Raw genomic sequence first — 245,287 nt, 5'->3', positions numbered from 1 at the left:
CCGGCGCCGGTGATGAAGGTGGCACGAACGACGAACATCAACACCGCGTCCCCTCGCAGCCCCAACACACTCACACCCACACCACACTCACACTCACCCCACACTCACACCCACATCACACTCACACCCACATCACACTCACACTCACATCCCCACTCACACCCCCACTCACCCCCCCACTCACACTCACACCCACATCACACTCACACTCACACCCCCAGCCACACTCACACCCCCACTCACACTCCCACTCACACTCACACCCCCAGCCACACTCACACCCCCACTCACACCACACTCACACCTCCATCACACTCACACCCACACAACACTCACACCACACTCACACCCCCACCCACACTTACACCCCCACCCACACTCACACCACACTCACACCCCCACTCACACTCACACCCACATCACACTCACACCCCCACTCACACTCACACCCACACCACACTCACACCCCACCACACTCACACCCCCACCACACTCACACCCACATCACACTCACACCCACATCACACTCACACCCCCACCACACTCACACTCACCCCACACTCACACCCCCACTCACACTCACACCCACATCACACTCACACCCACATCACACTCACACCCCCACCACACTCACACCCCACCCACACTCACACCCCCACCACACTCACACCCCACCACACTCACACCCCCACCCCCACCACACTCACACCCCCACCCACACTCACACCCCCACTCACACCCCCACTCAGACCCCCACCACACTCACACCCCCACCCACCACTCACACCCCCACTCACACCACACTCACACCCCCACTCACACCCCCACTCACACTCACACCCCCACCCACACTCACACCCCCACTCACACCACACTCACACTCACACCCCCACCCACACCACACTCACACCCCCACCCACACTTACACCCCCACTCACACCACACTCACACACCCACTCACACCCCCACTCACACCACACTCACACCCACACTCACACACCCCACTCACACCCCCACTCACACCCCCACTCACACCCCCACTCACACCCACACTCACACCCCCACTCACACCCCCACCCCCACCACACTCACACCCACACTCACACCCCCACTCACACCCACACTCACACCTCCATCACACTCACACCCCACTCACACTCACACCCCCACCCACACTCACACCCCCACTCACACCACACTCACACTCACACCCCCACCCCCACCACACTCACACCCCCACCCACACTCACACCCCCACTCACACCACACTCACACCCCCACTCACACCCCCACTCACACCACACTCACACCCACACTCACACCCCCACCCACCCTCACACCCCCACTCACACCCCCACTCACACCCCGACTCACACCCACACTCACACCCCCACTCACACCCCCACCCCCACCACACTCACACCCCACTCACACCCCCACCACACCCACACTCACACCTCCATCACACTCACACCCCACTCACACTCACACCCACACTCACACCCCCACCACACTCACACCCCACTCACACCCCCACTCACACCCCCACCACACCCACAATCACACCCCACTCACACCCCACTCACACCCCCACCACACCCACACTCACACTCACACCCCCACGACATTCACACCCCACTCACACCCCACTCACACCCCCACCACACCCACACTCACACCCCCACCACACTCACACCCCACTCACACCCCCACTCACACCCCAGCCACACTCACACCCCCACCACACTCACACCTCCATCACACTCACACCCCACTCACACTCACACCCACACCCACACCCCCACTCACACCCCAGCCACACTCACACCCACACTCACACCCCCACCACACTCACACCCCACTCACACCCCCACTCACACCCCCACTCACACTCACACCACACTCACACCCCCAGCCACACTCACACCACACTCACACCCCACTCACACCCACCCACACTCACACCACACTCACACCCCCATCACACCCCCACTCACACTCACACCCCCACCCACACTCACACCCCCACTCACACCCCCACTCACACTCACACCCCCACCACACTCACACCCACACTCACACTCACACCCCCACCACACTCACACCCACACTCACACTCACACCCCCACTCACACCCCCACCCACACTCACACCCCCACTCACACTCACACCCCCACTCACACTCACACCCCCACTCACACTCACACCCCCACCACACTCACACCCACATTCACACTCACACCCCCACCACACTCACACCCACACTCACACTCACACCCCCACTCACACCCCACCCACACTCACACCCCCACTCACACTCACACCCCCCACTCACACCCCCACCCACACTCACACCCCACCACACCCCCACCACACTCACACCCCCCCACACTCCACCCCCACTCACACCCCACCCACACTCACACCCCACCACCCCCCCACCCACACTCACACCCCCACCACACTCACACCCCCACCACCTCACACCCCCACTCACACTCACACCCACCACACCACAACCACACTCACACTCCCACTCACACCCCCACCCACACTCACCCCCACCACACTCACACCCCCACTCACACCCCCACCCCACTCACACCCCCCCCACCCCCACCCACACTCACACCCCCAATCACACCCCCACCACACTCACACCCCACCACACCCCCACCACACTCACACCCCCACTCACACCCCCACCACACTCACACCCACCACACCCCCACCACACTCACACCCCACCACACCCCCACCCACACTCACACCCCACTCACACCCCCACCCACTCACACCCCCACCACACTCACACCCCACCAACTCACACCCCCACCACACTCACACCCCACTCACACCCCCACCACACTCACACCCACACTCACACCCACACCACCACCCCTCACACCCCACCCACACTCACACCCCCACTCACACTCACACCCCCACTCACACTCACACCCCACTCACACTCACACCCCCACCACACTCACAAACCCACCACTCACACCCCACCACACTCACACCCACACTCACACTCACACCCCCACCACAACTCACAGCCAACACTCACACTCACAACCCCCACCACACTCACACCCACACTCAACTCACACCCCACTCAACACCCCCACCCACACTCACACTCCCCACTCACACTCACAGACCCCCACTCACACCCCCACCCACACTCACACCCCACCACACCCCACCCACACTCACACCCCACCACACTCACACCCCCACTCACACCCCCACCCACACTCACACCCCACCACACCCCACCAACACTCACACCCCCACCACACTCACACCCCCACCACACTCACACCCCCACTCACACTCACACCCCCACCACACTCACACCCACACTCACACTCACACCCCCACTCACACCCCCACCCACACTCACCCCCACTCACACTCACACCCCCCACTCACACCCCCACCCACACTCACACCCCACCACAACCCCCACCCACACTCACACCCCCACCACACTCACACCCCCACTCACACCCCCACCCACACTCACACCCCACCACACCCCCACCCACACTAACACCCCCACCACACTCACACCCCCACCACACTCACACCCCCACTCACACTCACACCCCCACCACACTCACACCCACACTCACACTCACACCCCCACTCAAACCCCCACCCACACTCACCCCCACTCACACTCACACCCCCACTCACACCCCCACCCACACTCACACCCCACCACACCCCCACCCACACTCACACCCCCACCACACTCACACCCCCACTCACACCCCACCCACACTCACACCCACCACACCCCCACCCACACTCACACCTCCACTCACACCCCCACCACACTCACACCCCACTCACACCCCCACCACACTCACACCCCACCACACCCCCACCCACACTCACACCCCACTCACACCCCCACCACACTCACACCCCACCACACTCACACCCCCACCACACTCACACCCCCACTCACACCCCCACCACACTCACACCCCCACCACACTCACACCCCACTCACACCCCACCACACTCACACCCCACCACACCCCCACCCACACTCACACCCCACTCACACCCCCACCACACTCACACCCCCACCACACTCACACCCCCACCACACTCACACCCCCACTCACACCCCCACCACACTCACACCCCCACCACACTCACACCCCCACCCCCACCCACACCCCACCACACTCACACCCCACTCACACCCCCACCCACACCCCCACTCACACTCACACCCCCCTCACACCCCCAACACACTCACACCCCACTCACACCCACACCCCCACCCCCCACCCACACCCCCACCCCCACTCACACCCCACTCACACTCACACCCCCACTCACACCCACACCCCACCACACTATCACCCCCACCACACTCACACCCCCACCACACTAACACCCCCATCACACTCACACCCCCACCACACTCACACCCCCACCCCCACCCACACCCCCACCCCCACCCCCACTCACACTCACACCCCCACTCACACTCACACCCCCCTCACACCCCCAACACACTCACACCACACTCACACTCACACCCCACTCACACTCACACCACACTCACACCACACTCACACCCACACCACACTCACACCCCCCTCACACCCCCAACACACTCACACCCCACTCACACCCCCAACACACCCACACCACACCCCCCTCACACCCCACTCACACTCACACCCCACTCACACCCCCAACACACTCACACCTCCAACACACTCACACCCCCCTCACACCCCCAACACACCCACACCCCCACTCACACTCCCACTCACACCCCCCTCACACCCCCAACACACTCACACCCCACTCACACTCACACCCCACTCACACTCACACCCCACTCACACCCCCAACACACCCACACCACACCCCCCTCACACCCCCAAGCACACTCACACCACACTCACACTCACACCACACTCACACTCACACCCCACTCACACCCCCAACACACCCACACCACACCCCCCTCACACCCCCAACACACTCACACCACACTCACACTCACACCCCACTCACACTCACACCCCACTCACACCCCCAACACACCCACACCCCCCTCACACCCCCAACACACTCACACCACACTCACACTCACACCCCACTCACACTCACACCCCCCTCACACCCCCAACACACTCACACCCCCCTCACACCCCCAACACACTCACACCACACTCACACTCACACCCCACTCACACTCACACCCCCCTCACACCCCCAACACACCCACACCCCACTCACACTCACACCCCCTCACACCCCCAACACACCCACACCACACCCCCCTCACACCCCCAACACACTCACACCCCACTCACACTCACACCCCCCTCACACCCCCAACACACCCACACCACACCCCCCTCACACCCCCAACACACTCACACCCCCAACCACACCCCAACTCACACCCCCAAAACACTCACACCACACTCACACCACACTCAAACCCCACTCACACCCCCAAAACACTCACACCCCCAACCACACCCCAACTCACACCCCCAAAACACTCACACCACACTCACACCACACTCACACCACACTCACACCCCACTCACACCCCCAAAACACTCACACCACACTCACACCACACTCACACCCCACTCACACCCCCAAAACACTCACACCACACTCAGCCCAGGTGCCCGATGTCCTCTCCACCCCGTGTTGTCTTGTTCTCTCTGTCTCTCCTGTGCTGCGTCTCACTCTGTCTCGTTCATCTTGTCTCTGTCTCGCCTGTGCTGTGTCTCACTCTGCCTTGTTCGTACAGGTAACATTTATATTGAGCGTATTTAATCGATTACGTTATCCGATTAATCGTTTTAAAGTTGCACCCCTCGCGGAATGCTGCTTGGGATGAGCTGGTGAAGGAGTGCGAGGTGGGACGAGAATCTTCATATGAGAGGTGACTCTAATGGGTGACTCAGGAGTGACTCAGGAGTGACTATCAGAGTGACCCATTGTAATTCCCCGCATCGCTTTCTCGCGCTCGCGCTGATCGATAACCGTGTCACTCGAACAAAGCCACCGCAGAGGAGGCTACGAACACACAACAAAGACAAAGAACCCCCGCATAGCCTTCAACAGACTGGAGAGGCAAGTGCTATTAGCGAGCACCGATAAAGGCTGGCACGTCACGCGAGGGGGAGGGTAGTCAGCACCACGCCCGACCGCCTTTGTCTCCCCAGTGGCGATGTTTAAACGCAGCACCAGGTACTCATTTGAGGCTGGGTCGACCTAGGGGAGGCCCGAGACCGGTTCATATAATCGTCACTGGTTTTGGCCTTGAGCGGAAATGGAACTTGGGTGGTCAGGTTCTATCGCGGAGTGCTAACCGCTACGCCACCACTCCGCACCGACGCACAGACACGCAGACGCACGCACACACGCGCACGCACAGACACGCACGCACACACACACACGTACAGGCACTCACAGACACGCATATGCACGCACACACACACGCACAGACACACACACACTGTTGGCACGCACAGACACGTAGACACACACGCACACTCGGTTGAGAGGCTTCTCGTGGCCACCGATACCTAATGGCACCGCTAATTAAACGCAAACACGCATTGATTGCGTAACAGCGCTCGCAATTGCCTCATCAGATAGGCGCGGACCGCTCAAATGACCCCCTTCGCTTCAAGTTAAAGGTGGGAGGAGGTAAGGAGAGGGGAGAGTCAATCTGGATCTTCTCTTGGTCTCTCTGCAAGTTCAAGGCGGGAGGACGTAGGGAGGAGAGGGGTGAGTCATTCTGGATCTTCTCTTGGTCTCTCTGCAAGTTAAAGGCGGGAGGATGTATCGAGAGAGGATAGACATTCTGGGATATTCTCTCCAGGAGTTTGGGGGCGAGGGGAGGGGCGGAGGGGCCGGGGTGGAGGAGGAGCGGGGGAGGGGTGTTCGTGCGGAGGGGAGGGGGGGGGAGAGGGGGGGCGGAGGGGGGGGAGAGGGGGGGCGGAGAGGAGAGGGGGGGCGGAGGGGAGGCGGAGGGGAGAAGGGGGAGGCGGAGGGGAGGGGGGGGAGGCGGAGGGGAGAGGGGGGGAGGCGGAGGGGAGAGGGGGGGGCGGAGGGGAGAGGCGGAGGGGAGAGGGGGGGAGGCGGAGGGGAGAGGGGGGGGCGGAAGGGAGAGGGGGGGCGGAGGGGAGAGGCGGAGGGGAGAGGGGGGGGCGGAGGGGAGGGGGGGAGGCGGAGGGGAGAGGGGGGGAGGCGGAGGGGAGAGGGGGGGGCGGAGGGGAGAGGGGGGGGGGCGGAGGAGAGAGGGGAGGGGCGGAGGGGAGAGGGGGGGGCGGAGGGAAGGGGAGAGGGGGGGGGGCGGAGGGAAGAGGGGAGAGGGGGAGGGGCGGAGGGGGGCTGAGTGGAGGGGGGCGGGAGAGGGGGGCGGAGGGACGGCATGCCAGGTGGTGGGTGGCCAACGCCACGGCCGGCCGCCTTTGTCTCCCTAGTGGCGATGCTTACACACCGCACCAGCTACTCATTTGAGGCAGAGTCGACCTAAGGGAGGCCCAGATAATCGTCACAGGTGTTGGCCGTGAGCGGGAATTGAACTCGGCTCGCCAGGTTTGTAATGCAGGGCGCTATAACCACTACACAACCGCTCTACACAGACACACACACACAATCGCGCGCACACACCCACACACAGTAGCACACATCACGACAGAGCGTGGGAGGACGAAGACGCGTCTTTGGGAGGGAGAGAGAGTGGGAGATGAGGAGACAACACGCGTATCGCCCTCTCTCTCTCTGGGAAGAGAGAGAGAGAGAGCGAACACGGTCTCTCTCTCTCCTCTCTCTCTCTGGGAGGGTAAACACTCGCGCGCGTCTCTGCGCGCTCCACGCAGCCTCTCGTCTCCGGTGAAGGTCGCTCGCGGCCCCCCCCCCCCCGTTCCCAACCCCCACCAACCCACCCCCCCCACCTCCTCCTCCCGTCCGTGACATTACCGCGCCCGGCTCCGCTGCGTCTCTCGCCGCCGCTCCTCTGCGCGCGCCGCGCGCTCCGCACTCGGATTAAGATGCGCGCGCTGTCGCCCGCCTCCTCTCTCTTCCTCGCGCTGTGGCTCGGGACGACCGTCCTCCTCATCCGCCGCGACATGCGTGACGGACGACGAGGGGGTGGACGAGGAGGAGGAGGCGACGGTGATTACGATGATGACGGCGGCGACGGCGGTGGTGGTGATGATGAAGCAGCAGCAGCAGGAGGACACGTGGACTACCGCCGGTGGCTTCTGGGTCCCTTCGGCGCCCACGCTTCGCCGGCTCGCCGCGTGGTCGCCCGCAAGGACGGCGACATCATCATCGGCGCCCTCTTCTCGGTGCACCACCAACCCCCCGCCGACAAGGTGTCGGAGCGCAAGTGCGGCGAGATCCGCGAGCAGTACGGCATCCAGCGGGTGGAGGCGATGTTCCACACCCTGGAGCGCATCAACGCCGACCCCGCGCTGCTGCCCGGCATCACACTCGGCTGCGAGATCAGGGACTCGTGCTGGCACTCGGCCGTGGCGCTCGAGCAGAGCATCGAGTTCATCAGGGACTCGCTCACCTCGGGCGGAGGAGACGGTGACGGACACGCGAGCCACGGGGGAGCCCGTCTGAGCGGTCCCGTCACCGCCACCGCCGCCGCAGCAGCCGCTCGCTGCATCGCAGCGCCGCCAAGTTTGAAGAGGCCCATAGTTGGTCTCATCGGGCCCGGCTCCAGCTCCATGGCCATCCAGGTGCAGAACCTCCTGCAGCTCTTCAACATCCCGCAGATCGCCTACTCGGCCACCAGCAAGGACCTGAGCGACAAGTCCCACTACAAGTACTTCATGAGGGTGGTGCCCTCGGACACGCTGCAGGCCAAGGCCATGCTGGACATAGTGAGGAAGTACAATTGGACCTACGTGTCGGCCGTGCACACGGAAGGTGGGTGGACCTCCTCCTCCTTCTCATCTTCTTGGTGGTGGCGGTGTTGTTGATGTTGTTGGTGGTGGTGGTGTTGGTGATGATGTTGGTGGTGTTGTTGTTGATGGTGATGTTTTTGTTGATGTTTTGATGTTGTTGGTGGTGGTGGTGGCGGCACAGTGGGGGGATACATCTGGTGGTGCATCTACCGGTCATCTCAGTCAGCCAACCCATGGCACTTGCCGGGTCTGTCCCGTGACCTCCTCCTGTCAGCGAGCCTTCGACACTTGAATCTTATGGCAGTACCCCGGGGTGACCAGAGTACCCCGGCTCTTGCATAATGTCCGTGATGCAATCATTTTTAGTCTGTCGATGGTCGGTGATGCGGCAATCGACTCATCTCGACGAGCTGAACGCGATGCACTATTCAGAGTTGAATATTTCGATAGCGTATTTTTAAATAGACTTTATGGTTATTTCGGTAAAGTCACGTAGGTAGAAAAATGTAATAAAAAATAATATCACATTTATTTTATTTTTCTATCTACGTGACTTTACCGAAAGAACCAAAGAGTATGGATTCCTGCAGTCACGAAAGCTTCACATCAGGATTTTTGTATGCTGATGTTTGGCGTTTCGACATCGCGGAGTAGCACCGATTTCGGATTAATTGGTGCCCCAGTCGCGGAGTTCAGTACACATCTGGAGGCCACGTGAAGTCTTCACGTGGCCTCAAAGTGCACCTGGCATGGCACAGGCAGCCGGGGTGACGTCACCGTCAATTAGTGTCGAATGGCGGTTGTAGTGGTATTGGTGGTGTTGAGTTGTTGGCGGTGGTGGCAGTGATGTTGTTGGTGGTGTTGATGATGTTGTTGGTGGTGTTGATGTTGTTGGCAGTGGTGTTGTTGATGTTGTTGTTGGTGGTGGTGTTGATGATGTTGTTGTTGGTGGTGTTGATGATGTTGTTGTTGGTGGTGTTGATGTTGTTGGTGGTGTTGATGATGTTGTTGGTGCTGATGATGATGTTGCGGTCTTCATCGGCCGATGGCTTGAGCAGGAGTTTGAGCTGCTACGGATGGTTCAGGGCAGCAGCGGGTAGCGGCAGCGCGATGGTGACACGTGAGCCTCGCAGCAAGAAGAGTCTGGGTTCGATTCCCCAATCCGGGCGCCTTTCTGCGTGCAAATCAGCGTGATATCTCCCTTTGTACCGCATGGATTTCCTCCGGGTTCTCCGATTTCCTCCTCCTCCTCCCACAGCTAAACAACAACAACAAAATGAACAATGCATTTCAACCGGTTATTGTTGGCCGAAACATTCCCAAATGCTCCAAGAATTATCTTCAAGGGCTACTCGATTTTGGGGATCGCCCACGCAGCTGCAGCAGCAGCAGCGGCAGCATCGAAAGTGTCTGCGACAAACTCGGCAGGACTCTCTCGAAAACGAGTCTCGAGTGGTCCAGTGAGGGGGGCCTTCTCCTCGCCAACAGCGTGGGCCACCGTCGATGGCTCGACTTGAGGTGGCTCGCGTGGTGCGGGCGAACGCGTTTTACGAGGGTGGTGGGTGGGAAAGAAGGGGGGGGGCAGTGCCGAGTTTATCTGCCAACCGAGTCTCCGCTCGCCGCACTGACTGGCGTGGTGAAGTATGGTTAATACTCTTAGGTTTTTTCGGAAGCTTGTGTTGCCTCCGAAACGTCGTGATTTAATTGATTTATTTTCATTTATTATTATTTTTACCTCCGTGACTTTACCGAAAAAAACCTAAGAGTATGAATCCTTGCAGTCACGAAAGCTTCAAATCTAGAAGTATGGTAAAATCAACACCCCGAACCCACACACTACACAAGCAGTATATTTACAAAAGGGTCTATCTATACACGTGCGTGTGTGGGGGGGGGCGGTGGTGTAGCGGTTAGCACGCTGCGCTATAAACTTGGGAATCCCGGGTTCGATTCCCGCTCACGGCCAACACCGGTGACAATTATCTGAACCGGTCCTGGGCCTGCCCTAGGTCGACTAAGCCTCAAATGAGTACCTGGTGCGGTGTGTCGTGAGCATCGCCACTGGGGAGACAAAGGCGGCCGGGCGTGGTGCTGGCCACCCACCCCCTCGTGTGCCGTTCCGGCCTTCATAGGTGCTCGCTAGCTGGCATTTGCCCCTACAGTCTGTTAAGGTTATACAGGGGATCTTTATCTTTATTTTATAAGATAGATAATGTACACCGTGTTAAACGGGCATGCATTTCCAATGAGAAATCATCAGCCACGGCCAATCCACTGCTGGGTGAACGCCTCACCAATCCGTTGCCTGCCGTGTAATATAACTTCAGACAAAGTCAAAGATCCCCCCGTATAGCCTTAACAGACTGTTAGGGGCAAGGGCAGTTCGCGAGCACCTATGAAGACAGGAATGGCACACGACGGAGTGGGTGGCCAGCACCACGCCCGACCGCCTTTGTCTCCCCAGTCGTTATGTTGACACACAGCACCAGATACTAATTTGAGGCTGAGTCTAACTAAGGGAGGCCCAGGACAGGTTCAGATAATCGTCGCTGGGTGTTTGGCCGTGAGCGGGAATAAAATTTGGTCTCTGCTCGGTTCATAGCGCAGCGTAGCGTCCACCGCTACACCACCGCTTCCTCACAATATAACTTACCAATCCACCTAGCATGCACAAGCGAGCTTCAAATCATCGCTCCATTTCCTCGGTGTACGTACTCTCTCTTTTCTCTCTCTGTCTCTCTCGGACGCGTTTTCACTCCGCAATGATGGTTGCCCATCGGCAGTCGCTCCCCTCCGATTCACCGTTTCATTCATTCTCACTTCCAGTATTAAGTATTGTAGGGCCAGTTGGCCAGAAGCGAGCAAAAACCTGGCCCCACGTTTCACCCAGTCGACTGAAGACTGGCGTAGACTCCACGCGTTTTAAACGTGTTACATCAAAACCGCAGCGCACGTTTACATATTTAATTATCACAATGAATAAAAATGTAAATCTCATTAATCATCCGTAAGCGGCGTATGTCCGTGTGTGTGTGTGTTCCCCCCATTCTGTCTCTCAATGTAAGTTGTTAAGCATGCCTCTCCCTCTCATTCATCAGTTTTGCCGCACGCACTTTTCAGTTCGTGTTTCCACCGCCTCTTTGCCGAACCGTCTCCTCTCCAGGCAGCTAGTCAAACACAACCTGATTAAAACAACAACAACAACAACAGAAAAGCCATCCCCCCCCCCGCGCCCTCGTTCAGGTCAACGTCTCGTCAGTGAGGCTCCGCTCGGCTACACGAATCTCCTCCCTCCAAGGCGCCCTCTTCGGGGGGCATCTCGCCCGTGTCCATTCGCGGTGTTCGTCTCGATGAGCAGAGGGCATCAGACGCCGCGACGCGAAAAGGGTGGTGGGGTGGGAACGGGGGCCAGCAAAACGCGCAACGGCAAGATTGTCAAAGTTGGCGGTGATCGAGATTAGTTAGCACTTTTTTTGTTTCAATTGAGCAATGTTATTCATATTATTTGGGTCTTTCGGTAAAGCCACGTTAGATAGCGCTATTTATGTGTTTTTTCACCTGATGACGATTGCTTGTGTTGCGATCGAAACGTCGTGATATTTGTATTTTTTTTTCTATCTACGTGGCTTTACCGAAAGACCCAAAGAATGTGAATTCCTGCAGTCACGAAAGCTTCAAATCAAGATATTCCTGTTGTGTTATTATAATAGCTTGGGAGTGGGGGGGAGGTGACGGGATGAAAATTGCAAAGAGGATTTGTCCTCGGTCAAAGACAAAGATGACCCGTATAGGCTTTACATACTGCTGGGGGCAAGTGCTTGTTCGCGAGAAGCACCTACAGTGGCGATTTTTTTAGGATGAATCGACTTAGGGGAAGCCCAGGACCGGTTCAGATATAATCGAACTCGGGGCGCCGGGTTCGCAGTCAGGCGCCCTAACCGCTGCGCCACCGCTCCGCACGAAAAACTGCTTAGCAGAGAATAGCACACGCACACACACGCACACACGCACACACACGCACACACACACCTACACACTAACACGCGGCGCGGCACACACACACCGACACACTACCACGTGACGTGGTACACACACACACACCTACACACTAACACGCGGCGTGGCACACACACACACCTACACACTACCACGTGACGTGGTACATACACACACACCTACACACTAACACGTGACGTGGTACACATACACACACACTACCACGCGCGGCGTGGGTTGTAGAGATACGAGCTGCTCCGTGTTTGCCGTGGCGTTCTGCGGTAATTGACTCCCAGCGATGTCTGCATTAACCTTTATCTCGCTAAATGGGCGCTGATTATCCGCTGTGACCGTTTACATTACCGGCCAATAAAGACAAAGATCCCCCGTAAAGACATCAGCAGACTGCTGGGGCAAGTGCTGTTTTGCGAGTAGCAGCAGAACCTATGAAGGCCGGCACGGCACACGAGGGGGTGGGTGGGTGTCCAACACCACGTCCGGCCGTTTTCGTCTCCCGCAGTGGCGATGTTTACTACTCACCGCACTGGGCTACTCATTTGAGGCTGAGTCGACCTAGGAGAGGCCCAGGACCGATTCAGATAATCGTCACCGGTGTTGGCCGTGAGCGGGAATCGAACTCGGGTCGCTGGGTTCGTAGCGCAGCGTAGCGCTAACAGCTGCACCACTGCTCATCACACATACACAGACAAATACAAAGATCCCCCATATAGCCTTAACAGACTGTAGGGGCAAGTGCTGTTAGCGAGCACCTATAAAAGCCGGCACGGCACACGAGGGGGTGGGTGGCCAACACCACGCCCGGCCGCCTTTGTCTCCCCAGTGGCGATGTTCACTCATCGCACTAGGTACTCATTTGAGGCTGAGTCGACCTAGGGGAGGCCCAGGACCGGTTCAGATAATCGTCACCGGTGTTGGCCGTGAGCGGGATTCGAACTCGTGTCACCGGGTTCGTAGCGCAGTGCTAACCGCTGCACCACCTCTAACCACACACACACACAGACACACACAGAGACTACGATATAAACAGACACAGACAGACAGACACACACACACAGACACACACACAGACACACACACAGACACACACGCAGACACAGACACACACACAGACACACACACACAGCCACACACAGACACACACACACAGCCACACACACAGACACACACACACAGACACACACAGACACACACAGACACACACACACACGCACACACAGACACACACACAGACAGACACACACACACAGACACACAACACACACACAGACACACACCCACACGCGCGCCCTGTGAATGTGCATTACGAGTCACCGCTATCCGTCACCTTTATCGTCACCTTTGGCGGGGGAGGCGGTGGGGGCAAGTTACTTGGTTCACTAATTGTGGCAATGGCAGTGACGGGTCCCGAATATTTGTAAAGTGTCGAGCGCGTGAGTGGAAGCAATGCAGCGTCTAAAGCTGAGTTTGCACTCTCTGAATGAAACCAACATCAACATCCAGACCTTACATTGTGCGGGGAAGCTCAAATGTGAAAAAGGGAGAAAATGTTCTTAGGGGTATATATTTATTTATTTTAGTTATAAGCAAAGGGTGAACTATTATCTTGGCAATTTTCATCTCGCCTATTACCTTCGAGAACATAATTAGATGTTACATCACTCGGTCATGATCGCCAATATGAATGAGACGTGTGTGTGTGCACATGCATGCGATACACGCGTGTTATATATTCACATGCGTGTGTGTGTGTGTGTGCGTATAGAGTGTACACGCATCGTCTGGAGAGTGCACGCGTGTTCATTGGACATCACCCATAGAGTACACACTTGTGCATCGCTCATCGAGTACACGTCTCTGCATCACCCACAGTGCACACGTGTACACACAGCATGAGTAGGGCACAACGCACACACAGTGCACACGTGTACACACAGCATCAGTAGGGCACAACGCACCTACAGTGCACACGTGTACACACAGCATGAGTAGGGTTCAATGCACACACAGTGTACACGTGTACACACAGCATCAGTAGGGGACATAGCACCCACAGTGCACACGTGTACACACAGCATGAGTAGGTTCAATGCACACACAGTGCACACGTGTACACACAGCATCAGTAGGGGACATAGCACCCACAGTGCACACGTGTACACACATCATGAGTAGGGTTCAATGCACCCACAGTGCACACGTGTACACACAGCATGAGTAGGGTTCAATGCACCCACAGTGCACACGTGTACACACAGCATGAGTAGGGTTCAATGCACCCACAGTGCACACGTGTACACACAGCATGAGTAGGGTTCAATGCACCCACAGTGCACACGTGGACACACAGCATGAGTAGAGTACATGGCCACCCACATGTGACACAGGGACATAGCACCCACAGTGCACACGTGTACACACAGCATGAGTAGGGTTCAATGCACACACAGTGTACACGTGTACACACAGCATTCAGTAGGGGAATCGCACCCACAGTGCACACGTGTACACACAGCATCAGTAGGGTTCAATGCACCCACAGTGCACACGTGTACACACAGCATCAGTAGGGCATAACGCACACACAGTGCACACGTGTACCACCAGCATGAGTAGGGTTCAACGCACCCACAGTGCACACGTGTACACACAGCATCAGTAGGGGACATGACACCCACAGTGTACACGTGTACACACAGCATGAGTAGGATACAATCCACACACAGTGCACACGTGTACACACAGCATGAGTAGGCACAATGCACACACAGTGTACACGTGTACACACAGAATGAGTAGGATACAATCCACACAGTGCACACGTGTACACACATCATGAGTAGGGCACAATGCACCCACAGTGTACACGTGTACACACAGAATGAGTAGGGCACAATGCACACACAGTGTACACGTGTACACACAGCATCAGTAGGGCACATGGCACCCACAGTGTACACGTGTACACACAGCATCAGTAGGGCGCAACGCACACACAGTGTACACGTGTACACACGTGTACACGTGTACACACGTGTACACACAGCATGAGTAGGCTACAATGCACACACACAGTGTACACGTGTACACGCCACCCACAGTGCACACGTGATTACACCACGCACCTCGTGTGCGCCGACATGGCACCGTGACTCAGACTAAACAAAATAAAATCTTTGATTTAAAGCTTTCGTGACTGCAGGGATTCATATTCTTGGTTCTTTCGGTAAAGTCACGTAGAAGGTAAACATAAGAAAAAAATATAAACAATAAAATTCTCACGACGTTTCGATTTCAACACAAGCAATCGTCATCAGGTGTGAAAACTAAAATCTACCAAAACGGCTGTCGCGGCGCGAGCGTCGCCTGGGCTTGTCAGTGACGGTCAACTCGTCAACTCGCCTTCACCTGCGACCAGCGTGGCGTGGCTGTCGGGCGTGCAGGCGGTGCAACTGCACCGCGGCTCACGGAGCCATGGAGGGGCTCGAGCGAGCGAGAGGTTTGAGGGCGAGGGGGTGGGGAGAGGGGTGGGGTGGTCATTTAATTCTCACGACTTGTGCTGTGACGCGTGGGTGGTGACCACGTGGTCGTTAGCAACGCAACACGTGGAACATTTTTTGTTATTTTCTAAATTAGCAACAACAAAAACAACAAATGCGTGGAGATTAAATGCGCGCTTGGAATTAATATTGGGGAAAGCTTTTGCCCACAATTTTGCCATTTTTTTTAAAGGAAACATGGGACTGGCTGAGGATCATCAGCGAGTTGTAGATGCTCGTAGTTGGTGGGCGTGGTGCCACGTGCCACGGATAGCACACACACACAAAGACAAAGACCCCCCGTATAGCCTGAACAGACTGTTTGGGCAAGTGCTGTTAGCGAGTAGCACCACCTATGAAGGCCGACACGGCACACGAGGCTGTGGTTGGCCAGCACCACGCCCGGTCGCCTTTGTCTCCCGAGTGTCGATGTTTACTCACCGCACCAGATACTCATTTGAGGCCGAGTCTACCTAGGGGAGGCCCAGGACCGGTTCAGATAATCGTCACTGGTGTTGGCCGTGAACGGGAATCGAACTCGGGTCCCCGGGTTCGTAGCGCAGCACACACACCATATAGGACATCCCAGGGCAACAGCTGACATGCATTGCTACGAGCTACGGGGCTGTACGTGTGTGTTGGTTTTGATTTGTCCCCAATTTAATATTAATTCAACGCTGTCCTCAGCAGAGAACTATGGCGACTTTGAGAAAGACAAACTGAGCTGGGCGTTCACCCTTCCCCCACATCACCCCCCCCCTCAATCTACCCGCCCCCACCCCACTCCCCTCACTCCCCCCCCACCGCCACCACCCCAGCAATGTGACCCTGCACGAGATGGCGATGGTTAGGCGAGACCTTCCCCGAGCCGTCGATTGATCATGACTGCAGATGACGACACCGGTGGTGATATCCAATACCTGGGAGGGTCGGGGTTAGAACGTCGAACACGGAGGGGCTCTGGCCCGACACCCTAAGCCAGGTAGCCAATGTGGCCGCGACGATTAACCACAATTGCTGACTCGGATTCCAACCCAGGTTCAGTTGCTCACCGGTCAAACAGAGAGGCGCTCCCAACGCAGTTTGGACGGCACGCAGAGCGTTTCGTTGGCGGGCGGGAGGTGCTCTTACATTTGATCTCAATCTACGAGCGGATTGGTTATTTCTGTTTGGGCCGGGGCTGCCAGGTGTCCACCAGGTGGGTTGTCGACCTACCTTGCGTGAGTTTTCTCCTCCCCCGTCTGACCTGGGTGGGGTGAGGTAGCGGACGGGTGGGCGGGCTAGTGGGGTGGGGGGGATTATTTTTATTTAAAATAAATAAAATCCGGTTTCCCCCAAATTCAATAACCGCGCGATGCGGCCTCAAACCCGCGTCGCCTTCATCTCGACCACGGAAGGAGCCGCGTCAAAGGAGCGGGAGGAAGGATGGAGGATGGAGGAGGAGGATGATGAATGGATGGAGGAGGCTTTGCGTTTCTCTTTGACTGCCGCTAGCATCACAGCCCTCCGATCGCTCTCAATAATAAAACCCTCGGCTTATGCTCCTTCGTTGGATGCCCACCCCCACTCCCCCTGTGACCCCCACCCCATCAGTCTCCCTGCAGCAGCATTAATTGCCCCAAAACTGCGAAGGAGGGGGGTTTTTATTCGCCCGGTTCTTTCAATTTATTTATCATCTCCCGCAACCGCGGCGCCGCCGCTCCTTTGAAGCACCAATTTACCATCCGCAGTAATTGTTATTGAGTCTTCCTCTTTGCGCGGAGAGAGAGAGGAACGCTCCTCTCATGCAAATGTATCGTCCCTTCCCTCATTCATCCATCCAGTTCATGCAGTCGTTCAGTTCATTCGCCCGCCCCGCTCACTCGCTCGCTCGCTCGCCTGGCTCAATTCACACAGGGGATTCACTCATTTTATTCAGTACGTGCGTGTTTTATTGATGCAACTGACAGCACTAATCTAATTTATTGTTACTGCATCTACGCTGCTCAGATTTTATTTATTTTACCTCTCCCACGCCCCTCACCCCACGACAACGCCAACCCCCATCCCCCGGCTTCATTTCATATTTTGCCTTAAGGAATAAATTTAAACAAATCAGTGCTCGTTCGCATATCTAGTTCCCATATTCTCGCCTATAAAGATCTGGCGGTTGACTTGCATTGGTATTGATTTTTATATATTTTTCGGCAAGCCTCAACTCTTGCTGACGAGACAGCGATTGTCAAAACCGGTCCAGCGTTGTTTTCGGTTCGAATTATATCAGACACTGCTAACTGCTGAATATACAAAAAAATAACTAAATCGATCACTCTCATACGGCAGTCGTGGCTGATGGGAACGTGTACAAAATGAATAGTTTCATTCCTTTGTTTTTTTTACGCGGAGAGACAGATATGGAGAGATAGCGTGATGTCCCGGAGTACATTCCGAATCGAGACCACCACGTGTCTCATACGCTACGTGCCCCGCACACCACGTGCCCCGCACGCCACGTGCCCCGCACGCCACGTGCCCCGCACGTCACGTGCCCCACACGCCACGTGCCCTAACGCCAATAGCGACGTGGCGTCACAAAAGCGGCCTCGACAACAGCCCTCGGCTGTGCATTATGGGAGTTGTTCCCACAATGCAAAAATCTTTGGTGCAATCACTTAAAGAAGTGTGACCCCAGGAGGGGGGTGGGGGTACGGGAGGGACATCAGCCTGTGTGTGTGTGGGTGGGGGGGAGCGGCAGCGTAGTGGTTAGCGCGTCGCGCTACGAACCCGGTCGAGACCAGATTTAAATTCCCGCTCACGGCTAGCCAACACCAAGTGACGATTATCTAAACCTGTCCTGGGCCTCCTCTAGGTCGACTCAGCCTCGAATGAGTATCTGGTGCGGTGAGTAAACATCCCCACGCGGGAGACAAAGGCGACCGGGCGTGGTGCTGGCCACTCGTGTGCCGTGTCCCTTCATAGGTGCTACTCACTAACAGCACTTGCCCCAACAGTCTGTTCGTCAGGCTATACGGGGGGATCTTTGTCTTTGTGTGTGTGTACTATCCGTGGCAAGTGGCACCACGCCCACCAACCACGAGCATCGACAACTCGCTGATGATTCCTAGCCAAGTGTCCTCGAGCTTTCCTTTAAAAAAAGCGGCAAATTGTGGGCAAAAGCTCTCGCCAATATTAATTCCAAGCGTGCATTTTATCTCCACGCATTTGTTGCTGTTGTTGTTGCTAATTTACAAAATACAAATGATTGCAAGTGCTGCGTTGCTAACGACCGCGTGGTTACCGACCACGCGTCACAGCACAGGTCGTGGGAATTGAATGGTGCGATGTGTCAACGTCCCCGCTGCGGAGACAAAGGCGGCCGGGCGTGGGGCTTTGCCCACGCACCCCCTCGTGTGCCACAGTGCAGGCCTTCACAGGGTACTGACACTCGCTAACAGCACTTGCTCCAGCAGTCTGTTGCGGGCTATACAGGGGGGGGGGGGGGTGCGGGATCTTTGTCTTCTTAGGAGAGTGCGGCGTTCCAAGATGCGTTGGGGGGTGCGGTGTGAAACATGACAAGGCGCTAAATAATCCACGTCACCGTAAGTGGGTGACCTGAGCACGAGTCGGTATGGGGGGTGGTGGGCTGGGGGTGTTTTTAGGAAATTACAGCGGAGGTGAGCGGTCATTAATCACCACCACCGCCACCACTGCCACCACTGCCACCACGATGCGTGTGGCGCAAGACGAGCGCAGTCGGTCTCCTTCCCCGGGATTAACGCGACGTCTGCGCGGTCCTCATCGTCGTCGTCATCGTCGCCGGCGAAGGTCAATCCACTGCTGGATGGTGTGGGTACTCCACCAGACGCCACCACCATCGCCACCGCCATCCGTCACGATCCTGCTCGCAAGATGATTCCGTTGCTCCGTCTCCTCCACGGTGGATGTTCTTTCCGTCCGACGTGTTGATATTGGATTGCTCTTTGGTTATATTTTAAAAGACAATGATCCCCCGCATAGCCCTTAACAGAGACGAACTGCGTCAAACCCATTTACTCCATTAACCGATGAGTGGACAGACGCGGCGTCGGTGGGGGCGAGGGATGGGAGGAGGAGAGTGGCTCCCACTGAAATCAACGTGCAACGTTGATTTCAAGTGCGTCGCAGGGAGATGGACGGGCGTGCGGGCTGCGGAAATTCGGTGCAAAATTCTCCGTGGCAGAGAGTCAGCCCGGAGCCAAAGGCAGCGAGCGGCAGGCGCAGAGTTCGCCTGGAGGGAGGAGTGAGAGAGAGAGATGAAAGGGGGAAATGAGTGAATCTGGGCTCGGCGATACAACGGCAACAACAGCAACAACAAAACGCGTAATTGCGTGGGCCACTTCATTCCGTTTGCCCGAGCAGAACGCTCAAAAACAGGGGGGTCGCCTCCTCCTCCACCCTGTTCCCTCCTCCTCCCTCCTCCTCCCTCCTCCTCCCTCCTCCTCCCTCCTCCTCCTTCCTCCTCCCTCCTCCTCCTCCTCCCTCCTCCTCCTCCCTCCTCCTCCTTCCTCCTCCCTCCTCCTCCTCCTCCTCCCTCCCTCCTCCTCCTCCTCCCTCCTCTTCCTCCCTCCTCCTCCCTCCTCCTCCTCCCCCTCCTCCTCCCTCCTCCTCCCTCCTCCTCCTTCCTCCTCCCTCCTCCCTCCTCTTCCCTCCTCCTCCTCCTCCTCCTCCTCCTCCTCCTCCTCCTCCCTCCTCCTCCCTCCTCCTCCCTCCTCCTCCCTCCTCTTCCCTCCTCCTCCTCCTCCTCCTCCTCCTCCTCCTCCCTCCTCCTTCCTCCTCCCTCCTCCTCCTCCCTCCTCCTCCCTCCTCCTCCTCCTCCTCCTCCTCCTCCTCCTCCTCCTCCTCCTCCTCCTCCTCCTCCCCTCCTCCCTCCTCCCCCTCCTCCTCCTCCTCCTCCCTCCTCCTCCCTCCTCCTCCCTCTCCCCCTCCTCTCTCCTCCTCCTCCTCCTCCCTCGTCCTCCCTCCTCCACCCTCCTCCTCCTCCTCCTCCTCCCCTCCTCCTCCCCTCCTCCTCCCTCCTCCTTCTCCTCCCTCCTCCTTCTCCTCCCTCCTCCTCCCTCCTCTTCCTCCTCCTCCTCCCTCCTCCTCCTCCTCTCCTCCCTCCCCCTCCTCCCTCCTCCCTCCTCCCCTCCCCCTCCTCCCTCCTCCTCCTCCTCCTCCCTCCTCCTCCTTCCTCCTCCTCCTCCTCCCTCCTCCCCCTCCTCCCTCCTCCTCCCCCCCCCTCCTCCTCCTCCTCCTCCTCCCTCCTCCTCCTCCTCCCCTCCTCCTCCCTCCTCCTCCTTCCTCCTCCTCCTCCTCCTTCTCCTCCCTCCTCCTCCCTCCTCCTCCTCCCTCCTCCTCCTCTCCTCCTATCCTCCCTCCTTCCTCCTCCCTCCTCCTCCTCCTCCCATCCTCCTCCTCCCTCCTCCTCCTCCTCCTCCCGCCTCCTCCTCCTCCTCCTCCTCCCGCCTCCTCCTCCTCCGCCTCCTCCTCCCTCCTCCTCCTCCCTCCTCCTCCCTCCTCCCTCCTCCTCCCTCCTCCTCCATCCTCCCTCCTCCTCCTCCCTCCTCCCTACCTCCTCCTACCTCCTCCTCCCTCCTCCTCCCTCCTCCTCCTCCTCCCTCCTCCTCCTCCTCCCTCCTCCTCCCTCCTCCTCCTCCTCCTCCCTCTCCTCCCTCCTCCTCCTCCTCCTCCTCCCCCTCTCCTCCTCCTCCCTCCCTCCTCCTCCTCCTCCCTCCTCCTCCTCCTCCCTCCTCCTCCTCCTCCTCCTCCTTCCTCCTCCTCCTCCCTCCTCCTTCCTTCTCCTCCTGCTCCTCCTCCCTCCTCCTTAATCTGCCCAAAACAAAATCCGCTGACCTTTCGCGCGACCTTTTCGTGGCGAGCCGAAGGAAAGCGCCGACTCGGCAATCGAATTTGCATTGATCACCGCTCGGAAGCTGCGCAATTAAAGGTGCGATACTCGCGATTGTCCTCCCCCCGCACTGAGACAGGGGGGTGGGTGTGACGGTGGCGGGGTGGGAGGGGGGTAAGGGAGGGGGAGAGGGGGGTAAGGGAGGGGGGTAAGGGAAGGGGGGTAAGGGAGGGGGAAAGGGGAGTAAAGGAGGGGGAAAGGGGGGTAAGAGAGGGGGAAAGGGAGGGGGGTTGGGGAGGGGGGAGAGGGGGGAGAAGGGGGGTAAGGGAGGTGGGGAGAGGAGGGTAGGGGAGGGGGAGAGAGGAGGGTACGGGAGGAAGTAAAAGGGGGTTAACGAGAGGGGGGTAAGGGAGAGGGGGGAATGGGGGGAGAAGGGGGGTAAGGGAAGCCAATTTGAAGGAGTGGCGGCGGGGGAGGTGGCACCGTGCCGAGTTGGCAGAAACAATCATTACACATCCGCAGCGAGACCTCAGTGCAGTCCACTGCTCGGATCTGGCGCCCAGTGGAGGCCGGATGGTGGAATCTGATCAGACCGAGCCGCGGCACCACCAGTGGCAGGAGCAGCAACGGAAGGGCAATCCCACTGTTGCGAAACTCGACCCAGCCACCCATCCGCCCACCCTGCCACCCCCAGAATGTCTGAACTTGCAAATTGCCACTCGCCCGGAGTGAAATCCTCAGCCTTACTTTATTTTTATTAATTTTAATTTAATTTTTTACCTACGCGACTTTACCGAAAAAACAAAGAGTATAAATCCTCAGCCGTCTTCTCATCGCCCCATTGGAACTCGTCGGGAGCCTGAAGAGAGAAAGAGACGATCTGTCGCAAAGCAGGGCGGCCCATCCGTATTAGTAGAGAACGTCCCGCGGAAGCGGCTACCACAGAGCTACATCTGAGCTCCCTTCTCCACATGATTCAAACTCTCTCCCCCCCCCACCCCCTCGCTCCGCCGTATTTTTCTTTGTTGTAACGTTGTTACCCGCAGCTACTGGACATCTGTGATAAAGAGCTTTGCAGCTCATCGGATTTCTCCTCCAGTATAAACACACGTTCTGATTCCACGCAGCATAAGACGATTCCCGAATCACCGCCGAGGCTGAGACCTGCGCGACCCCGTGACATCCTCCCCTCGCGTTTCCTTCCAGCTCGCGTGACCCCTACGACCACGTGACCCCAATGACCTCCTTGTGCTGACCTTACCTCCCCCTCCCTCCCCCACCCACCCACCTATCGTTGGGTCCCATCGGGGCAGGAAACTACGGTGAGAGCGGCATGCAGGCGTTCCGCAAGCTGGCCGACGACGCGGGCATCTGCATCGCCTACGCCGACAAAATCTACAGCAACGCCGAGGAGAGCAACTTCGAGCGCCTGGTGGAGCAGCTGCGCGCGCAGGTGCCCAAGACGCACGTGGTTGTCTGCTTCTGCGAGGGCATGACCGTGCGCGGGCTGCTCATCGCCATGCGACACCTGGGAGCCGTTGGCGAGTTCTTGCTCATCGGCAGGTGAGGCTCGCGGTGCAAACGCGGTGGGCTTGGGGGACGATGGGTGTTTCTACTCAAACTTGATTTGAAGCTTTCGTGAACAACCCCCCACCCCCACCGTCTGTCTATTTAAGGCCTCGACACAGAGGCATTTGGGTCTCTGTGTGACTATGTTGTGTGTCTCTCTCTGTGTGTTGTCTCTCTCTGCTTGTGTCTGTCTGTGTGTCTATATTGTGTGTCTCTCTGTGTGTGTCTGTGTTGTCTCTCTCTTGCTGTGTGTCTGTCTGTGTGTTTATGTTGTGTGTCTCTCTCTGTGTGTGTCTGTGTTGTCTTTCTCTCTATCTGTGTGTGTCTATCTTGTGTGTCTCTCTCTGTGTGTATCTGTGTTGTCTCTCTCTCTGCTTGTGTGTCTGTCTGTGTGTCTATGTTGTGTGTCTCTGTCTGTGTGTCTGTGTTGTCTCTCTCTGTGTGTGTCTGTCTGTGTGTCTATGTTGTGTGTCTCTGTCTGTGTGTCTCTGTGTTGTCTCTCTCTGCTTGTGTGTCTGTCTGTGTGTCTATGTTGTGCGTCTCTCTCTCTGTGTATCTGTGTTGTCTCTCTCTGCTTGTGTGTCTGTCTGTGTCTCTCCGTGTCTGTGTTTTGTCTCTCTCTCAAATGTAGTTCTACCTGATGACGGTTGCTTGTGTTGCAATCGAAACGTCGTACTCTATTATATAAATATTATTTTTAAAACATTCTACGTCACTTTACCGAAAGAACTGACGAGTGTTTCTACTCGCTCGGCTGGTGGGTTGCACGGTGGAAGTTCGTGGGCTTCGATTTCCCCGTTGTGTACGGGGTGCTTACAAAAAAACCAAAAATGTGAACGCTTATATGGATGGGACTGTCGATTTTAATGGGAAAAGAAATGGATAGTAATACGCTGTAACGTGATAACAAATGTAACGTTAATAGCTTCAGAAAGACAAAGAGTCTCCCACTTAAATTTCGATTTAAAGCTTTCGTGACTGCAGGGATTCATCTTCTTGGTTCTTTCGGTAAAGTCACGTAGAATGGAAATAATAAAATAATAAAAATAAAACATCATAAACTTATTTTATTATGTTTTATTTTTAAAATAATAAAAATGAAACATAATAAATTATTTTATTATGTTTTATTTTTAAAATAATAAAATAAAAATATTTAATTATTTTATTGTGCTTTATTTTTTAAATAATAAAACATAATAAAAAAATGTTTTATGTTTTATTTTTTTATTTTATTATTTCCATTCTACGTTACTTTATCGAAAGAGCCAAGAAGAAGTCTCCCACTTGTTCGCCATCGTTGTCAACGCGTGCCTGGGATCTTCTCCAGGTGGTCTCCAGAGACCCGGAGGCACAACATTTCTCGTGGCGTTGTTGCAAATTCTCACAAGTGTTCACATTGTGTTGAAGCACCCAGTATTTGGAGTTTGCGGTGTGTGTGTGTCTCTCTCTTACTCTCTCTTTCCCCGTGGTCGCGTGGATTTTTTTTCTCGGGGTTCTGGTTTCCCCTCCTCCAAATGTAAAATCAACATGCGTTTCGAGTGTTTGTCGACTATAAATGTCAACATGGTCACTTCGTTGGCCAGGTTCCTTCTGCAAAAAGAGCTCTATAGCTGAGTGGGCGCTACTGTACTTGCTAAAATATAATATTGTTTCGTTTATTTTTAGGATGCACCGGTAAGGACAAGGCCCGGTCGCTTGGCCATGCAAACCGCCTCCACCGCCACCCACACGCCTCGAGTGGCACTCTATTTGCCTACTCTTTTTTAATCTATTTTTTTAGTTTGTGTTGTTTTACCAGCTAAGGCCACACTGGGCTATGCGGCTCTTTTTGCAGAAGCGACCTGGATGTCGCAAATGATAGCTCAATAGAGTGGCTCAACATCATTATAATCGTGTGGACATGCATAGAAGCAGCCAAAGACTCTAAAAGCGTGGATGTTAATTCGGAATGTGGAGGGACCCCCCCCACCAACCCGTCCTGGAGTGGCAGTCCCCCCCGCTCCACGCCCCCTCCCCCCGCTCTCGACCACAGTTCCCAAAATATGTGACTGTATTGCTCGGTGCTTTGTGTTCCCTGGCCGGTCTATATTTATGCCGCAACTGGCTCATCCTCTTACGAAGGGCACAAGAGGCGACGTGAAATGAATATCACGTTACCGAGCGAACAGACATCAAATGGGATTCTTATGTATTTTGTCATTGTGATGAATGTGGGGCTCTGTTTACGCAGCTTTAAGTTAAGGGACCCCCCTCCACCCCCCACCCTTTGTGAAGCTGTAAAACCCTAGGACCCTCCCCTGAGAGCGACCGATTCGGAGCAGTACCATCAGGGGGAGATGTGTGTTTTTTTATGAACTCTTATCCTCGTTCATTTTATTTTTTCGTCAGCCTGTGGAAGGGGAAAACGTGCAGCAAAAAAACAAACTCGCGGGGCACGAACCTGGAAACAACATTCGGAGAGAGAAGCTGCGTGGCATTCACTCGGACCCCTGAACAGATTAAAACTATTAATGCCTTGTTTGCGATACGTTCTTCACTTTGGTAAAATATTTGAAGAATAACAATTTGGTAATATACTCGACGTTATGTGATTTGTTGCCAATTTTTTCTTCTTTTCGATTTAAAGCTTTCGTGACTGCAGGGATTTATCTTCTTGGTTCTTTCGGTAAAGTCACGTCGAAGGGAAATAATAAAATAATAAAAAATAAAACATAATAAAATAATTCTCACGATGGCCAAAACGTCGTGAGAATTATTTTTTTACGTTTTATTTTTTTATTATTTTATTATTTCAATTCTACGTGACTTTACCGAAAGAACCAAGAATAATTTTTTCTTCGTTTATATTTATTCGTATTCCTAGTTTTCTGGCGACCTGCAATGTTACGGTCCGTTTGACCAGAGAACCGATGCTTCTGTTGATGAATCCCGAATCAATAGCTTCTTAGCTCACAGGGCGTTTCAAAATAAACTGAACATAACGCTCAACGAGCAGAGTAGCCACCGCATCCCACGAGCGGCTAAAGTTAAAGCGGACATTACGGAGCTACGTCTGAAAGGCCTTCTAATTACCTCCGGTTTCACACAGTAAGGGGCGGGCTGAGTGGGGGTGGGGGTCAACACTGTCCGCACATCCGATTAGCACCGTTGGCTACGTACGGTGCGAAAGAAGTTCAACAAATTCATACGTCCCGCGCGCTCACCATATCAAAGCAATGCTCGTCACGTGACGGTCACACTGCAGGATTTATAGTCATTGGAACTGGAATTTATCCACATTAAGTGCGGAATGACGTTTAATGCGAGAATCTTTTGGCTTTTTACGGGGGGGTGGGGGGGTCAGGTATTAGTGACCGCGCCGAGACCATCATAACCCGGGTCAATCACAACTCAGTCGATGTGATACCACGGGTCTCTCTTTGCGAGTCTTTTGATCTCTGTGTGAGTCTACGATGGGTCTCTAACGTCTATTACGGATCTCTCTATAACGGTGGCTCTTAGCCCGGCGTGCACGCAATCCCTGGAGGTGCGAGACGCGAGTCTTTGCAAGGTTTGTTTTAGCAGGTAAGTCATCCACACACACATTAAGCACGGGGCATGTAAGTACAGCTTACTTTGTTTCATCAAACCATATGTATTTAGGGGCCGTCCATAAATGATGTCACGCACCTGGGGGGGGGGGGGGGGGGCAGACATTTGTGACAATGTGTGACGAGAGGGGGGGGGGTGAGAAATGTGACGTCACGTAAAAATGCGCAACTTTAAATAAATATAGACAACACGTTCTACTTAATTAAATAGATTTTTTAGTAAATGTTTTCTCCTACAACATCAGAGTGCAGCGCCACAATAAATACGCAATAAAATGACAGTTTAAAGCGATTTGAAGCATGTTTTATATTTTTTTTTGGGGGGGGGGGGGTCTGACATTCTGTGACGCCGTGTGATTATGGGGGGGAGGAGGGGGGGTCAAAAATCGTGCAAAATCGTGTGACGTCATTTATGGACGGCCCCTTATAAACATTATATAAAAAAAAAACGATTCAGAACCGAAGGGGTGCAAAGGCTGCAGCAAAGGTTTAGAACCACAGCTCTGTGTAAGTGATTGGTGATCGTGCTGAGACCACCAAATCTCTGCGCCTTGAGACGCCGATTTGAGCTACCTGCGAAGCTGTCTGCTGGCTGGGTCGGTGTTGTGAACGGGGGGAGGGGGGGGGCTAATCTCGGTGGCTGTCGGCGGAGCTGAACGGGGTTCATGATTTATTGATTCAGTTATTGAATTGGAAGAAAATGACCCCGGCCCTTCAGTCACCTCCGGCTTGACGTGTCCCCCCGCCCGCACACCGTGTACACGCGTGTGCACCGTGTGTGTGTGTACACGTGTACACGTGTGGGTGTGTACACGTGTGTGTGTGTACACGCGTGCGGGTGTGTGTACACGTGTGTGTGTGTACATGTGTGTGTACACACCCACACGCGTGTGCACCGTGTGTGGGTGTGTACACGTGTGTGTGTACACGCGTGTGCACCGCGTGTGGGTGTGTGTACACGTGTGTGTGTACACGTGTGTGCGCCGTTTGTGTGTGTACACGTGTCTGTGTACAAGTGTGTGCGTCGTGCTGTATGTGTACACGTGTGTGTGTACACGTGTGTGTGTACACGTGTGTGCGCCCTGTGTGTGTACACGTGTGTGTGCGCCCTGTGTGTGTGCGTACACGTGTAGTTGCCCTCCATTTCAAGCGTTAAATTCAGATCTCGGCTTAAACGCCATAAAAACCTTCGGGGGGGGGGGGAGGTTTCTCTCCCTTGCAGTGGCGTTCGCTGTCCTTCCCCCCCACCTCCCCCACCTCTGTCGAACCTCCAATTAGCACGGTTGGCGACGTACTAAATAAATGCACCTCTACATACAAGACAAAGACCCCCCGTATAGCCTGGAACAGACTGTTGGGGCAAGTGCTGTTAGCGAGCACCTATGAAGGCCGGAACGGCACACGAGGGGGTGGGTGGCCAGCACCACGCCCGACCGCCTTTGTCTCCCTAGTGGCGATGTTTACACACCGCACCAGTTACCCATTTGAGGCTGAGTCGACCTAGGGGAGGCCCGGGACCGGTTCAAATAATCGTCACTGGTGTTGGCCGTGAGCGGGAATCGAACCTGTGTCGCCGGGTTCATAGCGCAGCGCGCTAACCGCTACACTACCGCTCCCCACTCTACATACACACACACACAGACACGAGACATGCAGACACGACGAGCTTGCGCCCGCGACGCAACGTAGCGTCGTAGACGTGCGGATGACGACGAGCAGCTGCGTGGACGCGCCAGCGATGAATCCCGGGGGTCAGCAGTGCTGCGAGCGCCGTGGTTCGCGATCGCGTTAAGCTCAAGAGGCAACAGCGGCGCCGGTGGCTTTAGGAGGCCACGTGATCCATGCGCGAGCGGGGCTGTTCGTGCGATGTGCCAGCAAACGTTTTTTTGTGCGTGTGTGTGTGTATATATATCAAAACTAAATTGGCGTTTGAACACGAGCGGATTCATTGGGTTGTTGGGGGGGGCTGCAGCGGTGTGCCGAGGGAAAAGTTTGTACCCCCGGGGAGTCAATAAATGACGTCACGCACCTAGGGGGGGGGGGAGGGTGTCAGACATTTGTGACGATGTGTGACGAGGGGGGGGGGGGGTTGGTTTGAGAAATGTGACGTCGCATCAAAATGCGCAACTTTAAATAAATATAGACAACACGTTCTACTTAATTGAATAGGCTTTTTGATAAATGTTTCTCCTACAACATCAGAGTGCAGCGCCACATTAAATACGCACTACAATGACAATAGTTTAAAGCGATTTGAAGCATTTTTTATATTTTTTTGGGGGGGGGCAGAGCTTTGTGACGTCATATTTGAGGGGGGTCTGACTTTTTGTGACGCCGTATGACGAGGGGGGGGGGGGTAAAAAAAATATTTCCAAAATCGCGTGACGTCATTTATGGACGGCCCCATGGCTCTGTCTCGACGGTGTTAAACACCACAGAGCGACACGAGGCGAACAGTAGGAAATCGATGTAAACGCTGAAGCTTGAATCGCTCGGGTTTTTTAGTTTGTATAACGTGCAGATCGTTCCGTGGTATCGATGCCAATCTTCGCTAACTGTTAACGTCTCCTCCTCCTGCTGCTGCTGCAACTGCTGCTTAAACAAAACCGCTGGACGTCTGTGGGAAAAAAGCTTCACAGCTTATCGGATTCCGCCAGTAACAAATAAATATTCGGATTCTGCAAACGATAATCCGCCTGGTTAAATGCTTCTGGCTACCGCTGGCTGCATCGCTGCCAACCACATTAATCGTCGTCATCATCATGATCCTCGCGTGTCAGCGCATGAACTTGCCTTAGCGCAGCTGCACCTCGGTGCGAACTTGAGTGACTTAACTAAGCAGCCACCCACGTGCACTGCGATGACCTTATTTAAAATCATCTCCACAACCCCCCCCCCCAGCTCACTCCCCCCACCTCCACCCACCACTCACTCCTCCCCACCTCCACCCACCACTCACTCCCCCCCACCTCCACCCACCACGCCAGGATTCGCTCACAGACAGCGCTGCGCGCGCCTCCAGGAACAGCGAGAGAGAGGGACCACGTGAACCCGTGGCATCGTTACTCAGGGGCATGTCGAGCTCGGCTCGTGAAAGACGACGCTACTGTGCAGTTGGAGGCAGCAGTCGCCCTCCAACAACAACGGAGGGTTGGGGAGCGACGCTCACAACAACAACAACAACGAGCAGCAATGGCAGGAGTAGAAAGCTTGTGCACATCTGTCAGTCATCGCAGTCAGTTAACCCATGTCACCCGCTTGCCCTGTCCCCGTGACCTGCTCCCAGCGGAGGAGCTTTCGACACTTCACGCGTGATAGCCTCAAAGTGCACCTGGCCTGGCACGGGAGCCGTGGTGACGTCGCAGCCATGACGGCTGTTGTTGTTGTTGTTATTGTTGTTGTCGTGCCCAACGTTGACTGAACGCTATCAACGCCACGGTCGTCACCGCCGTCGTCATCACGCGCAATGCGATCAGTACATCGGTCATTCAATTAACCCCAGGGTCAATTTGTAACGCGCGCGGCATTCGGAAAAGAAAGCTGAGACGCCACCACTATGACCAATACAGAGACTGAGATCCCCCCCGTAGAGCCTTAACAGACTGTTCGGGGCAAGTGATGTTAGCGAGCAGCACCTATGAAGGAAGGGATTGTTTAACAAGGGGAGCGGGTGGTCAGCACCGATTTTACACAGCTCACCAAGTAACTCATTTTGGGAGGTGTAGATCCTGTTTAGACAATCGTCACCGGCGTTAGCCGTGAGTGGGAATCGAACTCGGGTTTCTGGGTTCGTAGCGCAGCGCGCTACCACTATCCACATCTTGTCACTCACCAACTACGTCGCCCAATCACCCACTCACTCTCTCACTCACTCACCCACTCACTCACCCACTCACTCACTTACCCACTCACTCACTCACTCACCCACTCACTCACCCACTCACTCACCCACTCACTCAACTACTCACTCACTCACCCACTCACTCACCCACTCACTCACTCACTCACCCACCCACTCACTCACTCACCCACTCACCCAGCGCGCTAGCCGCTACACCACCGCTCCCCACCACCACCACCTCAATCATTGCCACCGTCACCACCACCTCCGGCACCAGCGCGGGTCAGGCCTGTGGCTGAGAAGTGGCCCAGATTTCAAGATAATTTTGTTAAACCTCGGTGAAAACTCGGGGCCGGGATAATGCTCGTGCAACAGCGACCTGCGGCATGATTCTGTCAGTCGAGTTTGAGGGGTAGGGGCGGGGTAGCGATGATTTGCGCCATGTGTGTATTCCCAGTTCAGTCATTTTGCGGCGTAACTTCGCAGTGACATCTCAAGACGCCCTGCGGAAGGGGACCCCCTCCCACGGTGGCAGCTGCTCCTGTGAGGAGCACGGTGAATGCAGCACCGGCCAGCGAGTTGGGCATTAGTCTCTGCCCGTGGGTGGGGGGAGGGGGGTCTATGTTGTTAAGTGCCTTACCAGTCGAAATAAATTGTGAGCAATTCATCAAATTTGCCAAAAATGTGGACCCTGACGCCGGCACTACACGAACAACGTCGCGCGTCAGTACAAGCAGACGGCGCATAGTATCATCATTCGTGGCTCTTACACCCCGCAGTAATAATAATAACCAGGGCCGCCCGCTCGATTCAAACCGCGCGAAACCTCTACAAGCGAGTGGCGAACTCGCGCATCCGCTGTGTGGGGGGTGGGGGGGGGAGGAGGCGGCCGTCAGATGGAGGCAGCTGCGTGATATTGGCGGCCGCGGGGCTCCGTGAATGAGGTGGAGCGGGCGGGCGGGCGGGCGACGCTCACCGCTTCTCTGGCCGCGGGGGGCTACGCGAGATGCCCTCCTGCTGGGCCGTTAAATTCCGCGCCGTTGAACACCGCGGAACGCGCGCACCGACGGCGAGAGGCAATTTTACACCGCGAGCGCCGCTTCGAGAGTTAATAAACATCATCATCATCATCTTTTATTATGTTTTATTTTTTATTATTTTATTATTTCCCTTCTACGTGATGACTTTACCGAAAGAACCAAGAAGATGAATCCCTGCAGTCACGAAAGCTTTCAATCGAAATCATCATCATCATCATCGCCGTCGTCGTTGTTGTTGTTGTCCCCAGCCGCCCCCGTTCCTTTCCTTGGGGTGGGTGGTGGGCGGGGCGTCGGATTAAACCAAACAACAGGGCTCTTAAGGGTCTTCTCAGTGACAGGGCATAAGGATGCAGGAGAGGTCAATGCGCCGAACCAAAGGCCATTACTTTGGCGCTGACCCCACGGATGCTCCTTGAGTGATAATGTCAACACAATCTGCACGTCCCGCTCTCCGTGCGAACACCCCGAGGCATGCAAATGTTTAACCCCCCCCCCCCCCACACACACACACCCCACCAGACCGCCGAGCAATTTTGCAGATTTTTCTTTCAATTATTCTTGCGCAAAATTTCATTCCTCGCACCAGAGGGCCCCGTGCCGAGGTGCTTGCTGCCCCGTCACTGACGATGCCACGAATGGGCCAGCGAGCTCGTGACGTCTGCGACGGGCGAGGCGACGACTCGGTGATTTGTTTACCTCTTAGATACTTTCCACTCCTATTGTGTTTGTTGTTGTTGTTGCTGTATTGTTTAGTTGGTGTAACGTTCCGACCCCGTGTCTCTACTGGACATCTGTGAAAAAGAGCTTGATAGCTCTTCGAATTCCTACCAGTATAAGTGAGTGATGTCCAAGCAGGAGACCACAACTTCTTCATACCAGAGCGCGCTAACACTTTGCCCTTGGAAGCTTTCAAGGCTGAGTCGACCTAGGGAAGGCCCAGGATCGATTCAGATAATTGTCACTCGTGTTGATAGCGTAGCACGCTAATTGCTGCACTACCGCTCCCCACATTCACTCACTCACCCACTCACCCGCCCACTCAGTCACTCACTCGCCCACCCACTCACCCACTCACTGCCGCACCCACTCACTCACCTACCCACTCACTCTCGCACCCATTCACTCACTCACCCACCCACCCATCCACTCACCCACCCATCCACTCACCCACTCAACCACGCACTCATCCACCCATCCACTCACCTACTCAACCACCCACCCACTCAACCACTCAATCACCCACTCACTCACCCACCGACTCAATTACCACTTCACCCTTACGAATAGCGTAACGAGCGTGGGGGTATGGGGTGCCCCCCCCCCCACACCGGTGGCAGGGGGTGCCCCCCCCACACCGGTGGCCAAAGCCCCGATTTGAGCCCCCTTCACAGCCACTTGGAGATATATATTTTTTTATATTTTAGATATTTTCAACAACAGCGTAAAAGAACAACACACTGATTTAAATCGCGGTTTAATGATTTGTTTTGTGCGTGCAAATTATTTACTTTACGTTGCACGTTTAATTTTTGATTTAATTCAAACCAAACATCGGGGCCCCCCGCCCACCTAACCGATTGTCACACCCCGTGCTCCCCCCCCCCCCCTGAGCTGATAATGTAGTCAACACGCCACTGGCAGGAGATCTCTGTCATTGGCAAGGGCAATGCTGAAGGCGAGCGCCAGTCTAACGACATTTTAATGCCGTGAGATTAGCGTTAATTAATTCTGATCAAACACAATTAACAGGTTGACTTAAAACGGCACCGCCGTTCCTCGGTGGTGCAATGAACCAATTCCCTGGTATCGGTTTTCATCCTCTCTGTGGACAATCCGGTGGTTACATGCTTCGAGGAAATGAGGACAGACTTTGAACAAAAAAATGAAATACACGGTGACCGTGTGAAACAGGAACAAGTGTGGATTTGAGGACGTGCACACGTTCGTAACGTCAGTGAGCATGGGCCTGGACAAAATCGTGGCTGCAAGCGACGATCGCCAAGTATCGGAGACGAATGACAGAGTGGTAGCCGTGTAATTGGAGGGGGAGGGTGAAGGGAAGGGTGGAGAGTGGTGGGCGAAGAGGATGTATATGTAAGTTAGTCGCAAACGTTTTGTTTGGGATCAATTCTCTTTATACTCTTTGTTTTTTTCGGTAAAGTCACGTAGGTAAAAAAATTAAATAAATGAAAACAACTAAATTAAATGACGACGTTTCGGGCGCAACACAAGCGTCCTTCTTCAGGTGGGGACAACGTAGCGAACGCTCAGAGATGTCTGTGACGAGGAATTATATAGTCGCTGAAGCTTTGTGATGCAGATGGTGGAAGTAGATAAGCAAGCTAGGATTACGCAGCCTTTTGTTACGCTGCCGATGGGCTAAATTGGAGACGCACAAGCTAAAAAAGACCAAAACACAGCGTGTGGTAATGGTGATGGTAGTGTGTGAAGCTGGGGGTAACAGACTGGGAATATGGAAATGTCTATGAAAATTTTATCTAAACTGGTTGTCTCGCAGTAAACTGCACGGCAGCTAAAGTTTAACTTGGTTAATTACATCCTTCCAATGATTGCTCAATTTGAATCAATCATCTCGGTTGAAGTTGTGTCTATGTTTGTATATCTGGATGGCTTCATGGACAAATCTTTGGTAGTAACCAGGGGGCTTGCAGAGCACCTTGGTATCGGAGAACACAATGTCATGAGAACCAGCAGTATTATAACAGTGGTCAGCTACGGCCGAAGAATTTGTCCTGCCATGTTTCAAATCCGACTTGTGCTCGCGAATGCCATCAGAAATATGTCGTTCCGTTTGCCCGATGTAACAATCACCACAAGTGCAACTCAGTTTGTAGACACCAGGGTACTGTAAGTCAGGAATGACATCCTTTACGGATGGGATCAGATCACAGATCTTGTGTACTGTAATGAATCGGACCTGGATCTTGTGTTTGTTTAGAATTGTGGAAATATTTTTGGTAACGCCTGCTATGTATGGCAACGTAATGATTTGGATCGGAATCTCAGGGGGTTGTTTCTCCACGGTGGGAGAAACGTGACTTTACCGACAAAATAAAAGAGTATGAATCCTTGCAGTCACGAAAACTTCAAATCTAGAATCATTTCTCTTTAGTTCAGATTTTTTTTCTCTACTTTTCCTGCACGGAATTGTCACTGCCCTGGCATCCTGCTTGCTGGGATGGCTGATTGGGAAGATGTGAGGTTGGTTTCGCGAAGGTCTCCTTTGAAACCGTAAAGCTTTCGCTCATCCTTTGTCTAAAGCAAAGAGGCTTTTGCCCATCCATTGGGAGGCTATGCGCTACCTGCTGTCACGCTTGGGGAATTATATCCCCTATGCGAGTGTCGCAGTGATGAGAAACGCCCGCAACCAATCCCCGTGAAGTGAATTACAAAACAGATCACCAGTGATCCGTGCGGACAAGTTACGCGAATTCAGGCGCTTTGCATACGTGCGTAGACCCAGGGTGTTTCACGACTCCAGTCATCGCGGGCCCCCCACCAATCCACTCGATTCAAATGCAAGTTATCTCATTCCACGCCATATGATTGTGAAACACGTGCCACGTGAACGCTGTGTACGTTTAATAGAGCCGATTCAAATTGAGATTAAGATCTCAGCGTACGTATGTGTGTGTGTGTGTGCGTACACGTGTTACACGTGTGCGTCTGTACACGTTGCGTCTGTGTGTGTGCACGTGTTCCATGTGTGTGTCTGTACACGAGTTCCACGTGTGTGCGTGTGTGCACGTGTCTCACGTGATGCAGACAACGTCCATTGCTTTGCGCGTCACGTGTTTAACAATCATCGGGCTCGTGCAGCGCGTAACGAGTTAATTTGCATTTGAACAAAGAGAAGTAAATTGGTGATCGCAGAAAGGCAGACGTAGTGTGGTGCTTGTGGTGGGCCGCGAGGACTGGAGTATTGTAACAAAGCTGGGATAATCAGTGGGACACACCTGGGGCGCCACGGTGGCTAGGAGATGTTAACTCCCTCGCCTGGTATACATGAGATCGTGGATTCAATCCCGACCCTGACGATGCTTGTATATTTGGAGTTTGCTCGTTCTTCCCCGTGATCGCGTGGCTTTTTCTCTGGCTCCTCCGGGTTTTCCCCTCCACATTTGAAATCAACGTCACGCGTTTAGAGTGTTTGGCTACTGCTCTAAATTTCCACGTGATAAGCCACTTCGCTGAGCCGTCATTTGTGGCCAGGTCTCTACTGAAATAGCGCTACATAGTTCATTAGGCCTTGCCTGTTGAAATTAAAAGAATAGTTTTACAAAAAAGAATCATCGATGAACGAAGACCACTATCAACATCTTCGTGATGGAGAATTGTTAACTCCCTCGCCTGGTATACATGAGATCGTGGATTCGATCCCGACCCTGACGATGTCTGTATATTTGCAGTTAGCACGTTCTTCTCGTGATCGCGTGGATTCTTCTCAAAGTCCTCCGTGTTTTCGCCTCCACATTTGAAATCAACGTCACGCGTTTAGAGCATTTGGCTTCTCGAAATATCCACTTGATGATGAGGTAATGCGATGCGCTATCATTTGTGATAGCCAGGTCGCTGCTTCTGAAAAAAATTAGCAATATAGCTCCGTGGGTCTTACCTGGTAAAATAAAAATAGTTTACTAGTTTAGTTTTAGTTTCATCACGAAGTGGCTTTGTTTTTTTGTGTGTGTGTACACGGCCATAGTTACCCGTAACTTCAGACGGACACAATCTGTGTCCACGTCTCTCCGACGAGCGGCGAGAAGAGGCTCGCGAAATGCCCGTCCCTCTCATCCGCGCCGCGATGGATGCACGGCGGAGCCGCAGAGCGTGAGCTCGCGCCATCCCTCGTGGGTGTGTGCGTGCGTGCGCGTGTGTGGGTGTGTGTGTGTGTCACATCATCGTCGTCATCATCATCAACTCGTGCCATAAATAAGCTGCGTTTTCCAAAATTATAGGCAATTACCATCAGGATGTCACCCCTCTGCTCCTCCTCCTCCCTCCCCACCGGCCACCCACGCGTTATTATTATGAAGATTTTTTATTGTTTGGCATTTTGATGGCGGTGTCGCAGATGCCTAATTTACAGGAACCGTACGTTTACGGTCTGTGGGCAAGATTGGCACCGATATATATATAAATATATCTCCATATGTATGCGCGCGTGTGTGTACAATAAATATGTAATTTTAATTATCGTTACTATTTAATGAACAGAAGACGAGAGAGCTTCGTGGGTGAGTGAGAGAGAGAGAGAACACGAAATTTGCATGCCTTCCGCGTGCACGTTTCAATATTCATTTGATTCTCTTAATCAAACGGAGTTGGGCGAGGCAAGCGAAGTGAAGGGGGGAGCGGTGGTGCAATGATTGTACCCCACCGCCGCTATTCAAACCACGACGAACTCTGTCTTTGATTTTCGCGGTTCCCAGCCAACATCAGCGGAGACCGATAACTGATGCTTTCTATTTATTGATATTTTGTCTTTTAACCGGGAGGTCGTTTTAAGACGTTCGATCGTTGAATGTTAAAATTTAAAGTAAAATAGAAATACAACTGTAGCCTGTTGACTCGTTTTTTTTTCTCAAACGCTTGTACGTACGAAAAAATTTGAAGAGCTGAACCTGTCGTGGGCTTCCACCCCCCCCCCGCCCCTAGATCGACTCAGCCTTCAATAACCACGTGGTGATGATGTCTATGCAATGCAGATAACAGCAGCAACCGGTGCTAATAGGTGCTCGCAAACAGCACTTGCCAGCAGGAAACATTGGTGATCACACAAAGAACTAAGTTACTCGACATCCATTGTTGGACTGCGCTTCTATGCTCTCGCATCTCACGTGTCCCCGCCTTTAGCAAGCCGCTGTGCTGACCGGCGTGGTGAAGTATGGTCAAACAAACCCCTCCCTCCCCCTACCCATGACCGACGTGACCGATGATGAAGCATTCATCCAGCAGTGGATTAACAATGTTGGATCAACCCTTGCTAACCGAACGTGAGCCCCACGGCGAGTCACGTCTCACTGGGAAGTCGTCGCGCACAGCGAGCAAGGCTCGCGTTCAATAAATCATCCTAAGCACCAATTGGTGCTTGGGCTCTATTGGTTCAGATAGTGTCGAGCACGGAGGTCGATTACAAGTTGCGTGCCCTCCACCACCCGACCGAGGTCAGTGGCGCATCAAGTGGTGCCTTAAAATCGCTACAAAAACTAATTTAGAGCAGCGTTCAGTTGGTGGCTCACGGTGATTTAAATTCAATCTTTTATTATCATCATAGCAGCCTGGTTGGACACTGGATCAACAGTGTCCCCCCTGATCGTATGAGGACCATTGATGAGATATTAAGTAAAACATATTTTAAAATAACATACATGTTTCGATTTAAAGCTTTCGTGACTGCAGGGATTCATCTTCTTGGTTCTTTCGGTAAAGTCACGTAGAAGGGAAATAATAAAATAATAAAAATAAAACATAATAAAATAATTCTCACGACGTTTCGGCCACAACGCAAGCAGCCGTCCTCAGGTGAAGAACAGGGCTGTCGGAAGACAGCGTCTGAATGTCGCTGAGAATTATTTTATTGTTTTATTTTTTATTATATTATTATTTCCCTTCTACGTGACTTTACTGAAAGAACCAAGAAGAACATACATGTTGCTTGTCTGTTAACTGTGACTGCAAAATATGTTATTGTTGGTTTTAATGTTGGGTTAGTAACACTTAATCTGCTTTCCAGTTACCTCTTCCCCAGCTGGTTCAATAAGTTAATAAACCATCGTCCGTGGCGGGTGTCCTCTTGCTCACAGCTGACGATGCTGTCGGATGGTGGGCGGTTTTCTTTATTGTTGTTTTTCTTACACACTTTTATTGAACTTGCCCCGTTGTCTGTTTATATTATTTAAAATCTTTGACGCTTAATATTTTCGGATCTACGTAGCCGAACGGGCTGAAATTACAGAACAGGTCCAAGTCTCGCCTCTCCTTTGCCTCTTTGTGTTTAACTTAAAATTGTATTGCACTATTTTAAATACATTAGAATTATCTCGTCGACAAATTGGTAAAAAAAACACGCGTTTTCAATGCACACACTGAATAAAAGTGGGTGGTTTCCTTTGGATCTGTTGAATTTTCTTGATGCAAGCCACCCACTTTTATTCAGCACGTCAAATTTGATGTATTCTGGTGTCAAACTAATTTCCATTCTACTTTGAGCGCAAGTGAAAGTGTGAGCATTGAAAACGTGTTTTTTACCTAATTATTTTTTTTGTTCCCAGACTTACACGACGATCTTGACAGACAGACGGAAGAAACTGTATAATTATGGAACTGCACGCTCGCTAATCACGCAATTCAAACGCTTCAGAAGAGCAAGTGGCCTGGTCGTCAAGGTGGCGAGATGTTAGCTACCTCGCCCCGTCCACAGGAGGTCGTGGATTTGATCCCGACCCTGACGATGCCGTCTATTTGGAGTTTGCATGTCTCTCCCCCCCCCCCCCCCCCTCGTGTGAATTTTTCTCCAGGTCCTCCGGTTTCTCCCTCCACATTTAGAATCAACGTCACGCGCTTCAAAGTATTTGGCTGCTATAAATTTCCACGCGATAAGCCACTTCGTGGGGCTATCGTTTGTGATAGCAAGGTCGCTTGTAAATGAAGGGCTACGTTGCTCAGTGGGCCTTACCTGGTAAGATAAAATAACAGAATAATTCAGTTGAATTTCGATTTCAAGCTTTCGTGACTGCAGGGATTCATCTTCTTGGTTCTTTCGGTAAAGTCACGTAGAAGGGAAATAATAAAATAATAAAAATAAAACATAATAAAATACAATTCTTATAACGTTTCGGCCACAACGCAAGCAGCCGTCCTCAGGTGAAGAACAGGTCTGTCGGAGAGACAGCGTCTGAATGTTTGCTTGTGTTGTGGCCGAAACGTCGTAAGAATTGTATTTTATTATGTTTTCTTTTTATTATTTTTATTATTTTATTATTTCCCTTCTACGTGACTTTACCGAAAGAACCAATAAGATAATTCAGTTGAGTCGTTTTTAACATCGCAAGCGTATCGACGCTTCACATATTGCCCGTCGTCTGCTTCGCGGTTGACGTTAAAGATCACGGGTTTTTTTTCATACGTGAGCGATGACAACGATGTTTACTACCTCGCCCAGTATGCAGGAGGTCGTGGGTTCGATCCTGACTCTGACGATGCCTGCTGCTGTATATTTGGAGTTTGCATGTCTCTCCCCGTGGATTTTTTTCCGGGTCCTCCGGGTTTTCCGCTCCACATTTAGAAACATGCATTTGAGAATATTTCGCCGCCCTAAATTTCCACTTGATGATGACAAGCCACTTCGCTGAGCTATAATTTCGTGATAGCCGGGGTCGCTCATGAAATAAAAATCTCTACGTAGCTCAGTGGGGCATTGCATCTGGTAAAATAAAAAATAAAAAATGTAATCTTTTTTTTTAAGTGGGGCATGGTCAGGGCACGTCACGGTGAGAAGGGATAATTGACGATGGTGGAGTGGCCGGCCAAAGAACGGGAAGCGTCCGAGAGAACAGCACGTCCGACGTAGAGACGGAGTGATAAGTTCGGACTGCACTGCAGGATCGCTAGAGATGGCTGCGGCTTGGGTGGGAGGTGGGGGGGGTGGCGTTCATCCAGCAGTGGATTGACGACGCTTATTATGATGACGTTGATGATAATAACAATAATTTACATTTGTTAAGTGGCTCGTGTCATCCGTAGATCCCACCAATCTGCGCCGTGTATGGAAAGAAGCCAGCAAATATTCGGAACCTACAACCTGAGCGGCCGGGACTAAGGCAGGGGGTAAGAGGCCAATTTAAAGAGGTGAGTTTTCAGAACGGGGACTTTAATAGCTGCTGCTGATGATGATGATCATCGAGTCAAATTGAGTTTGCCTTAATGTGCCGTGCGTGGCTAGCGTGCCATCACTCAGCAACCGAAGAAGAGCTCCCTGTCTCAGCGCCACCTCGCCGTGACCCTCACCCAACAACGTTCTCAGTTGCACCCCCGCAGACCCCATCAGCATAATCAGCAACAGCATCAGCAGTAGCATCAGCAGCATCAGCAGTATCAGCAGCATCAGTGGCATCAGTAGCAGAAGCAGTAACATCAGCAGTAGTATCAGCATCATCATCAGCAGCAGCAGCATCAGCAGCATCAGCAGCATCAGCAGCATCAGCAGTAGCAGCAGCAGTAGCATCAGTAGCAGAAGCAGTAATATCAGCAAAAGCATCAACAGTAGCATCAGCAGCATCAGCAGTAGCATCAGCATCAGCAATAGCAGCAGCAGTAGCATCAGTAGCAGAAGCATTAACATCAGCAGCAGCATCAGCAGCATCAGTAGCATCAGTGGCAGCAGTAGCAGAAGCAGCAACAACAGTGGCATCAGTAGCAGAAGCAGTAATATCAGCAAAAGCATCAACAGTAGCATCAGCAGTAGCATCAGCAGTAACATCAGTAGCAGAAACAGAAGCATCAGCAGCAGCATCATCAGCAGCATCAGCATCAGCAGTATCAGCAGCAGCATCAGCAGCAGCATCAGCAACAGCAGCAGCAGCATAATCAGCATCAGCAGAATCAGCAGCATCAGCATCAGCAGCAGGTCGTCTCCGATAGCTGTCCCAGGCACCCGTGGACTCGCCGCTTTATCTCTGCCCGTCGCAGCGTAACTCTTCGGCCGCCGCTAATCTATGGCGGATCTATTCTAATTACGGGGCCCTGCCCCGTCTCGCTCTCTGCGGCTCGCTTGACGAATGCTCCCCACGCTCGTTACGTCCTCCAGCAGGGGGGCTTAGCCCCCCCACCTCGCGCCGCTGTTACAAATCCAATCGCGCCATCGATTCCACGTTCCATCCCCTCCCCCTCCCTGTACACCCCCCTCCCTCCCCTCGATCCCGACCACTAATAACCCTAAAAGGAATAATGACCAAAGGTAAGGGGGAAGTAGGGGGAGGGAGGGGGGAGAGTACAAACAAGTGAATCTCGCGTTACGTTAGAGATGCTGGCGAAGTTCTAGATTTGAAGCTTTCGTGACTGCAAGGATTCATACTCTTAGGGTTTTTCGGTAAAGTCACGTACGTAAAAAATAAAATAAAAAATTACTAAAAGTAATAATAGAAATTCAATTAAATAATAAATAAATAAAATAATAATCTTTCTATTATTATTTTTAGTAATTTTTTATTTTATTTTTTACCTACGTGACTTTACCGAAAAAACCTAAGAGTATGCCGGCGAAGGTCGGTTTTTATTTTGACTCAAACGAGGAGCTCCGATTTACGTGGAGCAGCGGCGAGGAAAAATTTCGACGGCGCGCGCGGAAAACCCCACGAGGAATTGCCCAGTGACGTCGGCAGACGTCATAATACAATAAATATATACAAAGCTCATGATCCCCCCGTATAGCCTGAACCGACTGTTGGGGAAAGTGCTGTTAGCGAGTAGCACCTATGAAGGCCGGCACGGCACGCGAGGGCGTGGGTGGCCAACACCACGCCCGACCGCCTTTGTCACCCCAGTGGCGATGTTTACACACCGCACCAGGTACACATTTTTCAGGCTGAGTCAACCTAGGGGCGGCCCAGGACCTCCCCGACTGCGTCCCTTTGGCGCTGCAGGCCAATCGGATTGTCCGTCCTGCCAGCTGCGCGGGGTGGTCGTCAAACGAACGTCTTCGGGGTTCTCGTGGGGACTCGCGGGACACGAGCGACGGCTTTGCGAGGCCTCCGTCTAGCCGTGGGGTGCAGGCGACGATGGGCCCGGGGCAGCTTGCTCCGAGGTGGGGAGAGTGGTGAGTTAGGGGGTGGGCGGGTGGGGCGGGGAGGATTCTTCCACGCGTTCTGCTCCGTGAGCCGTGATGGCGCGGAGACAATTCAGCGGTTTGGCGTTCATCACCCCTCTCCCTCCCTCTACTCCCTCCCTCCCTCTCCCCCTCCCTCTCCTCCCTCCCCTCCCTCCATCTCCTCCCTCCTTTTTTTTGTAACGATCAGACGGGAAAGAGCCTCGGTCTTTCGGCACTTTACTTCGTTCATCATGTCGTTTGTTTGTATTTTTTTTATATAACGCGGGTTTCCCGTGTAATATTAGTCCCATTGTGTGTTACTGTGTTCATAGACACCAACTAGAAATCAAATCACCCTCAAAAACCCATCACCAGATCCCCTGCTGCTGCGCTACCAGCACCATGGCGGCGAAGGCACCTGCCTGACCTCCCCTCCCTCCCTCCCCTCCCGTCCCTCCCCTACCCTCCCTCCCTCCCCTCCCTCCCTCCCTCTCCTCCCTCCCTCTCCTCCCTCCCCTCCCGTCCCTCCCCTACCCTCCCTCCCTCCCCTCCCTCCCTCCCTCTCCTCCCTCCCTCTCCTCCCTCCCTCCGCCGCCACCACCGCGTCCACCGAATATATTCCGCGCTCATTCTCCGCGGGTAGTTTGCATCGCTAGACGAAAACTGAAAGAAGAAAAAAAACACAAAAAACGCGAACTTCTCCGTGACAGCACCGCTCCCGTCGCCGAAGCCGGCGAGGGCTTTTTCGTGCAAGAACGGTACTAACGTCCCGCGCGCGGAGCAGGGCACAGACTTCCCTCGGCCGGGCGCCTTCAATGCCAGCCAGAGGGGGGATTGGCCGGGGGGGGGGGGCAGGGAGAGTATGGGGGGGGGGGGCAACACTATGAAACAATAAACTAGTTTTTTTTTATTTTACCAGGTAAGGCTCATTAAGCTGTATCGCTTTTTTTCGGAAGCAGCGAACTGGCAATCACAAATGATAGCTCAACGAAGTGGCTTACCACGTGGGAAGGCATAACACGTTCCTTTTAAATGTGGAGGGCGAAAACAGGAGGACCCGGAGAAAAATCCACGCGACCACGGTGAGAGCACGCAAACTTCAAATATACGGGCATCAGGGTCGGGATCGAGCCCACGACCTCCTGTATATACCAGGCGAGGTAGTTAACGTCTCCCAGCCACCGTGACGCCCTGTAACGCACGCATTTTCATTGTTTTTCAGTAGCGACTCGGCTACAAATGACAGCTCAACGAAGTGGCTCATCGCGTGGGGATTTATAGCAGCGTCTCTCTCTCTCCCACCGTGGCGCTCGCTCCGCGTGCCCGTTGCCAACGATAAGTGTCACGCACGCGCGCGCGCGTAGGAGGCGGCGTAGATAGAGAGAGAGAGACATTCATTTCCCAAATCTGCTGGAGCCTGTGCGTGCGGCTGTTATGTTTTTATTGAAGGGAAAAAAATTCAGACGTAGTGGGGGTGGAGGAGCACGGAGTGTAAAAAAGTCAAATTAAAGAAAACACTCAACAGCAACAACAAACGAAGCACATTCGACGATTGCCGCGTAACTCACTGTGTTTGGTGAACGACGAGGTACAAGAGAAAGCTGTCTGCAGAGTTCAACCTCTCGCTTTGGTAGCGATCGCCGGTGCCGTTGCAGTGGTCAAAAAAAGGTCAAAGGTCAAAATGTTCATCTTCTTGGTTCTTTCGGTAAAGTCACGTAGAAGGAAAATAATAAAATAATAAAAATAAAACATAATAAAATAATTCTCACGACGTTTCGGCCACAATGCAAGCAGCCGTCTTCAGGTGGAGAACAGGTCTGTCAAGTAGACAGAGTTATTTTATTATTTTATTATTTTCTTTCTACGTGACTTTACCGAAAGAACCAAGAAGATGAATCCCTGCAGTCACGAAAGCTTTAAATCGAAAAATAGATCAAAATGTTGCTCCCGACTCAAATGGCGCATTGAGACCACTCGCGCTCACCTCCCATCGCGGAAGAGCCGATGGCGGAAATTCCACGTTTCTATGGCGGGGGGAGGTATATCTATCTATACGTCAAGCACTGTTGATTTGTGCACAAAATTGGTGCAAATTTTTATCGAACACCCCCACCTCCAGCGCTTCGGGACGCCGCAGATGCTGAATGTTCATTGTTTCGGATGCTGTGAAGGTGGTGTCAGGATCAGCAGCGCACTCGCTGTCAAATCATCCTGAGGACGCCGGTTCGACTCCGTCTCTTGGCGCGGTGGTTATTTTAAACGATGGAACAAGTTAATTAATTACCCACCCCCCCCATATCCCCCCTATCCCCCCACTCCACCAGCTTCCTCCCACCCTCTCTCCTCCCAACAGCGCACTGAAAACGGTGGGGGTAAAATGTGGGTTACTTCCAAGAATTCTCGCCATGGCGAGGAAGAGTAGGCCAAACAACCCTTTGGAAGGGCCTTCACGCTCGAGAGCTCCCACCGGTGTGCAGAGGCCACTGCCGCCAGTGGCGGCGTGGAGCAAAGCAATTGCAGGAGCTGCGCCTTTGCCTTCGACCTTCGCTGCTGGAGGGGCTTTGCCGAGGCGCGCGTGCAGATGCAAAGTCGCGTGAGGATCGACGCAATTGTGGCAGTCCGCACGAACGGCAAACCCACAACAAAAACAAAGACAAAGATCCCCCGTATAGCCTTAACAGACTGTAGGGGCAAGTGCTGTTAGCCAGCACCTATGAAGGCCGGAACGGTACACGAGGGGGTGGGTGGCCAGCACCACGCCCGACCGCCTTTGTCTCCCTAGTGGCAATGTTTACACACCGCACCAGGTACTCATTTGAGGCTGAGTCTACCTAGGGGAGGCCGGGGACCGGTTCAGATAATCGTCACTGGTGTTGGCCGTGAGCGGGAATCGAACTCGTGTCGCCGGGTTCATAGCGCAGCGCGATAACCGCTGCACTATCGCTCCCCACAACACACACAGACGCACGCACACAAAAATCTCAGCATTTTCGTCATGAACACAAAACGTGTATCAAGGGGACAACGTGAAATGGGACGTTTCGCGCAATGCCCCTTTGCCATGGCAGAGAGACGATCTCGTTCTCTCTCTCGCTCTCTGGGATGAAGGATCGTTTCTCAAAACTTTGCCTCGACAATATTTTCTTTCCTATTAGAGCAATGTTGTTCATGAACGTGTTGATTTGTGTGTGTTTCTTATTTGTGCTGACGCACTACTTGCCAGCAGGTCATTACGAAACAACATACATACATGTCGTTTGTTTGTTACTTCGTAAAGTAGAACTGGAATTGAAAACAAATGGAGAGATATCCAGAGCAGAAACATTGGATCATGTACACATGCATAAACATAAGCAGGCGGCAGCAGTAGTGGCAGGCAGCAGTAAGCGGGCAGCTGTAGGCAGGAGCAGTAAGCAGCAGTCGTAGCAGGCAGCAGTAAGGCACGGGCAGTAAGGCAACAGCAGTAACGCAGCAGCAGTTAGCAGTTAGAAGCAGTCGTAGCAGGCAACAGCAAGCAGGCATCATCAGTAAGCAGGCAGCAGCAGTAGCAGCAGGCAGCAGTAGCAGCGGCAGTTAGCAGCAGTAGCAGCAGGCAACAGCAAGCAGGCAGCATCAGCAAGCAGGCAGCAGCAGTAGCAGCAGTAACAGCGGCAGTTAGCAGCAGTAGCAGCAGGCAGCAGCAGTAAGCAGCAGTAAGCAGCATCAGCAGCAGTCGGTGAGTATGATTCGTTGCAGTCTCCTGGACCGCATGCTTTTGGTTGCGTGGAATCTCGTTCTGAAATCGCAGCGAAGATACAATAATATCACAGTGGCGTTCCGAATCCCAACGAAAAAACCCCCAACAGATTCCAAAACGTATTTATTATTTCATCAGGCGCGTTGCGGAAACAATCATATTAATAACAATATTCATATTGTTTATAAATAGTGAGGTGGTGGGGAGGGTGACATTCTTAATATCATTTTTAAAAAATCCCGAGGCTATTTTCTGTCGCACCTCGGCCTCTGTAGTGGCGAGAATCTCGCTCGGTACGGGGGAGGGGGGGGGGCATTGACCCCCCCTCCCCCCAAACAGTCCCCTCCCCCTCGCCCCCCCCCCCGCCCCCTCCTCTAGAGATTTATTTTTTGTAGCAAATTTTCTGAAGCGGCACCTCGTTAGGACCCCAGGCAAACACGAGGGTGTGGGTAATTGATTAGAACGGAAGAGCGGTGGCGCTGTGGTTCACGCGCTAACGCTACGAACCCTCCACTCCCGTTTGGATTCTCGGCGCGCGGCTTACATTAGTAGCGAAGTGGGAGGGGGGGTCACCCCCCACCACCACTACCCCCCCCCCCCGGCCTGCCCGCCCTTCATCAATCCGCAGGGTCGACCACGGTGAAGTATGGTCAAACAACCCCTACACCCACCGGTGGTATGGCAAGAGGCTTTAAACTATTAATGTTTGTTATTATGGCTCAACGGGACTGCCCGCGTGTCTCAGCGGTCGAGAGAGTGGCTGGCAGTCGAAAGATTGCCAATTCAACTCCTGGCTCAGCCCATAATTCCTCTCTCCGGGGAGGGGAAGGGTGAAAACTTTTGCACCAATTTGTGCGAAAATCACCAGTGGTTGCCGTATGGATATGCATCTTCACCGCCATAGAAACGTGGAATTTCCGCCGCTGGCTCTTCCGCAACGGGGGCTCGGCACCAGTTTGTATCAATGCCCCATTTGAGTCGTGAACCACAGTTGGCTTTTGACCTCTGCAACGGCGCCAGCTGTCGCCAACCAAAGTGAGACGTTGAACTCTGGAAGCAGCTTTCCTTTGCACCTCTTCGTTCACCAAACACACACAGTGAGTTCCGCTGAAGTCGTCGAATTTTTGGGTTGCTCTGTTGCTGCTGCGTATTTTTATTTAATTTCACTTTTTCTTCTTCTTACTCTCCGTGCCCCCGCCACTACGGCTGGATTATAATTTTTTTTTTCTCTAATAAAATAAAAACTTAGTGGCACGCACAGACTCCAGCAGACTTGATAAATGAATGTCTCTCTCCTGCTCCTCCTCCTCCTACGCGCGGGCGTGTGCGTCCCACTCATCGTTCGGAACTGGCACGCGGAGCGAGCGCCACGGTGGGAGAGAGAGATACGCTGCTATAAATCCCCACGCGATCAGCCACTTCGTTGAGCTGTCATTTTGCGGCCGAGTCGCGTCTGAAAAAAATAACTAATAGCTCAGTAGGCTTTATCTGGTGCTATAGAATTAAACATAGTTTAGTTTTCACGTATTTTTTTTTTCGTGGAGTGTTTACCCTGACTATACTTTGCACTAGTACCGTTCGTTTCGTTGCATTATTTGTTGCAGCGTTCTGACACGCCCCTACTGGACATGTGTGCAAAAGAGCTTCATAGCTCATCGGATTTACCCTCCAGGCTCACTAAAGATTCTGACTCACGTTGTGAGAGCTGCCGACGGCTGCCACGTGAATTTCTACCCGAGAATGAATGCCTCCCCCCCCCCCCCCCGTTCATCCGTGCGTTCAATTCTTCACGTGGCGTCTGCTTTTCAACACCGTTGCTCTGTATTCCTCGCAACGAACGCAACTGATGAGAAGTTGTAGATTCGTATTTCCCTACTGAGTAGAAAAGCCAAGAAGATCCCCCTCGACGGCTACTCGGCCGGCAGACCGCATCGAAGCGTTTCCCACGCAATCACGGAAGTTTTAAAACAAAATCAGAACTTAAACGTTCGTGATACTGGTAGGAACCCACTGGTTCCACCAGCCCACAGGGGATTATTGTGTCCGTCCGTCCGTCGTGCAGGGAGGGGCTTGGTGGGGAGGGAGGGGCTGGGTGGGGAGGGGCTGGGTGGGGAAGGGAGGGGCTGGGTGGGGAGAGGAGGGTGGGGAGGGGCTGGGTGGGGAGAGTGGGGAGGGGCTGGGTGGGGAGGGTGAGGATGGGCTGGGTGGGGAGGGTGGGGTGGGGCTGGGTGAGGAGGGGCTGGCCACCCCGTGCAGTCACGAAAGCTTTAAGTCAAGATTTAATCTCAACGCCTGTTGGATTTTAAAATGTGGAGAAGTTAAACGGAGGAAGCTGTCACGCTACCACCACGGGGTGAGAGGACACGGGGGGCTCCATTTCATCTACGGGCATCATCAGGGTCCGCGATCGAACCTACGACCTCCTGCCTACCAGGCGAGGGAGATAACATCTCTCAACAAATAGGATAAAGGTGCATGCATGCAATGGCTTGCTCGCGCTATTGCTGCCGGAAGGGCCTCCACGACATAGAGAGCTGTGGAGAGCGTCTCTCTGGAGCGCGCGTTGGCCTACTCTTCCCACGATGGCATTGTCTCGGGCGGTTTGCTGACAGTGGATGGCTCTACCCACTCGCCCAACAACATGAATGAGGAGGATTTTTTTGGGGGGGCGGGTGGAACAAGCCGGGACAGGTGGCCACGATCGCGTCAGTTCCGCAGGCACTTCGCGTGTTTCCATTGCAACTGCACACCATGGGGACAGCGCTTGCCAGGATCAAAATATTGTACAAGAATATGCTTTTACCCTTCCTGGCAACGAAACGGGTGTGTGAAGATGTCTAAAGCACCAAACGTAAACCCTTTGCGAGGAGTGATGTCTGCATTTTCACCACATATACTTGTGGTGAACATTCAAACAAAAAACGCTAAAATATGCTCTGGTCGTTACTACCAGTTACTACCAGGGCAGATGTTTTGTGTTTTCTGTTTGCATGTTCGCCACCAGTATATGTGGTTAACGCATGCATGATTCCTCCTTGCAACGGGTTTCAGTTTGGTGTTTTAAACATCTTAACACGAACCGTTTCATTGCCAGAAAGGGTAAAACCTATTCCCATATGCGACCACATAGCCACCGTTGCAAACGGAACGCGAACAATGAGATCAACATATATATAACGGAAACATAACAACAACAATCTCACCATTGGAACCTCCTTTGCCAGTAGCAAAATATGATAATTGGTTTTTTACCCTTTTATCTGGCAACAAAACTGACACCTCTAAGAAAAGCTGTCTCGGGTGTGGACCAATCAATTTCAAGGACAGTGCGCATACCTTATCAGAGTTGTGTTTTTTGTTTGAATTCTGACCGCAGATATTGTGGTCAATGCCTCCTTGTAAAAAAGGTGTCAGTTTTGTTGCCAGATAAAAGGGTAAATAAACAATTATCAACAACAATCTCGTGATTGTACGCGTGCTAGTAGCGCCACAGCGCGTGGATTTGTAGCGTTTATTTTCATTTGTTTGCTGGTGACTTTGTGTATTTCATATCGAAATCGCCACCTCCAGTGCTGTTGCTACTGGCGGCAATAAAAGTTGTTTAAAAGTCAAAGTCTTGCTCGCTCGTTCTCTCTCTCACTCACTCTCTCGCTCGCTCGCTCGTTCTCTCCTCGACAACGTTCAGAATCGCCGAGTTCCCCAGCGCTGAGTGCGAGTCTGGTGGAAGTGAGAGAGATGAGAGTTATTACTTTTAAACCACTTTTATTGCCGCCAGCAGCAACAGCACTGGAGGTGGCGATTTCGATATGAAATACACAAAGTCACCAGCAACACAAATAAAACAAACGCTATAAATCCACGCGCTGTGGCGCTAAATGCACCGCGCACAACACGAAAGAAAAGTCACGTGGTGGTGGTGATGGTGTTCATCGCGCACGCCACGGTGACGAGCGAGCGCTTCAGAAGGAGGAGGAGGAGCGCGAGACAGAGAGAGAGAGAGGGAGGGAGAGAGAGAGAAAGTTGGTAAATGTTCATCCATCGCATGTGTTCATCACGCAGTTGTTCACTCATACCCGCTCTCATGCAGTGTGGAAGAGACGAAGTCCATACGGATGCGCAGACGGTCTGTGAATGGGACATTCATACGTTGGTTATTTAATTTGCACGCTTGTCGATTGATTAATTAATTCCTTCATTAATTGTTAGGCGGTCACGCCATCGCGCGCTTTAAAAATGTGCTTCTGGGGCCGTCTGGAACGCTCTTCCTTCCGATATTAGGAAGACACCGGAGCGATTAACTTTTAAATCATCATCATCATCATCTTAATTGTCAAACTCATTTATTTTTTCAGAATAGATGTTTGTGTTTAGTTTGTTGTCCTTCCCCCGCATCTCCTATTAGCACGGTTGGCTACGCACGGGTGCGAAAAAGCTCTACACGCACACGCTGCACGTAACCAGCAATTTAGATCAGACAAATGTTATGAACCTCCCTTCGCCTGGCCGTGGAGGAGGAACCGTACCCTGGGCTTTGCCAGGAGAAAGCGGCACAGCAAATGTGTGGACTGACGTCATCTGTCCCTTCTGTGCAGGGTGGAGGGGGGATAGAGCGTTGCGCCCTCGCACGCGTGGATTTACTTCGGGCGCTCCGGTTTCACTCCCACGTCGTAGCACAATAAACGCTCGCTAATTGGACGAGAACATCCTAGCGCGCAGAGAGAACCGCAGTGCGAATTGTCGACAGCTCCGGCTCACACCGCCTGGCAGCCTTCCAGCTCGCGGGTGTGGCTCATACTCAGCGATTGCGAGATGCGATTTGAGCCAGAAGTAATCGTAACTCGAGCCAGAGCGCAGAGGCAAGCGAGGCAATTTTCGAGCGCAATTAATCCCTCCCCATTGCTCCGCGGGGGGCAATCGGGAGGCCTTTTCGAGCGACATCGCAGCATAGACGCGCTCGCAAACCGGCTGCCACTCACGTGCAGAAGTGAAGTTTCAGTCCTCTGAGGTCACTCCCTCCGCCCCCGTTGTGTTGATTGGATGTTAAAGTCTCCAGCTGGGAATGTCACTCCCCTCTATCCACACCAACATGGTCTCTGCGTCTCTGCATCCCTTGTACGCCGCAACTCTGTGTGCGTTGACTGTGGTGCGTGTATCGACCCCATGGCGCAACCAGTCCATATTAAGGGTGTCTTTCTAAACTCACCAACTCGCTCACCTACCCATCTGCTCATCAACTCGCCCACTCACGCAGGGTGACCTCATCTTATCCTCTGCGTCTCTGCCCCTTGTACGCTGCGCCTCTGACTGTGATCCGTGTCTCAACTCCGCAGCGCACCCCGTACATATTGATTGACTCTCTCTCTCTCTCTAAACTCATTCGCTCACCTACTCACCTACTCATCAACTCACCCACTCACGCAGTGTGACCTCATCTTCTCCTCTGCGTCTCTGCCCCTTGTACGCTGCGCCTCTGACTGTGATCCGTGTCTCAACTCCGTAGCGCACCCAGTACATATTGATTGACTCACTCTCTCTAAACTCACTCGCTCACCTACTCACCTACTCACTCACTCACGCCCCCCCCTCCTCCTCTTCCCTCTGCATCCCTCCCGCCGGCATTCCTCTAGCGACGGCTGGGCCGACCGCTACGAGGTGATCGACGGATTCGAGGTAGAGGCCGTGGGAGGCATCACCATCAAGCTGCAGTCGGCCAAGGTGAAGTGGTTCGACCAGCACTACCTGAAGCTGCGGCTCGACACCAACAAGCACAACCCGTGGTTCGCCGAGTTCTGGCAGCGCCGCTTCGAGTGCCGTCTCAAGGGCCACGCGCAGGAGAACGCCGCCTTCCGCCGGCAGTGCACGGGTGAGGAGCGGCAGCGCGGCTGCCTCTCGCTGGCCCCCTCGCTCGCTCGTCTACCCACTCGTTCGCTCACTCGCTCGACTACCCACTCACTCGCTCGCTCGTCGGCCTACTCGCTCACTCACGCACTCACTCGTCCACTCATTCACTCGCTCGCTCACTCACGCACTCACTCACTCACGCACTCACTCATTCACTCGTTCACTCACTCGCTCGACTACCCACTCACTCGCTCGCTCGTCGGCCTACTCGCTCACTCACGCACTCACTCGTCCACTCACTCACTCGCTCGCTCACTCACGCACTCACTCACTCACGCACTCACTCATTCACTCGTTCACTCACTCGCTCGACTACCCACTCACTCGCTCGCTCGTCGGCCTACTCGCTCACTCACGCACTCACTCATTCACTCGTTCACTCACTCGCTCGACTACCCACTCACTCGCTCGCTCGTCGGCCTACTCGCTCACTCACGCACTCACTCGTCCACTCATTCACTCGCTCGCTCACTCGTCCACTCATTCACTCACTCACTCACTCACGCACTCACTCGTCCACTCATTCACTCACTCACTCGTCCACTCATTCACTCGCTCACTCACTCACGCACTCACTCGTCCACTCATTCACTCGCTCACTCACGCACTCACTCGTCCACTCATTCACTCGCTCGCTCGCTCGTTTACCCACTCACTCACTCACTCGCTCGTTCGTCCGCCAACTCACTCACTTGTCCACTCAGGCACTCACGTACCCATCCACTCAATACCCAATCACTTACTCACCTACCCTCCCACTCCCTCGCCGACCCACTTTAAATCGCCCACGCACTCGCCAACTCACTCACCTACCCACCCACTAACCTACCCACCTACTTACTCGTACACTCACTCACCTAACCACCTATGCACTCACTCAACCACCTTGCCACTCACCCACCCACCCACCGACTCGCTCACGTGTGCAGTGCATGTATGTACACCGACGGCTAGTCGCCTCCTTGTTCCTCTTCTATTGCTACTCCCATGCGCCAGCCTGGTGATTGCCCCTGCTACCTTCACTCGTTGATTCCTATCACATGTGCTGCGGGCCCGGTCGATCAGTCGGCACGTTTCATCTCAACCACCTACCCAGTCGCTCGCCCAGTCAGTCACTCACTCACCCAGTCAGTCACTCACTCAGTCACTCACTCAGTCACTCACCCAGTCAGTCAGTCACTCACCCAGTCAGTCATTCACTCACCCAAGTCAGTCACTCACCCAGTCAGTCACTCACTCACCCAGTCAGTCACTCACCCAGTCAGTCACTCACTTAGTAAGTCACTCACCCAGTCAGTCACTCACTTAGTCAATCACTCACTCACCCAAGTCAATCACTCACCCAGTCAGTCACTCACTCACTCACTCACCCAGTCAGTCACTCACCCAGTCAGTCACTCACTCAGTCAGTCACTCACCCATCCATCCATAGAGCACTTGCATGGGTCAGTGTGGAGTTGGCAGTTGAGGCTCACTGAACGCAATCATCTCAGCAGGCTGTTTAAAATATGTAGCGCACTGTGGGCGAATCAACAGCAGTCGCCCTACGGGGAGACATGGACGAGGCGGAGGCAACGTGGAATTTCCACCAAATGGCTGAGGGCTTCACGAACCGGGAGGCGGGGCACTGCCCGGGTGTTCACGTTTGCTCGAAAGGACAGAATAAAGATTGCACTTTTGTTTTCTTAAAACCGAGTCACGAATGCGGGAGAGGAGGCATCATCGGAGCAATGATGGATCCACTTTGTTACTCCTAACGCAATGATATGGGGCTCAGCCACCCCAATGTAGAATCACATCCGTTGCTCTATACAGCAACATCATGCATCCAAAGGATACTGCAAAGATCTATAGACTCACACCGAGACCCGTAGACTCACACATAGATCTATAGATTCATATAGAGACCCACAGACTCACACAGAGACCCATAGACTCACATAGAGACCTATAGACTCACACACAGACCCATAGACTGACACAGAAACCCATACACTCACACAACGACCCATAGATCAGCACTGAGACCCATGGTCTCACAAATAAACCCATATAATCAGACAGAGAGCTATATGAAGGAGGCATCATCACAGGGCGGATCCACCACAGCACCTCAATGTCGAATCATCACAGGCGTGGCTCTCCATCGACATCAGCGGCCGTACAAAGAAGACCGAGAAAGGGAAATTAAAACAACAAAACACCCTCTTACGTCCATTACATTCAACCTGCAAACACGCGAAGCGCACACCGGGCACAGGACAACAGCAATAGACACAGAGACAGGCAGACAGACAGGGGGTGACAACAATAGACACAGAGACAGACAGACAGCCAGACAGACAGACACACAGACACACAGGGAGTGACAACAACAGACAAACAGACACACAGACACACATACACACAGGTAGACAGACAGCCAGACACACAGGAGGTGACAACAACAGACAAGCAGACACACAGACAGGTAGACAGACAGACACACAGGCACACAGGTAGACAGGTAGACAGGTAGACAGACACACAGACACACAGACAGACAGCCAGACACACAGACACACAGACACACAGGGGGTGACAGCAACAGACAGACAGACACACACACAGACAGACAGGTAAACGGGGGCACGAGCCGGGCACATTCTCTCGAGTTGACGAAGTCCCGCGGTTAAACCCGCGGAGGCGGCGTTTCACCAACCTGTGGTGCACGCGGACCAACACAAAGACAAAGATTCCCCTATAGCCTTAACAGATTGTAGGGGCAAGCGCTGTTAGCGAGCACCTATGAAGGCCGGAACGGCACACGAGGGGGTGGGTGGCCAGCACCACGCCCGACCGCCTTTGTCTCCCCAGTGGCGATGTTTACACACCGCACTGGATACTCATTTGAGGCTGAGTCGACCTAGGGGAGACCCAGGATCGGTTCAGATAATCGTCACTGGTGTTGACCGTGAGCGGGAATCGAACCCGGATCGCCAGGTTCATAGCGCAGCGTTGCGCTTCCCACTACACCACCACCACCCCGGGTACGATACACGTAGAATAACCTACCCCTTGTACACGAAGCAGTCCTCCTTAAACATATTCAGTACCTCAACCCAACCTTATTTGCAGAAACTAATACATTTAGATATTCCATCAAGGTCCTGAAGCTCTTCGCGTCTCCAACTGCTCAACACTCCCAGGTCTCGCTGGTGCCTTTTTGCTGATTGGTGCTTTTGTTAGCGCGGCAGCACGAACTATGGAACGCCTTTCCACTTGAAACCCCATCTCTTTAAAGTGACGTCGTTTTTTTTTGGTTTCCTGCTTTCAATGCATTGCACATTGGGATCCTAGGATGCAATGCCCATTACACATTTGAATTGCTTGATTTAAAGCTTTCGTGACTGCAGGAATCCATACTCTTTGGTTCTTTCGGTAAAGTCACGTAGGTATGAAATAAAATAAATCACGACGTTTCGGGCGCAACACAAGCGTCCATCATCAGGTGGGCAGGCTGTCGTGATTTGTTTTATTTCATACCTACGTGACTTTACCGAAAGAACCAACGAGTATTTGAATTCCTATCAAACCTCCGCCTCTTCTCTATTTCCCATTCACCTCCCCTCCCCTCGCCCCTCCACTCCTTCCCGTCCCTTTCCTACAGCCGCTCCGTGACCCCCCCCCTACCCTAAGTACCTGTCTATCGCTATCACTCATTACTCAAAACCCTGAAGCACTGCCCCCCCCACCACCTAAATCGTTCCATCCTGCCGTGTCGCCGCTTTCTGCGAACTGTGTCAAAGCGCCTCGAGTGAAGACCGCCAGCGGCGCTCGACGCTCTTGCCCATTCCTCTTAAGCTTCCTCTTCTTAATCTTCTTATTCTTCTAAAGTTTCTTCTTAAGCCTCTTCCTCGCTGGCTGGCGAGGACGCGTGACTCCGCCAGAGCCAGAGAGCTGAAAGGTGGCGGCAGGCGGTCGGGCGGGCGGGCGCGCGGTAAGGAGCCGAAGGAGCAGTGCCGTGGAGCTGAAGGGAGCCGGTCCAGCCTGGCCCGGCTCCCGTAGGCTCCAAGTGACGAACCTTACTGATCGGCTGCGTCGGGTGGTGGCTGTGTTAGCGACAGATTTATACTGACGCGATCTCACGCACAGACCCTTTGGCGTGGATAATTTGCGGTGATTAATAAACGCACGCGCGCACACGCAGCTCAAAGAGCTGAGCGGAGGCAGGCAGACAGACAGACGTGGGGGGGGGGGGGGGGGTGACGGGGGGGGGTGCTTCGCGGATACATCGCCTGGTGTACAGGAGGTCGTGGGTTCGACCCCGACCCTGACGCCTGCTGTTTTTTTTTTGGAGTTTGCGTGTCTCTCTCATCATCATCACGGTGGCTAGGATATGTTAACTACCTCGCCTGGTATACAGGAGGTCGTGGGTTCGGTCCCGACCCTGACGCCTGCTGCTGTTAATTTGGAGTTTGCCGTGTTTTTCTCGCCGTGGTCGCGTGGATTTTTCTCCGAGTCTTCCGGTTCCCCCCCCCCCCACCACATTAAAAATCAACATCGCGCGTTTAGAGCATTTGTCTGCTTGCTTTACATTTCCACACGACGACGATGGATGATAAGCCACTTCGTTGAGCCATCGTTTGTGATCGCCAGTTCGCTTCTGAAAGAGAGCCTCGTAAGCTCAGTGGGGACCTTCAACCGGTGAAGTAACAGCGAGAGGCAGTGCACGATGAGGCTCACGAACGAGCGCCTCATTCCCCGTGCAGAGGAGTTGGCGTGACGGCGAGAGAGGGGGTGGAGGTGCAATGGGTCGGGTCACGTGTGAGCCCTCCGCCTGCGTGTGTGAGCCCCGGGTGACCTCTGGCTATCTCAGGGGGGGGGGGGTCGCTAAGTGCGATGGAGAAGCCAGGCGCTGCATACCGAGTACCCTGCTCCCCCCCTTCCACAGCCCCCCCCCCCCATTCCGCACTCACACTACCCCCCCCCTCCCACCACATGATTATCTCGCGTTACGCGTTCACACACAGCACGTGCGCTCTACTGGATGTTCACAGCGCGAGCCCTAGACTCGCTTGACGCGCCACGGTGACTAGGAGATGTTAACTACCTCGCCTGGTATACAGGAGGTCGTGGGTTCGACCCCGACCCTGACTATGCCTGCTGCTGTATATTTGTAGTTTGCGTGTCTCTCTTATCATTATCATCACGGTGGCTAGGAGATGTTAACTACCTCGCCTGGTATACAGGAGGTCGTGGGTTCGACCCCGACCCTGACTATGCCTGCTGCTGTATATTTGTAGTTTGCGTGACTCTCTTATCATTATCATCACGGTGGCTAGGAGATGATAACTACCTCGCGTGGTATACAGGAGGGCGTGGGTTCGATCCCGACCCTGACGATGCCTGCTGCTGTGTATTTGGAGTTTGGGTGTCTCTCTTATCATCATCATCATCACGGTGGCTAGGAGATGTTAACTACCTCGCCTGGTATGCAGGAGGTCGTGGGTTCGATCCCGACCCTGAAGATGCCTGCTGCTGTGTATTTGGAGTTTGGGTGTCTCTCTGATCATCATCATCATCATCATCACGGTGGCTAGGAGATGTTAACTACCTCGCCTAGTTTGCAGGAGGTCGTGGGTTCAATCCCGACCCTGAAGATGCCTGCTGCTGTATATTTGGAGGTTGGATGTCTCTCTTATCATCATCATCACGGTGGCTAGGAGATGTTAACTACCTCGCCTGGTATACAGGAGGTCGTGGGTTCGATCCCGACCCTGACTATGCCTGCTGCTGTTTGCGTGTCTCTCTCATCATCATCATCATCACGGTGGCTAGGAGATGTTAACTACCTCGCCTGGTCTGCAGGAGGTCGTGGGTTCGATCCCGACCCTGACGATGCCTGCTGCTGTATATTTGGAGTTTGGGGGTCTCTCTTATCATCATTATCATCACGGTGGCTAGGAGATGTTAACTACCTCGCCTGGTATGCAGGAGGTCGTGGGTTCAATCCCGACCCTGAAGATGCCTGCTGCTGTATATTTGGAGGTTGGGTGTCTCTCTTATCATCATCATCACGGTGGCTAGGAGATGTTAACTACCTCTCCTGGTATGCAGGAGGTCGTGGGTTCGATCCCAACCCTGACGATGCCTGCTGCTGTGTATTTGGAGATTGGGTGTCTCTCTTATCATCATCATCATCACGGTGGCTAGGAGATATTAACTACCTCGCCTGGTATACAGGAGGTCGTGGGTTCGATCCCGACCCTGAAGATGCCTGCTGCTGTATATTTGGAGGTTGGGTGTCTCTCTTATCATCATCATCACGGTGGCTAGGAGATGTTAACTACCTGGCCTGGTATGCAGGAGGTCGTGGGTTCAATCCCGACCCTGAAGATGCCTGCTGCTGTATATTTGGAGGTTGGGTGTCTCTCTTATCATCATCATCACGGTGGCTAGGAGATGTTAACTACCTGGCCTGGTATGCAGGAGGTCGTGGGTTCGATCCCGACCCTGACGATGCCTGCTGCTGTGTATTTGGAGATTGGGTGTCTCTCTTATCATCATCATCATCATCATCACGGTGGCTAGGAGATGTTAACTACCTCGCCTGGTATGCAGGAGGTCGTAGGTTCGATCCCGACCCTGAAGATGCCTGCTGCTGTATATTTGGAGTTTGCGTGTCTCTCTCATCATCATCATCATCACGGTGGCTAGGAGATGTAAACTACCTCGCCTGGTATGCAGGAGGTCATGGGTTCGATCCCGACCCTGAAGATGACTGCTGCTGTATATTTGGAATTTGGGTGTCTCTGTTATCATCATTATCATCACGGTGGCTAGGAGATGTTAACTACCTCGCCTGTTATACAGGAGGTCGTGGGTTCCATCCCGACCCTGAAGATGCCTGCTGCTGTATATTTGGAGTTTGCGTGTTTCTCTCATCATCACCAACATCACGGTGGCTAGGAGATGTTAACTACCTCGCCTGGTATGCAGGATGCCGTGGGTTCGATCCCGACCTGACACCTGCTGCTGTATAATTGGGGTTTTTGCGGTGTGTTATTCTCTCCATGGTCGTGTGGATTTTTCTCCGGATCCTCCGGTTTGTGCCTCCACATTTAGAATCAACATCACACGTTTAGAGTATTTTGCTACTGCTATACATTTCCACAGGATGATGATAAGCCATTTCGTTGAGCGATCGTTGGTGATAGCCAGGTCGCTGCTTCTGAACTAGAGATACATAGCAACTCAAGTGGGGCCAATGCTTGGAGGCCATGTGGCCAGATGACGAAAGTGTCGTCCACATACCTCTTGAGGACTTAGTCCAACATGGATTGAATTTTGATGTACCTGCGCTGGTTAGGCATTGCCTCACCAACACTTATTTTACCTGGAATGGCACCTTCTACAAACAGAATGAGGGTACCCCTATGGGCTCCCCCTTGTCACCAGTTATAGCCAACATGTTCATGGAAAAGTTTGAATCAGACGCCATCCAGACATCCACCCTGCGTCCTTCCTTGTGGAAGAGGTATGTGGACGACACTTTCGTCATCTGGCCACATGGCCTCCCAGCATTGAACCACTTCTTGGACCACATTAATTCTAGACACCCATCCATCAGATTCACCATGGAAGTGGAGAAAGACGGTAAACTACCATTCTTGGATATTCTGTTTGAGAGGAGGCCTGACGGATCCTTGGGACATTCTGTCTACAGGAAAGCCACCCACACAGATTCCTACTTGAAACCGGATTCCGACCACCCCCCATCTCAAAATAATTATCTCATAAAAACGTTATACCACAGAGCCCATGGCATTTCTGACCAACACCACCTGGCCGGTGAATTAAGACATGTACATCGGGCCCTCAGGATGAACGGATACTCTGACCACACTATCCGCCAAGCTGTTTCTCCCACCATACAGAAACAGCCACATGAAACTCCGACCAAAACTATCACGTTGCCATACATAGCAGGCGTGACCAAAAAGATCTCCAAAATTCTAAACAAACATAAGATCCAAGTCCGATTCAGTACAGTGCATAAAATCCGTGATTTGATTCCATCTGTGAAGGATGTCGTTCCTGACTTACAGTATCCTGGAGTCTACAAATTTAGTTGCATTTGTGGTGATTGCTACATTGGATAAACGAAACGTCATGTTTCTGATCGTGTCCGCGAGCACAAGTCAGATCTGAAACACGGCAGAACTGATTCTTCGGCCGTTGCCGATCATTGCTACAACTCGGTGGGCTCTCATGAAATTGTATTTTCCGAGACCAAGGTTCTCTGCAAACCTCCTGGCTACCATCAAAGGTTTGTACACGAAGCCATACAAATATACAAACACAGACATAATTTTAACCGTGATGACGGTTACAAACTGAGTAATCATTGGAAAGATGTGATTAACCATGCAAAAAAGATTTAACTACACTTATTTGCCAATCTTATTTGACAGACAACCATTATTGTTTTACCATGTTTAGTGGTGGTCTCCCTGTTACAGGTTGAGTCACAAACCGCACAACCATTATTGTTTTACCATGTTTAGTGGTGGTCTCCCTGTTACAGGTTGAGTCACAAACCGCACCTCTCCATAACAAAGGCTCAGCCTTTGTTAGGCAGTCTATTCTTAGTCTCAAGCCTCACCGTACCATATTAATAATAAGTATGCGGCCCTTGCCCCACCACCTTCTCCAACCATTATATAAACGGAGTGGTAGCTCCTGCAATCTCTCATTTACTTGATACAGCTGTCGTGGCTGTGACGGTACCACCTGAAGACGGAAGCTTGTGTTGCCTCCGAAACGTCGTGATTTTTATTTTATTTTACTTTTTAATGTTTTTACCCACGTGACTTTACCGAAAAAACCTAAGAATATGTTTCTTCGAGACCAATAATTCCACCGCCCCCCCCCCCCCCCGACTATCTCACGTGGTCGTCTGCCCGGATGTCTTCTCTCCACGAGCTTCTCTTCTGTGCCTCGTCTCTGGTGACGTCCACTGCCCTCGGTCTCCCTCCCCTCATTCTGGCCTGCACTTCCATAGCCCTTCTCGTCTACAGGGCTGTCTACGTGCGAGGCTATGGGTCTCTGTGTGAGTCTACGGGTCTCAGTGTTGATCTATAGATCTCTGTGCTCTGTGTGAGTCTATGGGTCTCTGTGTGAGTCAATGGGTCTCTGTGTGCGTCTATGGGTCTCAGTGTTGATTTGTAGATCTTTGTGTGTGAATCTCAATGTGAGTCTTTGGGTCTCTGTATGAGCCTATAGGTCTCAGTGTGAGTCAATGGGTCTCAGTGTTGATCTGTAGATCTCTATGTGGGTCTATGAGTCGCTACGTTCGTCTGTGAGTCTGAGTGTGAGTCTATGTATCTGTGTGTGAATCTCAATGTGAGTCTATGGGTCTGCGTGAGCTTCCATGAGCCTCTCCTCTCCACAGCCCTTCTGATTGCGTGCCCATTGCATTTCGTCGACACGTGCCAACACCATCTGACGTTTCGCCTCTCCGACCCTCCAAAGGATCCGAGTTAAACCCCCGGCTGAGGCTCGCGAACGCCTTCATTCTGCCTCCGCTTAACACCACCGAACGAGGGCCGTTGCGCACTGCAAGGAGGCCGTCCCTGCTCGCTTCGCTGGACAACAACCCCCCCTCCCCATCACCACTCTGACTCGGTGGGCCAATTCAAGTTACTCCACGCCTCAGTCCAGTTCCAGCTTGCCGCCGCTGCCGCTGCTGCGTCAATTGAGCCCTGGGTTGCTGGGGATGATCGTTCGAATCCAGAGATTGCGGTAGTTTGCCAGATTGCGGATGGTTATGTATTCATTTATTTATTTTGTCTCGCGGCTGCTTGCCCCTCTTTTTTTCCAGGGAATGGAGGAATTGAGAGATTGAGATCGAGAGAGAGCGCGCGCGGTCATCTCTCCTCGCTCGCTCGCTCTCGTAGCCGCCTCCTCCTCCTCCTGGGTCGTTGCTTGCAGTGTCTCGGTCATTCGGGGCGCCGTGTTAAAGGCTCACTGCTGCCGCTGCCGCTGTGTTTGTGCTCCGCATACATCTACCCCCCCCCCCCCCCACGTCTCTTCGCTTTGCTCCGCCGTGAACCGCGGGAGATGGGGATCAAGGCTGGGAGATTATAGAAAAACAGCTGATAGCGAGAGGGGCGACGCTGGGGTGCGGGAGGGTTGGGGTTGAGGGGTGCGGGGCGGAGATGACCCGAGTTACGGGGGAGGGCGAGGTGGGGAGGGGCGGGGGGGGGGGAGATAAAGATGAGGATGGAGGGGTCTCGGAGATTGGAGAATCAGAGCTCGGCAATTGAATGGGATGGAAAGTAATTTAAAAAGAATGGCCGACTCCGCTGCTGTGATAAGGTGTGGCTTTCTGTGTAGGGTCAGAACATTGCAAAGATGGGGGGCTTATCCCCCCCCCCCCCTCCTTTGCCGCCCCCCTCCCTCCCCCATGTACTTACATTGCATTAATAGCCCTAACAAATACAACGCCGTCGCCACGTGTGCGAATTCATATCTGTCACGGGGGGAGTAGCGAGCGGATATGGGGGGGGGAGTCATTTTCTAATGGCTTGAAACGAGGAGCCGCATATGAAAGGGAACTATTCAATAATTGTCCTGCCGGAGAAAGGGAGACCCATTTGAATGCTTCCTGGGCGAAATCGAATACGTGAAGGAATCGCGCTGTGGCACATTAATTTCAATATTTACTTCGGAGGCAACAAACAAACAAAATAGGGAATGAAGAAAACGGTAATTGAAAGGCACAATGAGAGAGCGAGCGATAGCGAGCGAGAATGCACTCACAAGGCAAAAATCGTTCTACTGCCAACAGGCTTGACCGCTACATCCCAAGGCCAGTTGCTCGGCTATTGTTTGGTGCGCGTCACGGGTTATTCGGTAAACAAAAGAGTCAATGCGATGCAAATTGCATTTGCATCGCATCGACTTCCGCGCGAGTCCACGAGCGGCGTGCGTGCGCGCGCGTGCGTTGTCGCGGTCGTGTCACTGTGTTGATTCGGAACGACGGCGTCCAACCATTCTGTTGCTGAAGATGCTGCCGAGCACGTGGGAGCGAAACGTCGGACGTCGTGCCGAAACAGCCGTGAAAACACGTCGGAGAATTGCACGTGCGTGCGTGCGCGCGTGAAGAGTATCTGAACCGGTGCCGCGCCTCGCCTAGGTCGACTCGGCCTCGAATGAGTATGTGTGTTGACCTTCTTTCGCACGGCACGGAGCCAACCGTGATAATCGATGCGATGTGTACACATCGCCACTAGGGAGACAAAGGCGGCCGGGCGTGTGGCTGGCCACCCCTTCCCCCATGTGCCGTGCCGGCCTTCATAGGTGCTGCTCGCTAACAGCACTTGCGCCGATATTCTGTTGAGGCTACACGGGAGGGCCCCCTTTGTCTCTCTAAATATTTGACGTGCAGCCGTTTGTCAACCCGCGGCTGAACGAAGGCCAGCTCCCCCGCCTAAGCCCGCGTCGGTCACGGGAGCCGTTTGACCATACTTCACCACACTTTGCCAGCGCCGGGGGGGGAGGGGGCTGCCGTCAAGCGTAGCCAGGGGAAGAAAAAAAATTTCCAAACTCGGGTGGTCGGTTTTCAGTGGCGAAGTGCGCTAACCGCAGCGCCATCGCTCCACCCGATTTGGAGTTAAAGCACGTCTCAACGGCGTAGCAGTGTGCGGCGACGACAATGATACTCCTCCCCCCCCCCCCCCCCCCCGTGTAGCCTTCAGCGGAACTGTTTGGGGGGCAAGTGCTGTTTGCGAGTAGCACCTATGAAGGCCGGCAGGGCACACGAGGGAGGGTGGGTGGCCAGCAGCACGCCCGGCCGCCTTTGTCTCCCTCGTGGCGGCGTTTGCACACCGGACTGGTTTTGATGTTTCACGCAAACGTCACGAGGTGTTGGCCGTGAGCGGGGAATCGAACTCGGTTCGCCGAGAGTGGGAGAGCGAGCGAGACAGCGAGTTGAGAGGCAAGAGGCTGACAGAGTTGAGTTTCAAACCAAATTGTATTGCTGCCGGCAGCAAAAGCACTGGAGCCGATCTCGATGCAAGACACATCGAGTACAGCGTCACGTGCCCACGCCACAAACACTACCCGTGTCACATGCAAAGACAGAGATCCCCCGTGTAGCCTTAACAGACTGTTGGGGCAAGTGCTGTTAGCGAGCACCTCTGAAGGCTCGAACGACACACGAGAGGGACGGGGGGCCAGCACCACGCCCGGCCCGCTTCGTCTCCCCAGTGGCGATGTTTACTACACACCGCACCAGGCACTCATTTAAGGCCGAGTCGGCCTAGAGGAGGCTCAGGTAATCGTCGCTGGTGTTGGCCGTGGGCGAGAATCGCCGCCGCTCCCCCAAGCAAGCAAGCGACACAAACCCGCCCTGGGATGATGGGGGCACGGGGTGGCACGGGTCCGTGTGATCGCTTGGGTGCCGGCTTTTACAAAAAGAATTACCCCAAAATATCCACTTCCCAAATATAGCGCGCGTCGTTAGCCCGCGGAGATCTCTGCAAACGACTCGAAGAGGTGTGAACGTGCTAATGAAGAGATAATGAAAATCTGACAATATTGTGGTGTGTATGTGGGTGTGTGTGTGTGCGATGGGTGGTGTGTTTGTCTGTGTTTGTGTGTTTGTGTGTGCGATGTATGATGGGTGGGGTGTTTGTGTGTGCGAGATGGGTGGTGTGTGTTTGTGTGTTCTATCGGTGGTGTGTTTTTGTGTGTGTGTGTGTGCGATGAATGGTGTGTTTGTGTGTGTTTGTATGTGCGATAGGTGGTGTGTTTGTGTGTGTGCGATGGATGATGGGTGGTGTGTTTGTGTGTGCGTTGGGTGATGGGTGGGGAGCGGTAGTATCGCGGTTTAGTGCGCAGTGCTACAAACCCGACTGGATCATCGGGTGCTACTCACTAACAGCACATGCCCCATCAGTCTGAATAAGGCTATACGGGGGATCTTTGTCTTGGTGGGCGGTGGTAGTGCGGGTTGCGTGCGCGGGTGGTTGTGTGTGCATGCGATGGGTAGCGGTAGTGTAGTGGTTTAGCGCCCTGCGCTACAAACCCACCCACCAGAATTCCATTCCCGCTCACGGCCCAACATCAGTGACCAAATCATCCGAACTGATCCTGGGCCTCGGGTCGACTCAGCCGATGCAATCGAGCACTTCGTGCCGCGGTGTGTAAACATCCCCAAACTGTGGCCGAAGCAACACCGCTACTTCGTGTGCCTGTGTGCTCGCTACCAACGGCACTCGCCCCATCAGTATCATAAGGCTATACGGGACGTCTTTGTCTTTGGTGAGTGGATGGCTGACTTGACGGGGTGGTGACAGCATCAAGGCGGAGGCAAGAGATGAGCGGCGTCGTCTCCAGAAAAAATGAAATATATTTCACACGGGACTCGGTTGAATAAATAAGGTAGAGGCGCATCCCCTGCAAGTGCCGGCTCACGCCACTGCTAGCGGAAGGGAACTCCGCGCGACAGCTGCCCTCTTACTCAAGAGAGCGGGCAGGGAGGGGGGCATCAACAACCTGCGGCTCCGAATCCGCATGCGGTGGCTCTTGAAGGACCGCTTCGTGACCCGTTCTTTATGAAGGTGCACCCCACCGTCTCCTATTCACCACTTGCATATTGAGGGCTCTTGAAATATGGAGTTTCTTTTTTTTACAAAATTCGAAATTTTTTATATTAAACATACCTCCCTCTTGTTGTTATGGTTGTTGATTACCGGTCTCGAGGGTGTTTTGGCTGCCTGCTCTTTTCCTCTTGCCAGAGGTCTTGGAAGAGGTTGGGTGGGTGGGGTGGGTGGGAGAGGGGGGTACCCACATTCTACCCCACCACACGTGATCTGCCGATCGACTGGCTGCTGCGCAAGCGTTCTATAACTGCGTGTGATGAGGATGGGGGTGGCTGGGGGTAGGTGGGGGGAGATTGAATAAACGTGCGCCATCGTTTCAACTGCCGCGCCGGTAGATCGAACCGGAACGACGCACGGGACCTGCGAAATCGTCCAACGTGGTTCATTCACCATGAGCGCCGCCGTGCCTAGCAGCGTCCCCCGTAGCGGGGGGGGGGGGGGGGTGGGAGCTAGGTGTTAAATTCGGCATGAATGCGGCATCAAAAACGAACGAGTGATAGAACGAATTCATGACTGCGTTCCCACCCAAAAAAAGGAGTTAATTTGTAAAGAAACAAAAAAGTGCGGGCGCGCGGAGACGGTGTGAAATGTGGCGGTGATTTTCCCGCGACCCCTCCGCGTCTCGCTCATTTGGACGTAGCGACGAGCTACAGCGTATCGGGCGGTTAATATTATTATTACAATACATAGATGTCTTATTATTATTATTCCTTCAACCCAAAGGCGCTCACGTGAGCTCCTTCCGTTTGTTCTGTGGACGACAGCAAAAAAAAAAAACCACGGCGGGGGATTTAGAGAGCAAACATAATGAGCGTGGCAATTAGTGGGGCGGGTGGCTGGGTGAGTGTGTGACGGATCGTAGTTTTGTGTTGGTGTAGTTATGCACGAATGCACCGCGCGTCTCATCATCTCTTTAAGCAAGAAAAAACTAATTAAAATTAATAACGCGCGTGTACTCTGGGGAAACACTAAATAAAAAAAAAGTATTTTGTTTACTTCCAGCGATGGAATTATATAAAAAAAAAACATGTATTCCAGCCTTTACAAAACATCAGAATGAGAATAGTCATTTATATTTGAGGAATCCGATGAGCTATGAAGCTCTTTTTCACAGATGTCCAGTAAGGGGCACGGGGTAAGAAGGCTACAACAACAACAACAACAGTTACAAAAACACGATCGGAGCGCAAAGTACAAGAAAGGTAAACAAATCACCGAGACACAAACAAACACAACACTCAACCATCCCCATCCTACCAGCCAAATCCCACTGAGATATTTAACTTATTTTTCCAGAAGCGACCTTGCCACAAGGGATATCTCAACAAAGTTGCCCCACGATTTGGACATTCAAAGCAGCAAAATGAAAGAAAAAAAACCTTTATTATGAATTATCATGAGCAAAATAATCATAATAAACGTAATTGCAATGCGCGTTCCAGAGTGTTTCCATGCCATCGTTCAATTTGTAATGGAATGTGGTAGACTTCTCTTTGCTGAATCCCGTACGATAGATTTATGATTCTGGCAGGATTTGTCCCGTGTATTGTAAAGGCTCTCCCTTCGGGTTTCGCGTTCGATCGGCCACCGTCGATGGACTACCGGCCACGGTTTTTCAATACCGCGTCCAATAGGGCATTACATTAGAACGTTCCCCCAAGGATGCTCTAAAGAGGATGTCATACAGGACTTAAATGCTCCCTGCCAATATATTATTTGACATTGCATTCCCACGATTTCTCGTATGCGTTGGGGAGGGGAGTGGGGAGGGAGGGAGGCAATTGCGTGACCCAGCAGTAGCGCTTTCGCCGATTGCTGCAAAAGGTTCGCAGTTCTCATCTGCATCCTGCCACGGTGGCTCTGAGATGTTAACTACCTCGCCTGGTATACAGGAGGTCGTGGGTCCGATCCCAACCCCGACGCCTGTTGTATATTAGGAGTTCGCGTGGATTCTTCTCCGGGTCCTCAGGGTTTCCCGACAACATTTAGAATCAACGACACGCATTGAGGATGTTTGGCTGCTACAAATGTCCACGTGATGGTAAGCCACTCCGTTGAGCTATCATCTGTGATAGCAAGGTCGCTTCTGAACAAGAGCTGTATCTGCTCAGTGGGCCTTACCTTGTAAAATAAAATAACAGCATCATTCAGTTGAGTCGTTGTTAACATCGCAAGCGTATCACATGCTCCCCGTCGCCTGCTTCGCGGTGGACGTTAAAGATCACGTGACGTCACTCGGAAAGAGTAGGCCATCGTGTTGCCGGCGTCACGGTTCAAACATTTTCCACGTTTGAAAATCAGCTGCTTTTGGGCCAAATATTCAAATTTTCGACCAAATAACACCCGAACATTGCTCAATTGAGATCGCGCGCAGTAGCGTCATCAGTAGCAGCAGCAGCAGCAACAGCGCCTCCTGCTGCGAAGCTACTGCAGACCGTGTCGTGAATACTAAAAACTCTTGAGCTATGTAGGGAAATTTTAGATGCGACCGGCCACAAATGATAGCACAACGAAGTGGCTTATCGCGTGGCAATTTATAGCAGGATTCTAATACTCGTAAACGGATGTTCTTGATTCTAAATGTGGAGGGGGGGGGGGGACCCAGAGGGACCCCGAGAAAAAATCCACTCCACCAAAGGGGAGAGAGACACGCAAACTCCAAATATGCAGCAGGCGTCATGGTCGAAATTGTACGCACATCCTCCTGCATACCAGGCGAGGGAGTTAACATCTCGCTACCGTGGCGCCCGTCCTGTGAACACACATAAGCGCCCTCCTTTGTAGCGATAGCCTTGCACGAGAAGAATGATAGCGCCAATACGAAATCTACCAAACGATTACGACCAAGCCGAACATACGCGGTATGCAGTTAGAGCAACAACTAAAAAAAATCGTGGCTTATATATGATCAAAGACGGACGAATTCTTTTGAAAGTAAAAAAAAATTCGAGCCAATTCCATTAGGCCCGTTTAATTCTTGTAATTTATATCGTCTCTCTCTCTCTTTGATTCGTCTGTGACGTTACCACTCACCTTGGGGAGAGCACGATCGGTAATGGAAAGGCATCCATTAGGGTAGAGCCAGTGCGGACGTCTCTGAAATGAAGAAGAGTTTGGCGAATAATAATAATAATAATGCATTCGCTCGCGAGAGATTCTGGGGTTTGTCGGGACTTGCCGCCGTGATCTGTTCACAAGGGGACTATTGGACTACGGCCACAAAGACAACAAAGACAAATATTCCCCTTGGGTCAAAACGCTACTGGCCATCACCTGTGAAGGCTGCAAACAACAACAGCAGCAACAACAACAACGACGACCGCCAATATCCACCGTGCGTCGCTGACGTCACCGCGGCGCTTGTGAACTTTGAGGCCACGTGAAGTGTCGAACGCTCGCTGCTGGCAAGGTGGTCACGGGACAGACCGGGGTGCCGTGGGTTGATTGAGATGAGTGGCTGGCAGTAGCACCACCGCCTATTCCCCCATACTATGCCAATGTGCTCTTTTTTTTATCCGCCCGACGCTCCGCTCGTTGTTTTGAGCGTCGCATCTCTGCGCTCCGCTCCTGTTGGAGAGCGACTGCCTCCAATTGTCCAGTCGCGTCCAGTGGCAAATACAAAGATCCCCCGTATAGCCTTAACAGACTGTAGGGGCAAGTGCTGTTAGCGAGCACCTATGAAGGCCGACACGGCACACGAGGGGGTGGGTGGCCAACACCACGCCCGGCCGCCTTTGTATCCCTAGTGGCGATGTTTACACTCCACACCAGGTACTCATTTTAGGCTGAGTCGCCCTATGGGAGGCCCAGGACCTGGTCAAGTAATTGGCAATGGTGTATGCCGTGATCAGGAATCGAACCCGGGTCACCGGGTTGGTAGTGCGGGCACGCTAACCCCGATGCTACAACAAAGATCCCCCGTATAGCCTTAAAAGGCTGTTGGGGCAAGTGCTGTTAGCGAACACCTATGAAGGCCGGCACGGCACACGAGGGGGTGGGTGGCCAACTCCACGCCCGGCCGTCTTTGTCTCCCTAGTGGCAATGTTTACACTCCGCACCAGGTACTCATTTTAGGCTGAGTCGCCCTAGGGGAGGCCCAGGACCGGTTTAGATCATTGTCACTGGTGTATGCCGTGAGCAGGAATCGAACCCGGATCGCCAGGTTCGTAGCGGTGCGATAACCGCTACACTACCGCTACAACAACCGCCATTGCGGTGACGTCACCACGACGCTTGTACCAGGCTATGTGCACCTTGAGGCCAGGTGAAGTGTCGAACGCCCGCTGGCAGGAGGTCACGGGGCAAACCCAGGTGCCACGGGTCGACTGACTGAGATGACTGGCCGCGACACCACATGTGCCCCATACCGTGCCAACTTGCTGTGCTTTAGCCGCCCGGCGCTCCGCTCGTTGTTGTGAGCGTCGCTCCTCTGCCCTCCGCTCCCCTTGCACACACACACACGTAGGTACACAGCCCAGGGCCCATGCTCACGCACGGACACACGCCGCAAATAGTTTTAGTCTGGGCCCCACAGGAGCCCCACTGCATTTCAAGACACGGGGCTTAAGCACGGAGACGTTCTTATTATTATTATCGCGCCGTTATCGGGGCTTCAACAACAACAAACAAACAAACAACAACAAAAACAACCGACCCCCGGTGTGGCACAAACAAACAAAAAAACAACGCGACCTTTAGCGAAACGTAGATCACTCGCACGAAAACCCGAGTCGGAAATCCGGCGGGGTAGGGAAAATCCGGCTGCGGGAACGAGAAATAAAATCGGCGCCAAGCTCCTCCTGTTGGTCAATGCCGTATCGACGGCGGGCGATCGTCAACCACGTCCGAGCTGCGTTGATCGCGGATTAACAGATTTGTCGGGCGAACACTTGAAACGGAAACAAAAACACGAACTCGGTTGAGTTTTGCGTCACTTAATCGTGAGCACCAAGAGCTGGGGTTGGGTTTTTAATTTTTGTTCTTTCCGCAAAATAATTGCTGGCAGTGGTGAGATTATCTGAATTCTGGCAGGGCTGAGATAATCTTAATGCTGGCAATGGTGAGATTATCTGAATTCTGGCAGGGTGAAATGATCTTAATGCTGGCAGTGGTGAGATTGTCTGAATTCTGGCAGGGCTGAGATGATCTTAATGCTGGCAGTGGTGAGATTATCTGAATTCTGGCAGGGTAAGATTATCTTAATGCTGGCAGTGGTGAGATTATCTGAATTCTGACAGGGTGAGATGATCTTAATGCTGGCAGTGGTGAGATTATCTGAATTCTGGCAGGGTGAGATGGTCTTAATGCTGGCAGTGGTGAGATTATCTGAATTCTGGCAGGGTGAGATGATCTTAATGCTGGCAGTGGTGAGATTATCTGAATTCTGACAGGGTGAGATGATCTTAATGCTGGCAGTGGTGAGATTATCTGAATTATGGCAGGGTGAGATGACCTTAATGCTGGCAGTGGTGAGATTATCTGAATTATGGCAGGGTGAGATGGTCTTAATGCTGGCAGTGGTGAGATTATCTGAATTCTGGCAGGGTGAGATGGTCTTAATGCTGGCAGTGGTGAGATTATCTGAATTCTGGCAGGGTGAGATGGTCTTAATGCTGGCAGTGGTGAGATTATCTGAATTCTGGCAGGGTGAGATGATCTTAATGCTGGCAGTGGTGAGATTATCTGAATTCTGGCAGGGTTAGATGGTCTTAATGCTGGCAGTGGTGAGATTATCTGAATTCTGACAGGGTGAGATGATCTTGATGCTGGCAGTGGTGAGATTATCTGAATTCTGACAGGGTGAGATGATCTTAATGCTGGCAGTGGTGAGATTGTCTGAATTCTGGCAATGTGAGATGATCTTAATGCTGGCAGTGGTGAGATTATCTGAATTCTGACAGGGTGAGATGATCTTAATGCTGGCAGTGGTGAGATTATCTGAATTCTGGCAGGGTGAGATGATCTTAATGCTGGCAGCGGTGAGATTGTCTGAATTTTGGCAGCGATTTGATGATCTAAATGCTGGCAGCGGCAATATTAGTTGAATGCTGGCAGTGGTGAGATTGTTTGAATCCTGGCAGCGATGGGGTGATCTGAATGTTGGCAGCGTTGAGATAATGCAAACGGTAACGCTGGCAGCAGTGAGGATGACGGCTGCGGCATTGATTAAAATTGTCGTGGCAACGGTTGTAATTGTAATTGAAGCACCGCTGATAAATTATCTCGAGGGGCGCGCGTTGACGCTATTGAGATGTATGCATCGTGTGGCTCCTGTGTATCCAGTGTACGGGTTAGGAGGCCCATCCGGATTAAGAGCTCCCTCCCTGCCATCCCCCCATTTCCCTAGGCATCCCTGCAGCCCGACGCGTGCTGCCAGTCCCCAAGAGAGCCCCGTTTCATCGCGGTAATGACAGCAGCGCGGAACTGAATGAACGCACGCGATGAAAATAACTGTTTTGGCCATTCTCTCTCCAGCTTGACCCAGGCAGCTCACTGTTCCATTGACCCTGTGTTCCGACCTGCTCTCCCCCCTCCCTCTCCCTTCCAGCTTCAGGGCCGTGCCGATGCCATTCCCTCCGCGTGCCACCGTCCTTCACAGTTCCTTTCATTTTTCATTTTTCATCACTAGCAGTTTTTTGGTTGTTGTTGCTTTTGTATTGCACGGATTGTCCGTGCGTCGTCTGTGCGTCGTCTGTGTGTGCCTTGCAACAGGCAGGGAGAGAGAAGAATAGAGGTGGGGGAACAATGAAGCTCATTTCGCACCTGTAATTATGACGCATGTGTCTCCTCTGTCAGCGGTAATTATTGCCCGTTCGCCCTGCCCGTTCTGACTGGGGCCCCACCTCGAAACGCCGCTCGCGTCGCGTGAAATGAAAAACGCCGTTCCGACTTGAATTTGTGTTTTTTTATTTTTATGTATGAGGCCAGCAGGTCTCCCCGACTGCTGTCATTCCCCCGTCGCGGTTCGCTCCTTCACGACCGCGACGAGCATAGAGGGTGGCGCCGGACGAGTCTGGAATTACAAAGCGAAAACTCCCCCACCCCGTCTCCATCATCTTTCTCCTCCAACACTCTCTCGCTCGCTTTCTCTCTCTCTCTCCCCCTGACTGTCTCTCTCTCTCTCGAGATCGAGAGCTGCACGCCAGAGCCGTTAACTCTAGCGCTGCAGGGAGAACGACCCGCACGCTGTCGAGGGCCGCCCGCACGTTGCTGATGATTCCCTGCAAGGTCGAAGCCGATCGGATTTCACGTTGAGCATAGGAAGGAGCGATCCCATCGCACCCCTCCGTCGCTACGTCGTCGTTTGTTTTTCTGCTCAGTTTAGCACGTAGCGGTCGTGGTAGTAGGAGTCTTTCGTGACCAATGTTATCCATAATAGAGTTTTTATTCCTCTTGGTTCTTTCGGTAAAGTCACGTAGAAAGAACCAAGAAGCTGAATCCCTGCAGTCACGAAAGCTTTAAATCGAGAGTTTTTATTTATTTGTTTGTAAAAATAAATGTGTCGTTAGACCCGCCACCACCACCCGGCGCAGCCAATTAGTAAGGTTGTATCGCGTAAACAAAAACGTACCAACTAGTTACTCGTTCAGCACACCGGTTGTGTGTTGGAGAGTGAACCCACAGCAACATTTGCAATTCGAGTACTGTGAAGTTTCGCACAATAATTGCAACGAGCATCATCAGGCGATAGCCAGAAACATAATAAAAGCATCTTATGTCTTTCTAGTCATCGCGGAGTGCTCGTGACCTCGATGATAAAGACTCCACTGGGTTTCGTGAAAATGCAACTGTAACCCCTCCCGCGGTTACAACACTCTATGTCTCTATGTCTACCCCTGTCCCCGAGAGACAGATATCTTCGTAATCTCGTGATCTCTAGATTGGTATCCAGGCTGGATCCTGGGCCGCTGGTGCCCGACATCGGTTGGAACCCGTGTCTAAAAATAAAACAACGAATTTTTTTTTAGAAACGTGAAATAAAAAATCATGCATATGCATGGGTGACGTAAGTCTAAAGCGCGTTTGTCATCGCAAGTATTTAGCTGGCGATAATTACGTTAAGATTCAAGCCGTCTAAAATGGTTATGTTTTTTTCATGATTTCAGCTTTGCGTAAAAATACGCATCGTAAGCTTTAGAATGGCTCATCATTCATGGGGAATTGGCTGAGCGGCTTAGGAGGCGCTATCACGACAAAGATGCATACAGATTAGCCTTTAATTATATAAGGATATGCCATCGGCTTATCCAATGGGGAGTGTGTGGTGCAGTGGTTAGCACCCTGCATTATGAACCTGACAATCTGGGGTCAGAGTACAGAATGTGTTATGACATCGCAGAAATGTTGAACGTTTAGCGTACGAACACATTCCTGTGGAGGGAGCTGGGAGGAACGTTGGGTTACTCGGTCAATGGCCAGGGTCAACGGCGGCGTGGTGTATTCCGCAAATATGCCCGACTGTGAGGGCGGGCACAAGCCGGCGTGAGTAGGTTAAACGTTGATTTTTATAAGGGCACCACGGGGTGACCAGCCCCTCCCCACCCAGCCCCTCCCCACCCTCCCCACCCAGCCCCACCCTCCCCACCCAGCCCCTCCCCACCCTCCCCACCCAGCCCCTCCCCACCCTTCCCACCCAGCCCCTCCCCACCCTCCCCACCCAGCCCCACCCTCCCCACCCAGCCCCTCCCCACCCTCCCCACCCAGCCCCTCCCCACCCTTCCCACCCAGCCCCTCCTTGCACGACGGACGGACGGACACAATAATCCCCTGTGGGCTGGTGTAACCAGGAGGTTCCTACCAGTATTATACTCTCTCGTAACTCCCGGGTAAATAAAGAAAGTTACACACGTTGGACATTCCTAGCGTTACGAGAAATCTTTACGGGGTTGGTCGTAAGTAGATCGTAACCGATAATAACTATCGATGATGTCACACAAATTGCCGTCAAATTAAATCACCAAATTACATTAACCGCAGCGTTTACAATGAATACCGTCAACACTAATACCGTCATCGTTGGACAGGGTGATTTCTTGTCTCCGTAGCCGTGCGATTTGGGCTGGTGCAGGAGATACTGATGGTGTCTCGCTGTTGCAGCCATTTGGGGTTCCCGTTTCGCATTTAGCGAGGGCTAACGAGCGGGTCAAGCGGCGACACGTTTCACGTGTTTGTTTGTTGTTGTTGTTGTTGCTGCGCGCGCGTGTGACAAGGGGTGAGTACTCAAGAGACGACGAGAGGGGGGGATGGGGAGAGGTGATCTCATTTTTGCAAAAAGTGACCTGGTTGACTGAAAACTGCAATGACAATGACGCAAATAAAACATCGGAGCAAAAAAACACAACTGCATTACAGAGCGAAACGAATAATAGAGATGTAAAGCAGTCGACAGGCATACTATTGGTGTAAATACATTGCCTGCGACAAAAAAAAGTTGGCTCAGATAAATCACGTGTATTGAACGCGCAAACATTCACAGCACTCTAAAGTGAAGTTAAAGAAACAGCAAAAAATATATTCGGGGTGATTATTGCATCGGCGTGTAAACAGACAAGGATATGCATCCAAAGATAATCGCCAGTGACGTTATCACACAACATCGACCGCTCAACATCAACGCGTGATTTTCGATGTTTTTTTATTGTAAAATTAGTGGCGATGATGATGGTGGTGGTGATGGTGGTGAAGATGATGATGATCACCACACAATGCCGCTCTCACACGACGGATGGATACACCCGCAGTTTAGAGACTCATTAAGTCGCGTAGACCCATAGACTCGCATGGAGACCCATAGGCTTACATATAGACCCATAGACTCGCATGGAGACCCATAGGCTTACATATAGACCCATAGACTAACATAGAGACCCATAGACTTACATAGAGACCCAGACTAACACAGAGACCCATAGACTTACATCGAGACCCATAGACTAACATAGAGACCCATAGATTTACATCGAGACCCATAGACTTACATAGAGACCCATAAACTAACATAGAGACCCATAGACTTACATCGATACCCATAGACTAACATAGAGACCCATAGACTAACATAAAGACCCATAGACTTACATAAAGACCCATAGACTAACATAAAGACCCATAGACTTACATAGAGACCCATAGACTAACATAGAGACACATAGACTAACATAGAGACCCATAGAGTTACATGGAGAGCCATAGACTAACATATAGACCCATAAACCTACATCGAGACCCAAAGACTTTAATATAGACCCATAAGACCCATAGACTATCACAGAGACCCAGTCCATAATAGATTTTTTTGGGGGGTTAGATCGCGTAAATATAAATGTGTCGTCAACCCTCCACCACCACCCGACAATCAGCAAGGTGTGTCACGTAGCACAACACGTGCCAGTTAGTGACGCGTGCATCACACCGACGGTGTGTTGCAGAGGAGACCCACAGCAGCGTTTGCGATTCGAGCCCCGTGACGTTTCCGAAAAACCCGCGTGTGAAACCGACAGAGGGTGCGGGTGGTGCAGACTGCACCACGGGGGGCCAGTGGCGTAGGTAGGATATTTTTGCGCCCGGAGACGAACTCTAAAATTTGCGCCCACACCCCCCGTTTAATCACATGCCAAAATGTAATTACATGACATGTAGGCTGTGTGTGGCGGGATATATGAACTTTTAGGTTGAGGTGTAGATTTGTGCAGTATCTTCTTGGTTCTTTCGGTAAAGTCACGTAGGCTGGTAATAATAAAATAATAAAAATAAAACATTATAAAATAATTCTCACGATGTTTTGGCCACAACGTAAGCAGCCGTCCTCAGGTGGAGAACAGGTCTGTCGGGGAGACAGCGCCCGAATGACTGAATGACTGTCTTCTCGACAGACCTGTTCTCCACCTGAGGACGGCTGCTTGCGTTGTGGCCGAAACGTCGTGAGAATTATTTTATTATGTTTTATTTTTATTATTTTATTATTTCCATTCTACGTGACTTTACCGAAAGAACCAAGAAGATGAATCCCTGCAGTCACGAAAGCTTTAAATCGAAATTTGTGCAGTAGTTTCAGGCTGCCGCGCCCGCCGCAATAAGTTATAATGTCACGTTGTAAGCCTCATTTTGGCGCCCCTTTACCTTGGCGCCCGGGGACATATGTACCCCCCTGCCCCCCCTAGCTACGCCTCTGCGGGGGGGGGGGGCCACGGCTCCCACTCGGCCGTTCGGGGGCCCGAGGCTACGGCGACCAGGGGGTAGATTGGACCGGACCGGGGCAGTGTCTTTCGTTCGCACCCAGGACCCATGCCAAGCAAGCTCGCTCGCTCTACTGGACGACCAACAAGAAAATGAAAAATGAACCATTATTCAGCGTGCAATTTTCTCCTGCTGAGAAATGTGAAATCAATGGCTTTTTTTCCTCTCCCCTTTTGTATCTTCCTTTCATAAGCAAGCATTGCAGGCTAAAGCAACATGTGTGTGTGTGAGAGTGTAAGGGGGGTGTAGGGGTTAGCGCGCTACGAACCTTGCGACCCGAGTTCGATTCCCGCTCACGATTATCTGTAACCGGTCCCGGGCCTTCCCTAGGTCGACTCAGACTCAAATTAGTTACTTGATGTGCTGTGTGAACATCGCCACTCGAGAGACAAAGGTGGCAGGGCGTGGTGCTGGCCATCGACCCCCTCGTTTACCCTGCTGGTCTTGATTTGTGCTCGCAAACAGCACCTGCCCCACAAGTCTGTTGAAGGCTATCTGGGGGATATTTATCTTTGTGGCGATCGAGATTCAACTCCAGGCAGTGATGCACAAATCCAGAGCCACTTCATTGCTACGCGTGGTTTTGAATTTGGGGCCGTCCATAAATGACGTCGCGCACCTAGGGGGGCGGGTGGGGTCAGACATTTGTGACGATGTGTGACGAGGGGCGGGGGGGGTTGAGAAATGTGACGTCACGTAAAAATGCGCAACTTTAAATAAATATACACAACACGTTCTACTTAATGAATAGACTTTTTAATAAATGTTTTCTCATACAACATCAGAGTGCAGCGCCACATTAAATACGCACTACAATGACAATAGTTTAAAGCGATTTGAAGCTTGTTTTATTTTCAAAATGGAAATATGGTTTTGGGGAGGTGGGGGGCAGAGCTTTGTGAAGTCATATTTGAGGCGGGGGGGGGGGTCTAACTTTTTGTGACGCCGTGTGACGAGAGAGGGGTGGGGTCAAAAATCGTCCAAAATCGCGTGACGTCATTTATGGACGGCCCCTTTGTGGCGATCGAGGTTCGACTCCAGGCATTGATGCGCGTGGTTTTGAATTTCCTTTCGATTGATTCGACCTTTCAATGGGGTCGCCACCGATTCCACGATCCAACCCCGGAAATATGTCTCAGCCAGCAACCAGGGTCGATGAACAACAACACTGCACAGTTTACTGAATTAAAGTTCAAAACGCCCACACCGGTTAGCAGATCTCGGTTACAAATCAATCCCTGCTGCTGCTGCTCGCATCCGAGCATGGATGAGGTCGATTCGCTGGCTGTCCTGGGTCAAACCAGGATAGGTTGCAACCACGTACCGAGATGAGTGCCTGGCAATGCCACGCTTACACTAAACACTGGCTGGGTGTGTGCAGGGCAGGTCTGGCATCAATAGGCGCTCGCACACAGCAGTTTACACCCGCCGTGCGCACGTTTATGTGTTTCAAGTCACTGCATCTGCTCGAGTCACGGTTGTTGTCATGGCTTATGAACTCGATACGACGAAGACGAAGTGATTTGTTCTCCGTTAAAACATATTCCAGTCCAGGCCAAGGGACGTCCTTAATTCCGCTTTTAAAACATGCAGTTTTTCTTGTGCACTTGCCCCACAACACTCTGTTCACAGGCTATACGGGGGCCCCGTGTCTTCTCTGTCTATTTGTTGATATTCTTGATCTTGAAACTTTTCCATCACTGACGAGTTTTTTTTGTCTTTCCCCCGCCTGTTTTCGTTTCATTCTCGCGGGGGCCGGGAGGAGAGGGGGTTGATTTTGGGTCTTGTTTTTTCTTGGTTGTTGTTTTTTTCGTTTGCTGTTTTTGTTTTGTTTTTTTTGTTTGTTGTTTTTTTTTTCTTGCTTTCTTCTCTTTGCCCCCCCCCACCCCCTCCACCTTTCCTCCAACCACGTGTCGCCCGCCGGGCAGGGAACGAAAGTTTACGGGAACACTACGAGCAGGACAGCAAGATGGCCTTCGTGGTGAATGCCATCTACGCCATGGCCCACGGCCTGCACAAGATGCAGCAGGCGCTGTGCCCGGGCCAGCGCTCGATGTGCCCCGCGATGCGCCCCATCAACGGCAGCACGCTGCTCACCTTCCTCATGCGCACGCGCTTCTTCGGGGTCACCGGCGAGGAGATTCAGTTCGACGAGAACGGCGACACCCCCGGCCGGTGAGGTGCACCACGGTCGGCACTCGCCCCTCCCCCCCTCCACAGACACGCCCCTTTCACACGCACACCCCCCCCCCCAGACACACCCCTTGCCTACGCACACCCCCCCCCCAGACACGCCCCTTTCCCACGCACACTCCCCCCCCCGACACACCCCTTGCCCACGCACACCCCCCCCAGACCTCACCCCTTTCCCACGCACACTCCCCCCCCCCAGACACACCCCCCAGACAACCAACCCAGACATCCCCCGTCCCCCACCAGACACCCCCCTCCCTACCACCACACCCCCTCTCCCCCACCAGACACCACCCACCCCAAACACTCCCTCCCCTAGACACCCCACTCCCCCAGACACCCCACACCCCCAGACACCCCACTCCCCCAGACACACCACTCCCCAGACACCCCACTCCCCCAGACACCGCACTCCCCCAGACACCCCACTCCCCCAGACACACCAACCCCCAGACACCCCACTCCCCCAGACACCCCACTCCCCCAGACACCCCACTCCCCCAGACACCCCACTCCCTCAGACACCCCACTCCCCCAGACACCCCACTCCCCCAGACACACCACTCCCCCAGACACCGCACTCCCCCAGACACCCCACTCCCCCAGACACCGCACTCCCCCAGACACCCCACTCCCCCAGACACCCCACTCCCCCAGACACCCCACTCCCCCAGACACACCAACCCCCAGACACCCCACTCCCCCAGACACCCCACTCCCCCAGACACCCCACTCCCCCAGACACCCCACTCCCCCAGACACACCACTCCCCCAGACACCCCACTCCCCCAGACACTCCACTCCCCCAGACACGCCACTCCCCCAGACACCCCACTCCCCCAGACACCCCACTCCCCCAGACACACCACTCCCCCAGACACACCAACCCCCAGACACCCCACTCCCCCAGACACCCCACTCCCCCAGACACCCACTCCCCCAGACACCCCACTCCCCCAGACACCCCACTCCCCCAGACACCCCACTCCCCCAGACACCCCACTCCCCCAGACACACCAACCCCCAGACACCCCACTCCCCCAGACACCCCACTCCCCCAGACACCCCACTCCCCCAGACACCCCACTCCCCCAGACACCCCACTCCCCCAGACACACCACTCCCCCAGACACACCACTCCCCCAGACACACCACTCCCCCAGACACCCCACTCCCCCAGACACCCCACTCCCCCAGACACCCCACTCCCCCAGACACCCCCACTCCCCCAGACACCCCGCTCCCCCAGACACCCCACTCCCCCAGACACCCCACTGCCCCAGACACCGCACTCCCCCAGACACCCCACTCCCCCAGACACCCCACTCCCCCAGACACCCCACTCCCCCAGACACCCCACTCCCCAAGACACCCCACTCCCCCAGACACCGCACTCCCTCAGACACCGCACTCCCCCAGACACCCCACTCCCCCAGACACCCCACTCCCCCAGACACCCCACTCCCCCAGACACCCCACTCCCCCAGACACCGCACTCCCCCAGACACCCCACTCCCCCAGACACACCAACCCCCAGACACCCCACTCCCCCAGACACCCCACTCCCCCAGACACCCCACTCCCCCAGACACCCCACTCCCCCAGACACACCACTCCCCCAGACACCCCACTCCCCCAGACACCGCACTCCCCCAGACACCCCACTCCCCCAGACACACCAACCCCCAAACACCCCACTCCCCCAGACACCCCACTCCCCCAGACACCCCACTCCCCCAGACACCCCACTCCCCCAGACACCCCACTCCCCCAGACACCCCACTCCCCCAGACACCCCACTCCCCCAGACACACCACTCCCCCAGACACACCACTCCCCCAGACACCGCACTCCCCCAGACACCCCACTCCCCCAGACACCCCACTCCCCCAGACACCCCACTCCCCCAGACACCCCACTCCCCCAGACACCCCACTCCCCCAGACACACCACTCCCCCAGACACACCAACCCCCAGACACACCACTCCCCCAGACACCCCACTCCCCCAGACACCCCACTCCCCCAGACACCCCACTCCCCCAGACACACCACTCCCCCAGACACCCCACTCCCCCAGACACCCCACTCCCCCAGACACCCCACTCCCCCAGACACCCCACTCCCCCAGACACACCACTCCCCCAGACACCCCACTCCCCCAGACACCCCACTCCCCCAGACACCCCACTCCCCCAGACACACCACTCCCCCAGACACCCCACTCCCCCAGACACCCTACTCCCCCAGACACCCCACTCCCCCAGACACACCACTCCCCCAGACACTCCCTTCCAGACACTCTATCACCGCTGTTTAGTAGAAGGATGACTGAGGCATAGTACCCCCCCCCCCCCCCTCATGATTGAGGCGTTCGCTGTCTTTGTAAAAAATTGGTAAACCTGTTAACGATGTTCGTTCCAACAACTGGTTCCGACTTCTTTGACGCTGCGCCATCCAGTGAAGGGAGATGCCGTTTGTTGTTCACTCTGCGACGGGCAGAGTTGGCTTCTGCAAGCGCCAAGCAAGGACAGGGTTTTGTTGCTGTATAAATCTGCAAAGCCACACGCTCCACTACCCAGCCACACACTCCACTACCCACACACTCCACTACCCAGCCACACACTCCACTACCCAGCCACTCACTCCACTACCCACACACTCCACTACCCAGCCACACACTCCACTACCCAGCCACTCACTCCACTACCCAGCCACTCACTCCACTACCCACACACTCCACTATCCACACACTCACTCCACTACCCACACACTCCACTACCCACACACTCCACTACCCACTCACCCCACTACCCACTCACTCCACTACCCAGCCACTCACTCCACTACCCAGCCACACACTCCACTACCCACACACTCCACTACCCAGCCACTCACTCCACTACCCAGGAACTCGCAGGCGATGGACACTTCTAAGTCCGGCTGTAGACCCCACCAGCTGTGAATCACGGCCACCCTCTTTCTCGGTCTCCCCCTCTCCGCCTCGAGTCTCTCTCTCCCCGCTTACTTCTCACTTGCTCCTTTACACTCACGGCGCTCCGACATCTGTTGTTTAAGGGAGCCTTATAAATCAGATTGGTTATTTATTTATTAATAAGTTCACGTTTTTCATCATAGCGTGTGTTGTGTGTGTTCTCATGCGTTACGACTGAATCTCGAATTGGATTGTCAACACTTTAAATTATGCAAATATTGTAATTGATCGTGAATAGTAAATGAAAATCCGTGGGTGTGGTGGGGTTTTGGGGTTGTATGTAATAAAGCGAGCGACAGAGAGCAAATTATCTGAAGCCTCAAGCGACGTGCGGGGTGGAATTAGAACTATGAAAAGAAGCAAGGATGCGAAACGGAAGATTGAATTCACAGAACTCTACAAGACGATTGGGAGAGGGGGTTGGTGGAGGGAGAGAGAGAGAGAGATAAAATAAATAAATAAACCCACGCCGCAGAAGCCACCATGGCGAGCGTGAATGATGAGATCGATGATCGGTCGCACCCGTTAGGGAGTGACACGGAATTGTTGATGGGCCGAAAGTAAACAATAATGAACACGTGGCGGCCAGCACGCTAATGGACATCTGTGAAAACAACAACAACAACAACAAAAATAGCTTCACCGCTCAACCGGCTTCCTCCAGTGCACGTCGACATTTTTAAATCCTTTATATTAAGTTCGCTTGCTTGCTTGCTTGCGTGCTTGCTTGCTTACGACCGTGCAAATCTTTCGGTCGTTTTTTAACCCACTTCCCGTGATCCAATCGAGCTGACATTTTGCACACAGACTCGTTGTGCGAGACAATTTTTTTCAAAAATTGTACACTGTTTAGGGAAAACAAATTAAATATTTAATTACCAATTGCTTAATACTGGCAGACAATCATCTGACCCATAGGTGGCAGCCATCTCAAGCCAGAGGACGAGAGGACTCTAGCCGCCACGCATATAAAGGATTTATAGTGAAAAACTTTGTTTTTACGGGTTATACTTATAATTCTACGAGACGCGTGCGGCCACCACGTGGGGCCACCACGTGGGGCCTACCTGAGCACGAGACCTCCGTGGCAGTGGCTGCGGTGACTCTGTTATGAATATCGCTGCTGCTGATGTTGTTGTTGTCGTGTAAATGCAACGCGTGGCCAGAGGCCCAGTGGCGGGAGGAGGGAGCGAAGTTGTGTTTGTAGTGGCCAAGAGACTCGTCCGAGTTTAAAGCTATGAACTGAATCTTAGCAGGGTTTTTTTACACCATTGGAACCTCATTTGCCAGTAAAAAATATGATAATTGGTTTTTTACCCTTCTATCTGGTCCAACCCATGTGAGACTAGGCTCTAAGGAAAGCTGTCTCGGGTGTGGACCAATCAACATCAAGGACAGTGCACATTATCAGAGTTATGTTTTTTATTTGCATTATGACTGCAGGTATTGTGGTCTATGCAAACATGATTCCTTGTAAAAAAAGGTGTCAGTTTTGTTGCCAGATAGAAGGGTTAAAAAAACTATTATCAGGGTTTTTTAAATCATTATTTCTGAGTGACGCCACGTGACCTTTAACGTCCACTGTGACGTGAGACGACCCATAGTATGTCAATGATCGATACGCCTGCGATATAAAAAAAAAACTACTCAATGAAACAATTGTTTTTTTATTTTACCAGGTGAGGCCCCACTGAGGCTGTATAGCTCTTTTTCAATAGCGACCTGGCTATCGCAAATGATAGCTCAACGAAGCGGCATAATCATCGTGTGGAAATGTCGAGCAGCCGGGTACTCTAAACGCGTGACGTTGATTGTAAATGTGGAGGGGAAAACCGGAGGACCCGGAGAAAAGCCCACGCGACCATGACGAGGGAGAGAGAGAAAGAGACACGCGAACTCCACATATACAGCAGCAGGCGTCAGGGTCGAGATCGAACCCAAGACCTCCTGTATACCAGGCGAGGTAGTTAACATCTCCTAGCCACTGTGATGATGATGAGAGAGAGACACGCAAACTCCAAATATACAGGAGCAGGCGTCAGGGTCGAGATCGAACCCACGACCTCCTGTAGACCAGGCGAGGTAGTTAACATCTCCTAGCCACTGTGATGATGATGAGAGAGAGACACGCAAACTCCAAATATACAGCAGCAGGCGTCAGGGTCGAGATCGAACCCCAGACCTCCTGTATACCAGGCGAGGTAGTTAACATATCAGAGCCACTGTGATGATGATGAGAGAGAGACACGCAAACTCCAAATATACAGCAGCAGGCGTCAAGGTCGAGATCGAACCCCAGACCTCCTGTATACCAGGCGAGGTAGTTAACATCTCAGAGCCACTGTGATGATGATGAGAGAGAGACACGCAAACTCCAAATATACAGCAGCAGGCGTCAGGGTCAAGATCGACCCCACGACCTCCTGTACACCAGGCGAGGCAGTTCACTTCTCGCCACCGCGGTGAAAGCGTACATGAGTTGCAGCCGGGCGAATCGTGAACCTCGTCTTCACGGCGTCTTCACGGCGTCTTCGCGGCGTCTTCTGCACCACAACGCGTCACACGTCAGGGAATCATTCCGTTCGGGCGCCATCCCGAACCCCCTCCATCCCCAACCTTTCATTCCCTTACCCCGACCCTTTGCCGAACGCTCCACGACTCTCCGCCAAATCAGACGGTGCCACGGTTTATCCACTGCTCGATGAAAGCCCTTCCCTATCATCACCCGACCACATTCCTGCGATTGCCACGATCCGTTCCGCGTCTTCTGCACACGAGCCGACCCTCGGTTGCTCCGTTTCCACGGCAAAGCGTTCCACCCTTGGGCGCCTTCCCCTCCCCCCTCAACCCCCTCCTCCTTTAGACTGCCATTCTTGATTATTGGTTTTTTACCCTTCTATCTGGCAACAAAACTGACACCTTTTTACAAGGAGTCATGTTTGCATAGACCACAATACCTGCAGTCATAATGCAAACAAAAAACACAACTCTGATAATGTATGCACTGTCCTTGAAGTTAATTGGTCCACACCGAGACAGCTTTCCTTAGAGCCTAGTCTCACATGGTGTTGGACCAGATGACGCCGTCTGTCTCGGGTGGGGACCAATCAACTTGAAGGACAGTGCACATTATCAGAGTTGTGTTTTTTGTTTGCATTATGACTGCAGGTATTGTGGTCTATGCAAACATGACTCCTTGTAAAAAGGTGTCAGTTTTGTTGGCCAGATAGAAGGGTATAAACAATTATCATATTTTTACTGGCAAATGAGGTTCCAATACTGCCATTTTTGTCACCCGCCTGAACCGCTGGCCGTCGCGCCGCCACCATATCGCAAGCTGTCCCCTGCCCGAGCCCCCCGCTCACTCTCGATGTGCTTAGCTCAGAGATCCGCGTGCGCTCCTCGTCCGGATCTCGAGGTGGGATACCGAAGCGTGCCGTCCGTGTACTCGACGCTTTTGCAAGCTTTGACTCTTTAGCTCCCACTACATCTCTCTCTCTCTCTTATTTATTTATATCTGACCGAGGTTTTCACGTTTCTCGTCCGTGGGGTCAGAAGCGGGGGTAGCGCGCACTGATTGAAAACTCTCGCCCGCCTCCGGACGGAAAATAGGAACCGCGACGAAGCCTGCTTACATTCTGGCTGATGATGCTTGTTGTAATTACTGGCGAAACGTCGTACTCAGATGGTAAATGTTGTGGCTTGGCTCTCCAACACACCGGTTAGTGCTGTACTAGTGACGAGTAACGAAAATGTTTGTCACGTAAACCTTACCGATTAGCTGAGTCGGGTGGTGGTGGGTTTAACGACACATCTATATTTACGCGATCTAACCCAACAACCTCTTATATAAACTATTGGTTGCCAAAGCCTACGTGTTAAACCAGAGTTAATTCAGTCGGTAAACGGAAGAATACATTCACAAATGACGTTTCAGGCAGAGAGATATCCAGATTTTCTCTCTCTCTCTATGTGCTATGAAGAAGGACCATTGCCCGAAACGTCGCCTGTTCTATACTGGTTTTCCATTTAAGACAACGCACACGGTGTTATCGACATGAGACGTGTTGATCTTTTATTTTTCGTGCCTGTTTACCAATCCCCAACGCAGCAGTAGTAGCTGCAGCTGCAGCAGCATCAAGCGGTAATGTTATTCATTGTAGCCATGTGGACAGGGAGCAGATCCGCACGGGATTTAGCGGTTGAGACCACATCGGATTTACATGCGATCGACCGGTTGAGACTTGGCTTGCCGCAGGTGTTAGCGGCCGCCGCCGGGAATCGAACTCAGGTCGCCGGGTTCATAGCACTGCCCGCTCAAACCCCCCCCCCTCCCACCACCCACTCGACCGTTCGACTGTTCCACTCATAATATGATGATAAAAAACAAGTTACGTAATCTATAATAAGTAATACGTTTCACGATGTTAAATGTAATATACCCGCACCTCTGATTATCACGGGTCGGCTACGTACGGCGCGAAAGAAGTTCAACATACGTTCATAATATAAACCAGCCACAATAATACAATATGTGTAAGAGTATATACACATGTATCATTCACAAGAGTCCGTGCGTCGCACTCTGCATCTCCCAGCACGCGATGACGACGGCGACAACGATGATGATGACGACGACGATGATAACGATGATGATAATGATGACGACGACGATGATGATGATGATGACGACGATGATGATAACGATGATGACGACGATGATGATAATGATGACGATGATGATAACGATGATGTTAACGATGATGATGATGAAGACCACTACGATGATAATGATGACGACGACGACGATGATGATCATGATGATGACAACGACGATGATGATGATGACGACGATGATGATAATGATGACGACGACGATGATGACGATGATGATAATGATGAAAACCACGACCATGATGATTGATTATGGTAAAAATAATAATGACAACGACGACGATGATCAAAACGACAATGACGATGACGACGACGATACCTACGACGATGTTGACGATGACGACGCTGCCGACGTCGGTGATGTCGTCATGGCACTATGCCCTCGCAGTCAGAGTGTGATGATTCACCGGGCGCTCGAATGCCTTCTAGGGGCCCATCGAGTGTCAACTGGGAGACGTCAAAGACCCCACACCCACAAAAGCAACGTTGGTGGGGTAATAGTAGCCATTTTCTATACTTTTGATGCATAAGCAATTAGAAAATAACGCTTACTACCCAGGAACAAAAATCGTGTTCCATCGTGAATAATTATTGTTGACCAAACCCGCACTGCTGCCTACGATCACGGCCAAGAAGAATCGAGGCTCAGAGGTGGCAAGATTTTATTTATTTAAAAGCCTCTCTCCACCGATCGCGAAGGAATCTGACCGCTGAATGAAATAACGCCGGCGGCGCTTGCGAGGTGTACGGTTTCAATTTCGTCCGCGATGTAAATTCACTTTGATATGTGGACACAAAAAATACTTTGTAGAAATTGCAGGGGGTGGGGGGGGGGGGAGAAAGTGAAGTGGGGAGTGGGAGAGGCGGGGATGGAGGGATAGAGATGGGTGGAGGGGGACAGGGGTAGGCTCGCTCGGAAGCCTTATCGCTCGCATTTCACTTCAAGTTATATCCCCCGCAGGAAATACTCCACGCAAATAGGCTGGCGCGCCTCTTTCATTGCGGGGGGGAGGGGGCAATGGGCCGCGTTCAGGGCAGAGCGAGCGGACAGATTTTGGCAGACAGGAGCCCTCGCCGGAGCATCCGAGTTTGATTTGACGCGGCGTGTAGCCGAGCAACAGCGGGTCTATCTGGAGCCGTTCTCTCGTCCCTGATTGAGAGCCGTTTTCCCTCGCGTGCCCGGCCACTATTTCTCCTTATTATGATTATTGTTGTACGGCCGTCTTTGAATTCTCTAGATTTCCTCCCTGGCTCTGCTGCAACCTCCCCCCACCCCCCACCCCCCCTCACGACGACTCCGCGCTGCAATCCCACGTGCGACTCCGTAACGCAGGGGGTTTGTTTGGGTTCGATCGCGTAAAAGAATATCGATGTGTCGTTAAACCCGCCACCACCCGACACAGCCAAGTAGGAAGGTTGGTCACGTAAACAGAACGTGCCAATTCGTCACTAGTACAGCACTAGTGTGTAGTGTAGTGTATAGTGTATTGTATAGTGTAGTGTATAGTGTAGTGTATAGTGTAGTGTATAGTAGTGTATAGTGTAGTGTAGTAGTGTATAGTGTAGTGTATAGTGTAGTGTATACTACTGTATAGTGTAGTGTATAGCGTAGTGTATAGTAGTGTATAGTGTAGTGTATAGTGTAGTGTATAGTAATGTAGTGTATAATGTAGTAAACTAGTACAGCACTACACCGGTTGTGTGTTGGAGAGCAGAACCACATAATTTACAATCTGAGTACGACGTTTCGCCAGTAATTACAACTAGCTTCATCAGGCGAAAGTCTACGTAGTAAACATGCGTACAACTATACACTACACACTACACTACTATATACTACACCATGCTATGCACTACACACTGCACTACTATACACTACAATATACACTACACTGTACACTACACTAGTATACACTATACCACTATACTAAATAGAAAACTAATTTATAAAAAAAAATGGTTGTTGTGTTTAGTTTGCTGTCCTTACCCCGCACCTCCGATTAGCACGGTTGGCTACGTACGGCGCGAAAGAAGTTCAACATACTACTATACACTACACTACTATATTCCACACTGTGCTACACTCTACACGACTATACATTACACTGCACTATACACTACGCTACTATACCCTACACTATATAATACTTTACACTACACTATTATAGACTACACCATCAGTAGAATCACCATCACGCGTTAAGAGTATTTGGCTGCTATTATACTGGTAGGACCTCCTGGTTACACCAGCCCACAGGGGATTATTGTGTCCGTCGTGCAGGGAGGGGCTGGGTGGGGAGCGAGAGGCTGGGTGAGGAGGGGAGGGTGGGGAGGGGCTGGGTGGGGAGGGTGGGGCTGGGTGGGGAGGGGAGGATGGGGAGGGGCTTGGTGGGGAGGGGCTGGGTGGGGAGGGTGAAGCTGGGTGGGGAGGGACTGGGTGGGGCTGGGTGGGCTGGGTGGGAAGGGGCTGGTCACCCCGTGGTGCCCTTATAAAACTCAACGTTTAACCTACTCACACCGGCTTGTGCCCGCCCTCACAGTCGGCCATATTTGCGGAATACACCACGCCGCCGTTGACCCTGGCCATTGACCGAGCAACCCAACGTTCCTACCAGCTCCCTCCGCAGGAATGTGTTAAATGTCCACACCACGATAAGACCACTTCGTTGAGCTGTCATTTGTGGTAACGAGGTCGCTTCTGAAAATAAGAGACCCACAGCTCAGTAAAAAAATTTTTTATAATTTGAATATTTTATTTCGTCGCCGGTTGGAGTGTTGGCCCTCACTGCTTAAGAGAGAGTGCGTCCCTTGGGCACAACCGCGACAGAATAGCACTTTTGTATTTTTTGGGAACACGCGAAAGAGGATGGGGGTGGTTGTTTGGGTGTCGGTGTGGCCGAGCGAGAAGGGGGGGGGGGGCGGGTTGGTGTTGGGAAATCCAAGGACCGGCTCAAGACTTTTACTCGCCACTGTCGTGGGCCTGTGTCGGACGAAGCAAATCAATCTCAGCACTCGCCGGGTTCACAGAGCGAGTTGCGATGAGGCTCCGGGCACGCGATGCTGCTGCTGCTGCCTTCCCTGGCCCCGCCCCCCCCCCACCAACACCACCGCGCGCTTTAGTGTATGGAAAACTGGACAAGGGACCTTGGTGGCCCCGGCTGATTGGAGCCGTGGAGCGGTGTTAGAGGAGTCATTTCCTCGGATATTGACACACTTCATTACGAGGTTATTGCTCGGTTTCCTTGGTGCGGCTCGCTGCGTATTTGATCGGCAATCCTGGGCGGGGGTTATGGGTGGGTGGGTGGTGGTGGGTGGTTGGTGGGTGGGTGGTGGTGGGTGGGTTGTGGGTGGGTGGTGGTGGGTGGGTGGTGGTGGGTGGTGGGTGGGTGGTGGTGGGTGGAGTTGTGGGTGGGTGGGTGGTGGGTGGGTGGGTTGTGGGTGGGTGGTGGTGGTGGGTGGGTTGTGGGTGGGTGGGTGGGTTGGTGGGTGGGTGGGTGGTGGTGGGTGGGTTGTGGGTGGGTGGTGGTGGGTGGGTGGTGGTGGGTGGTGGGTGGGTTGTGGGTGGGTGGGTGGTGGTGGGTGGGTTGTGGGTGGGTGGGTGGTGGGTGGGTGGGTTGTGGGTGGGTGATGGTGGTGGGTAGAAACCTGCTGGATTCTAACCACCCAGCATTCACCCATAATGTGCAGGGCCGCATCCATCAGTTGCCAGATGATGACGTTTCTGTGTGTGCGTGCGGTCGCCAACTGCACTTGCCCCAACAGCCTTTTGCAGTCTGTTGCAGGCTAGAGCGGGGGGTCGTTGTCTTTGTTGTGTGCTGGATGGTGGGGGAGCGGCGGTGTAGCGGTCAGGGCGCGCTGCGCTACGAACGCGGCGGCCCGAGTTCGATTCCCGCTCACGGCCAACGCCATGTGACGATTGTCTGAGCCGGTTCTGGGCCTCCCCTGGGTCAAATGGGCACACGGCGTGTTGTGTAAACATCAGCACTAACGAGACCAAAGCGGTCTGGAGTGGTGCTGGCCACGCCCACCCGCGTGCCCGCTCAGCCAATGAGCGTGTTGCGTCCGCGCGAGGAATCGGCGCATCCTATTGGCTGGATTCTGAGGTGAGGTCCCGGTTTCCACATGCAGCGTCTCATCAGCAGAGTCAGGCTCGCCTGAACCAATGCTGGTGAATTGCTAGATGTGTATCGGCAATGACGCTCCGTCTCTGGTGGATATGGGTCCTCGTTCGATGCAACGCCGTCTAAATCAGCTGAAGCCTCCGGCAAACCACGTGACTTCCGTGTCATCACCCCTCCCCCCCACTCTGATCCCTCATCTATAGATCTCTATTCGTCTAAATCAGCTCAAGCCTCCCCCACGTGACTTCTGTGTGATCCCCCCCCCCCCCACTCTGAATCCCTGCCCGCAGCCCGCTGTTGAAAAACAGAATCTGTTCCTCCGTGCAGCTCACGCCTGCTGGCTCATTCTTTCCCTCTCTTTCACCCCCTCTCATCATCATCATCACCGTCGTCATTTCTCTCTCCCGAAGCCCTCTCGTCATCATCATCATCATCACCGTCGTCGTCGTATCTCTCTCCCGAAGCCCTCTCGTCATCATCATCATCATCACCATCGTCGTATCTCTCTCCCGAAGCCCTCTCGTCATCATCATCATCATCACCGTCGTCGTCATTTCTCTCTCCCGAAGCCCTCTCGTCATCATCATCATCATCACCGTCGTCGTCGTATCTCTCTCCCGAAGCCCTCTCGTCATCATCATCATCATCACCGTCGTCGTCATTTCTCTCTCCCGAAGCCCTCTCGTCATCATCATCATCATCACCGTCGTCGTCGTATCTCTCTCCCGAAGCCCTCTCGTCATCATCATCATCATCACCGTCGTCGTCGTATCTCTCTCCCGAAGCCCTCTCGTCATCATCATCATCATCACCGTCGTCGTCGTATCTCTCTCCCGAAGCCCTCTCGTCATCATCATCATCATCACCGTCGTCGTCATTTCTCTCTCCCGAAGCCCTCTCGTCATCATCATCATCATCACCGTCGTCGTCATTTCTCTCTCCCGAAGCCCTCTCGTCATCATCATCATCATCACCGTCGTCGTCATTTCTCTCTCCCGAAGCCCTCTCGTCATCATCATCATCATCACCGTCGTCGTCATTTCTCTCTCCCGAAGCCCTCTCGTCATCATCATCATCATCACCGTCGTCGTATCTCTCTCCCGAAGCCCTCTCGTCATCATCATCATCATCACCGTCGTCGTCATTTCTCTCTCCCGAAGCCCTCTCGTCATCATCATCATCATCACCGTCGTCGTCATTTCTCTCTCCCGAAGCCCTCTCGTCATCATCATCATCATCACCGTCGTCGTCATTTCTCTCTCCCGAAGCCCTCTCGTCATCATCATCATCATCACCGTCGTCGTCGTATCTCTCTCCCGAAGCCCTCTCATCATCATCATCATCACCGTCGTCGTCGTATCTCTCTCCCGAAGCCCTCTCGTCATCATCATCATCATCACCATCGTCGTATCTCTCTCCCGAAGCCCTCTCGTCATCATCATCATCATCACCGTCGTCGTCGTATCTCTCTCCCGAAGCCCTCTCGTCATCATCATCATCATCACCGTCGTCGTCGTATCTCTCTCCCGAAGCCCTCTCGTCATCATCATCATCATCACCGTCGTCGTCGTTTCTCTCTCCCGAAGCCCTCTCGTCATCATCATCATCATCACCGTCGTCGTCGTATCTCTCTCCCGAAGCCCTCTCGTCATCATCATCATCATCACCGTCGTCGTCATTTCTCTCTCCCGAAGCCCTCTCGTCATCATCATCATCATCACCGTCGTCGTCGTATCTCTCTCCCGAAGCCCTTTCCGTCGTGGCGAGCAGACCACAGACATTTGGCATCAATTCTAGATTTGAAGCTTTCGTGACTGCAAGGATTCATACTCTTAGGTTTTTTCGGTAAAGTCACGTAGGTAAAAATAAAAATAAATAATAAATAATAAAATGATAGAAATAATAACAGAAATAAAATAAATTCAATCACGACGTTTTCGGGCGCAACACAAGCGTCCGTCATCACGTGGGACAGCCACAGCAATATACAAATGCTGAAGTGGGCAAAAGAGCTGCTATAACAAGGAGCTATATAGGTAAGAGACGGGGGAGGAGCCAGGGAGGAGAGATCGCGGAGGGGGGGGGGGAATAGGCGGGGCTGGGAGTGGGAGGAGGAAGACACTGGAGATGCGCCTTTAAATAAAGTATGTTTAGAATTCGGCATCAAGATCCTCGAACCAAATTGGCGTCATGCGCAAGAATGGACAAGAATCGCCCGATTATCCCAGATGTCTCGAACAACGGCCGTCCCTTCTCCCCCTTCCTTGCCTCGAGGTGCTCAGGCTCACGTGAGGCCTAACGGTGTTGTTGTCTGGATGGGGGTTGAGCGGGGAGGGTAAGGAAGACTTCTGCCTTCTGAGTGTCTGGATGCGTTTAGGGAACACATAAGTTTAATTATTATGCCGGCATCTGAAATATTGATGAGTCGCTTCACACTTTTATCACAGAGTCATAAAATATTTATTGTAACGGGGGATTAGCGGAAGAATATGAGGCATGCCGTTTTCCGCATCCATTATCCAGTCCAATAAATGTAAGATGTGTTGGGTCTCTACGTGTGATCGTTTATTTGAGTTGGGCTTCACTTACAGTCGTCTGAGAGACATCTGGTCAAATCTGACCTCATGAACTCTCCAACAATTAAAGTCGATACGACCGATTCCCAGATAGAGAGAGAGATTAAGACTCCCGCTTTAACACGTAGGCTTTCGCGACCAGTTTTATTCATAATAAAGGCGTTTGGGTCAGATCGCGTTATTTATAAATGTGTCGTAACCCTCCACCACCCGACACGGCCAAGCAGTAAAAACATGTCACGTTTTTCAAAGGACAAAATAATTCACTTCTTTAGCCCACCGGTGTGCTGAAGAGAGAATCAACAGCATTTTAAAATTTGAGTAGTTCGACGTTTCGCTGATAATTACAATCAGCTTCATCGGGCAAGAATGGTGAAGCTCTCCTGTTGTTTCCGGTCTTAAATAGAAACAAATACCAACGAATAACAATTGAATGATTACCAATCTACATAATTCCAATACCCTCCCCTTCTTTGCCTCGAATCACTGCACCAGACTGAATTAAATGATGACGTCACCCTGCTGCTGCTCTATTTAATACCGAGAGCAGTTCGCGGTTCGAGTCCAGTGGCCGCCCTGTTCAATACTGCGGTGTGTAAGGACCGTCATCATAATACCACGCGTGCCGTATGCTTCACAATAGACGTTAATTATCCCATTGCGTCGTTCGCAAGAGTGGTAACCATTTGCGTGCCGGCCTCAGGGAATATATTTGCCATAATGCCCAAAATCACTTTTGCAAATGAAACCTCCACCTACTGGCAGCAGACTAATGCCCAAATTCACTCTTGAAAATGAGACCTCTACCCGTTGTCACTTGAGTTCTCACCACGTGGTTAGAAGACAAATACATTCCCCCAATAAAGTTGACTCGCCACTGACGTCGCCACGGCCGGGAATTGAACTGAGGTTCTTCCTTTCAGGTGTGGGGGTGGTAGGGAGGGAGCTGTCCCGTGCACTGCAGCAATGGATCACTTTAACGCAGTGTCTCGCCCGCTTATCAATACCGGACGTGCCCCTGCTACGGTCACGTGTGGATGACTGTGGCTCAGGCCGAGATGCAGGTTAATCTCTCTGGAGTCTAGAACAGGTGGGGGAGGGGGGATGGGGTGGGGAGTAGGGGGGTGGGGTTAGGGGGGTCGCCAACATTTCGAGGTAGAAGAAGAGTCATTTGTCTTTGAACAAAATAGTTCGTGAGCCGCATCACACGGGCACAGCTACTTGCACCCAATTCCCCCACACATTTTGTAAATAATCTTCACGTTAAAGTACGTTCAACATTCAAGTTTATTTTTTTCTAAACGGCTGCCCGCAAAGGGGGTGCTGGGGAAGGGTGCAGCCAGAGAGCCACAAGGGATGGGTGAGCCAGAGAGCCGCAAGGGATGGGTGAGCCAGAGAGCAGCAAGGGATGGGTGAGCCAGAGAGCAGCAAGAGATGGGTGAGCCAGAGAGCAGCAAGAGATGGGTGAGCCAGAGAGCCGCAAGGGATGGGTGAGCCAGAGAGCAGCAAGAGATGGGTGAGCCAGAGAGCAGCAAGAGATGGGTGAGCCAGAGAGCCACAAGGGATGGGTGAGCCAGAGAGCAGCAAGGGATGGGTGAGCCAGAGAGCCGCAAGGGATAGGTGAGCCAGAGAGCAGCAAGGGATGGGTGGGCCAGAGAGCCGCAAGGGATGGGTGAGCCAGAGAGCAGCAAGAGATGGGTGAGCCAGAGAGCCACAAGGGATGGGTGAGCCAGAGAGCCACAAAGGATGGGTGAGCCAGAGAGCAGCAAGGGATGGGTGAGCCAGAGAGCCGCAAGGGATGGGTGAGCCAGAGAGCAGTAAGAGATGGGTGAGCCAGAGAGCAGCAAGGGATTGGTGAGCCAGAGAGCCACAAGGGATGGGTGAGCCAGAGAGCCACAAGGGATGGGTGAGCCAGAGAGCCGCAAGGGATGGATGAGCCAGAGAGCAGCAAGAGATGGGTGAGCCAGAGAGCAGCAAGGGATGGGTGAGCCAGAGAGCCACAAGGGATGGGTGAGCCAGAGAGCAGCAAGGGATGGGTGAGCCAGAGAGCCGCAAGGGATGGGTGAGCCAGAGAGCAGCAAGAGATGGGTGAGCCAGAGAGCCGCAAGGGATGGGTGAGCCAGAGAACAGCAAGAGATGGGTGAGCCAGAGAGCCGCAAGGGATGGGTGAGCCAGAGAGCCACAAGGGATGGGTGAGCCAGAGAGAAGCAAGGGATGGGTGAGCCAGAGAGCCGCAAGGGATGGGTGAGCCAGAGAGCAGCAAGAGATGGGTGAGCCAGAGAGCAGCAAGAGATGGGTGAGCCAGAGAGCCGCAAGGGATGGGTGAGCCAGAGAGCAGCAAGAGATGGGTGAGCCAGAGAGCAGCAAGGGATGGGTGAGCCAGAGAGCAGCAAGAGATGGTGAGCCAGAGAGCAGCAAGGGATGGGTGAGCCAGAGAGCAGCAAGAGATGGGTGAGGCAGAGAGCAGCAAGGGATGGGTGAGCCAGAGAGCTGCAAGGGATGGGTGAGCCAGAGAGCAGCAAGAGATGGGTGAGCCAGAGAGCAGCAAGAGATGGGTGAGCCAGAGAGCCGCAAGGGATGGGTGAGCCAGAGAGCAGCAAGAGATGGGTTAGCCAGAGAGCCGCAAGGGATGGGTGAGCCAGAGAGCCGCCACATGCGGCTCCGACCCATTCGTTGTTCGAGAATGAAGACTTGTTGAGGGGCGGGAAGTGGTCGCTATTGGCAGGGCAGAGTGGGTTGGGCGAGTGAATTGGAAGTCGTGGGCAAAGCGAGAGGACGCTTAAAGAGCTTACAGGGGAGGCGGAGGAGGAGCGGGGTGGGGGGGGTGAGGAGGAGGGGAGGATGAGGAGGGGGGGAGGTAGCAGTCAACCGCTGAGCGAAATCCGACAGGGCTGTCTCGGGCCAAGAGGCCTTGAGATTTTCTTTCTGAAGGTTTTTTTTGGCCTTGTGCATATTTTTTCGTTACATTTTCGATCGGAATGTCATAGCCCGCGTGTGACTTACGGCATTTTTGCCGTGACGTATAATTCGGAGACGCGGACACTGACGGCTACAGTGGAACGCCACAGAGAGAGAGAGAGACGGACAGCCAACGTTGTGAATTACCCCTAAAGACAACGTGGATCGGTGAAATAAATGCAAGTCGTAGGAATGATATTGACTGTTCAGAGAGAGAGAGAGCGAGCGAGCGAGTAAGCAAACCTGTGCAGGAAACAGCACGAGATGGAATCGTGGCTGATGGACGACAGTAGTGGTTCTGATCTCGCATTATGATGGCAGCCGATGTGTACGGAAGCTACATGCCAATGTCCAGGTCTTGCTGGGCACCTCGAGAGGGCTTCAGCTGTTGAGAGTTCCTGTTGTTTTGCCGTTTCTTCTCCTCTGCGTTGAATGAGCGCAGACTGCAGTGGGTTATTCGTAATAAAGGTTTTTTTTTGGGTTATATCGCGTAAGTATAAATGTGTCGTAACCCTCCACCACCCGACACAGCCAGTAAGGCTTGTCACGTAAACAGTGGGTTACTCTATGGTGCGTAGTGTGAGTCGCATAGCCACCCTCGCGCTACTGTGGCTGGTCTTTAATGTATCTCTGTGGGTGTCGATGTATCTCTATGCATCTCTTTGTATCTCTATGAGTCTCTATGTATGTGTATTAGTCTCTGTGCATCTCTACGTGTCTCTATGAGTCTCTAAGTATGTATATGAGTCTCTATGCATCTCTGTGTGTATCTGTGTATGTCTATGAGTCTCTATGCATATCTGCGCGTCTCTATGAGTTTACTATTATGGTCCACAGTTTGGGTCGCATGGCCACAAATCGCTAAGAGGTGTTGCAATGAGGCTTGGGTCTCGAGTGAGGAGGTGTTTCTTATTCTGGACGTCCGCCTTGTTTCGCCAGCGTACAGTCGGGATCTGGGTGAGATTCTAGAATGGGTGACAGCAGCAGCGGCGCGATCCCAGAGGGAGTGGGGATTGAGACTCGGGACATTGTTGAGGTCTTTGGTGATGATGGGTAGGTGGTTGTCGTTGGGATGTATGTTATTTATGTTGAAATTATTTCGCACCGTACGTAGCCAACCGTGCTAATCGGAGGTGCGGTGGACAGGACAACAAACTGAGTACAAAAAAGCCGTTTCTAAAGAAACGAATTTTCAATCTAGACTTAAAACTGCATAGCGCCCAGTGGCTTCCTAATATCGGAAGGGAGAGCGTTCCAGACGGCCGCAGAAGCGCATCTGAAAGCGCCGTGCGACGATGCCGCGACCACCGCCTTTGTTCGACGGTTCGCCAAAAGCCGCCGCTGCTGCAGCTGCTGCTGCGAGGATGACCGGAGCGGAATAGCAGCTAAGAGGCAGAGAGACAGTCGAGGGGTACCACCTACGTGGAGACGGAGCGATTGGGATCGGATCTCGTGCGGGAGCGAGACGGCCTGCGGCATTGCGCGAACATCAGAGATGCTGACGAGGCTGGGAGGCCCTTCATCTAGCGGTGAAATGATCACGCCTGTTGATGACGACGACGAGAAATTATGATTTTTTTTTATTCAAAAGCAGTCGCGTCTGTTGCCACTGCGTAGGTCACACGGGGGATATTTGTTCAACGGCACATTTACAGTTACGCGATCTAACCCACCAAATATTATGGATCTTTGTCTTGCATGCCTGGGTTGCTTTAGTGCAGGCTAGGAGCAGGGGAGAGAGGTGGGGCTGGGGTTAGGGTTAATCTATTTACTATTTAATATATTTTAGCCCATTCAATATACATTGCGCACCGCAACGATGCATCTCTTAGTGCATCTAATATAAATTTTCAATATTCGTTATTTATTTATTTCCCCCGTATGTCATGCCGTCCGATTGTCTTCTGTGGCATGCCCCGTGAATGCCACCCCACGTTGAGCCCCTCGTCATTGCGAGCTCGAGGGGGTGACCGTCCCCTTCCCGTGAGATGCCACGGGAGATTGGGGGGTGGGGGGGGCTGAGTGGGATGGGGGGGGCTGAGTAGGGGGGTGGGAGGGCTGAGTGGGGGGGAGCTGCGGGGAGAGAGGGGAGCTGTGAACTTGCCAGGAGATGGTGAAACAGCATAGAGACAGGGAGTGTGATTGGAGTGGTCAAATTGTCTTATTTATTACGCTTGATGACACTGAAACGCCTCCCTTGTTGCTACAATTTCTAACAAGCAAACAAAAAACGACGCTGTACATTACTCAATTGGCATACGCATCCCGTTTTGCGATAATCGCCTCCCCTACTGCGTGAACCTAGCAGGATCGTCTCGAGACAGAGTCTTGAGACAGAGTCTTGAGACTCAGCGAGGCTTTGCTGGGTCTCCTGTGCAGCTGCACATCCTGATGATGCTGACGTCTTATCGTGTTTGTGGATTGTGTTTGTTGTGGTAACGTTCTAACCGCGTGGCCCCTAACTGGACATCTGTGGGGGGGGGGGGAAAGAGCTTCATAGCTTATCGGATTCCTCCAGCATGAATACATTGATTCTGATCATGAGGAACAGGCGAGGGCGTCGGGCGGATGACGTGGCAGAGGTGGCAGCCGAAGATACAGCTGACGTTTGGGGGAGGGAGAGGCAATGATGCGGGTCTGTGATGAAGGAAGGGAAATAAATTGACTGCAATGTTTAGGGTCGGAGCAGGGGCGAGACAGAGGAGATGGGATCGAGATGAATCACTGGCCCACACCACGGGCACCGTTTTTTTTTTTGGGGGGGGGGGGAGGAGAGTGGCTTGAGCTTTGTGTATCGCGTCCGACAACGTTTGCTTAAAGCGGACGACGTGAGCGTCCTAATTCCGCACCATTGTCACAATCGTTATCGTCTGTGATGTATGGACGCGCCTCTTAGCGTGCGGCGACACGACGCCATGTACGACGTCCACCACCGAGCGGATTTGCGGCTTTGCCCAACGCGTGGATTCGCAGTTGCACCGCCTGCGCACTCGATGGCCGCGCCGCGTGCTTCGCTTATAGAAGACCAATGGTAGACTCGCATAGAGACCCATCGACTGCTATGTATATAGAAACATAAACATATAGAGACCCGTATGTATTACAGTACTCGCATAGACCCCATAGACTCACAAAGACCCATTAACAGAGGCCCATCAACTCAACACACAGGCCCATCAACTCAACACACAGGCCCATCAACTCAACACACAGGCCCATCAACTCAACATATAGGCCCATCAACTCAACACGTAGGCCCATAAACTAAACACATAGGCCCATCAACTCAACACAAAGGTCATCAACTCAACGCATAGGCCCATCAACTCAACACACAGGCCCATAAACTCAACACGTAGGCCCATAAACTCAACACGTAGGCCCATAAACTCAACACGTAGGCCCATAAACTCAACACGTAGGTCCATAAACTCAACACGTAGGCTCATCAACTCAACACAAAGGCCATCAACTCAACACATAGGCCCATCAACTCAACACGTAGGCCCATCAACTCAACACGTAGGCCCATAAACTCAACACAAAGGCCCATCAACTCAACACGTAGGCCCATAAACTCAACACGTAGGCCCATCAACTCAACACGTAGGCCCATAAACTCAACACAAAGGCCCATCAACTCAACACATAGGTCCATAAACTCAACACAAAGGCCCATCAACTCAACACATAGGCCCATAAACTCAACACAAAGGCCCATCAACTCAACACATAGGCCCATAAACTCAACACAAAGGCCCATCAACTCAACACATAGGTCCATAAACTCAACACAAAGGCCCATCAACTCAACACATAGGTCCATAAACTCAACACAAAGGCCCATCAACTAAACACGTAGGTCCATAAACTCAACACAAAGGCCCATCAACTCAACACAAAGGCCCATCAACTCAACACATAGGTCCATAAACTCAACACAAAGGCCCATCAACACAACGCATAGGCCCATCAACTCAATACAAAGGCCATCAACTCAACACAAAGCCATCAACTCAACGCATAGGCCCATCAACTCAATACAAAGGCCATCAACTCAACACAAAGCCATCAACTCAACACAAAGGCCCATAAACTCAACACATAGGCCCATCAACTCAACACGTAGGCCCATGAACTCAACACGTAGGCCCATCAACTCAACACAAAGGTCATCAACTCAACGCATAGGCCCATCAACTCAACACATAGGCCCATAAACTCAACACAAAGGCCCACTAACTCAACATGTAGGCCCATAAACTCAACACATAGGCCCATAAACTCAACACATAGGCCCATAAACTCAACACAAAGGTCCATCAACTCAACACATAGGCCCATGAACTCAACACAAAAGCCCATAAACTCAACACATAAGCGGCCACGAGTCTTAACAACAAAGGGCAGAATACGCGACTAGCGCTCACAAGTGGTAATAACCAGGCTAGGGAAGAGAGAGGGGAAGGATCTGGGAGGTTCAGGAACCGGTGAGAGAGTTCGAGAAGAAGGGGCGTGGCCAGAGGCAGAGGGATGGGCCGCGCTGGGGGATAAAAGGAGGCGAGAAGCGAGGTTCTGGGCTGCCGTGAGAGTCGGGGTCGTCGCCGTCGTCGCTATGTCCTCAACTCGTCACCGTGTCTCCGAGTCGTCCCTGTGAAGAGGTCGTGTTCTGAGTAAATGCATCCCTCGCCGGTCAGAGTGTCTGAAGAGTCGTCACACAATGATGGACACTGCTCGAGACAAGCCCCTCAACGGAGGGAGGCCCCTTCCACCAGCAGCGACGCCGGCTTGGGAATTGCGGGGCCTGAGCCTTTGCCTTACGCGGTCCTGCGTAATGCCCGTGAGGGGGGCGGGGGGAGATGAGGCCCACTGACTGCTTTGGTCTCATGGCAACAAAGGACGCATTGCACCTGCTCGGTCTCAAATTGATGCCCTCGCCCCGCTGCATTAGCGGCGCATTCCTGCACTCAAAAAAAAAACACACACACAGGTACAGACAAAGATCCCCCGTGTAGCCTGTAACAGACTGTTGGGGCAGGGTGCTGTTAGCGAGCACCCTATGAAGGCCGGTACGGCACACGAGGGAGTAAGTGACTAGCAACACGCCTGGCCGCCTTTGTCTCCCTAGTGGCGATGTTTACACATCGCACCAGGTACTCATTTGAGGCTGAGTCGACCTAGGGAAGGCCCAGGACCAGTTTAGATAATCGTCACTGGTGTTGGCCGTGAGCGGTAATCGAACCCGGGTCGTCAGGTTCGTAGCGTAGCGCACTAACCGCTACACTGCCGCTCCCCGCTAGGGCACCCGGCACACTGACACGCAGAGGCCATAATAGTAGTCATCATGATGTACCTACCATGTAATGGGGATGGCTTCCAAGAAAGCTCTTAGCGTGGTCTTGCCATGGTTACGGGCGGAGACATCAGCGGAAGCTGCATGCATTTTCCAGCTCGCTTTTTTTTTAAACATCGTATCGCTTTTCACGATACGATGTTAACCGAATCTTTAATTATAGCTGGAGGAGGAATCTGATGAGCTAGGAAGCTCTTTATTTCACAGGCACAGAATCAGAAAGTTCGAACACAATAATGCAAAACACGATAGCAGTGATCATTATAATGATAAGAAAGCTAAGCAAATCACTAAATATATATCTCTCCATGTTTATTTTAGCAGGTAAAGTCCATTGAGCCATTAGCTTCTTTTTCAGACGCAACATGGCCACAAATGATAGCTGATAATAATCGCCACTATGTAATGACGATTATCGAGATATCGTTTTACTGTAACTTTGTAACTGCGTTGCGCACGTTAATTCTATAATTTTCATGCTTTGTTGTATGCCCAGGGATGAATAGAGATGGCTCAAAGAGTTCGTCAAATTCTAAGCATTGCAACTTTACAATCTATAATAATATGTCAACATTCAGTCTTTGATCAGCAAGCTAGGCTAGCAAGCTAGGCTTGCTTGAACCATTGATTTAAAAATAAGCTCTGCAACTGTTTCAACATCCAGTGCATCAGCAGCAGAGTCAGGCTTGCATGAACCATCGGTTCAACGGAACCAAAACTCTTGACCTGTTGCATTGTATCATCAGCAGTCAGGCTTGCTTGAACCATTGATTTAAAAATAAACTCTGCAACTGTTTCAACATCCAGTACATCAGCAGCAGAGTCAGGCTTGCGTGAACCGTCGGTTCAACGCACGCGAACTGCCAGACGTTCATAGGCAAAGGCCCTCCCTGGTAGATGCGGCTCCTGGATCCGACGCACAAACTCCGACAAGTCAAATCATCGTTGGCATTTGCCATGGAAGAGACAGCGGGTAACGAAAGGCGCGCCGCTCTTTCTCTCTCCTCTCTCTCTCGGAGCGCGCAGCAGAAACCCTCCCCCCCTACCCCCGCCACGTTTTGCCAGCAACAACAACAACAACAACAAAAAACAACAATAACCAACAATAGAATTTCAGCTCCCCTGTACTCTTGAGAAAGATGCCCCCTCCCCTCCGCTCCCCCCCCCCCCCCCCCCCCCCCATTAAAATTGCATGCGGCTTGTTCACCACGTGTTCTGGTGGTTATTTTGTTTAATTATTAAGCGACCCTTACGAGCTAGCGGGCGGGCGGGCGGACGAGTGGGCGGTCGGGCTATATCCTTGGCGGGGGAGGGGGCTGGGGGGGGGGTCAGCCACGTGGCTGGGGGGGGGGTCATCCACGTGCTTCGTTTCACCGTCTCGGGCTTCATCTGGTTGCCCGCGTGCTCGCTGTCAATGCGGGAAGCCGCGTTTTCCCCGCGTGGTTATTGCCAAATGTTTCGCCCCGGCGGCGGCGGACGTTTTAACTCGTTCGTCGCCGGCTGCGATGGTGACACGGACGGACGCACAACGACGACGATGGTGATGACGATTATGACGATATGATGACGATGATTACACTGGTCAACAAAAAAAAATTCTGGCCTGGACTTTTGCAGCTGATTTAGACTTATTTCAGGGTGCTGATTCCAAATCGGATTTCAGATTTGCTCTATCTATCATATCATTTTTATGCTATCGGCATACCCCATTTTCATTGATTTTACCCGAAATTAACTCTGTCACTTATGATTGCAAGTTGTTGCGAGTCAGTGACTGCTTTGGTGTTAAAATATGGTGCTGTATTTTTAGGAAAGTGTGTTTATAATATAATTGTATGTAGATATCCACATTTATTTAATATTTTTCTTCTGCAGTTTTTATTGAAAGTGCAATATTTGATATCTCAAAAACCTGATGTGATAGACAAAAACTGATGCCAGATTTGGAATCAGCACCCCAAAATTACCTTACAACCGTTGGAATACCTTATGCGAGAAAAAGTGTGTTCACCAGTGTTATTAATACTTGCGCGAGATGGTAGAAACGACTTTGGGTGCGCGTGTTTGGATATCGCAACGCGGCACGACTTGAAGCCACGCCGATGAGAATACCGCTGGATGTCTCAAGCCCGGTGCAAAATAAAAAAAACGCCGTGCAAGTGGTGCGCTCACAGAAGGCGGCGCGGTGTTGCTGATGGGATGTGTGAAACATGAAACACACGGGGCGCCGCAATGTTAACTCCCTCGCCTGGTTAGACAGGAGCGCCTGGGTTTTCCATCCCGACCCTGGCGCATTCTGCTGTACATTTAGAGTTTCACACGGAGTCTTTCGCGACCAATATTATTGCTAATAAAGGGTTTTTTTTAGGCTAGATCGCGTAAATAATTAAATGTGTCGTAACATCATTTGCCAGATGTTGGAAGTAATTACCAGCGAAACGTCGTATTCACATTGTAAATGTTGTGGGTTTACCCTCCAGCACACCGGTGGGCTGAAGTAGTAACTAAATTGACGCGTTGTTTGCGTGACAAACCCTGACATGCTGTATCGGGTGGTGGAGGGTGTCCTACACGTTTATACTTAGGGACCGTGCATAAATGACGTCACGCGATTTTGGACGATTTTTGAGCCCTTCCCCCCTTCGTCACACGACGTCACGAAAAGTCAGACCCCCCCCCCTCAAATATGACGTCACAAAGCTCTGCCCTTTCCCCCCCAAAAAATATAAAACAAGCTTCAAATCGCTTTAAACTATTGTCATTGTAGTGCGTATTTAATGTGGCGCTGCACTCTGATGTTGTAGTAGAAAACATTTATTAAAACGTATATTTAATTAAGTAGAACGTGTTTGTCTATATTTATTTAAAGTTGCGCATATGAATGTGACGTCACATTTCTCACCCCCCCCCCCCCTCGTCACACATCGTCACAAATGTATGACCTCCCCTCCCCTAGGTGCGTGACGTCATTTATGGACGGCCCCTTACGCGACCTAACCATATAACATGTACGTTTGATCCTTATGGCGGTACCCCGGGGTACCAAATAACACAAATTGACCGAGGCAATTAAATATTGTATTTCTGGGACACTATTTTTTTCCAGGGGTGTACTTCACTCCGCGACTGGGGCACCGATCAATCCGAAATCGGTGGTGCTACTCCAAAAACATCAGCATAACAAAATCCGTTATCGAAAAAATCAACTTTGAATTGTGCATCGTGTTCAGCTCGTCGAGATCAGTCGATTGCCGCATCGCCGACCATCGACAGACTAAACATGACTGCATCACGGACATTGTGCGAGAGCCGGGGCGCTGTGGTACTACGATGGTGACCCGGGCTACCACCATAAGACACATTTTGAGTTTGGATCCTCCAGTGTTTTTTTTTTTTGCCACCTCCACATGTAGAATCACAACGGTAAGCCACTTCGTTGAGCAAATCATTGGTGATAGCCAGTTCGCTTCTGAAACAAAAAAAAAAGACCCACACGGCTCAGTGGGGATTTTTACACCTTGGAAAAATACTAAATTGGTATTTATTTTAGCGTTATTGCTGAGTGCACAACGCGAGCACGCGTCACTCAGTAAGAGCTAGCGGGCGATGTAATAGAATAATAGTAATAATTGTTAACGACATTATAAAGCCCCCTTAAACATATCATTGGGTTTTTTCGGTAAAGTTACGTAGGTAAAAAATTAAAATTAATAAAAGTAAAATAAAAATAAAATCACGACGTTTCGGAGGCAACACAAGCTTCCGTCTTCAGGTGGAACCGTCACAGCACGCTTGCTGTATCAAGTAAACAATCTTTCTCAGGATAAAATTAATCGAAATCCCCGATCAGAGATTTGCCCCCCCCCCCCCACCATATATGGTTGTTTGTGGATCGTGAATCGAAAGTCAATTGTTATCGATTCCGCTCAGTCTATCCGGCACCCGGCTCAAAGTCGATCGGGCAGCCCATCTTGAAAATGTACGATTTTTATTATTTTAAATTACATTCGGTGGTTCACACATCGCAACAAAAACAACGATATTGATGTTCGACTCTTATGTTTTTTGACATGAATTCGTTCATATAGTCGATTCATTGGCCATCGATCCGTTGATCGAGTAATGATCCTGTGAACGATTCATTTGATTGGCTAATAGCAAACAATCCATTGTAATTTATGGCACGTGACATTAACCCACCCCCTCCTCCCCTCTGACCTTCGCAGCTGATTGGCTCATAAGTGAAGACATCACTATTTCAAACCGAAACAGCGGGTGGAATTCTACACGTCTCTGTGTCTTGTCGCCTGATGATGCTGGTTGTTGTAGTTGTTGCAATTGCTGGCGAAACGTCACGGTACTTGAATTGCAAACGTTGTTGTGGGCTTACCCTCCAACACACTGCTGAAGCTAGTAGCGAATTGGCATGTTTTGTGTTTGCGTGACAAACCTTACTCAGTTTTCAGTTTCATTTATTTGGTATAGCCCTGTGAGCCATTCGGCTCTTGAATCGGGTGCAACCGCAACAAACAAAAAACAAAAACATGAACAAGAAAACATCTTAAAGTGACTGCGCAAACAGAAAAATCCAGGAAAAAACTGCTAAATCTTCCGGAAAGAAAGCACTGTACACCAACGCTGTGCAAAAATCCCAGTGGGATGCAAGTCAAACAACAACAACAACTTTTGATTTAAAGCTTACGTGACTGCAGGGATTCATCTTCTTGGTTCTTTCTGCCTTCTCGACAGACCTGTTCTCCACCTGAAGACGGCTGCTTGCGTTGTGGCCGAAACGTCGTGAGAATTATTTTATTATGTTTTATTTTTATTATTTTCCTTCTACGTGACTTTACCGAAAGAACCAAGAAGAAAAAAAACAACAACAACAACAACCACAAGACAACTTAGATTAAATCCATCATTCTAACTCCGTACTATAACTAACAAACATGGCCAAACCAAAAAACTTTTCGAAAGCACCAAAATAAAGCCATAAAAGTAATGTAACAGTGATCATAGGAAATGTGACTGAAATTTCACAATAAACGACATAAACAACATGTACCACCAAAAACCCTGTAGCCATAGCTGGCTGCATGAGTCACTCCACAACAGCAGGAGCAACAGTAGGAGTATAAAAACATTTTAAATGCACATTTAAAGATCAGCACACTAAATCAAAACATCATACGTTGCAGCGGTCATCCGGAACAAAAACATTTGATTTTATGCCACTGAATACTAATCGTCCATGTCGGGTGGAGGCAGCGGGTTTAACGACACGTTTAAATTTACGCGATCTAACCCTACAAAGCCATCTGATGTGGATACTATCAGCAAGTTTCGATTTAAAGCTTTCGTGACTGCAGGGATTCATCTTCTTGGTTATTTCGGTAAAGTCACGTAGAAGGGAAATAATAAAATAATAAAAATACAACATAATAAAATAATTCTCACGACGCTTCGGCCACAACGCAAGCAGCCGTCCCCAGGTCTGTCGGGGAGACAGACCCGGGACAACGACACTCATGATGATGCGTTTAACAGACGCTGTCTCCCCGACAGACCTGGTCTTCACCTAAGGACGGCTGCTTGCGTTGTGGCCGAAACGTCGTGAGAATTATTTTATTATGTTTAACTATTTTATTATTTCCCTTCTACGTGACTTTACCGAAAGAACCAAGAAGATGAATATCAGCAAGGTCTGCGATTCCGTCGCAGTCTCGCTTAGATTGTGCGCCACGGCAGAGGGCTGGCTCTCTGTGCCTATCCGATCTCACCGCTGGGACGGACTCGGCACCCCGCCGTGACGAATGTGGAATTTGTTTCCACCGCTGGCCGCAGGGCACCCAGTTGGAGATGAGAGGATCCTGTAAGTTTCCACGGAGCGAGGGTGATGTTGTAAAAAAAAAATACCCACGACGATTCCTCGGATCTTCTTGACAATGTATATTTTTTGTTCAAAGCGGCATCACACGTATATTTGGAAGGGGTTTTTTTTTGCACGCGATTGCACTCTCGTTTGAAGTTTAATTAAAATGTATTTAATTGCAAATTGACGGAAATTATATATCTGAAGCTCGCTTCAGCGATGAAAGTGGCCCCCGTGTTGAAGGTGTCCCCATCAGCGCCGCTCGCAGCCAGCGCCGTTGCCAGCGACGTTACCAGGCTTGAGGGCCCATGGGTCACGAATATTTAAGGACCCCAAGGGACCCACGTGTTCACATCACCTCACTCTACTCACCCTCCACTCACTCTCCCACCTCCCCCCTCTCATCTCACTCCACTCCCTACACTCACTCTCCCACCTCCCTCCTCTCATCTCACCCTACTCCCCCTCCACGCACTCACCTACCTCTCATCTCACTGTACTCCCGCTCCACGCACTCTCCTCTGCCTCTCATCTCACTCTACTCCCCTCCACGCACTCTCCCTGCCTCTCCCCTCTCATCTCACTCTACTCCCCTCCACGCACTCTCCTACCTCTCCCCTGTCATCTCACTCTACTCCCCTCCACGCACTCTCCTACCTCTCATCTCACTCTACTCCCCCTCCACGCACTCTCCTGCCTCTCCCCTCTCATCTCACTCTCTACTCCCGCTCCACGCACTCTCCTCTGCCTCTCCCCTCTCATCTCACTCTACTCCCCTCCACGCACTCTCCTACCTCTCCCCTCTCATCTCACTCTACTCCCGCTCCACGCACTCTCCTGCCTCTCCCCTCTCATCTCACTCTACTCCCCTCCACGCACTCTCCTACCTCTCCCCTGTCATCTCACTCTACTCCCGCTCCACGCACTCTCCTACCTCTCATCTCACTCTCTACTCCCACGCCACGCACTCTCCTACCTCTCCCCTGTCATCTCACTCTACTCCCGCTCCACGCACTCTCCTACCTCTCATCTCACTCTCTACTCCCACGCCACGCACTCTACTACCTCTCCCCTGTCATCTCACTCTACTCCCGCTCCACGCACTCTCCTCTGCCTCTCATCTCACTCATACCACCCCCTGCACGCGCTCTCGCGCCCAATGATTTCTGTTGAAGCCTCCGGTCAAACTTCCCTCGGTGCAGTAGCCCCGCCTGCACACTCGATAGCCACCCCACTGGGTGACGAAGGGTGGTGGTGGTGGTCGCGAGTGGTGATGATGGTTGTTTTGTCGTGCGGCACGCTGAAGGAAGTGGCATGCTGATGCTGCCGCGAGTGGTTGGTGCTCGTTATTTAAATGCTAATGAATTCCCCCGCTCCCTCGCCCCTCTCAACGCAATTCCTCGGTCACGGCTGGCCCAAGGGAGGTTGTTGGCGCGTGCGTGGGACGCGCGAGAGAGAGATTCGCGCTCTCCGTACGATTGTTTTCGCGAGCGTGGGTCGGCGTTCGCAGACGACCTCTATCCAGCCTCGCGTCTCTCTCGCGGGCGCGGAGAGACGCGCGGAACGGGAGAAATGCTCAATTGTGCACTCCGGTTTTTTTTTCGCCCGGTTATCCGCGACGACGACACTCATGATGATGAGTTTAACACGGAGTCTTTCGCGACCGATGTAATTCATAATAAGGGGGGAGGGAGGTGGGTGGGGGTTAAATTAGATCGCGTACATATTGACGTGTCAAACCTTACTAAATGGTTGTGTCGGGTGGTGGTGGGTTTACGAGACATTTATATTTATGCAATCTAACCTAAAACCATAACAACAGCAAAAAAAAATATTATGAAAAAGAAGAAGAATAATGATGATGATGATTGGCAAAGATGCGGTGCATTTCATATCCGGTTCATTCTCATCGCGCCAAGGCGATCAACCGAAGCGGCTGTGTGGATTACGGACACGACGCGGTGGTTTACACAGAGAGGGGGTAGGGGGCCTGGGGGGGGGGGGTCTTTAACGTCCGCTGGCAAGCAGACGAAGCGCATCGCTGTTACCGTGCGGTGACAAACGAGGGTGGCCTGAGCCGGAATCGAACCGCGAGCCCTCCGCATTGACCCCGAGAGGCAAGCAGTGCTACAAAGAGAGTCATCGATCCTCCAGCACGGAATATAAGTTAGACGGTAAGCACCGTGCTTAGTTAGAATTTGGAGTAACCACCTTTATTTTTTTGCACTGTACACAAAGAAAAAAATCTACCGATCATTTCTATATTTTTTTTTCTCAGCCAGCCCAGGTCTATTATATAACACAATAACAACGTGTGTTTATACACCGTTAAAAAGTTCAACACGGCAAGGGGGTGGGAGGGGAGGGGGAGAAGGAAGAGGGGGTAATGGGGGGGGGGGTTGATAAATACCAACGCTATCATAAATCACGGTGCCTAGACAACAACCCAAACATTACTAGATGACGGCGAACAATTTGCAAAAGGACCACAAATTGCCACGTTCAGCGTGACGTTGTTCTGCCAAATAAAGGGCTCTTAAACCCAACAAAAGCAAACCCTCGTGGATTATAAATACCCAAGACGGGAAACGCTATCGGCACAACAACAACAGCAGCAGCAGCGGCAGCGGCGGCTGCAGCTGACAACGTGACGACATCCAATCAGACGGAACGAATCGGCGAATCTGAACCACGCCGCAATGGGCACGCACGTCGCAAGCAGCAGTAAAAAATAAAAAAATGTAACCCGTAAAAACAAAGTTTTTCACTATAAATCCTTTATATGCGTGGCGGCTAGAGTCCTCTCGTCTTCTGGCTTGAGATGGCTGCCACCTATGGGTCAGATGATTGCCTGCCACCATTAAGCAATTGATAATTAAATATAAAAAAAAATATCCTAAAAAGTGTAACATTTTGGAAAAAACATTTCACGAAAGTAAATGGTCACGCACAACGAGTCTGTGTGCAAAATGTCAGCTCGATTGAATCACGGGAAGTGGGTTAAAAGACGACCGAAAGATTTGCACGGTCCTAAGCAAGCAAGCGAACTTAATATAAAGGATTTAAAAAATTAACCCGTAAAAACAAAGTTTTTCACTATAAATCCTTTATATGCGTGGCGGCTAGAGTCCTCTCGTCCTCTGGCTTGAGATGGCTGCCACCTATGGGTCAGATGATTGCCTGCCACCATTAAGCAATCGGTAATTAAATAAAACAAATCCTAAAAAGTGTAAAATTTTGGGAAAATTTTTTGATGAAAATTAATTGTCACGCACAACGAGTCTGTGTGGAAAATGTCAGCTCGATTGGATCACGGGAAGTGGGTTAAAAAACGACCGCAAGATTTACACGGTCGTAAGCAAGCAAGCAAGCGAACTGAATATAAAGGATTTAAAAAAAGAAAAACTCGCGGCACCTTAAGAATCTCGACAGAGCGGGGCGAATGTCACCGCCTGGCGATCCAATTGGTTGACGTCGCACTCGAGGAGTGGCAAGCGACACGCAAAAAGCTGTAAGCGTCAACATTTTGCGGTGGTAAAAACTTCATTTGGAGCTTTCGTGACTGCAGGAAATACTCTTTGGTTCTTTCGGTAAAGTCACGTATAAAGAGAAAATAATTTATTAAATACTAGCATACGACGTTTCGATTGCAACACAAGCAATCATCATCAGGTATAAATGAAATAGAAACACAAATCTAGTATACTTAGAAATGTAATGTAATACAACAGAGAGTCGGATAACATAACAGTCAACACCCAACACCTGATGATGATTGCTTGTGTTGCAATCGAAACGTCGTATGCTAGTATTTAATTTATTATTTTATCTTTATACGTGACTTTACCGAAAGAACCAAAGAGTAATTTTGCGGTGGTGTTCGTGGTGTAAATTATGCATACATGGTATTTAGCAAACAAAATTGACTTTACCCTCCCCGGCAATAAAACATATGTTAAGATATAAACTAATAGAACTAAACTATTTTTATTTTTTACACCATTGGAACCTCATTTTCCAGTAAAAAAATATGATAATTGGTTTTTTTACCCTTCTATCTGGCAACAAAACTGACTAGGCTCTAAGGAAAGCTGTCTCGGGTGTGGACCAATCAACTTCAAGGACAGTGCACATTATCAGAGTTATGTTTATTGTTTGCATTATGACTGCAGGTATTGTGGTCTATGTAAACATGACTCCTTGTAAAAAGGTGTCAGTTTTGTTGCCAGATAGAAGGGTAAAAAAACAATTATCATATTTTTATTTTACCAGGTAAGGCCCACTGAACTATACAGCTCGTTTTTCAGAAAAATCCACGCGACCACGGGGAAAGAGACACGAAAACTCCAGACCTACAGCAGGCGCCAGGATCGAACCCACGATCTCGTGTATACCGAGCGAGGTGGTTACCATCTCGCCATCGTGGATTCTACACTGGCATACAGGATCCTGCAGATAAAGCTGCAGAGTATTTACTGAACTGCTCCGATGGCCATCGGCGCTTGACGGATGACCGCGGCGCTGACTCGAAGCCTGCCCAGGGTTTGTTGTTGCTGCTGCTCGCTTTGCCCGCCGCGCCAACCAATCACGCTCTCCCGTCACGGGGCCACTGCAGATATTGAGATGGACAGCCAGGTGACCTTTATATATTACTCGTGTAGGAGCCCTTTCGAGACCGCGGGTGACCCCTTCTCAAGGGAGACTTCGGGTTTAAATAAGCTGAGTGGAAGAAAAAAAAGGAGGAACACATCCCTGCATTCTTCGTCTTGTTCTTCTTCTTGCAGAGCAGCACCTGTACCTGTTTTTTGGTTCCTACGCAACCACGTGGTTCCTATTCTGCCACGTGGTTCCTATGCAACCACGTGCTCCAATGCTGGCACGTGGTTCCTATGCCTCCACGTGTTTCAATGTTGGCCAATGGTTCCTAAGACAGGATGTGGTTCCCACGCATCCACGTGGTTCCTATTCTGCCACGTGGTTCCTATACAACCACGTGCTCCAATGCTGGCACGTGGTTCCTAACACACGACGTGGTTCCCACGCAGCCACGCGGTCCCACACCAGCACGCGGTTCCAATGCTGGCAGGTGGTTCCAACACCGGCACGTGGTATCCACAGCGGCCACGTGGTTCCTATATTGCCACGTGGTTCCTATTCTGGCACGTGGTTCCTACGCGGCCACGTGGTCCCTACACTACCACGTGGTTCCTATTCTGGCACGTGGTTCATCAGTCGGACTGACAGCGATTCCCGTGTGGTCGTTGCGTGTGCCCACACCCCCTCCCCCCGCCCCCCCCCCCCCTTGTGCGTCTGCAGCTACGACATCATGAACCTGCAGGAGACCAGCCAGGACAGCTACAGCTACGAGAAGGTGGGCAGCTGGGAGAACGGGGAGCTGCGCATGGAGGACCGCATCATGTGGCCCAACCGCAGCGTGGGCGTCAAGTCGGTGTGCAGCGAGGCGTGCGGCCGCGGGCAGATCCGGGTGGGTGGCGCACGGAACACTGCCCCATAGACTCAACACTGCCCATAGACTCAACACTGCCCATAGACCCAGCACTGTCCCATAGACTCAGCACTGCCTCAACAGTGCCCCATAGACTCAACAGTGCCCCATAGACTCAACACTGCCCATAGACTCAACACTGCCCATAGACTCAACACTGCCCATAGACTCAACACTGCCCATAGAACATAATAAAACAATTCTCACGACGTTTCGGCTACAACGCAAGCAGCCGTCTTCAGGTGAAGAATGAGACACTACCAAACTAGGAGCTTATATATAAGCTGCATTGGGGGTTGAAGAGCGCCTTAACAAAAAGAATGTGCATGTGAAGAGGGATTTAGCATATTCATGGAAAATGCGTAGGCGTTGGGCGGGGGGGTGTCAAAGTCATATTATGCCCATGCATTATGCAGGATCAGCAGCAACCAAGGGGGGTGCAGGGATTAGCAGTAACAAAGGAAAGGAATGTTAATGATATGTAGCTGCAGTTACTCAACAACACGTAGAAAACTAAAGTATAAACTACATAAAAAACTAAAGTATAAACTGCATCGCACCATCAGTATACTTACTATACTCTATAATAAGCTGAGTTACTAACAGCAAGTAATACATTACAATTTTACCTCGTAAAAATTCTATAATATGCTTCCATCTAAACCTTATTCTCTTACATCACACGAGCATATACCGTACTATATACTGCCATAGATAAACCCAACATTAAATTATATACTGTATTGCTGTAAACCAACCTATATCTTATACATTTAATATCACACTATGTATTATTCTACACACCCTAATGTGTATCGAAATGGTTTATTACGTCCTTCCAATGATTGCTGAGCCAGAATCCATCTTCTCGGTTAAAGTTGTCTCTGTGTTTGTATATGTGGATCGCCTCATGAACGAATCTCTCATGATAGCCAGATGGCTTGCAGAGAACCTCTGTCTTGGAGAAGTCAATATCATGTGAGCCCACTGAGTTGTAACAGTGATCTGCCACGGCTGAGGTGTTAGTCCTACCGTGTTTCAGGTCAGCGTTATGTTCACGGATGCGGTCCGAGACATGTCGTTTGGTTTCCCCAATGTAACTGCTACCACAGAGGCAACTTAGTTTGTAGACGCCAGGGTACTGTATGTCTGGAACCACATCTTTTACAGACGGTACCAGATCACGGATTTTATGTACTGTGTTGAATCGGACCTGGATCTTGTGTTTAATCAGGATTTTGGAGATCTTTTTTGTGACCCCAGCAATGTAGGGTAAGGTGATGGTCTTGAAAGGCTCCTCAACAGGATCCTTCTTGATGGTTGGAGTGATGGCTTTGCGGATTGTATAGTCGGAGTAACCATTTGCCTTAAGAGCTTGGCGTACGTGTTTGAGTTCACTGGAAATGTGTTCATGGTCGGAGATGCATTGGGCTCTATGATATAGAGTCTTGATGAGGGAATTCTTCTGAGATGGATGGTGGTGGGAATCCGGTTTTAGATAAGCATCCGTGTGGGTGGCTTTCCTGTAGACAGAGTGGCTCATTGAACCATCAGGTCTCCTTTTGATTAGGACATCCAAAAAGGGTAGCTTGCCATCATTTTCGACTTCCATGGTGAATCTGATGGCTGGGTGTATGGAATTGATGTGGTCGAGAAATTGGTCTAGAGCAGGCCGGCCATGTGGCCAGATGACAAAAGTGTCGTCTACGTACCTCTTCCATAAGGTCGGGCGTAGAGTGGCAGTCTGGATGGCGTCCGTCTCAAATTTCTCCATGAAGATGTTGGCTACAACCGGAGATAGGGGGGAGCCCATTGGGGTGCCCTCAATTTGCTTGTAGAAGGTTCCATTCCAGGTGAAGTATGTATTGGTTAAGCAGTGTCTCACCAGGGGGGGTACCCCAGCATTCAGTCCTTGATGAACCAAGTCTTCAATGATTGCGATGGTGTCAGGCACAGGTACCTTGGTGAACAAGGAAACCACATCAAAACTGACAAGCAGGTCGTCTGGGGACAGGGCAATCCCCTTGATTGTCGATACCAGGTCAGTAGAGTTTAGTACTGCAGAGGTGGTTTTTCCAGTGAAAGGCCGTAGGATTTCGGACAAAAAACGAGCCAGTTTGTAAGTGGGGGAGTTGATAGTAGAGACAATGGGACGAAGAGGTGTATCTTCTTTATGTATCTTTGGCAAGCCGTACAATCTTGGTGGTCTGGCTGCAGAAGGTTTCAACGAGAACTGTTTGGTCTGATCAATTAATGCGGTTGAAGCAGAAATGATGTTGTTGGTTTTGGAGACGAGGCTGTTGGTGGGGTCTCTTTTTATTTTTGTATAGCTGCCATCGTTTAGTAGTTCTTGAATTTTGTTGTTGTATTCTATTTTGTCCATGATGACAGTGGCATTGCCTTTGTCGGCTGAGAGGATGACAATGTCATCCCTCTTTTTTTTTAATTGAGCTAATTCAAAACGCTCCTCTTTGCTGATGTTGCTAGCTGGCATCTTAGCGTTTTTGAGGGTTACAGAGATTTCGGATCTTGCTACGTCTGCAGCGATGTGACTCAAGCCCTTGAGAGCTACATCTACTCGAGCAATTATATCATTAACTGGTATGTGTCTAGGTGTGACTGCAAAGTTTAGTCCTTTAGCTAAAACGGATTTCAAACCTTCAGAAATAGGACTGTTACTGCGATTAATTACGACTTTGTTAATATCTAGCTTTTCAATGTGTGGGTCCGGTTTCTTGTTTGAGAGGCGATTGAATTTGGAAATCAAGTTGTCCTTACATTTAGTCGACATAGCGGCAGCTGAAGAGGCAGTCATTTTTTCCACATGTTCCCAATCCGATGTGGACATTGTTACACTCAAAGATAAGTGTGATTTGTAGAGTGTCTTGTCTAACTGATCTAGTTCGGTGCGCGTAAGTCTGATTTTCTCTGAGATAAGAGCTAAGCTAGTTCTAGACAGAATTCGTTTCGCATTAGAAGAAGTTACAGCAGCAGATGTTAGTGTAAATGCGTTTGGTATTACCTTAGAGTCGCGGCATCTCTTCAGAAAGGTGAGAGACTCGATTAGCTGAGCCTTCTTATCCCGGAGCTTGTTGAAGGATCTCAAAGTTATGTGGAAACCCTCCCCGTAGAGGCGGTTAAATTTCGATTTAAAGCTTTCGTGACTGCAGGGATTCATCTTCTTGTTTCTTTCGGTAAAGTCACGTAGAAGGGAAGTAATAAAATAATAAAAATAAAACATAATAAAACAATTCTCACGACGTTTCGGCTACAACGCAAGCAGCCGTCTTCAGGTGAAGAATGAGACACTACCAAACTAGGAGCTTATATATAAGCTGCATTGGGGGTTGAAGAGCGCCTTAACAAAAAGAATGTGCATGTGAAGAGGGATTTAGCATATTCATGGAAAATGCGTAGGCGTTGGGCGGGGGGGTGTCAAAGTCATATTATGCCCATGCATTATGCAGGATCAGCAGCAACCAAGGGGGGTGCAGGGATTAGCAGTAACAAAGGAAAGGAATGTTAATGATATGTAGCTGCAGTTACTCAACAACACGTAGAAAACTAAAGTATAAACTACATAAAAAACTAAAGTATAAACTGCATCGCACCATCAGTATACTTACTATACTCTATAATAAGCTGAGTTACTAACAGCAAGTAATACATTACAATTTTACCTCGTAAAAATTCTATAATATGCTTCCATCTAAACCTTATTCTCTTACATCACACGAGCATATACCGTACTATATACTGCCATAGATAAACCCAACATTAAATTATATACTGTATTGCTGTAAACCAACCTATATCTTATACATTTAATATCACACTATGTATTATTCTACACACCCTAATGTGTATCGAAATGGTTTATTACGTCCTTCCAATGATTGCTGAGCCAGAATCCATCTTCTCGGTTAAAGTTGTCTCTGTGTTTGTATATGTGGATCGCCTCATGAACGAATCTCTCATGATAGCCAGATGGCTTGCAGAGAACCTCTGTCTTGGAGAAGTCAATATCATGTGAGCCCACTGAGTTGTAACAGTGATCTGCCACGGCTGAGGTGTTAGTCCTACCGTGTTTCAGGTCAGCTTTATGTTCACGGATGCGGTCCGAGACATGTCGTTTGGTTTCCCCAATGTAACTGCTACCACAGAGGCAACTTAGTTTGTAGACGCCAGGGTACTGTATGTCTGGAACCACATCTTTTACAGACGGTACCAGATCACGGATTTTATGTACTGTGTTGAATCGGACCTGGATCTTGTGTTTAATCAGGATTTTGGAGATCTTTTTTGTGACCCCAGCAATGTAGGGTAAGGTGATGGTCTTGAAAGGCTCCTCAACAGGATCCTTCTTGATGGTTGGAGTGATGGCTTTGCGGATTGTATAGTCGGAGTAACCATTTGCCTTAAGAGCTTGGCGTACGTGTTTGAGTTCACTGGAAATGTGTTCATGGTCGGAGATGCATTGGGCTCTATGATATAGAGTCTTGATGAGGGAATTCTTCTGAGATGGATGGTGGTGGGAATCCGGTTTTAGATAAGCATCCGTGTGGGTGGCTTTCCTGTAGACAGAGTGGCTCATTGAACCATCAGGTCTCCTTTTGATTAGGACATCCAAAAAGGGTAGCTTGCCATCATTTTCGACTTCCATGGTGAATCTGATGGCTGGGTGTATGGAATTGATGTGGTCGAGAAATTGGTCTAGAGCAGGCCGGCCATGTGGCCAGATGACAAAAGTGTCGTCTACGTACCTCTTCCATAAGGTCGGGCGTAGAGTGGCAGTCTGGATGGCGTCCGTCTCAAATTTCTCCATGAAGATGTTGGCTACAACCGGAGATAGGGGGGAGCCCATTGGGGTGCCCTCAATTTGCTTGTAGAAGGTTCCATTCCAGGTGAAGTATGTATTGGTTAAGCAGTGTCTCACCAGGGGGGGTACCCCAGCATTCAGTCCTTGATGAACCAAGTCTTCAATGATTGCGATGGTGTCAGGCACAGGTACCTTGGTGAACAAGGAAACCACATCAAAACTGACAAGCAGGTCGTCTGGGGACAGGGCAATCCCCTTGATTGTCGATACCAGGTCAGTAGAGTTTAGTACTGCAGAGGTGGTTTTTCCAGTGAAAGGCCGTAGGATTTCGGACAAAAAACGAGCCAGTTTGTAAGTGGGGGAGTTGATAGTAGAGACAATGGGACGAAGAGGTGTATCTTCTTTATGTATCTTTGGCAAGCCGTACAATCTTGGTGGTCTGGCTGCAGAAGGTTTCAACGAGAACTGTTTGGTCTGATCAATTAATGCGGTTGAAGCAGAAATGATGTTGTTGGTTTTGGAGACGAGGCTGTTGGTGGGGTCTCTTTTTATTTTTGTATAGCTGCCATCGTTTAGTAGTTCTTGAATTTTGTTGTTGTATTCTATTTTGTCCATGATGACAGTGGCATTGCCTTTGTCGGCTGAGAGGATGACAATGTCATCCCTCTTTTTTAATTGAGCTAATTCAAAACGCTCCTCTTTGCTGATGTTGCTAGCTGGCATCTTAGCGTTTTTGAGGGTTACAGAGATTTCGGATCTTGCTACGTCTGCAGCGATGTGACTCAAGCCCTTGAGAGCTACATCTACTCGAGCAATTATATCATTAACTGGTATGTGTCTAGGTGTGACTGCAAAGTTTAGTCCTTTAGCTAAAACGGATTTCAAACCTTCAGAAATAGGACTGTTACTGCGATTAATTACGACTTTGTTAATATCTAGCTTTTCAATGTGTGGGTCCGGTTTCTTGTTTGAGAGGCGATTGAATTTGGAAATCAAGTTGTCCTTACATTTAGTCGACATAGCGGCAGCTGAAGAGGCAGTCATTTTTTCCACATGTTCCCAATCCGATGTGGACATTGTTACACTCAAAGATAAGTGTGATTTGTAGAGTGTCTTGTCTAACTGATCTAGTTCGGTGCGCGTAAGTCTGATTTTCTCTGAGATAAGAGCTAAGCTAGTTCTAGACAGAATTCGTTTCGCATTAGAAGAAGTTACAGCAGCAGATGTTAGTGTAAATGCGTTTGGTATTACCTTAGAGTCGCGGCATCTCTTCAGAAAGGTGAGAGACTCGATTAGCTGAGCCTTCTTATCCCGGAGCTTGTTGAAGGATCTCAAAGTTATGTGGAAACCCTCCCCGTAGAGGCGGTTAAATTTCGATTTAAAGCTTTCGTGACTGCAGGGATTCATCTTCTTGTTTCTTTCGGTAAAGTCACGTAGAAGGGAAGTAATAAAATAATAAAAATAAAACATAATAAAACAATTCTCACGACGTTTCGGCTACAACGCAAGCAGCCGTCTTCAGGTGAAGAATGAGACACTACCAAACTAGGAGCTTATATATAAGCTGCATTGGGGGTTGAAGAGCGCCTTAACAAAAAGAATGTGCATGTGAAGAGGGATTTAGCATATTCATGGAAAATGCGTAGGCGTTGGGCGGGGGGGTGTCAAAGTCATATTATGCCCATGCATTATGCAGGATCAGCAGCAACCAAGGGGGGTGCAGGGATTAGCAGTAACAAAGGAAAGGAATGTTAATGATATGTAGCTGCAGTTACTCAACAACACGTAGAAAACTAAAGTATAAACTACATAAAAAACTAAAGTATAAACTGCATCGCACCATCAGTATACTTACTATACTCTATAATAAGCTGAGTTACTAACAGCAAGTAATACATTACAATTTTACCTCGTAAAAATTCTATAATATGCTTCCATCTAAACCTTATTCTCTTACATCACACGAGCATATACCGTACTATATACTGCCATAGATAAACCCAACATTAAATTATATACTGTATTGCTGTAAACCAACCTATATCTTATACATTTAATATCACACTATGTATTATTCTACACACCCTAATGTGTATCGAAATGGTTTATTACGTCCTTCCAATGATTGCTGAGCCAGAATCCATCTTCTCGGTTAAAGTTGTCTCTGTGTTTGTATATGTGGATCGCCTCATGAACGAATCTCTCATGATAGCCAGATGGCTTGCAGAGAACCTCTGTCTTGGAGAAGTCAATATCATGTGAGCCCACTGAGTTGTAACAGTGATCTGCCACGGCTGAGGTGTTAGTCCTACCGTGTTTCAGGTCAGCTTTATGTTCACGGATGCGGTCCGAGACATGTCGTTTGGTTTCCCCAATGTAACTGCTACCACAGAGGCAACTTAGTTTGTAGACGCCAGGGTACTGTATGTCTGGAACCACATCTTTTACAGACGGTACCAGATCACGGATTTTATGTACTGTGTTGAATCGGACCTGGATCTTGTGTTTAATCAGGATTTTGGAGATCTTTTTTGTGACCCCAGCAATGTAGGGTAAGGTGATGGTCTTGAAAGGCTCCTCAACAGGATCCTTCTTGATGGTTGGAGTGATGGCTTTGCGGATTGTATAGTCGGAGTAACCATTTGCCTTAAGAGCTTGGCGTACGTGTTTGAGTTCACTGGAAATGTGTTCATGGTCGGAGATGCATTGGGCTCTATGATATAGAGTCTTGATGAGGGAATTCTTCTGAGATGGATGGTGGTGGGAATCCGGTTTTAGATAAGCATCCGTGTGGGTGGCTTTCCTGTAGACAGAGTGGCTCATTGAACCATCAGGTCTCCTTTTGATTAGGACATCCAAAAAGGGTAGCTTGCCATCATTTTCGACTTCCATGGTGAATCTGATGGCTGGGTGTATGGAATTGATGTGGTCGAGAAATTGGTCTAGAGCAGGCCGGCCATGTGGCCAGATGACAAAAGTGTCGTCTACGTACCTCTTCCATAAGGTCGGGCGTAGAGTGGCAGTCTGGATGGCGTCCGTCTCAAATTTCTCCATGAAGATGTTGGCTACAACCGGAGATAGGGGGGAGCCCATTGGGGTGCCCTCAATTTGCTTGTAGAAGGTTCCATTCCAGGTGAAGTATGTATTGGTTAAGCAGTGTCTCACCAGGGGGGGTACCCCAGCATTCAGTCCTTGATGAACCAAGTCTTCAATGATTGCGATGGTGTCAGGCACAGGTACCTTGGTGAACAAGGAAACCACATCAAAACTGACAAGCAGGTCGTCTGGGGACAGGGCAATCCCCTTGATTGTCGATACCAGGTCAGTAGAGTTTAGTACTGCAGAGGTGGTTTTTCCAGTGAAAGGCCGTAGGATTTCGGACAAAAAACGAGCCAGTTTGTAAGTGGGGGAGTTGATAGTAGAGACAATGGGACGAAGAGGTGTATCTTCTTTATGTATCTTTGGCAAGCCGTACAATCTTGGTGGTCTGGCTGCAGAAGGTTTCAACGAGAACTGTTTGGTCTGATCAATTAATGCGGTTGAAGCAGAAATGATGTTGTTGGTTTTGGAGACGAGGCTGTTGGTGGGGTCTCTTTTTATTTTTGTATAGCTGCCATCGTTTAGTAGTTCTTGAATTTTGTTGTTGTATTCTATTTTGTCCATGATGACAGTGGCATTGCCTTTGTCGGCTGAGAGGATGACAATGTCATCCCTCTTTTTTAATTGAGCTAATTCAAAACGCTCCTCTTTGCTGATGTTGCTAGCTGGCATCTTAGCGTTTTTGAGGGTTACAGAGATTTCGGATCTTGCTACGTCTGCAGCGATGTGACTCAAGCCCTTGAGAGCTACATCTACTCGAGCAATTATATCATTAACTGGTATGTGTCTAGGTGTGACTGCAAAGTTTAGTCCTTTAGCTAAAACGGATTTCAAACCTTCAGAAATAGGACTGTTACTGCGATTAATTACGACTTTGTTAATATCTAGCTTTTCAATGTGTGGGTCCGGTTTCTTGTTTGAGAGGCGATTGAATTTGGAAATCAAGTTGTCCTTACATTTAGTCGACATAGCGGCAGCTGAAGAGGCAGTCATTTTTTCCACATGTTCCCAATCCGATGTGGACATTGTTACACTCAAAGATAAGTGTGATTTGTAGAGTGTCTTGTCTAACTGATCTAGTTCGGTGCGCGTAAGTCTGATTTTCTCTGAGATAAGAGCTAAGCTAGTTCTAGACAGAATTCGTTTCGCATTAGAAGAAGTTACAGCAGCAGATGTTAGTGTAAATGCGTTTGGTATTACCTTAGAGTCGCGGCATCTCTTCAGAAAGGTGAGAGACTCGATTAGCTGAGCCTTCTTATCCCGGAGCTTGTTGAAGGATCTCAAAGTTATGTGGAAACCCTCCCCGTAGAGGCGGTTAAATTTCGATTTAAAGCTTTCGTGACTGCAGGGATTCATCTTCTTGTTTCTTTCGGTAAAGTCACGTAGAAGGGAAGTAATAAAATAATAAAAATAAAACATAATAAAACAATTCTCACGACGTTTCGGCTACAACGCAAGCAGCCGTCTTCAGGTGAAGAATGAGACACTACCAAACTAGGAGCTTATATATAAGCTGCATTGGGGGTTGAAGAGCGCCTTAACAAAAAGAATGTGCATGTGAAGAGGGATTTAGCATATTCATGGAAAATGCGTAGGCGTTGGGCGGGGGGGTGTCAAAGTCATATTATGCCCATGCATTATGCAGGATCAGCAGCAACCAAGGGGGGTGCAGGGATTAGCAGTAACAAAGGAAAGGAATGTTAATGATATGTAGCTGCAGTTACTCAACAACCACGTAGAAAACTAAAGTATAAACTACATAAAAAACTAAAGTATAAACTGCATCGCACCATCAGTATACTTACTATACTCTATAATAAGCTGAGTTACTAACAGCAAGTAATACATTACAATTTTACCTCGTAAAAATTCTATAATATGCTTCCATCTAAACCTTATTCTCTTACATCACACGAGCATATACCGTACTATATACTGCCATAGATAAACCCAACATTAAATTATATACTGTATTGCTGTAAACCAACCTATATCTTATACATTTAATATCACACTATGTATTATTCTACACACCCTAATGTGTATCGAAATGGTTTATTACGTCCTTCCAATGATTGCTGAGCCAGAATCCATCTTCTCGGTTAAAGTTGTCTCTGTGTTTGTATATGTGGATCGCCTCATGAACGAATCTCTCATGATAGCCAGATGGCTTGCAGAGAACCTCTGTCTTGGAGAAGTCAATATCATGTGAGCCCACTGAGTTGTAACAGTGATCTGCCACGGCTGAGGTGTTAGTCCTACCGTGTTTCAGGTCAGCTTTATGTTCACGGATGCGGTCCGAGACATGTCGTTTGGTTTCCCCAATGTAACTGCTACCACAGAGGCAACTTAGTTTGTAGACGCCAGGGTACTGTATGTCTGGAACCACATCTTTTACAGACGGTACCAGATCACGGATTTTATGTACTGTGTTGAATCGGACCTGGATCTTGTGTTTAATCAGGATTTTGGAGATCTTTTTTGTGACCCCAGCAATGTAGGGTAAGGTGATGGTCTTGAAAGGCTCCTCAACAGGATCCTTCTTGATGGTTGGAGTGATGGCTTTGCGGATTGTATAGTCGGAGTAACCATTTGCCTTAAGAGCTTGGCGTACGTGTTTGAGTTCACTGGAAATGTGTTCATGGTCGGAGATGCATTGGGCTCTATGATATAGAGTCTTGATGAGGGAATTCTTCTGAGATGGATGGTGGTGGGAATCCGGTTTTAGATAAGCATCCGTGTGGGTGGCTTTCCTGTAGACAGAGTGGCTCATTGAACTTCACCTGGAATGGAACCTTCTACAAGCAAATTGAGGGCACCCCAATGGGCTCCCCCCTATCTCCGGTTGTAGCCAACATCTTCATGGAGAAATTTGAGACGGACGCCATCCAGACTGCCACTCTACGCCCGACCTTATGGAAGAGGTACGTAGACGACACTTTTGTCATCTGGCCACATGGCCGGCCTGCTCTAGACCAATTTCTCGACCACATCAATTCCATACACCCAGCCATCAGATTCACCATGGAAGTCGAAAATGATGGCAAGCTACCCTTTTTGGATGTCCTAATCAAAAGGAGACCTGATGGTTCAATGAGCCACTCTGTCTACAGGAAAGCCACCCACACGGATGCTTATCTAAAACCGGATTCCCACCACCATCCATCTCAGAAGAATTCCCTCATCAAGACTCTATATCATAGAGCCCAATGCATCTCCGACCATGAACACATTTCCAGTGAACTCAAACACGTACGCCAAGCTCTTAAGGCAAATGGTTACTCCGACTATACAATCCGCAAAGCCATCACTCCAACCATCAAGAAGGATCCTGTTGAGGAGCCTTTCAAGACCATCACCTTACCCTACATTGCTGGGGTCACAAAAAAGATCTCCAAAATCCTGATTAAACACAAGATCCAGGTCCGATTCAACACAGTACATAAAATCCGTGATCTGGTACCGTCTGTAAAAGATGTGGTTCCAGACATACAGTACCCTGGCGTCTACAAACTAAGTTGCCTCTGTGGTAGCAGTTACATTGGGGAAACCAAACGACATGTCTCGGACCGCATCCGTGAACATAAAGCTGACCTGAAACACGGTAGGACTAACACCTCAGCCGTGGCAGATCACTGTTACAACTCAGTGGGCTCACATGATATTGACTTCTCCAAGACAGAGGTTCTCTGCAAGCCATCTGGCTATCATGAGAGATTCGTTCATGAGGCGATCCACATATACAAACACAGAGACAACTTTAACCGAGAAGATGGATTCTGGCTCAGCAATCATTGGAAGGACGTAATAAACCATTTCGATACACATTAGGGTGTGTAGAATAATACATAGTGTGATATTAAATGTATAAGATATAGGTTGGTTTACAGCAATACAGTATATAATTTAATGTTGGGTTTATCTATGGCAGTATATAGTACGGTATATGCTCGTGTGATGTAAGAGAATAAGGTTTAGATGGAAGCATATTATAGAATTTTTACGAGGTAAAATTGTAATGTATTACTTGCTGTTAGTAACTCAGCTTATTATAGAGTATAGTAAGTATACTGATGGTGCGATGCAGTTTATACTTTAGTTTTTTATGTAGTTTATACTTTAGTTTTCTACGTGTTGTTGAGTAACTGCAGCTACATATCATTAACATTCCTTTCCTTTGTTACTGCTAATCCCTGCACCCCCCTTGGTTGCTGCTGATCCTGCATAATGCATGGGCATAATATGACTTTGACACCCCCCCGCCCAACGCCTACGCATTTTCCATGAATATGCTAAATCCCTCTTCACATGCACATTCTTTTTGTTAAGGCGCTCTTCAACCCCCAATGCAGCTTATATATAAGCTCCTAGTTTGGTAGTGTCTCATTCTTCACCTGAAGACGGCTGCTTGCGTTGTAGCCGAAACGTCGTGAGAATTGTTTTATTATGTTTTATTTTTATTATTTTATTACTTCCCTTCTACGTGACTTTACCGAAAGAAACAAGAAGATGAATCCCTGCAGTCACGAAAGCTTTAAATCGAAATTTAACCGCCTCTACGGGGAGGGTTTCCACATAACTTTGAGATCCTTCAACAAGCTCCGGGATAAGAAGGCTCAGCTAATCGAGTCTCTCACCTTTCTGAAGAGATGCCGCGACTCTAAGGTAATACCAAACGCATTTACACTAACATCTGCTGCTGTAACTTCTTCTAATGCGAAACGAATTCTGTCTAGAACTAGCTTAGCTCTTATCTCAGAGAAAATCAGACTTACGCGCACCGAACTAGATCAGTTAGACAAGACACTCTACAAATCACACTTATCTTTGAGTGTAACAATGTCCACATCGGATTGGGAACATGTGGAAAAAATGACTGCCTCTTCAGCTGCCGCTATGTCGACTAAATGTAAGGACAACTTGATTTCCAAATTCAATCGCCTCTCAAACAAGAAACCGGACCCACACATTGAAAAGCTAGATATTAACAAAGTCGTAATTAATCGCAGTAACAGTCCTATTTCTGAAGGTTTGAAATCCGTTTTAGCTAAAGGACTAAACTTTGCAGTCACACCTAGACACATACCAGTTAATGATATAATTGCTCGAGTAGATGTAGCTCTCAAGGGCTTGAGTCACATCGCTGCAGACGTAGCAAGATCCGAAATCTCTGTAACCCTCAAAAACGCTAAGATGCCAGCTAGCAACATCAGCAAAGAGGAGCGTTTTGAATTAGCTCAATTAAAAAAGAGGGATGACATTGTCATCCTCTCAGCCGACAAAGGCAATGCCACTGTCATCATGGACAAAATAGAATACAACAACAAAATTCAAGAACTACTAAACGATGGCAGCTATACAAAAATAAAAAGAGACCCCACCAACAGCCTCGTCTCCAAAACCAACAACATCATTTCTGCTTCAACCGCATTAATTGATCAGACCAAACAGTTCTCGTTGAAACCTTCTGCAGCCAGACCACCAAGATTGTACGGCTTGCCAAAGATACATAAAGAAGATACACCTCTTCGTCCCATTGTCTCTACTATCAACTCCCCCACTTACAAACTGGCTCGTTTTTTGTCCGAAATCCTACGGCCTTTCACTGGAAAAACCACCTCTGCAGTACTAAACTCTACTGACCTGGTATCGACAATCAAGGGGATTGCCCTGTCCCCAGACGACCTGCTTGTCAGTTTTGATGTGGTTTCCTTGTTCACCAAGGTACCTGTGCCTGACACCATCGCAATCATTGAAGACTTGGTTCATCAAGGACTGAATGCTGGGGTACCCCCCCTGGTGAGACACTGCTTAACCAATACATACTTCACCTGGAATGGAACCTTCTACAAGCAAATTGAGGGCACCCCAATGGGCTCCCCCCTATCTCCGGTTGTAGCCAACATCTTCATGGAGAAATTTGAGACGGACGCCATCCAGACTGCCACTCTACGCCCGACCTTATGGAAGAGGTACGTAGACGACACTTTTGTCATCTGGCCACATGGCCGGCCTGCTCTAGACCAATTTCTCGACCACATCAATTCCATACACCCAGCCATCAGATTCACCATGGAAGTCGAAAATGATGGCAAGCTACCCTTTTTGGATGTCCTAATCAAAAGGAGACCTGATGGTTCAATGAGCCACTCTGTCTACAGGAAAGCCACCCACACGGATGCTTATCTAAAACCGGATTCCCACCACCATCCATCTCAGAAGAATTCCCTCATCAAGACTCTATATCATAGAGCCCAATGCATCTCCGACCATGAACACATTTCCAGTGAACTCAAACACGTACGCCAAGCTCTTAAGGCAAATGGTTACTCCGACTATACAATCCGCAAAGCCATCACTCCAACCATCAAGAAGGATCCTGTTGAGGAGCCTTTCAAGACCATCACCTTACCCTACATTGCTGGGGTCACAAAAAAGATCTCCAAAATCCTGATTAAACACAAGATCCAGGTCCGATTCAACACAGTACATAAAATCCGTGATCTGGTACCGTCTGTAAAAGATGTGGTTCCAGACATACAGTACCCTGGCGTCTACAAACTAAGTTGCCTCTGTGGTAGCAGTTACATTGGGGAAACCAAACGACATGTCTCGGACCGCATCCGTGAACATAAAGCTGACCTGAAACACGGTAGGACTAACACCTCAGCCGTGGCAGATCACTGTTACAACTCAGTGGGCTCACATGATATTGACTTCTCCAAGACAGAGGTTCTCTGCAAGCCATCTGGCTATCATGAGAGATTCGTTCATGAGGCGATCCACATATACAAACACAGAGACAACTTTAACCGAGAAGATGGATTCTGGCTCAGCAATCATTGGAAGGACGTAATAAACCATTTCGATACACATTAGGGTGTGTAGAATAATACATAGTGTGATATTAAATGTATAAGATATAGGTTGGTTTACAGCAATACAGTATATAATTTAATGTTGGGTTTATCTATGGCAGTATATAGTACGGTATATGCTCGTGTGATGTAAGAGAATAAGGTTTAGATGGAAGCATATTATAGAATTTTTACGAGGTAAAATTGTAATGTATTACTTGCTGTTAGTAACTCAGCTTATTATAGAGTATAGTAAGTATACTGATGGTGCGATGCAGTTTATACTTTAGTTTTTTATGTAGTTTATACTTTAGTTTTCTACGTGTTGTTGAGTAACTGCAGCTACATATCATTAACATTCCTTTCCTTTGTTACTGCTAATCCCTGCACCCCCCTTGGTTGCTGCTGATCCTGCATAATGCATGGGCATAATATGACTTTGACACCCCCCCGCCCAACGCCTACGCATTTTCCATGAATATGCTAAATCCCTCTTCACATGCACATTCTTTTTGTTAAGGCGCTCTTCAACCCCCAATGCAGCTTATATATAAGCTCCTAGTTTGGTAGTGTCTCATTCTTCACCTGAAGACGGCTGCTTGCGTTGTAGCCGAAACGTCGTGAGAATTGTTTTATTATGTTTTATTTTTATTATTTTATTACTTCCCTTCTACGTGACTTTACCGAAAGAAACAAGAAGATGAATCCCTGCAGTCACGAAAGCTTTAAATCGAAACTGCCCATAGACTCAGCACTGCCTCAACAGTGCCCCATAGACTCAACAGTGCCCCATAGACTCAACACTGCCCCATAGACTCAACACTGCCCCATAGACTCAACACTGCCCCATAGACTCAACACTGCCCCATAGACTCAACACTGCCCCATAGACCCAGCACTGCCCCATAGACTCAACACTGTCCATAGACCCAGCACTGTCCATAGACTCAACACTGTCCATAGACTCAACACTGCCCCATAGACTCAGCACAGCCCCATAGACTCAACATTACCCATAGACTCAACAGTGCCCCATAGACTCGCCACTGCCCCATAGACTCAGCGCTGCCCATAGACGTAACACTACCCATAGACGCAACACTGCCCATAGACTCAACACTGCCCATAGACTCAACACTGCCTCAGCACTGCCCATAGACTCAACACTGCCCATAGACTCAACACTGCCCATAGACTCAGCACTGCCCATAGACTCAGCACTGCCCATAGACTCAGCGCAGACTATAGACTTAACACTGCCCTTAGACTCAACACTGCCCATAGACTCAACACTGCCCCATAGACTCAACACTGCCCCATAGACTCAACACTGCCCCATAGACTCAACACTGCCCCATAGACTCAACACTGCCCCATAGACTCAACACTGCCCCATAGACTCAACACTGCCCCATAGACTCAAAACTGCCCCATAGACTCAACACTGCCCCATAGACTCAACACTGCCCCATAGACTCAACACTGCCCCATAGACTCAGCACAGCCCCATAGACTCAACACTGCCCCATAGACTCAACATTACCCATAGACTCAACAGTGCCCCATAGACTCAACACTGCCCATAGACTCAACATTACCCATAGACTCAACACTGCCCCATAGACTCAACATTACCCATAGACTCAACAGTGCCCCATAGACTCAACACTGCCCATAGACTCAGCACTGCCCATAGACTCAACACTGCCCATAGACTCAACACTGCCCCATAGACTAAACACTACCTCAACAGTGCCCCATAGACTCAGCACTGCCCCATAGACTCAACACTGCCCATAGACTCAACACAGCCCCATAGACTCAGCACAGCCCCATAGACTCAACACAGCCCCATAGACTCAGCACAGCCCCATAGACTCAACACTGCCCATAGACTCAACACTGCCCATAGACTCAACACTGCCCATAGACTCAACACAGCCCCATAGACTCAGCACAGCCCCATAGACTCAACACTGCCCATAGACTCAACACTGCCCATAGACTCAACACTGCCCATAGACTCAACACTGCCCCATAGACTAAACACTACCTCAACACTGCCCATAGACTCAACACTGCCCATAGACTCAACACTGCCCATAGACTCAACACTGCCCATAGACTCAACACTGCCCATAGACTCAACACTGCCTCAACACTGCCCATAGACTCAACACTGCCCATAGACTCAACACTGCCCATAGACTCAACACTGCCCCATAGACTAAACACTACCTCAACAGTGCCCCATAGACTCAGCACTGCCCATAGACTCAACACTGCCTCAACACTGCCCATAGACTCAACACTGCCCATAGACTCAACACTGCCCATAGACTCAACACTGCCCATAGACTCAACACAGCCCCATAGACTCAGCACAGCCCCATAGACTCAACACTGCCCATAGACTCAGCACTGCCCATAGACTCAACACTGCCCATAGACTCAACACAGCCCCATAGACTCAGCACAGCCCCATAGACTCAACACTGCATCAACAGTGCCCCATAGACTCAACACTGCCCCATAGACTCAACACTGCCCCATAGACTCAACACTACCTCAACAGTGCCCCATAGACTCAACACTGCATCAACAGTGCCCCATAGACTCAACACTGCATCAACAGTGCCCCATAGACTCAACACTGCATCAACAGTGCCCCATAGACTCAACACTGCATCAACAGTGCCCCATAGACTCAACACTGCATCAACAGTGCCCCATATACTCAACACTGCATCAACAGTGCCCCATAGACTCAACACTGCATCAACACTGCCCATAGACTCAGCACTGCCCATAGACTCAGCACTGCCCATAGACTCAGCACTGCCCATAGGCTCAGCACTGCCCATAGACTTAACACTGCCCATAGACTAAACACTGCCTCAACACTGCCCATAGGCTCAGCACTGCCCCATAGACTAAACACTACCTCAACAGTGCCCCATAGACTCAGCACTGCCCCATAGACTCGGCACTGCCCATAGACTCAACACTACCCATAGACTCAACACTGCCCATAGACTCAACACTGCCCATAGACTCAACACAGGCCCATAGACTCAGCACAGCCCCATAGACTCAACACTGCCCATAGACTCAGCACTGCCCATAGACTCAACACTGCCCATAGACTCAACACAGCCCCATAGACTCAGCACAGCCCCATAGACTCAACACTGCATCAACAGTGCCCCATAGACTCAACACTGCCCCATAGACTCAACACTGCATCAACAGTGCCCCATAGACTCAACACTGCCCCATATACTCAACACTGCATCAACAGTGCCCCATAGACTCAACACTGCCCCATAGACTCAACACTACCTCAACAGTGCCCCATAGACTCAACACTGCCCCATATACTCAACACTGCATCAACAGTGCCCCATAGACTCAACACTGCCCCATATACTCAACACTGCATCAACAGTGCCCCATAGACTCAACACTGCCCCATAGACTCGGCACTGCCCATAGACTCAACACTGCCTCAACACTGTCCCATCGACTTAACACTGTCCATAGACTCAACACTGTCCATAGACCCAGCACTGTCCATCGACTCAACACTGTCCATAGACTCAACACTGTCCATAGACTTAACACTGTCCATAGACTCAACACTGTCCATAGACCCAGCACTGTCCATCGACTCAACACTGTCCATAGACTCAACACTGTCCATAGACTCAGCACTGTCCATAGACTCAACACTGTCCATCGACTCAACACTGTCCATCGACTCAGCACTGCCCCAACACTGTCCATAGACTCAGCACTGCCCATAGACTCAGCACTGTCCATAGACTCAACACTGTCCATCGACTCAGCACTGCCCCAACACTGCCCATAGACTCAGCACTGCCCATAGACTCAGCACTGTCCATCGACTCAACACTGTCCATAGACTCAGCACTGCCCATAGACTCAGCACTGCCCATAGACTCAACACTGTCCATAGACTCAACACTGTCCATAGACTCAACACTGTCCATAGACTCAGCACTGCCCATAGACTCAGCACTGTCCATAGACTCAGCACTGTCCATAGACTCAACACTGTCCATAGACTCAGCACTGTCCATAGACTCAGCACTGTCCATAGACTCAGCACTGTCCATAGACTCAGCACTGCCCATAGACTCAACACTGTCCATAGACTCAACACTGTCCATAGACTCAGCACTGCCCATAGACTCAGCACTGTCCATAGACTCAGCACTGTCCATAGACTCAACACTGTCCATAGACTCAGCACTGCCCATAGACTCAGCACTGTCCATAGACTCAGCACTGTCCATAGACTCAACACTGTCCATAGACTCAGCACTGCCCATAGACTCAGCACTGTCCATAGACTCAGCACTGTCCATAGACTCAACACTGTCCATAGACTCAGCACTGCCCATAGACTCAGCACTGTCCATAGACTCAGCACTGCCCATAGACTCAGCACTGTCCATAGACTCAGCACTGTCCATAGACTCAACACTGTCCATAGACTCAGCACTGTCCATAGACTCAACACTGTCCATAGAATCAACACTGCCCATAGACTCAACACTGTCCATAGACTCAACACTGTCCATAGACTCAACACTGTCCATAGACTCAGCACTGCCCATAGACTCAGCACTGCCCATAGACTCAGCACTGCCCATAGACTCAACACTGTCCATAGACTCAACACTGTCCATAGACTCAACACTGTCCATAGACTCAGCACTGCCCATAGACTCAGCACTGTCCATAGACTCAACACTGTCCATAGACTCAGCACTGCCCATAGACTCAACACTGTCCATAGACTCAACACTGCCCATAGACTCAACACTGTCCATAGACTCAACACTGTCCATAGCCTCAACACTGCCCATAGACTCAACACTGCCCATAGACTCAACACTGTCCATAGACTCAACACTGTCCATAGACTCAGCACTGCCCATAGACTCAGCACTGCCCATAGACTCAACACTGTCCATAGACTCAGCACTGCCCATAGACTCAACACTGCCCATAGACTCAACACTGCCCATAGACTCAACACTGTCCATAGACTCAGCACTGCCCATAGACTCAGCACTGCCCATAGACTCAGCGCTGACTATAGACTTAACACTGCCCTTAGACTCAACACTGCCCATAGACTCAACACTGCCTCAACACTGCCCCATAGACTCAACACTGCCCATAGACTCAAAGCGTCCCATAGACTCAACACTGCCCCATAGACTCAACACTGCCCATAGACTCAACACTGCCCCATAGACTCAACACTGCCCCATAGACTCAACACTGCCCCATAGACTCAGCACAGCCCCATAGACTCAACACTGCCCATAGACTCAACACTGCCTCAACCCTGCCCCATAGACTCAACACTGCCCCATAGACTCAACACTGCCCCATAGACTCAACACTGCCCCATAGACTCAACACTGCCCCATAGACTCAGCACAGCCCCATAGACTCAACATTACCCATAGACTCAACAGTGCCCCATAGACTCGCCACTGCCCCATAGACTCAGCGCTGCCCATAGACGTAACACTACCCATAGACGCAACACTGCCCATAGACTCAACGCTGCCCCTTAGACTCAACACTCCCCATAGACTCAACACTGCCCCATAGACTCAACGCTGCCCATAGACTCAACACTGCCCATAGACTCAACACCGCCCATAGACTCAACACTGCCCCATACACTCAACACTGCCCATAGACTCAAAACTTCCCATAGACTCAACACTGCACATAGACTCAACACTGTCAATAGACTCAACACTGCATCATAGATTCAACACTGCCTATAGACTAAACACTGCCCCATAGATTCAACACTGACGAATATCTGAACCGGTCCTGGGCCTCTCTTCGTCTCAAACGAGTACCTGGTGTGGTGTGTAAACATCGCCATTAGGGTGTTGGCCACCCACCCCCTCGTGTGCCGTGCCGGCCTTCATAGGTGCTCGCTAACAGCACTTGCCCCAACATTCTGTTGACGCTCAACGGGGTATCTTTGCCTTTGTGTGCTTTTGGGTCGGCGGCTCCGACCTCCAGGTGATCCGTAAGGGCGAGCTGAGCTGCTGCTGGGTGTGCACGCCGTGTAAGGACAACGAGATCGTGCAGGACGACTTCACCTGCTTGGCGTGCCGCCAGGGCTCCTGGCCAGACCACGACCTCAAAGGTTGCACAATCACGTGGTGCTGCTGATGATGATGCTGATGCTGTTGATGATGCTGCACGTGACCCTGCTGATGATGACGCTGCTCATGCTGCTGGTGCTGCTGACGATCCTGCTGCTGATGATGCTGTTGATGATGATGATGAAGCTGATGATGATACTGTTGATGATGATGATGAAGCTGATGATGATGATGCTGCTGATACTGTTGATGATGATAATGATGCTGCTACTGCTGCTGGTGCTGCTACCGCGCCGAGCCCCTCACCCCCCTCCCCACTCCCTTTCTGGACCCGCGTTGCCCCCCCCCCCCCCCCCCGCTGCTTCCCGGCAGGCTGCGTGGAGATCCCCGTGTACTACCTGCAGTGGGGCGACGCGGAGGCTCTGGCGGCGGTGGCTTTCTCGTGCGCGGGCCTCCTCGCCACGGCCTTCGTGGCGCTCGTCTTCGTGGCCTTCCGCGACACGCCCGTCGTCAAGTCGTCGAGCCGCGAGCTCTGCCTCATGGTGCTGGCGGGCGCCGGCCTCGGCTACGCGTGCACCTTCGCGCTGGTGTCGCGCCCGACGCGCGCCGGCTGCTACGTGCAGCGCATCGCCGTGGGCCTCGCCTCCTCGGCCATGTACTCGGCGCTCGTCACCAAGACCAACCGCATCGCGCGCATCCTCGCCGGCAGCAAGAAGAAGATCTGCACGCGCAAGCCGCGCTTCATGAGCGCCTGCGCGCAGGTGAGGGGCCAGCTCCGCCCGCTCGCTCGCTCGCTCGCCCGATGTCGTTGTTTGGCGTGCTCGAGATTCGAACTCGGGTGACCGCAAGGTCGTAAGTACGGTCGCAGTGGCGTGCGTCCGGATGTTGCTCGCTCGCTCGCTCGCCCGCCCGCCCGCCGACGTTAGACGTGGCTGGGAATCGAACTCAGGTGGCCGCACGTTCGGAGCAGTGGTGGCGCGTCCGGGTATCGCTCGCGGCTGACATCAGGCCAACCGCCCAGCCACCAACTCGACCGCTCAACTTACCCGTCCACGCAAACATCCACTCATAAAATAAGTGGACAATCACTTGCTATTGTATTCCCTGAGCCTGGTGACGCACCCAGCCGAATGCAAAACAAAAGAGACAATCAAACAATGCTTCCCGTCTCTGTCCTTGGACGTACAGAACAAAAAATGATTTTTTTTTTACATGTCCCATACGATCACGTGGAGTGCACCGTATCAGCAGCATTGGTGCTAGCACGACGGCTGGGCCGGTTTCGACATTCTACGTCTCATCGGCAGAGTCAGGCTCGCCCGAACCAATTTAAAACTAAACTATTTAAAGGGGAAAAACCTAATTATTATATGTTGGTACTGGCAAAGGAGGTCTAATGATGTAGATGCTTACCCCGATCCCTCATTACTTTGATGGTGCCGCTGTCTTTGAGCTGTACGCCTTTTGGCGTCCTCTGGTCGAGCACCAGTTGAGACGAAAAGAAAGCCGTCTCTAGTGTGGACCAATCAGTTTCAAGGACAATGCATCTATTATCAGAGTGTGTCTTTTGTTTGAATTTTGACCACAAGTATTGTAGTTAATTCACACGTGATTCCTTGTAAAAAAGTTTCAGTTTTGTTGCCAGAAAAAAGGGGGAAAACCCTATTATTATATATTTTTTTTATTTTACCAGGTAAAGAAGGCCCACTGAGATAAATAGCTCTTTTAATCAGAAGCGACCGGGTCACAAATGATAACTCGACGAAGTGGTTTATCACGAGCAAATGCATAGCAGCCAAATCATCTAAACGCACGTTCATTCTAAACGTGCGAGAGAAAACTGGAGGATCCTCAGAAACATCCACGCGACCACGGAGAGAGAGAGACACGTAAACTCCAAATATACAGCAGCAGGCGTCAGGGTCGGGATCGAAGCGACGACCTCCTGCATACCAGGCGAGGGAGTTCACATCTCACCACCAATTCTGGTGAGCTGCAAGATGTTAAAGCTCTCGGCTTCCCACAGCCAGTGCTCCCTGACAGCACTTTGCCCCGCACAGCTGCATCATTCAATGAGAGAGGCCACTGCGTTGTTAAGTGGAAGCACATATTCTGTATATAATCTCTCCATTTTCTTCTGCGGGTATTTGCCCCTATAAATTGCCGTCAGCAAATGCGCGATAATTAACCATTTTTCGGTGACAGTTCCATTTGATTCTGTGAATCTGTGAATTTTTTTCGTCCTCTCTTGAAAAACATTTCGCCGTTCCATTAATTCGAATTCATGGACGCCCTTCCATTAAAACGGGAAAGAGCCGTGCGGAGCGGCAAACTCAGCCGAGTCCGAACTCCCGGTTGGATAATTAGTCGCTTAATGGACTAAAACATCAACGTGCATCTTTGGCGTACCCTGCGCTAAGAGGCACTTGAATTATAAGCATTCGATATTTTTTATAACGTTTTTTTGTATAAGCAATTTTTTCTTTTATTAATTTGCTTCGACAATGTAATTGTTATTTTTATTTTATGAATATTACGAAAAAATATATTTTTATATTACACACAAACATCCCCGCTTTTATCATTCACTCTCGAGAAAATTTGGAGCCAGTGCCTGCAAGTTTCGGCCAGCGGCCCAGCAGGCCCTGCGGTTTCATATCCTGTTGGCGTCGAGGAGTTGTAACAACAGCAGCAGCAACAACCACAGCAACAACAACAGAAGCAACAACAGCAACAACAACAGCAGTAGCAACAACAACAGCAAAAACAACAACAACAACAGCAGCAGCAACAACAACACTATCAACAACAACAGCAACAAAAACAACAACAGCAGTAGCAACAACAGCAGCAGCAACAATGACAACAACAGGTTGTAGGAGCGGGTCAGAGAGCGCCAACCGGCTTTGGTTCTGAACTCGTAATTATCGGAGTCATATCACGCGCCTAAGTTGAACTTGAAAAGGACGTTCAAGAGGTGCGTGAGCATAAATTAAAGATGAGAAGTCTCGAGACTGTATATATGTTGCATGTATGCTGTATGTATGTTGTATGTATGTTGAGCTTCTTTCGCACCCTACGTAGGCAATCATGCTAATCGGAGGTGCGGGGGAAGGACAGAAAACTAAACCATAAAAAGCATTTCTCAAGAAATGAGTTTCCCATATAGTTTTAAAAGTGCATCGCTCCAGCGGCTTCCTAATATCGGAAGGGAAGAACGTTCCAGACGGCCATAGCAGCGCATCTGAAAGCGCTCGATGCGGTGATCGTCTTTGTTTGATGGGCAGAGGTGGGAGTGAATGAGAGGGGAGTGAGTGAGTGAGTAGGGAGTGAGAGAGAGAGGAGTGAGTGAATGGGTGAGTGAGCGGGTGGGTGAGTGAGTAGGCGAGTGAATGAGTGAGTGTGTTGACAATTCCGCCAGTGTTGAGTGAGTGGGTGAGTGAGCGGATGGGTGAGTGAGTAGGCGAGTGAATGAGTGAGGGTGTTGACGATTACCCCAGTGTTGAGTGAGTGAGTGAGCAGGTGGGTGAGTGAGTAGGCGAGTGAATGAGTGAGTGTGTTGACAATTCCGCCAGTGTTGAGTGAGTGGGTGAGTGAGCGGGTGGGTGAGTGAGTAGGCGAGTGAATGAGTGAGGGTGTTGACGATTACCCCAGTGTTGAGTGAGTGAGCGAGCAGGTGGGTGAGTGAGTAGGCGAGCAGGTGGGTGAGTGAGTAGGCGAGTGAATGGGTGAGTGTGTTGACGATTACCCCAGTGTTGAGTGAGTGGGTGAGTGGCTGAGTGAGTAGGCGGGTGAATGAGTGAGTTGATGGGTATGGCAGTGTCTATGAAGAGGAGCACGAGGAGTAACACCAAAGCTGGGAAGTGTTTGTATTTCGAATGAGGAGGTGTTTATCCGTGAAAAAAGAGTTTTGTAGATCATCGGATTCCTCCAGTATAAATAGATATCCTGATTCTGATATGTTCCAGACGCCTGCGTTGTTTTACTCTGGACAGGCAGGAACTGCAGAGTTCATCGTGATCTGGCTGAGATTTTCGAGGCTTTATTAGATGAATCGTACTTTTCTATTTTACTAGGTTAAGGCCCACTTGAGCTACCTATCTCTTTTTCAGAAGCGACCTGGCCACCGAAATTTATAGCTCAACGAAGTAGCTTATCATCGTGTGGCAATGTATTGCAGCCAATTACTCTAAACGCACGTTGGTTCTTAATGTGGAGGGGGAAAAACCGGAGGACCCGGCGGGAGAGAGACACCAAAACTCCAAATATACAGCAGCAGGCGTCGTCAGGGTCGGGATCGACCCCACGACCTCCTTTATACCAGGCGAGGTAGTTAACATCTCCTAGCCACCGTGATGATGATGATGAGAGAGAGAGACACACAAACTCCAAATATACAGCAGCAGGCATCTTCAGGGTCGGGATCGACCCCACGACCACCTTTATACCAGGCGAGGTAGTTAACATCTCCTAGCCACCGTGATGATGATGATGAGAGAGAGACACACAAACTCCAATATATATAGCAGCAGGCGTCGTCAGGGTCGGGATCGAACCCACGACCTCCTTTATACCAGGCGAGGTAGTTAACATCTCCTAGCCACCGTGATGATGATGATGAGAGAGACACACAAACTCCAAATATACAGCAGCAGGCATCGTCAGGGTCTTGATTGACCCCACGACCTCCTGTATACCATGCGAGGTAGTTAACATCTCCTAGCCACCGTGGCGCCCTTGCTCTGCGTGAAACCCCCCCACCCTGCCACACTTTGATTGGGCCTCTCAGGCCTGGGCAATTTAACTCTCTCCCCCGTGCACCGACGGACTCTCTGTGTGTCCTCTCCCCCTCTCTCTCTCTCCATCCCCCCCTCTCCCACTCTCCCCTCTCTATCTCTCTCACTCTCTTTTTTTCTTTTTTTTACGATCAGAGGAAACAAGAAGATGCTCGGTGTAGTCGGCAATTTGCTTCGTTCATCATTTCATTTTTTTTTCAATGCGTTGCTTTATGTGCACCCCCCCCCCCTTTTTTTATGAAAGATTTCACGACAGATTTTACGCTCTGCTCTCCTCCTTCTTACCCCTTCCTTCCCTCTTTACCCCCTCTCTCTACCCCCCTCTTTCTCTACCCCCCTCTCTCTCTACCCCCTCTCTCTCTCTACCCCCTCTCTCCCTACTCTATGTCTATGCTCCTACTGTCTCTCTCACCCTCTCCCCCTCTCTCTCCCCCTCCGTCTTCCCCTCTTTCTCTCTCTCCCCTGTCCCCCCCCCCCCCTCTCCCCCCCCCCTCCCTCTCTCTCTCGTAATTAGAAGCTTCCCGCAACGGACTGTCGGTTCGGAGACCGCGTGCCACCACCCGATAATTGGCGCTCAACGTGAAACTATGAAACTATGCTACGGCATTGTTCTCCCGAGCGAGCCAGAGGGGAGGGCACTCGGTGGTGTGCCAGGTGTCACTGCGCCAAATTTAGAGAAAATGTTCACCCCCCACCCACCATCCTCTCCCACCCCACCCACCAAATTATGGCAATAACAAATTGTGCGCACCACAAGGAGCGTCTTGTCAGAGGAGGGCGGAGGAATGGAAAGCAGTGAGCGAGAAAGTGAGCGAGAGAGTGAGCGAGAGAGTGAGCGAGAGAGTGACCGAGAGAGTGAGCGAGAGAGTGAGCGAGAGGTGGGGGTTTACATTAAGCAAAGTTAAAAATTTTTTTTTAAAAATACGAAATGATGAACGAAGCAAAGTGCCGACTACACCGAGCATCTTCTTGTTTCCACTGATCGTAAAAAAAAAGAGAGACCGCGGCGGAGATGAGCGATGGGGAGAGACAACCTGCTGGGGGGCAGCTGTGAAAAAGAGCTTCATAGCTCATCGGATTCCTCCGGCATAAATTCGTATTCTGAATCGCCGGGTAGCGTCGTGATCATCATCATCATCGACGTTGGTTCGCTGAATTGATTTGATAGCAAAGATGAATTGCGTCCAAACTCTTTGGTATTTTCGGTAAAGTCACGTAGGTAAAAAATGAAAAAGTGAAAACAACTAAATTCAATCACAAAATATAATAAAAATGAAAACGACTACATTTAATTTAATGTAGTTGTTTTCATTTTATTTTTGTGATTTAATTTAGTTTTCACTTTTTTATTTTTTTTACAACTAAATTTAATTTAGTTGTTTTCATTTTTATTTAATTTTATTTTTGTGATTTAATTTAGTTGTTTCACTTTTTTATTTTTTTGACAACTACATTTAATTTAGTTCTTTTCATTTTTATTTAATTTTATTTTTGTAATTTAATTTATTTGTTTTCACTTTTTTATTTTTTTTACCTACGTGACTTTACCGAAAAAAACAAAAAGTCACGAAGACTTCAAATCTAGAATTAATTGCGTCCTTAGTTAAATTTTTTGTTATATAATTCGCAGAGTCATCTGCCACACCTCCATCGGCTTCGCTGGGACTCTAAAAGCGCAACCCTGCGATCACAATACGCAATCCTCGCCTTCAGTGAACCGAGTCATTTGCGTCCCATGCCGTGTGACAGTGCCGACGATGACCGGCTGAGTAGAATTCGCGATTGCCGTCCTCTCCTTAATGAGTGCAGAGGTAAAAGCGCAGCCCCTGCAATGACTTGCCCGCGCCACTGCTGACAAGTATAGGTCCTCTTCTCTCGAGTGTGTAATTGGCCTACTCTTCCACGCCGGCGAGACGTCGTGGAGGAGGTGGGGGTGCCCGCACTTTACCCCAGCCACGCGTGACCTACCGATCGTAGGCTGACCGCTGGCTGGACAGAGGCGGGTCGAAGGTGATGCACGAGGTCCAGCCACCTCTCCCCCCCTATACCCCAATCGTTTCGCCTGCCGCGCCTGGAGATCGAATCGAACCAGCGACCTCGGGGATGTAAATCCATTGTGGCTGAACATTGACGCCGCTGTTGGCAGCCACCCTTAGTTGCGAAACGTGAACACTGCAGTGTTGCTATTGCCAACATCTCAGTGGTTTGTAACCTGGGGGTGCACACATCCCCTGGAGGTGTGAGATGCCCTTTCTGGGGGGGAGGAGGGGTTGTAAGACATGACCAGGTTTTGTTTTAAGATGGTAAATCATCGAAAAGACACATTAGCACGGGCACATAAGTCCAACAAGATGTTTTCTTGTTCATGTTTTTGTTTTCTGTTTGTTGCGGTTGCACCCGATTCAAGAGCCAAATGGCTCACAGGGCTATACCTAATAAATGAACTTGAACTTGAACGTAGATAGAAAATTAATAGATCACGACGTTTCGATCGCAACACACGCAACCATCATCATCACGTCGGTGCGTGTGTGTACGTAGGAGCGTGTGTGTACGTAGGAGCGTGTGTGTACGTAGGTGCGTGTGTGTACGTAGGTGCGTGTGTGTACGTCGGTGCGTGTGTGTACGTCGGTGCCTGTGTGTACGTCGGTGCGTGGGTGTACGTAGGTGCGTGTGTGTACGTAGGTGCGTGGGTGTACGTAGGTGCGTGTGTGTACGTCGGTGCGTGTGTGTACGTAGGTGCGTGTGTGTACGTTGGGGCGTGCGTGTACGTCGGTGCGTGTGTGTACGTAGGAGCGTGTGTGTACGTAGGTGCGTGTGTGTACGTAGGTGCGTGTGTGTACGTAGGTGCGTGGGTGAACGTTCGTGTTGCCGCTATGGAGACAAAGGCGGCTGCGCGTGTTGGCTGGCCACCCCCTCGTGCCCGCCTTCACAGGGGCAATTCGCTAATAAGCACTTGCCCCCAAGAGTCTGTTCTGAGGCTATACGGGGGATCTTTGTCTTTGTGTGCAGATGGTGATCGCCTCGCTGCTGGTGTGCGTCGAGCTGGGCATCCTGATCGCGCTGGTGGTGGTGGAGACGCCGCAGGTGAATAGACGCACGCACAAAGGCAAAGACCCCCCGTATAGCCTCGACAAACTGTTGGGGCAAGTGGTGTTGGCGCGTAGCGCATATGAAGGCGAGGGGGTGGGTGGCCAGCACCACGCCCAGCCACTTTTGTTTCCATATAGTGGCGATTTTTACACAGCGCGCCAGGCACTCATTTTATGCTGAGTCGACCTAGGGGAGGCTCAGAACCGGTTCTGATAATCGTCACTGGTGATGGCCATGAGCGGCAATCGAACTCGGGTCGCTGGGTTCGAGGCGGAGCACGCTAAATACTGCACCACCGCTCCCCGTGCGTGACACACACACACACACGTGCGTCACACACACACGCACGTGTGCACACACACACACGTGCACGCGCACACACACACGTGCGCGCACACACACGTGCGCGCGCACACACACGGACGCACAAGCCTCCTTCACTCTATTCATCTCATTGTCTTATTGATTTGGCTGTGTTCGTCTGATTTTCTCATCTTTGTTTTTTTATTTCTCTTGTTACACGCAGACGATCTATCTCGTTCATTTGTATGAACGAGTGCTGATTATAATAGCGTTAAACTTTCGTTAGGACATTTCATGAGACAAATGCAGCGTTTAAAAACGGCCAATGATTTCCACTCAAAAGCAAATAAGCAGATCGCGAATTGATGAAAGCCGAGGACAAATCATTATCCGTGTGTAAATGGACTCTGAGACTTTGCACCCTGAGTCTCCGTATCCTGGAACTTAGAATATTGGAACTCAAGACCCGAAGACTCACCGGTCGCCAATCCCAAAGTATCTGAGTCCCGAGACTCTGGAACTCAGGATATGAGGACTCGAGCTCCGAGTACTCGAAGATTTAAATATGTTGGAAGGCACATTTTAGTCTGAGAGGTCATAACCATGTAGGAGCGACTCTGTATCTGCAATATTATGTGTCTGTTTGGGTTTATTACTCTAGGAACAGCAAAAGCAAAGTGTTTTAATTTCGGGACCGTAGTTAATGTGGGTGTCTCTTAGCCAGGTCTACACATATTGTGATTTATGTTTAAATAATATTCCTTGAGTGCCATTGCCCGACACGTCACCTCTTACATGTTTCTTTTTTCGTTTTAAGACCAGAGCGTTATAGACGAATGTTTTGAGTTTCACATCGGGAGTGACTCTTACTCTCCCTCCATCCCTCCCTCCCTCCATCCCTCCATCCCTCCTCCCTCCCTCTCTCCCTCCAACTCTCACTCTCACTCTCCCTCCTCCCTCCCTCCCTGCATCCCCCTCCATCCCAGGTGGTGTTCGACTACCCGAGCGTGCGCGAGGTAAACCTCATCTGCAACACCTCCAACCTGGCCATGGTGGCCCCTCTCGGCTTCAACGGCCTCCTCATCATGAGCTGCACCTACTACGCCTTCAAGGTGCGCAGGCCACGGTGTAGGGCACGCGCGGGGTGGGGGTCACGTGAGAGGGTGGGTGGGGGGGGTGGGACATGAGGGTTGCCACATCCGCTGTCGTTTCCAACGAGCGGCCGGCGAATCAACCAGTCAGTTTCGTGTGTGTGTGTCGTGCGGCTCTCCTCCACCCGACACGGCAAACTGGACCTCCTGCGGTGGTGTCCACTCCTCTGTGGTGTTCACCGCGTTCCTGAAATCGCCTCTTGATGCTGATGACGATGATGACGCTGGGGGGTGGGGGGGTTGTTTTTTTCTTGTTTAACTCCCGGCGAGAAAAAGTCCCTGCCAAATTGTTCGACGCGCTGTCGTTGGTGATTGCTCTTTCGGAAATGTCATTCCGTTCTGGCGCGCGACTGCAGCGGCAATGTGTTCCCGAGCTAAATGTCAGCCGCGACGAGAGGGCTTCAGCAGAGACAGAAAGCTCGCGTCGTTTTGCTGTTCCTCCTCCTTGATTGAAAGTGAGCGCAGGCCACAGTGGGTTTATTCTGTGGTCCATAGCTCGGATTGCATGGCCACAAACTGTTGCCTTGTCTATAATGCATCTCTCATGCTTATCCGTGCCTCCCTGTGCATCGCTGTGCTTCTCTATGCGTCTATATGCATCTGAGTCATCTTCTCGCGTATGATAGCAATATGTCCAGGAGCTAAATGCCACCGAAATGGAGGTGCCTCCTGGTAGCCACGACGAGAGGGCCTTCAGGCGGGGAGAGAGAGAGAGACAGAGAGAGAGAGTGCGTGTCGTTTTGCCCCCCTCCCCGCTCAGACGCGGAACGTCCCGGAGAACTTCAACGAGGCCAAGTACATCGCTTTCACCATGTACACCACGTGCATCATCTGGCTGGCCTTCGTGCCCATCTACTTCGGCAGCAAGTACAAGATCGTGACCACGTGCCTCTGCGTGAGCCTCAGCTCCACCGTGGTGCTGGGTTGCATGTTCCTGCCCAAGGTCTACATCATCCTGGCCAAGCCCGAGCGCAACGTTCGCAGCGCGTTCACCACGTCGAGCGTAGTGCGCATGCACGTGCGTGACGCCAAGGTGACGAGCCGCTCCTCCAGCCTGCTCGGCCTCTTCTGCCCCCGGCGCAGGTCGACGCCCTCCGAGGAGCCCCCCAAAGCTGGCAGCGCCGCCACCACCACGGCGGAGAGGTGGGCCGGCGGGCGGGCGGGTCGCGTCTGACAAAAAGAGCTGTGGAGGCTCAGCGGGCACTTACCTGGTTAAAGTAAAAATTGGATTTTTTTTTGTAGTTTAGAGTGCGGGCGACGTTGCGACCGATGGTCAGGTCTGCGCGGGTGGCAGGGGACGGCGGACCCGTCGCCTTCCCACCCATCCACTCACCCACTCATCCACCCACTCACCCACCCACTCACCCACTCACTCACCCACTCACTCACCCACTCACTCACCCACTCACTCACCCACCCACTCACCCACTCACCCGCTCACCCACTCACCCACTCACCCACTCACTCACCCACTCACCCACTCACTCACCCACTCACCCACTCACTCACCCACTCACCCACCCACTCACTCACCCACTCACCCACCCACCCACTCACCCGCTCACCCACTCACCCGCTCACCCACTCACCCACCCACCCACTCACCCACCCACTCACCCACTCACCCACCCACTCACCCACTCACCCACCCACTCACTCACCCACTCACCCACTCACTCACCCACTCACCCACTAACCCACCCACTCACCCACTCACCCACTCACTGACCCACTCACCCACCCACCCACTCACAGACTCACCCACCCACTCACCCACTCACCCACCCATCCACCCACTCATCCACTACCGTGACAGAGAGATGTATAAATATATAACGAGACGGATATTCTCGGCGGTGGCCTCGCTTCAGAGGGCGGCCGGGAGCGAGGCAGCGGAGAGGTTGACGCAAAATTCACCAGGTTCACCATTAACGCCGGCTGGTTCGGGAAACACAAGAGGCTGGTGGGTGTTTTTTTGCCGGTTAATGATCCTTCTGCAGGGGATCGGTTTCGGATGCCCTCGAGGTCAACCGTGGATGGGAATTTAATCTCAAGCTGCTCTGGGTTCTTTGCACCGTGGACTAACTCCCGTGCGCGCCACCACTCCCCAACATCAACGGGCAATGAACGGGAAAACTGAAGTGTCCGTTGATAATGCATTTATCAATTTACACGAATATTTACATGAGACAGCGGCATGGCACGGTTGGCATGGGCCCTGGTGCAAAACAAAAAAAAACGAAGCTTCATAGCTCATCGGATTATTTTCTAATGCTAAATAATGATTCTGAGATTTTGAAATGGGGGTCACCCCTTTGTCTCGTGCCCCTGTGCCATCCTTGCCCCCTGCCGCCTTGTGTCATCCGGCACCTCGGCACCCTCCGGCCCTCGGGCCGAGTGCAGAGGTCGCAAACGGGTTTTGATTCCTTACCCGTACCCGTACCCGGCCACACCAGGGTCGCAAATGGGTACCCGTACCCAGCCGGGTACCCAGCCGGGTACAGGTACCCGTTCCCTACCCGTACCCTACCCGAAATGAGTGACAAACGGTTACTCACCAGTGACTCACGGCCTACCCGTACCCGTACCCAGCCGCACCAGGGTCGCAAACAGATACCCGGCTACCCGTACCCGGCCGGGTACGGGTAGCCGGGTATCGGGTAGGGTACGGGTATCGGGTACCCGGTTGCGACCTCTGGGCGAGTGTGCAACCGCATTGCCTGCACTCTCGTTAGCTACGCCGCTTGTTGTGGAGACTGCTGCTGCTGCTGCTCAACTGCACCATGGGGAGCTGGGGAAGGAAGGGAGCTGGGGAGGGAAGGGAGGTAGGGAAGAGAGCTGGGGAAGGAAGGTAATTGGTGAAAAGCTGGAGAAGGAAGGTGAGGAAGAGAGCTTGGGGACAGAGGGAGCTGGGGCAGGGACCTGGGGAAGGGAGCTGATGACAAACACCGTATTTCTTCCTTGTTCTCCCCCCCCTCGTCCCCCCACCCCCCGTCGCCCCCCCACCCACCCCCGTCACCCCCACCCCCTTCCCCCCCACCCCACCCCCCGTCCCCCCCCACCACCCTCCCACCCCGCCCCCCTGTCCCCCCCCACCCCCCTCTCCCCCAAACCCTACCCCCGTCCTCCCCACCCCCCGCCACCACACCCCCCCGTCCCCCCCACCCCCCTCCCCACCCCCACCCCCCTCCCAAACCCACCACAACCCCCTCTCCCCCCACCCCCTGCCACCCCCCACCCCACCCCCCTCCCCCCCGTCTCCCCCACCCCACCCCCCGTCCCCACCCACCCCCCGCTCCCTCCATCAAGCTCCAGCGGCAAGTCGAGCTCGTGGGTGCCCAGCGAGGGACACTCGCGCACCGTCGGAGTCCTCCGGCGCATCTCGGCGCGCGTGCGGACACGTGACGGTGGCGGCAGCGGCGGCGGTGGCGCCTCCAAGAACCAGACGGCCGTGATCAAGCCGTTCGCCAAGCCCGCGGCGCTGGAGCTGCGCGGCAGCCTGCGCTTCGCCGAGATCAGCAGCAAGGGGCTGTACAACCTGAGCGAGGTGCCCGGCCGGGGGGGGTGGGGAATGTCCAGGGGGGGGGGGCAGGGCCACTCATTGTCACCGTGACCACTGCCTGCACTAGCAGTAGCATCACCAGCAGTAGCATCACCAGCAGTAGCATCACCAGCAGTAGCATCACCAGGCACCACCAGCAGTAGCATCACCAGCAGTAGCATCACCAGCAGTAGCATCACCAGGCACCACCATCAGTAGCATCACCAGCAGTAGCATCACCAGGCACCACCAGCAGTAGCATCACCAGCAGTAGCATCACCAGCAGTAGCATCACCAGCAGTAGCATCACCAGGCATCACCAGCAGTAGCACCACCAACAGTAGCATCACCAGCAGTAGCATCACCAAGCACCACCAGCAGTATCATCACCAACAGTAGCATCACCAGCAGTAGCATCACCAAGCACCACCAGCAGTAGCATCACCAGCAGTAGCATCACCAGCAGTAGCATCACCAGGCACCACCAGCAGTAGCATCACCAGCAGTAGCACAACCACGAGCAGCACCAACAGCAGCACCACCTACAGCAGCAGCAACACAAATATTATTATCATTATTAGGGTCATTGCCCCAAACGTCGCCTATAATATATTTTTCATCATTTAAGGCCAAACACCCAAACACACGGTGATTGATTGTGAATTTGTTTTTTTTTTTGTGCGTGCTTGTGCACCACTGCCAACGCAGCAGCAGCGTCACCACCACCACCACCAAATCATGTATTATTATCATCACTATAACGCTTGTTACAGATTATTCTGCATCTCATAACAACGCGACGGCAAACTGCTGAAAACGCAGTTGGGTCGGGGGGAAAAGAAAGAGACTAAGAAAGAGTCGAAACGTTCCGTCCGTCGTTCCGCCGCGCGACCCCCTTGCAGGTGGACGCCGAAGGGACCCCGCGGTGCGGACGCAGTTTCGGCAGCCACCACGACAGCATCGTGGTCCGCCGGCAGGGCAGCTACCAGGGCAGCTACCAGGGCAGCTGCCAGGGCGATGCGGCGGTGGCAGCCGGCAGCAGCCGAGACTGCTCCGAGACGGAGTTGCCGGGCCCCGGCGCGACGCCGGCGATGCCAACCACCTACGCCGAGCTGTCGTTCCCGGCACCCGACGAGTCGTTCTTCGCGCGCCGGGGCCTGGTGCGGACGGAGCCGCGTGACCCGGCCCTCGGCAAGGGCGAACGGGGCCCGTCCGCCGCTACCTCTGACCCGGCCGCCACGGGGCCTCTCAAGGGGAGGCCTCGGATGGCGTTGCCCGACCTGAACCTCGGGCCGGGGCCTTCGGCGGCGTCGCCGCCCGAAGACTACGCGGCGTGCCGAAGCCGGTTGCCGCGGCCCGGCCAGCTCGCATCCATCACGGCGGCGGCCGAGAGCTCGCCGGGCGGTGGGCGGGCCGCGCCGGTGCCTGGGCCGTCGCTGGTGGCGCGGGGCCTGCCCGCCATGGCCGCGTCGTCATCATCGTCGAGGGGGCCGACGACGCCGCCGTGTCCCCCTCAAGGCGCGGGCCCAGCGGCACGGAGGAACCCCACGCAGCTCTACGGCCGGGCCTACACCGCACCGGGAGACAACTACTCGACGCGTGGGGGTGGTGGTGGCGGTGCCTCCCACCTCTTTGAAGATTGCCCCGAGTGCGCCCGGGCGGCCGCTGCTGCTGCCGCTAAGTCGTCTTTCGGCGGCGGCGGTGGCGGTAGTGGCGGCGGTGGCGGCGGTGGTGGCGGTGGCGGTGGCGGCGGTGGTGGCGGCGGTGGCGGCGGTGGCGGCGGTGGCGGCGGTGGCGGTGGCAGTGGTGGCAGCGGCGATAGCTACACGGCCAACGTTGACCCCGAGCCACCGCTGATCGCTCCGCCGTCCCCGTTCCAGGACTCGCTGTGCTCAAGCGAATCACCCACAGGCTCGCCCTTCTCGGAGCATGGCCCCTACTTCGCCTCCCCACCCAGCTACGCCGCGCTCCTCCTCAAGGACTACACGCAGAGCTCCTCGTCGCTGTGACGCCGCCGCCACCTCGTCGCCGTCATTGTCGTCGCTGAGCCGGAGGAGAAGGTGCCAAGGGGCCTCACGCAATGGCACCAAGAGGGCAGGGAGGGCCTCTGTGCGAGTGTGGCAGCAACAGCGAGGAGGCCAATGTATGGGGAGCTGTGGGCACGTGACCCGGGAAGCAAGTCGGAGGAGATGAGAGGAGGGTTGCGTGGCTCAGGGGTCAGACAAGTGCCGCCGAGGCACTGGATTCCAATCAATCCTGGATTGAGCCACCCATGAATAAACGGGTTCTCAGGTTTCGTGAGTTGATGGTCTTCAACCCGGTAACCAACGACTGTTCAGCAGTTTTCTTTTTTAACCAATCACACTTCATATGGCTACATTTCAGGCCTGGGAAGTTTGCGAAATGGCTTCACTGCCAAGCAATGAGCAAAGGCGCGCACCTCCCCGTCTGCGGATGAAACAAAGATCGCCTGACCGGCTGACCTGGAGAACTTGCGTGACATCTAACTACGGCACGGGGTGATGCACCACTCACTCTGAGCCATTTTTTTTCCGAAAAAAAGGGCACTTGGTATCATGCATTGCACGATGCCGATGGCCGGAGATTTTAAAGGGTGACGAAAAGACGAGCGACCACGGCTGCCAGCGGGGATTTTGGCGCCACCAGCCGTGTGGGGCAGCCACGGGACACATGCCACTCCTCTCGGAGAGGCACGGTTTGCCACCTGTCTTCGTTTGGTAGTAAATTATTTGTAACGGAGATCCGGTACCTGCATTGTATTGTGGAGAAGGTGGCAAGCCTACCACTAGCTAAACCGTTTACCCACCCACGAACCCACCTACCCACTCACCCATCTGCTCTCCTACCCATATACATACTCATCCATTCTCTCACTAGCTCACTCACCCATCTATCCACTCGCCCACCCACCTACCCACACATATACTCACTCACCCACTCACTCGTCCACCGTCTGACCCGCTCACTCACCCATCCAGCCACCCACTGGGGTTGCCACCTTGTCCAGAGTTTACCTGGACACTCTTGGGATTGGCATCATATGTATGTATGTTGAACTTCTTCTTTTGCACCATACGTAGCCAACCGTGCTAATTGGAGGTGCGGGGGGAAGGACAACAAACTAAACACAAAAAGCATTTGTAAAGAAATACTTTTTAATCTAGATTATTTAAAATCCATAGCTCCGGTGGCTTTCGAATATTGGAAGGGAAGAGCGTTCCAGATGGCCACAGAAGCGCATCTGTAAGAGGCACGCGTTGCGGTTACTGTCTTTGTTTTCAATGGCTAGCCAATAGCCACTGCTGCTGCTGCGAGGATTACCATTGGCAGTAATCTGCACTGCTCTCGTAACAAAAACCTTGTCGTGGTGATGAAAGGTGGCGAACCCGGTGAGTAAAGAGGCCGCCGCAACGAGACCTTGGGCCAAGTCTCGAGGGGGTCACAAGGCTGTTTCGAGGGGGTTTCCCACTGAAACACGACACAGTGAGCGCACCAGGGAGGGGGGGGGGGGTGTCCAGCCACCCACGGGCACCATCGTGCCATGTGCCTATCAGTGCTTCCCACCGATGTTTTCTAAAAGGTTGCTCGCACCGGCGAGTGGCGGCACGGCAACGGGCGACCCCTTCGTCGTCAGCGGGTACAGCCGCAGTTTCTGCAGGCAAACGGCTCGCTCACCTACCCCTGCCTCCCCCCCCTCTCTCTTTCAGTCCAGAAGTCATTGCTCTCTCCCTCTCTTTTGTTGTGCAGTGGCCGTCGTCGCCCCGAAGACCGGGTCTAAAATGGGGCTCACGTCAACTCTCGTCGGGTGTTTGTCGTGTTTTCATTTCCTCCGGCGATTTGTGGCAATGAAGTCGTCGCGGGACATTGGGGCGCAATGCATATCAGGTCCATGTGAGTTCACCGCAAAGTGAATGGTGAGGGTTTGAGGGCTGGTGAGGGTGAGGAGTGGGTACCGGGGTTGTGGTAGGGTTGCCACCTTGTCCCGATTTGACCCGAACGTTCCTAGGAATCGGCGTCATCTGTTTGCACGTTCAGGGTGTAGTGCTGACTTAGAAAAATATATATATTGTCTGGGTTTGATGTCCAGTGGAAAAGTTGATAACCTTTTTCATTGGTGAGGTGAGCGAGGCCAACTGGATAGGGAAAGCCTATCACGGGGCTGTGACCCTGGAGGCCGTGACCCCAGGGCTGTGACCCCGGGGTCGTGACCCTCATGGTCCCCCCCCCCCCCACCGTCTGCCCTTTGCCACAAGATGGCCACTGTTTAGGCGTCCACCGTGATGCCTGCGCCACTTAAAATGGCCGCCTTGAGAAGCACGTGATGTATTTATATGGAAGAAAGCAGCGATTTATTTATTTTTTCCTCTCGAACTAATCTCTCTCACTCTTATTTCTTTTTCAAATCCTCGAGCACCAAAACTTGTTGCACAACCAACTTCAGCGACGCACCTTTCCATAGATTGACCCGAAGTTCTGCCGTGAAAGGGTTAGAATGTTTAGTTGATTATCGCCGTGACCGCCATTGCAGCCGCTCTTACGAGAACGCAAGCCATGAGAATAATGGATTACAGTCGGCCATCGATTAATTATCCAACTCACGATTATCCGGCTTCCAACATTATCGGCGGTCCCAGTCCAATCGGGTGAAACCGGCAAAGTCAGTAGCCGGTCCAGCAATCGGTACAGGTGTGCATGACAAAAAAAAGTAGCTATGCTTGATTTCAGTGTCAAATTCTACGCAACCCCTATCATCGCCCCATGCAGAGTCTTCGAGATTGGTGTGGTAAGTACGGTACATTGAATATGGTAACTTTTTACAAGAGGGTATTTATTTTTGTCTATTTGTATGTTTATTCATGATAATTTTACATAGTTAACACATTTAAAACATTAAAAAACGTATACACAATGCCTCAAAACATAATGGTATACAAGAATGTGCAAAAAAAGCTATTTTAAATAATGTTGTGTTTTTGAAAATCCGGCGCCCCCTTCCCCTCGAAGCTGCCAGATAATCTATAATCTGCTATACATTGATCGTTTAAAACGCTAAAACGTTCAACTCGTCATCCCTTCAGCGCTGCCGTTGTTTTTTGTTGCCGGAAGGCTACAAAGCAAATTTGTTTGCGCTTTTGAGTTTACATGGACACCACATTACACTTTGGCTATCGTTATAATAACGCAATGCTTCGCAAATAACCCATTCTCGCTTCACGCTTATGAATATCATGTATTGTGTGTGTGTGTGTGATGTAGTTAGAACATACATGGTTACGTTAAGTTTTTTTTTTACTCAGCAACGACATTGCACAGCGGTTAATAAAGACCCCATCAACCATTACTTAAGTGTAAAGGGAAAGATGGGCATTTAATAAACTATATTTAAACACCAGTGTTTTAATCGGTATGCGAAAATCGGGATGAAACGTCAGGTTGGTTTTATTGAAAGTCAGTATTCTGTTGTTTAGTTTTTTTTTGCTGCAACTCATAAGATTCCTACGATCGGTCTGTTTGTACAAGTGGCTGGTAAATATTGATAATTAAAGTCCAATAATGTTGACAACTTGGCTCAGAACCTTGGGGGGACGAAAAAGTAGGCCCCTATTAATGCGAAGATTGAACAGGCCATTCGCAACATAACTCTGATATATTTCCATACGAAGGTTATTTTTTTTTTCTCACGAAAATGTAATTGTTAATCACATTAAATAATTAATGACATTGTCTTCATTCGGGAAAGCGGTTGAGAAGGGGTCCTGCTTTTTGGGGATGTTGGGGTAATTTCTTAATTTGTCATGGCGTTATAGCGCGGTCATAATCATTCGTGCCGTGTCGTTGTGGAGAATATAAGGAACACAATAAATGAGCAAGACAATTATCCTGCTGAACCAGGAGCCGTATGTGAAAGAACCATTGCCTATGAAACATCAGGCAGCTCACCAGCATTGGTTCAACCAAGAATACTGACTCCACTGATGGAATTCCATCATCCCTCTGCACACTCGTGGCAGCTTTCAATCTACGCCGACATTTAAAAGACAATTAAAAGCCTGCCTTGGCTCCTCCCACCCTCAACCAGTATATATACAAGTACTGTTTTCTTGGAATTTCTCTTACTTGATGCAGCAATCGTGCTGTGACGGTTCCACCTGAAGACGGAAGCTTGTGTTGCCTCCGAAACGTCGTGATTTTTATTTTATTTTACTTTTATTAATTTTTATTTTTTACCTACGTGACTTTACCGAAAAAACCTAAGAATATGAATACTTAAAAGCCCCTCGTCTCTCTCAAAGGTCCCCATCTCTTTTTTTCAGGCCTCACCTCTTTTTTAAAGGCCCCCACCTCTTCTAAAAAGGCCACACGTCTCTCTTAAAGGTTTTTATTTAAGGCCTCATATATGCTTTTAAAGGTCACCACCTCTTTATTAAAGGCCTTGCCTTTTTTTAAAAGGCCCCCACCTCTTAAAACGTGACTTAAAGCTTTCGTGACTGCAGAAATTTACATTATTTGGGTCTGTCGGTAAAGTCACGTAGATAGGTTCAAATAAAATACAAATAAACTACGACGGTTCGATCACAACAGAAGGGATCGTCATCAGGAGGAAAAAGGAGGGGGAAAAGCTGCAGAGGCAGACTGTTTTAAAGGTTTAAAATGGGCTAAACCCATTCTACACCCATTTTAAACCTTTGAAACAGTCTGCCTCAGCAGCCTGATGACGATCGCTTGTGTTGTGATCGAAACGTCGTAGTTTTTCGTAAAAAAATGCTGTTATTTTCCTTGACCCTATCTACATGACTTTACCGAAAGACCCAAATAATATGAACCCCCACCTCTTCTTAAAAGGCCCACCTCTATCTGAAAGGTCCCCACCTCTTTATTAAAGGCCTCACCTTATTCTAAAGGCCACCGCCTCTTCTTAAAAGGCCTCACCTCTCTCTTAAAGGTCCCCACCTCTTTATTAAAGGCCTCACCTTTTGTTTTAAAGGCCCCCGACTCTTTCACCTGGCTTTGCAGCGGCAATACGCTTAAGCTCCATAGAGTCCTTTACCTCCGTGAAATATTGCACCGCGTTATAAAATTGCAGTAGCATGATCATGCTAATGAGACACTGATTGTCGAAACCAGTCCAGAGTTTTGCTTTTATTGAACCAATCCTGCTGACATGATGCGCCTCCAGAAGGCCTCGTGGCTGATGGGAATGTGTAAAAGAATGTTTTTGTATTATGTGGATGGACAAGATATGTTTTCTATCTGCTTGCTTATTTTTGCCTCTCCTCCGAGGAGGATTTTACGTCGGAGAGGAAATGAAAGTGTTCCGAGACAGAAAAAAAAATCGCCGGCATACGAAAGGTGGTTACACTCACAGGTCCACACAGATGGGTGCACAAACCCCTTTGTCTTTACTGCCCTCTCCTGGCACACCTTGCAGCCCAGCGCCTGGGCAATCTCGCTGATCTAGCACGAACCAGCAACCTCCTCCTCCGAAGGGCTGACCCCAGAGGTCGCAACCGGGTACCCGATACCCGTACCCTACCAGATACCCGGCTACCCGTACCCGGCCGGGTACGGGTACCCGTTTGCGACCCTGGTGCGGCCGGGTACGGGTAGGCCGTGAGTCACTGGTGAGTCACCGTTTGTCACTCATTTCCCAACGTCTTGTCTCTTCTCACAATTCAAGTTCCTAGAATCAACCCACCCACGCCTGCAACATGGCTTCATCCCAGAGGTCGCAATCGGGTACCCGTACCCGTACCCTACCCGATACCCGGCCGGGTACGGGTAGCCGGGTATCGGGTAGGGTATGGGTATGGGTACCCGTTTTCGACCCTGGTGCGGCCGGGTACGGGTACGGGTAAGGAATCAAAACCCTTTTGCGACCTCTGGCTGACCCAAAGGCATGCATTTTATTTAACACGCATTTGCTCAGCATACGATTTTAAAACAACAACAAAAGCCCAAGACGTCAAGCGACCAGCAACAGACAGCACTATCGCAGGAAAGGGGTGTAAACGCGTTGCTTGCATTGAGCAAGATGGTGACGGTGTTTTATTTATTATTTAAGAGTTTGGGGAAGAGAGACGATAGGAGAGGGAATTCAAAAGTCAAGCAGTGCTAAGGGAAGAAGCAGAAAGAGAAGTGTCGTGACCTGCAGAGTGGTGCTGGTGGTGGTGCTGGTGGTGGTGGGGAGCGGTAGTGCAATGTTTAGCACCCTGTGCTATGAACCCGGTGCCTGAGTTCGATCCCCTCTCACGGGCCAACACCAACGACGATTATCCGAAAGGGTCCTGGGCCTCCCCTTGGTCGACTCAGCCTCAAATGAGTACCTGGTGCGGTGCGTAAACATCCCCACTGGGGACCCAAATGCGGCCAGGCGTGGTGCTAGCTACCCACCCCCTTGTGTATTGTGCTGACCTTCATAAGTGTTTACTAACAGCGCTTGCCCCAAGAGTCTTTTAAGGCTATGCGGGGGATCTTTGTGTTTGGTGGTGGTGGTTGAACAGTGTGATGGATCGTTCAGACCGAAATGCCTCAATCTTGAGGAATCAATGAGCGAAGTTCGTGGGAACAGCGACCATGGCAGTAGCGATAGAAGAGCTATAAGGAGGCGACTGGCACGCTGATGAGCGAGCCACCTATGCCGTGAGGTCGATCACCATGTTGACCCCCCTAGGTGTTGTTAAACCGTACCTGGGCCGGCTTGACGGGGAGTGCGGAGACCGGACGCAGGACGGTTGACGACTGCCAGGATGTTCATGTAGCCGCGGTCCGTAGATCCGATTGCCTTTGGCACGTGCGTCAAGACAGATGGAAAAATGCAACTGAAACGTCTTGAATATATATTATATATCAAGTTATTATCTGCCGCCATGGTGGTCTTGCACAGTCAATAGCGTAAGAAAAACATTAAAATTAGTCTGTGTTTTTTTGTCCCTCGAGAACATTTATTTTCTGTTGCTTGGGCAGAACTGGGAAAGGTCGTTCGGCTCCCGAATGATTCAAATTTAGTTTTGTTCTCCCTTACGGCATTAAACTAAGAAAACAGATTACATTATTTACCGACCTGTAAAATGATTGAAAACAACATATATATAGTTTATATATATATATAAGAATTACGATTCTCGTCGGACATGAATGTAAAAAAACAGAAAGGATATATTTCGTACTCCCTCCTTGATGGATGCTTTGGTGGATGGACCACGCGAGTTGTCACTCTTAGTTTAGGTCGCTCTCTAACCTTTGCTCCTTTGACCTTCGCCCTTTGACCTTTTGCTCGTGAACGAGGGCATCTGGAGTAACATCCGCACGACGCAACCGCGGGGTGCTAAATAGGCAAAGGCAGCTCGAATGAATTCCCCCGACACTGAATAGGCTGTCTGTCTATCTCTTTCAGGGGGCCGAGCGAGCAGAGAGCGATCGTTTGGCAAGATGTTTATATAAATACCGTGAGAGGTCGCGTGTGTTTGATGATGATGATGATGATGCTGATGATGCTGATGATGCTGATGATGATGATGATGCTGATGATGCTGATGATGATGATGATGATGCTGATGATGATGATGATGCTGATGATGCTGATGATGATGATGATGATGCTGATGATGCTGATGATGATGATGATGATGCTGATGATGCTGATGATGATGATGCTGCTGATGATGCTGATGCGTGTTCGCGCATTGTGGGAGCCCCCACCCCCCTACCCCGGTCCGGGGTCTTTGGGTGATTATCCCTGCCGGAATACGTCACGCGTCGTTCGCAGTTGTGAAATCAAATGAACAAATAAATATATATGATGCTTATATAGTTTGGCAACGCTCAACGCTGGTTTAAAAGAAAAATGTGTCGTTCAAAGTATCGTTGGTGAAGACAAATGTGACGATTTGTTGGAACGCGTCGCCGTGTTTTATACACGTGGTCATCCATCACGTCCAAAGCGTTACGGTCTCGTCGGTGAATTCTCATTATTAAGGTAAACATTTATTATTAAGACGGCAGTGTGATCTCGGTCAAAACAACTAGGCCGACACAACAACAACAACAACAACCGCCATTCGCCACTAAGTGGCGGTGACGTCACCACGGCACATTTGCCAGGCTAGGTGCATATTCTTAGGTTTTTTCGGTAAAGTCACGTAGGTAAAAAATGAAAATAAATAAAAGTAAAATAAAATAAAAATAAAATAAAAATCAAGTAAGATACAGCAATCGTGCTGTGACGGTTCCACCTGAAGACGGAAGCTTGTGTTGCCTCCAAAACGTCGTGATTTTTATTTTATTTAACTTTTATTAATTTTAATTTTTGACCTACGTGACTTTACCGAAAAAAAACTAAGAATATGAATCCTTGCAGTCACGAAAGCTTCAAATCTAGAATAGGCTAGGTGCACTTTAGGGCCACGTGAAGTGTCGAACGCCCGCTGGCAGGAGGAGGTCACGGGACAGACCCAGGTGCCATGGGTTGACTGACTGAGATGACTGGCCGATGCACCACGTGTGCTCCCCCCCCTCCCCCTACTGTGGCAAAACAACTCCCTACCTGCTGGGTGGTGCCGGACGGTAACGCTGTGGTGAGCAGCGCCATGAAGAGGGGAAGACCAATTTCAATTGGCCATTCCCCTCGTGGCGTTTGTAGCCTCCGTAGCTGCCGAAGGGGGCTGTGGACAGGTGCGAGGGGCTGGTAATCCCTCCACCTTCAACCGATATAACCAATAAACTACGTGAACACAGATTTACGCACACACACACTGCTTATTTTTTATTTATTGTTAAATGCAGTTGTGGAGCACAGTTGCTAGAATGGCACAAAACGTCAAACGGTCAGCAACAAACAGAACTGCTATCAAATGTGTATCACGTGCAAGAGTTGATTGACGCGTTTCGTTTAATTGAGCGAGGCTATTTATTACCTCCGATGTGCACGGTTGGCTACGCACGGTGCGAAAGAAGTTCAACAATTTCAAGAGTTTTTTTGGGGGGGAGGTAGCAGAAAACGATGGGATTGCGATTCCAACGTGGAGCAGTGCGATGGAATAAGCCGAAAGCGAAATTATGTGACCTGCAGTGTGGTGAGTGAGTGTGAGGGTGATTGCATGGGTGAGTGGGTGCGTGGGTTGGGTGAGTGTGTGGCTGTGACCTGCCTCCAACAACATCGGAGGGCAGAAGAGCAACGGGTGATTGAAATACATCAAGCTGGCACAGTAGGGGGCATCTGCCAATCATCTCAAGTCAGCCAACGCATGGCACCTGGGTCTGTCCCGTGACCTGTCAGTGAGCCTTCGACACTTCACGTGGCCTCAAAGTGCACCTGGCCTGGCACAGGCCCCTTGGTCACGTCACTGGCACTTAGTGGCGAATCGCAGGTATCAGTTATTGGCTGTGACTCGCAGTGTTGGTGGTGGTTGAACACTGTGTGTGGTGGAGGAATCAATGAGTGGGGTTTACGGAAACACTAACCATGGCAGTAGCGATAGATGAGTGAGTGAGTGGGTGAATGATTGAGTGTGTGAGTGAGCGACTGCCCAGAGTGAGTGAGAGTGTGAGCGGTAGTGTCGGGGTTAGTGCGCTGCACTACGAACCCGGCGACCCGAGTTCGATTCCCGCTCACGGCCAACACCCATCGTGATTATCTGAATCGGTTCTGGGCCTCCCTTAGCTCAACTCAGCCTCGAATGAGTACGTGGTGCGATGTGTAAACATCGTCATTGGGGAGACTAAAGCGATCGGGCGTGGTGCCATCCATCCCCTCGTGTGCTCGCTAACAGTCTGTTTTTGCTGTAGGGCGGATGTTTGTCTTTCCGAGTGTGTGAATTAACGGGCGAGTGAGCGCGTGGATGAGTAAGTGTGTCAGTCCGAGTGTGTTGTTGTGACCAGATCTGGACACATTCCCATCATTGGGCTCCTCCGGCAATGGAGGCAGCGCTGGCTGGGTCACGTGGCCACCGCTTCTGTTTGGCCGCTTAGGGGAGGGCTAAACGGGCGCGGCACGGGCCGGAGAAGAGATGGAGCTGATGTGGTACAGAGGGATGTGGAACTGAGTGGACTTGCCGAAGACTGGTGACTCGTGAAAGATGCAACTGGGCAGTTGGAAGCAGTCCCAACGACAACAGCGGAGGGCAGCGGAGCGACGCTCACAAAAACGAGTGGATCACGGGGAGTTGAAATCGCATCAAGTTGGATCGGGCACAGCTGGTGCATCTGCCAGTCATCGCAGTCATTCAACCTATGGTACCTGGGTCTGTCCCGTGGTCTCCTGCCAGCGAGCCTTTGACAGCTCACGTAGCCTCGGAGTGCACCTGGCCTGGCACAGGCGCCGTGGTGACGGTGTTGTTAGTGTTGGTGGTGTTGATGGTGGGGGTGATGGTGGTGGTGGGCTTGCCGATCAGGTGTTTAATACTTCAGCCGCGAGGCTCGAACCTGCTGTCAAACTGCAATGATTAAAACAATAAACAATACCTTTCTGGACACCGCTTATTTATCCCCGAATGGCACGCTGATGCGTATGGCTCTTTTATTCGGGAGGGTCCTGCTCCGGCCGCTTTGGTCACGTAACCCCAAATAACTCACTGGGCTACCAGGTGGACATGAGCAAGTGTATAGTGTACTGTAGGTATGTTGAACTTCTTTCGCACCGTACGTAGCCAACCGTGCGAATCGGAGATGCGGGGAAGCGGTGTTCACGACCCAGCCTGCCCCGTGCCTCCTCGGTCGTTTGGGGGTTGCTCCAGGGCTCCACGTGCTGTTTCACACGTGGAAAAAAACAAAACAAAAATTCACCTCGTCCAAATGAAGTTGCAAATGATCCCAAAGCCGGACCCTTGAGACTCGGTGAGGCTTACCCGGGTGGATGGATGAACGATAGGATGGCATCAGCGTTAAAATGTGGCAGGGGAGACGAGGTCGTGCTTAGTGAGACGCGTGGTTGGGAATCGAACGTGTTAGGAGAGCGTTGTAGATGTAATAAGGAGATGGGGGAGATGTTGATTGGTGGGACGCGTGTGCAGGATGGAGGAGGCAGGGCACACAACTTGTAGATTTGGGACAGAAACTGGCAGGGAACCGCTGTAGGTGCAGTCAGGAAGAGGGGGAGGTTGTGATGGGTGCGACACGTGGTGTGCAGAGTGGAGGAGGGCCGGTTTCTGAGACGGACATTGCAGTGGCACCCAGAAGTTGACGGCCATGGGGAAGAGAAGGCCTAAGGCTAGACGATATTGGTGGTGGTGGTGGTGGTGGTGGTGATGGTGGTGGTGGTGGTGATGGTGGTGGTGATGGTGGTGGTCGTGGTGGTGGTGGTGGTGAGACTGGGGGAACGTTATCCGAAGGTCGCGTCTCGGTTGTGCGTAAGTTTGTCGGATTCTCGCAGAAGGAAGGGATGGTGAGCTGTGGTAGCATATCGATGGCACCGACTTGTTGTAAATTCACCATTCTCAGCCTCTAATGAGATCTCAGCTTAAGTGCCCTCGGTTAAATTGTCTGCGCTCTCGCAGGGAGGGAGGTCAAATGGCTCCAACGAATGCGGGATCGGTCATCGGGCTCATTGAAGTTAATTGCACACCGCGGAATAATCCGGGTAACGCTTCAAAATTCTGGGTTCTCCTCGCCGCATCTGCTCTGCTTGCCATCGTTATGGGCGTCCTGAGACGCGGGCTTAGGCTTTTTGAAAAGTGAAATGCCAGTGTCAACTTTTTTTGTTTCACTTAGCCGACGACGTGAGAACACAAGAGACCAGGATACGGCGGCTAAAAGTAAAACTAGTTTCATTTTACCATGCAAGGGCCACTGAGCAGAACGGCTCTGGTTTTTTTCAAAAGCGACATGGCTATCACAAATGGTAGCTCAACGGAGCGGCTTATCATCACGTGGAGATGTGTAGCTGACAAATACTCTAAACCAGTGGTTCTTCATCTAGATTTGAAGTTTTCCTGACTGCAGGGGATCCATACTCTTTGGTTCTTTCGGTAAAGTCACGTAGGTATAAAATAAAATAAATTAAATCACGACGTTTCGATTGCAACACAAGCAATCATCATCAGGTGGGAAAACCACAGCAAGACATTTTTTTGCTGAAGTGGGATAGAGAGTTGCCGTGGTAAGAAGTTATATAGCTATATAAAAAAAATATTGCTGTGGTTTTCCCACCTGATGATGATTGCTTGTGTTGCAATCGAAACGTTGTGATTTAATTTATTTTATTTTATACCTACGTGACTTTACCGAACGAACCAAAGAGTATGCAGTGGTTCTTAACTTTGACTGCATCCTGCACTCCTTTGTTTCTCAATGGTTAACAATTGTGTAATGTTAATTACTACGTAGGGTTTGATGAAACAACGTAAGTTTGTAACTTACGTGCCCCGCGTTTAATTTGTGTTTTCGATTATTTACCTTATAAAAAATCTGTCATGTCTCGCACCCAGAGAATGGGCACGCCAGGTTAAGAACCGCTGTTCTCAAAACGCATGTTTCTAAATGTGGAGGGAAGACCACAGGGATAACATGCAAACGCCAACTATACAGGCATTATCAGGATCGAGATCGAACCCACGACCTCCTGTATACCAGGCGAGGGAGTTAACATATCGCCACCGCGGCGCCATCGTTTGTAAGAGTGGATCTCCGACATGACAAACGCAACAAACATACCGAATAAATTACGAGTGTGACTGTGCATCTCTCTGGGTCTCGATGTATCTCGATGTCTGGAGGGCTATCGACGTATCTCCATGGGTCTGAGTGTGAATATGCATCTCTATGGGTCTCGGTGTATCTCAAAAGGCCCAATGTTGAGGTCTGCTGGCCACATCCAGAGGGCTTCAGAGTGGGAGAGGGCGAATTCGTGTCGTTTTGCTCTTCCTTCGCCGCTGAAGGAGCGCCAGGCTACCGCTGTGGTTCACTGTGTGGTCCATCGTTTGGGTCGCACGGTCATGAACGCGCTGAGGCTTGAACTACGTACGGTGCGAAAGAAGTTCAACAAACGTCTACATTCCCGGGGTTCGTAGCGCGGTGCGCTAACCGCTGCACTCACGCTACAAAGACCCCCCGTATAGTCGACAAAGACTGTTGGGGCAAGTGCTGTTCGCGAGCATCTATGAAAGCCGGCACGGCGCACGAGGGGGTGGGTGGCCAATACCATGCCCGGTCGCCTTTGTCTCCCCAGCTCTAGAGTGCACACATCGCACTGGGTAAGGCTGAGTCGACCGAGTTAGGTTAGGGGATGCCCAGCACGGGTCTGATATTATCCACCGCTCCGTTTAGCACGGCGGCTTTCGCGACCAATATCAATGATAAAATTTGTGTTTTTTTTACGGTTAATTCGCGTAAATATAAAAATAGTTCGCGCAAATTCTTCACTGCTGCTGCTCGTCACTGGGAATCAATTTGAGGTCGCCTGCCGCTGATATTCGTTGCACAGTGCGCTAACCACTACACCACCGCTCCCTACTCCCCACTTACCGTTCCACCCCCCCGCCCCCCTCTCACACCCCCCTCCCCTTCACACACGCGCACGCACGAGCGCGCACAGTGCCGGGTGAGACTTAAAATATGGTAATTGTCACTGCGTAAGAGACACGGGGCCCCATTCGAAATCCAATTCTGGCGCCGCCGACTTCTGAATTCAAATCCCAGCAGTTTTGCCCCCGAAGCCGTTACACCAGATTAGCTCTAAGCCCCAGGAATTGAAGGCTGCACGAGGCAGCGGTCGGTACGTGCGTGTCCTTGCGAGGAGCGGTGGCGCAAGCGGTTAGGCTGCTGCGCTACGAACGCAGAGAGCGGAGTTCCGATTCCGGCTCGCGGGCAAACAACTCCTTAGAATTTCGATTTAAAGCTTTCGTGACTGCAGGGATTCATCTTCTTGGTTCTTTCGGTAAAGTCACGTAGAAGGGAAATAATAAAATAATAAAAATAAAACATAATAAAATAATTCTCATGACGTTTCGGCCACAACGCAAGCAGCCGTCCTCAGGTGAATTATTTCCCTTTTACGTGACTTTACCGAAAGAACCAAGAAGATGAACTCCTTAGAATTAAAGCGATGCTACCGTCAGTGCTGTGTAACGGTCAGCGCGCTGGGTTTACAATCCGCAGATCGCCCGGTCCGATGACATTTCCCGGCGGCTGCAGTCATAACTAGGGGGGGCATCATCACCATCGTCATCATGGGCAGATTTCCTGGAGGTGCCCATTGCACATTTCGTCATTTGTTTCCACTTTCTTTCTGTCTTGTGCCAATATGCCTCGAGTATTGCTATGGGACAGGTTTTCCACTTTTCCCTAAGTCCACTTTTCGCCGCCTCTGTTTACCCAGCAGTGGAGGTTGTCAGTTGAACACGCAGGAGGCTTTCACGACCAATATTTTCCATAACAGAGGTTTTTGTTGGGGGTTGGATCGCATTCATATAAATGTGTCGTTAAACCCGCCACCACCCGACACAGCCAATTAGTGAGGTTTGTCACGTGGAGAAAACATGCCGATTCGTTACGAGTACAGCACACCGGTGTGTTGGAGAGTCAACCCACAACATTCACAATTGGCTGTGTCGGGTGGTGGCGGGTTTAACGACAAATTTATATTCACGCGATCCAACGCAAAAAAAACCTCTTACGGAGTCGAGGAATTGTATACAACCACAGTCAGTCGATCGAAAGTGTGGGCACCCCACACTTACTCTTCCAAGGCATGTTGCCACCACGGTGGAGAAGATGGTAACCACCTCGCCTGGTATGCAAGAGATCGTGGGTTCGAGCCGGACCTTGACTCCTGTATTTTGGAGTTTGTATGTTTCACTCCCAGTGGTCGCGTGCGTTGTTCTACAGGTCCTCTGGGTTTTCCCCTCCACATTTAGAATCGACATGTCTTCGGAGTGTTTGGCTGCTACACATTGCCACGTGATAAGCCACTTCGTTGGGCTTTCACTAGTATAGTAAGACGCAAGATATATGATGTCCAGTGTTGATCTCTCTCTCTCTCTCTCGGGACGGCTATTTAATAACAGCGGAGTTTCCTTCTGCCAGCAGTGGGGTGAGAAAACAAATTGCGGGTCTGTGCCTTTGTAATCACTTTTACATTGGGCGGGGAGGGGCGGATACGCGTGTAGCATTGGAGCTTCCCCATGCATAATTCGGACAGCAAACGAGTTATGTCGAAGATATCGATTGGCGCAGTGGTGTAGCGGCAGAGTGGTTGTTGTTCTCTCTTTCTCCTCGCTAACGGCTCGATTCTCTAAAGAGCCACGGGAAAAGAAATATAAAAATAACAGCATTGCTCCAGCGATTATGCACCACGACACGCACCTTTGAATGCCAGTACCTTCATTGTTGTGTTTTTTTTTCAAATCAATATCACGATAATTGATTTCATGTTTTTAAAATGCTTACTAGCTTGTGATGACAAACCAACCAGAGACACGGACGTTCATGAAGAGTTTGGAATAAACCCGCCCATAGCCCTGCACCCTCCCTCTCCCCCGCTCCAAAATAAATTAAACTTTCGTTTTAACTTTCTGATATTTGACCCGGTAAGGCCCCACTGGCCATCACAAATGATGGCTCAGCGGAGTGACGTATCGTGTGGAAAGTTCTAGCAGCCAAATACTTTGCATGCACATTGGTTATAAAAGGGGAGGGGACAAGCCGGAGGACCCGGAGACAATTCCACGCGACCACGGGGAAAAAAGAGACACGGAAACTCCAAATATACAGCAGCAGGCGTCAGGGTCGGGATCGAATCCACGACCTCCTGTATACCAGGCGAGGTAGTTAACATCTCCTAGCCACCGTGATGATGATGAGAGAGAGACATGCAAACTCCAAATACACAGCAGCAGGCGTCAGGGTCGGGATGGAACCCACGACCTCCTGTATGCCAGGCGAGGTAGTTAACATCTCGCCACCGCGGCGCCCACCTCGCCACTAACATTTCCCATAGACTAGCATTGCCCCTTGACTGACATTGCCCCTTGACTGACATTGCCCATAAACTAACATTGCCCAGGACACAGCTCCACCACTTCTTGCCCAGGACAACCGGAGAAAGCGCTGACTTAGATAATCGTCGATTTCACCACTAGAACCACGGCAATATACTTGTGAGTTGTTCCATGATGGTGTTAATGAGTGGAATGGTGATGGACAATGTGAGTTGATGATGATGGGAGTGGTGCGTGGATGATGGTGGACAATGTGGGTTGAACACGATGACGAAGATGATGATGATAGGAGTGGTCAGTGCATGATGATGATGATGATGATGGCGATGAGATGATTTCGCAACCTCATTATAATCACAGCGCCAGACCAAATTAGTAGCAACCCCGATTCACACAAAACGTAAACAATTCCGCGGCTTGACGGGTGTTCTGCTCGTGCATCAGGCTGCTGTGATGGCATCGTGGTTTTTTGTCATACAGAGCCTCCGAGTCTTCACCTATCCTCGATGCCACAAATTCTCCTGGGATGGGGTTTTAAGGGCGGCCCAAACGAGGCAACGCAATTATAGAAGGACTTTCATCTTGCCAGCCTTCTGAAGGCACCCAGAGCAATCACTAAATCAGCGCCGCACCTAATGGGGGAGGGGGCAGTCACAGACATCACAGAAGACAAAGATCCCCCGTATAGCCTTAACAGACGCTTGGGGCAAGTGATGTTAGCGAGCACTGCGAAGGCACGGCACATGAGCGAGTGAGTGGCCAGCACCACGCCCGGCCGCCTTTGTCTCCCCAATGCTGTGTCGACCTAGGGGAGGCCCAGCACAGGTTCAAATATTCAACAATGTTATTGGTTGTGAGCGGGAATCGAACTCGGTTTGCCGGGTCCCGTAGCGCAGTCCGCTAACCACTACACTACCGCTCCCCCCCCCCCCCCAACACGGACACACACACACACTCGTACGTAGACACGCATGAGCCACAGTCCTAAAGTTCAATCCTTTTACCCTCGGCATCAGGAGGAGCGGGGTACGATGTCAACTTGGCTGCCAGCGAAGGTTTCTCGTTTGAAGCTTTCATCGGCTATCGTGGTGTTGAATGAGCCTTGTTTCTTGCGGAAGTGGCCTGATAACTTTAATCTAAATTGTCTTATGGTTGCTATTGTTTGACTTGCACCACACTGGGATTTTTGCGCACAGCGTTGTAATATTTTTATTTTCTGGAAGATTTGCTGGTTTATCCAGGATGTTTCTGTTGCGCGTCATCGCTTTAAGACGTTCTCTGTTCATATTTTGTTTGCTGCGGTTGCACCCGACTCAAGAGCCGCATGGCTCACAGGGCTAAGCCAAATAAATGAAACTTGAACTTGAAACTGTACGCGGGATGCACCCACCACGGCAGAGGAATGAAGGTAGGTGCATCTTGCAGATGGAAAGCAAATGGCCAGTGGTGTAGATCAGCTCCACCGTAGGTCCTGCTGTCAAGAAGGACATGGGCCCACACTCGCCTTTCCATCACGATATAGTCCGGCAGATGTGTTCGCTTGGACCCAGCGTTCACCCGTGTGTGGATGTGTTCATGCCAGAACAGCGTGTTGGTGATCACAAGCCCATGGTTTTGCACGAAATCTCGCAGCCTCCTACCATTGTTATTGAGCTGATTCGGTCCATGCTTTCCACTCACTGTCACCCAATTTGCTCGTGTCATAACCCGCGGCAGACCTCAACAAGTCACGCAACAGGATGATTCTATCCCGAGGGGCCACTGTAGCCAGCACCTGGGACCACGAGGTTATAGAAGGCATCTGACTCATCGGCCTCGCCTGCATCCCTCCATAGATGTTCATCTTCGGCGGGGTGATAGGCCACTACCTCCACCATCGCTCGCGTCATGTTAATGGAGGAGGTGAGCCCACAACACTCTTACAATTGCAGCGTCACTCACCTCAATGCCACGCTCCCCAATTCCTTTTTCAATATTGTATTTTTTTTTCCGAAGAGCCATTGCCTTGCTGTTCACGAGTAGAAGTCTGTCCACCGCTTGTTGTCATTGAAACCAGAACTAGTCCACCGGCCCTCATGTTTTTCCCAAATTGATCCGGACGGTACTGGTCGTGCTCCCGACAGAGGAATGGCAGCCTCTCCTCTCCAGCGAACTGTTCGTACGTTCGACAGCAAGTAAGCCAAAGCATGCATCTGTTGTTTCTGGAGGATGCCTGAGGAGGACGAGGGTGGGGGGGGGAAGGGCAGGGGGGGGCAGGGGGGAGCGGCGAGGAGGGAGTTGAGTCCACTGCCTCTGCTCTTTGGCATTTGGCGTCATAGATGCCTGTCCCCTCTGGACCACCATTCAGTTTTTTTGTAATTTTTACCGTGGTTCTTTGGCAAATAAACTCACGGTTGGACGCGTTGCATCAACCCTAACCTTAACCAACGAGTCAACCGTCCACTTATCTATACTTTCCCACAGAACCTGACCCTAACATCTGACAGCGGGTTCGCTTTTTTTGTTACACCGCAAAGAGAACATATTTTCAAAGCCTTCAGGCAATAAACCTGAACATCGGGCGCGTTATAAATATTTACACGCTCGTCGACGATGTTGCTGCCGTTCCGAGCTTACCAGACTTCATCGCCAGCGCTGTCACGATCATCACTATTAATAAGTCTTGTTTAAATCAGACCCATAGACCCCGATGCTTTGTGTGAAGCTACACCACTAGCCCCGGGCCACGAATTTTGAACGATGAGGTGATGGGGGTGGGGATGTTGCGTGTCGTTCCTCGGGGGGGGGGGGGGGGGATGTAGTGGATCGACACAGCGCAAATCTTTCCAGAGAAGTGATTTTGGAACTCCCGACCGAAGCAGTCTCGTCAACGCGTTGATTACACGCGAGCTAACTTGGCCCTCGGTTTACATTTAAACGGTTCTGGGAGATGCATAATTGTGTTGTCTCTCGCTCCGTGCCACCTCAGCAGCAGCAGCAACCGGGGTCGACCCACTGTTTCACCACGCCCTGTCCTGGCCATGGTGAATTGCACGACAAATTGATGTTCTGCTCACGTGATCATTGAGGCATTGTTGTTGGGGGTGGGGTGGCGAGTCTCGACGTAAAGGAACACCAACGGGTTGCCTTCTCCACCAGGTGGTACTCACTTTATCGGCCACAGGAGGGATGATGGGCCGAGCCAGTCTCCCACCGCCCCACTTTCCCAAACAGGATCTGAACTCGCGACCTTTGCGCTTGGGCAGTAGCTCGCTCTACCGCTGAGAGCCACCTCAGGCGGATTACATAACGCGTGTTAAAAAAATAAAACGGTCCTCAATTTTAATGTATACATGGGGAAGCGATTATATAACTGCGGAGTGTGCGATTTGAACGGGCAACGATTGTGCGTGCGCTTGTCGCGAGGGTGGTGCTGGTCGAAGGTTGGTTACGTAATGTGCGGTGGCGTCGCAGAGGTCCGCGGTTCCGATGCAGCAGCCGCCCTGATTAATACTGCGGTGGTGTGTGTGTGTACTGACAGTGATAGAGACTACTCGCGCCATCTGCTTCAGTCCACGGCGTACGGTGAAGATCCACGTGACTTCCTTCGCAAGAGTAGGCCATTGTGTGTGCAGGCGTGCGGGTCCAGATTTGCTCAAATATTTCTATCAAAAAATACTCACTTGGGTTCACTGTCCTGTGTATGCTTAAAAAGCATCCATCCCCTATACTGGCAGCAGACTAATACCCCCCCGAAGGTCACGCTTTGAAAATGAAATTTACCCTCGTCTCTTGAGTTCTCACCAGGTTACAACAAAATGAACTTGAAAATTTGAAATCTATGATCACTCGGGCCCCAGGTTGGCTGTGTTTAGCCGCCGTGTGAAGGAGCCTTGCTTTTTACACGCTTTTATTTAACTTCTCTCACATTAACACAGCTTATTCAATGCTAAATTCTTCTTTTGAAATGTAAACTCCTTTGTCAAGGCGCTCTTCTCTTCCCACCCAGCTTAAAATACGCTGCCAAGCTTAGCAGTGTTCATTAGGACGCTGTCTTTCCGACAGCTCTGTTTCTTCACCTGAGGACGGCTGCTTGTGTTGTGGCCGAAACGTCGTGAGAATTTTATTTTATGTTAAAATTTTATTATTTTATTATTTCCCTTCTACGTGACTTTACCGAAAGAACCAAGAAGATGAATCCCTGCAGTCACGAAAGCTTTACATCGAAATTTAGCTTTTATTTAACTCACTCTGTCTGTTGTTGTTGTATCCTCAAATCTTGTAACTCAATTTTAACCCACTTCCCAATGTGGTATCCACTGCAAACTTGGTATACTCATGTTATACTGATGACAATACTATATTCTATCAATTTTTTTTTTACAATCTTTTTTATATGTTATGTTTGGTTTGGGTCTAATTGTCCACGGGAAACTGACGTTGGCTGTAATTGGCCACGGTCCCTTACGTTGTGGCAAGCTTCGGGGCCACTGCCTGGAGTCGTGGAGTTCTTCCATTACTCGTACGGTACATTTCTTTAAAGCGTGTTTTTAAAAATTATTTTTAAAGTATTACTTATTTTTTGGTAGCATCACAGCAGCCATACGCTACCGTACGCTGTGATGCAACCATTCCACTTCGGTTCAGGGCCTGGGGAAATAGCGCCTCGCTCCCGGCGAAACAGAGAGCGGAACAACTTTCATCACCGCGTACTAACTTTCATCACCGCGTAACAACTTTCATCACCGCTCGTAAGAAAATACGCCATCGGCGACGTTTCGGGGAATGGGCCTTCTTCATACGCACATAGAGGGTCCACTAACCAAACGTTTAGTGTATTTTAAGGCCATAGTGGTGTTGTCGTTGTTGTTGTTGAATGTGTTGGGTTGATGCTGCTAATTGCGCTTGTGCGCCACTGCCAACGCAGTAACAGCGTCACCCACTGAGTCTTCGATCACAGCAGCCGCAGTGCTTCGCCTCTCTCCCGTTGAGAAGGTCGCGAGGAACACAAAGCGACGTCGGAACAAACAAACAAACAACAACAATCGCCACTAAGTGGCGGTGACGTCGCCACGCCCGCTTGTGCCAGGCTACGTGCACTTCGAGTGCCACGCGTCGAAGGTTCGCTGCTGGCAGAGGAGGTCACGGGACACGCGTGGCGCTCTGCAGAGCTCTCTCAACAAAGACAAAGATCACCCGTTTAGCCTTAACAGACTGTAGGGGCAAGTGCAGTTAGCGAGTAGCACCTATGAAGGAAGGCATGACACACGAGGGGGTGGGTGGACAACACCACGCCTGGCCGCCTTTGTCTCCCGAGTGGCGATGTTTACAGACGGCACCAGGTACTCATTTGAGGCTCAGTCGACCTAGGGGAGACCCAGGACCGGTTCAGATCATCGTCACTGGGTGTTGGCCGTGAGCGGGAATCGAACTCGGGTCGCCGGGTTCCTAGCGCAGCGTAGCGCTCACCGCTACATTACCGCTCCCCCATCTGTACAGACACACACAAACACAGACACGTGCGTTCGTAGCTAGAGATTCAGCCCACTTACTCGCCATTAACTGTGATGGTGCGTTTGCTCCCCTAGGTCGACTCAGCCTTAAACGAGCACCCGGCGCAGTGCCGCATGAACATCGACAATTGGAGAGACAAAGACGGCTGCGTGTTGGCCATACGCAGCGTGCCGATCATCCGCCCTGCCGCTGTGGTGTCATGCGTCTGTCATCCAGCAGTAGTAAAGTGGTCATTTTTTTTATTACGGGAAATAAGAGGGGATGGTGATTCAAATCTGCGGCCACGCGTCTGTCACTTAAGGGGGCACCTGTCACGATTTAGAGTCATTAGATCTGCACACCTGGAAATCAAAAACGGCTTTGAAAAATAAAGATGCGCAAAGGCAAAGATCCCCCGTGTAGGCTCAACCGACTGTTGGGGCAAGTGCTGTTAGTGAGTAACTATGATGGGCAGCGCAACACGCAATGGAGGTGTGACGTGGCCAGCACCACGCCCGACCGCCTTTGTCGCAAACAAAGACAAAGACCCCCCGTATAGCCTTAACAGACTGTAGGGGCAAGTGCTGTTAGCGAGCACCTATGAAGGCCGGCACGGCACACGATGGGGTTGGGTGGCCAACACCACGCCCGGCCGCCTTTGTCTCCCTAGTAGCGATGTTTACACACCGCAGCAGTTACTCATTTGAGGCTGATTCGACCTAGGGGAGGCCCAGGACCGGTTCAGATAATCGTCACTGGTGTTGGCCGTGAACGGGAATCGATCCCGGGACGCCAGGTTTGTAGCGCAGCGCGCTAACCACTACACTACCGCTCCCCCCTACACGCAAACACACAGACACGTAACCTCGTTCGAGACTGAGTCCACCGAGAGGGAGGCCCTGGACTGCTTCGAAAAGTCGTCGTTGGCGTTGCTGATCGTGAGCGGGAATTGAACTCGGTCAGAAGGGTTCGTAGCGCACGCGTTCGTATGAGCAGCGATGTGCCAGTCCTGGAGTGATGTGTGTGCGAATCTCCACTTACATGTGGACTGGATGTGGGGTGGGTTGGGGGGGGCTAAGCCTTGTTAAAGACTCCCCCCCCCTCCACCACAGCCCCTGCTAAGTATTTATAGTCAAGTCAAAAATAAGTACACGCGTAGGAAATGCGGCTTCGTGGTGTGTCGTGATATTTAGCTCGGATACACAGGAGGGTGAGAGAGAGAGGGCCAGTGCGTAACGCATGATAGATTAAAGCAGATGGCATCGTTACTCATTCCGATTATCATCTAACATTTGATTAAAGTTTGTTTAACATGCCCTGTGTTGTATCCCCCCCCCCCCTCTCAATGCTACAGGGAGTGGGGGCTGCTGGTAAACTTACCGCTCACTCGAAACGGTCTGGTTCGAGTCTAGCACGGACAGAGACTGCGACGATTGTCTTATCTTCATAGCTCGGGGTGGGTGGGGTGGTGGGGGGAGTGGGGTGGTGGGGAGTGTGGGGTGGTGGGTGGTGGGTGGGGTGGTGGGGGGAGTGGGGTGATGGGGGGAGTGGGGTGGTGGGGGGAGTGGGGTGGTGGAGGGAGTGGGGTGGTGGGGTGGGTGGGGTGGTGGGTGGTTGGGGTGGTGGGGGGAGTGGGGTGGGTGGGGTGGGTGGGGTGGTGGGGGGAGTGGGGTGGGTGGGGTGGGTGGGGTGGTGGGGTGGGTGGGGTGGTGGGGGAAGTGGGGTGGGTGGGGTGGGTGGGGTGGTGGGGGGAGAGGGGTGGTGGGGGGTGGGGGGAGTGGGGTGGTGGGGTGGGTGGGGTCGTGGGTGGTTGGGGTGGTGGGGGGAGTGGGGTGGTGGGGTGGGTGGGGTGGTGGGTGGGTGGGGTGGTGGGGGGAGAGGGGTGGTGGGGGGAGTGTGGTGGTGGGGTGGGTGGGTGGGGTGGGTGGTGGGGGGAGTGGAGACACACACGCGCAAGTTATTTGGGGGGAGGGAGGAAAGATAATTTCACGAGAGAGATCGAGGACTGGGTTGGATATGGAGATAGAGTTCGCCGTAGGCTCATTTCTGCGCAAGAGCGAACGTAAATGCATTCAATGAATAAGGGGCCGTCCATAAATGACGTCACGCGATTTTGGACTATTTTTGACCCCCACCCCCTAGTCACACGGCATCACAAAAAGTCAGACCCCCCCTGAAATATGACGTCCCAAAGCTCTGCCCCCCCCCCCCCACCGAAAATAATAAACATGCTTCAAATCGCTTTAAACTATTGTCATTGTAGTGCGTATGTAATGTGGCGCTGCACTCTGAAGTCTATTTAATTAAGTAGAACGTGATGTCTATATTGATTTAAAGTTGCGCATTATGATGTGACGTCACATTTCTAACCCCCCCCCCCCCCAGGTGCGTGACGTCATTTATGGACGGCCCCTAAAACGATCGTTCGAAATCACGCCGAGTGGTGGTGTAGCGGTGGCGGTGGTGCACCGGCCTCAAAGGATGATGGAGGTGGAGCGGTCGGGGAAGTAGTTCGCGACTCGATCACAGCGATTGCCTGCGAGCTGCTACGGACTAGAGAATGTTTACTTTGACTGCAGGAGGGGGGAGCGGAGGAGGAGGAATCCGATGAGCTATGAAGCTCTTTTGACACACGTGTCCGGTGTGGGCGAGTCAGCAAGTTGCAAGGGCAAGCGATATTTAAAAAAACAATATATAAATGAAAACGTCGGGAGTGCAAGATAGAGAATGTACGGGTGTGTGTTGAACCTCTTTGGCAGCGTGCGTAGCCAACCGCACTGATCGTAGGCGCGATGAAAAGATGAGAAAGTCGCTAAATGCGAATTACAAACACATCCCTGCGGAGGGAGCTGGTAGGAACGTGTTGGGTTGCTCGGTCAATGGCCAGGGTCAACGGCGGCGTGGTGTATTCCGCAAATATGGCCGACTGTGAGGGCGGGCACAAGCCGGCGTGAGTAGGTTAAACGTTGAGTTTTATAAGGGCACCACGGGTTGACCAGCCCCTCCCCACCCAGCCCCACCCTCCCCCCACCCAGCCCCACCCTCCCCACCCAGCCCTTTCTCACCCTCCCCACCCAGCCCCTCCCTCCCCACCCGGACCCTCCCTGCACGACGGACACAATAATCCCCTGTGGGCTGGTGTAACCAGGAGATTCCTACCAGTAAAATGTTTATTCATTATATAAGTCGTACTCGTCAAGCTTGGACAAGGCAGGAACCAGAGCGCAGCAAGATAACGTCAAATAAGTCTCGGCAGGAGGAGGACGATGAGGATGAGGCAGCATTTGCCCCGAGTGGTGAGAGCGAGGGAGCGAGCGTCCGGATGAAACTTCTCAATTAGAGGGCGAGTCAAACCCGAGCCGTTTCCAAAGCCTCCCTCTGATCGCGCGACACTCACAGGGCTGTCGGATCCACCCCTCCTCCACCTCCACCCCCTCCTCCCTCTCCTACTCCCTCCTCCCCCTCCACCAACAACCCGCCAGGCCGTCCAGCCATTCTCTAATCCTCAGACAATCCTCGAGAAATTCACGGCGATATTGAATCCACCCCCAACCCCTTACATCCCCCCCCCCCCACCATGCTCCTCACCCCCTCCCCCCGCTGTCTTCCCCCCTCCTGCTTCCCCCCCCCGCTCCGCTCCCCCACTTCCCCCCTTTATCCCCCCCCCCCCCGCCGCTTCCTCCCCCCCCCCCGCTTCCTCCCCCCCCCCCCGCTTCCTCCCCCCCCCCCGCTTCCTCCCCCCCCCCCGCTACCTTCCCCCCCCCCCGCTTTCTTCCCCCTTCCCTCCCCCTTCTCCCCCCTTTCTCCCCCCTCCTTTGTCCCTCTACCCCTTACTCCGCCTTCCATCCCCCCCCCCACCACCGCCCACCCATTAACACCATGACACCCCCCCCCCCGCCCCAATGATCTATGGATGCAACGATGGGTAGAGATGGCGCCTCTGGATTGAGACGATGGCTGTTATCGCAAGGACGACATCTGTGAACAAGCCCCGCCCCCCCCCGTACCCCCCCCCTCCCCCCGTAGCCCCCCCCCCGTAACCCCCCCCCCCCCCCGTAGCCCCCCCCCTCCCCCCGTTCGCCGACGTCACGCTCGCTCTGAAATTAAAGCCACGTGGATTTCATTGCGTTCCGAGGTGGTGGCCGCTATTACGAAAGACAGATGATCGAGAATTCTGTAATTAACGAGGCTCCGTTACTCAATAATTTAAACGGAGGGTGGGGGGGGGCGATGGTGGGGGGGTGATTATGAATGCTAACTCTCAAAATCATTCACCGCATTCACGTGTAATGTCAGACACAAGGCCGTTCTGTTAATATTTCATTACTTTGATTTTTTATTAATTGTTGAATTAGTTCAGCGGCGGCGTGGATTTTCAAACATTGTATTAAGGAGGGGTTTTTTTTTAAACCACATAAATTATGTACGCTAGAGGCTTAGAATGATAATGAACCATTTATCGAGATAAATTGGAATGCAAACTGGCTAATTTCTTTCAATATCGCACTGAAACGCGTGGGGCAGTGAACGCTGTCGAGACCATTCGATGTCCAGGTATCCTATTCTTAGGTGTTTTCGGTAAAGTCACGTAGGTAAAACATAAAAATTAATAAAAATAATAAAATAAAATAAAGATCACGACGTTTCGGAGGCAACACAAGTCTCCGTCATCAGGTGGGACAGTCACAGCCAGATCAGCTGCATCAAGTGAGGCAACGATTCAAGATGTAATCCCTTAAAAGCGAGTTGGGGGGGGAGGAGAGGGGGGGGGGCTCATCAGAATGTGGTAGCCAATGAATGGAAAGTATCGTGACTTTACCGAAAACACCTAAGAATATGATTCCTTGCAGTCACGAAAGCTTCAAGTCTAGAATGAATCAGCTTGTTTAAATACCGTGTTCGTCTGTTGCATTACCGCCAAAACTGCATGAAAAACCACGGCACGTACACAAAATGCCCAGGGCAAGTGGTTCTTAAACTGGGTATGCACGCAGACCCTGGGGGAGCGAGATGCCCTTTCTGGGGGGTGTGGGACATAGCCGGGTTGTTCTAGAAGGTAAATTATCGAAAACACAAATTAAGCACGGTGCACATGAGTTACAAGTTACAATGCTTCATCAAACCCTTTGTTTTTTTTTCTAGATTTGAAGCTTTCGTGACTGCAAGGATTCATACTCTTAGGTTTTTTTCGGTAAAGTCACGTAGGTAAAAAATAAAATTAAAAGTTAATAAAAGTAATAATGGAAATAAAATAAAATAATAAATCACGACGTTTCGGAGGCAACACAACTGGGACCGTCACAGCTAAAATTACCGCATCAAGTTAGGAAAATTCCAAAAGACCAGCCCTTAAATACAAGTTAAGGGGCTTATCTGAATGTGGTAACCAGGGAATGGAACGTGGGGGTGGTGGGCGGGGCTACAAAAGAAATTGGTCAACGTCGTCATGTGCAAGAAAACAATCGGTGTACCTCGACCTAAACCGATGTTGGTTGAGAATCCAAATACAAAAAAGCAGTACTGTATCAAACCCTACGTCTTTAGTAACATTACACCACTTTGTTTAACGATCGAACACCAAAGGGGTGCAGGGCTGCAGTAAAAGTTAAGAACCGCTGGCCTCGAGCAATCACCGGAGCAGACTGAGACTTTGAGTTGAGATACGAAGGCGGCTGCTTGCTGCTGTTGATGTTACGCTGATGGTGGAACGGTAAGGGGCCGTCCATAAATGACGTCACGCGATTTTGGACGATTTTTTACCCCCCCCCCCCCTTCGTCACACGGCGTCACAAAACGTCAGACCCCCCCCCCCTCAAATATGACGTCACAAAGCTCTGCCCCCCCCCCCAAAATAAAACATGCTTCAAATCGCTTTAAACTATTGTCATTGTAGTGCGTATTTAATGTGGCGCTGCACTCTGATGTTGTAGGAGAAAACATTTATTGAAAAGTCTATTTAATTAAGTAGAACGTGTTGCCTATATTTATTTAAAGTTGCGCATTTTTATGTGACGTCACATTTCTCAAACCCCCCTCCCCCTTGTCACACATCGTCAACGTAGGTGAAAATTAAAATAAGAAAACAATTGAGTTATTTCTATTTTTTCAGATTTGAAGCATGTTTTATTTTGGGGGGGGGGCAGAGCTTTGTGACGTCATATTTGAGTGGGGTCTGACTTTTTGTGACGTCGTGTGACGATGGGGGGGGGGGGTAAAAAATCGTACAAAATCGCGTGACGTCATTTATGGACGCCCCCATATTAGATTAGTGTTATATACACACATCTGCCAGTTGACCAGGATTGGTTCCAGCATTGGCAGATTACTCCGCTGATGAGTCACCGAATGTTGAAACTGGGTCCAGAGAGATTGGTTCTGTCGATCCAACGCTGCTGGAATGATGCCCCACCCCACCACAGGGGCCGTGTGAATGATGGGATGTGTGAAAAAAAAACTACTGAAATATATATTGTATACGGAGGGATATGAAGATGTGAGGGAGTCCTATTGTTTCATTATTTATCTTGCACATGCCGATGTGTTGATACAGCGATTCACTTGCCTATGTTTACCGTTGTATATACGGTATATTAAAGAAGCAACACATTCTTCAATAACAATGCCTTAGAGTAAATATATGAAACGCGACGTTTCGGTAATGACCCTTCTTCATAGCGCACGAAATGTATGTAAAACTTAGCAGATACAAAATCAATATTAACGTTCTTATTTTTCACGTGTCATGATGAAGAGTCATTGCCCGAAACGTTGCCAGTTATATTTTTCGATTTAAAGCTTTCGTGACTGCAGGGATTCATCTTCTTGGTTCTTTCGGTAAAGTCACGTAGAATGGAAATAATAAAATAAGAAAAAATAAAACATATTAAAATAATTCTCACGACGTTTTGGCCGTCGATGAGAATTATTTTATTATGTTTTATTTTTATTATTTTATTATTTCCATTCTACGTGACTTTACCGAAAGAACCAAGAAGAGTTATATTTTTGTTTCTTGCCAAGCCACACCGGTGCTATTGCCGATTGTGTTGAGTGGTTGTTGTTGATGTTGTTTACCACCGCCAACGCAGCAGCGTTCTCGTTTACAACAGAAGACAAAGATCCCCCGTATAGCCTGATCAGACTGGTGGGGCAAGTGCTGTTAACGAGCACCTATGAAGGCCGGCACGACACACGAGAATGTGGGTGGCCAACACCACGCCCGGCCGCCTTTGTCTCCCCAGTGGCGATGTTTACATATCGCACCAAGTACTCATTTGAGGCTAAGTCGACCTAGGGGAGGCCCAGGACCGGTTCAGATAAGCGTCACTGGGTGTTGGCCGTGAGCGAGAATCGAACCCGGGTCGCCAGGATCGTAGCGCAGCGCGCTAACCGCTACACTACCGCTCCCCCCCACACACACACACACGTGGCATTTTAACTTCACAATACACACATATCATTGCGTGTCTGCCAATTGGGATTTGACGGTGGGGGTTAGTTGGGGGACGTGGGTGGGTGGGTGGGGGAGCAGATCATCGTGCCAAGGCTTCACAGACACCGCCGCAGGATTTCGCCGCACGGAATGTGGCCACTCGTTTTGGTGCCGCATGGGAAAGGTCACTCGTCCGTTGTGCCATTAGTGCTGGCGGGCGTGTATTAGCCGTAACGATACCCTCAACCCGTCACGGCCAAGCGAGTGTTAACGAGCTCCCTACGACTACGTGGCGTGGGAGCTCGCTAACATGTGGCGTTCAGGCATCACGGCCCACCAAATTGAGTACAATTACAAATAGATATGTATTCACGTTATTATTTTAAATTACTTGAAAATGGCTCACTTACACCATTGGAACCTCATTTGCCAGTAAAAAATATTATAATTGTTTTTTTTTACCTTTTATCTGGCAACAAAACTGACACCTTTTTTTACAAGGAGTCATGTTTGCATAGACCACAATACCTGCAGTCATAAGGCTCTAAGAAAAGCTGTCTCGGGTGTGGACCAATCAACTTCAAGGACAGTGCATATACATTATCAGAGTTATATTCTTTGTTTGCATTATGACTGCAGGTATTGTGGTCTATGTAAACATGACTCCTTGTAAAAAAAATGTGTCAGTTTTGTTGCCAGATAGAAGGGTAAAAAAACAATTATCAATGGCTCACTTCTTCTTTTGCGTCGCGTTTGAACTCAAAAAGTAACAGCGTGGCTACGGCAAGTTGTAATTAATTGTGTAAAGCCATTTCGTCGCTGAGTTGGAGTCCACTTGCTCTGCCAGAATATGCGTGTTATTGCTGTTGTTGTTCTGGGCGCAATATCCCAACTGGCATATCACTCAGTCGGGAAATTGCCACTATTAGCTATACACTTTTAATAGCTCTCAACAACCACGATTCGGTCTATTACCATGCCCATTTCTAAGATGGTCGTCGGAAAACAATGTTCAAATGCGATTATCATCAGGCCCCCATTGTGTTAAGTGCGGTAACCCAACTTGTATTATCCACTCTGTTTCTCTGTCCTCGCTATATACTGCACTTATAAAGAAGGGGCATTGCCCGAAACGTCGCCTACTTTATCTAACGTATTTATTTTAAGGCCACACAGTGTTAGCACGACCAACAATTGGCCAAGCTCTGCGGTTCTCTCTATATAGTCGTGGTGTTGTCTTAACACGTGGGAGGATACCGGAGCACCCGGAGACAACCCGCGCGTGCGAGGGAGAAACGCTCTATCCCCACACAGACGGAACATGAGTTAATGAGTTAATGATGACGTCACCCTGCTGCTGCTCTATATAAGAACGGGAGACAGAGCAGAGCCCCTCACCATTCTGGCGAATTTCCCGATGATACTGGATGCAATTACCAGCGAAACGTCGTACTCAAATTGTAAATGTTGTGGTTTCCCGCTTCAACACACCGGTGGGCTAAAGCAGTGAACTATTTGTCTTTTGTCAACGTGACACTTTTTTACTGATTGGCCGTGTCGGGTGGTGGAGGGTTACGACACGTTTATAAATACGTTTTATGGGTCTAAATGGTATCCTTCGATACTGTCGGAACGAATTGAAGCCTTTAACGTGTATGTCCTATACTCGATTCACGCCCGGTTTCGTGGAACCAATTGCCATCGTTACGAGAGGTTCTGCCGTACTTTGAGAGTTGAGGGGGGTGGGGGAGGGGGCAAAGATCACTGCGGCAATTGCTAATTTGAAGAATAGGTTTCCCCCTTTTTTCTGGCAACAAAACAGCTGTGTTAAGATGTTAAAAACACCAAACTGAAACCTTTTACAAGGAATCATGTCTGCATTAACCACAATACTTGTGGTCAGAATGCAAACAACAAAAAACGTACTCTGATAATATATTAGCATTGTCTTTGAAACTGATTGGTCCACACCAGAGACAGCTTTCTTTTGAGCCTCGTCTCAAAACGGTGCTAGACCAGAGGACGCTAATTGCTTGCTTCCTTTGTTCCCGATTTAGCTGATTTTTAAGTAATCGTATTTCTATTCTTAGGTTTTTTTTCGGTAAAGTCACGTAGGTAAAACATTAAAATTAATAAAAGTAAAATTAAAAATAAAATAAAAATCACGACGTTTCGGAGGCAACACAAGCTTCCGTCTTCAGGTGGAACCGTCACAGCCACGACAGCTGTATCAAGTAAATGAGAGATTGCAGGAGCTACCACTCCGTTTATATCATGGTTGGAGAGGGGGGGGAAGCGGCAAGTACAGCACAATTTTTATTCATATGGTAAGGTGAGGCTTAAGAGGGTGAGCCTTTGTTATGGAGAGGTACGGGTTGTGACTCAACCTGTGAAAAGGAGAAAACAACTAAACATGGTAAACCTCTAATAGTTGTCTGTCAAATAAGATTGGCCAAATAAGTGTAAAGTCACGTAGAAAAGAAGTAATAAAATAATAAAATAAAACATAATAAAATTATTCTCACGACGTTTCGGCCACAACGCAAGCAGAGCACAATTAGCAAAAAATAACATTCGCACATCCATCAATAGCACTGCGTGCGACGCTAAAAGTATTATTACAAATAAATATATAACATGTGACGTTTCGAGCAATGGCCCTTCTTCATAGCACATCAATCAAAGCCATTGTGCTATGAATAAAGAACATTGACAGAATCGTAGCTTCATATAAATATATATTTCTTTAAGGCCAGACACAGTGTTAATACGTTTTCACTATACCCATTAATCGATCACCTTGACTTTGTAAATGTCTGTGTTTTTTTTCACCTGCTGCATCGTCTCGCTTTTGTGCTCCGCTGCACGAATGACGAGTTACTTCAAACGTTCCTCGGCAGAGTCTGAATGATTTCTCGACAGACCTGTTCTCCACCTGAGGACGGCTGCTTGCGTTGTGGCCGAAACGTCGTGAGAATAATTTTATTATGTTTTATTTTTATTATTTTATTACTTCTTTTCTACGTGACTTTACCGAAAGAACCAAGAAGATGAATCCCTGCAGTCACGAAAGCTTTAAATCAAAATCAAATAAGTGTAGTTAAATCTTTCGTATTTCGACTGCCAATTCGTGACAGTGGGGGCAGGTGCCTTACCCCCACCCCAGCATCGTGCGTGCCTGCGTTTCTATTCGCACAACAAAAAGCAACACCAATTAGTATCATCGTTGTTTGTCCATCAGAGGGCCCGGGAATAGGGGTTAGGAGGACAATATTGGGGTTACGCGGATAGCCTCAGGGTATGCGATTGGGGGCCATCGTAAATACGTGGGGTATGAGCGTGGGGAGAGGGGAGAGGGGGGGGTGGCGGATGAGGCGAGACGGGCATCTGCAGGCTGGCGTCCTTGGGGGCTAAAATTGGAAATCGAGCTGTCGGCAGCGCTGTACATCTTGGGCCCTGCTGCTCACGCCGCTCGCTCTTAAGAGGCGGTGGACAAACGACGCCGGGCAAATTCATCCCACGCGGCAGATCGACCCCGGGAGTCTCGCGACTCGAGTGCAGAGAGGGTCCTGCCTGAGAGATGTTGGCAATGAATTTTTTTTGTTTTTCACTAAATCGTTTTTTGCCGCAACATCTTGCGCTCATCTCGACTCGTTCGTCGTGTGTGACGTCGCGTCGGCGGCACGGCACGGCTCGTCCCGTGAAGTCGAGCACAAAAAAAACGACCTGAGCCGCGCCAGGCTGCCTCGGCACGGCTCGATTGCACAGTGGAAAAGTGATACACGAACCGTGTCTACCAACTGATGTCCGACCCGCCGACCGCGGGCTCACAGCCACCTTTAAGGTGCCGCGCGTGACTCGAATGCACCGAGGCACGGACACGCGGGTGAGGTCACGGAGGGCCTTTGGGAAAATCGTTTCACCCCGCCAGGCCCGCCGAGGCAAACGAAAAGAATGGTGCACTGACACTGCCCGCCGTCCATTGGCATTGATGAAGCTGCTGCTGCTGCTTCTCCTACCGCCAGGCGGGCGGGCTGTATAGGAGGGGCGGGGTGGGCGGGCGGATTGGGTATGAGGGGGCGGGTGGGCGAGAGGGTTTGGTGGGTGGGTAGGTGGGGCAGGAGGGGTGGGCGTGTGGGCAGGATGGGCGCTAGTGGGCAGGTCGGCAGGGGGTTTGGGTGGACAGGAGGGACGTGTGGGTGGGTGGGCGGGAGGGGCGGCTGGGCAGGTGGGTGGGTGGGTGGGCAGGTGGGTGGGTGGGCAGGAGGGGTGGGTGAGTGGGTGGACAGGAGGGGCGGGTGGGCAGGTGGGTGGGTGGGCAGGTGGGTGGGTGGGTGGGCAGGGGGGATGGGTGAGTGGGTGGGCAGGAGGGGCGGGTGGGTGGGTGGGCGGGAGGAGTGAGTACCCGCTGGTGAGTTCTGGAACCTTGCTATCGGGTCCGGTCAACGAGAGCCGGGAATCCGTGGTTGTCGTCTTGTGTGGGGGGGTGGATGGTGGCTTTCGCACACCCTTGGCGAACAACCCCAAAGGGATCCGGACCATTCGTCGAACTCTCAACTGGCAATCGTTCAACAACAGGCCACGACACCGCTGACGAGACTCAGAGAGGTCGAAGGCCCGGTGTGGGGTTTTGCTCAGTTGAGTCATTTGCGGTGCAATCTTCGAATCGGTTGGGCAAATGTGGCCCCTGACGGCGGCACACGCAAGGTGCCAACCTCTTTGCGAATGGCATCAAGGGGTGTATCATCGAGGTCCACTTTAACGCGAAGCAGACGGCGCGCGTAGCGTTACCACCGTTATTTGTGCCCCGAACCGCGAACATGCGGGAACATCGCAGCAGCCACCGAGATCTGGAACCTCCCCAGAGTTTAGTCGAGGGGACCAAACGCTCATCGCGCGCGTACGAATCTCAATAGCCACGTTCCGTTCACCAGAGCGTAGTTCGCGGCGCACGGACGATGTGAGGCTCTCTCGTTTGTGATGTTGACGCGTGCGATATTTCGCGGACAAAGAAGCAAACTTGGGACGAAACGTCTCTTCAACACGCCTTGTGGGTGAGCTATTAAAGTGACGGTCGGAATGATGAGAATTCTCGCTCTGTGTTCTCTAAGGAAGATGCAAGCATCTGGCCGCAACAGAATGTAAATTGGGCATATTTGAAATGCGGTCTTCATTCATTAAAATGCATTTAAAAGTTTTTCACGGAATTATAAAATAAAATATGTACAGATGTAATTATCCCAAAGTTTCGCTGAAATTTAAATCATATAACTTATGGCAGCTAACGATATTGGTGTGTGTGCGAGATCGGTGTGTGTGAGTGTGAGATATGAGAGTGTGTGAGTGTGTGATATCAGTGAGTTTTCATGATGAACAAATATTATTTGTCTTCGTCATTATCATCATCATCATTCTATCCACATTGCCACAGCAGCAAAATAATAATCTTATCTATTATTTCGCATCGATGCATACACGCACATACGTGTGCTCTATATACATGGGCTATATTAACTATTTATACGCCAATTAAAAAAAAACTGGTCATCAGAATAAGAAGAAAAACATGTTTGTAAAATTGTAATTCTCATCAGGCACCCGATCGTGTAAACACAAGCGCGGTCTCCAGACCTGATTATCCACTCCGTCTGCCGCTGGCCTCTCTGCACGAGCTGTGATGAAGAAGGCCCATTGCCCGAAACGTCGTCTAATTCCATATGTTCCCTGCTTGTGCACCACTGTCAACACAGCATTATCACCCCCCCCCCCCCCCTACAATACTATTCCCCCCCTTTCGCCCCCTTCCAGTACTATTTGCCCCCCCTCCGCCCCCCCAGCCAGTACTATTTCCCCCCACCCCACTCCGCCCCCCAGTACTATTTGCACCCCCACCCCTCCGCTCCCCCCCTCCCCCAGTACTACCCCCCCCCCCCACTAAATGATTGCTTTAGTCCACTACGGTTGCATAACCGATTTTTGGGGGGACTCCCCCCGCCCCCCACATTTGTTCCTTTTTCAACTTAAGATAATTTTTTCTTCCATTGTTTTCTACTCTCACCCCCCTTTCGTCCTCCGGGTAGCAAAATGTCACTTAATGCTGGGGGGGAGGGTGGTGGTGAGAGGAGACACTGACTGTGAGTCGCGTTAGAGAGATTACGAGTTTGTTAAAAGAGAGGTGGTGGGGGGGAGGGTGGTGGTCCCACGCTGTCTGGCGCAGTGCGCGAGGCGCTGCCAGGTCCGCCCTGGGTTCAAAACCCCGGCGATGGAGCCGACTTTGGGATGTGTCGAGTGCGCAGGCGGTGCAACTGCACCCGTCTGGGCCAGCCCACGTATCGGACGGGTCCAGGCGCCTTGCTACGAAGGGAGGGAAAGGGTGCGATGGTGGAGAGGAGGGTGGGGGGAGTGGTGGAGAGGGAGGGGGGTGACTTCATTTCTTGCGCTGATGGAGAATGATATCCTGTTCTGGGCCACCCCATTATAAAGCTGACCAGCGTGGTGAAGTATGGTCGGACAACAGCGTGCCCTCCCCACCCTGTGAACGACGTGAGCTGGGCATTAATCCTGCGCTGGATAGCAAACATACATCTATTGCATCGTGATCATTATCATCGTCGAATCATTGTACAAGCCTAATCACTTGAATGCGAAGTTGCTTAAGAGATGGGTGGTTGGTGGTCGTGGTGATCGTCAGCGCGTGAGAGTTGATGTTTTAAATGTTGTCAATTATCGGGGACTGTGGTTGTCGCAGGGACTGTGAGGAATGGAACGGCATGGGTGGAGGCGGCCTTCACCCAGCAGTGGACAAAGAGGGGATGACGATGACGCAGCTGATAATGCTACTAATGAATTTGCTGCTGATGATGATCACGAAATTAGTTATTTTGCTTGATGTTGTTGCTGCTGCTGATTGATACAGCGACAACTTGCCGCGTGATGATTAACATTGCCGCTGTTGCTCATGAGCGTGATGAATGCTGCTGCTGCTGCTGCTGATTATAATGCTCATGACGATCTTGATGATGATTATCATCATCATTACATGCTGCTATCGACGAAAATACCACCGCTACTGATGACGATGGTGATTATGATGATTGATGCTGCGAATGCTGCTGCTGCTGCTGGTGAAGATGTACGATAATGCTACTGATGATGATGATGGATGCAATTGCTGCTCACTCGCGTAACGTGGCTGGCATGGGTCCTGGCACAACAAATGAATTGGGGCCCCCCTTGCCGAATTTCAGCCCCCTCCCCCTCCCCTCCCACCTCACCCCCACTCCCCCAACTTTCGTATGCCATCGCCTGGGCCACTCCAAAGGGCCCCTGTGCAATTGCACCGCCTGCACACTCGACAGCTGACGAAGATCGACGCTGCTGAAGTGGTTTATTATTTAGGGTAGTGCTCGTGGCGAGGGACAGGCCGTGGTCATATGACAGCAAGGGAAGGGAGGGAGGGGAGGGCAAGTCAACACACACCATTATTAGTTTTATTTTCATTATCGCTGCCCTGGGGCTGTGTGGACTTAAGGGCACGGGGTTCTGGCACGTGAGGAATACATCTGGACATTGAGAGCATTTGTTAGGATGCTGGAGCACAGGGGAAGGTTGGGGGCGGGGGGGCTTCTCGGCCCGTTGCCACTGCTTGAACATTTCCAAGAGAATTAAAAATCTCAGAAAAATTGCAATGCCCAAAACCTATGATCACGATTTCAGGATGTTTTGCTAAGCGGGCGTTGTGGTGATTTTGGACCTGTTTTGTGCGACGTTTCGTGGGCGATATCGCGGTGAAACCCGGGCCACGTGGGTGGAGGATGGGGGGGTGACTGAGCTCATAGAGTAACTACCTCATGGGGGAGTCAACGGTGGTTGCCCTATGGATAGCCTCGCCCTCGCCGTACGAATGTGGAATTTCCATAACGAACGACTTGCCCAGGGATGTACGCAGGAGGATGAGCACCGCTTCGATGAGCGGGACATCTCTGTGGCTCGTCTGCGATTCGAATTCCGGACGCCTGCGTCATGCAGTGAGATTCATGTGGATTTCAGTGGATGAGAAAGTGCCAGATAACGATTCACCTGGAATTAAACCAAAACTATTAACTATTTTTATTTAACCAGGTAAGGTCCACTGAGCTACGGAGCTCGTTTTTAGAAGGGTGCTGGCTATCACAAATGATAGCTCAACGAAGTGGCGTATCGCGTGGAAATGTGTAGCTGCGAAATAATGTACTCTAAATGCACGCTGATTCTAAATGTGGAGGGGAAAAACCGGAGGACCCGGAGAAAAATCCACGGGACATGCAAACTCCAAATATACAGCAGCAGGCGCCAGGGTCGGGATCGAACCCACGACCTCCTTGCATACCAGGCGAGGTAGTTATCATCTCATAACCACCGTGATGATGATGATGAGAGAGAGACACACAAACTCCAAATATACAGCAGCAGGCGCCAGGGTCTGGATCGAACCCCCGACCTCCTGTATACCAGGCGAGGTAGTTAAAAATCTCCGAGCCACCGTGATGATGAGAGAGAGAGACACGCAATCTCCAAATATACAGCAGCAGGCGTCAGCGTCGGAATCGAACCCACGACCTCCTGTATACCAGGCGAGGTAGTTAACATCTCGCCTCCGTAATTTAGATCCTGTATGCTCGCATAGATGCGGCCATCGATTGGGGCTGGGTGCGGGGGGGGATTGGTCATGGGCTAGTCGGCTACAGGACTGACAGGAATAGTGTCCTTACGCAATTTGACCTTCAATACTTTATCTATTTTACATTATACTTTCTGTTGTGATTTGCTTTACTTCCTTATACTCTGCACTCCAATCGTTCGTTAGCTTGTATCGTTTGCTAGTTGTAACCTTCTCACGCGCCCCTACTGGACATCGCTGAAAAATAGCTTCATAGCTCATCGGATTTCTCTAGGATAAATCAAAGAGTCTGATTCTAAAAGCTCAAAGACCGATGCATAGGGGGCTAGAAGGTTTGGTGGGCCCGCAGGGTGGAGGGTAGAGGTTGCCCAATAGTAGACTAGATTGCTGGCAGGATAGTGGGCCACAAGTATTAGTGGACTGTAAGGTTGACAGCCTAGAATGCTGGCAGGATAGCGGATCACATTAGTAGTGGACTGTAAGGTTAACAGCCTAGAATGCTGGCAGGATAGCGGATCACATTAGTAGTGGACTGTAAGGTTAACAGCCTAGAATGCTGGCAGGATAGCGGATCACATTAGTAGTGGACTGTAAGGTTGACAGCCTAGAATGCTGGCAGGATAGTAGATTAGTGGGACAGACGGCAGTTGGGGTGGTGGGCGAGCGGGCTACAGAAATGCCAGTGGTTGAGGGGCAAGAAAGGTGTGCAATAGTGGGTTAGAAAGGCTGACAAGGCGAGTGGGCTGGAGTGCTGGCAGGATGGAGGGTTCGAAAGCTTGGTAGGCTAAGGGGCTAGAAGGCTGGTGGGCAAGTGGGCTTCAGGACTGACAGGATGGATGGCTAGACGGCTTGGTGAGCTAAGGGGCTAGAAGGCTGGTAGGTTCGAAGGTTAGCAGGCTGGTGCGGTTCACAGGATTGATGGCCGGTGGATTAGTGTGCTGGTTGGCCAAGTCGAGTGACAGGTCGGCTCGCGGTAGCTCAGACAGCTGGCAAGCAAGTGTGCAAGCAGGATAGCGGGGCTAGCCGAATGAATGAAATGACTGCCGGGCTCGCGATGCTGCCCTTGCTGGGTGCTCCAGAGGTTCGCGCTCGGGTCAACAGGAAACCCATGAGCGCCTGCACAGAGACACGTGGTCACACTAAATCTCGGCTGTGCCGCGTCTCTCCCTCCTCATCCTCTTCCTCTTTCCCCGTAGAAGCAGCAGCAGCAGCAGTAGCGTGTGAAGGAGACTGAGGGTCTTGAGTATTTGCAATAACTTATGTAATTTTGACATTTCATTCGGAAATTATTTAATATCGTGGGAATTCCGCGGCGCAGAGCCGTGGCGGCATAATGGCTCAATGACCTTCAAAGTTTGATGGCGCCAAACAGGTGATGGGAAGGACGGAGGGGGGGGGGGCTAGGGAGGTGGGGGGGCAAAACATCACAAAACCCAGAGAATTTTGTCTATTAACATCTGGGTAGTTCACCAAGATTGATTGAAGCAAGCCTGACTCTGCTGATGAAACACTGAATGTCGAAACCCGATCCAAATATATACTTGCGTTGAACTAAACATATTACTGTATATATCTTCTTGGTTCTTTCGGTAAAGTCACGTAGAAGGGAAATAATACAATAATAAAAATAAAACATAATAAAATACAATTGTCACGACGTTTCGGCCACAACGCAAGCAGCCGTCCTCAGGTGAAGAACAGGGGACGGCTGCTTGCGTTGGGGTCGAAACGTCGTGAGAATTGTATTTTATGTTTTATTTTTATTATTTTATTATTTCCCTTCTACGTGACTTTACCGAAAGAACCAAAAAGATGAATCCCTACAGTCACGAAAGCTTTAAATCGAAATATTATATATACGTTTTAAAGTTTTGCCCGCTGGCTGGCGTGCGGGACATCACGTTCAAAATGGGGAGTGAGGGTCACTTCAGCTAGCGATGCTGAAATTAAGTACTGTACTCCCAGAATGCCACGTGACTGATGCAATCTGTCAAAAAAAAAGTGAAAACGTAAATTGTCATTTGACGGGACAGATTTCAGCATGAAATGAGGCCGTAGTGTTTGCTTGGTTGCATTGAGTTCATCGTCTAGAAGGGAGAGGTGGGTGCAGCGGTGTAGCTATTGAGTGTGCAGGCGATGCAACTGCACCGGGGCCTACGGGTACGGAGAGGTGGGGCCGGGTGGGGGGGGGATAGGAAGTGAGACCGTCCGTACCGATACGCTCTTTAAAGAGAGAAAACAGCTGATGTGTACCATGCCATGCCAGCCTGCCACGTGGCGGTGGTGGTGGTGGTGATGATGGACGAGCCGATAATTAATGAGACGCGCGATAGCTTTTGTTGTTGCTGTTGTTGTATGGCAGTGGCACCTCGCGCTGGGATCGTGCCACGCGAATAACGACGGGCGATTGGAAGGAGTGGAGCTGGCATGCGCTGTGGTGGTGCTGAGGAGGTTGTTGGTGATAATGACCCTGCCATGAGAGAACATCTGTCACGGCGTTTGATCAGCCGCTGAGCGGGCACCCCCTGCCTGGCTACCCTAGCCACGTGACGCCCCCCCCCCCACACACATCACTGACACACAAACAAGACAAAGATCCCCCGTATAGCCTTCAACGGACTGTTTGGGGCAAGTGCTGTTAGCGAGCAGCACATATGAAGAAGGCCTGCACGGCACGCGAAGGGGGTAGGGGGGTGGTGAACACCACGCCCGACCGCCTTTGTCTCCCCAGTGGCGATGTTTTTAAACACACCGGCACCGGGTACTCATTTGAGGCTGAGTCGACCTAGGGGTAGGGGCCCAGGACCGGTTCACGTAATTCGTCACTGCTGTTGGTCGTGAGCTGAAATCGAACTCGGGTCCGCCGGGTTCGCAGAGCGTGCGTGTGAGGAAATCACTTTTATTTATTTATATTTGACGTGGAGAAACGCGTGGCTAATATTACACTGGTCAACAAAAAAATAATTTTCTGGCCTGGACTTTTGCAGCTGTTTTAGACTAATTTCAGGGTGCTGATTCCAAATCTGATCTCAGATTTGCTCTATCACATCTCATTTTTATGCAATCGGCATACCCTATTTTCATTGATTTTACCCGAAATTAACTCTGTCGCTTATGATTGCAAGTTGTTGCGAGTCAGTGACTGCTTTAGTGTTAAAATATGGTGCTGTATGTTTAGGATAGTGTTTTATAATATCATTTTATGTAGATATCCCCATTTATTTAATATTTTTCTTCTGCAGTTTTTATTGAAAATGCAATATTTGATATCTCAAAAACCTGATGTGGTAGACAAAAACTGATGCCAGATTTGGAATCAGCACCCCAAAATTACCTTAAAACCGTTGGAATACCTTATGCCAGAAAAAGTGTGTTGACCAGTGTTATTGGTTCTTTCGGTAAAGTCACGTGATGATTGCCTGTGTTGCAATCGAAACGTCGTGAGAATTGTATTGTTTTATTTTTTGTTATTTTATTATTTTATTTTTATGAATTTATTATCTCCCTTCTACGTGACTTTACCGACAGAACCAAGAATATGAATCCCTGCAGTCACGAAAGCTTTAAATCGATATTTATTTTTATCACGCTTTCCAGCCAATTAGGTTTAAAGGGTTCATTGCACTGGCGCTGTCTGTCTTGTGACGAGGGGGAGGGGTGATTGAGCCGAGAGAAAACCGGACGAGTTGATCAAAGGGATACCAAACAAATGGAGACCAAGAAAAAATTACAATTAACCAGCGCTAAAAGGAATTCGTCTTGCCGGCTAAGGTGATGACGTCGTCTCGGCACGTGACGCGTCAGGTGCGGTGTGACGTCATCTCGCTGTGCACCTTGGAACGTAACGTTATTTAAAAAGAAAAAAACATTAAAAAGCTTCTCGAGTGATGCATCGACACGTGCGCGATTATTCTTCCTTACGTTGTTCATCATCCATCCAAAGCGATAATTTGTCAAACTTTCACAACGCACAGCAGAAGCAGCAGCAAGGGCACAGCCGAAGAAGAGACGCAAGCGAACGCGAACACGTGACATTTCAAACGCGAACACGTGACATTTCAAACGCGAACACACCGCAGCAGGTACTAATTTTAGGCTGAGTCGACCTAGCTGTAGAGGCCCAGATCCGGGTTCAAATAATCGTCACCGGTGTTGGCCGTGAGCGGGAATTGAACTCGGGTGTCCAGCGTTCGCAGCTCCCTACAATTGGGGGCATCACGCCCACTGCTCCAGCCAATGGCAGCCGATGTGTCGCCCCCCCCCCCCCTCATAATGGGGTGAAATCAGCAGCACAGCGGGCGAATGTCACGGGAAATGACAACTGCGTCTTCGCCTCGCGCGCGGTGTTTTGTCCAACGCGTCTTAATTGGGACGCCCTAATTTTAGGGCCCAAGCTGTCTTCCCACCGAGGAAGTTGTTAGGTTATTAAAATATATATCTGTACACGAAATGTTAAAATAGACCACGCGAGTTGCAGCGGGGCTGGCAGTGTCATTTAAATACATCCATTGCCCGAAATCACGTAGGTTTAAAAATAAAATTGTAATTAATAGGTGTCCAATTTGCTCTCGGTCGGAGATGGAGGAGGCGGTCCCGCGCGTAACGCTCACTCCACACTCTTGAATTCACTTTACGTGAGCGTGTCGATTATATCCGACCGTCCACCCCGTTCGCTCACTAAGCTGCTCACCCATGTATCCACGCGTGCGCTCACCCACCCACCCACCCAAACCGTGCATCTTATCTCACGCTCACGTGTGGATCCACTCACTCGCTCACTCACTCATGCATTCCCTGACTTACGTGATCGCGAATTACTCGCTCGCTTGCTCACTCACCCCCGAGCTCATTCGCTCGCGCGATCACTCACCCATGTATCCCTCCACGCACTCACTCGTGCATTGATTGACCAACTCGTTCACATGCTCACAAACTCACTCTCTTGCTCGCTCACTCACTCACCCACCACTCACTCACTTATTTCCTTAACCACGTAATTCTATCAGCAGTGGTTTGCGCACCGTGCTTGCGAATCCCGGGCAGAATCAGTATCAGAATATGTATTTATACTGTATGAATCTGAAGAGCTATAAAGCTCTTTTTCACAGATGTCCAGTAAGTCACGGCTATCATCGATATAAACGATTATCCGAATCGTCTCATGGGTCCTCCTCTAAGTTCACTCGGCCAACATCAGCGATGGGGAGTCGAAGGCGAGCGGACGTGATTATGTCCACGCCGCCTCGTGTTGCCTTTTTCAAAGGCGCTCACGAACAGTCCTTGGCCCAACAGATCCCTGTGTAGGCGACAACGACGAGACGGACTGGGGGGGTTTCTTTGGCCTCTGTCTTCACGTGAAACTGATTATCTGGCGATAACTGCGTCGGTAGTTATGCGCAAGCATAAATAACACAAACACGCAATACGTGAATCAATGGCACAGTCGCCTTAAAGATTATTTTTGTCTTTTAAAAAATATATAAAATAAGTGACATTGGGGTTCAAGGGCTCTTCTTTGCAGCCGAAAGAGACAGAAGCCAGAGATGTTGGGGGGGGGGGGGCGTGGGTGTGAAGGGTCCTGTGATACTTCCCGAAACACTCACCCAAGACACGCGACATTCATTCACACCGCAAGCCAATTGAATAAATAAAACCTAGGGCAACAACAAACCGAGTTGAACAACAACAACATCAACAACAACAACCAACAAAAACAAAGTTTAATTATTCCTCGCAAGGCAATTAGAGGCTCTGCCAACTCGGTCTGCACAAAGCGATCGCGCCCAGGCGCTCCAGAGCGCCGGTAATGAATGATTATCGCCGCGCTTAGCAAGCGATGACGGAGCCACTTCAAGTGCTCTCTTTATGATTGCAACATTCTCGCCACTTCTCGATGATGATGATGATGTTGTTGTTGATGATGATGTATAACCCCCCCCCCCCCCCACCTCAAGGCTTTGTTAGAATTTGGCAGATGCGTTATGCATTTGGTTCGTTTTTGTGCGATTTCGCGCTGTATTCTATTTCTACCCCCCAAGAAATGTCACTACATTGCGCGGTTCGAGTTCACTCCACACGGCTGCGTGTGTGTGTTCAGGACGGGGGGTGAGGGCCGAACACCGATCACGCCATCGGAGTGGTCTCCACGAGTCCGGTGACCTCGGGGAAGATGATGGGAGACTGATAGGGCAGATGTATGGGTCTTTGTGTGAGTTTTGGGAAATTTGTGTAAGTCTGTGCGTCGGTGTGTGAGTCTGTGGGTCGGTGTCTGAGTCTGTGGGTCTCTGCGTGAGTCTGTGGGTCGGTGTCCGAGTCTGTGGGTCCCTGTGTGAGACTGTGGTTCTCTGCGTGAGTCTGTGGGTCGGTGTCCGAGTCTGTGGGTCCCTGTGTGAGACTGTGGTTCTCTGCGTGAGTCTGTGGGTCGGTGTCCGAGTCTGGGTCTCTGTGTGAGTTTCTATGTCTCTCTGCGACCCGTGGGTCTCTATGGGTCTATGTTTTCTCCGTGTGAGTCTATCTTAGATCAGGCGGTTTGAACAGTTTATTTAGAATTGCCCTGTGACCTAAGAAGCTCTTTAATCGGTGGAAAGCTGGAACCGGTCTTGACATTCGGTGTCTCATTAGCAGAGCCAGGCGCTCTTGAACCAATACTGGTGAACTGTGCTTGCTCGATGTTTGGTGGAGAGGGCCCTTTTTACTCTGGGCTCTGTGATTTCTCTCGCCCACGAGACCCGCCCCCCTGAACCCTCCCGACTCCTCAACCACGCACGCAACCCCCCTCCCAACCTGCCACAACTCTGGATCAATAATTTGGCCACGACTTCAAACAGAGGGCGTGGAGCAGTGCACTGGAATATTGCGGCCTCACTCACACGCTGGTAGGGGTAATTCCCACTGCTGCGTAATGCACCTCCACGTTTCTCTCTCTCGCTCTCCGTGTCGTGTCTCCATCGTGGCTGCTGGCAGAGCCTCGTCAAATCCTCCGCTTTCATGCGTAGTGCGATAGTGCGTGCGCATGTGTTTGCCTGTGTGGAGCGGTAGTGTAGCGGTTAGCGCGTTGCGCTTAGAACCTGGCGACCCGAGTTCGATTCCCGTTCACAGCAAACACTGGTGATGATTATCTGAACCGGTCCTGGGCCTCTCCTAGGTCGACTCAGCCTCACATGAGTACCTGGTGTGGTGTGTAAACATCGCCACTAAGGAGACAAAGGCGGCCAGGTGTGGTGTTGGCCACCCCACCCCTTCATAGGTGCTCGCTTAATAGCACTTTGCCCAACACTATGTTAAGGCTATAAGGGAGATCTTTGTCTTGTGTGTATTTGTCTGTGGTGAGCGTGCTGCGCTAGGAACCCAGCGACCCAAGTTGGATTCCCTCTCACGAGTAATAACAGTAACGAATATCTGAACCGGTCCAGGGACTCACCCCAAGTCGACTCAGCCGGTTTAATTAAGGCCATCAGGTTAACTTCTTAATTTGATGAATCCGCCTACACTCGACGAAAGTCAATTCTCTCGACAGTAAGATTTTGACAGAACTCTTTTAGCAAGCAATTGCACATTTTACCTTTTCACATATAGCAGTAATAACAATAATCATATACAGCCGTCATCATATTGTCGTCGTAGTAGTAGTAATATTGTATCGTGACAGATTTAGTTCGATACATCATGCGGTCGCTCATGCAGATTGCGTCTCACAATCGCTGAGCAAACGCGAGCTGGAAGGCATTCCCTCCCGTCGCCACGGTTGCGAAACGTGGACCCCCTCCTAATGGAACATCTCCGCCAGTTAGAAACATTTAGGTTGGCCTGCCAACTATCAATCCTGGGTTTAACCAGGCTGGATTGTGTGAGGAGCTCACAAATCCTCGAGAGATCTGGATAAAGTCCCATCGGTGAGCTCCTCCGGCAGGCAAGGCTGCGTTGGCTGGTCCATGTCGCCCACATGCCCAATCAACGCATGCCCAAACAGCTTTTTTTCGACCGGATCGAGGGGGCTAAATGGGCGCGGCACGGGCTAGAGCAGAGATGGAGTGATGTGGTACAGGAGGACGTTGAGCTGAGTAGACTTGCCGATGACTGGTACCAGCGATGGCAAGATCGGCCTCTGTGGAGGAGGCTCGTGAAGGACGCTACTGGGCAGTTGGAGGCAGTCGCCCTCCAACAACAACAGAGGACGGAGGAGCGAAGCTCACAACAACGAGCGGAGCGCCGGGTGGCTAAAGCACAGCAAGTTGGCACAGTAGGGGACACAGGTGGTGCATCAGCCAGTCGTCTCAGCCAGTCTACCTGTGGAATCTGGGTCTGCCCCGTGACCTCCTGTCGGCGGGCGTCCGACACTTCACGTGGCCTCAAGGTGCACATGGCCTGGCACAAGCGTCGTGGTGACGTCACCGTCACTTAGTGGCGAATGGCGGTTGTTGTTGTGTGTGCGTGTGTGTATGCGCGCGTGTGTGTGCGTGCGTGTGTGCGCGTGTGTGTGCGTGTTTGTGCGTGTAAGCGGGTGTGTGTGTGCGTGCGTGCGTGTGTGCGTGTTTGTGTGTGCGTGCGTGTGTGTGCGTGCGTGTGTGTGTGCATGTGTGCGCGTGTGTGTGCGTGTTTGTGTGTGCGTGCGTATGTGTGCGTGCGTGTGTGTGCGTGTGTGCGCGTGTTTGTGTGTGTGTGTGCGTGCGTGTGTGTGCGTGCGTGTGTGCGCGTGTGTGTGCGTGTTTGTGTGTGCGTGTGTGTGTGTGCGTGTGTGCGCGTGTGTGTGCGTGTTTGTGTGTGCGCGCGTGTGTGCGTGTGTGTGTGCGCGTGCGTGTGTGCGCGTGTGTGTGCGTGTGTGTGTGTGCGTGCGTGTGTGCGCGTGTGTGTGTGTGCGCGTGTGTGTGTGTGCGTGTATGTGTGTGATCCACCAATACCAGCTGCTGCCTCCACAATGCTGGATGATTGCAGGCCTTGCGCAGCAGCGTAGCCAACACACAGCCACTGTATGTACAGCGTCTGTATGTTGCGGGGGGGGAGGGGGACGGGGAATGTAATATTTCTCTTCTTGGTTCTTTCGGTAAAGTCACGTAGAAGGGAAGTAAAAAAATAATAAAAACAAAACATAATAAAATAATTCTCACGACGTTTCGGCCACAACACAAGTAGCCGTCCTCAGGTGAAGACTTGTGTTGTGGCCGAAACGTCGTGAGAATGATTTTATTATTTCTAGATTTGAAGCTTTCGTGACTGCAAGGATTCATATTCTTAGGTTTTTTCGATAAAGTCACGTAGGTAAAATATCAAAATTAATAAAAAATAAAATAAAATAAAGATCACGACGTTTCGGAGGCAACACAAGTCTCCGGTCCCACCTGATGACGGAGACTTGTGTTGCCTCCGAAACGTCGTGATCTTTATTTTATTTTATTTTTATTAATTTTGATGTTTTCTTTTATTATGTTTTATTTTTATTATTTTATTACTTCCCTTCTACGTGACTTTACCGAAAGAACCAAGAAGATGAATCCCTGCAGTCACGAAAGCTTTAAATCGAAATGTTATATTTGTTAAATCCTGAAGGTGTATCTAATTTGGTCGAGGGTCGCTTCGGTACGCGATTGCCTAAATTGTGGAATGGATTGGTCACTCATCTCAATGTTGCGACCCTAAACATCGCTTTCTCTCTCTCTCTGCATTCAAGGCATTGCCGCGTGACGACCGTCCCCTGCCACGCGCGTGAAATGCCGCGAGGAAAGCCGCTTGTCGACTGGAAGTTGACGAAATTACATTTTGTTTTGTGAAAGACCGCGAATTATGAAGAGGAAATGCAATTAGAATTATTTCCGTTACAAATGCCATGTTTAATAGCATCGGTGACTCCCCCCCCCCCCCACCTTCACGAGTGCAATGCGACAGAGCGGTCATTTTGCATGTCTAGTTAGATTCACATTGTACGTAGTTGTGTTTAGTGTTGTCAGAGTATTGTTATTATTACTACGTATTTAATCACGTCCATGATTTTGTTCCACGCAGCCCCTTTAAATCCCCCCCCCCCTTCCCGTGTTAACTTTGCCTAACCGCGTTTGGCCGGACAAGTCGCTGATTGTGAACGTAGCTTCTTAGTTCAACGCGATTTGACCGGAAATAAACCGAGGGAAATACTGGGAGAGGTAGTAGGACCGATGGTGAATGAGTCCACTTTGATTGGCCGTTGTTGAAACACAAAGATCAAAGACAACGATAGCTTGAACATGCCGATGGGGCAAGTGCTGCTAGCGAGTATCACCTATGAAGGCCGAAACTGCGGCACACGAGGGGGTGGGTGGCCAGCACCACGCCCGGCTGCCTTTCTCTCCCAAGTGGCCATGCTCACACACCGCACAAGCTACTCATTTGAGGCTGAGTCGACCTTGCGGAGGCACAGGACCGGCTCAGGCAATCGTCACCGGTGTTGGCCACGAGCGGGCATCGAACTCGGATCGCCGGTTTCATAGGCGCACCTGGCAACCCAAGTTCTCTCTCCACGCAGAACCCTCGAGATCTGCACACACACTCACACACGGCGCTCAATCTTGGAGCGCCTAATCCCTCTCATTCCTTGTTGTCGCTAGGGCCCACGGTGGGACCACTAAATATTCGTGTTCAATTTTGTATTGTCACGGCTTATCGATTTTGTGCGTGTGTGTGTTCGGAGCGCGCGTGCTGCGTTCCGAGGGTTTGCGCGCGCGCCTTGCAATGAATGTTCAGCCACCGCGCGTCTCGGGGGGGTGAGAGGGGGGGGTGGTGAGGGAGGGGGCATCGGGGGCCGGGGTGGAGGTGGGGGAGGGGGCATGTTGGTGGCTTGGCGAAGAGGGTGGTCATCTCGATGCTTTATGATCGAGGCCACGGCTTTCCGCTGCATCAAAAGGACGATGGATTTTCTTAAATATTCAGCGCGTTATGGTTTCCTCTCTCTCTTTTTCTCTCTCTCCGGCCCGCAGTGACGCGCGCTGGGGGTTTTGAGCCGGGGCCAAGCCGGCGTGGACCCTTGGGTGATTTTCTGAAAAAAGGAATAATGGACACAAGCGGAAAGGAAATAACGTTCCTTGGCTCGGGGCTGTTTCCTTCACGCGCCTTACTGACAAACAAACGCGCGCGCAAATGCTGCAATAGGTTGTTGTTGTTGTGGTTGTTGTTTTGTAACAACAATAACAACAGCAGCAGCAGCAAAGCAGCCACCACCACCAACCGCCCCGACACCGCAGCATTTAAAAAGCCGTTCAAGCGCCGCTCTATCAGATAGCGGACCCCATCATCAACGGGGGCGGCTGCCGCCGGCATGCTGAACAAGTGCGTAGCTGCCGGATAGCCAACAAAGGGGGTCGTGGATTGGCGTGGTTTGTAAACAACAACAACAACAACGGAAACCTCGGCAAAATGCGCGTTGTTGAGCACGGCTTGTGAGTCTTACAGAGTCCAATTTTGGCGAACAAATTATTATTTTTGTAACAGAAGAAGTATTAAATTGTAAGGATACGGGCGAAGTAAAGGTGCAGCCCTGTAATTGCTTTACTCACGCCACTGCTGGCTGAGATGTCTCTGTCGACTAGAGGTTAGATCTCAGAGAGCCCTTACAGAGAGACGGAAATTTAGCCTCCTCTTTCTCGCTGGCCAGACTATTAACTACCTCGCCTGGTATACAGGAAGTCGTGGATTCGACACCAACGCTGACTGCTTGTCTCTCTCACCCTGATCCCTGTGGATTTTTCTCCGGGTCCTCCGGGTTCCCTCCCCCCCCCCCTCCACATTTAGAATCAACGTCGCGCGCTTAGAGTATTTGGCTTCTGCTTTATAAAATGTCCACATGATGAAAAGCCACTACGTCAAGTTAACATTTGTGGCCAGGTCGCTACTGAAAAGAAAGGGGCTATATAGCTCAGTGGGCCTTGCCTCGTAACATTAAACCAAAAAAAATGTGCATTCGAGAAGAGACTTTTAGCCTGAGCCAAGTTGCTCTTCTGGGCGAGTTCGGGAGATGACACGCGGATGACGAGAGTGGCGTTTGAGGATGTGGCTGTAGGTCCTCCGGGGAAGCAAGCTGTGCGCTCCTGTCATGATTCATCGTTGTAGGCCATTGTGATGCTTGCCCAAACTTCATGCAATAATCATCATCCTGCTGCTGCTGCTGCTACTGCTGCTGCCGTTCCACCACGAGCCAGAGGCGAATGCTCAATCTTGCATTGGGGAAAAATAAAGGCAAAAAAAACCACTATATATTTCCTGCCCCCCTCCCCCACACTAACCTTGCAACCTTATCAAATATACATTCGCGCTCAAGTGCGTTTCATTATAATGAATGGCATCTGACACTCCACGTGGCTCTCTAAGTCTGCCGCTGCCGAGTGGCATGAAAAAAATATTTCGAGTTTAAGTGGGGTCCATGGGTAAAGTTTTCACGGAAGATGATGATGACGGTGATCGTAACGACGAGTCGTGAGCACGTGGCAGGCCGGAGGAAGCATTCATCACGTGATCGTGAGAGTGTGTATATCATGCTGATGATGATAATAATTATAATAACTCTAATAAATTATACTTGTAACGTAGCACAGAATGTATTCCGCTCTCGTAGAGGGAGAGAGGAAGAAGACGACTCAGAGGCGACAGGGGGAGAATCCACACAACGAAGGCAGCAGAAGCAGCAGCAGCAGTTGCCAGGCCGGTGATCTGGCGTGACCAACAATTGAGCAAGTTCTGCGGTCCTCTACATATCGAAGGTGTTATCGGCCAATTAATGATGAGTGTTTTGCTATACACGTGGGAGGAAACCGACGCGATCGGAGAAAGAAAAAAAAATCCCCCGAGCGTGCGAGGGGGAAACACTCTATCCCCCGTACATGTGGAATCAGATGGAGATGAGTCCGAAGTTTTCTGGACCCGCCTTCTCCTGAATGCCAAATCAGGGTATGTTTGTACTGTGTGTTGAACTTCTTTCGCACCGCACGTAGCCAACCGTGTTAATCGGAGGTGCAATGTTGAGTCGATGGGTGACAGTGTTGAGTCTATGGGTAGTGTTAGTCTATGGGTAGTGTTGAGTCTATGGGTAGTGTTAGTCTATGGCTAGTGTTGAGTCTATGGGTAGTGTTGAGTCTATGGGCAGTGTTGAGTCTATGGGTAGTGTTGAGTCTATGGCTAGTGTTGAGTCTATGGGTAGTGTTGAGTCTATGGGTAGTGTTGAGTCTATGGGCAGTGTTCAGTCTATGGGTAGTGTTGAGTCTATGGGTAGTGTTAGTCTATGGGTAGTGTTAGTCTATGGGTAGTGTTGAGTCAATGGGTAGTGTTAGTCTATGGGTAGTGTTAGTCTATAGGTAGTGTTGAGCCTGTGTGCTGTATGGCACCTCTTCAACGCCCACGGGGAGGAAGGGAAAGGTGTAAGGAGTGTCACCACAACTGGTGTGTGTGCGTGATCCATCAACCCTCGATGCTGCTGCTGCTGCTGCTGCCTGGATTAGAGGGCAACCACCACACATGGTGTCATCTATCGTCGCGAGCGTTCGGCAACTCCTTCGCCCAGCGCATCCCCCACTCCCCACCCCATCCCACTGAGTAAAACATATAAAAGGCCACGAAGACCAACACGAAACTAAATCTCTATAAATCTGTTTATGCACCTCGTCTTGTATTTATTAGCGAATTGTCATTCCGTGTGCGGGAGCGCGCGCGAGTGCATTCTGCTGATGTGCTTGAAAGTGACGAAGGGGGAATATTGCACGTTAAAAAAAGACAAAGATCCCCCGTGTAGCCGCATAACAGACTGTTTTGGAGCAAGTGCTGTCATCGAGTGGCGCCTATGAAGACCGGCACTGTGGCACACGAGGAGGTGGGTGGCCAGCACCACGCCCGGCCGCCTTTGTCTCTCCAGTGGCGATGTGTATACACAACGCACTCATTTGAGGCTAAGTCGACCAAGGGGAGGCCTAGGATCGGTTCAGATAATGGTCACCGGTGTTGGCCGTGAGCGGGAATCGAACCCAGGCCCGCGATTTCGTAGCGCGGAGACGCTAACCACTGTGCCACCGCTCATCACGCACTCACACACACTCACACCGATAAGAAGACAAAGTTCCCCCGTATAGCCTTAATAGACTGTAGGGACAAGTGCTGTCAGCGAGCACCTATAAAGACCGGCACGGCACAAGAAGGGGTGGGTGGCCAACACCACGCCCGGCCGCGTTTTGTATCCCTAGGTACTCGTTTAAGGCTGAGTCGACCTAGGAGAGGCCCAGGACCGGTTCAGATAATCATCACTGGTGTTGACCGTGAGCAGGAATTCAACCCGGGTCGCCAGGTTCGTAGTGCAGCGCGCTAACCGCTACACTACCGCTCCCCACACACACACACGTGCGCACACACACTGCATCTCTTCGCCTGGCTTTGTTGAATTCTGAAAAGCGGTGCATGCTATTGAACGGCTTAGCGTTATTATTTATACGGAGGGAATTGGCGTGCAGAGCCGTCCTTGTTGTTGTTGTTTCAATACCTAGGCTCTGAGCCGTTGATATCGTGAGCGATTTTTGCTTAAAAATTTGCTTCAAAATCGCTCTTCCTTCTGTGCCATCTCCATGGCGGATCAAACGACGGGTTGTGAGAGGGGTAGGTCCCGGTAATACCCCGGTATACGTCGGGGGATGCGTTCCTGCACGGTACAACGACGAATATTGAAACGCCGTAAAATGAAAGCGGTTTAGAGGGCAGGTGACGATATGTTAACTACCTCGCCTGGTACACAGAAGGTCGTGGGTTCTATCCTGACCCTAACGCCTGTGTATTTGGAGTTTGTATGTTCTCTCTCTCTCTCTCCCAGTGGTCGCGTGGATTTTTCTCCGGGTCCTCTGGTTTTTCCCTCCACATTTAGAATCAACAAACACGGGTTCAGAGGATTTGGCTGCTGTAAATATCCACGTGGCGATAAGCCTCTTCGTTTGAGCTATCACTTGTGAGAGCCAGTTCGCGTCTGAAAAAGAACTACGTACTCTTTGGTTCTTTCGGTAAAGTCACGTAGGTATAAAATAAAATAAATCACGACGTTTCGGGCGCAACACAAGCGTCCATTATCAGGTGGGAAAGCACTTTACCGAAAGAACCAAAGAGTATGGATTCCTGCAGTCACGAAAGCTTCAAATCAAGAAAGAAAAATTATAGTTTTATAATTCTAGATTTGAAGCTTTCGTGACTGCAAGTATTCATATTCTTAGGTTTTTTCGGTAAAGTCACGTAGGTAAAAAATAAAAATTAATTAAAGTAAAATTAAAATAAAATAAAAATCACGACGTTTCGGAGGCAACACAAGCTTCCGTCTTCGGGTGGAACCGTCACAGCACGATAGCTGTATCAAGACGAAAGCTTGTGTTGCCTCGGAAACGTCGTGATTTTTATTTTATTTTTAATTAACTTTTATTCATTTGAATTTTTTACCTACGTGACTTTACCGAAAAAAACCTAAGAATATAGTTTTATAGTTTATAGAAGGGTGAGAAGGCGACGGGTGCGAGGAAGATCGGACGATGCCGTCAGCGACGTAAGTGTGGCGGTTGACACGACGCACATCAAGTCGCGGTGTTTATAATCCCGTGACGACGTATTTAGCGAAACGACGTTAAACGGGGACTCGTAAATCGGGGTGCGTGCGGTGGTGGTGGTGGTAGTGGGGTAAAGTGTGAACGCCACCCACCGCTTCCACAACGCATGCCCTTCGTGGAAGAGCAGGGCAACGCGATCAGCGAGAGCGGCTTTCGCGAGGTCCCTCCCTCGAGCGGAGACCCTTCCGCCAGCAGTGGAGTGAGCAAAGCAATTGCGGGGTTGCGCCTTAATCGATTGATGGGTATTACTTCTGCCAGCGGTGCGGAGTCGCGCGGTGGCAAAGAGTTCATGGCATCGTGACCCCCCCCCCCACACTCGTGAATGTTTATGGCATTGCACAAGGAACGATTTGTTATATCTCTGATCCCAATTTTTTGTTGTTTGTGTGTATATATATATAAGCTTTTCAACTCGGGTTGAAAGCGTTTGTGCATTAGCCCTGTCCATCTGTTTGTAACCGGGGGGTGGGGGGGGGGATGAAGTGGTGGTGGGGAGATGGGGAAGGGGGGGTGGGACGGCACAATAACTCTCGTAAGCATGATCCAATGTGAACGAAACCTCAATATGTGAATCAAAGAATGATGTCAACTTGGGAACACTGCTCAGAGACGCGAGGCGAAGGAGCAACAGACGAGCGGCAGCAGCAGCAGCAGCCGCGCGGGCAAGAACCCGGTGCTAGCAACAATGTAGCCGAGCTCTGTGCCCCCCCCCCCTAATATTAAGATGCCATCGGTCAATTAATACGAGTGTCTAATGATTATAGGCGTGGGGATGGAGCCGGAGCGCTCGGAGAAAACTCAACGCGTTCTAGGGGGGGGGGGACCACTCCAAAACACGTGTTGGGCACCGTTACGTAAACCCATGCGCGTGTGTGGCATTTCCTAACTCAGTTTTTTGTTCATTATATTTCTACACGTTTATTATTTATACGACTGTTCCCGCATAATTACTCAAATTCCAATTCGTAAGAACATTCAGCGTAATTCAGAACAATTGCTGAAGTGGGGATGGGGGGAGGGCAGGTCTCAGTGTTTTACGGTGAGTACACACGGCGTGACTTGGCTAACATGATTGCTACGGAGAACAATGTGAGGTCGATGCTGCTACTATCTTGGCTCAAGATGTGTGTGTGTGTTGCTTTTCTCGTGCGTCAGGCTCACAGAGTGTTTCTTCACTCAGAGTGAAGGGGCCGCCACACATTTGAACCCATTGTTGGGTTTGACAGCGGCACGATGATGATGATGATGGGAGGGCTGCTCTCACTTGGTGTGTGATTGTCGGAGTGCTGCATGTCAGGAGCCGCACTGAAGCCCACCAGGGGCCGCCAATGCCTCGCGGTCCTTGCGATGAAGAACACTGCCGGTGCATTACTCGTCGATAGTCCTGCATTCGTTTTTGAACCGTTTGTATGAAACTGCGTATCGGTGGCGGGCCGTGATAAGGAGAGTAGAGTGAAGGACACAATGAATGGATGATGGAGAAGGGAACGGGACGGAATGCCGGGACGGGAGTGCCCGAGATGAACAACGAGGATGGTTCGACTCGAGATCATCAGCAGCAGCAGCAGGAAGACGAAGAAGAAGAAGAGGGAGCACAGGAAAGGAAGGGGGGGGAAGGAATGACAGGGCCAATATGTGGGGGGGGGGGGAGGCGGGGGGAGGGTGATGATGAAAGGGTGATGGTGATTAGGGTTATGGTGATAATGAAAGGGTGATGGTGATTAGGGTTATGGTGATTATGGTGATGATGAGAGGTTGATGATGAGAGGTTGATGATGATAATGAGAGGGTGATGGTGATTATGGTGATGAGAGGGTGGTGGTGATGATGATGAGAGGGTGATGATGAGAGGGTGATGATGATGATGAGAGGGTGGTGATGATAATGAGAGGGTGGTGATGAGAGGGTGGTGATGATGAGAGGGTGATGGTGATGATGAGATGGTGATGGTGATGAAGATAGGGTGATGATGATGTTGATTAGGGTGATGATTATTATGGTGATGGTGATGATGAGAGGGTGATGATGATAATGAGAGGGTGATGGTGATTAGAGTTATGGTGATTATGGTGATGGTGATAATGAGAGGTTGATGATGATAATGAGAGGGTGATGGTGATTAGGGTTATGGTGATTATGGCGATAATGAGAGGGTGATGGTGATTGGGGTTATGTTGATTATGGTAATTGATGGTGATGATGAGAGGTTGATGGTGATGATGAGAGGTTGATGATGATAATGAGAGGGGAGGGACGAGAGGGGGGAGGAAGGAGCGAGTGGCAGGAGTGAGCAGCGTCAGTTTTCACAGCGGGCAGCACTGGGATTCAGAGTGAGGGTGGACACACGAATCACGTGCAGCACACACGAATCACGTGATGTACGGGAGGCTGGAACTGCTTAAGGAATCGAGGTACGGGGCATTGCGTCCTTTGCTGTGCGTGCTACCCTGGGAACAAATGCTAGGCGAGATGCTCCGACTGGAGGTGATGTTTTTTGTTTGTTTTTTTGGAGGTGAAATATTCGCGTTTAAAATATGCATGAGCGCGCTGCCTTTCTTCCCGCTGGGTTTGTTCCCTTTGGGCGGTGCGCGTGACCTGCCACGTTGAACACCTGCTGAAAAGGGTTCCACGGTTACGAATACAGCAGCAGCGGTGTTTGCCCCTGAATTTTTTTGTAATTTTTTTTCATTCAAAAGTATTTTATCAACAAGACGATTCAGGTACAGACAACACGGAGGATATGAAAGGGGGTTGGTGACACCAGCACAAACACACTACTGGTCGCAGTGCAATAGAAATCTGTCTAACCCGCATGTCTACTGCGGTGATCTTTTAAACATCATCGCCAAAGGTGCTCACTCGCCATCCCTTTCACGACCAACATATATATACGCGATCGAACCCAAAAAAAAAAATTGTATTGTGGTTAAAGAACACCTGACGTCGTCCTGCAAGAGGAGAGTTGCCCCGTGCCGCCGTTGAGATTGAATAAAAAAATCCGAATTTGAAAAAGCATCCCACACGCCAAAAGTTGGGGCATTACCCTCTAAACCGTCTTCATTTTACGTCGTTTCAATATTCGTCGTCGTACCGTTCAGGAACGCATCCCCCGACGTATACCGGGATATTACCGGGACCTACCCCTCTCTCAACCCCTCGTTTGATCCGCCATGGAGATGGCACAGAAGGAAGAGCGATTTTTATAGCAAAAATCGCTCACGATATCAACGGCTCAGAGCCTCGGCATTGAAACAACAACAATAACAACGGCCATCGCACGCCCCCCTCCCCAACTCCGTCACAATCACCAGGAGCGTCACGTGGTGTGGGCATGAGCCGTGGTACAACGAATGAAAAAGCTGCCAAAATTTGGAGAGAGAGAAAAAGTAACGAATCGCAAATTGACAAATTTGGAATATCTACATCAATACTGCAAATCAAACTTGGCAAGACCCTCCTGAAAGGGAGACATGAGACTCGGTTACGCTTTCCCGCATAAATAAATGTAATAAATCAATAACTTAAATATATGTGTGTATCCATCCATCACGATGTTGTCCAAATCGATTGCAATCTCTTCCCAGATGGCTCACATTCCGCATCTGTTGTCAGTCGCACAAACAACAGCAAAAACCTCGACACATTCGTCACAAAACACAGTGGCCTTACAAGTAAAACGTATTTAATACGCGACGTTTCGGGCAATGGCCCTGCTTCATAGCCATTTGGCGATGCTGCAATCGATGGAACACCCACGGTAATCGTATCGTCCGGCAAAGATATCGTAGTATCGTGATTATCGTTGCTCTTGTTTTATACATGTACATACTTTGTTTCCCGACAAAGTATATTCTATTATATATATAGACGGCTTACCTCACGTGAGCGCACGTGTGAACGGACAGTCAAGAAGTAAATCAAGGCCTCTGATTGGTGCGGGGAGGCCTCAAAGACGATTGGTTAAATTTACACCATTGGAACCTCATTTGCCAGTAAAAAATATGATAATTGTTTTTTTACCCTTCTATCTGGCAACAAAACTTACACCTTTTTACAAGGAGTCATGTTTGAGTTGTGCACCTTTTGGCGTCATCTGGTCCAACACCATGTGAGACTAGGCTCTAAGGAAAGCTGTCTCGGGTGTGGACCAATCAACTTCAAGGACAGTGCATGCATTATCAGAGTTGTGTTTTTGTTTGCATTATGACTGCAGGTATTGTGGTCAATGCAAACATTACTCCTTGTAAAAAGGTGTCAGTTTTGTTGCCAGATAGAAGGGTAAAAAAACAATTATCACGATTGGTTAGGATAAGAGATTCAAAGGGATTGGAGGAGAGATTCAAACGTAAAAGGTGGGAAACGACGGTTGACAACCATTGGAGGAGGAGGACGAGGATTGGCTGAAGGGAGTGGGGTCAGGGAAGCTTCCAGAAAGGGGGCTCGGAGGATATGAAAGGGGACAGTACAAGGCGAGAGGGTGGTTAGGAGAGAAGACAAAGTTAAAGCCTCAACAGCCAAGCCCGGGCCTAGAAATAGACTTGCGTCCAAATAAAGGCTCTTGATAAAGCTAGAATGTGTGTCGGCGTTACTTCATATTTATGACCGAACAACCTAATTGCATTTCGAATTAAAGATTTCGTGACTGCAGGGATTCATCTTCTTGGTTCTTTCGGTAAAGTCACGTAGAATGGAAATAACAAAATAATACAAATAAAACATAATAAAATAATTCTCACGACGTTTCGGCCACAACGCAAGCAGCCGTCCTCAAAATAATAAAAATAAAACAGAAAAAAATAATTCTCACGACGTTTCGGCCACAACGCAAGCAGCCGTCCTCAGGTGGAGAACAGGTCTGTCGAGAAGACAGAGTCTGAATGACTTCTCGACAGACCTGTTCTCCACCTGAGGACGGCTGCCTGCGTTGTGGCCGACACGTCGTGAGAATTATTTTATTATGTTTTATTTTTATTATTTTGTTATTTCCATTCTACGTGACTTTACCGAAAGAACCAAGAAGATGAACCTAATTGCAATCGTAGGTAATCAGCTATTCGTTAGATTAGAACTTTGCAACACCGAAATCAGCTGAAGACTCCCGTGAATCACGTGACTTCTATGTGACCATCCCCACTCTGAATCACGCCCCTTTCCCCGCCGCCGCCCACTGTGAAAACAGACGCTGCTCCGTGCACTGAGGATGCCGTGGTGGAGAGATGTCAACTGCCTCGCCTAGTATACAGCAGGTCATGGGTTCGATCCCAACCCTGACACCTATATATTGGAGTTTGCATGTTCTGCCCGTGATCGCGTGGATTTTTTTCCGGATTTTCCCCTCCACATATAGAATCAACATCACGGAATTAGAGCGTTTGGCTGTTGTAAATGTACACATGATAAGCCACTTCGTTGAGTTATCATCTGTAGCCAGGTCGCTTATGAAACAGAGCTATATAGCTCAGTGGGCTTAACCTGGTGGAATAAAAAAAAGTTTAAGTTTTAATCAACATCGAGGCCCTGATGTATCCTCTTCCTCCCAATCATCTTTCCTGATCCCTGCGCACCCGTTTCTCCGTTCCTCTTTAATTTCCCCCGTGCATCCACATCCTCGCAACTCTCTTCGCTCTCTCTAGTCCGCTCGCCGTGGTGTGTGCCACGGTTGGTGACGGTCCCTCTTCTGAACGTAATTATTCCTCGTGGAAGCTGACAGCATTGGTGCGTCATTCGCGGTACAGATGGTAAAGTGGCAACGATAGTAAGCTCGGCGTCAGGCTCACGCTGAGCGAAGCGCAGCCGAGGAACGTTTGAAGTAACTCGTCATTCGTGCAGCGGAGCACAAAAGCGAGACGATGCAGCAGGTGAAAAAAAACACAGACATTTACAAAGTCAAGGTGATCGATTAATGGGTATAGTGAAAACTTATTAACACTGTGTCTTGCCTTAAAGAAATATATATTTATATGAAGCTACGATTCTGTCAATGTTCTTTATTCATAGCACAATGGCTTTGATTGATGTGCTATGAAGAAGGGCCATTGCTCGAAACGTCACATGTTATATATTTATTTGTAATAATACTTTTAGCGTCGTACGCAGTGCTATTGATGGATGTGTAAATGGCATTTTTTGCTAATTGTGCTTTGTACACCACTGCCAAACGCAGCAGCAGCGTCACCAAATACAATCTGTTCATTATTAATTGATGCGGAGTGCATGTATGTGTGTGTATGTTGAATTAATTTCACACCGTACGTGGCCAATCGTGCTCATCGGAGGCACGTCGCAACAGACCAGGACATCTCAGCAACCGGCAGCGGCGTAGCTTATCAAGAGCGCAGGCGGTGCAACTGCACCAGCGACCTGGGTTGTATTTACGTTGGCTGACGTTAGCCGTGGCCGGGATTCAAACTCGGGTCGTTGCATGGATGGGTCCAGAGTGCAGTGCACTAACTACTCCTACATGGTCCGGTTTCACCAACAGGACACCCTGAGGAGCCACAAGGACCACGCCTGGAGGAGAGCCCTGCCCTGCATCTCTCCGGAGAGGCCTCGCTGGAGGCAACTCGACTCCAGCCCGACGTACAACCGCATCGGTGACCTCGGCTGGAGCATCGCCCACGGCACCGTCACCACCAACGCCTCCCTGGCGCGCTTCACCGACACGTCCCCAGAGTGCCGGTTCTGCGGTAAAGTGGAGATGGTGGCTCGCTGTTCAAGGTCCTTAGAAACATCCTCCTAAGGTTCAGCCTCCACTTTTCCCCGACGGTCCTCATCTTTGGACACCTGAAGGGCGATGGATCCAAACATCTTCAGGGGCTGGTCAACGTACTCGTCGGCTACGCCAAGCTCGCCATACACAGGGCGAGGAAGGTGGTCGTGGAGAGGAAATGTCCGGCCAGCAGCCTGGGCATCTTCCGCGCTCTGGTCAGTGCCAGGATGTGTGGGCTGACCCACGCCGTGCCGGCCTTCATGGAGCAGTGAGCGCTGGAAGAGGCAGTGTGCTCCGTGGCAGAAGATGGAGAGCTCTGCGTGGAGATATGAGCGACCCGTCAGAGGCCGTAGGACTGCGAGGAGTGCTGGGTGCAGATGCAGCACTTGTCGTAGTTCAACACATTTTTATATTTAAAAAATTACAGACAACAGGGGGAACATAGAGAGAGAGAGAGTAGGGAGAGGGGAGTAGAGAGAGAGGGGGTCGAGAGAGAGAGGATAGAGAGAGAGGGGGTCGAGAGAGAGAGAGGGGGTAGAGAGAGAGGGGGTAGAGAGAGAGGGGGGTAGAGAGAGGGGGTATAGAGAGAGGGGGTAGAGGGGGTTAGAGAGAGAGAGGGGGTAGAGAGAGAGGGGGTAAAGAGAGAGGGGGTAGAGAGAGAGGGGGTCGAGAGAGAGGGGGTAGAGGGGGTAGAGAGAGAGAGGGTTAGAGAGAGAGGGGGTAGAGAGAGAGGGGGTAGAGAGAGAGGGGGTCGAGAGAGAGAGAGGGGGTAGAGAGAGAGGGGTAGAGAGAGGAGGGTAGAGAGAGAGGGGGTAGAGAGAGAGGGGGTCGAGAGAGAGAGAGAGGGGGTAGAGAGGTAGAGAAGGGGGTAGAGAGAGGGGGTAGAGAGAGAGGGGGTAGAGAGAGGGGGTAGATGAGGGGGGTCGAGAGAGAGGGAGGTCGAGAGAGAGGGGGTAGGAGAGAGAGGGGGGTAGAGAGAGAGGGGGGTTAGAGAGAGAGAGGGGTCGAGAGATGAGGGGGGTGGAGAGAGAGACGGGGTCGAGAGAGAGAGAGGGGGTAGAGAGAGAGGGGGTAGAGAGAGGGGGGGTCGAGAGAGAGGGGGTAGTAGAGAGAGGGGGTAGTAAGAAGAGGGGGTAGAGAGAGAGGGGGTCGAGGAGAGGGAGGAGGGGGTAGAGAGAGAGGAGGGTCGCGAGAGAGAGAGGGGGGTAGAGAGAGAGGGGGTAGAGATGAGGGGGGTAGCGAGGAGGGGGGTTAGGGATACGAGAGAGAGAGGGGGTAGAGAGAGGGGGTAGAGAGAGAGGGGGGGTAGAGAGAGAGGGGGTAGAGAGGAAGGGGTAGAGAGAGAGGGGGTAGAGAGAGAGGGGTAGAAGAGAGAGGGGGTAGAGAGGAGAGGGGTGTAGAGAGAGAGGGGTAGGTAGAGAGAGAGGGGGTAAGAGAGAGAGGGGGTAGAGAGAGAGGGGGGTAGAGAGAGAGGGGGTAGAGAGAGAGGGGGTAGAGGGGTTAGAGAGAGAGAGGGGGGTAGAGAGAGGGGGGTAAGAGAGGGGGGAGGGGATAGAGAGAGAGGGGGTCGAGGAGAGGGGGTATGGGTTAGAGGGAGAGGGTAGAGAGAGGGGGGGGGGGAGAGGGGGAGAGGAGGGGGGGGGTAGAGAGAGAGGGGTAGAGAGAGAGGGGGGTCGAGAGAGAGAGAGGGGGTAGAGAGAGGGGGTTAGAGAGAGGGAGGTAGAGAGAGGGGGGTAGAGAGAGAGGGGGTCGAGAGAGAGAGAGAGGGGGGTAGAGAGAGGGGGGTAGAGAGAGAGGGGGTAGAGAGAGAGGGGGTAGAGAGAGAGGGGGTTAGGAGAGGGGGTTAGAGAGAGAGGGGGTCGAGAGAGAGGGGGTAGAGAGAGAGGGGGTTAGAGAGAGAGGGGGTAGAGGAGAGAGAGAGAGGGGGTAGAGAGAGAGGGTTGAGTAGAGAGAGGGGGTAGAGAGAGAGTGGGTCGAGAGAGAGAGAGGGTGGTAGAGAGAGAGGGGGGTTAGAGAGAGGGGGGTAGTAGAGAGAGGGGGTAGAGAGAGAGAGGGGTAGAGAGAGGGGGTTAGAGAGAGCGGGGGTCGAGAGAGGAGGAGGGGGGGTAGAGCTAGAGAGGGGGTCGAGAGAGAGAGGGGGTAGAGAGAGAGGGGGGTTAGAGAGGAGGGGGGTAGAGAGAGAGGGGGGTAGAGAGAGAGGGGGTAGAGAGAGGGGGTTAGAGAGAGAGGGGGGTAGAGAGAGAGGGGGGTTAGAGAGAGAGGGGGTTAGAGAGAGAGGGGGGTAGAGAGAGAGGGGGTAGAGAGAGAGGGGGTAGAGAGAGAGGGGGTAGAGAGAGAGGGGGTTAGAGAGAGGGGGGTAGAGAGAGGAGGGGGTAGAGGGGTTAGAGAGAGAGAGGGGGGGTAGAGAGAGAGGGGGTAAAGAGAGAGGGGGTAGAGAGAGAGGGGGTCGAGAGAGAGGGGGTAGAGGGGTTAGAGAGAGAGGGGTAGAGAGAGAGGGGGGTAGAGAGAGAGGGGGTAGAGAGAGAGGGGGTCGAGAGAGAGAGAGGGGGTAGAGAGAGAGGGGGGGTAGAGAGAGAGGGGGTCGAGGAGAGAGAGAGGGGGTAGAGAGAGGGGGTAGAGGAGAGAGGGGGTAGAGAGAGGGGGGGGTAGAGAGAGAGGGGGTAGAGAGAGGGGTAGAGAGAGAGGGGGGGAGAGAGAGGGGGGAGAGAGAGGGGGTAGAGAGAGGGGGGTAGAGAGAGAGAGGGGGTAGAGAGAGAGGGGGTAGAGAGAGGGGGTAGAGAGAGAGTGGGTCGAGAGAGAGAGGGGGTAGAGAGAGAGGGGGTAGAGAGAGGGGGGGAGAGAGAGAGGGGGTAGAGAGAGAGGGGGGTCGAGAGAGGGGGTAGAGAGAGAGGGGGTCGAGAGGAGAGAGGGGGTAGAGAGGAGAGGGGTAGAGAGAGAGGGGGTAGAGAGAGGGGGGTAGAGAGAGAGGGGGGTAGAGAGAGAGGGGGTAGAGAGGGGGGGTAGAGAGAGAGGGGGTAGAGAGAGAGGGGTAGAGAGAGGGGGTAGAGAGAGAGGGGGGTAGAGAGAGGGGGTAGAGAGAGAGGGGGTAGAGAGAGAGGGGGTAGAGAGAGAGGGGGTAGAGAGAGAGGGGGTAGAGAGAGGGGGTAGAGAGAGAGGGGGTAGAGGAGAGGGGGTCGAGAGAGAGAGGGGGGGTAGAGAGAGAGGGGGGGTAGAGAGAGAGGGGTAGAGAGAGGGGGTAGAGAGAGAGAGGGGGTCGAGAGAGAGAGAGGGGGTAGAGAGAGGGGGGTAGAGAGAGGGGGGGTAGAGAGAGGGGGGTAGAGAGAGAGAGAGGGGGGTAGAGAGAGAGGGGTAGAGAGAGAGAGGGGGTAGAGAGAGAGAGGGGGGTAGAGAGAGAGGAGGGTAGAGAGAGAGGGGGTCGAGAGAGAGAGAGGGGTGGTAGAGAGAGAGAGAGGGGGGTAGAGAGAGAGAGAGGGGGTAGAGAGAGAGAGGGTAGAGAGAGAGGGGGTCGAGAGAGAGAGAGGGGGTAGAGAGAGAGGGGTCGAGAGAGAGAGAGGGGGTAGAGAGAGAGGGGGTAGAGAGAGAGGGGGTAGAGAGAGGGGGTAGAGAGAAAGGGGGTCGAGAGAGAGAGAGGGGGTAGAGAGAAAGGGGGTAGAGAGAGAGAGGGGGGTAGAGAGAGAGGGTGTAGAGAGAGGGGGTAGAGAGAGAGGGGGTCGAGAGAGAGAGAGAGAGGGGGTAGAGAGAGAGGGGGGTCGAGAGAGAGAGGGGGTAGAGAGAGGGGGTAGAGAGAGAGGGGGTCGAGAGAGAGGGGGTAGAGAGAGGGGTTAGAGAGAGAGGGGGTCGAGAGAGAGAGAGGGGGTAGAGAGAGAGGGGGTAGAGAGAGAGAGGGGGTAGAGAGAGAGAGGGGGTAGAGAGAGAGGGGGTAGAGAGAGAGGGGGTCGAGAGAGAGAGAGGGGGTAGAGAGAGAGAGGGGGTAGAGAGAGAGAGAGGGGGTAGAGAGAGAGAGGGGGTAGAGAGAGAGAGGGGGGTAGAGAGAGAGGGGGTAGAGAGAGAGGGGGTAGAGAGAGAGAGGGTTAGAGAGAGAGGGGGTCGAGAGAGAGAGGGAAGGGGTAAGAAGGAGGAGAAGCAGAGTGTGCTTGTTCGTCTTGATATTTGCGTCCACGAAGAAAGTAGCACAGATTGATTTTGTTGCACAATGGTAAAACACGTGAAATCTTTCATTAAAAAAGGGGGGGGGGGGGGGCAGCACATAAAGCAAAGCAATGAAAAAAAATGATGAACAAAGTAAAGTGCCAACTAAACCGAGCATCTTCTTGTTTTCTCTGATCGTAAAAAGAAGAGAGAGGGAGCGGGAGACTTTTGACTTTTAAACAACTTTTATTGCCGCCAGCAGCAACACCACTGGAGGCGATTTCGATATGAAATACACAAAGTCACCAGCAAACAAAAGAAAACAAACGCTACAAATCCACGCGCTGTGGCGCTAAAAGCAGCGCGCACAACACAAATAAAAGTCACGTGGTGGTGGTGGTGGTGTCATCGCGCACGCCACGGTGACGAGCGAGCGCTTTAGAAGGTGAACACCACGAGGGTGCCGTCCACGCTGGTACAGAGAGGGGCTTTTCCGGCTCCCCAGCGTTCGAAGAAGACGTGCACATCACCAAAGGGATAAGACGAAGGAGCAGAGCTTGACATCTTTCGTGAAATCTTTCATTTAAACAGGTGGGGGGGGGGCGGCACATAAAGCAAAGCATTGAAGAAAAAAAACCGAAATGATGAACGAAGCAAAGTTCAAAGTTCATTTATTAGGTATAGCCCTGTGAGCCATTCGGCTCTTGAATCGGGTGCAACCGCAACAAAAACAAAAACATGAACAAGAAAACATCTTAAAGTGACTATGCGTAAACAGAAAATCCAAGAAAAGACAGCAAAATATTGCAGAAAAATCACCGTACACCAACACTGTGCAAATATCCCAGTGGGATGCAAGTCAAACAACAACAACCACAAGACAACTTAGATAAAGTGCCGACTACACCGAGCATCCTCTTGTTTCCTCTGACCGTGTAAAAAGAGAGCGAGCGAGCGAGCGAGAGAGGGGAGGGAGCACCCCACGCTGCGTTGATGCCAGGTGTGCGAGAACGGAGTAGAATTTGTGTTCATTACCGACCCGCATCTGAGACACCACGCGGCTCTTGCTCTTCATGATCATTACACCACCCACCCACCTCCCTCACCCCCCCACCTCCCTCACTCCCCCCACCGCCCCCCCCCCCCCCCCAGTGCACGCCAGAGAGCGCGCCTCTCTCGGTAAAACACCGACACTTTCCACTCCGTTCGTTATAAATATAACGAAGCCATTAATTTTTCAAGCGAATAAATCAGTCGAGTGATGAAATTAATGCGCCGTGGTGGTGCGGCGAGAGGCGTGGGCTGTGCGCGTAGAATGAGGCAGCGGGGGGGGGGGGGGGGTGAGCAAACACAGGCGCGAAGGTGATAGGCGGAGCGGTGGAGCAGTGGTTAGCGCACTGTGCTACAAACCGGGCTCTCCCAGTTCGATTCCCCGCTCACAGCCACAAAAACCACGTGACGAATATCTGAACCGGTCCTAGGCCCATTCCCGACGTCGACTCAGCCGCAAACATGAGCACCCGGTGCGGTGTGCAATAAACATCAGCACTGGGGAGACAAAGGCGGCCGGGCGCGGTGTTGGCCACGTGACCCCTTCGCAGGTGCCCCTTGCGTTACCTCCTTCAGAGGTACCACTCGCTAACGGCACTTGCCCCAGCGGTCTCTTCATGCAATCGGGGGGGGGGGGCGCGTTATCTTTGTGTTTTATCTTTGATGTGATGGGAAAGTCACTGCCGCCTCTTCTTGGTTCTTTCGGTAAAGTCACGTAGAAGGGAAGTAGGTTGAAAACGTGTGAGGCTTTCGCGACCAATATTATTCATAATCAACGTTTTTGGGTTTAGATCGCGTTATTTATAAATGTGTCATAACCCTCCACCACCCGACACGGCCAATCAGTAAAAAAGTGTCATGTTGACAAAAGACAAATAGTTCACTGCTTTAGCCCACCGGTGTGTTGAAGCGTGAAACCACAACATTTACAATTTGAGTGCGACGTTTCGCTGGTAATTGCATCCAGCATCATCGGGCAATTCGCCAGAATGGTGAGGCTCTGCTGTGTCTCCCGTTCTTATATAGACCAGGTCTGTCAGTCTTCACCTGAGGACGGCTGCTTGCGTTGTGGCCGAAACGTCGTGAGAATTATTTTATTATGTTTTATTTTTATTATTTTATTACTTCCCTTCTACGTGGCTTTACCGGAAGAACCAAGAAGATGAATACCTGCAGTCACGAAAGCTTTAAATCGAAAATTCACTGCCGCCTGTACATGAATCGCTGTCCTCGTCGCGAGTCGCTCGCTCCCGGCATCTGGCGCAGGCTGCGCTACCGCCACGTGGCCTCTAATCCAGCACGTGCAGAGGCAGCGAGGGTCGGTGGATCACGCAAACGCACACACCACACACAACACACACAACACACACAACACACACAACACAACACACACAACACACACAACACAGCAGCCGCTAAAACCCCGTCACCTTCCCCCGTGGTCGTTCGACAGAGCCGTCCATAGGATCCGAATGCGATGAGATACACAGCTTCCTTGGTTTTTTTTTCACACAGATGTCCATTAGGAGTCGGGGTAGGGGTGGGGGTGGTGGAACCCGGGACAAAGCCACGCGGGCCACCCACCATCCCAAACGTCACAAAGAAACTCACTACCCGGCGTTAACTACCTCGCCTGGTATGCAGGAGGTCGTGGGTTCGACCCCGACGCTGACGCTTGCTGCTGTATATTTGAAGTTTGCGTGTCTCTCATTCTCATCACGGTGGCTAGGAGATGTTAACTACCTCGCCTGGTATGCAGGAGGTCGTGCGTTCGACCCTGACCCTGACGCCTGCTGCTGCTGTATATTTGGAGTTTGCGTGTCTCTCTCTCTCATCATCATCACGGTGGCTAGGAAATGTTAACTATCTCGCCTGGTGTACAGGAGGTCGTGGGTTCGACCCCGACCCTGACGCCTGCTGCTGTATATTTGGAGTTTGCGTGTCTCTCTCTCTCATCATCATCACGGTGGCTTGGAGATGTTAACTCCCTCGCCTGGTGTACAGGAGGTCGTGGGTTCGACCCCGACCCTGACGCATGCTGCTGTATATTTGGAGTTTGCGTGTCTCTCTCTCATCATCATCACGGTGGCTAGGAGATGTTAACTACCTCGCCTGGTATGCAGGAGGTCGTGCGTTCGACCCTGACCCTGACGCCTGCTGCTGCTGTATATTTGGAGTTTGCGTGTCTCTCTCTCTCATCATCATCACGGTGGCTAGGAGATGTTAACTACCTCGCCTGGTATGCAGGAGTTCGTGCGTTCGACCCTGACCCTGACGCCTGCTGCTGCTGTATATTTGGAGTTTGCGTGCCTCTCTCTCCTCGTGGTCGCGTGGATTTCTCTCCGGGTGCTCAGGGTTTATCCCATCCACATAAAAATCCCCAAAAATAGTTTAGTTTAACTCTGTTAAATAATCATGGGTGGCCACTCACGATGAACGACCACGATATCCGACGGTGCCAACTCGACCCATCGAGACACCCACCGGACTCCCTTGTCTGGCTTTTTGTTAAGACAAAAAGTTAATAAGTTTAAAAAAACTTATCCGCGAATGAACATATTCCCCAGGAAGGGCAGACTCGAGATTAGGGGGGGCTAAAAGTTCAAACGCTCTTCCCCATAGCTCTACGGCACAGCAATCGCAACGTGGTCCCAAAGCCTCCGCCACCCCACCCACCACCACCCTCTGGTGATCTGTCAACTCACGCGGCGAGCTCCGGTACGGCAAACAACGAATTAAACAAAGAGATAATCTCGGCTTTGCGACAAGCCAAAAGTGGCTACACGGAGCGAAGAAGCGCGACTCTAAAACGACCTCGTAAGTGGGGGAAGGGGTCGCGGGGTTAAGTGAAGCGAGCGCCGCTTAATTTCTCGCCGAAATGTGATTCGGGACATGCTGGAATACATGGCACTGAGCTGGCAGAGAAGCGGATTTAGCAGCCCCAGCCGGAGTCGAGAGGTATACTTGATGTGGTGTGCCGGATAGTTGAGTCAATACAAACACAAAATTCTGACCACCGACCCGGCTGTAGTTATTTGCTGGCCATAAGACCGTTAATACTCCGATTGATGCTCCTGCTGTTGTGGAGTGACTCATGCAGCCAGCTATGGCTGCAGGGTTTTGGTGGTACATGTTGTTTATGCCAATTCTAGATTTGAAGCTTTCGTGACTGCAATGATTAATATTCTTAGGTTTTTTCGGTAAAGTCACGTAGGTAAAAATATTAAAAAGTAAAATAAAATATGCCATTTATTGTGAAAATTCCGTCACAGTTCCTATGATCACTGTTTCATTGCTTTCATGGCTTTATTTGGTGATTTCGAAAAGTGTATTGGTTTAGCCATGTTTGTTTGTTGTAGTACAGAGTTAGACTGAATGGCCTTAATCTAAGTTGTCTTGTGGTTGTTGTTGGTTGTTTGACTTGCATCCCACTGGGATTTTTGCACACAACATTAGTGTACGGTGATTTTTTTTCTGCAATATTTTGCTGTCTTTTCTTGGATTTTCTGTTTGCACTTAGTCACATAGTCACTTTAAGATGTTTTCTTGTTCATGTTTTTGTTTTTTGTTTGTTGCGGTTGCACCCGATTCAAGAGCCGAATGGCTCACAGGGCTATACCTAATAAATGAACTTGAACTTACATTTAAATGGGTCGTATCTATTTATTTATTTATCCGTCTGCGTATTTATTCATACGTGGCGTTGTCACCGCGCGTAATGGAGAGTCATTCTGGCCGGGTGAATGCGTTGGGGTTCATTCTGACATCGCTCCCCGCGTGAACTTCGCCTCTTGTCGAGCCGTAGCTTTTTAGTTTTTTGCAACGCGATCAAAAACCCACGAGGCGTCTAACAACCACAACACAACCAAAACAACCACTCGCCACCCAGTGTCCCCCCGCTGATTTTTATTTTCTATATAGATAGATGTTGTTCGCGAAGAGCAAATTCTGTACAAGTGGATATTGAATCTTCGTTTCTTGGCACATTCAGTGAACCCCCCCCCCCCAGTCCTCCCCCGCCCCCTAGATCCCCCGGGCAGATGGAGAGGGGGTGATCTACATTCATGGCTCACTGCCACAGAAAACTAGAAACTCTTAAAACTATTTATATTTTTACCAGGTAAGGCCACACTCAGATTAAACAGCTCATTTTTTCAGAAGCGACCTGGCGATCACAAATGATAGCTCAACAAAGTGGGCTTCTCATAATCGCGTGGCCATGTGTAGCAGCCCAACACTCTACAACGCGTGGTGATGTTGATTCTAGATGTGAAGGCAAAAATCGGAGGACCCGGAGAAAAATCCACGCGACCACGCAAACTCCAAATATGCAGGGTCTGGATCCAACCCACGACCTCCTGTATACCAGGCGAGGTAGTTAACATCTCACCCTAAAAATCTCACCACATGAATGGGTTAAGTCCCCCCAACCCCCCATCAAAGTACGATACAAAATTACAGTTATTTACCAGGTCATGAATAATGCATCTGCCAGTGATAGCAGTCATCCCACTCATAAATCCAGCCCCAAGTCCAGTCAGCTGGAAAATTGCCCAGCAATGGGGTTGGTATTATGGCTTCTGCTCACCCTCCCATCCTCTACCACCAACTTCGCGTTCTGCATTTTTAATAACCCCGTGTTTTTTGCCGCTAGGAAAATCCTCATTGAGTTTTCAAAGTTCGTGTTGCAGGAGAGTGTTCCAAATTGTGCCAAGCTGGGTGCACCTTGAGGCCACGTGAAGCGTCGAAGGCACCCTTCTGGCAGGAGGAGGTCACGGGACAGACCCAGCAGGGGCCATGGTTTGACTGACTGAGATGACTGGCAGATGCACCGGCTGTGTTCCCCACGAGCACACACGCAACGACGAGTGTACAGACACTTCTAGCCTGTATCCGCGCTCTCAACTGGCTACCCATCGCCAGTAGGGTCACATACAAGATCGTCTGCCTCTGCCACAATGCCTTCATATCCGCCTGCCCGCCGTACCTTTCTTCATTATTGACAACTTGCAGCTCAGCACACGGCAGATGCCTGCGCAGCGCGACTCACGACCTCCTCTTGATACCAAGATCCAGGATGGTCACGTCTATGCGCCGCTTCTCGGTGGCAACCCCAACAATCTGGAACGCCATCATCCCTCTGCACATTCACAGCATCACCTCAATCGCCTCCTTCAAGAGAGACTTAAAAACTCACCTCTACAGTCACGTGCTTTCGAGCGACTCTGAGCTCGGCTCCGCGCCTCCGAGTTGCGGCCATTACGTCCGCAAATTTGTGCGCGTTATAAATTGAACTATTATTATTATTATAACTTACGCAGTGTTTGCATTTATCCAAATGCGCTGGCGATCGCGGTGTGGAACTCTGAACCCACAAGATCAGGAATTCACTCTGGTTGCTCGTGAACGCGTGGAATGGATGTGTCGCGTAATGGGCACGCGTGCGTTCACGGATTTGATGTTGTGTGCAGAATGGATGAGGTAGTATGAATGAATGAATGAATTCTCATGCCGTGTGAATTCATTTCCAGGCGGTGTGAATGATTGCTCAGGTGGTGTGAATGAATTATCATCAGGCAGTGTGAAATGAAAATCCGCAGCGCATTGTAAAATTCATTGCATAAACTGTCATCAAAGAAGCCCTGAATCATTGCAGAAAGATGGGGGGGGGGTTTCCCCTCCCTCGAATATACAGTAGTTTAAACTTAATCTTGACTTAAAGCTTTCGGTAAAGTCACGTAGATTAAAAAAAATTACGACGTTTCGAGTGCAACACAAGCAATCGTCTTCAGGTGAAAAAATACAGCAGTCGGACTGATGAGGCAGGAAGAAATGTAGCGAGAGAGCTACTGCAGCCAAAGGGTATATAAGTTTGAGAATGGTACAACCCAAGGGTAAGTGGGCTGGGCTAGAGATGGAATTTGCAAGTAAATGTAGGATAGCAGAGCTGGGTATGCCTCGGCTAATCACGTCTGCATTCACCACAATATTTGTGGTCAGAATGCAAACAAAAATGAAGGCGATCGGTATTACCTTGGTGTCGCGGCATCTCTTCAGAGAAGTGAGCGACTCGATCAGATGAGCCTTCTTGTCTGGGAGTCTGTTAAACGACCTAATGTTTGTGTGGAAGCCCTCCCCGTAGAGGCGGTTAAATATTGACTTTAAGCTCTCGTGACTCCAAGAATTCATACTCTTTGCAGACACGATTAGCCGAGGTATTCCCAGCTCTGCGATCCTACATTTACTTGCACATTCCATATCTAGCTTCGCCCACTTACCCTTGGGTTGTACCCATCTCAAATGTGTATAACCTCTGGTTGCAGTAGCTCTATCGCTACATTTCTTCCTGCCTCAACAGTCCGCCTGCTACATTATTTCACCTGTAGACGATTGCTCGTGTTGTGATCAAAACGTCGTGATTTTTTTTATAATTTTATTATTTTTCTATTTACGTGGCTTTACCGAAAGACCAAAAGAGCAGAGGCGGCTTCTTCATTAGGGCGATTGGGCGACGCACCACCAATGTCATTCAACCACAGAGTTACGCTAGCCGTTACTGTGCCTCTGGATATAGTCCAATCAGCGTCATGTCAAGTTCTGTGGAGTACCGCCTCTTTTTGGGCGATTTCACTCTGGCTGAGAATCGCCGAGAGTGTTCCCATAGACTTACATTCAAAGATGTTTTTTTTTCGAACGGCGGGCGCTGCAATGCATTCTCTATGGCTTCCGGGAGGGCTCGCACTAACGTGCTTACGTCATCATACGTAAGCACGTTTCAGTCAACAATATTATTTGTCGCCACCTAGTGGAATCTTTAATAAAAGAAACTGAGTGGATTGTAATAATAGTGAGTATAGAAACAAACAAGATGTATTGTAAGAGTCACTTTATTTTTCATTAATATTAAAGAAGTGAAGTTGCCTTTACATGCTTAAGCTGTTAATTTATCCATTGCATGGGTGGACCTTATCCTTATCAATCATCCAGACATTTGCCCCCCCTGAGAGATTTTGCAGGAGCCGCCACTGCAAAAGAGTATAGTTTAAACAAAGTTACAACAGCACAAACAGCCGTCCAACGAGTGATGCTTTATAGATAGAGGCATCAGCCTTGCCCACGAGTGAACATATGTGCTTCTTGCATTATTAATTCACGCCCGTACCCGGGTCTCGAGAGCCACCGCTGGCTGGCCACGAAAATCTGTGTCGCTCACACCCCGGGGCATCCATAATCAAGCGGCTCTCAGCTGCAGAAAGGGGCCCTCTGCCGATTCGGCCTGGTGCCAAGTGGCAGGCCGTGGTTCTTTAAGCCCAAACTTTTCACTGTTCTGTCAAATTGTTTTATTGTTGTCTTTGTTGTTGTTGTTGTTAACTCACAGCCAACACTTGCTTTTATTTTATGTTATAGACGAGTGTAAATAATTTAGATCTCTCTCTGTGTGTGTATGGATGTTCGTGAGTATGACTGAGATGGCGCTTTGGGCGGCAGATTTGTGCCAGAAATGGTGCCACATATTTTAGAAGGGAAACCAATGTTGACTTGACTATTACGAGCTTGCCTTACCCGTGAACAGCTCACTCGTGACTCGGGAGAGTCTCATGAATCGGTTTCAGAATGGTCCTGCCAAGTCTCTACGTTTTTGCAGTGTGGGGCAAATGAGTGCCATGTGTAATCCTCCTAAGCTATTTCACCGTCTTCCAGTAATAAAGCAGCACCCCCCCTCCACCCCGATTGATTATCGTTTATTTGGTTGGCTTAGGCCACCACGTGATGAATGATCTCGTTAACATATTTGTGTCGTTGAGACCTTTCAAGCACACGGCACGGCCAAACATGAAATTGTCACGTGGTGTACGCGCGTTGAACGGCGCGCCGATTGTTACCGCCGCCACTCGGTGGCGAACGGTGACTCTCGTTTTGGAGAAGACTGGGCCCTGCCACATGAACGTGGACAATGCACCACCGGTACATTGACGACGGGGATGAGGGCCGCCCTGCGCCTCGGTGGAGCACGGAGTTAATTTTTATTTCTTGTAACACGGCCACTGAGCACACAGGGCCCAAATTGCCCAAAACGTCAAGTGGCCATCAACAAGCCGCGCTCTGCCTTTGGATGGTTGCGGTGATTGTTGCGAAACGTGCCCCGCAGAGGGAGTGGGATCATCGCCTTCTGGAAGTCCCCACAACTCGGCGCCCTGTGGAGCTGAGCGGCGGTCGCACGCAGAGCGAGCCGCCGGCGACGCATCTGGGTTCATAAACCACCACCCACCACTACCCACCACCATCCCCCTACCTACCCAACCATCCCCCCACCACCATTCCTCTCCCCCCACCCACCATTCCTCTCCCCCCCCCACCCACCATTCCCCCACCCACCATTCCCCCCCCCCCCCACTCACTATTCCCCCCCCCACTCACCATTCCCCCCCACTCACCATTCCCCCCACTCACCATTCCCACCCACCATTCCCACCCACCATTCCCCCCCCCCACTCACCATTCCCCCCCCCCACCCACCATCCCCCCCACCCACCATCCCCCCCCACTCACCATCCCCCCCCACTCACCATTCCCCCCCCCACCCACCATCCCCCCCCACCCACCATCCCCCCCCACCCACCATCCCCCCCACTCACCATTCCCCCGCATCCAGCCACCCCCCATCCGGCCCAAAGACAAAAATCCCCCGTGTAGTATTAACAGACTGTGGGGTCAAGTGCGGTTCGCGAGTAGCACCTATAAAGGACCGGCACGGCGCACAAGGGGGTTGGGTGGCCAGCAGCACGCCCGGCCGCCTTTGTCTCACCGGTGGCGATGTTTACTACACACCGCACCGTGTACTCATTTTGAGGCTGATTTGACCTCGGGGTGAGTGGGCATGAACGGTTTCAAATAATCGTCACGGGTGTTGGTGGCCGTGATCGTGGACGGGTTCGTACCGTAGGGCGCTAACCACCGCACCGCCACTCCGCGCACACGCACAGCCAGTGGGCCCCGTCACACTCCGTCTCATCCATAGAGCTCGCGAGCAGTCTGGCAAATGACTGTTCCAGGTTTCAGAAAGGCTGTCCCGGGTAGGAGGTGATGGGCACCTTGCTGTTTACGCACGAGGGTGGCTTTGCGTGTGGACTGCGTCGTGACCTTGACACAATGGGGTGTGTGGTGGGCTAGTTTTGGTTTAGCGGTAGGGCTGGGTCTGTTTGGCGAGTGTAGTTAGCGGTAGGGTCGGGGTATTGTTTGGCTCGTACGGTTAGACGCATGGCTAAGGTCTGGTGGGCGAGTGTGGGTTAGGGTTAAATTGGCCAATGCGGTGAGGGATTAATCTGGGGTACTGTTTCATAGTGTTAGGGCAAAGGCTGTGGCTAGGAACTTGACGGGAAGCGTTGTTCGAGTTTTGACTAGTTTCTGGACGGTTCGTGTGGTAGGTCTCGGGTGTGGTGTGTGAGTGTGTGAGTGTGTTTAGTGGCAGGTCTAGGGTGTGGTGTGTGAGTGTGTGAGTGTGTTTAGTGGCAGGTCTAGGGTGTGGTGTGTGAGTGTGTGAGTGTGTTTAGTGGCAGGTCTAGGGTGTGGTGTGTGAGTGTGTGAGTGTGTTTAGTGGTAGGTCTAAGGTGTGGTGTGTGAGTGTGTTTAGTGGCAGGTCTAGGGTGTGGTGTGTGAGTGTGTTTAGTGGTAGGTCTAGGGTGTGGTGTGTGAGTGTGTGAGTGTGTTTAGTGGCAGGTCTAGGGTGTGGTGTGTGAGTGTGTGAGTGTGTTTAGTGGCAGGTCTAGGGTGTGGTGTGTGAGTGTGTTTAGTGGTAGGTCTAGGGTGTGGTGTGTGAGTGTGTTTAGTGGTAGGTCTAAGGTGTGGTGTGTGAGTGTGTGAGTGTGTTTAGTGGCAGGTCTAGGGTGTGGTGTGTGAGTGTGTTTAGTGGTAGGTCTAGGGTGTGGTGTGTGAGTGTGTTTAGTGGTAGGTCTAAGGTGTGGTGTGTGAGTGTGTGAGTGTGTTTAGTGGTAGGTCTAGGGTGTGGTGTGTGAGTGTGTGAGTGTGTTTAGTGGCAGGTCTAGGGTGTGGTGTGTGAGTGTGTGAGTGTGTTTAGTGGTAGGTCTAGGTGTGGTGTGTGAGTGGTTTAGTGGCAGGTCTAGGGTGTGGTGTGTGAGTGTGTTTAGTGCAGGTCTAGGGTGTGGGTGTGTGAGTGTGTGAGTGTGTTTAGTGGCAGGTCTAGGGTGTGGTGTGTGAGTGTGTGAGTGTGTTTAGTGGTAGGTCTAAGGTGTGGTGTGTGAGTGTGTTTAGTGGCAGGTCTAGGGTGTGGTGTGTGAGTGTGTTTAGTGGCAGGTCTAGGGTGTGGTGTGTGAGTGTGTGAGTGTGTTTAGTGGCAGGTCTAGGGTGTGGTGTGTGAGTGTGGTTTAGTGGTAGGTCCTAAGGGTGTGGTGTGTGGAGTGTGTTAAGTGGTTAGGTTCTAAGGGGTGGTTGTGTGAAGTTGTGAGTGTGTTAGTGGTAGGGTCTAAAGGTTGTGGTTGTGAGTGTGGTTGAGTGGTAGGTCTAAGGTGTGGTGTGGTGAGTGTGTTTAGTGGCAGTTCTCAGGATGGGGTGTGTGAGGTTTTTAGTGGTAGGTCCTAGGGGTGTGGTGTGTGAGTGTGTTTAGTGTTAGGTCCTAACGGGGTGGTGTGTGAGGTGTGTTTAGTGGGTAGGTCTAAGGTGTGGTGTGTGAGTGTGTTTAGTGGTAGGTCTAAGGGTGTGGTTGTGTGAGTGGTGTTTAGTGGTAGGTTCTAAGTGGGGTGGGGTTGTGTGTTTAGTGGGGCAGGTCTAGGTGTGGTGTGGGAGTGTGGTTTTAGGTGGTAGGTGCTAAGGGTGTGGTGTGTGAGTTGTGTTTAGTGGGTAGGTCTAAAAGGGGTGTGGTGGGTGAGTGTGTTTAGTGGCAGGTCTAAGGTGTGGTGTGTGAGTGTGTTTAGTGGTAGGTCTAGGTGTGGGTGTGAGTGTGTTTAGTGGTAGGTCTAGGTGTGGTGTGTGAGTGTGTTTAGTGGTAGGTCTAGGGTGTGGTGTGTGAGTGTGTTTAGTGGTAGGTCTAAGGTGTGGTGTGTGAGTGTGTTTAGTGGCAGGTCTAAGGTGTGGTGTGTGAGTGTGTTTAGTGGCAGGTCTAGGGTGTGGTGTGAGTGTGTTTAGTGGCAGGTCTAAGGTGTGGTGTGAGAGTGTTTAGTGGTAGGTCTAGGGTGTGGTGTGTGAGTGTGAGTGTGTTAGTGCAGGTCTAGGTGTGGTGTGTGAGTGTGTTTAGTGGTAGGTCTAGGTGTGGTGTGTGAGTGTGTTTAGTGGCAGGTCTAGGGTGTGGGTGTGAGTGTGTGAGTGTTTAGTGGTAGGTCTAAGGTGTGGTGTGAGTGAGTGTGTTTAGTGGTAGGTCTAGGTTGTGGTGTGTGAGTGTGTTTAGTGGTAGGTCTAAGGTGTGGTGTGTGAGTGTGTTTAGTGGCAGGTCTAGGGTTGTGGTGTGGTGTGTGAGTGTGTTTAGTGGTAGGTCCTAGGGTTGTGGTGTGTGAGGTGTGTTTAGTGGTAGGTCTAGGTGTGGTGTGTGAGTGTGTTAGTGGCAGGTCTAGGGTGTGGTGTTGTGAGTGTGTTAGTGGTAGGTTCTAGGGTGTGGTGTGTGAACGTGTGTTTTAGTGGCAGGTCTAGGGTTGTGTGGTGTTGTGAGTGTGTTTAGTGGCAGGTCTAAGGTGTGGTGTGTGTGAGTGTGTTAGTGGCAGGTCTAGGTGTGGTTGTGTGAGTGTGTTAGTTGCAGGTCTGGGTGTGGTGTGTGAGTGTGTTAGTGGTTATGAGTCTAAGGTGTGGTGTGTGAGTGGTTAGTGGTAGGTCTAAGTGTGGGTGGGTGTGTGAGTGTGTTTAGTGGTAGGTCTAGGTGTGGTGTGTGAGGTGTTTAGTGTTTTGGCAGGTCTAGGGTGTGGTGTGTGAGTGTGTTTAGTGTGGTGTGTGAGTGTGTTTTAGTGGTAGGTCTAGGGTGTGGTGTGTGAGTGGTGAGTGTGTTTAGTGGCAGGTCTAGGTTGGTGTGTGAGTGTGTTTAGTGGTAGGTCTAAGGTGTGGTGTGTGAGTGTGTTGTAGTGGCAGGTCTAGGGTGTGGTGTGTGAGTGTGTGAGTGTGTTTAGTGGCAGGTCTAGGGTGTGGTGTGTGAGTGTGTTTAGTGGTAGGTCTAGGGTGTGGTGTGTGAGTGTGTTTAGTGGTAGGTCTAAGGTGTGGTGTGTGAGTGTGTTTAGTGGCAGGTCTAGGGTGTGGTGTGTGAGTGTGTGAGTGTGTTTAGTGGCAGGTCTAGGGTGTGGTGTGTGAGTGTGTTTAGTGGTAGGTCTAAGGTGTGGTGTGTGAGTGTGTGAGTGTGTTTAGTGGTAGGTCTAAGGTGTGGTGTGTGAGTGTGTTTTAGTGGCAGGTCTAGGGTGTGGTGTGTGAGTGTGTGAGTGTGTTTTAGTGGTAGGTCTAGGGGTGTGGTGTGTGAGTTGTTGTTTAGTGGTAGGTCTAAGGTGTGGTCGTGGTGTGCTGTGTTTCGTGGCAGGTCTTAGGGTGTGTGTGTGAGTGTGTGAGTGTGTTTAGTGGTAGGTTCTAAGGTGTGGTGTGTTGAGTGTGTTTAGTGGTAGGTCTAAGGGTGGTGTGTGTCTTAGTGTGTGAGCATTGTGTTTAGTGCGTAGGTCTAAGGTGTGGTGTGTGAGTGTTGTTTAGTGGTAGGTTCTAATGTGTGGTGTGTGAGTGTGTGAGTGTTGTTAGTGGTAGGTCTAATGGTGTGTGTGTGAGTGTGTTTAGTGCGCAGGTCTAGGTGTGGTGTTGGTGAGTGTGTTTGAGTGTGTTTAGTGGTAGGTCTAAGGTGTGGTTGTGTGAGTGTGTTTAGTGGTAGGTATAAGGTCGTGGTGTGTGAGTGTGTTTAGTGGTAGGTCTAAGGTGTGCGGTGTTGTGAGTCGTGTGAGTGTGTTTAGTGGTAGGTCTAAGGTGTGGTGTGTGAGTGGTGTTTAGTGGTAGGTCTAAGGTGGGTGGTGTGTGAGTGTGTTTAGTGGCAGGTCTAGGGTGTGGTGTGTGAGTGTGTTTAGTGGTAGGTCTAGGTGGGTGTGTGAGTGTGTTTAGTGCAGGTCTTAGGGTGTGGTGTGTGAGTGTGTTTAGTGGCAGGTCTAGGGTGTGTGTGTGAGTGTTTGTTGTGGCAGGTCTAGGGTGTGTGTGTGAGTGTGTTTAGTGGTAGTCTAAGGGGTGTGGTGTGTGAGTGTGTTTAGTGGTAGGTCTAGGGTGTGGTGTGTGAGTGTGTTTAGTGGCAGGTCTAGGGTGTGGTGTGTGAGGTGTGGGTTTAGTGGCAGGTCTAGGTTGTGGTGTGGTGAGTGTGTTTTAGTGGCAGGTCTAGGTGTGTGTGTGAGTGTGTTTAGTGGTAGGTCTAAGGTGTGGTGTGTGAGTGTGTTTAGTGCAGGTCTAGGGTGTGGTGTGTGAGTGTTTAGTGGTAGGTCTAGGGTGTGGTGTGTGAGTGTGTTAGTGGTAGGTCTAGGGTGGTGTGTGAGTGTGTGAGTGTGTTTAGTGGCAGGTCTAGAGGTGTGGTGTGTGAGTGTGTTTAGTGGCAGGTCTAAGGTGTGGTGGTGTGAGTGTGTTTTAGTGGTAGGTCTAGGGTGTGGTGTGTGGAGTGTGTTTAGTGGTAGGTCTAAGGTGTGGTGTGTGAGTGTGTTTAGTGGCAGGTCTAGGTGGTGGTGTGTGAGTGTGTGAGTGGTGTTTAGTGGTAAGGTCTAGGTGTGGTGTGTGAGTGTGTTTAGTGGTAGGTCTAGGGTGGGTGTGTGAGTGTGTTAGTGGAGTCTAGGTGTGGGTGTGAGTGTGTTTAGTGGTAGGATCTAGGTGTGGTGTGGTGAGTGTGTTTAGTGGCAGGTCTAGGGTTGTGGTGTGTGAGTGTGTTTAGTGGTAGGTCTAGGGTGGGGGTGGTGAGTGTGTTTAGTGGCAGTCTAGGGTGTTGTGTGTGATGTGTGTTTAGTGGTAGGTCTAGGTGTGGTGTGTGAGTGTGTTAGTGGCGGTCTAAGGTGTGGTGTGTGAGTGTGTTTTAGTGGCAGGTCTAAGGTGTGGTGTGTGAGTGTGTTTAGTGGTAGGTCTAAGGTGTGGTGTGTGAAGTGTGTTTCGTGGTAGGTCTAAGGTGTGGTGTGTGAGTGTGTTTAGTGGCAGGTCTAGGGTGTGGTGTGTGAGTGTGTTTAGTGGTAGGTCTAAGGTGTGGTGTGTGAGTGTGTTTAGTGGTAGGTCTAAGGTGTGGTGTGTGAGTGTGTTTAGTGGTAGGTCTAAGGTGTGGTGTGTGAGTGTGTTTAGTGGCAGGTCTAGGGTGTGGTGTGTGAGTGTGTTTAGTGGCAGGTCTAGGGTGTGGTGTGAGTGTGTTTAGTGGCAGGTCTAGGGTGTGGTTGTGAGTGTGTTTAGTGGTAGGTCTAGGGTGTGGTGTGTGAGTGTGTTTAGTGGCAGGTCTAGGGTGTGGTGTGTGAGTGTGTTTAGTGGCAGGTCTAGGGTGTGGTGTGTGAGTGTGTTTAGTGGCAGGTCTAGGGTGTGGTGTGTGAGTGTGTTTAGTGGCAGGTCTAGGGTGTGGTGTGTGAGTGTGTTTAGTGGCAGGTCTAGGGTGTGGTGGACAAGTGCTGTAGGACCGGGCTAGGCGCTGTTTGGTTCTCGTGCTAGGGGGGTTAGGGGTCGGGCTCGTGTCCGGCTCCTATGCCCAGTAACACAGTGCCCCCCCCCCAAACCCCCACCTGAGTTTTATCTTTTCGCTTCTCGTTTGTCTCGAGCGATGCTCACAGCATCGCCAGCCACCGGGCAGAGCGTCTCACATCTGGGGAGGGAGTGCGGCTTGCGTCGGCGTCGTCCCCTCCCACCCACCCCCCGTGCCCCCCCACCCCACCGTGCCCCCCCCCCCACTCCCCCCCCCTCCCAGTCACGCAGCGTGAACAGCTTTAACGCCAGGTACGCCGGAGAAAGACGCGAATGTGCCCCATTATAATAATCATTCATTACAAACGCACTCCAGCGTGTCCACCGCAGGGAGGAATTTGAGTGTCAGCGAGTTTCTCTTCGAGAAAGATCGAGAGAGAAAAAGCTCCGTCCAATTACCCAGCGGACGAAAGATCCTGGCGGGGGGCGGGGGGGGGGCCGTGGTGGGGGGGAGGGGAGGGGGGAGAGGGGGAGGATGGAGCGGAGATTTAACAGCTGATTGATCAAAGCGTTAGGCGTTATGGCGCGGGATGTGTGCGGTAATTTGTTTTAAATACCAGCGCATCAATTAATCACTGTGAGCTGGCACTTGGTTTAAAAGATAAGGTTACAGCACATATAACATAACGTCCACTCGGTCTTGTGTTGAATACTGTGGGCAGGGGAGACGTGGCGGAGAAGTTGTACGAGGACCATGGGTTCCATTATTTACGTCGATTGAGTTTGTGAGCGAAGTTGCACCGGGATTGCGAGGACACAGCGCCACCACTTTCACCTAGACTAACATTGCCCATAGACTAACATTGCCCATAGACTAACATTGCCCATAGACTAACATTGCCCATAGACTAACATTGCCCATAGACTAGCATTGCCCGTAGACTAACATTGCCCATAGACTAACATTGCCCATAGACTAACATTGCCCATAGACTAACATTGCCCATAGACTAGCATTGCCCATAGACTAACATTGCCCATAGACTAACATTGCCCATAGACTAACATTGCCCATAGACTAACATTGCCCATAGACTAACATTGCCCATATACTAACATTGCCCATAGACTAACATTGCCCATAGACTAACATTGCCCATAGACTAGCATTGCCCATAGACTAACATTGCCCATAGACTAACATTGCCCATAGACTAACATTGCCCATGGACTAACATTGCCCATAGACTAACATTGCCCACAGACTAACACTGCCCATAGACTAACACTGCCCATAGACTAACATTGCCCATAGACTAACATTGCCCATGGACTAACATTGCCCATAGACTAACATTGCCCATAGACTAACATTGCCCATGGACTAACATTGCCCATAGACTAACATTGCCCATAGACTAACATTGCCCATAGACTAACATTGCCCATGGACTAACATTGCCCATAGACTAACATTGCCCATAGACTAACATTGCCCATGGACTAACATTGCCCATAGACTAACATTGCCCATAGACTAACATTGCCCATAGACTAACATTGCCCATATACTAACATTGCCCATAGACTAACATTGCCCATAGACTAACATTGCCCATAGACTAACATTGCCCATAGACTCATATTGTCCATAGAGACTCACATTGCCCATAGACTAACATTGCCCATAGACTAACACTGCCCATAGACTAACATTGCCCATAGACTAACATTGCCTATAGACTAACATTGCCTAATAAATTAAATAACCCTATGTGTCCTGACTTTTGGGCCACCGCCCAGGATCCAAGGGGCCTCTCTCAGGCAGCTGAACACGAGCGTCCCTCGGATGGGCCCGCGAACAACCTTGGAGCTCCGGCTCGTTATTGATGTTTTAATTAACTTGATTATGCAACATGTAATACCGATTATTTTTTTTTTCTTCTCTTCTTCTTCTAACATAATTTCTACAATTACTAAATCAAACAAGCACATTTCACAGAATTTAATTTGCCACACATCGTTTTGCCTCTGGTTATAATTATTTTTGTTTTGCGGGGTGTGGTGTGGCGGGCGATAAGCTTGTATTTTCTACATCATCACGCGCGTGATTTGTGGAGCCTCGTCCTCCTCGTCCTCCCCCTCCTCGTCCTCCCCCTCCTCGTCCTCCCCCTCCCTCCACTCCTCCCTCTCCTCCTACCTCTCCTCATCTAAACTCATCCTGGTGCCTCCTATGAATTGCCACCTGTCCGGGTCAAACCTAGCCAGGTGGCATGGCCCTGGTACAATTAGTGAAATTCCCCACCCACCCTCCAGCCCTCCTATATCTTACCCATAGCCCAGTGCCTTGCCCTCTCCGACCCGTGATGCCAGTGTAGTTGCACCGCCTGCACACTCACTGAGCACAGCGTTGACAAGGTGGGAGCATGGCGTTTTGTATCGACTGTGTCATAGCCTTGGCAACACGGCTTGACTCGTGCGTTCTGGGGAATCGGCGTCATCTGTGTTAGGGCGGGTGGCAGCAGGAATTGATGTATAACCGAGACTGTGGCGAAATCTGTTCCTGTAAACTGGCGCCGTTTTGATAATCGACCCGAGGTGCTGACTGAGAAACGTGTCCGGGACTTGGTCTCACAGCGGAACAAAGGGGTGGCAGGGCTAGTGCCGGTGGAGCAAACTAAAACTAAACTAAAACCAACCTATGTTTTTTTTTAATCCTTTATATTAAGTTCACTTGCACGCTTGCTTGCTTACGACCGTGCAAATCTTTCGGTCGTTTTTAAACCCACTTCCCGTGATCCAATCGAGCTGACATTTTCCACACAGACTCGTTGTGCGTGACAATTAATGTTCGTGAAATTTTTTTTCAAAAATTGTACACTTTTTAGGACAAAAATATTATATTTAATTACCAATTGCTTAATGGTGCCATGCAATCATCTGACCCATAGGTGGCAGCCATCTCAAGCCAGAGGACGAGAGGACTCTAGACGCCACGCATATAAAGGATTTATAGTGAAAAACTTTGTTTTTACGGGTTATACTTGTTTAATGTTACAAGGCCCCCTGAGCTACTGTATACAGCTCTTTTCAGAAGCGACCAGGTCATCACAAATGAGAGCTTAACGAAGTGGCTCATCATCATGCGGACATTTATAGCAAATACTTCTAAACGCATGTTTCTAAATGTGGAGGGGAAAACCGGAGGACCCGGAGAAAAATCCACGCGACCACGGGGAGACACATGCACACTCCAAATATACAGCAGCAGCAGGCGTCAGGCTCGGGATTGAACCCACGCCCTCCTGCATACCAGGCGAGGTAGTTAACATCTCGCCACCGTGGCGCCCCAAATGAGGTGGGGGGAGGGGGGGTAGGAAGAGGAGCCGTGCCCGGAGCTGTCGATGGGAAGACGCCACAGTCGATGCTCGATTGATCGCAGATTTCGCAGGTAAATCGCAGGTGTGAATTAGACATCCAGCAGCCTGTGAAGACAAATTGAAGCTGCTGCTGCCGCTGCCGCTGCCGCTGCTGCTGCTGCCATTCCTGCTGCTGCCACTGCTGCTGCCACTGCTGCTGCTGCTGCAACTGCTGCTGCTGCCATTCCTGCTGCTGCCACTGCTGCTGCTGCTGCTGCACTACACGTACAGACCTGGGCTGTGACAACTCTTGTTCAGAGCCAGCGCGTGTTCGTTTTCACTTTGTTTAGCACGTTTACAACCCGATGGTGGTCAACAGGATGGGTGTGTCTGTGTGTGTGAGGTGCGGGTGGGGAGCGGTGAGCGCGCTGCGCTACGAAGCCGGCTACCAAAGTTCGATTCCCGTTCACGCCCAATACCAATGACGATTATCTGAACCGGTCCTGGGCCTCCCTTAGGTCGACTCAGCCTCAAGTGACTACCTAGTGCGGTACGTAAGCATTGCCACTGGGGAGACAAAGGCGGCCGGACTTGGCGCTGGCCACCCACCCCGTAGTGTACCGTGCAGGCCTTCATAGGCGCTCGCTAACAACACTTGCCCCAACAGTCTGTTAAGGCTATACGGGATATCGTTGTCTTTGCTTTGGGGCGGGTCTCTGGAATGCCCCATCGCCAATGGTGTGTCCCTGAGCCAGTGATGAAAACTCCACTTCACGATGGCAGCGATCAGCAGTCGTCCTTCTTCCCATAGGGCAACCACTTAAGCGTGTGGCATCACGTGAGCTTCACGGTGTCCGCGAGTGCCCGCTCGCCTTCACTAAGGTGCGCGTTGGAGGGATGCTGCACCCAGCCGCGCGGCACGGTTGGCATGGGCCATGGACCCGGGAATGAAACGTCGCATCACTCCCCCCCCCCCACCCTCTGCTTGGCCCGGTGCCTTCGCGTCTAAATGCAACCGCGTCTCCGGAAACACACTCAATAACACACACTCGAGAAGGATAATAATGCGTGAATAAAAATAGCTACGAGCACTGGGAAAAAAACGGAGCCTTAAGCGTTGAGCCGGACGTTTGGGCATCTGCAGCATCAGAGTCTCTCAACCGCACAGAGCGGTTCGCGAGGAAGATAACTTGATGCGGTACTGGAGCAGAAGTTGGTAAAGCCACGTGATGAATGCCACGCACCAGAATCGGAAGACCCCCGTTAACACTCGACAGGCACAGATAGACACTAACCTTCCTCAAGAGATGCCGCGTCTCAGAAATAGCTCTCTTCATACGCTACAGTAATTTTGCTGGAGCAGCCACGTGGTGACGGAGGCTTGTGTTGCCTTCGAAACGTCGTGATTTGTTTGAATTTAGTTGTTTTCATTTAAATTTATTTCATTTTGTGACTTTACCGAAAGAACCAAAGAGTACAGGCACAGATAGCCTCGATGATGGCAGAGCGCCACGTGTTGCTGCCGTTTGTTTCGCCATTCGCGGTTGGGATCGTTGTTTGGCACGAGCCAAGCCGATGGGCGCCAGGGTGTGTGTGGGAACTGCGGGAACCCCACGTTGGACGCTTGCTCGAGACAAACGCTGCTGACGAATCCCAATTGCGTTGGAACCGGGCCAAGGTTGCGTCCTGCATCACTGCGGCTGCCGCACATCAGCCGGTCGCAGTTGCTCAAATGGGTTGCGATGATGCCCTGAAGATGTGTGTGTGTACGACGTTTCGATTGCAACACAAGCAATCATCATCAGGTATAAATGAAATAGAAACACAAATCTAGTATACTTAGAAATGCAATGTAATACAACAGAGAGTCGGATAACATAACAGTCATCACCTTACCTGGTTGATTACGTTCTTCCTGAGAATACTACGTACCTGCCCACCTACCTAAACACCTACCCACCCACTCACCCACCTACCCACCCGCCAGCCAACCCTCTCGTCCTCGCCACGTGCTTCGTTTCGCTCTCGCCGTTGCCGTCAAATTCCCCGGCTCGCGACCAACGCCGGTGTCTAATTACATCTCGATTTGAAGCTTTCATAACTGCAGGAATCCATACTCTTCGGGTCTTTCGGTAAAGTCACGTAGTTAGAAATTAAATAAAATAAAACAAATCACGACGTTTCGATCGCAACACAAGCGGCCGTCACCAGGCAAAGGAGTCAGCCTCTAAACTGTTTTAGATGTGAACATAAAAATAACAAAAACATCAGTGCCCAAATGCGGTGTGTGAGAAACATCAGCACCGGGACGTGGGGGAGAGACAAAGGCGGCGGCCGGGCCGTGGGCGTTCACCACCCCACCCCACTTCATCGCTCACAGCACTTGCCCCCCTCCACCCCCTCCCGACAGTCGATATACGGGGGACCTTTGCCTTTGGTGCTGGTAATCAGCCGGTTGGGTTCGGATCGATCCCCATCTCGTTTGGGGGCACAAACTGCGCCATCTATTCGCGTCCCTTGCTTTGGCCCTCTTGTTCCGCGGGCGATATTTTTCTTGCCACCGTATTAATATCGCTTTATTTTGTACCATTATTATTATTTCTATTTCACCCCCGTCTCTCTCGACTATCCCAGGGGGCACGCAAAAAGTAGTTACCGCGATCGGTGGACGATGATTTATGGGACGCAGAAACGCTCCAGACGCGGGCTGCATTAACCCAGCCCTCCGGCACTGGCGCGGACTAATGTGTGGGCCCGGCTGGATGTCGCGCGATTCGCTGACCGCCGGAGAAGACTAAGTTAGCTGATGAGACGCCGAATGTCAAAACCGGTCCGGTAGTAAAGCGATGCTGCCGCTGTTATTTTAAAAAAAAACGAAATCCACTTTCAGAAGGAAAGCCGTGCGGCTGATGGGATGTGTTAAAAAGAACGTGTTTGTACTTTTTAATATCGAATGTCAAAACCGATGAGAAGCCGAATCTCAAAACCCGTTCGGTGTTAAAGCGATGCCGTCTTCTATAAATACAAAACAATGAAAATCCATAAAACACATACTTGTATCTACAAAACACATACTTGTATTTTTTTTATTTGCCGCGTATGTTTCTTGGTCTCTGGCAGAAGGAAGGAAGTGATGGCATTGCCCGTGATCACCTCTTGGTCTAATTAAATATGCTTCTGTTGGCGGAAACACTCAGTAATTCACCGATAACATCGAGATATATAGAGGACCGCAGAGCTTAGTGTGGCTGCTGCTGCCTGTTGATCGTCTGTGGTCCCTCCTCCTGGCGCCTCTGAGTCGTCCTCTCTCTCTGAGTCGTCCTCTCTCTGAGTCATCCTCTCTCTCTGAGTCGTCCTCTTTCTCTGAGTCGTCCTCTCTCTCCGAGTCGTCCTCTCTCTCTCTGATTCGTCCCCTCTCTTTCTCTGATTCGTCCTCTTTCTCTGATTCGTCCTCTCTCTCTCTCTGAGTCGTCCTCTCTCTCTCTCTCTCTGAGTCGTCCTCTCTCTCTCTCTCTGAGTCGTCCTCTCTCTCTCTGAGTCGTCCTCTCTCTCTCTCTCTGAGTCGTCCTCTCTCTCTCTCCGACAGCGAGCGAACACCGTGTGGTGGCGACGCGTTACGAGTTAAAATGATTAGTATTGTCATATATTATAACAATACATAAATATTTAACATTGAACGCTAATTCATCTGGCTGGCGCAGTGATTAGTGACCACGAAGGTTCCAAGTTCAAGTCCCAGTGATGGCTTGACTCGCCGTTGCACTATGTACGTTGAACTTCTTTCGCATGGTACGTAGCCAGCCGTGCTGACCGCTAGCCGATGGGCAGGTCGCGAGCGGTGGGGTAAAGTGTGGGTACATTTCCACCTCTTCCAAGACGACGTCCGGCCAGCGTGTAACCGTTGAGGGGTTCTCTCTCTCGAGCGGAGGCCTCTTCCACCAACGGTGGTGTAAGCCGAGCAATTGCAGGGCTGCGCCTTGACCTGTCACGCTCGGCAATTCGCTGTTTTTCTTGTGAAACGGAGCCACGGTCTGGCATGCATTTCGTTTTATTTCAGGGACAACCACGGTGGCTAGGAGATCTTACTCGCCTGGTATACAGGAGGTCAGGGGTTCGACTCCGACCCTGACACGTGTTGTATATTTGGAGTTTCTGTGTCTCTCTCATCATCATGTGGACTCAGAGATGTTAACTACCTCGCCTGGTATACAGGAGGTCGGGGGTTCGATCCCGACCCTGACGCATGTTGTATAGTTAGAGAGTGCATGTCCTCTCTCCCCCGTGGTCGAGAATATTGTTTTCTCCGGGTCCACATTTAGAAACATGCGTTAAGATTATTTAGAGTCTTTGGCTGCTATAAATCTGCACGCGATAAGTCAATTAGTGGAGCTATCATTTGTGGCCAGGTCGCAACTAAAAAAGAGCTGTATAGCTCAGTGGGCATTAACCTGGTAAAATATTGCTTTTGTAATTTCCTTACCTAAACTTTGTACTCCTATCCAGTTTTTGTTGTATTGTTGTAACGTTCTGACCCGCCCCTTCGTGTGCAATCTGTGTAGAAAAAAAGATGTTCACAGCTCATCAAATGTTTATTGTTTGCCAGGATAAATCAAGATTATTGCATTCTGCCTTCTGAATCCCCTGGCCGCCACTTTCAAAGGTTAACGGCCCCGTCGCATCGCTTGCCCGGTGATCAAATCCCGGTGCTCCGTGTCACCGTGAGAAGTCGGGGGGGAGGAGCTGGCACTGAACTGGCCAGTTCTCAAAGGCCCGTTTGAAGGTGGGTCCTGATTGTGGGGTGCTTTGGCTCGTTAATTATTCTATTTTTTTATCACACGCTTTCTTTTAACTCACTCTGTCTTTTGTCGTTGTTGTCGTCGTTGTCGTTGTTGTTGTATCCTCAAATCTTGTAACTCAATTTTAACCCACTTCCCATTGTGGTATCGACTGCGAACTTGGTAGGCTTATGTCATACTGATGACAATACTATATTTTATCATAAAAAGTGAAAAAAATCTATATTTTAAAACATTCTGTTTTATATGTTATGTTTCGGCTTGGGTCTAATTGTCCACGGTCAACTGACGTTCTGGCAAGCTTCGGGGCCACTTCCTGGAGTCGTGGAGTTCTGCCATTACTAGTCCATTTCATAATAGCGTGTTTTAAAAAAAAAACATTTTTTACTTATTTCCGCTGAGCGCACCGTTGACCCAGCGTGCCCACAACGTCAAGAGCACACCTGACAAACAGCACGATCAATTCTATTATTATTAGTTTCTTTAGTTGGATTGCCCGGGCAAGCCTCGTTGAGTCTCACTACCTCTGCCGGCCGAAATCCATTTCCACTGCTGGGTAAACAGATGCGGTGGGTGGAGGTGTAGGTGGGTGGGGGGGATTTAATAAACTTACCCCCCCCCCCCCAGTGTTTAAACTGCCGCGCCTGGAGATCAAATCGAACCGGCGACTGCCGCTGGAACGCAAGGCCGGTGTGGTGATGCTCACCGTGACACCGCAGGAGTGTTGGGCGACATCCACGCAACTCTGGCGATGATCGCGTGCTGCGGGATTTGCAGAGGAAACAGACATAACAGAAGAAATTCATTCAATCTAAATGTGGGCCAATTAGAAATCAAAAGTGTCACGCAGTCATATTAGGCAATTCTTTGGCGCGCTAATTGGGCAGGTAAATTGGAGAAGTTTGTTTTCCTAAAATGCCTTTCGTCAAAGTCCGTCGATGCAAATGCGGCGTATTCATTAAAACTACTTCTTCCTTTGTTCGGAAAATTATAAACCCAACCAACCCTCCCTCGTGTGAAATAATCACGGGATTTGTAACGGGAGTCCAAGTGTCGCTTCACAGCTAAATTAACTCCTCACACGAGCCCGTGTATCACACCCCTGGCCAGCCTGGTCCTAACCAGCCTGACCCTGGCAAGCCTGACCCTGGTCAGCCTGACCCTGACCAGCGTGGCCAGCCTGACCCTAGCCCAGATTCTGAATAAATATTCTGTTCTGGACATTTCGCTTCGGCCCGCTTGAATTCAACCTGTTTTGAGTGAATCTTACAGAATATTAAGTTCGCATGCTTGCTTGCTTGCTTGCGTGCTTGCTTGCTTGCGTGCTTGCGTGCTTGCTTACGACCGTGCAAATCTTTCAGTCGTTTTTTAACCCACTTCCCGTGATCCAATCGAGCTGACATTTTCCACACAGACTCGTTGTGCCAGACAATTAATGTTCGTGAAAAAAAATTCCCAAAATTTTACACTTTTTAGGCAAAAAAAAATTATTTTACATATATTCAAATAGAACTCATTCATTGCTTTGGCTGAACGTCACAGTATAAGAGCCCAGAGCGTAACCCCTCCACAGGCCGTGGCGGAGTAGCGCAGTTGGTAGCGCCCTCGCTTCCCATGCCAAAGGTCGCGGGATCGATCCCCGCGTCCTCCACAGGCGAATATATTTTTAAATCCTTTATATTAAGTTCGCTGCCACGCATATAAAGGATTTATAGTGAAAAACTTTGTTTTTACGGGTTATAGTTATTCGTTCTTCGTTACACAGCTCGCTCACATCGCTGGGTTCCTTTTTCCCGTTACTCCCGTTACTCCCATTACTCGAGCGTGGCGTTCGCTCGCTTTCCTCGCTCCCTCACACCGCTGGCTAACGGCGTTCGGGAGACAGCCTCCGGCCTGCCACGTGGCAGCTCGCGTGCCGGAGGCAGCACTGCGCCACGAACCCCCACGAAACGAGTTCGACTCCCGTTCGCGGCCAACATTAGTAACAAATATCTGAACGGGTCCTGGGCCTGCTCCCAGGTCGACTCGTGCGGTGTGTAAACATCAGCATTGTGGACACAAAGGCGACGGGGCGTGGTGCTAATCAGACCATCCCTCGTGTGCCGTGCCGATCTTCCCAGCTGCTCACTCACATCACTTTCCCCAACAGACCGTGTAGGCGTCACGGGTGATGTTTGCGTGTGCGTTTGTTTATGAGTTCATGGCTCATTCCGAGCTGTCAGCAGACATCTCGCCATCCAGACTGGACGGGCGGTTGTTGTCTGTGCGCCTGTGGGCTTTTCCCCTAGGTCAACTCAGCCTAAATTAGTGTCCGATGTCGCGTGTCAGCATCGGCGGCGCCTGCGACAGACGAGGATGGAGGGGACATCCTTCGCTCTTGGGCCGTCGTCATCAGCCGTGCCGCCAAGAATATCAGAATTTGTGTTTATACTGGAGCGAATCCGATGAGCTGTAAAACTCTTGTTCACAGGTGTCCAGTAGGGGCGGGTTAGAACGTTGCGATGACAAACAGTACAGAAACACGATATGAGTGCAAAGTAGAGGAACATTAAACACATCACTTAAAAAGATGTACAAATAAAACTAAACTATGTTTTATCTTATCAGGTAAAGCCCTCTGAGCGATTGGCTTCTTTTTCAGAAGCGACCTGGCCACGAATGATAACTCAACAAAGTGGCTTATCATGTGGCTAGGAGATGTTAACTACCTCGCCTGGTGTACAGGAGGTCGTGGGGTCGATCCCGACCCTGACGCCTGCTGCTGTATATTTGATGATTGCGTGTCTCTCTTTCATCATCACGGTGGCTAGGAATTGTTAACTACCTCGCCTGGTATACAGGAGGTCGTGGTGCCAATCCCAATCCTGACGCCTGCTGTATATTTGGAGTTTGCGTGTCTCTATCATCATCATGTGGGCTCAAAGATGTTTACCACCTCGCCTGGTATACAGGAGGTCGTGGGGGGGCGGGGGGGGGCAGGGGCGGGGGTGGGTGGGGGGGGAGGGGCGGGGGGTGGGCAGGCGAGACTTGCTAATATCCGAAATAAGAGACGTTCCAGACTGGCCACAGACTACCAACTTTCCCCGCGAAGTTAGTTTGCGATTTTATCGACCCTGGAGGGAATGAGTAATGGGCCGAGTCAACTTCCGTTAAACCCAGGATTTAAATTCGCTTAAACCTTCCAATTGAGTGCAGATCGCCCCCCCCCACCCCGCTAAGAGCCACCGCCCGTGTCGGAGTTACCGGAGACGTCGCCGAGGTACAACAACAACGTGCGTTTGTTCGTGTCAACTTCTGTTAACGGCGGGTTCCGCACGCGGCTGTCCGATTAAATGCTGGGCCGGCTAACAGGCGCACGCTCACCGGCCAATTACAATGGGATCGGTAAGAGGCTGGAGTCGATGGCGCATTGATTTGCGAGGAACAACGCTGTGAGTCCGCCCCCCAATTTGCCGATGGCACACCGGTGAATGACGGGGGGGCAGGGGGGGGGGCAGCGTGGTGGCAAGCGCTGCGGAAACGCTCGCGTCTCGCAGCAAGATTCGGGCGCATCTCTGTTTCGCTCCGGATGATCGCTGCAAAGTATGACCTGTGTTTTGATTTAGTGTGCTGATCTTAAAGGTGCATTGACAAATGATAATACTCCTCTTCTTGGTTCTGTCGGTAAAGTCACGTAGAAGGGAAGTAATAAAATAATAAAAATAAAACATAATAAAATAATTCTCACGACGTTTCGGCCACAACGCAAGCAGCCGTCCTCAGGTGAAGACCAGGTCTGTCGGGGAGACAGCGTTTTATTTGTATTATTTTATTACTTCCATTCTACGTGACTTTACCGAAAGAACCAAGAAGATGAATCCCTGCAGTCACGAAAGCTTTAAATCGATAATACTCCTACTGATGCTCCTGCTGTTGTGGAGTGACTCATGCAGCCAGCTATGGCTGCAGGGTTTTTGGTAGTACATGTTGTTTATGTCATTTATTGTGAAAATTCAGTCACAGTTCCTATGATCACTGTTTCATTGCTTTCATGGCTTTATTTTGGTGATTTCTAAAAGTTTATTGGTTTAGCCATGTTTGTTTGTTGTAGTACGGAGTAAGATTGATGGCCTTAATCTAAGTTGTCTTGTGGTTGTTGTTGTTGTTGTTTGACTTGCATCCCACTGGGATTTTTGCACACAGCGTTGGTGTACGGTGCTTTTTCTGCAATATTTTGTTGTCTTTTCTTGGATTTTCTGTTTGCACTTAGTCACATATTCACTTTAAGATGTTTTCTTGTTCATGTTTTTGTTTTTTGTTTGTTGCGGTCGCACCCGATTCAAGAGCCGAATGGCTCACAGGGCTATACAAAATAAATGAAACTTGAACTTGAGTATTGGGCCACAGAGGCTACAAGCTGGCGCTGTGGTAACACTTGGAACTCGCAGTCAGGCGGGTCCCAGGTTCGATTCCGGACTCAGGCGCCTTTGTGCGTTGTCGTGATCGTATGGTCTCTCCCTGTTCTGCTTGGGGTTGCCTCCTGGTTCCTCCAGATGTCCTCCCCGTGACAAAAAAAATAATCCATCGAGGTTTTTTTGGGGTGAGATCGCGTAAATAAATGTGTGTCGTTAAACCCGACACCACCCGACACAGACAACTACCAGTACAAGGGGAACCTGTGCTCCGAGATGCATTTAGTTGCGCGACAATATACAGGATGCTTCAAGAAAAATGTAAACGCTTCTGAGATATTTGCAACAACACCACGAGAAATGTGCAGCCTCCAGATCTCTGGAGACCACCTGGAGAGGGAACGGGAGGGAGGGGGGGTGCAATGTAAGCAATGGGAAGTATTTTAATCTTGATTTGAAGCTTTCGTGACTGCACGAATCCATACTCTTTGGTTCTTTCGGTGAAGTCACGTAGGTTGAAAAATAAAACAAAGAATAATATGACGACGTTTAATTGTTTTTTTTTCCACCCGAGGACGACCGCTTGTGTTGCGATCGAAACGTCGTGATTTACTATTTTTTTTCTACCTACGTGACTTTACCGAAAGAGCCAAAGAGTAGGGAAGTATTTTACTGAAATTTACAATCCACGTGGAAAAGGGAGAGATAATTAAAAAACGCTGGCGGAGGAATATTTCTACACAACCTTTGACAAGCAAATCAGCAAATTCGTATTTCACGGCGTTACCAAAGCGAGACGTAGCAGTACTTTCCTTTCTTGCGTAGACGGAGGGGGTGGGGGGGGGGGGGGAGTTAGTACTGTGATGGATTTCGAAAGTCCGATTTGTTATCGTGAGCAAATCCCCAAGACCAGGAGGCAAACCATAAATCTCAATGAAACAATCACCTCGCGAGACAAAGGGGGACATTTGTTTTTGCATCTGCGAGGCACGCGTGTGTTTGTCTCTCAATTACAAAAGCCATCAATCTCATCGTTCCTGCTGCGTTACCATCACGGTGCGTGCGTGCAGAGTGAAGAGTCTGTAAAAACCATGCACACACATCTCTCTCCGTCTGTCTACAAGAGCTCAAGCTCACGTGACGTGCGTGTGTGTGGTGTCATCCCACTCCGAATCCCTCCCCTCTCATCTTCATATCCAAATCTCTCGGTCCAAACCAGCTGAAGCCGTCAGTATGTCACGTGACTTCTGCCTGTGGCCACCCAACCCACCAACTCTAAATCTCTCCAATCTCGTTTTAATATCTAAATATTTATATCCAAACCACATGAAGCCTCCAGTATGTCACGTGACTTCTGCGTGTAGCAACCCACCCCACCCACTCTGAATCCCTCCCCTCTCATCTTCATATCTAAATTTCTCCGTTAAAACACGTGGGCTTTCGCGACCAGCATTATTCATGATAAATATTTTTGGGTTAGATCGCGTTATTATAAATGTGTCGCAACCCTCCACCACCCGACATGGTCAAGCAGTAAAAAATGTGTCACGTTGACAAAACGCCAGTTAGTTACTTGATCAGCCCACCGGTGTGTTTGAAGAGTGAAACCACAACATTTAGAATTCGAGTTGTACGCCGTTTCGCTGGTAGTTGCATCCACTATCTTCGGACGATTTGCCAGAATACTGAAGCCATCCACCTGCTTCCAGTCTTAAATAGTGCAGGATGACGTCATCGTTGTTGAACCCCATCATCATTCGAGATCAAAGGCGGAGGTGGGGGTGGGTATTGCAATTATGTAATAGGTCAGTAATCATCCAATTAGCATGTGACGCACCTGTAAGGCATTGCAATACGTATTGTGTATTACTTAATAATACGCTTCCAGGCTGTGCTGAGTCTGTAGCTATCACAGCGGTCACTTCAACGTTATCAAAATCAATTGAATGTCCTTGTTGGCAAGCATGCTCTGCCACTGCTGACAGCTGTGTTTGAGAGAATGTAATGTTCCTTTGGTGTTCTTTACCAAATCTCACTTTAATGTTTTGCTTTTGCAAAACACTTGCCAATTTGTCAGTAACTTCCGAGATATATGGTATTTTAATTGTTTTAATAATCTGATCACTTTCAGCGTTAAAGTGAGATTTGGTACGGTACACAAAATTCAAAAACTCGTGTCTTGTACTAAAGATGAATTAGCGAAGTTATCAACAGAATGAGTATATCGGATCAATTGCTTATGCTATATTGGACAGACGGGAAGTAACATTAGCGTAAGACTAAAAGATCACCAAAGGAACATTAAATCATCTCAAACACAGCTGTCGGCAGTAGTAAAGCATGCTTGCCAACAACGACATCCAATTGATTTTGATAACGTTGAAGTGTTATGCAACACTTATTATTACTGACCGAGACTAATTAGGGAATCAATCGAAATTGAGAAGAATACAAATAATTTCGACCGCTGTCATAGCTACAGACTCAGCACAGCCTGGAAGCGTATTATTAAGTAATACACAATACATTACAATTCCTTACAGGTGCGTCACATGCTAAGTGGCTGATTACTGATCTATTACATAATTGCATACACCCTCACGCCCGCCTCTGATCTCGAATCCTGATGGGGTTCAACAACGATGACGTCATCCTGCTGCTCTATTTAAGATCGGAAGCAGGTGGGTGACTTCACTATTCTGGCAAATCGCCAGAAGATGCTGGATGCAATTTTACCAGCGAAACGGCGTACAGCTCAAATTCTAAATGTCGTGGATTCATTCTTCAAACACACCGGTGGGCTGAAGAAGTAACTAATTGGCGTTTTTGTTAACGTGACACTTTTTTACTGATTGGCCGTGTCGGGTGGTGGAGGGTTGTGACATTTATAATAACGCGATCTAACCCAAAAACCTTTTATCATGACTAAATCTCTCTGTCCAAACCAACTGAAGCCTTCAGTAGATCACGTGAATTCTGCGTGTGACCACCCATGGAACCCCCCCCCCCCCCCCCCCTCATTGTCATATCTAAATTTCTCTATCCAAGCCAGTTCCGCGTTCGGTCTCCGAGTTGCAAAAAAAGGTTGCCAACTTGCATTCACAGCATCTTTATCAATCCACCGCTGGATGAAGGCCTGGCCATGACCGGGGGTTGTTTCATCATATTCTACCACACTCGGTTGCAGGAGAGGGGTGCTCAGGAACGTTTCATGCATCGCCCGATCGCCCACTGATGTTAGCCGTGGTCAGGAATCAAACCCATGTGGCTGGGTTTAAAACTCGGCGCGCAAAAATGCCCGCATGCGCGTGTGTGTATCGACTCCATCCAGCTTGCGGCTAAAGGGAGAGCGAGAAAATGTCATTTTTCAT

General features: G+C 50.9%; 1 protein-coding gene across 1 annotated transcript; it reads left to right on the top strand.

The window, feature by feature from the left end:
• The first annotated feature begins 8,069 nt into the window (after window positions 1-8,069).
• On the top strand, window positions 8,070-158,049 carry LOC133356939 (metabotropic glutamate receptor 5-like). The gene is made up of 12 exons (XM_061574646.1): window positions 8,070-8,958; window positions 23,648-23,897; window positions 52,566-52,801; window positions 79,655-79,901; window positions 113,784-113,952; window positions 134,833-134,959; window positions 135,291-135,679; window positions 142,727-142,801; window positions 144,097-144,222; window positions 145,022-145,404; window positions 147,571-147,808; window positions 148,705-158,049. The coding sequence occupies exons 1-12, from the start codon at window positions 8,070-8,072 to the stop codon at window positions 149,809-149,811; spliced, it is 4,236 nt and encodes a 1,411-aa protein (XP_061430630.1). The 3' UTR covers window positions 149,812-158,049.
• Window positions 158,050-245,287: the final 87,238 nt, after the last annotated feature.

This window comes from Lethenteron reissneri, chromosome 56 (assembly GCF_015708825.2).
Source record: "Lethenteron reissneri isolate LAM-NWPU_2019-01 chromosome 56, ASM1570882v1, whole genome shotgun sequence".
Taxonomy (NCBI): Eukaryota; Metazoa; Chordata; class Hyperoartia; order Petromyzontiformes; family Petromyzontidae; genus Lethenteron; species Lethenteron reissneri.
This window is presented reverse-complemented; position numbering and strand designations above follow the sequence as displayed.

Coding starts and splice junctions, on each gene's coding strand:
- LOC133356939 (XM_061574646.1), top strand. CDS start 8,070: ATGCGCGCGCTGTCGCCCGCCTCCTCTCTCTTCCTCGCGCTGTGGCTC. Junction 52,802..79,654: donor CTTCCGCCGGCAGTGCACGG/GTGAGGAGCGGC, acceptor CCCGCCGGGCAG/GGAACGAAAGTTTACGGGAA. Junction 145,405..147,570: donor GCCACCACCACGGCGGAGAG/GTGGGCCGGCGG, acceptor CCCTCCATCAAG/CTCCAGCGGCAAGTCGAGCT.